Consider the following 271,869-nt stretch of genomic DNA (forward strand, 5'->3'; position numbering starts at 1 on the left):
TTTTTTTTTTTACTGATTAAACAAAAATATTTAAGTCAGCTGAGTTATCTGGAGTGGAACACCTTTCACATGTGATCCAAAGATACTGCTAGCTGGTAACAAATTTTTGTACCTACCCTATGGTATCTCTCTATCTCTGTTTGTAACAATAATGCCTTGTGAACAGCCAACACTGAAAACACTGTGAAAATTTGTTTTCAGGTTTGACACCCTATAGGTCACTTTTTATAGCAAAAAATCAATACACTTTTTATAAAGGAAAACCTTGTATCTGTGTTTTGGGAGTAAGGATTCAAGCTCCTTCTTTTTTATAAAAGCTGGTAATTTTCTTTTGTTTAAAAAACATATTCAGAAAAATGTACAAAAAAAACCAACCAACAACTGCAGAACAGTAATAACAACAACTCAGTTTAGAAATCTTGTCATCACTGCCAAAACAGACACATGTAGGGGGAAAAAAAGGTCAAATCAAAATATTGAATGTTTTGATAGTTTTTGTAATGTTTAAGACTACATATTTGTTTTTTTACACTTCAGTATTCCTACCTATGGCCAGATTCTCTACTTATATAACAAATGGAATTTTGTGGTGTTCAAAAACCCGTATTTTAAGAATCTCTTCTATCTGACAAAAACAAACTTACTGTATTTAGAGAAACCTTTTGCTTTTGTTAATCAGTAATGACTCCTACGGAATGCAAAGTTCATCTATTCACGCAGGGCTGGTGGTTTTTACCAAGCCGAAGCTTTGTCACAGGCTAGCTGGCGTTGCCTCCCTTTCTCATGGAACAAGCTTTTGACGCAAGTGATTATTACAGAACTTTACCTAAATGAAATCTGTGCAATCAAATCTTTCTTTGTTGTTCTATTTGCCTTTGTTTCAACATGCACACCTATTCCCTACTGCCTTGCAACCCCTTGTGATTAGAATGCATTACAACATTGTGATGTTTGATGGTACATGAATGCTGGGTTGTTCCCAAAGCCACTCCACATTTTGCTTGCTTGCGTTGCTGGTATGAAACAATCTGTGCAGGCTGCATCTTTAGACGTTCGTGTGATGATACATATAATGCAACTCGAAAAAGAGAGTTATCTGAGAGAGGCCAGGATTGGGAATTATCAAGGGGTCAGAGTTATCATGCACCAAATTTGCACCCACTAGTCTTAGTGCATGATCATTTACACCCAGAGTTTTGCTCAAGAAATCATTTATTCCCACAAATAACTTCCTTTAATTGAATAACTCTCTGACTACGCGACTGCTAAATGATCGTTTCACCTATTGTATATAGAATCCTGGTTTTAGTTCAAAGACTAAGGGCTCATGTTGAAGGTTTGTGGGGGAAAGGATGGTAATGTGGACAAAGCATAGGTGCAGTAGGCAGGACACCTCCATTCAGCCCTTGGCATTGCTAAATTTAGTGTCTGAACGGGAGCAGGTCTCTTAGTAACCCTGTGCCTCAATCTGTCTATCTGTCCCTACGGGGACAATACTGTTCTACCTCACTGGGGCTTGTGAGGCCGAATGTTGGTTAACATTTGTAAAGTGCTTTCTGATCCTCTAACAGAAGGTGCTGAAGTATTCTGGGAGCAGATTTGGTTATGGGTGCTAATTTTTGGCTGTTTAATCCTGTGGGTGCTACTGTAGACACTGGTCATGAGAAAATAAGGCTTTTTAAGCATAAGGATGTCGAAGGCCATGGTTATGCTAACAAGATTAGTCATCAGAGCTTTTGTCTTAGTAGAAGCTTTAGTGGGACATGCTTTTACCCTCTCCTCTCTTCTGTTGGTGGAAATCTCAGAGTCCCTCCCCAAGTCTCTGCCTTTTCAGGGACCCTGACTAGTAGTCATGACCCTGCCTGTTAGAGATGATGGACTTGGACTCCAGTCAAAAGTGTTGTCATTTCAGTGACAAAGGCCATTCCTGTTATAGTCAGGGTTAGCATGTCCTGCCACCTTTCCTCTGAGTCTCTGCTAAACCGAAAGATCAACCACAAAAATCACATCTAGGTTGTCTTGCTGTTCAGTACAGGACACTCACCACAGATCCACCAGGAAAACCTAAATCTTTGATGTTCATAAGCAGACTGAACTGCTGGAGATGATGGCGGTAAGAAAGGAGTGCGAGATGTGCTTCCATCCAGTATCTAGGAGTCCAGTTAGTATAAGATAAAGCAGGATCCCAAGGGGTGAATGAACCTTTGGATGGATGGTTGTTGAGGTAGTTGTTGAGAAGTAGTTCCTTTCCTTCCTGCCACAAGTTGTGTTTGGTTATTTGAAGACGCTCTTCCTGGTGGAGCATGCTAAGGAATCACTGAGGCAGTCTTCCTGAGCTGCACCTAGAGACACATCTAAAACCTGATCCTGCAAGTGCTCCCTTGGGATTGGAGTTTTGTTTGCATGAGGATCATCCTGGGGTGAAGCTGAGCCCAGCAATTCTTTCAGGGAATCGGGAGGACCTTGAAAAGGCCTAAAAGAAAAAAAAAAATTGTTCAGTGGGAAAAATAGCCATTCAAACCAGTAGAAGCCACGAAGAAAACAGGGTATGAGGTCAAACTCCCAAGTTTTAAAAAGCAATTTTCTAGGTAGAAATGCCTGGGCAGTAGGAGAAGTCAGTGAGCATTTCAGCTGTAACATATAGTTAATTCTGCATTAATGCCAATATTGCATGAGTTATTGTACAGAAACGCATGTGGAATGTTACCGACATTCAAAATTAGTTGTCTTTGGCTTTGTAGGATCCCTAACATCAATTTGAATACAAAGAGAAACAAGGCACAGGCATCGTACCTTAGTCATTTAAATATAGGGACAGCCCTGATTCAGGAAAAAACTTAAAGACATGCTTAAATTTTAGCACGTGCTTTACTCCTGTTGATTTTTTATGAGATATAAGCTTGGGGTTGGTCAGAAAGCTTTCCTGAATTGGAACGAGTTAGTAATTACTTTCAATATACTATAATAATTCCAGAGCCTATGAGATCCTGGAGCAGATAATAGTAATTCCATTATATACTCCAGAGTTTACCTTTTATATTTTTTTCTACTTTTACAAGCACATAAAACTCCACAGGATACGAGGATTTGCTATATTAATTCTGCTATAAAACCCCTGTCTAATTTCCCTCATGAGGCTGCCTTTAGTGTTTTCAGAGACTAATTGAATCACTAAGACTATATTGTTTTAAAACAATACAGTATTTAAAAACAAATTGGAGAGACTCTTAAAGTAGTAGAGCTTTGTTTCCTCAAAATCTGCCTTTATTCAGTATCCGGTATATTTTAGCAAATTTGCATATACAGTAAAAATACCTGTTTCAGACATGCAATCATTAGAAAGGAATTAGAGCGATCCTCCAAGCATAGACTGTTGTATTTAGTATTCATACATTCCAGTGACGGTCTTGACTGTAGAAGATCAGGGCAATGCAGCAAAATCTTCAGCCTTAGGATTTTTGTCACTCGTAAAGCATTTCTAATCCTGAAGTTTCTGGTTTAAAGCCTCATCTGTTATAAGATTTGGAGCTAGTTCAGTTCCACCAGCTAAAGAGCCAACCAAGACTCGACACCTTGAAGTAATTTTGAGTTTGGTAATGGGATTTTACCTTGGTCCACTCTGCAGTGGGAGATGGAAACAGCTTTTGCCTGCCATTGTCTGTGTTTCCCATATCTGCACATTATTTACAATCTTCTCAGGAGCTAGAAACACTAATTGTGCTATTTTCATAGACAACAGAAAAATAACTCTGCTTAGAAAACAACTTCTACATCTCTTTCATATTTAGCTAATATACACACATGCATGGAAAACATTGCACATGCAGTCTCGCTGTTATTTCTCTCTCATTTGCTTGAACAGTACTTTTGAAGAGAAAAAAGGGAGGTAGGACCAAAAATTGTGGCAAACAGCGAAACAGTGTTACACCCAGGCATTTTCAACAGGAAAAAATGGCACAGAAGTGTTAGTTCCTCCTTATCCATATGGATACTGATGATATTTTCTAGGATGCCCTGTGTTTGCTTTTTCATGCCTTTGAGGCTAGTGCTGGCCTTCTTGCTACTTTGCAGAACACCCTGTGAAACTGCTCTGTAACGCCACGCTGAATCCCTACACAGACGCTGTTCCAGAGACAGCCATCCCTGGAAGTTGCATTCCCTCTGCAGGGGTACGGTGTGGACTTTACATTATGCCACTTCTTTATTGCAGTGACAGCACATGAGTGTATTTTGTCACTGACTTCAGTGGTAGTCTGTGTCCGTTCAAGGCAATTGGAGAGTTTTCTTTTACTACTGTAGAGGCAGAATCATTTTTAGAGAAAGGAAGAAAAAAGAGCCAAGTAAAGTAGGTATAAAATTAGTCCAGAAAGTGTCTCCTCAAGATAAGACAATCCACAACCAGAGAAAAGCTATACAGAAGTGTGTTTACCACACATGAGGTGCTGATCATGACCACGACAGAGCAAAACAGCTTCTTTTTTTCTAGTGGTGATTTAGGCTCAAAGTTATGTTTCTGGTTGCTGATGGAAGCAGGCTGGAACAGTATTTGGGACTGGTGAGGTTCTCTGTAGAAGCAAATGGATGGCACAAGATGAAGATCTTTTTCTGTCTATGTAGATAAAGAGCGATGTCAGTCTATGCAACAGGATTAGTGCTTTACACATGATCCTAGAAGAGATCCGGCTGAAACACCACCTTGGTGTAATGAGACCAAGAAAGTTAAGACTTTAAGTGCCTTCCAACATGCTTTGGGCTTCAGAAGCAGGACTATGCATGTGCCCAACTAGGCCTAGGTAAAAATGGCCTTGACAAAAGGGGACAGGACAGACTTTGATTCTTGAGCTATTTAGCCCATCTCGCATTTATTCAAATAGCTCTTGAAAATTACTGTCGCCAGAATCACAGATTTCTTCTGTCTGATGCCTCTGTCCCACCTGTATGAGTCTGAGCAGGCCTCTCCATGGTATCTCAGGAAATGTTAAAGCTGAGTCTTGTTTCTCACAGTGCAGCCACTCCTCACCGATTGTGGAGTGAACTGGGCTGAGTTCTGCTGCACTGGTTATCGATTCTGTCATTCAGATACTCTTCACCTTCCTTCTTTGCTCCTGGCTTAAGATCTGCTGTCTCTCATTCTGGGTGCCTCCAGGTGGAAGGTTGCGGCCAGCAATCTGTATAGACCCCTTGTTTTGTTTTGTTTCATTTTGTTTCTCCTGGAACGAATCTAGTCATTTGCTGTTTGTCTGAAGGTCTGGGGCCAAGCTGACAAAACCCCATGTTTTAATAGGGAGAGGGGAGACGCTCAGAGAGTGTAAGTTGGGTGGATGGAAAGGCTTTTTCAGTAATGCCATTGCATAGCTGCTCTGACAGAATCCCAGTTGCAGGGTAGGGTACGAGTAGTCCCCTTCTCTGGAGAGTACGGAGTCCCCTTCTCTGGAGATTTTCAAGACCCGCCTGGATGCAGTCCTGAGTAATGTGCTCCAGGCAATCCTGCTTTAGCAGGGGAGTTGGGCTAGATGATCTCTAGAGGTCCCTTCCAACTCTGAAAAATTCGGAGTACTACATCTACAGGTGAAAACGCGAAGCTTTGGGGTCACAGACCACTATTCATCCCTCAGGACTCTGTTTAGAGAAGGTTAAAAACACTGACACCAATTTTCAGCCAATAGATGAGCTTCTGAGCAAACGAGAATCAAACCTAATGGATTCAGCAGTAGAATTTCAGAGCCATTGGGATTTCGGAGCTATTGGTCTTGGGCATAACTGTGGACAGATCAGTTCTCCTTGTGCCATGGTGTCCCAATGCATAAAGAGCTGATCACAATACTTATGTCAATCTGTAAGGTGCTTTGAGATAAGCTGATACAAAGCGCTATAGAAGAGCTTGCCCTTAAGATTTATTCATTACTTAGTGAAGTCTGAAAACCTTATAGAAGCAAACTATGGTCCATTGCCTTTAGCAAGTCTTTTCAGGAACTCTGGATCTCTCAAACCTATGCTGTAAAAATGCTTCATTATTTTACTAACAGTGAAAGACACACATTGTCTTTTGTTCTTCCAAAACCTGTGGAGGAGCCAGCACCACCCCTGACAGCAAGGCCATATCCACATCCAGCAACCCAGTTCTCTCATCTGGACCATCTCTGGCCTGAATACAGACCCCTGCTGCCCCTCTTCTTGCTACATGTACGTGTACATATCGGGGGCAATTTGTGTTACCAATCAAAATGTGGGGCTTGTATTTGTAAACGATGAATAAGCCTAATGATTTCAGCAGCCTTCTACCAAGAAAACAGAGGGCCTGTTGTTGTTAGCTTTCTTGTTTAGAAAGTGTTCATGGCCAGATGGCTTCATGGGAAAGGGTTGCCTTTCAGTTGCATTGCTTAATGCACTTAGTTGAACTAACCTATTCTGGCTCTTGCTCTCTATCTCAATGAACTGTAACTCAGGACTCCGGAGCCAGTTTAGAGCTTCCTAGGTCTGACAACTGAAGGAGGAGGATGCCCAAAGGGAATTAACAAATCTTTGCAGTCATTAGAGCCTGTCAGCTGAAGAAAGGAAGTTGGCATCATTAGAGAAAGATGCCATGATGGCCAGTGTCATGGGAAACAAAGAAAAAAGGCTTGTTTCTAAAAGGAATGGTAGGGGGCATTTGTTAGGAGGTATTTACTGAGTGATGAAATGAGCTTGAACTTCACAGAAAGTCAAATGGAAGGGAGAGCATGAGACCAATGCCATTGATGTGTGGGAATAATAAAAGACAAAAGCCAAGAAATTCCAGGGACAAACAAAAGGGGAGGCTGAGGCTAGCTGAGGATCTACAGCTTGGTTCTGGACAGAAAAGCAGCAGGACTTCCTGGCTGCATGTTGAGAGAGTTATTGCCCCTGCAGGTATCTAAGCCAGGATGCAGGCTATCTGCCACAGCAGTGTGTGTCCCACTCCCGATGGCAGAAATAAGGTCACACTTGGCCGCGGGCAGGAGAACTTGGTTTGAAGTTCCTCCCCTGCTCCTGTTTTACTCTCCTGCCAGCGTGTATCATCCCTAAAAGGGGGAAGGGAAGATCCAGCCCTCTGCTGAATGACAGCACCAACCTGTGGCTTGGTTTTATTTTTATTCCTCCCTATCAGATCAGAAATAGAAATTCGTCAGCATGCCCTGGCTTGGAGAAGGACAGCCCTGGCACACTGGGGAATCGCAAGACGTGCAAGAAAATAATGAGGGCACCTCTGTACCTCCCATCCCCTTCTCTTGGAGCTCATGAAACTCTGGAAGAAGCAGCAACCCACTCACACCAGGGTGAAAAGCCAAGAGAGGCTCCTGGGGGAGGTTGCTGTGATTTGCTGTGCAGGCAGAGGGGCTGATGCTGCTCCTGTCCATGAAATGCCTAGTCACATACGGGAGAGCTGCTGATTCAATGCTGAACAAGGGGATTTGTGGATTTGTGTTTAACACCGGGTTTCTCATGAGATTTTTTTTTCTAAATTCAGTTGAGTTACAGTGCTTGTGAATTTAATCCTAAAAGGCAAAACAACTGACTTTTCTGAACACATTTTTTTATTGTTTAGTCTCAGATTTTATTTTTTTTGCATAAAGATCACACCTCTTTGTTTCCATAGATTCTCAGACACTCCATATAACACAAAGGAAACCCAATACACCTAATTCTCTGCTGCTTTAAACAGGCAGAAGCTCTTCTGTAATTAAGGGAGCTGAACCCATTTGGTCCAAGGTTGGTCTCCTATTTCAAAGATTGATTACTGTCAATAATCCTTGTGTGATTGATTACCTAAGTGCAGATTCAGTTTCCTCGGGGACAGCTGCAGACTTTGCAGAGAAAACCTCATTGACCCCAGCTCTGAGGTGATCTCTTGTATGAACCTCTAATAGCAAGCTATATATGGGAGATACTTTGTATAGTTTTATTATAGTCAATGATGAAGCTGAAATAGTTTTCTTTCTTGAAATATCTTAAAACTTTTAGAATTGAAAATTAAACAAGGAAGCTTAGCAAATCAGGGTCTCCTCCTTCCTGGTTCTAAAGAGTGTTGGCTTTATCTCTCTTTCCTCTCACTTCAGTCTACCAATAGACATGCCCTGAGCCCAGCAGGTTTATGGAACCAGAAATAGCATTTCTATTTCTTCCAGTATTTTTCTAGTCTAATCCCAACTAGTACCAGGCTGAACAGAGATTTATGGTTACTTTGGTTTTTAGAGAAAAATATAACCAAATGTCTCTGAACATAAAAGGAAGGTTCAGTTCATTTTAGGTGACTCATCTAAACTCAAGGCTGCTTTTGATTTTTATCCAAGCTGGTTCTTCCATCTCTATTTGCAACAGTTATATATAGGAAATCGAGATTAATTTGAGTCACATTCGAACAGCAGGGTTGTTGCAGAGCAAAGTGATTCAGGCACGTACAGTCAGTATGAAACACGTTGGTGGCACTTGGTCAGGGTGGACCTGAACCAAACCCTGGTTCTGAACCCCCAAGTTTCTGAGAAACCCACGTACAGAGTCAAACTTGGGAAATGTCAGTAATGGACCAAATAAACCACAAGCTGGGGTCTAGGCCCAGTTCTTGAAATGAAGAATTTTACCTTCAGAGAATCCCTGTGAAACATTTAGTGTTTTTTTTTGTTATTGTTTGGGGGGGGGGGGGGGGGGGAATTGTTTGGTTTTGGGGTTTGGTTTTGTTTTTTTGAATTCCAGCATGGCTTCTTTTCTCCATCTGCTTCCAATCACTGCACAGCAGATATGGATGGGGTTTTAATTTACTTCCCTTTGCAGGTGTCAGTTGAAATGTAGTGATGTTCTGTCTCCCGCTCATGCTGACCACACAGTCACTAAGTGGTTGCAGAACTCACAGCTTTTTCCCTTTTTTTTTTCCCCTCTTTACAACAGAAAAGCTTTTTCCAGATTTAGTGTGATGTCTAATGATGCGTCTCCTTAAAAAGAAGAATGTCTAGGGAATTAATTGCACTGCTAATTGGTGTTATAGATAAGGTAAAGCAGAAGTATTGAATGTAAGAACAAGAAAGCCTGTGAGTTATAATTACATGCTGAATTCTGACATGTAAAATTGTTGTTAGTTTGCTTCTTATTTAAATGATGTGTGATCCAAGCAGCTTTAACACTGTGGCAGTACTAGTACAGCTGCGATTATCAATTTAGAAGACACCCAGGGTCTTTTAGAAAGAGGAAACCTGTCTAGCCAAATCTCCTTCTATTCTCTGAAATGACGACATGTTCACCTCCATGATACTCTGTATTTTATGACACTGCCTAGCCAGGGCAAGCACAGGGAAGGAGTATCAGCTTGCTGACTTGGCTGTTACTAGCCTGTGCCTATTTTCTTAATCACAAATAGAATCACAAGCTAGGGTTAGCGGCTCTCATCGCATAAGCCTGAGTTCTTCACTCTTCTCTGAAGAGCAGGAACTGCCTTCGCTCACGGCCCTGCAGCTCCCTCCGAACTGCCAATCTGCCGCCGAGCTGTGTTGAGGGAGGGAGATAAGCAGCTGAACTGGAACCTGATCATGGATTACTGTCTTAGGTCATTCATTGAGTTTGTATGATTTCATCATTAATAACGAAGCTGCAATATAATATAACTGAGAGGCCACGATGTATTTTCTATTGTCGTTCAGTGGGTGGGGGCTGGAGGGGCAGCTGGGTTTAAAGTTTAGCTGGTATACTTTAAACTCTGTACATAACCTTGGAGGACACGGGGGTGGTAAGGGTTCACTTGTTATTTTGTTGGGATTGGTAAATTTCAGCTTGTTTTTGTTTAAATAATAAGGTATTTAATTAATGACATTGTACAAAGAGCTATTAATTTAAATGGTGCTTTTGTTCTCCTAAAACAGATCTATCTAACCTTTCTTTTTGGCAAGCCTGCAGCAATGCGAATCATGTTGACTTTTGTACCTTGGGGGAGTGCGTGGAGGGGGAGGGGAAATGCTTTTCTCTTCAGACAAATAATGTTGCCCATAGTTAACTTTCTGCTTGGATATATACACCTTGAATTCCCTTTACACTGAATTTTTAGGTGAAGTTCTCTTAAAGGGACAGAACAAGCAGAGGTTATTCCAAAAGATCTCAACTGTATCATCTTGTAATATATTGCAGCTTTATGCCAATGATTCCTTGCTTACCTGTACACAGTCCATGCATGTTTTGAACTAATTTTGCATTCTCCATTTGTGGTGAGTTATTTAGCATTTTAACCACCTTTTGTGCCATTCAACTTGTACAGAAAACATTTTTATTGACGTTTTAAAGGGAGGGGGAAGAAAAGAAAAACCCCCTTCTGCTCCCTAGTTGTAGGTAGAACTCAGTTACTTAGCAAACAGATGTAGATGAGTGGTTGTAGTGTTAGAAATGTTAGCTTGCTCGTGAACAAGCTTTTGAGAGTAAATGCATGGTCCTGTACCTCTCTCTTCTTAATTAGCTCTTCCTTTCCTCCTGGAAAGATTCTCTCTCTCTCCCTCTCTCTTATTCTGTCTTTTGTCTCTCTCGTGGTTGTAAAGTACAGATTTGGGCATAAATAAAATGCTATACAATGAGGTTTGAAAAGCAGTTCTCAACAGGTTCTCTCGGGGAACTTATTTCTCACAGCGCCTTGCCTTGGCACTTTGATCAGACTCTAACTTTCAAGGGAAAACAGATGGAGATCAGTCACCTGTTGCCTCTGCTGGAACTGGGGAACAAGTTAAATATTTGGAAGTTTGCATCACTGGTAAACGATGACATTTTGCTGATCCATTGCAGCTGAGGCACGTGGCACGTGGTGTATTGGCCGTGGCTTCCACACCTGGTTGTTCTACATGGGACTAGTCCCGTGGCCCCTCATTTGCGGAGTTTGCACACGCTTTTTGATTTTCCTGGATACACAGCGGAAGGGGGTGGGGGATCGTATATAGGAATGATGTTGTTAGGGGTTCTGTAGACAACTCCTTCTCCACACTCCCAAGCTCTGAGCTGGGTACGCAGGGCTTACTGTTGCATAGCTGTGGTTCTGTTGGCAACGGAGGACAGAGAACAGTCAAAGTCTTGGAAAAGAGGGCGTCACTCACACAGATGGATTTTGTAAGAAATGGACTTAAAAAAAAAAAACACAAAACCCTGCCACAAAACCACAAAATGTACCTAGATCCACATATCTGCCCCCCATGCCTCTTCTCACTTAACAGAATTTCCTTTTGTTAGAAGATTTGACTTTCTAGGAAAAAAATTCCATTTTTTGTGAGGTGTTGTGAACTGTTTTTACTACTTGTAATAACCATCCCAGGTCTGAGTATTCTTGTAATGCAATGCCATGCAGCAGAGAACCTGTCTACTTTATAGCTTTGCTCTCAATATTTGTTACTCATTGTTTTCTCATCTAAATGTACATTTGCAAGATGTGTGTAATGCCATTTTCAAAAAATAAAATTTGGTTTCAATATTTAGGCCGACAAAAACCTTTCCGATGCTTTTATTTGGCAAGTGTGTGTTGACTATGACTTGTGAATTATAGAGGTACTCGTTCATTTTCATTCATCAGCTTTCCCAAATCAGTCCCACTTGTTCAAATGCAGAAAAAAATACTGAGGAGGAAATTAGATGGCCTTGAATTAATTAAGACCCACATCTCCCTGACTGAAACAGCCCAACCTGCATAAAACCCATCCCTTTGACTGAAGGGATGAGCACAGTGTGGGTCCCACTGTGGGAGATACGGTGCAGGTAAGGGCAGATCTTTCCCTACATGCCGGACTTCAGTCAAAACCGTGGATTCAAAATAGCAAGACCTGGCCCCCATCTGAACTCTGTCTTGGCATCCAGGGCCTGGGCACGGCCTGTACGGTCTCACATTAGCTTTGGAAAGTTTGGTTAGATTTGAGAGATAGGCTGTGTTTGTCCTGCCTTCCCACGCAGGCCTGAAAAAGGTCCAAGTTCTTCTCTCACAGCTGCCCTGTCAGAACCACAGTGAAGACAATAACATTCTTCCTTGCAAGCCCTGAAAAATGTTAATAAGCCTTAGACCTCCTCATTTAATTATAAAGTACAACCCGCTTTACTGTTTGTTTTTGCTTCACGTCTGCAGAATTAAAAGTGAGTGGGCGATTCAGCTCTGGGCATCCCGGCTGTCGAGCCGGCTGCATGAGAGAGCTCAGATTCTTCCCAATGTTTCATGCTTGGATGGAGCCCTTTATCCTTTTTTCCCTGTGGTCACCGCATGTCAGCCCAGAGAGGGCCGTGCTCTTTGCCCTCTAGATCCAGAGGAGATGCTATGCCAACTGGCAAACAGCATCAGGGCTACCAACACATCGCCCCACTTGGTCAATTACTGGCACCCTCTTGTGATTATCGTGCCATGCTTGGACAGGCCAGAAGCACCGCATACAGTATGGTTCTGTTTGCAGTGAAAGACTGCACTAAAAAAAGTGCAGTTCCCAGAATAAAAACAGTAGAAGAAAAACACCCTAAGAACAGCCTTTATCTGAATGTGCATGAACTGAAACTGAAGCAAATGTTATCAGAAAAGCAGAACAAGTACTTTAGAAAATACTCTGCTTGTGTCTTTATGCCCCCTCAAGAGCAAACAAAGCACACTGGTGTCTTTTCTAGGGGCTATGAATTAATGAGGTCAATAAAAAACATAAGAGGTAGTGCTCCTGCCCAAGCAAAATGCTCAGAAAATAACAGATTTAAAACCCTCAACCCGCTGTGTGCATCTATCAGTCACAGTGACCCCAGGGACTCCAGAGAGGGTTAAGAGGAAATGGAGATGGTGATGGCGTATGAATCCCACTGACGCATATGAAATTACTCCTGATTTACAGTCATGTAAATGAGAGCAAAATTAAGTTTCCAAAGCCCAGCCTTCCTGCTACGTCAGCCTGGGTCTGACGTATCCCTGAATATGTTGTTTCATCAGAGCAGAAAAGCGGTGTTTGTTTCCAAAAGCTCTAGGTTCAAGTGCGCTGGCCCTAGGCAGTGTCAGTTGTCTGGACTGAAATAAATGTTTTGGCCTGGTCGGAAGCCCTTTGGCTGGTCTCTTGACCTCATCGCCATTACTTGATGCGCAGCCATTGCTCCCTGTACAAGATGGTTCCAGTCAAAGAAAACGTACTTTTTGCCTGTCAGGCTTGTCAGCTGCAAATGATCCAAGTTGTCTGTGGTTGCTGGCTTTGAATTGCAGCCCAAAATATGGCAGCCAGATCTACGCACAATAGGACATTGACTGGGCTCTGTCAGCTTCGCTCTGTGAAACGCTGAACACGGTTGTAGCATCAACTCTACGGCTCAGGGTTTATGCGGTGATGTTTAATCTTATCTTTTCTGTAAATAAAACACCTTTAAAAGTCGACAAATCTAGAGCGTTTACATGGTTTTGCCTGCAGTCTGAGCTCTGTCCCTTGTCCTCCACTGCAGCCATCTGCTCTCCCCCCAGCCTCTCTCAAATACACCTACACTTCAAAGGTACAGTTTTCCGTGCAAGTATCACCTTTACTGTAATGCAGAGCTTGCACACCTGCAAACAGATGTGACCGTCCAGACAGCCCATGGAAAAAAGTCACAGTACAGCTGTTTGGGTTTTTTTAAAATAAGGCACCAAATCAAAAAGGTTTAATTTTACAGCCCCAAAAGTAAATGAGGACTCCAATGACTTGAAACTGTAGGCGCTCAGCCCTGTATGTACAATCTTGTTACTATGAGTAATACCCACCTGGGCTCTGCATGCTGCATCGAACGACTGCACTCCTTGTGTTACGTCGCTGTAAGATGATACCAACTCTTTGTGTGTGTGTGAAGGAGCTGGAGTCATGTTGTATCGAGTGTGGCTTCCGCTACCATATACACACCTTTGCCACTGAAAATAACAATAATCATTCATTGTTAATCTGTACTTTTTATTCACAAGTAGGTCTACCGAATTTTAGAATTCCCATCAATGTTTTACATAAATCTGTTCGCCCTGAGATCCCAGAAACGTTCCACTTCACAATGACTGTGGCTCTGCTTCTCCCCAGTCTGCATGTATGAAGTGAAGCAAACATTTTGGTTCAGTTTATAATGCTTTTCTGGGTTTGTACTGTTGGGTAATGAGGCACTGAGTGCCCCAAACTCCACTGATGTGTCTGTGGGTGAAAAGCAGGAAAGACCTTGTAAAATATGTTAATCTTTGGACGGTATAAGCAGCAGTCAGGAACACAGTTGCAGTGACGTGCTCACAGCCTGAATCCAGCGGGACAATCGGAGCCTGCAGAGCCTTCAGGGAAGCACCCCTCACTGAAGGAGTCACAGTGCCGGCCCAGTGGTGACATCTCTCCCCCTCCTGTCCAAACTCCAGTGTCTAGGCCACCAGCTACAGCTGGGTTTTACTGGAGTGGTTTGTCATTGCAAAGAAGCACCTTCTCCCAAGGACACAGAAGCACCTTCTCTCTCTGCTTTGCTCAGGACAGAGTCCACCAGCTAGGTCGCCAGTGTGGTGCAAGGCGGCAGTAAATGTGAGAACCACTAAAGGATGCGAAATAAGTCAAATCAGCTGCTCGCTTGTGCTGGAAACCCATTTATTTTAAGCATAGGTCTGCCCACAGTTGGTGCGCCCAAATGAATGTTGGCAGTCAAACAGCTGTTTGGAAGATTTGAGTTGTTTCTTCTGACAACTGCGCTCCAGCGACAATGCCTGTGTCACCTTCTAATCTAAATGCTCAGAGTGTGCTTTTAGCACCCACATACAGTTATGGGAAGTGCCATTAATCTGGTTAAACCTCTCCTCTTCTAGGCACCGTGAGAGAATGACAGCCAGGAAGGCAACCGGAGCTGAGAAAAAGATTATTTCCGAAGGTCCCTCGCAACACGTCAGTTCGGTGACACAGGCTGCCACTCACAGCACTGGGGTTTCACAGCAGGTTTACTGCTTTTAATGGTACATGGAGACTGAGGAGGATTTTAGATCACTGAAAATGACGTTCAGCGTCTGTGTTCAGATCTTGGTCTTCCTGAGCCCAGGGCAACAAACCCTGAGCTTGATCACTTTCTCAGATGCACCCCTTCACCGTATGTCATAAAATCTTGCGATTTAAAAAGTTTCTCCCAGAGGTTGTCACCGCAGGCTGGCTGCTCGCTGCTCTCTAGACAACACATCGGTCAGTGTTTGTCCACCTCCTAAAGCAGAGATGTCCAAATGGATACGAGCGTCCATAGCCACGGGGAGGTCCTCTGGAGCACTGCGAAATACATTAGTGGTCTAAACACCCCAGCGGCACCACTTTAATTATATCAGTGCTTTATCAGTCCCATAAGGCTGACCCGCATCTTCAGTTGCCTTAAAAGCTTATGAAAATCTGGCCATGGGAGACGCGATGAAGAGCCCACGTACATCACACAGGGGTACACGGTGCAGAGATCTGAGTCGTGCAGCACCGCAGCACTAACTTGGCTCCTGAAGGCAGCACGGCCGCCTCGCAGAGCCGGTGGCTGCAGCGCCGCGCTGATGTGACGCTGGTGCCTTTGGGACACGGGGTAGGATCACTGTAAGATTGCCGAGGATCTTGGCATAAAGCACGAGAGCAACCAGAAAGGCCTTCTTCCCACAGGCAGTATGACCTCACGTTTTCAATTGCTGGTGGAACAAGGGAACTTAATTGCTCTTTTTGGGGACAGAAGGGGGACAAAGATGCCATTCTCTGACATGTATGGCCCCAGCTTTGCTGAAAAATAAGGCGGCAAAGCCAACCTAAGCTTGTGTTAGCCCAGCAGAGCAGCCTGACTGTAATAACCAGAAAAATCCCCGGTGAAGATGTATACACAGCCAAATCTGTTATCAGCCTGTAAATTATGGTTCATGCTATACTGCCTAGAAAGGTGACCAGCATCTACAGCAGGTCGCAGCAATAAAACCTTGATTTTAAATTAACAGATTACCAGCCTGGCCTTTGGAGAACAATGCACTTGTGCACCCAGGCAAGAAAATCTTTGGAAGATGCTGTTCTGTCACAAATTGTTCATGCTTTAATTAAGAAGTCCTCATCAGGGAAGAAGATAACTATGAAATACATGAGGGGAGGAACACACTTGATCTATAATGAAATCAACTCTCAAATGAGGTCGCCCACCCATGTACTACTGTGCACATGCAGCAGGCAGAGGAGCCAAATGGAGTGAGATGAGGCCAAGCTTCTGTAGCTCTGCAAATGAATAGGTTGTTCTTTGGGTGAGGAGGGGAACCGAAAGGGGAGGCAGTGCAGTTACATGCCGAAGAACCTGAGAATAAGGGCAAGCGTGTCCTCCCGTGCCCTCCTCGCAGCTCCTTTTAAAGGACACTTTCCTTATGCCACTGGCTCATGACAAAGTACTGCAGAACAGGTTCCCGGCACAGGTGGGCAAGTACAGCATCCCCCTCATGGCTTACTCCATTAAAGCAGGAACTAAAAAAACGCCTTTCTGTCCCCTTGACACAGATTTGGATACAGAAAAATAAGCCTGACCTTAATATCCTTCAATCTTTAAATCTAAATGACTGAAGATACTCTGCTGCTGGTCAGAAAAGTAGATCAGCTGTGACTTTTATAAATGTCAGGAAATAGCACTAGGAAAAGAGTAATTAGACCAGTAGGCTACAACTCAGGAGAGCTGCTTTCAACTCCTGATGTGGCCGCGAGTTTCTGTGTGACCTGGGGGGGTCACCAAGGGCCAGAGCCAAATCCCATGGCAGACGCCCCAAGCAGGCTGAGAATTTCTTTGGATTTCAGGCGTCCGGGAGCGCAGCGCTGCCCCGCACACACAGGAGAGGCGCAGATGGCGCTCCTGCGGCAGCGGCATCCCACGGACCACGAGCAACAGAGCAAATGTGACCGAAGCCCCTTCCAACTCCTTCTAATGTTAAATGAGACTTTGATTTAAGCCTGTTTCGGGGGGCACTGCTCCTGGAGGTCTCAGCTGCTCAGACAGAGAAGGGAAAACAGTTCAGCCCCAGAGCTTTCCTCATGACCCTGAGACAGGAACGGCTTTATCCAAATCCCACTGAGAAGCAAGAGTGCTACAGGCAATGTTTTAAATATTTAATGTTTACACAACACTCAGAATACAAATGGCAATTCAAAGAGAAGGGAACTCCTGTCTTCTGTAAGCTCCTCGGGGAGTTTTCTCTTCATGTGTGTTTTTCAGCATGACTGACGCCTGCCTACACAAACGGTGCGTGGCAGCGTATCGTGTTTCCCGTGCACCTCTGAAAACATCTGTCTCGCCGCCTTCCTGCAGGGCCCTTGCCGCCAGCGCGAGCTCCGCACCCCCACCGAGAACATCTGCCACCACACTTGTGGGGAAAAACCTCATCCATGGGACCACAGCCGGGCAAAACGACTCGCCCGCGGTGGCTGTCGGCTGTGGAAGTGGCCTCGGCCTCCTCCTCCAGTCCCTGTGCCATTTTCCTCTCTGAGCGCTGCTGGGCACGGCCTGCTTGCCCAGAACATGCCCACATCCCCCAGGCCCCGGCTGAGGTTAACTCAAGGGCCACACGAGGGCGGCTCTCCTGGCCTTTCACAAGGCAGGCGACTGGCACTGCCCGCGAAGAGGCGAATCCCGCAGCCCCGCGGTTGCCCCACAACGACACGCGCCACCGCCAGCACCAAGATGGCGGCGGGCGGCGCCCGCGGCGGGGCGGGGCGGGGCGGGGCCGCCGGGCCGGCCGCCAGCGGCCGCTCGCGCACCGTTGGGCGAGGGCGCCACCTCGCGGTCAGCGGCGGCGCCGCCCGGCCGAGGGCGCCGCTCCGTGAGGCGGCGGGCTGAGCCCACAGCCCCGAGGAACGCCGTCGCCCTGTCCGGGGCGCGGAGCTCTTCCCGAGAGCTTGAACGGCTGCTGGGCCGCCGCCGGAAGAACGGCCTTCGTGGTAGGGGCCGGGAGCGGGTGTCGGAGGGACTCCTTTTGCAACCCCGGGTCTGAGGTGATGAAGCGGCAAACGCTGTCCTGGATTTCCTCACAGCCGCTCGGGGAGGGTGTGGGACGCCCTCCCCGCCCACAGAGGCGGTGGGAAGCCCCCTCAGCTCGCCCCTCTGTGGTCCTGCTTCCAGTCAGGGCGCTCAGCGCCCGCCCGTGCCCTCGCCGCGGCGGAGGAGGCCTCTCCTCAGAGCGCTGGTGGGGGAGCACAGGGTGGGCCAGGCCGCTCTTCAGGGTCTTGCAGGGGTTTGCAGGATGCGGCCAAGGCGCTCCATCAGCGAGTTGTTTTTTCTCAGTGTTTTGTTGCTGGGGCCTGGGGGAGAGCTGGGCTGAGAAGGGCTGGTAGGGCAGCCAGGTTTGTGTCTGTTCGGGGGGGTCCTGGGGACGTTCCCTCAGGCTGTGTCTGCTCCGGAGCTGTGTTCCTCTGCCCCTCTTCGGTCTTCCCCCCGCCCCCCCCCCCCAGCCAGCCTGCCTGAAAAATAACTCCAATCACCCGCTTCAAATCGTGCTCCACCGGGGAACCTGAGAGATGGCAATGCTGCCTTGTTTTTCCCTACTTCCATTAAAATCGGTGCTGCCTCTGAGTTGCAGAATTGGGCCTTTTATTTCTCAAGGTTTAGAAATTTTTCTTACGATTGTGGTTGAGGTAGTTTGGGGGTAAATCCTGCCCTGTATAGTCATTAGGCAAAAAGCTTCTCTGACAGATGGAGCCAGGGGCAAAGCACAGCCCGTTCTATGCCCTCTGTTTTAGAGGTTGTCTTCCTTTTACTCAGTGCCAGCGAACCATCAGTCTGGGACTGATCCCTTCCTCCAATCCCTCCTATCGTTTATGCTATGGCAGGCTGTATGAAGGAACCTATTATCAAAATCCCAAGATGCAAGGGATGAGCGATCCAGATTCCAAATGCCGTTGTTGAGCAGAATCAGACCTCGGCTGGATACACAACTCTGAAAGTTTTTTGTGAATCTTGGTTAGTTTTCAGATTCTGCCTCTTGGGCTCTTCTCTGTACAAAACTGCTTAAATTAGAAAGAGTAGAGTAAACATGTAGGATTTAAGTAGAATCTCTGCTGGAAACCACCTCATGTTTTATTAACAAATTGCCCCATGAAATTAAGTGAATAATAGATGAATGTAGTTCTGGTGGGACATGATAACCTGACAGTGGAGTGTGTTTGCAAGGTGACAGGAGGTTACAGGCTTCTGTGATAAATAGTCATGAGTGGGGCAAAGCCACCTAGATGCTTTGCAGTAATAGCTCTTGTGACAGGCTTGAGAACGGCTGTTAGAGCAAAGCAGTCTGGAACTGGACTGAACTGTGAAACCAAAAAGTCCTTTGGTGTGAAGAAGACCCTTCTATTGCATCCTTCTTTGTGAAGAGCGTTTCCATAAGAGTAGCTGTCCAAGATCAGGGTTCAGTGGGAAAAGACAAACAACGCTTGGTTCTAGATAACGCGATGCTGCAGATACTGAATGAATAAAGTAGGGTGGCTTTGGACTATAGCTGGTTCAAATTCTGCTTCTACCACCAGCTTTGGGTGTTGTTCAGGCTTTTTATGATCTTGCCTCAGAGATATGGCAGCCCCAGCTGAGCTGAACCAGATGCAAATGAGAAATGTGCTACATTTACTGCTTCGGATGAAGGGTCATGTTGCTCCCAAAGGAACAGCTTCTTGTCTGATCACTAGAGTTAATTTATTCTAGTAGCCACAATTAATGCTGATACCCACTAGCATCCTTACTTGGGACACCTCTTAACCACTTTAACAACTCTTCAGAAGTGCTGCCCATTGCCATGGTGAGCCCATAGCTGTTCTGCATATCCTGCTATCAAACCTTCTGCTGACAGCCCCACAGGAAGGCAGAGTCAGAGGACACGGACTGGGTCAAAACAGCCCCTTGTAGTCTTTGGCAGCCATGTAATAAACTGCCTGCCCTGGGAAGGCCAGTGTGCTGGGGGTGTGTGTGTGTAGTGGTTCCTGTGCATGGGCTTGAGGACCGAGGGGTGTTGGAGTTGCTTGTGGGTGCAGCCTTGTGCAGGTGGCAAGGTGTCCCCTTGTAGGGGAGGGCACGTATTTGTGGAGGTATAGATGGGTTCTGAGCATAGGGACAGAGCTGGGTGCTAAATGCACAGATGTGTGGGAACCACTGCCTTGCGAAGGAGCAAGTTCTGTTGTTCACTTGTGCTGTGATGTGCCTTTACACAAAGGGCCAGCCCTGGGCTCTTGTTTGCCTGCTGAGGGTGCAGGCAGGAGTCAGGTTTGGAAAGCAGCAAGTCTAGAGCGGAGGAGTGTGGTGGGTCACTGCTCTGGGGGGTGTTAGCAGGCTGTGCAAGGCAGCAATGGGGAAACCAGGGATAGCTGGAGATGCAACACAGTCATTGATGTAAACCAGCCGAGAGGAGTGCGTGATGGTGATGCTCAGGACATCTCCAACAGGGAGGCTAAAGGCTGCTGGGAACATCCAAGGATTTCAGGTACTATGTTGGAAGGTTAAACTGTCCGCAATAAGTGAGACCTCTTTCCAGATCACAGCAGTATATGTGAGCATGTATCTTTGAATGTTTTGGCATAGCCCTACTGAATTACAAGCTTTTTTTGCCATGGTTCTGCAGTGGGACCAGAGCTGTCTGATTGCCCTTGGTTGCCGCCTGTGTGGCTCATCTTGCTGCCTGTCTAAAGGAATTCCTGTTTCTGACAAGACTTCCAGCAAGAGCAACTCCTCAGCCCAGACAAATTGCATACAATTCTTGGATTATGCTACCAGATTTATTACACATATGAAAAAGCTCTGATGGTTTTGTTCCACATTGGATCAAAGGCAGCTACTGTGAGAACACGTCTATATAAGCTGTCAATATTTATTATCAGCTCGCAAAAAGTAAAATTTTGTTGTACTTGCTTGGGATTTTTCTTGTTCTTCCCTCAACTGCGCAAATGAATCACAGTACGCGTGGTATATATAGGCAGACGTCAGCTTTTTATTATGGCTTAAACTCTGGTCTACTTACTCAATCGTGAATTGAAAACACATGGCTTTAGTATGTAGGGCTTTTTTACTCATTAAATGCGAAAGCTGTAGTGGCAGTTTCCAGGGACTTTCTTTCCAAATTTCAGCATGCCTTCAAAAGGAAGTCGGGTAAGTGCTTTATAGGAGAGCAAACAGTCCTGCAGCGAGCCTTGCAGTACAGAAATTTATGATACTACTTAACACTTCGTCTTCAGAGTGTTTTCTGGATGTAACTCATCCCCTGAGATCCATACTCCTTTAGGCAAATAGGAGATTTGCTGAATAGCAAGGTCTGGGAGAAGGAATGGACCTTTTTGTAAACTTATACCAGTTATGCTAAAATAAGGAGGGCTAAATGGAGGAGGCAAGTCGGGGACAATACTTAAAACTACTGGTACAAATGAAATATTGTATTTTGAAATGGGGCTTGTTCAAAAATTGGACTACATCTACTGAAATATAAATAAAAGCCACGTAATGATAAAACATAGGTGTTATAATCCTCAAATGAGAAAAAAGTCATGTCAAATTAATCCAAATGTTTAGGTCTTACCCAAAATAAAATTGGGTCTGAGCAGAGTATGGAGAGAAGTTTTTTTCACCAAAACCATTTCTTAATGAGAATTAATTTTTGTCCTATTTTTTATTTTGCCACAGCACAGAGAAATGTATTCTTTTCTGAGTTCTGAACTATGTTGTTACCCCCATGAATCGGTATGTCTTCCTTTACTAGCACAGGGAGAGGAGCAAGACAGGACGAGCAAGTGAGGATGAGCAAGCTCGTGACGGATCCGAGATCAAGAGAGCTGGTCCACGGTGCTGCAGAGCCCAGGAGCAGCTCCACCTCCTTGGGGACCTCTGGAGTCTCTTCTGTGCTTCTCCCAGACGGGGCTTCTTCGTCATTCAGGTTGTTTGCCCCTCCACAAGTGAAAAACGGGAACAGCAAAATGAGGCAGTTCAAAGCTGTGAACAGCCAAGCCAGGAGAAAGTACCCGGCGGCGTGCGAGAGCTGTCCCTTAGGCTACTACAGGCTCACGGCGGTGCTCACGGCCAAGGGCACAAAGCCACTCATTGGGTTTTGCTGCATCTGCTGCTCTGCACAAGCCCATCCAGCTGTGAGTCCTACAGAAGCCCTGGGCGACTCTTCTCCACGGCCTGGACGGGCCGTTATCGGAAGGGACGCGCTGAGGCAGTGGCATTGACACTGGCTTTATTCAAGTGAGGAGCAGCGTGCAGCCTAATAAGGAATATAATATTTTTTCATGGTGCACATTAGTCTGCCCTGTTTTCCACACAAAAAAAAATGCCTGCAACTCTTGCCAAACAGCCTCGCCTCGTCTCCTTCTTTAAAAGTTCATTCACAGTTACAGCCACAGTCGCAGCTGACAAACGGTTTACCGGAGGGAAACAAGGGTCTGCATTTTGGGTCAGCTCGGAAGGTTTCCCGTGTCCCGGTGACTCATACTGGAAGGGTCATCCCGAAGCACACCCCCCTGGTGATGTGATCTTGGTACAGTCCAAAGAGTTTCAGGTTGAGGAGCCGAGAGGATCTTTGTTTGCAGGAGTCATTCTGGAGTTTGATGTGCCTCAGAGCAGGGACAGACCTCAGCCAGGTAAGTGCCAGAGGTAGCCTGTAAACTGGTAATTACTTGATTTGCACCTTTATCACCAGGATGGAAACTTTGTATTACTAATAATGAGCACTTCAGCCCGCACAGTGAGAAAATGCTTTTGCCTACTGCAGTAATGGACATTTCTTTCAGAAAGTCACATCTCGACTGTACTAACTCTGACCCACGCGCTCATTGTGATTTATTGCAAAAGCATGGTTGCTCTCATTTCTTCTGGGATAACCAGTCTAACACTAGTCTTCTCTCTACAGGCATCATTAACAGTTATGCCAAATAAAGGGACCAGGCTGATAAAGCGTGATTTGATCTCAGTGCTCATATAATTCCATTCTCCATACTGTCTCTGATCTTCCAAAATACTGTTGGTTCCCTCTGTGGATTCTTTCATTGTGAAATTTTACTTTTTGATGTTCTTGTGAAGGAAAGATTTTTATACTGTTTCTAGAGTAATACATAAGTAGATACATAAAATGATGGCCTGATAGGGAGTTACCCATTAATTTGCAATCATGGTCTTTTTCTAAACTAACTTTTATGAAAAGGCAGAATGCAGAGATACTGGAATTCTGATGAAAGCTGTTTCCTGTGGTTTCAGCACAAAAGTTTAGCTCGAACAAATCAACTGACAGTTGCTGTTAGCGTTTTCTTTAGAGCTTGTTATAGACCTCTTGACCTGGATTAATGCTAATTGTAACAATTGGCATCTACCATACTAATTTACTTTTTTTTTTTTAAATTCAAGACTGGAATTGTACCTCTCTAGTTAGCTGCAAACCTGTCTGGTCTTGAGGCTATAGTGGAAGCCACTGAAGGTCAAGTTTTTTGAAGTGTGCAGATACCTGTGCTCTTTGGAAAATCCTGTCTGCCTGCATATCCTTAAAAATGTGTCCCATAGCCACTTTATGTCTTCCCTAAAAAGAGATATGTTATATTAGTTTAACTAAAGGATCAAGCTATACTGAGATTGGATCCCGTGCAATATGCACCACCCGAAGCAGGACTTCTTTCACTAGAGAAACAAAGCGGTGGCATAAAATGAGCAAGTGGCAACTGCTGGCCTGAAACAGAAACGGGCACCCTCAGTACTTGCTTCTGAGTTCTCTTGAAAAGGCAGCACGTGCTCACACGGTTGTTTAGAAAAGCATTTTAATCTTGCATGTCAACTGCAGGCAAACGTGCGTGTGTTGATCTGTAGTGCTATATATTCCTCCTTGCACCATCACCCTGGCTGCTCTAGGAGTCAGAGACCCTCGAGTCCGGATGTGCGGAGAGTTTTGAATTTCTGAATGCTGGCTGAGATCTAGCGAGGCACTGGAGCATCTTCAGTGAGGACAGAGGCAAAATGCTGGGGCCTTAAGGCTGAGATGTAGTCTAAATAAGTTGATTCAAGCAACTGCTTAATGCCTAAACTGTTAAGTGCCACATATGCCTATAGCTCGTGGACTCTGCGTGCCCTTAACTTAGTACGTGCTTGCTACAACAGAGCTGCTGGGTGCACTGTGGGTTTCCAGTTGTGGCTGCCAAACAAGTTGTGCCTCTGGCGCTGAGCCCCTCGGGGTCTTGGCACAAGAGCCCTTCCAGCAGTTTGCTTCTTATGTGTGGACCGGACCGAGAGCCACGCAAAGCACAGTGGCAAAACCCCGCACTTTTCTAGTTTGGTTGAAGGCAGCGGGGCAGCGTGTGCTGCTTTTTGCCAGCAGTAGCCTCTGTCTGAGAGCGCTCGCTGAGAATCAGTTCTCTGTTTGGCGTGAGCGGTCAGGCCGCGGGGCTCCTCGGGGCCTGGCCTTGGCACCCAGCCGCAGCCCTACCGCTGCAGGTGTGTGCGGCGGGGGGGTGAGCTGGGAGCGTGGCCGAGCTCGGTCCCTGGGAGCCTGGTCTCTACAGCTTTCAGTGGAATTGAAGGAAAGGAGCCCTGTGCTTTTGTCTCTCCTCGCAAAGATCTTCGAGCATTTTAGGCATTGAAGGTTTCACCTGGAAACCGATCAGTTGGAGGCAAAGGTCTGCTCTGCTGCTGACTCCGTTCCTTTTTAAATCTTTGCCTTCGCCCAAGGAGAGAGAGAAAATGGTTAAAAGCTATTGCACAGGCAACTACACTGGAGTAAACTCTCACAGAAAAGGCAAGGAGAGGAGAGAGGGAGTAAAGCCAAAGTTTACCCTCTCTGAGTGTGTTCTGCCGGGATTTCGAGTGATTTTGACCATGAAATCGGCATCGTACTGCTGAGTAATCCCACGCACACATGCGTGTTGATTTCGCTCAGTTTTCAAGCTGAAAAGATCACACGCACCCCTGACCATCAGCCCTGCAAATTCAGCTGCCTTCTGCTGGTGCCAGATGGAGTCCTTCCCCTTTGGGCATAATCACCTGTAAGTGCAGCTTTTCTCAGCTGCTGTTTGCTCCACCTCTCCAGCCCCGGCACCATCAGCTCATGCCCCTGAAGGCTGGACCAGCTGTGCTTCTTACTGTGGGCTGAGGGGGCTGCAGCGTGTGGACAGCCAGCACCTCACGCCCCAAAGGGCTGCAGAGGGTTTGCAGGGCGTGAGCCCTGACTCCAGCACTCCCTCCCTGAAGGGTACGAATGGGTTTGCATTTTATGTCACCAGGAACTGACTAAAAGAGAGGTGGGAGAGAGAACAAGCTCTGAAAATCAGGGACAGGGCTCCTGGCGGAGCTGTTGCTTGGCTCCCGGATTTACGGGAATGGCAGGCTTGGTCCTGAACTGACACCCCCCCTCCTGAGCCGTCTGGCTTGGACACAGGCTTTGCAGTACAAACTGCCAGCTAAAGTGCTATAGAAAGTCTCTCTCTGTCCCAGTAAGACCTGAAATAAAAGCTTGGTAAAGCACTGTGATGTTGCAGTACAAGTGTTGTGATTAATTTTATTGTAGTAAAGCTTTGGTTTGTAGCCAGGTGAGTCCTTGGTGCTGTCCATGAAAGCAAATGGGTTGTGGCCAGTCCTATTCCCGGTGCCCACTTGGTCTCTGCTGCATTTCTGCTCAGAAGTGATAGGATATGGGCAGATATTCTCAGACGAAAATACGTTAGTTTTCCTCTTTCGATTTTAATGCTAAGTATGGCAAAACTGCACAGCAGACCAATGTTGGCACCTTCCTATTTCTTTGTGAAGACAAATGCTTGTGTCTCCTTCCCTTAGCCAATTCTTGAGCTGAGCTAGACAGAGAAACCTTTACATGTCTATTAAAGTACTGAGTTACAGAGACCATAAAGTAGCCGAATTAACCTTATTTTGCTGAAAAATCCAAAAGCTGGATGAAAGAAGGGTTAATGCTGCACAGTCGTGGGGTGCCAAGAGCACGCAATAAAACTTGGTATTTCATCTAAGCAGGGAGAGAGCATTGCCATCCAAAACAACTGATAAGCCCTGGGACCACGGTCATTAATACTGGACTGGCTGCTATTAAATTATCCTGTGCAGCCAATTTGATCCAAATTTTATATGCTCTAACTAATGCAATTGCATATCCACACGATACAGATTTAATGCTGACTTTGTACTTTTATCTTGGCTTATGCAGAAGAAGAGAGGATACCCAGTCCAGCATAAAGACTCCCAGTGCAGTCAGTGTGTTGAACCGTTTAAAAAATTTAAATGAGTAAATTTCTCCACTAGCGATGCTCTGTGTTACGGGCAGTGATGCTTCTGATGCATCAGGAGCAGTGGAAGAGCCAGGACCATAAAATCACAGCGTATGTGAGGTGGAAGCTTTCAACTGCTTTAAATTCCTCCGCACTCTTAATACAAAATTGCAAAGTCACTGCTTTGTAAGGACCTGGGATCCTTCTGCACAGGAAGGGAAGGCAATAACCTTTTCCAGCTGGAGCCCTGGAAGTGCCTTTAATTAGTTTTACAGAAAACCAGTTCAGAGTAATTTAAAGCTTTTGGCTACAGGGCTGCTTTTTTGGAAGCACTCCCTGATTTTATTGTTCTGAAGCAAGCTGGAGAAAGATGTTTGGGAAAATACTAAACTATGTTTGCAAACAGTTAAATACTCGAGTCCCTGTTTTGCTGTCACAGTCCAAACAGTGGCTTTGAGGTTTGGTGATAAGTCAGTATTGAAAGAACAGAGTTCAGAGTTGGGAGGTTTTCGGGCATTTCAAGACGGTCACACAACTGCAGTTACAAAGGAGAAACCCAAGAACCAGGTGTTGGCTGTTATTATTATTGGTGAGGCTACTCTTTGCATTAAACAAAAGCAACTTGGCACCTGCAAATGGATGATAATCTTAAAACTGGGATGCTGCCCCAGAGCGTAGCATATGCTGTGTGTATCCTTTCTGGCATCCCTCCCCTGATTTTCCCAGACAGGGGCTCCTGGAACAGCAGGAATGTGGTGCGGAGGCTGGGGTGTGCCCAAGCTCTGGCGGTTCTATCTCAGGATCCACTTGCTGGAAGAAGCAGCTTCACGTTCAAACCTGTGTTCAACTGTGGGCTTAAATACTGGCTAGAAATGCACTTTGCCCTTTTAGTCCTGGTGCTGTGCATGGAGATTCCGTTGTCCTGCAACTGGAACAGAAAAGTGGGATGCATGATAAAATTTCTGTTACAACATGCCAAACCGTTTCCTTGAAGAGGAATTTCATCTAGAACAGAGGGTTCGCTGCAGCTGCTTGGCAGTGTTCGCCTTTGGGACTGAAAGTGCTGGTTTTTGTTAAGGCAACCCCAGCTCTGTGCCATCCCTGCGCCACTCCTGCAGGGGTGGGAGTGGGAGGGACGCTTTCGCGTGCAGGCTAGCTCGCTGCTGAGGGGTGCAGTGGGCTTAACAGCTGCAATTACTTCTCTCTGACTTTTTACACTGTGTGTCACCTAGTTACACAGAGTAACAAAAATGGGCTGAGAAGAGATGAATTCTTCTGTTAGTTTTTGTGTGCTTATTGCATGAATTTAATGGTAGTGAGAGTGTAATTTTCACTCATGTCTGGACAGTTACTCAGTCTTGTTTGTTGTGGATCTTCTATGTAGCAGCTGGGGAAGAGAAAGTTTAAGGCAGGAAAATGTGAGTGTAAAGAAATACTATTGGGTGGTGGAAATAATACTTGAAGCTCATCTTAATGCTCTTGTGAAGAACTGGATTTCAAGTGAATGTCCCTTTAATTTAAGGCTGCTAATAACGCCAGGAGCTGGTATTTGCCACTCTCTTGAATGTGATTCAGCCGTACTCTTGCTGGCTCTGGCAGGGGAATACATCTGTGACTATTAACTGTAAGTAAAAATGAAATGCTTCTGTTGTCAGGCTAAGGAGGGGACTCTGCGAGTAGAGCCTGATTGAGAAGGGGACCTGCACTGGCTTGTCTGCGCTGTTCTGCTGAAATGCTTTTTCCAATCAAAATAGGAATCTCGCTGGAAAAAGAGAGGGTCAGAGAAAGACTTTAAAACTCAGTGATTGAAAGCTGAGAGATGTGGGACCTCCTGTGCTCCTTGCTGATATCAAGGGGGATTGCCATGGTGCTGTAGAAACCTTGGGGTCAGCTGTGGAGCTGTTGTGCCGCCCAGAGAGGTGAAGTGCTGGGGAGCTCAGCTCAGAGGCTAGAAAAGACAGAAAGCAAAACTGTAATTGTATACGGTCAGGCAAATAAACCAAAAATATACGAATGGCTGACTGGTAGAGCTATTTGAGGTTTTTTCCCCCCTTCCTCCCTCTTCTGTCCCTCCCCTGTAGTGGCCCCTTTCTCTCTACAAAGCAGTAGATGGTCTCCAAACCGTGGTACAGTATTTTTAGGACGGTGCTTCTTAGCCCTCGTTACGCTGTACACAGCTCGCTCTGCCTCACGTGACAGCACAGGGAGTCCTGGAAAGAGCGGCTGCCGAGCTGTGCTTGGTGTTTCCTCGGCGCAGCTGTACACTGTGAGTGTCAGCCGAACCAGAGGTAAATCTGTTGGGTGCAGAGCAGGGGAAGCTGTGCTACTGTGAACTGGAGAAAGGAGTGTGGTTCTTAGTTTGGGAGCTTTGATGTTCAACTGAAGGTCAAAAACTGGGAGCTTCTTCAAAAATAAACCTTGGAGTGGGAGCCAGGTGCCTGCTGTCTGTCTCAGCCAGGTCAGGCCATGTCCTGGTAGGTGAGCAGCCCAGAAGAGCAGGGGCTCCATCCTCAGTCCTCAAACCACTAGGCTATTGTACAGAAGCATTGTATAGAATGTATAGAAATGTATAGAATTTATAGAAAAATATACATTCTTTTACTGTGGACTTTCCAACACGAAAGAGACTTCTGTTGTGTTTCAAAAGGGTGGTTTTGGGTTCCTGCAAAAGTGAGTTCCTACTAGTTCATGAGATGGTGATGGGACATCAGTTCAGCTCCAGAGCTCAGTGTCTCCTGGGCAGATGGAAAGCAGCCAGGCTGGGCAGCCCTGGGCGCCCGAGTCCCTTTCTAAGACACGCGCTCAGTCGTTTGCTCAGGATGGCCCCGGGAGCCTGGAGAGGGGCCGGTTAGCAGCCTGGCAGGAGAAGACTCCTTGCCAGCACTCCTCTTGGTGAGCACTGCGCCATGGAGCGCAGGGGGAGGCAGGTAGCAGCTTGATTTTGTGTGCCGTGCTTTATGACCGCTTCTGCGCATTGCCGTGAGACTGGCTATTGTGTAATGGGGTGTTAATCCTGGAAGGATTCATGTTCCAGTCCGGCAGATAGAAGGGGAGAAAGGGTGGGGGAATGAGGTCATTAAAGACCTATCTCTATGAATTAAGCAGTGACAGCTGAAAACCTTATCACCCAGGGGCTATTTTAAAAACAAGCATATCTTGCAAATAGGCTTGGTTTAGAATGTTAGTTAGCTCGTGGGGAATTTTTAATAAATAAGAATGCCAGTTATCATGAAATAATCTATATCCCACCCAAATTAGCCAAACTATTTAATTTTTTTTTGTCCCTGAGCTATCTGTATAATTGACAAGTTGTTCTGCACTTGAATTTAAAGAACTGGTTTGTGGGGGGAAGCAAGTGTATTTGCTTTGTCGTGGGAGGCTATCTGCCACGTTAAATGCCTTGTGATTTTTTTTTTTTTTTTGAGGGAGATAATTAGCAAGAAAATAGCCCTTAAGAAAATGGAAATTGCTAAAAATGCCATAGTATCAGTGAGCCACTTTGGTTTTGAACAGTTCATTTAAGTGTAGTTTTGTTTTGTTGAAGCGGGATAACAGTCACTAAGGGGCTGCATGGCCCAGTTCCGGAAAGGGGAGCCATGGCCTGGCTGAAGGCATAGGAATTTTTCCATCAATTCCAGCAGCATCAGGATTTGACTCAAAGTCATTACAGTCCTGACAGACAGATGCAAAATTTATTGCTAGATTTTTGCCCGAAGAAAGGATGGAGAATGAGCTGGCACTTGAAGATTTGGCTGGTTGAAACATTAAGAGTAAACTGGTTCTTTGTCCTATTGCTTTGGCCTTTAAGGTTCTGCTGGTAGAAATCAGGTGGTAGATCACCCTGAGTGGGGTTAAGAGGCTTTGGAATGGGTGCAAGAATAGCAACAAGGTAGAAGAGCAGTGCTGAATACTCTTCTCATTCCCATGAGTGAAGGCATTAGAGCAGCATTGCTCATCCTGGAAGGGCCATTTAATTTATTTTGAGGTGAGGGGGAGAGGACTGAGGGGGGGGAAGGAGAGGGAGAGAAGGAGGTTGTTAAAACCATCCTTAGACTTTTTGGCCACAGTAGCTTTCACTCACAAGGACAAAGACCATGATAAATTGACATTTCCAAGTGTTCATCATTACTCTTCCGTAATTCTCTCATTGTGCTCATTTGCATGCCTGGAAAGGCTTGTGTGTAGCTTGGTTTAGTTTTCTGCCGATTTGTGGAATCTCATCCAATTCATGCTGCAGGTACCTCAAGGAGCACAAGCTGAGATGGCTGCAACAGGACCCAGTAAGCAGGTTGCTAGGACGATGTGATACCATGCTCCGCCGCATGCTTGTTGTTTAATTCTTACGATCTGACATCAGGACAACCTGCATTTATCTTTGTTACTGTAGATAATTCAAGGACGGGAAGATACATCTCTAACCCATAGCAGGAGGGAAGAGGAGAGGAACTGGCCCGCAGGAGTGTTCCAAACAAAGTGAGTTCAGATACTCTCTCCACTCCCTCTCTTGAAATAGAGGTAGCATCCCTCGTGTCCCCCAGACTTCAAACTACCCTGAATAATTTCTGTAGTTGGTTTCCGATTTGTAGAATGTTTCAAAGCAATTTATTTGAGCTCTGTGGCTGTGACTGTAAACTTGCCAGGTTAGATTGTCGCGATTCTGGGAACTAAGGCAAGTCGTTTCAGTTTTTTGTTGTTGTCGTGAGTGTGGGGGTTGGTTGGTTTTGTTTGGTTTTGTTTTGTTTTTTAATTCTCATCCATTATTTGCAAATATTTGCTGCTTCTGGGAATTCAGTTCCCTGAAATATAACATAAAGTTCAAAGACAATAACACCAGCCAAAGTATTGTCACTTAAATTAAGATGGAGAGCTGTGGAAATCTGGTTTCGGTTTCCTTTAAGCATAAGAGTTGGAGTAGATAGAGCTTTAGTGGCCAGATGAAGAATGTAGAACAGCAAGATGGTCCAGCCCTTCACACGTGGTACAGAGTGAGGGCCAACCCCTACTCTGTTACCTTTCCAATCAATTAGACAAAGCCAAATGCTGGTTTTGTGCCTGGTCTGGACACTCTAATATCTTTCCTGGTAAGAGTTCTATTCAGCCAAAAATACCATCCTGATATATAAGGTCGTCTTGGTTTTTATGTTTTTCTAGTCTACTACATGACATAATCTAATTTATAACCTAGTTTTTTAAGCAAAAATCAGTAATTAATCTTGTTTAGAACAAGTTACATGCTCTGTTATTAAATACCTGTGAGTGGTATCATCTATGAATTTTAAAGAGCCTTCATAATTTGCACAAGCCAATATTCATCTTATCTACACAGAAAGACATGTCTTCATCAGTGCAACTCTTCAGAGATCAGAATTACCACGAGCTGAAAGGGCAGTGTATCCAGCAGAGACGTCTCTTTGAAGATCCCAAGTTTCCAGCCTCAGATGACTCCCTTTTTTATCAGTCAGCGCCACCGAGGAAAGTTGAATGGAAGCGCCCAAAGGTGAGGAGGTGCTGTTTGTATTGTTTCACTCCTACTGTCTTCTCTGTGCTAAAACTCAGTTATGTGAGTATATTCTCCCTCCCTCTTTCCATTCATTCCTTTTCACTGTGTGATTCAGACAGCAGCCCCTCTGTGTCACACTGCTGTCCGAAATGAAAGTCATGCCTTACTGTAAGAAGACAAAAAGGAAGCGTTCTGTGCAGTTTAATCGTGCTTTTTACTGTAGATAGCTCTCTAATCACAAGCAGCAGTGTGAGGTGACTCCAGCCATAGTGATGTTTAAATCAGGCCTCTATTTAATTAAGAATACCAGTAATTAAGAATACCAGTAATTAATTAAGACTACCAGTAATAGACCAGTCAATACAGGAATATATTCTGCGAATAAATTCTCCATTTTCTGGGTCAATCAGTGGATATGTACCTGTCTAGGTTGCTGTGTTGACAGAAGCATTTCAGCAAGGTGTTGAGATTCTTAATTGAAGTTTTTTTCAATATCTGTCACTTCTTAAGGGCCTGGTGTGTACGCACAGTAATTGCAATATAAAATCTGAGCTTTAGCTATCCAATCTAGTACCCCCCCAAGCTGTCTGTCTCTTTTTTTTCTTTTTTAAGTTAGATATAACCCTTGCAAAAAACACTATAAAAAATGAGATTTTACTAACTGAATAGCTAGTGTCTTCCTGCCTGGAATACTGGAAACAACTCAAATAATAATGTATGATTATTGTTCATTATTCTAGCTCTCTCCATGTTTTCGGAGTAACTTGTGCCTTTTTAAAATGTATGGGGAAAGGAAATATCACAGTAGCAAGGGGAAGTTTCTCCAATCTCAGATAGCTGGCTAGTTCATTTATATGTATAATTGTATATTGTATAGTTCATTGTATATGTATAATATGTATATTTGTAATTTTTCTTGGAGGAGAGAGTAGGAAAGAGAAGAACTACAGTGTGCCCAGCAAGGGGGTTATCTGAGGCAGCAAATAGCAAGGCACCATTGGTGGAGTGGTCTTGTTACACTAAAAAAATGCTTAAGATATTTCTAACTGCCACCAATGGAACGAATTGAGAGCCCTCAGTATCAGCACATACCCACTTTCTGGTCAAAGCAAATGGATTAATTTCAGTTCCACGGGGAACTAATTTGTGCTTCCAGAATCAGTTGGTTTGCTCTCTACATAGTGCCAAAACTAAGGAAGCCATGTCTGTGTAGTTGGCTGCCAGGTTACCTTTTGTATTAAGTATACTGGAACCATCAAGCCCAGCTACATATGGGTCTTGGGAGCTTTGAATGACATCTGCAGTATAAGGCAGGATGCTCACAAGCTACTCCCAGGGAATACTCAACTACACAGGTGCATAACTGATGCAGAGGAGAGAAGGTGAGTTCCCAAGAGGTGTCTAAGCAAACATTTGTTCTGTGTTGAACGGGATACCGACTTCCTCGGCTGTCTTTCAGAGAGGTTCTGGTGAAATTTAGCAGCAAGTTTTACCCATAGGGAACGGAATTTTCCTTTACTGGTTGATATGATCTCTGGTCTCTGCATGGCTATACTGAAGTTACTGGATTTTGCCTTTGACTTCTATAGAAGTTTGTTTACACACCAGTGATTTCAGATTCAAAACGAACAGCTATTGTCTGTACACAACCAATAATGCTTATGTTTATTTGCCACTTTTACTAGCATCTTAACAGGAAAACGAATGTCATTTGCTTCTAATTGTGACTAATGTACTAGACATTTCAAATTGTTAATATTAGTTATACTGGGGGTCTGTTAATTGGTTTGCTCTGAGGTTTATGCTTCACATATCTTGTATTTATGAAGTAGTTCAGAGCCATAAGCAAATAATTCAGAAGAACACAAAATCATTCCCAGCTTTGACAATGTGGCTTTCCATGAGAGTGTAATCCATTCTCATACTCTGACAAGTGTAATGAAGAGGACAGTGGAAGCCTCTGCCAGATGCACACCGTAGTTCTACCCTTAAGTGTGATGAATTTGTCCTTTACTCTGCCCATGTCCACTTTTGGGATTAGGGTTAATCTGGAAGCACAAACTTGGGTGTCTTTTCTTAGAAAAAATGATGCCAATGACAATGTGATCTACTTCATATGCAGCTGATACTATTCCCTGGTCTCTGTGACAGGGGATAACAGATGAGGCTGCCCAAGGTTGTGCTGTATTTGCCAGGATGGCACTGGAGAGTTTGGGTTTTTTCTTCTTTTTCCTGGTGGTGTTCACTTCTCACAGCCATTTCAATACTGAAATTTTAGTGAGAAGAGCAAGGGTTGCTTTCCTGCTTCTCATTTTAGTTTTCCAAGTAAGATGTGAGACTGAAGAACGGGGAGAATGAATTTGGAAAAAAATGTAGGCATTCCAGAGTCTTTAGGTTTATTTTTATTTCTGTAGTGCTTTCCTGTTTATTGGAATCTTTCATCCCCTCATAGAAGGGGAAATGCCACGCGATCAGTCACAGCGAGGTCAGGAACAGCCTTTCTGCTTCCTAAGACATGGGAAGCAAGAGCTAGGTTCTAGACAAGGATGCCATTTTAGGCCGTTCTTTTGTGTGCGTTCATTCAAGGTGGTGATCACTGGTACAAAGTCTAGTTGAAGGGCAGTAACTAGCATTGTACCCCAGGGGTCAATACTGAGTCCAGTCCTGTTCAGCATCTTCATTAACAATCTGGATGATGATCCAGATTGGGTGTTGGACTAGATGACCTCCAAAGGTCCCTTTCAACCTCAATCATTCTGTGATTCTGTGTGCTATTCTAAAGCTGTGCTTCCTTGCTCTCCTTCCTTGCTCCAAGATAGAGCAGCCCTTGGCACACAGGTGGGCCTGCTCCTACAGACTTGTGGAGAATAGCTAGAGTACTCCAGTCTTGCCCTTCTTGGGTGGGAGCCGGAGTTGATGCCTAGGAGGTGGTGGAAGCTGCCTTTGTTCTCATGGTGAACATCTTGAGGGAGTGGGGCTTGTCTCTGTGCAGCAGAGCAGAGGTGAGGATCTATTTTGCAATGTTTATTCATAGGTTATCTCCTCTCTGCCAGATGGAACTATAGTGTACTCTAAGTTAACTGGCTGAATGCTTAATTGTCCTTTTGGAGTGATGGGCTTTCCAGAGTGTTTACTTTTTTGGAGAGGGAAATGACCTTGCAATATGCACATAGTGCAAAGGCCAGAACTGTCATCTACTGAGACAGATTCTGAGCAGGCCACTTAGTCGTCTTGCCTCACCAGCTTACCCGGAGACCATAGCTGTGTCTCCCCCAGCCACCCCCAGATGTTTGTACAGCATCTCGAATGCGAAGGAACTAAGTGGTGATACCCTGCTTCCTGTCCTCCTGCCATCTACATAGGTAGTGCATAGCCTGTTGAGGTGCTGGTACATGTCTACTAGTACAGACAGCTTTTTGCTTTAGAAAGCCTGTGTAGCTGTTTGAGCAGCTGGGGAGTGCTGCCCAGTGCACACAGAGCTGGGGGAAGCTGCTGCGATTGCTGATGCTGGTGTCCAAACAGATACATTTGGGATCTGCGAATCTAAAGCTTTTCTGAGGAGGTGAAAGCTGGTGGTTTAGTTTCAGCTCACAAATATTCTCACGCTTTGTTCTGTTACCCTAAGTGGTTGGTGGCAGCCAGACAGAGCAAATGCTTAGGAAGAGTATCTGTGTAGTCAAAAGGGTTTTATTCTGCTCTAATGGAAAAAGGAGTAGAAGTGAGAGAGAGAAAAGAGGAGGGAGGGGTAAAGCATTTCTTCGCTTTGTTTTTGTCCTTGGATCTGCACCTGCAATGTTAAATACGTTGTTTGTTCATTCCAGTCAGACTCATAACGATAAGTCATTAACAATCTGACACTAATTACTTGTTTTGTACTTTTAAAGTCTCTTTGGGAAAGAGAACAAAGACAGGGTAGTGCTACTTCTCTGGCACCCCAGTATTAAGAAACTGCTGAGCACAAAAGACACTGTGTAATTACCATGCAGTCTCCCCAGGATGGCGTGACTTTCCAAGGAGAAATGTTGTTACAGAAAGATCATCCAACAAATACGAGTGCTGCGCGCTGCTTATGTGCAGTACTGGGTCTTGGTTTCTTTGGGTGCAGTGGGGCATGGTAAGCAGTTGGCAGGCCAGGCTAGCGCGTTCTGATTGTACACAGGAGCTCAGGTGCTTCGGGTAGTAAATGAACTCAAAAGGTCTGACCCCACCTGGGATAGAGCTGGCTGAAACATGGAATTGGCAAGCTGTAGCACCCTGAAATTCTGTATTTTATTCTAAGTAGGAAAAAGAAAAGTCTGAATGTGCCAGAAGATTTGCCTAAAATTGAGCTTAGACCTTATTTTGCTTTGTTTCTATATCACCTTCCTTCGTGACACTCTCCACACCAGTGATGGGATATGAAAAGTAAAAAAAATCATCTTTGTCAGAGTGACATTTTCTGACAGAATTATTGGCAGATGACACTGGTGTCAGACTGCTGGCTGTGATTTCCCTGTCAGTCAGTGTCTGTCCCCTGCTGTAGCCCCAGGGGAGGGGAGGGACTGTCCCGGCCAGCCCTTTGGTTGTTCAGCCCAGGGCAGTTTACAGACACTATGGGCAGAACTCACCTTGCCCAAAGGTTAGATGCTCATAACGGGTCTGATGTGGGGCAGTCACCACCAGCTCCCATTACAGACAGTGGAGAGGAATTGATGTATTTATGGTGTGACTCAACTGACATACCTGAGATGACAGCTTCAGGCTGAGATGGACTCACTCCACAAGGTGCCTGGTCTCTGCAGACCAGAAGTTCAGAGGATGAATTCAAGTGTTGATGCCAACATGAATCCTTTGCTGATGTTTCAGGATATCGGGCTCTGCTATCTCAGTTCCTCTGCCCATTGTAAAATAATAACTGAGCATGACCATTTCAAACAGGCAGCATCTTCCAGAGTCTATCAGTCTGCAGGAAGCCTCCTTGCTGTAATGCATCTTTATGAGATACAGTTTATTCCCTCCTTTGCCCCCATCACCACACAGGGAGGTGCTCCCACTGAGGGAGAATGGGGTCAGCACATCCCCACCTTCCTATTGCAGTACCTGCACTTGACCCCCTTGTATCACATGAGAATCAAGGTATGTTCTTCCCTCTTCTGTTTGGTCCACACCATTGCAGAAGGACAGTGTCGCTGCCTGTTGTGGAAGAAAGTCACACAGGGGCTGATCAGAACTGTCCTCAGGCAGAAGGGCTCAGTCTGCAGTCTGTGGGCAAGGACTTACATGTGGCTGATTTTGCACAGCTGTTTTCAAGAAGCACTTTTAGAACCTAATGCAGAGCTGAGGGACTCTCCTTTTTAGAGCTGTGCCCCCCTCCCCCCCCCCCCCCCCCCCCATTTAGGTCAAAAGCAATAATGTAAGACACAAAACACCTGAAATTTTCTGTGGGGAAAACCTGCTGGTTTGGTAGAAAAAGAGGAAGAAAGAATCACCTGTGTTGGTGGACATTTTTTCTGCCCATTGATATTGGTGTCAAAATCCATCTTGCTCTTTTCTTGTGATTTCCCTGGAGTTTCCATCCCCTCTGCCAGGGTGAAGTGGGGCAGTGGGCAGCTGTCTCTTGACAAGAGGTAGGAGAAGCCACTCGCCTCCCTGCCATCTCTGCTGGCCCTGGGATATCCTCGGCCACCTGTCCTAGTTAACCCCTTACCGAGGGCAAACACTGCCTCTCTGCGGTGGTCCTGCTCAGCATTGGCTTTTAGCATTGGCTCGAGTGAGAATACCCGGGAACGACAGTCGCTCTGCTGAAGGGCTATTTTGTCTGTTTTATTTTTAACTAAACCTCGGGTTTGTCTCAGTTTTTTCACTGAGCACTGACCTTGCAAAAAGTATTAAATCCCAAGGACATCTTTGTCAGCATTAAACAAATAGCAGTGATCCACCAACCAGGGCAGCATCCAGTGGGGAAGGAGTGGATAAGCTTGCTTCAGAGATAAGCAACGTTCTTTAGTTATTCATAAAGGAAAATAATAGTCTGATCCTACAGAATGAGAGTCTTATCATGTGCTTTCCTGGTTTCCCAGCTTGACCGTCTGTTTTATAAGCCTTGTTTTTGCTTTTGTCTGCATCTTCTCTTTCTGAAAGGGCTGTGATTGTACCCTTATGTTTTAGAACGACAGAGCTGGGTCATTTTCGGTAAGACGGCACAGAGGGATACTGTGTGACAATACTACTGAACCGCTTCCCAAGAAACCCCTCGTGTGTCCAAGGCTACAGGAGGGACTGCTGCTGTGTTTGATTAAACCCCCATTAACTCATAGGTGCCAATGGTCAGATACGTGACTGGAAGTGGAGAATTGCATACTCCTGGCCCACTGCCTGCCCTGGGTTCCTAGAAACACTGCATGCCAGGGGCCTGATTCCCCACTCTTCTCACCAGTTTTCCAGTGCTTTCAGGGGTGGTTATCACCATGCAAGCAAAAAGGATCAGGAAATAAGGCACTGTGTTCTGGAATGATACAGCGATGGCGATAAACAGAGCATGTGTCTCCCTGGTTCCCAAATCGGAGAGTATGGGGTGACTTATCCAGGGCAGCGTGAGGGACTGAGGTGCCAGAGAACTCGGGACCTCCAACTTCTGTGCCTGCATGTGTTTCCTGATGGTGGGACCAGCTTTTGTTTGCTTCTAACTGGGGGAAAATGGTAAGTTGTCTCCAGAACTAAAACATCTTCATATTTGCAAGTGCTGATGTGAACCTTGGAAATCTCCCCTGCCTCTATACCTGTCTTAGAACGTTTTGCCCTCCTTTGGAAGGCAGAGGCGGCTCAGGGCATGCCTGTCCGGGGCACTTAGTGAGGGTTAGCTATACATATTTTGCATTAATGTTCTTTATTCCACATATGTTCTCAGTGACAGGATTTGTGGTCACAGTAAGCAGTCCTCCAGAACGCTTAACAGTATCCCAGTCCTCAGAAATTACGTGGAATGAGCATCATGACAGACTTGGCTGCCAGGTGTCAGCATGCCTGGGTTACATGCCCCGCAGAGATAATGCATAGCTTCATCATTTGATTCCTCTGTCTCTTCTGTAACTGCATTGCTGCAGTCTAACCCTATTTTCCAGTTTGACTCTGAACAAGACCAGAGACATCTGCTTATGTTTGGGGCTACGCGTCAGAGTCCAGTAATGCATGCAGGAGAGGCACTGGAGAGGGAGGTATTCTGGCACCGCATCTGGATTTGAGCAGTTGCCCAACAGTGCGCTGCAAGGACAGTTTCGGGGCACGGAGCAGAGTGACAGCTCATTGCACCCTGGGATATCTTCCAGGATGGGGCCTGGGGATAATCCAGAGCTGGAGGAGAGTGGAGATTAAAGGGGAATACCATAAACTGGCATGACGAAGTGATGTGAACTCATAGCAGTACGGTGTAGTTACATAGCTGCCTTCTGTGTGACAAACTCATTCGATTGTAACAGCCCCTGTGAATAGTGACACTTCTCTGGTTTGCCAGATTCCCGCCCCACGCCCCCAGCTCCCTCCTGGAGCATAGCTCTTGATTTAATGATCACTTTTCCAGACCTGACCGTGCTTTTTTTCTCCCTTCAGCCTCTTCTTTCCAGTTAAAAATCTGGGGCAACGCCAGTGCTCTTGCTTAATCAGAATAGAGGTCCCTCCCCACTCCCCTCCTCACCCCTCAGGCTTTGCAGCCTCTGATTATTGTTTTTCTGTGAAAATATGACTTACTCTGCAAAGGCTGCTGACATGTCCTGAAACAAAGTTTTGGGTTTTGTTTCCCTTTCTGTGCCCAGAATTGTCCACCTTTCTCTATTGGTGGTGGTTATTGACTCTTGTTGAAGTGCAGATGAACGCAATTTGCAAAGCACTGTGTGCTGTGACATTTGTGTTTGTACTTGAAATAGCACACGCGTGGAATGTGCCGGAATCTGAGAGGTGAGGAAATGTGTTTCCAAGTGTGGTGGTGAGCCTCCGCTGAGCTCTGAGGGAGCTCACAAATCCTTTTACGTGCCTCAAACATACAGAGGCATTGATGGGAATGCAAAGGTGATTTCAGGTTGTAGGCTGTGAGCGCCACACACCAGTGTCTTGCAGGTTGCTTATTTGTTGTGCTTCTCTGGAATATGTTTGTAGGAGAAGAGGACTGTGAAAAACTCGGCCTTGCACTAACATGAAATAAATCTTAACTGGCTTCTTTTTTCTTTTGCGTCTGTCACATCCTAGATCACAACACCATGGATGTTGCCCTCCACAGGCAGACCAAGTGAGTCTGAGGTGCCAACTGTAACCACCAGTGGGTGACTTTCAGACATTGCACTCCATTACTGGTGCTGCATGGGGCTCCTAGAGGATTATAGGACTTCCTAGATTACACTATTTATCATTTTAACAGGCACTTTTGTGTGCAGTAATTAGCTGTGATTACATGAGTGCAGTAGCAGGGAGGCTATTTGCCATTGTTCTCCATAGTTTTACTTGCCATTAAAAGCACATTTAGTCTGTGATCTTGAGCTCCAGCTTGTTATAAGCTACGAAAAAGACTGTCAGATGTCTCTTTGCTAAACATACGTGTGTGCATATATTAGGGGAAGGTTTGGAGCGCACCTTAATTTTAATAGAAGAGCAGAAGCCTTGCAGATTCAAAAGAGGTATAAAAGGCCATAAGCTTAAGTTTAAACCCTTCATCTTAAGGAAATAGGAAAGAAATTAAGAGCTAAATTCTGGGAAGCAGTCTGCCCTGGAAGATAAGCAGAGAGGTTGGTGGGAAGGTTTCTGTACACATTAATCGTGTTTTCTAAGTTAAAATTGTGGAGGCAGAGAGAAGACGCGTAGTCCTCTAGCTATGATGCAGCCTTCTGTTAGTATGGAGGGGGCGGGTGAGGGGACAACAACAGGTAGACAGAAAACCACCAGAAGAATATTATTTTTAAATGATGGTAAGCGATCTTATCTTTCCTCATTAGCTATGTACATGACAAACTGTGTACCCCATAACCTCCTGCAAATGAAGTCTGGCACTGCTGAACGTTTGATTTGATAAAGTGTTACAGCATCCTCGGTGCTTGATTATACGGAGCTTGGCTGCAGCCATCTGTCATTCTCATGCAGGTGTCGATCTGTGGAGGAGAAGTAGCTGCTTGCCAAGGGCTGGCTGCCGTAGCCCCCGCGCTGGAAGTAAGGACAGGGTGCTCCTGGGGAGGAAGGCGTTAAATCCATCCCAGCTGTGGGAGCTCAGATGTTGGCACAGCTCCCAAAGATGCATGTGGCAACACAAAAGCATGCTCTTCACACCCGTTGCCCTAGCAACTGCACATTCAAATGGCAGGGATTGGCAGTCGGATCTCGAAGAAGATGATGCAGTTGCAATTAAGTGGAATTGTCTTCAGGTTGTTAGATTTAATTTTGAGCTAGGGGGGAAGGGGTGGAATGATGGGTGAACGTTAGGGATGTTAACAATGAGTTGCCACCCATTTGAAATCCTGGTTTAGGCAGGACTCCATCATGCTGTGTATTTCTTTAAGGGTAAAATTAGTGCTGGCACTTGGTTCTGAACCTTGTTTTTTTTTGTCGGAAAGACTAAAAAATGTCCCTCAAGAGCTTTTTGTTTAGTGAGGGTAGATTTAGTGGAGTTAGCAACCTTCCGCACATCTTGCCTGTCACTGTTCTTGCATCCTGGTGATCCACAGATTGGAACACTAGGATTTACAAAGTCCCTGTGGAACTGGGCTACTAGGAGGAGGTGCACAAAGCTGGAGGGCAAGATCTTTCAAATTCAGGTCAAAACAAGCCTTATCTTTACTAAACAAGCCTTATCTTTACTGTATGGCTGTAATTCTGGATCAGCTGGATTCCGAGTCTGCTTTCTTGTTGTCTTATTTGGTGAAATCAGTTGATTTGGATAATTTTCACCAGCTGTGGGAAATGTAATGTTGTAATGTTCAAGTTGGGTGGTTGCCACATGGTTTTGCTCTGGAGTGTTGAGACAAAGGTGGTCGACTATGATTTGGTGCATGAGAGGTATATGTGAATCCACTGAAATTCAAAACATTATAAAGCACTTAGTAGCATCCTGGCATGTCTTCCTGGCAGTGAAGCCCTCTATTCATGGGACTTAAGTGATGTGAATGACCAGGTAAATGTGTGGTGCTAAAAACTTGAGAAATAGCATCAGGAAGTACTGTCTTGGATGTTTTTTCTGCTCCTGGAAAAAGCATAAATACTAAACCTGAATGTATAAATGTGTATGTGTGTGTGTATAGGTTTATATAAATATATATAAAAATACTAAACTGCCTGTATTTGAAAAGGATATTAAAATCTAAATGTTATAAAAATATTAAGGACTGGGATGGATCAAGCTTTTAGCATTTGGTGTAGGTATTAATAATTTCATCTACTGATTTGTACCTGAAAAGAATTTCAGTTTGTGGATATGAGTATTTGTATGCTAAAGTGCAGATACTTTGTGCACACAAGAGACTCAGTGAAATGCTGTGAAGGGTACGTCAATGTGCCTCTGTGTGTGTTCTCTTCCTTATGCGAGCACATCACACTTAGGTTGGTTGGCTTGGAGACTGAATACATGCAGTTGTAATGGTGGTTTCTGTTCTGATACAGAATGAAAAGGGACCTGTTGAAATTTTTCAAGGAAGAAAAAATGCGAGCACAAGCAGACAAGCAACTCTCTCCACTCCAACAAAGCCCAGTGCTTTAAAATGTTGCATGGGATCTTATGGACCAGATCTTTCTTTTGTTGCTTCTCATGCTTTTCACCAGCACATTGAGCGTTACCTTGGTGCCGGGAATGTTGATGGGAATATCTGGATTTTATGACCATGAGTAATGTAGATGACAGAAACTTTGCTGCTGGAAATAATAGAAAAAAATCCTGCTCTGAATCGTGTACCTCTCTTGTTTCCACAACAATAAAGTTTTATCAAATTATGTTAACTAGCTCTAAAGATGAGGCTTATGAGGTATTGGGATGAGTTGATGACTTTGAAAAATAGGTTCTCTGAGTGACCAGACATCGGCAGCTTCAAATTTACTGCCGTGGTTAGAGAGCACAGAGAAGATTAATGAGAAATAAACTGATCTTGATATAATTTTATTTTAATATTTAAAGTAGCTATTTGAATAAAATACCTCAAGGCTTGTTTAATTATTTTGTAGAATAGTATAGACTGTTTCTTGCATAAGTGAATTAAAAACTGAATTATTGCTTTGTAATTCACTTTCCTGTCCTCTTACATTGTTAAAGATAATGGGGATAACCTAAATACAGCGATAAACCTAAATAACAGTGCTAATAACTTAAATACATGTATTATGTACTGATGATCTGCAGAGATCAGAAAAGTATCAATCAAAGTTTTTTAAAAAAAAAAGGAGTGGGGGAATGGTTTTGGGGGGGGAGGAGAAATATTCAGTTGAAGAATTTTTTTTTTTTTAATGTTGCAACTTTCCCCAAAAACACTAACAAAAATGAAATGTTTCTTGAAATTTTTTTCTTGGAGGCAAGGAAACGTTTTCCAGCTATAAAAGGACTTCCCCTGCTGATCTTCTAAGGTACTTGGAACAGCATGTTCTGATGGTGTCAGGCCAAATAATTCCCTGAAAACATCATGGGCTTTGTTTTGTTTCTTTCTTTCTCCCATTATTATTTTCTCTGAAGGTTTTGAGTTTTTTTTTTGGTTGTTTGGTTGTTTTTTTGTTGTTGTTTTTTTCTCACTGAATGTGTTCTGAAAAGAAAATGACTTCTCCCTTTGCTAGGCAACACACCTTCACGTGTGCCTCCCCTCCTTGGCTGCTCTCTATCGCTGCTCTTCTGTCCTCCTCCTCATACGACGTTTCTTTGCTCAAATTATTTGTAGACATAAAGGAAGCAAACTGTCCAGGCAAATCATCCAAACTGCTGTTGTTTGTGGTGTTGTAGCTGATGATCTAGTCATTCTGAGGAGAGTCGTGCTGGGCTTTTCCAGCTCTTTTTTTCTAGTCTCTGTGCTTCAGGACCTATTTTTAGGACTCGATCAGCATAATTGCCTTGCACAATAAATAGGTGTGATGTGGTGAGGGCACCAGGGCACGTGGGGGTGTGTTTCCACCCAGAGCAGGCAGGCATGGATGGATGTACATGGATGTAGGTACATGGACATCTGACAGAGACTTGGGAAGCAGAATGGTACAGTGAGACGGATGAAGCAGTGCTTTGGGCTTGCATTGTCACACCAGGGCAAAACGGTGGCATTCTGAAGGCAGAGAGAGACCTAGAATCTGTGCTATAAAATTTGAGTGGTGTTAGCTTTATAAGGGGGATTTAAAAAAATTTTTTTCTTGTTGAGTATTTGCATGTGCTAAGAGTAGTGATGGGAAAATAGTAATATTTCAGCCGGACAGTACAGCCATCTGCTTGTCTGGAAGATGGGTCCCAGAAACATGGAGAAGTTATTGGACAGAGCAATCATCAAATGCAAAGGGCTGGGGCAGATGGGTTGTTAAGCGCTTTCTTTCCCAATTGTTTTGTTCCTGTAGTGAGGAAGTGAGCAGAGCTGTGTGTGGTGCCCTGAGGACTCCTCTCACATAGCCAAACAAACAAGTAGGGATCTCTTAACTCCCTTAATCCATTCCGGGAGTTATTGCTGGCAGTGGCCAGGATTCAAGTCTCAGAGGGCTACGTACAGCTGTGTGACCCTTGACCGTGTCCCATTTTCCTAGACCCAAATCTGTTGTTCAATTCAAGGCTGAGGTGTACTGGGGAGTTCAGTGTGCTGTGGCTCAGCCATGCTTTAAATAAGAAGCCCTGAAGACTTTGTGGTATTTCATTCAGATGGGCTCTGTTTCTGTGTTTGAGGAGGTTCATAAGAAACAGGAACTCTGCTTTGTTCTAGGTTTTTGTGTTTCTCCTCACCTTTCTGCAGCACACTGGTGACGCCTGACTCTGGCAGCATGCTTAGCCCTGAAGAGACCTTAATTGTGCTTCTAGGTGTTAAGAAATTTGACAAATGAAAACACGGGAGAGCTTAGTGCTCCAGAACTTGGGAGAGGAGGTCCTTGCTTTTTGAGATGGGTGTTTAATTTAAGAAGTGCTGCTGGGACTGAAACAGATACCGGTTTATTCTCCTAAGGATGTTATTTTAGAAAGCATCCTTTTCTAAACAATAGGAATTTATGCACTTAGTTCAATTCACTCTCATTCCCATCAGTGATATAAGGTGGTGCAACTCAATATTAATAACATAGTTTTGGGGTGAAACCTTGGCCTCTTTGAAAGCCTTGGGATTTTTGCTGTGGTCTGGGTTATCGCCTTGCCTGTCCCCCAATGGGCTGAGTAGAGGAGGCACCATGAAAACATTGTTTGACGTTTCCATTTTGGTTTCTGACTGGATAAACCATTCCTTCCAGAATATTTTGTCCTTAATGTTTTCATCTGGGGAAGTTGTGACATGTTTCTTCTGGAATTGCCAAAACGTTCCCAGAATAGAGCTATTGCTCACCCTTATTTTATTAATTCTGTAATTTTATTTTTATTTTGCCTGGGAAATCTTGTTAACGTGGAGCTTCCCCAGAAGAAGACACGAGCAAGGAACTATAAAGCCTTCAGCCGTCAGCAAATACCACATGTCTAACCTCTCCGTTACAGTCTGGTGACTGAGTGGACCCTGTATGACGTGAACTTGATGGCTTAATCTGCTTCTGGTGTCACTCCAGAAAATTCTTTGTTCTTAGTTGTGCCCTTCTGTGTTGGCTGTGTCATGACAGGAAGCAAAAAACACAGTGGCACCTTGCCAGCAATCCTGCCCTTCCTCCTCCAGAACGCTTGTCGAAGAGCTGGGAGTTCAGTGGATATCCTAATACACAGCTCCATCCTTCCTCCTCCTTGTCTCGCAGGTACCGGGGCAGCACGAGGCATTGGTTCCCCTTTTCTGTGGCGATATCCTTAGATACACTCACCCTTCAATGACTGTTGCATTTATTTAAATATGATGGAGAGGCAGTGTTTTGCAAGTGGCATCTTTCTCGACAGTATTATTCACCCAAGTCTTCCAGGGATATAATTATGAGCAAACATTTGTAAATGACATGCATGCTTGCCAAGCAGACAGCTCTCCAGATGCCAGTATTTCGTTATCTTCTCTCTTGGCAGTTTTTCCACTTTATATTTCCCTCCTTCAGATTGCATGGAGGCTTTCTTATGTTGTTGTGGTTGTTTTCTCTAAAGAAAAAATGCTAAACGACCTCAATGTCACTTCTAGAACATAAGCAGTACAATTCCAATGTTCTGAATGTTTCTTTAAAGTTTAAAATGTCAGGTTTTATTTAGTTGGTTCAATCGTCATTAGATGAAAATTGGTTTCTCAGAGAGTCAGCTTCTATTTGTCCTGAGGCAATGTGATGATGGCAAGAATGACATGGTAAAATGTATTTTGAGCCTGTAAAACAAAAAGCTCAAGGATCACATCCTCAGCTAGTGTAAATCTTCTTACAGTAATTGTTAGTTCATTGATTTAGTCTTCCTAAAGAATTAAATGTCTGGCTTCTCTGAAAGAAAAATTATAGCCCAAACATGCCAGTTGCAATGGAAATTAAGGTACTGTTCTGTCAACACTCTTCTGCAAGAGTGGGAAGCATCCACATCCAAAAAATGCTTTGTATGTTAAGTGCTTTATGCTTTTCTCCTTTTATTTCCATATTTAAAAGGGTACTTGGGATGCATAAACTCCTGGAATTCGAGGGTTTGTAAGCCACTGTATCTTTAGATTTGCAAAGTAATTTTAATTTAATGCTGTTTCCCTGTGACTTAAACGTATGTTTCCTTCAAGATTAATTCTATTTCAAAAGTAAATAAAAATGTATGTTTTCCTGGCTAAAAAGAAGCTTTTAAAAATCTTTCGCAGCTGAAAGAACCTTTTAGAACTGCTGCCTTGCCTGTATGTGGCATCGTTTCTAACTTAATCATAAAGGCTAAACCATTTTGAATTTACATATTTTCAAGTTTGCAGGAAATAAAATGTTCTTTCTCAGGAAAATACACTGTCTTTAAGAGCAAATGTTATCTTCTGGTTTTTATGCATGAAATAGAATTTTGTCTTTGCATGTCTAAGTTTCAAGCTCAGTTCACTGCAACATGACATGGTGTAGGAGTCAGGATCTGAACTTTGGCCAGTGGTGCAGGTGTCAGGAGCCATCTTGACCTACTCAAGTGCATCAGGAAATGGAATTTCTGTCCTCGGAGATCTTCAAAAGCTGTCTGGGCATTGTCCTGGGCTCTAGGTGACCCTGCTGGAGCAGGGGGGTTGGAGAAGGTGACTTCCAGGGGTCACTTCCAACTTCAACCATTCTTGTGACCAGGGAGAGGAGAGTTGGGCCATGGGGGATTTCAGTGAAGAATCTAATGAGCGTGCAGTTAGTATGGGGTGGTTGGATAATGAGTGTCCATATGGTCCTCTTACTTTCATCTCAGTTTTCTCATGTTGAGGCCAATTGGTCTTGTGTGTGCAGCCATCCACATGCATATGTTTATATGATACATGTATATACATACATACGTGCTCTTTGAGTTGAGAAGGCAGGCCTTACTTCTCGTCTTCACTCTTCAAATGCAGAATACCTTTAGCCTCTTTAGAGGCTCACAAAATCCTCAAAAATTCACTCCCTAACTCCCATGTCTATCTGTTTAATCAGAAATAACGAAACATCTAGCCTTATGCAGATGCTTATTTAACTGGCCACGATATTTTAGGTGGAAAACTGGCCCTGGAAAAGAGCAGAACTGGCCTCGGTAACAAAAAAGGCCTTCAGGACTGAGCCTGTCTGATAGTGTCTATGCTGTATAAAGCATATTGAGGTCTGATTTTTGCCTGGAGACAGCATTTTCCAGTCTGATACAGTGAATAAATAATCAAAATAGTGTTTTTTTCCTAAGACTGTACCAAATCTTCAGTCCTGTGTTGGTGAGCAAAAATATAAATCTCATTTAGCAATGATCCAGGTGTGGGCTGAGCTGTGGTCTGCAAGTTTAGAGTTTTATTGCTGCTTCAGCTTTACCACAGGTACGAGCACTTGTGGGACTGATGAAGAACATGAATGCAGGGCTTTGCTCTTCCTTGGTCACTAGGATAACCCTATAGATAATTGGATCAATTTGCAAGGACTTTGTGCAGAGCTCATCTTGCTGTAGTGTTTGTGCATGATCACTGCTGTCTGTTTTCTCCTCTCTTCAGATAAGGGGGGTTTAAGGCTCGGACATCTAATTTTCACATCTAATTTCTCATCTAAAAATGGAGATGTGAATCCAGTACTGCTCTCTGGCCTCTCCACCCTTCTCTCTCACTCACTGACTCTGCTCTCCGCAAATGAAAGTTCTCAGAAGTGAAAGTTGGCTAAAACCCGCTTTCACATTTGGGCACATGATCTAACTGGTAAAACAGCTATGTCTGGACTCTAAGAGGAATAATTCAAATTTAATCCAGATATTTCAAATGTACTCCAACCATGGCATTTCTCATCCCTGCTCTTATTGGGCTTTCTCTGTTCCTACATGCATGATGAATCTTATGTGAGCAAACCCGAAGCAGAATCTGACTATGGGTAGAGGTGGATTGAGGGGCCTCGCACCTCCGCTTGTATAGAGCAACACCACCCCCTTGGCTCAGCTAAAGCGATGATGATTTACAGCTGAGAATCTGGCCTGCATCTCTACATTTGAATAGAGTGAAAACTATTAGACGCTAATAGCTTGGAAGAGATAGGGACACTGTGCTAAGTTAAATCTGCATACATTCCAAAATCTGCAAAAAATTAAAAATAAAAATCCCCTCTAGTGAACATACTCTAGTGTAAATACTTAAATTGTAAGATAAGAAAAAAGCAACATCGGCACACCTCAGCATTATTAGAAACAGGCCCTTCTCCTTGCATTTTGAGAGTTAAGATATATTTCCTTAGGTTTTCCACTAACTTTGCGTTGAGTGTTAGACCCTGATTGAATAAAATAATTAATGTGATTGATAGTGTGAGGGTGGGGTTAAAAGGCGACTCATGATTTTCTCTTGGAAGTGGTCTGTGTGTTGAGCACCAGCAGAGAGGTTACTGGAGCCACAAATGAGCTAGAATGATTTCAGTGTCCCCAGTGGGGTTTAGAGCTCCAGCTGGCTGAGATGGTTTTCCTGGTACATCATAAAGAAATTAAACCTGGCAGGAGAGGAGCAGTGCTGAAACGGGAGTGGTTCTCCAGCACTTAGAGGTGGAGCACTGTGCTCTAAGACTAGCTAGAATTTGGTGTCTAGTCAAGTTCATGTTTAAGTTATCAACACCTCTCAAACCTCTATTCTCGGAAAACAAGCAGACTGTTTCTCACGATAGAAGACCTTGGGAGGTTTCTGTCTACTCAGATGATGGGAGGCTTGAAGGTTCTCACAGCAATTCCTAAGTGTTCATCTTTAAAGGAAATTTTATGGTGCTTTGAATACATTGTAATAGGAATTGGAGGTCTGTATCCCTTCTGTTTTACCCAGAATGTAAATTCAAATACATAACTGCAAATCAAACAGCTTGTGCTCTCTGGAGAGGTGCTGTGAGGCTCGCCTCTGGGAGTATTCCTCTGGCTGGTAGTAGTCCTTGCAAAAGATAAGTGGAGCTTATTGGGATTGCCAGGATTTCTAAACTGGTAGGTCAGGAGGGTAATTTCTCAGTGATGGCACTGACTCATCTGTTGGCCACCTTTGATCAATTCCTGCTAACTTTGTGATTTTTCTAAATAGACAGTTCTACAGAGCCTGTTTTTTCTCATATATGTATATGATCCTTTTCTTGAAGATAAGGAATCCCATGTGATCCTTAATGAACTACCATTCATTCTGATGTGTACCCTGATCTTTGTACTAACTTTATTTGAACTGATTAAGATGCAGTTAGCAGTGAATTTTGTGATAACATGATTTTGGGTTTTCTGTTTGCTGTATAGGCTTTCTCTGTTTTCTGAAAGTTGAATCCCATCTTTGTCTTAGCCTGGCATCAGGCAGATGTAATGTTAGTGTTTAACAAAGGAATTGGTCTGAAATTAAGTAGTGTGTTCAAATCAGTATATCTATATATCATTGGCAAAAATGAGAATAAGCTTGATAAATGCAGTGAAAGTGCTATGTAAAGAGACAGCATGATATAAATAAGGAAAAAAATTTCTCATTATGTCTTTCCAAGCAAGTGGTCTCTTAAGCATCTGAACAATTTAAACATGGAAATTAAACTGACTTCACTTCAATTGGGTGTTGCAGTTTAACCCCAGCCAGCAACTAGAGCTATGCAGCCGCTCACTCACCACCACCCCCCTCAAAGGGTGGGGAAGAGGGGAAAAATAAAAATAGAAAGGAAGGAAAAAAACCCTCCTGGGTTGAGATAACGACAGTTTAATAGAAACAATAACAGAAAGGAAAAATAACAATAGTAATAATAATGACACAGGTCACTGTCACTGCCCAGTGAATTGGCACCATCCTGAGCAGTGATTGTGGATTCCTGCCCCCTGGCTAACCCCCATGTATATACTGAGCGTGACGGCTATGGTATGGAATATTTCATTGGCCCTTCCATCATTCTGTCTATGCTTCTATGGGAAGCTGAAAAAAGTCCTTGAACAGTGTAAACATCACTTAGCAACAAGTAAAAGCAATAGGTATTATTGACGTTCCTTTCACAGCAATCACTAGAAAGAAAAATTACTCTTTCCCAGCTGAAAGCAGGCCATTGAGATAAAATCATGACCAACTAAACAGTCTGACTGTACCCTGGCAGGCTGATCCTTCCCAAGGAGCCAAAGGCTTTTGTCAATATATGTCTCTGACTGAGTCTGCTCTCGTCTGTTTTGGGTTGCAACAGAAGAAAATCCTGGATCATGATAGGGAAAACCTTGACAGTGGTTGTGAGGTTGGAGTCACTTACGTTGAACATCAAAGTAGAGGTGCCTCCCAGACTGAATGAGGCAGGAGGAAGGAGTATCTCCAGCTTTGTTAAGTAGCCAGGTAATTTTGGTCATACTTAGAGGATGCTTTGTGATCTGCAAGACTGACTAGTGTCGGTGGAGAACACTGAGCAGTTAGCAACTTGCCACCAGGCTCTTTCTTCCTTTTGGCCTTTTTTTCTCCCCAGAGGAAGCACAATTACCCTTACAATGTCTCCAAGTCTGTGTCTCTCTGTTCCCCTCTTTCCCCAACAATGCTTTACTATTGACCAGTTTCAACCCAGTTTGGTAAATGGGTAGATGGTTTGGTGAACCTACACGTGCCATGAAAACAGGCAGTTGCATGGGAGCAGGATACCCTGGGAAAAGGCTTATCTAGATCACCTTTAAATGTCCATTCCAACCCAAACTATTCTGTGATTCTATGATCCTCTATTAGATATCAGAGTGCCCACAAGAGAGGGAGGGAGCAGAAAGCAAGCTTCCTAAACAGACCTGTGAGATGTGGAAGCAGTTCTGTTATTGATTCCTTCTGAAACATGTTGAGTTGATAACAGAATGTGGGGAAGAAAAGCAAATGTGAGAACATAATGAAAGGCAGAACTGGAAAGGAGGGTGCCTGGCTGAAGTGTGAATTAAAATGAATTCATGGATACAGTTGCAAAACTGGCCATCACTTGGCATCATCAGCTGCAGAAATGGCATATTAGTCACACAATTACCCTGAAAAACTTTGCCCTTCTGCACCTAATATGGTTCTTTAACTTTCAAAAACTTCCCGAAGGTTTGACATAATTAGAAGGAAAGGAGCTTATCCAGAAATGCGTTGTTCATTTCAGTCCTCTAATAGCCATCTGTCCTAGGCAAAGTAAGAGCTAACCGACATGTGCTTGATTGCCTGGCAGGTATGACAGCTGTGACTTTGCTTAAGTATCTTACTTTGGAAATCACTGTTGTGCGTTTTTCAGTTTCATCACTCAAAACTGAGGAAACTTATCTCATGTGCTGATAACTTTATTGCTAAATGAACATCTTTCCAAGATAAGGTTTTAAAAGATGTTTTAGAAGTAGAAGCTGCTGTTTATTTTCTGTAAATAAAATTATTTCTGGTAGTTTCTGTGAATTTATGAGAGATGATCCACTGATTTGGCTGAGTCATAAAAGTGCTTTTAGTGTTCAGATGCAAAGCAAATGCTGCTGTGTCATTTTTGATGCAACATTTTTTATAGCTCAGAATTTGAACTCTTAGGCAAGCAGCGAGATTCCTTAAAATGAGAAGGTGGTTGGTTGCTCAAACTGTCAAACAGGCATCACATCTCTCTCTCCGTGGGTCCATTTGTTTTGTTCCTTAGCAGCATTCTCTATGTTACTCCCTTCGGCTGCAGTTGGCAACATCGGTGACCTTTCTAACCACTGGGATGAGTGCTGGTGTTTATCCTTACTTCATAACAGTTCACTGCCCTGACGTTTGTTGGCACCTAGACAGCACGAGACGCTGGTGTCCCTCTCCTGGCTGCAGCTCACACCCAGTCTGGGCGATGAATGGAAGGAGTGAGCTATACCAGAAGGCTCAAGGAATAGCCTGGTGGGAAGGCTTTTTTCTAGAGTTGTAGAAGAGTGATCTGATAAAGTTCTGATGGTGTGAAAGCATTATGGTTCTCTGCAAGGGATTGGGCATATCTCGGTATTACTAAAAGACAAATACTATTTCGTATGATTCTAGGTTGATCTTTGCCAGAAAGGATGTCCAGACTAGAATTCAAGAGTCTGATCCATGTCCTATTGGAATTGACAGACTCCATTGACTCTGACTTACGTAGGCTCAGAAAAGTTGGGTTGTGCTGGCTGGTCCAAAATTTCTATTTAAAAAAAAAAATAATTCAAAATTCAAAATTTGATATATTTCAGGTCATCTTATAGTTTAAGAAGCTTGTGTCTTATGATCAGGATTTCATATACAGCTTCCAGTTTGTCTTTTTACGTTATGATTCAAACATCTAGTCCAGAATGGTGTAGCATATATTACAGTTCCAAAAGCATGTCTGGGAGGTTGCAATGGCTACTCCACACACTGTTATCCCAAGCATTACATTTTTTTTTGTTTGCTTTAAGCAAATAAGTGGGGGAGAACATTTCAAGGTCCTGTCTGAAAAAGATGAGGAGACTGGGAGAAGAGGATAAAGGATTTTTATCTTCAAGAAAGTGTCTGAGATAAATGCCATAATTAGTAGATGCTGGAATCTGGGCTGAAACCAAACCCTGCTGGAAAAGGGATGGGGAAAGGAGGAACTTGTTGGTAGAGGTTTATGCTGTTTAATGTTGTGGTTTAGACTTACGTTTTCTAACCTTTAAAGTCTGTATATTGCCATTGGACAAGGAAGAAATATCTCCTTTCAAAAAACAAATCACCTCCAGCTTAATCTAAATTTTAATTCGAGACAATGTTTCTTAGATGACCTGACTTCTTTTTTGCCACACAATGCCCAGTGTAATAACAAAAAACATTCACAATGTAATAACATTAAAAAAAAAATAAATGGGTGACTTTGCTGAAATTTACCTAATACTTTTTTGTAAACAGCATATTTCCTTCCTCATAAAAGGCAGTGATGAAGAATTCAGTCTGCATCACTTACCAGCCCCTTGAGACACAGCATAAGGTCAGACTGGACAAGCCTAGAAAGGTCACAGTCACTGGGCCAAAATGATGCTTATTATCAGCAAAGAAAATAGCTGCCTCCCCAGCGAGAGATGAACAGTCAGGCGTACAGACCTGGGAATTGTTTATTCCGCACTGGTCCAGTGCTGAATATTTCAGTCTTGTGAAAAATTGTGCGTGAATTTTTCCAACCTCCTTTTCTTATTTATTTCCCATCTTAGGAAACTAGTTCAAGAATGTGATTGAAAAACATGTTTTGAGGAAGCAGTAAAAAAACATAGCTAGACAGTGGGTGGCCTTTTAGTCTGATGAACCCTGAGTGGACTTACAGCCCGTGTCTGACCTCAGCAACATTACTGTGTGCCTGGAAGTAAAGTCAGGGAGTTGCTTTAAACTGTCTTCGAACTTGGCCATCACTCTCTTACTTGCACTTAATGCAAAGACATTTCCACTGCTTTGGTAGGTTGCTCTTTGCAGAAACAGAGTTAGGCTGGCTCATACCACCTGTTTCTCAAAAGAGCTGTACAGTCCATTTCTTTCCTTTCCGCTGGAGAAAAAAGGCCAATTGGTCTGGGACCCCTGGACTGGTGGCCGCCCATCTGGAGCAGTTGCAGCTTGCTAAGCAGCACTCCCAAATGAACGCTTGCAGCACGCGTGCAGACTGGCTGCATGGCTCACGCAATGCGTCTGGCTTGTCAGGTGCCCTTCCCCATATGCCGTGTATCCCCTTGCTGTCATACCCGGTCTCATCTCTAGTGATTTTGAACTCGCTTATGATTGATTTTATTATATACTATGAAACAAATTTGTAATGTCCTTATTCCTGCTGGCGGGCAGCGCACCCAACAAAAGTACTTTTGATGCCTACACTCACAGTAGTAAGTGCTGAATATCGTCCAGCCTCAAGTAATATATCTACTATAGCTACCTGTTTTTCGTGGAGCACCGCCATAACAAAATCACAGTAAATTCTTGCAAAAGCATTTTACAAGAAAACTTTGGGTTAGTGGCCCCAAAATGGTGTCTTTTCTGATGGAAAACAATTACTTTTTCCAAGAAACTGAAGTATATCAATTTTTAGCCAATTAAAACAATGCTTTGATTAAATTATTCTCCCCAAATTATGTTACACTTGTAGTAGCCTTAGAATAGCAGAGAATGACGTTCCATAGAGGTTGGAATAACTAATGAGTGAGACGTAGAGGAAAGAAGATATTCCAGAAAAGGCGGCAACATTAACCAACCAAAAGTGGTCTCAGGCTGCTCAGCATCTGTGTTCACTAAACCAACAATAATCTTTGGGAGATTTAACTTCAGGTCACCAGTTCATATTCTTTTTTTTTTTTTAAATTTCAGATAAAATAACCTCTAAAATAGTTATATTCTAGGTTTTACCCTGTGTTATTTTGGATGCATTTCCTATAACTAGCTGGGTCTGCTTTTGTGATGTATATAACTGGGTTGGTTTGATGAGATCCTTATCAAAGACTCAAAGTAAACATTTTGAGTAGCAACTGTTTAAGAGGTATGGGCCCATTCTGAACTATTACCTTGATTTATACAATCAGTAGAAGAGACAGGCCTCTCTCCAGTGTCATCACACTATGAGAGAGGTGGCAAGGTAATGACAGTAAATTGCCCTTTGAAAGAACTTGTGTTCTGGTTACAGGAGAGTTTAGACAGGTAGCTCAGAGAATGTGACTGTTTCCTGAGGCAAATCCGGTCCTAAGAACAGCATCTCTGATTGCTGCTCATGAGGAAAAGTAACACAAATTGTAACACTGACTTTAGAGAAGGGATAGGTACTAGGGGAAGGAGGCAGGAGACAAAGGCTGTTGTCCAGTAAGTTCAGTGAGAAAAAAATGTTATCCTCAAACAAGGCATCTTTTCTCTAAAAACAGATTATTATGAATGTGCTGCAGTACTGTAGAACATTGTTCTAAAGCATCACAAACTAAAGAGCACTGCAAGAGATGGTATGATACACTTCTGAGGGGGTCCTGGGAGAACAGAAAGTCTTTCATCCTGGTCTTGAATGATTTCTGGGATGAAGTGGCAGAGGACTCCGAGAGCTTCAGTAAACACTTTGTTACTGAGGTTCAGGAAAAGGTCAACCCTTCGGCACATCATTTGTACCCTTTCCAGCAACTGTCAGCATTCTGGATGAGAGCAGCGGTAGCGCTCCAAGGGTCAGGTGAAATATGAATATGTAGCCAAGATACACATCATGTTGCCCAATGTTTGGGTTTTTTTCTTCCAAAACATTGATTCAGATCCTCCCCAAATACACATGCCCCCTAGGCAGGGCAAGGCTGAAACCCATGGCCTTCACCGAGTATTAGTCACCACTAGCCCCAAGCTGAAAATGGAAAAAAAGAACACTATAAAAATGTCTGTGATGCATTTGGTTTTGTAACAGGATTTATTGGAGAGGGAGGAGGGGGAAGAAGCATTTCCCAATCCCCAAATAACAGAGTTTTCTTTGCCACAAGGCTGGAGCAAACTGGCGTACTCTTCCCCTTGCGTATGTACACTTGGATTTCTTTTTTAAGCAGTATTGGGCATTGTCTTGCTCTCAGGAAGTGATGTTGCTGGACAATGGGCATGGAGTTTACAGAGGGATTACACATCCTGAGCTCGGGTTGTACACACAGAAACCTGAGAACTAAATCTTCCTTTTGTTGATTTACGTGGCATAACAGCACAGATGATAAAGTCACTTACTGATCTCAGCAAGGGCCGTTTCAGTCAGGGCCATATCTGACCCCGGTTTTCTTTTGATGGAGGTTTCTCCGAGACCTGTCTGCTGAGGGGTTAGAGCTATACCGCAGAGCACGTTTGTAACTTAAGACTTCTCTTTTTTCACTCCATAGGCAGAGTTTTTTTCAGGCCTAACAAGGTTGCAAAAGGCTTTTTGCATGCATTGAAGTATCTAGCACAGTTGGACTCAGTTGTTTTTCTTTTTAGGGCTAACTGCAATTGCCTTGGCGAGCAGCCTGATCTGGAGAGGGCTTCTATAAACATGCCAGCACAGCTGGGATTTATTATAGGATAGCCAATCTCTTCTACCTCTTCAGCTACACAACCTCAAAATAAGCGCTGTCTTTGCTGCCTTCCTTTAGATGAGGTTGGTTCATAGTTAGCTGCAGCCAAAGCTGAATTTTTGCATCCATATTCAGAAAGAATTGCCTTTCCTACACTGACCTCACTCTCTACAGGATTTGACTCAGTATGATATGAGGATGGGAGAAGAGAAGAAAACAGAAAGAATTCTCAGATCTGACATATAATTCAAACTGCTTTAAAAAAATTTAACGGAATGGTATACTGGACTTAAGTAGATCAGTCTGACAGAATCAAGGAAGTGCCTGTCTCCGTAGGTCTTGCATGCAAGCAAAGGTAGATTATTTTTTATGTTAAGGCTGTGTTCTTTAAAGGGTGCTGAGAAAAATGAGCTCTAAATGCTACGGAATCATTTGAAAATCTTAGTTGCAAACATCATTATTGCTTTTTTTCTTCATCCCTTTCTCTGAATCTCTTGTTTTTCTGTCCGAGCCAGCTGAAAGACCTTAATCCATTAAAAAATCATAGAATCATAGAATCATAGGGTTGGAAGGGACCTCTGGAGATCATCTAGTCCAACCCCCCTGCCAGAGCAGGGACACCTTAGAGCAGGTTGCACAGGAACATGTCCAGGCGGGTTTTGAATGTCTCCAGAGATGGAGACTCCACTACCTCCCTGGGCAGCCTGTTCCAGTGCTCTACCACCCTCAAGGTAAAGAAGTTCCTCCTCATGTTTAGGTGGAACTTCCTATACTCGAGTTTGTGCCCGTTCCCTCTTGTCCTGTCACTGGGCACCACCGAAAAGAGCCCCATCCTCCTGGCACCCACCCTTTAAGTATTTATAAGCATGGATCAGGTCCCCCCTCAACCATCTTTTTTCCAGACTAAAGAGACCCAATTCCCTCAGTCTTTCTTCATAAGAGAGGTGTTCCAGTCCCCTAATCATCTTGGTAGCCCTATGCTGCACCCTTTCCAGCAGTTCCCTGTCTTTCTTGAGCTGGGGAGCCCAGAACTGGACACAGTACTCCAGGTGCGGCCTCACCAAGGCAGAGTAGAGGGGGAGGATGACCTCCCTTGACCTGCTGGCCACACTCTTCTTGATGTACCCCAGGATGCCATTGGCCTTCTTGGCCACAAGGGCACATTGCTGGCTCATGGTCATCCTGTTGTCCACCAGGACTCCCAGGTCCCTTTCTACAGAGCTGCTCTCCAGGAGGTCAGCCCCCAACCTGTACTGCTGCATGGGGTTATTCCTCCCCAGGTGCAGCACCCTACACTTGCCCTTGTTGAATTTCATAAGATTCCTCTCCGCCCAACTCTCCAGCCTGTCCAGGTCTCTCTGTATGGCAGCACAGCCTTCTGGTGTGTCAGCCATCCCTCCCAGCTTTGTATCATCAGCAAACTTGCTGAGGGTGCACTCTATCCCCTCATCCAAGTCGTTGATGAATATATTGAACAGGACTGGACCCAGTACTGACCCCTGGGGAACACCACTCGTCACTGACCTCCAACTGTACTCTGCGCCCCTAACCACAACTCTCTGAGCTCTGTCTTGCAACCAGTTTTCTATCCACCTTACTGTCCATTCATCTAACCCACTCTTCCTAAGCTTCCCTGTGAGGATGCTGTGGGAGACCGTGTCGAACGCCTTGCTGAAGTCAAGGTAGACCACATCTACCGCTCTTCCCTCATCTATCCATCCAGTCACACCATCATAGAAGGCTATCAGATTAGTCAGGCATGATTTCCCCTTGGTGAATCCATGCTGAGTACTTCTGATAGCCTTCTCTTCCTCCACGTGCCTTGACATGACGCCCAGAACAAGCTGTTCCATCATCTTTCCAGGGATGGAGGTGAGGCTGACCGGCCTGTAGTTCCCCGGGTCCTCCTTCTTGCCCTTTTTGAAGACCGGAGTGACATTGGCTTTCCTCCAGTCCTCAGGCACCTCGCCTGTTCTCCAGGACCTTTCAAAGATGGTGGAGAGTGGACCAGCAATGACTTCCCCCAGCTCTCTCAGCACTCTCGGGTTCATGCCATCGGGGCCCATGGACTTCTGAATATCTAATTGACCTAATTGCTCCCTCACTTGATCCTCCTCAACCCAGGGGAAGTCTTCCTCTTTCCCCATTACTTTCTCCAAGGCCTGGGACTCCTGAGGGCTCGGCTGGGTAGTAAAGACTGACGCAAAGAAGGCATTCAATAACTCCACCTTCTCCGCATCCTCCGTCACCATGGCTCCTGTCTCATTCAACAGTGGGCCCACAGCTTCCATAGTCATCCTTTTGCCTCCAAATAATCTAAAAAAATAATCTTTCCCTTTCTCAGATGTCAGAGACCTCTCATAATGTTTTACTGTGCAGCTTCATTTAATGTCTGTGAAGACACATAGCAAATTAATTAACTCTTTGAATGTCTTTCACCCTATTTATAACCAATATAGCATATTTTTTAGTTCATAGATATTGGTAATACTTATGCCAAGAGGTGCATCTTCAGAGCTAAGGGAAACTTTTTCCTTTAGCTAAATTACTCTAAGATTTAAAGTAACCACAGCGACCTGAAGTTAACGCATGACAAAGCAATGTACAAACCATTTCATAGCTCCAGTGAAATTAGTTTGTATTGTCTTCCACGGTTCACATTGTTTTGAAATTTCCTAAAGAAGATATGTTGCAGCAAAGAAAAGTTAAGTTGCCATCTTTCATATTTGTACTACAGTCCAAACATTTTTGTATCTCAGTGAAATTCCTGACTGCAATTTATCAGACCTAAGCAGATGACTGTTAGTCTGATGATATAGATTGTATTATAAAAAATATATCGTGTCAGATACACTAATATGTACCAGTTTGATTTCCTTCCAGCATACAGTGGGACAGACCTTGTGACTAAGAGTTGAGCAGTAGATTGATATAGTTTGACTTTCATAAGACTTTGGCAATATGTGATATAACTCTCCAAAGTATGAAAATTTGTATTAATTCAGACTTCTGTAATGGGGATGCATAGCTGATGAAATAAATGACTTGGACCACTCTTAAGCTGGCGTTGTATCGATGGAGTCCTACAGAAATCTCCCTTAGTCTGGTACTCTTCAGTATTTTCATCACTACTTGGATGAGGGGCTAGAAAGGCATGTACGGGAATGCTGTAGGACACAGACCAGGGTAGGACTGCAATCCAGTTGACAGAGTTGAGAATTCAAACTTCTCTTGATCTCTTGGTAAAGTAGCGTGGAATAAACAGGATGGAATTCAGCATCTCTTCATCTATGCAACCAAGTGCAGTGCATTGGTATTAAGTGACTTCATGGCTCAGTTAAGGAGAAAGGATGATGAGAGAGCAAGTCCATGGGATCAGAGGGTGGATCACAGTCCGAACACAAGGTAAGTATATGAAATTCAAGTGAAAAAGACAGAAAAATGGCACCCCAGCTTCAGTAAGCAAGAGCATCGAGCTCTGCTCGGCACTAACACCTCAGTTGGAGTACAATGTCTGGATTTGGGCACCACACTTCCCCAGTGATAGAAAACACAAAGAACCAGTTGATAAGACTTAGAGAAGAGAGACTTGTTAGAGGTTTGTAGATTATATGAGGGGTTGCTGTAGAAAGGAAAGGTAACTGACTGTCCTCTCCATTCGCGGAAGTCTTGGGCTTATAGAGCAGCTCAGCAATGCACTTCTTTGCTGACCAGTGGAGGAAGCACGTGGACTTTCCCTCATGGGTTGTCTTAAACGCAGGTTAGAGAAGCTTCAGTTACAAGTAGGGTAGGGATTTGGACACTAGGCAAGTGTTGGGACTGACTAACTTGGCAAGGTCTCTCCCACTATTATTTCTTGTGATCCCACACTAACTGAGTTTCTCATCTCCAGACTGCTCAGTGTTCTCCCAGTCTGCTCGTTAACCAGTTCATTTACTTGCTCTGTCACAAAAGATGAACCAATTAAAATCAGAAAAAGGGGCTTGTGAGCCACTTTATTTCTCACAGCATCAGTGGCTGAGTAACAGTAAATGTCAGATATTTCAAGCCTACACAGTGCAGCAAGGATAGGAGGTGACACAAATAGACTTCTGTCATGCAAATGAAAGTCTGGTATGAAAATAAGAGCAGGGTTTTCAGCAGAACCATGAGCCCCTGTAACCTCTTACCTCACTTTCAGACTCTGTACAGCCTAATTATAGTTCTGCAGATGGTGTTTATTTTATTATGCACATGCGTAAGGGGAGGACTGGGGTGAGCTCTGCATCTTGGATGGTGGAATGCTCCCTGTGGGCATAAATAAAACAACAGCTGCTTTTATTAGTGGTGGTGTATCAGAAATAGTGTGGCTATTATATGTTAATGATGTATAATAAGACTCGGTAATTTCCTTTAAACTTTTTTGTTGGAAATGTGAAGATATTTCTCTGTTTTACAGCACAGATGATGCAGGCTGACCCTGAGAAAAGGGATTAGGGATAAACCACTATGCTTGCAAAGGAGGTCCTTCTAAGTGGAACTCAGAATCTAAGTGCTTGGGTGCTTAGGTTGCGAGGGAGAGAAGGCATCAGGTCTCCTGAAGTGCCTGGGCCATATCTCACGTCAGTCTCTTTCCTTGTAATTCCTCTGATGGTAGTTGGCTTGGTCCTCAACTATCCTAAATTATCACTGCATTACTGGAAAAGTGATTACTTTTTTTTTTCAATTTTTATTTTTTTATACACTTGGGGCAACCAAAAATGCTTAAAGATCCTCACAAGGACTACAGAATAATAGATTTAAATAGCACATTTATAACTGTATTGGGGGAATTGTGGGCTAGATAGCTAATTCCATCTCAAAAGTATTCCTTAGAATTTACTATACTGCAGAAGTGGTGAAAAGCAAAAAGCCTGGAAGAGAGCAAACAGCTGAAATTAGCTGTAGCTTGCACAGGAGTATTATTGTGCATCTCATCTGAGCCGCCACACTGACAGTCATCAGAGAAGCTGTTATAATGGCTGTAATTAATGACAAGCGAAACAGAGCTAATGTCATTTTCTTGCACTGTTCTTTAGTCTCAGAAGGCCAGATCTCGCAGGCAGTTTAATAAGAAAGGGTTTATCAAGCGGGATCCTGAAGAATTTAGTGACTATGGTGGAAACAGGGAGGTGCTGTTTCTAAGTTCTGCTGTTCTATGTTTGCTTTGGACCCCAGTGGTCAGCAAATGCTAATCTCATCCATATGTTTGGCAGTTGACACATGCTGCTCTCTGTTTTTTCTCTGAGGACTGTAAGATGCAAGACACATTTCAATTAAAAAATTACAGTTTAATGTGGTAATTTTTAGCAAAGCAAACCAAATAAGTAAAGATATTTGTAATACATGGTAGTACTTAATTTCTTTCAAAACCAATGAAAGTTTTGGCTGCCTCTAGTGACAGAAAAGTTGGGACAATTTTAACCCTAAAAGCTCAATTTATCCCTTATTTATTACACTAACAAACCAACATTTTGAAAGGAAAAACAATATAGAAATTATTACTGCCAGAGATGCATGGAAATGGGATATGAGAGTTGAGTCTACCCAAGCTGGGTCTGGAACGTGTGCTACCACCATGCAGTAAGGGCCAAGTAGACAACTGATTTCAGCCCCTGCAACAGGCAACTGGATTGGTTATCATCAGCTGAAGTGGTGGCCTGAAGTTCCTGTTACCATTCCATATCAGAGCGTCCAGGCACATTGAAGGAATCTGTCCATGATGCAGATGAGTATCTTGTACATGGTCGGTTTTTCTCATAGGCACCATTTTGTTATTCAGAATTTTACTAAGGTCTGTTAAGCAGCTTTGAAACTTCTCTAAGTGAAGACACAAGTAAGAAATATTGACAGAAGAAGAGTGTCATATCATGATTGGTCGCTTGTTTCCCAGGAGGCATGTAAAATTTCTACCAACTGTTATTTAATGAGAAAAGTCTAATGCCAAAATCGTGATTTTCTTAAAGAAAACAAAACCAGCAGCAGCTCCATGCATTACATACTCTGAGCTGACTTCAGGCTGCCATCCCCCAAACCAGCCCAGGAGAACAGGCTTTCAGCTCAGCGCTGAGGTGGTTCTTTTTTCTGAAAGTGCGTTCAGCTGGCACTGATTTGACACAGTCCAAATAAAGGGAAGACTGAGAGGTTTTGACTTGCCCGTGGTGTGCAGCCGGTCTTGGATTGCAGTCTTGGTATTTTGGGATCATCATCTATAATTATCAAAGGGCAGTGAGAATCCATGAGGTAAGGAGCACAGCTCCTTATGCTGCTGCTGATAACAAACTGGAAACACTGCAGGAAATTTGGAGTGTCCTACCGTTTTGAAGTGAGAGGGAGTTATTTATTCTGCATTTGTAACGCCTGGGTATAAGATCATTTCCTTCCCACAGCGTTGAAATTTAGAGTTATTCTTATACCATGAAAGAGCAGAATTTCTTACCACTGTCTGCTCTTCCATCCTCTCAACCAGTTAGGAAAAGCAATGATTCACATAAGAGTGTCATGAGCAATCACTGGGTTGAAACCAGTAGGTTCCAGGTCAGTTATTGGACAGTCAGATTACCTGTTTTCTGAAGTGTTGCTTGGAAGGTTCTCTCTGGGACTGTGAGGCATCCGTGCAGGAGAACACCGTCTATGAAAGATTTCTTGGTAACAAACACAATACTGCTACAAAATGTACCCCTGTGGCTTTCTCATGTTCAATGATAGTTAGAGGTGCTCCTTTTAGTGCCTTGATCTGCAGGCTATCGTTGTGCCCCCTGGGAAAGACACAGCAGGGGGCAGGCTGGTGAGGAGCAGGGAGACATCACAGGAGGAGCCATCGATGCTTTGGTGAGAATCTGCATGTAGATAGAGATGGAGGCAGGAAAGCAAAGGGGAAGGAGGAACGAGTGGTTCTAATAAGAACCGGATAGATGAGAAAGATGAGACCCAGAGAATGAGAGGCAGATTTCACAGACGTCTATTCTCTGCCTTTGGTGCGGAGTGGTAAGGGTCATTGCAGTAACTCATGCTGTTGATGGAGGAGGATTTTCAGTATGTCAGCCAAGGGAGTGGCAATGAAGGAAGAAGAGCTTAGAGTTCTGGTGTCAGTAGCATCATTTCCTGCTGCTTTTCTTGATGAGGGTTGTTGGGTTTTTTTTTTGGTCAAAGCCCTTTCCTTGTAATGCTTCCTCCTTCTCCTTTTACTTACTTTCAGTTCATTAGCTGCCCTAATGCCAAATAAGTCTTCCAAATGTTGAATTCATTCCAGTCCTCAAAGATCACCTTCAGCTGAGGGCAGAACTAGGAACTCTGGAAAAAAAAAAAAAAAAAAAAAAGAAAAGGCAAATCCTAGTGTTTAGATCAGGCAACACAGTCGGCTTGTAAGAACTTAAATAATCCTGTATACCCTGACTTTCAAATATACTCAGTGCCAGAGAGCTTTTGAACTTCCTGGTATAGAAACTCCACGCTTCAATGGGAATGTGATGCAGAACAAGTGTGGAGAGCAACAGCTGGAAGGATGCTGTGATCATTTCTGGAGTGAAGTCTCCAGTAATCTTTGTTTTGCTTGGTTAGGACCTCTGTGAAGACCCCCGCCTGTTTGTGAATGGAATCAGCTCCCATGACTTACACCAAGGCACCCTGGGGAACTGCTGGTTTGTGGCTGCATGCTCTTGCTTGGCTCTGAGGAAGACCCTCTGGCAGCAGGTAGGTGATCAGTGTGCTCGGTGCATGAAATAAAGCTCATAAACCTTGGTTGTTTCCCTGCCTGTCAGCAAGTGTTTTTCCCTCTAGGACTAATGCGCCTCTGATGAGCGGTGAATTTTGGTGAATTCAAATCTCCCTGTTCTTTAGAAGCTCATTTTTCATGTTATGGACCTCCCCACTCCTCAGTCCCATTGAGCACCAAAGAAGAGAGAGAGCAAAGCCAGAGAGTGCAATAGGTTCTGTTTGTCTTTCTCTGCAGATCAATTTGAATTTTACTTTCCTAAAAGATTCTTTGAAGCGGGACTATATTTGACTTTGTACCAAATTCACCCTCTTTTTTCACTGCTTCGTTTGTTTAAGGTCAAGTGCTCATGAAGCTGAATGCCAGCACGGTGCGTGCTCCAGGGCAGTCTGCCCTCTGAGTAAATCTTAACATAGCGCATTTGGTGAACTTTCCCTTGCATGGTGTTTCAGGTGATTCCAGACTTTAACGAACAAGAATGGGACCCTAAAAACCCAGAGAAATATGCTGGGATTTTCCGTTTCCGTTTCTGGTGCTTTGGAGAATGGACAGAAGTGGTTGTTGATGATCTGCTGCCAACAATGGATGGGAAGTTGATCTACTGCCATTCCAATGTGAAAAATGAATTCTGGAGTGCATTATTGGAGAAAGCTTATGCAAAGTATGAGCTAGTTCATTGTACTTTTAGTCCTCGGTGCTGTCCTTTTTACCCATCTGTTTCTATTGTCTTTCAGCTCTATCATACTTTCCATAAGTTTTAGGTTTGATGCTAGTAGAGAACCTAAAGAAGATTGAAAACCCCTCCTTTAATCTGCACGGAGGAGGTGAATCGTACTGTCCTGGTTCCAGCAAGGACGGGGTTAATTTCCCCCAGGAGCCGGCGGGGGAGGCAGTATTCCATCCCACGTGACCCATGCCCGGCTATAAGAGGCGCTCGCCGGGGCGGGGGGGGCAGTCGCCACTCGGGGGCGGGTTGCGGTGGTGCGCGTCCGGTCGTTGCGCTGCGCGGCGGTACTGTAATCGTGTTCTTATACTCCTTTATCGGTGTTATTGTTTTTCCCTCTTCTTCCCTTTGGCTGTTCTGTTAAATTACACTATTTCAACCCACGAGTTTTGCCTTTTTCTGCCGATTTTTCCCACGGCTGTGGGAGTCAAGTGGGTAAATGTAGGGTACTGCATCTGGGGAGGAATAACCCCCTGCATCAGTACAGGTTGGGGGCTGACCTCCTGGAGAGCAGCTCTGTGGAAAGGGACCTGGGAGTCCTGGTGGACAACAGGATGACCATGAGCCAGCAATGTGCCCTGGTGGCCAAGAAGGCCAATGGCATCCTGGGGTGCATCAAAAAGAGTGTGGCCAGCAGGTCGAGGGAGGTCATCCTCCCCCTCTACTCAGCCCTGGTGAGGCCGCATCTGGGGCACTGTGTTCAGTTCTGGGCTCCCCAGGTCAAGAAAGACAGGGATCTGCTGGAGAGGGTCCAGCAAAGGGCTACCAAGATGATTAGGGGATTAGAACATCTTTCATATGAGGAAAGGCTGAGGAACTTGGGTCTCTTTAGTCTAGAAAAAAGAAGATTGAGGGGGGATCTTATTAATGCTTTCAAATACTTAAAGGGAGGATGCCAGAGGGATGGGAGGAGTCTTTTTTCAGTGGTGCCCATTGATAGGACGAGGGGTAATGGGCGCAAGCTTGAACATAGGAAGTTCCATCTTAACATGAGGAGGAACTTCTTCACTTTGAGGGTAGTGGAGCACTGGAACAGGCTGCCCAGAGAGGTTGTGGAGTCTCCCACTCTGGAGACGTTCAAAACCCGCCTGGACGCTGTCCTGTGCAACCTGTTGTAGGTGACCCTGCTCTGGCAGGGGGGGTTGGACTAGATGATCTCCAGAGGTCCCTTCCAGCCCTGACTATTCTGTGATTCTGTGAGTGAGTGGCTGTGTGGTTCTTTGTTGCTGGCTGAGGCCAAACCACGACACATACAAAAGTGCAATGCACTCTACTTCAACAGCCCAAACCCTTAAGAATCATTACACTCCTTTCTTAGAAACCCAGCAAAGGTTTCTCTGCAATATGCTGCTTTGTTTTGTTTTGTTCTGGTTTGTTTTTTCTTTGGTGAGACACAGGTATATTACCTACATTCAAGCCAAATTAAAGCACTTCTGACAGCCACTTGGTGACTGAGAATGTTCTGTGTTACCTCCAGGCTGGCTGGATCTTACGAAGCCCTAGATGGAGGCAGTGCTGCAGATGCAATTGTGGATTTCACTGGAGCAGTAGCAGAATCTATTGATTTGGCACAGGGCAAGTATGGTGAGATTATTTCTGAGCAGATGAAGCTGTTTGAAGACTTGCTGAAAGTGCATAAAAGAGGCGGATTGATCAGCTGTTACATTACGGTATGTATAGAGAGCTGGATTTTAAGAGTTAATTTGAATAAAAAAAAATCTGGAAAAAATACCATTAGTTTAAGTATATTGAGTATGTCCTTCCTTTGTATGCCTTGGAAAAGCTTCATATGGAAAAAAACTAGCAAATTGGCAGTGCTGTCAGCCAAGTACAACTCCATGAGCCACAAAACACGATCACAAAACCGCAAAGCCATTTGTGCTGCCACTTTACGGTGGATCTGAAATACTATTCTTTCTGAATGGTCACAGTTGTGTATTGACCTGAGGTTAATCCACCTAGAATGCCCTAATTTACAGGCCAGATGGCAGCGTTTAATTTCTTTATTTCTTAGGGAAATCTGTTTACAGAAAACAGTTCTGCTGGCACTGAGCTGCTGAGACTTCTTGACTTTGGTTGTGATGATGCAGTCGTCTCGTCAGTGTAACACTGGAGCTGAGCTGAAAGGCTGAGCTCACTTGGTTATTCAGGTAGTACGGTTTGTTAATGAGATTCCCCATTCAAATTAACCAGCAAAACTTGCCTATGCTGGCTAACGGGAGGCAGTGAACTCGGGTGCCCACATTAGGAGACTGTGACCCTGAAGTGCCCTTAGTCAGTAGAGAGGGGATGGCTTCCCCGAGGGGGATACAGGGTTGCCTTCTGTGGAAGCTTTACCTCTATCCACTCGCTTGAGGTGCAAGAAGGCAGATGAGCAGCAGCTCCCAAAGGATGCTATACACTTCGCAGACCACAGGCAGACAAGGGCCTTGCACAGCCCCTTGCCACAGGAGGGAAACCAGTGACAGGCTTAACTCTCCTTCCATCAAAGTCTGCAACATCAAGCCATGACTGCCTAGCACTGAAATTCTCACCTTGTCTGAAGCTGTTAGCAGATGTGGAGGGCTAACAAACTGCCATGGCACCTGAATATTTCCTAAAAGATTACTTTTAAATGATTTTTAAAGTGCAGTCTGCTGGAAAGGGATCATTCTCTAGAAGTTGTAGGGTTAGCGTCGAGGTGCACTTCAGCATCTTATTCCCATGCCCTCTGCTTCCAATTTAAGACCTTAGCTAAGGCTAATCTTGTATGGACTTAGTTAAATCACTTAAACACTTTGCTGTAATTTCCCCATTTGTGAAATGAAGATGATATTACTGTAGCACTTAACTATTTCATACCTGTAGTATTAGTGCTAAATCCACGGTAAACTGGCAGACCCCCAAGTGTTGGTTCATTCAGAAATCTTTGTGAGTATCATGGTAGTTGTGGAGTTGTCTAGAACAACAGAAAATCAGTCGTGTTTGGAGATGCCTGAGAACATTATCTGTTTGGCCCTGGCCATGCACTGCCCCACACCAGTGCCACGGTACCAAAGAGGAACATGAGGTACCTTCTGGGAGACGAATTCGAACCTGAGAACTCACCTGGGATAGAACAGGAGTTCTGAACTGTCTTTCCCAGCAACATCGGGCAACCACTCAGAAACAAATTCTTCTAGGTCTTTGGTCTTTGTTTTACCTTTTTCACAGGGTCTGAATTTTTATTTAGAAAGAATTCCATCTGCTTTGCTCAGACCAGGCTGGCAGACCAGACTTCCTGGTGTGAATTGTTGTTGTAAACATAGTTTCTGGAATGAGAGGTTGCTCCAAAATGCTAATACAGTTCAGTTTCTTAACATGGATCTGGTGAGGAGATAGGCTAAGTACAGGGAGTTGTATTTTAAAAAGCAATTAATTAGACAGTTGTAATGTTTTCACTTCTTCCTGGCATTATATTTCTGCTTGTCAAATTAAATGCAGATGCTTCTAAATATTGATTACACAGAGGCTATTCCTATTGGTTTGGCTTGACTCATCTGCATTTATCACTTTTTGATAGATATATTATACACACAATAAAGCTTGCTAGGTATAGAATATTTAATACTCAAGTTGCTTCATTGCTGATTTACAAATATGTCATCATTTTCGTTGGATTACAAAATAGCCCTGAGCTTCACCATTTAGAAATTGGAACAGACAGTAGATGTTTAAATATCTCATTTAAATAAATAAATAAATGTTGTCAGAATGAGGTGGGAAAGGCAGCCCAGCAGGAAGAAAAGCCTGGGGGATAACAAAGGCAGCAGGAGAGGTTACAGGCTCCCATGCTGTCAAGGACTCTTGTTTGCTTTTAGTTGTGAAAAATGCAAGCGAAAGTGTTACATTGGAGAAAGCCCAAACCCATTGGAAATGTCAGCCAGTCTTGGGGTAACACATGAGCTGATTCTTTAGGAGCTGTTGTCAGGGAAAGGCAAAGAGGTCTTGGTGGAAGTCTTGCAGTTGCCAGACCATCTGTCAGTTCCAATTTGATATAAATTTATCTTCTTTTTTTTTCCCCCGATTTCTTATCTTTGGGGACTGAAGACTGTTGTTTCAGGGCAACACCTGCCTTAGGAGAAGGACCCTGTTTGTTTAGACCAGAGAAATTTTGAAATGGGTAAAAATATCTGAGAAAGTACTGTGTGCATTTCCTAACTCTGGTAAGTCCATCTCTCTTCAGCAGAACAAAGGCTTGCTTGAGATCTTAATTAGGTTATTGCAAGTTTACACACAGGGATCTGCACTGAGTGAAATCTTCCTTCCTTGCTGTCCAAGGGAGGAAGTGTCATAAGGCCCAATGGGTTATAGCCCAGTATAGGTGAGAGAGACTGAATCCGGCTCAGTGCAAACATGCCCGTGCTGGCTCCAGTGAAGGTGTGATGAATCCAGAGGCGCGACCATTTGGATTGTTTCTGGCTTAGAAGAAGGGTTGTAGCACTGGCAGAGATTTACTTTTTCTACTCTTCTGCCTGGTATGTGTTGCTCATAAGCAGCATTGTACTGGCTTTGTTAAAGGGCCAGTCATTCAAAGCAACTCCAGCAGCTGCTTTTATGGGTTTAGATGTACTTAGGAGATTTTGATCTGGATTCATTAAATGCAATTGTGGTCTTTTTCAGAGCTTGACAATTTTTATGTATTCTTAGATCAGCGTCTGATCCAGCAGGACAGTTTACTGCCTGATCACTGATGGAAACAAGGCTTCTTATGCAAAGCCTATGAGGAGCAAACCCAGTTCCTAAGAAGGCCTGCAGATATGATAGTTGCCATGTAAGACAGGCCTGCCGGGTCACAAGTGAGGTACAGGACAGGTTTGACAAACAACTAGAAAGTTTTCTTGCCTGTGCCCTCTATTTTTATCCACTGCCAGTAGTTCTTCCTGGGTATCAAATTTACCCCAGCGTAGAAACAGGTATTGGACTCACCAGCTAAATCCTTAGACCCTACAAAGTGTCCAGTTGAGGACACCACCAGACAAGGCTGTGTCTGAACACAATCATCAATATCCAGAAGAGCCATTTTGTAAAGATGACAAGATTTTGGAAGGGCTGATAAAGGTTATCCATCAGCCCAGTCTTTAACTCTCTGAGGCCAGTAGAAGACAGAATGGCTGTAGCAGGCAGTATTCCCCTATGCTCTGGGATTTTGTCTACTAGGACTTGTCTGGCACTAACATGCAGAAGATCAGACTAGTGAGCCACTAGTTTTGAGCCCCGGTGCTGTTGTCTTCCTGCAGTCAAATCATTTGGGAAGGGAACATATAGCTCTGTGAAAGAAAACAAGTCTTCCCCATCCTCCCCTTGCACACATAGCTGTCAGGTCCCTCAATGATGTGAATTCTTTTTTTCTATTGTCGTTCTTGGTGCTAAAGGCTTCCTCTAGCAGTATCAATGAAGTGGAGACAGAGATGGGTCTTGTCATCGGCCATGCCTACGCAGTGACTGCAATTCGGAAGGTGCGTCTTGGAGAAAGGCTCATATTCTCTTTTAAGGCAGAAAAGCTGTTCATGATCAGGCTGAGGAATCCCTGGGGAAAAAGAGAGTGGAACGGTGCCTGGAGTGACAAGTAAGTGCTGCAAATCCAGTGTCAAAAACAATGAAACTGTGATTAGGGCCGCTGGACGTTAGATGCATTGTTAAACACTGTTGAGGCACAACACCAATCTGCAATACTCAGTGATGGCTGAACCGTTGTGCCATCTCTTCCCAAGTATAGCATTGTCTGAGCAAATGAACACATCCTGGAGGAGCCGGGAGGTTATGGCTTCCTGGGCCTTAGTTTACTTTATACATCATTGTTCTGGCGCACTTGGAGCATGAGTAGAAAAATAGCGTACAATTTAGGTGATGAGTCAAGACCATGAGGTTTTTTCCCAGTTTCACCACTGAGTTTGTCTGTGACTCAGTTTCTCATCTGTAATTGCTAGCTGCTGGGGATGGTAGAAGTCTTATATTCTCAGATAGTTTAAGGGACTGGTGAAGAATGCTCTAAAATGGCTACATTTGTGATTTCTTGAATTATTTGCTAATGTATTTTAATGTGGGCCATGAGCTTAGCAGGCACCCCTACAGAGACAGAACTGATTGCTGGAGGGGATGTATTCCATCACTGGCAATTTACACATGAAATACATTTAACGAGGATGTTACAGTTCAACACTGTGTTTGCCAGCCACTGTTAGCATTTAATAATGTCGTATTCTTAACAACAGCATGTTAAGTTCTTTTCTTACATACTTCAGCAAGCAAAAATCTATTACTTTCAAAGAGTTTGGCTCAGGTGAAACGTGAATGCGCAGAAGAGCTACTGTGTCTTGTTTAACTTAAGCCCTTGTGGTTCCCCACTGGACCTTGTCTTGGCGCAGCCGCCACTCGTTCCAGTGGAAGCACTGAGGACTGAGGTTGGGCCATGGTTTTTGGCCTAACAGAATTAAATTGAGAATTTCCAAATAGGTTAAGAAAATGTCTGTTATGGAAAGCAACCTTCCTTCCCTCCTGCCAACCACCTTCAACTTTAACCTCTAAGTACTTTTGGAAGGGGAGTGAGGAATTGTGTCTCTGTCTAATATTACACATTAGGGAATGGAATCATTCTGTCTTCTATCACGTTCTCTGATTTAAGCACTGGACTGCTTGCATTTAGGATCCTGTGCTCCCTGCAGTCAGTGGAAAGAGCCAGGTGCCTCCAAGGGGACAATGCGGAGCACATAAGTTATGTGCTAATGCAGGCAATGAAGTGTCTATGCAGTGTAGTGTTAGTCTGGAAACTGGACACCAGGCTCATGCTGGAACAGTTTCTTCTCAAAGGCTCTCTGGGGAAATCTCAGACCTCGGGCCTGTCAATCAATTCTCAGATTGAAAGACAGAGAGAATCCTCTGATCTAAGTGAAGTATTCAATAAGCTCCTGAGGAGGAAAAACAGGTTTCTTTTGAACACCCTTCAGGGAATGGAAACAATCTCATCTGACCTTCTAAACCAGCTGTTTAAGTGTCCTAAGGGAGTGTGTGACAAAGGAAATCAATAAGGTTCTGCTCTAGTTGTGCCGATTTCCCACTCATCTCTTTCTTTTTTAGTAGCTTTCAAATCAATTAAGGTTTTAAAACTGCTCCTGTAAGCCCCACACTTTCTTCCTGACTATCATCTGTCCTTTCAGTACTCCGATGTTACCTTTATAGCCTTTATAGCAAGTATTTATTAATCATCCTTGTTGTTCTTTTTTTCCTCTTTTTTTTTTTTTTCCTTTTAGCTCTGAGGAGTGGAAGAAAGTCAGCAATTCAGAACGTAAGAGCTTGGGACTCACTCTTGAGAACGATGGAGAGTTCTGGTGAGTGGGAGTCATGTGAAGGGTTTGGAGATACTGGCTACATCATGTAAGTGTCATTAATTCTGACATTTAACAGCTTCGAAAACATCTTCCCCAAATGCATAAGATTATCCGGTCCTGGCACAAGGTCTGTTTCAGACAGAAACAAAAAAAGAACAGAAAAAAATGGATTAAAGATTAGTAGAACAAAATTAGTAGCTCTTGGTAAATATAAATTTCAAACACCCTCAAAATCTATTACCTATATTTAGGACGTTCACTCAGAATCCAAGACAACACATGTACTGATTTACATGACAGAATGCCAAATATTGAACACACTGTCAATCCCGTTTACTGACTGCTGTGCCTGTCTGTAGGATTTCTGGGTCAACCATGGCTGAGGTATCTGTAAATACAATTGCAGCCAATGAATTTTGACATTTGTTGTGTTTTCCAGCATGGGCACAAAGAAGTGTTCATTCTCTACAGAATCTGTAGAACTCTAATAATTTTGATTCTGCTTAAAGCTTAGATACACCAAGGCAGTCCAGCACCTTCTTCAGTAGATCAATATTGCATCAAGTGTGCTGGTAGGGCTCAGTATGAAGAGTCTTCTGTTTGCTTGGCTTTGTCAGAACCAGCAACTGGAAGCCAGCTGTAGGGTTTGGTTCTAGGCCATTAATAAGCCAGGACGTGATGGTAGTTCAGAGACTCCCAGGTGTTAGAGGGTATGAATATTTTCAACTGCAGGTGCAGGTTATAGCATTGAGATGATGCTAAATAAAAGCTATGTCCAGAGTAGAGAGGTCTGAGTCAGGCTTGGGGACAGATGTAACAATAAGGACCGTCATAATGAGGACTGGATAGTGCTTTGGTTGCAAGTAATCTCTTTTGCCTTTGCAAAATACATGTTATCAAATCCAGCCTGGTAGATACAACCTACCCTTTATGCTTAGGTGCACAACTGAACAAATCCAGGGCTCACGAAACACACTGAGCTGGTATTTCTCTAAATTAAGTTTTAAGATAGTGTGATTGTGGCTTCACAAGTATTTCCACATGGAGAGCTTTCCAGTGAATCAGTTTGTCCTCTGGACAGCTGAGCAATGCCTCTGCTTAAATTACTGGAAGAGTTCGTGGGTTATTTTGGCTCTTTGCATGAGTATTACTGTTTATTTTTAAATAAACCATGACTTTCCTGGTGTCCCATGGAATAGGATGACGTTTGAGGACTGGTGTAAGAATTTCACTGATGTGGACATCTGCCGGATTGTGAATACCTCCTACTTCAGTATCCACAAGACCTGGGAGAAGAAAATGATGCATGGGGCTTGGGCAAAGAATTCAGAGCCTCTGCTAAATCGTTCCGGTGGATGCTTTGATAACAAAGAAACCTTCCTGCAAAATCCCCAGGTGGGAATCCCTGTATTTTGTGAGATATTAAATTGTATCCACTTTGGGTAGGGCTTCTGAAGTATCCACCCTATTTGGGAGTTGGCAGTAACTACTTGACAGAAATCTCATTGCCAGTGTCTCTGTCCTCTGGGAGTATGCTGGTTCACTGCATGTGTCAGTGATTTCTCTGAAATCTCTCAGAAGAGTTTAGATATTTGTTTGGGACTGATCATGTTTGGGGCTGATGAGTCAGACACACCAGGATTAGTGAAGTCCTGCCTGGACTTCTTTCAGTTTCCCAGTTGTAGAAGGGCAGCAAGTCTAATTTTCTAATGACAGAACTCCATTCACGTAACACACTTAAACAGCTTGAGGATTTGGTCCACTGTATTTAGTCAGTATCCCTTTGCATTCATCTAAGATTCTGAAAGTACCTAGTCTCTTCTGCAAGGTCCCCGTCTCGTCAGCATTACAGAATTTTCCTTGTCTCATCCTACCTGGTAACTTGCAAGCTATTCACTTTTTCTGTTCATCCATTCTTACTCCATTTCTCACCTTCCTGCCCTTCTCAGCGTTGTACATTTTCATCCCCGTGCATACAAATTTACGCATAAACCTTCCATTACTGTCAATGAGATCTGGGCACTTACTGCTTTAGTTATTACTTTGAAAATTGAATTTCTGTTCTTTTGTAATTCACCAGGTACTTTAGCTTAATTAAAGATGTTCTGTGTCTGCTTCTCTGCACTTGTATGGGAGGTTTCTGTCCACAGCCCTCCATTTTCATAGCAGGATATTGGAGAAGTGAAGCTCAAGCTCCCAGCTCATCCTGTCATGTAGGTGTAGATGGAGAAGCAGTTCTTCACTGCTCTGTCTTCTCTCAGTGCCTTATTTCCAGAAGGTGATTTTATTCAGATATTCCCCTGTGTGATTCTGGACGTATTCCAAGTGCTTGTCTGGGTCTCATTTGTAAGTGTTTAGCTGTAACAGAGAACAAAATATACACGTTACGGTTGAGTGCAATGCCTGATGCAATGGAAGTTCTTTTTATTCCAGCGTTATCTCCAGGCTAGTTGATTAAAAGGCTCTTAATAGCAGCACTGGAACACATTTATGTTAGCTTAGGGCCATTATAAATTACTGTGGCACATGCTACCATAGTCTAGAGATAATCTCTGTCTGTTCTCCCTGAGTGAAATGCCTGACGCTGAGGCCTCCCGTGAAATTATCTGTACAGAAAGGGATTGTGGCACTTCCAGTCTCTTTGAAATATGGGAATTTAAGCCAAGTATAAATGTATTCCTGCAGCCACCTGCTGGTTTCCAGATTGTTACCCATTAGGACAGGTGAAATGTCATCAGATCAAAGATCGTCACAGTTGCATAACTCTCATCAGACCAAGGGAGCTCTCTTACACTCTCACTGTTCCCCTTCCATACCTCCATTTGCCCTGGAACACTCTAGGCTATCTGACAAGGTAACACTGAATATGGTTCAACAGGGACAAGAATTAAAATGTGCCTTACTAGGTGTTGCTGCATTTTTATATCTTGCTTTTTAGATTCTCCCTGCAGAGGTGCTTTACAACCCCTAGGTCTGTCTTCAGGATCCTGTGTTTTCTCTGCCACAATGTTGATATAGCACACAAATAAGAGCACAAAGAAGCATTGAATTTGTACCAAAAACCAGCCAGCCCAGACTAGCAAGCAGCAGTTCTGTAGGAGGTCAATCTAGACTGTAAATACCATGAACAACTAATGAAGCCCAGAGGCTTGAGAAGGTATTGATTTTCTTTCCAATGCTGCTGTGCTTCAGCCAACTCTGCTAGAGGTTGGTGTTTCTTCCATGTGGGTGTAACACCGCCTGAGACAGCGAGGGTCAGGGAGGAGAAATGGGATGGTGCCTTATTCCGCAGAACTCTAACCACAGAGAGATGTGAAGTCATTACAGTAACCGAGGCAATGTCAGTATCTACCTCAGAGCAAAGCTCAATGAGGATTTGCTTTTCAGCAGCTCTTGGAGGAGCAGGGAGGGAGGAATTGAACGACTGATGATATTTCTCTCCATGCTGTCAGAGAATTTCAGCTTAAATCAGAACGTGCGGTGCACATAGTACCCAGCTGTGCACCACTGCAGTTTTATGCTTGTATTTATTTGCTTCCCACTGAAAGGTCTTTAAGCATGGAAGAATACAGCATCTGTCCAAACTTGGCATAAATAGTGTCCTCTTCCCCTCCACTGGTTGACAACTCAGATTTGCCCTCTGTATGCAAGCAAGAAAGAAAATTTAAAGAAGTCTCTAATAATGAAAGGATTTGAGTGTTTAATTCTTTGTTGTATAAAGAAACACCTATCTGACCTTTTTTGTCTACTGAAAGAGTACATACCTACTCATGAACTGGTCTGGTAGTGATACTTAATAATGTAAGCAATTCAAGTCTGATTTATTGAGCTGGGAGCCGCTGCCTAAACTTGAAATAATTTATTTTCATTGGTCTTAAACCCAAATTGATTCAAGTTTACTTTAAAAAGTTTGGATAAAAGATTTACATGTTAAAGACGCAGGAGTTCTTCTTAGCCCTTTTTACTGGGTATTCCTAAGACTTTCAGGAAAAACGAGAAAGTCCAAAATTAGCATTCCTGTCATTCTTATATCAAATAGAAATTGTAGGTGTGGAACAAAGTTGTGGGTGTTGGGTTTTTTTAACCAAGATTTGGAAGATTCCTTTATTTTAGGTCCTATATAAAGATGTTTGAAATTTACAGGCCCTGTTTAGATATTCAAGTTAAAAGAAGAATAAAAATTTATCAAAGACCCCATCTGGAGTCTGTTGGCTTAATTTTTTTTATCTCACTCCTGGTTTATATATATCTAAAGAAAACTTAATCTTCTGACTTTTGCTTTCAGAGGAGATGTTCTCTGCTGCTGCCTCAACAGTTATTTTGTAGTACTGTCTCACACTGTCTTTTATGTGAATTACCTGTTTCAGTGTCTCCAATACTTTTGGCTTAAAGATCCTTATTATTAGCATTAATTTTCAGCTGTGAACTGCTGGGAATGTCTGTTATATGGAGAACTCTCCTCCCACCCCCAAATATGTTTTCATTTGCCTCCTTTGTGTGCGTGTATTTCCTTGGTGATGGCTTTATCCTCAGCATCCTAAGGCATTTCTAACAACAGCTTACCCTCTTCTCTCTTGTATTAGTACATCTTTGATGTTAAGAAGACAGAGGACAAAGTGTTGGTCTCATTACAACAGGAAGATCGCCGCAAATACAAGAAAGAAGGGAAAGGAGACAGCATCCCAATTGGCTTTGAAATATTGAAGGTGGGCAGCCATCTGCACTCCCGGTTCTGACTTTGTTCTGCCTCATCCTGTCAATGACATCTTTGGCAGATAGAGGCATGATTATCATGGTGGAGTCTGGCTCTCCTCTCAACATGAGCTTTGCATGTGTACTGCAGTCAGTCAGCAGAGCTGACATTAGACAGAGTATTTGAACTAAACTGAATTTAGTTCAATTCAATCTCTATTTGAACTAAAGGAACGTAAGTAATTTTTCCCTATTGCAAAAGAATTTTAAATGCTTTTCCTACCCCAAGCTTTGAAGAGAAAGACAAAAAAATATTCACGCTTGAAACATGGAAGGGTTTTTTCTCCTTCTCACTGGAGGCTCCTGCCTCCATTTCTTCAGCAAACACAGCCAAGTGAATGAGTTTGAAAAGTCTGCAGTTTTTCTTTTGCCACTTAGAAAAGAGTCAAGAGTGTTTTCAAAAACTGGAGTAGTGAGTAGGAAATGAGCATATGTGAAAAGGAACCAAAGGGATCCCAAACAGTAATTTAATTGCACTGCCAGGGCAAATTGAATAAAATGAAAACATACAAACTGAAAGAAGGAGGAAAGCAAGAGAAACAGCTATGCATCTGCTTTTTTCACTGAGGATCAGGATTATCTTATCATCTGTTGCCATAGCTAGTGGGACTACACTGAGTCTGTGGTCCTGTATCCTGAAATACCCCTAGTATATACCCTAAAAAATAGTCGACTTTTAACAGTCAGTTAGAGCTGCTGACGTCTCCATCACAGCTATTCATTTGACAGTCACCTGTTAACCACATATATTGAAAAGAATCATTACAGGAAGTAACATAATTTACCTTGCCGTGTTCGTGCCTCTATATCTAATTTGGAAAGGCTTGGAAAAGAAAATCACACCTTCAGAAAAGTGTCAGTCCTCTATCTTTATTTCTGATCAATAATCTTTTTTTATTTCAGAAGTGTTCTAACCCACCAGGCTCGTTATCATGACTAAAGACCTTTGGAAAACCATAGCCTAAATTATCTGAAGACAAAAGAGAAAAGAATGTAGGGCTGTCTTTACCTCCAGGACTGCTTAAGAAATAGGTTTATATTTTAACTGTGCTGTGGCAAATATCAGTTCCCTGAAGGGGATGCTAATATTTAAGCACAGCTTCAAGGCTTAGAACAAAACATAAATGGTTATTCTGTGGCTTTTGTGTTCAGGAGAGGGCAATGAAAATACAGCTGTGTGCATCTGGACTGAGAGCCTGCTGTTTAAGACTGGAATGCTCCCTCTACATGCTTGAGAAAGGAGGCAGATGAATCTCAGCCTCATCTAAGATGGCAGCATAGCTCAGCGGGTGGAGTCCTTGGAGTCTGCATGCATCTCTGAAAGTATTCAAAAGTCTACAGTAGCGTTATGTCTCTTTTAGTGGATGCACGTCTTTGCCAGTCCCGGCCTTTCACCTCCACTTCAGGGTATACATGTATATACCAATGCAGTGAAGTGCAGAATAGCACTGCTTGGATGCCTGTGTGGGCTAGCGCTTGGAGCACTGGGTTGCCACAGCTTCAGTGGGTGACAAACTATTTGCCAAATCATTTGCCTTTATTGCACACTGTCTTTTCTACCCATGAAAGGCTGTGTGACGTGCAGGGAAAATCCTGCCTGTTAGCTCTGATACCCCCCCCTTGCATTAACCCCTGTACTGCTCTGTGGCTGTAGGTGGAGGATAACAGAAGATACCGACTACACAAGCTGACTGTGCAGGAGAGAGTGGCCACATCTCTGTATATCAACACACGCACTGTGTTCTTGAAGAGGATCCTTAAGCAAGGCCGTTACATCCTTATCCCAACTACGTATCATCCTGGCATCATTACAAAGTTTATCCTGAGACTCTTCACAGATGTGCCATCTAAACTCAGGTAGGTTGCACTCACAGCTACATGAGATCTTCCCTCGCTCACGTTGGCAGCACCTCCTTGGAAATGGTTGCCTGGTTACCCTCAAATATTCCTGACTAACTAGCTCATATCACTCCAGAACCAGGTCCTCGAGGTGGTCAGGGTCACCTCCAAGAATCTCCAGATGGCTCACTGGGATTTTTGCATGATCAGGACAGTTTTACTTAGGAACCTAGTGGACAATTTAGTTTGGCTTTTGTAGTTGCCTCCAGTTCTAGGTCAGAACACTGAGCACTGGCGATTGCAGTTACAGTTGATACTGTTTTTCTTTGACCATCTCCTTTGAAACCAGTGGTTGTCTGTGAGGGCAAAACTAGTGTTTCGTGAAATCAGGCCTGGTGAATTTTTGTCTTGCTTTGATACTATTTTGCATGAATTAAGGTTGTTTTTTCCACCATTTTTGCTGCCATGTGAAAGGTGCCCCAAATTTAGTTTACTTTGCTTTGCTTTGCTCTTCATTTCTTAAGTCTTTCATTTCTGTACCACAAATTTCCAAAATGGTAGATGAGGAAAGACTACAAATCTCATGTTCTGAAAATGCCAAATTTCCACAGCCATTCATTGTTTGCTTGATATTCATTGCTTCAATTGCTTTTCCCATGATTTTTCAGGGAGCTGAAGGCAGATAAGCCTAAAATGACATGTTGGAGTCTTCTTTGCGGCTATCCACGCAGAGTCACCCAAATCAAAATTCACTCTGCAGAGGGTTTACAGAGGCAAGACAGATCAGGCGGTAAGTGTAAAGCGAGCCTGGAAAAGTGGGAGGGGCTTCTTCAGTCCTCTGAAGATGATCTGAGTTGATATGTAAGCAGTCAGAAATTATCCAAACAAACTGAAAATTTATGGGATTTTTTTTCGGCATGTTGTAAAATCTGCTCAAAATGAGAGATCAGATGAACAAGATGATGCAAAACAGCAGGAGTTATGTGTCATCTATGCTGGTCCAGATGGGCAGTAGTAGCTAGACCCTCGTGAGAAGCTTTTGTGGGGATTAGTAAGAAATTCATCTTTCAGGGTTATGTGTTTTCTAAATGGAAAGGATCCAGGGAGACAGCTGAATCGCACAGACTTATGTAGTGTGTTACACTTACCTCAGCAATGTCATTCACGGCCTTCAGAGTACTTTGTTATTCATTACCACAAGCTTAATAGCACTTGAGGGAGGAAATTATGGTTTTCAAACAACCATTTTCAGCTGGGTAAACTCAGACAGGGAGAGGTTAAATGACTTGTACAGGACTCTGTATCTACACGTTAAAGGAAGTGTCCTGAAGGACACTAAAATGTCTTTCTGGCATCTGATGTTGACAGTTAATTAGGAGACTTGTCCAGTTGTCATTTTCTTCCTCATTTTCTACTCTTACTCTCTTGTCTGTCAGCCTTCATTTTCCATGACCAGTGCAACAGAAAAAGGTAGACACGTCCAGCACTGAGCGGTTGGTGGGGAGAAAGCAAAGGAGGGGGATACTACTGGGTAATTGGAACAGGAAACTAAAGAGGTTCCTGAAACATGTGCTGTGTTTGCTCCAGATAATTCTTCAGCTCTCTTCACTTTAAGATGTGGAGCTCAGTTGCATTAACTTCTTTTGGTAGAGAAGGCATTAGACAGACCTGTAGTACAGTTCATCTTCAGTCTCACAAAGCAGCTGTAAAATTTCTCCCACCAGCTGGCTACAATTTTATTCCAGTCCCTTTTTCATAGTTATTCCTGGCACCCTCTGAGGGGTGACTAAATGTACTTCTCACTGTGAAAGCCACTTTCTGTAAAGTCTGGTTGTCTCTTCAGGGGACAGCAATGTTGGAGAGAAGAGACACAGAAAATTGATTCTGTTCATTTTTCTTGAAAAACAGGAGCCTCAAAAAACAGACACCTCAGTAAAATAAGTGGTATGGCTTCACCTTCTCGGCAAGGCAGGATGGATGGGTGAGACTGTAGGGGCTACATGTGACACGAATAGCTTAGCAGTGCATTGAAAAGAGGCAGTGTGTTCTTGTTCTTGCCCTGTGAAGGACATTTTCATTTTTAAGGGTGGGTTGGGTTTTTTTTTGCTTTTAAAATCCCTTAAACATTTTTCTCTAGCATAGCCTGCAGTAAAGCAATAAAAGCCAGTTCTCCACCCCTAGCATTTCACAATCCTTAGCACAATTACAGCCTTGACAAGATCATTAAAAACAATTGCCTGCAGATGCCAAAGACCAGGCTTCAGCTCAGAGAGCATTGTGGGATTTGGTACATTGTGACACAGACCCTCAGGAATACCCAAATAGGACTTAAACCCAATTCTAACTACAGCACAGCCCAAATACCTTTAGGACCCAGTACTACCACACATGGTAAGGTTAAGTTGAAGCACCTTCTTCTACTTTGGTTTCAGCATCCCGTGTTGGGATGATGATTACTCTGACAGAACTGAAAAGGTAGCCTATTGTGGAAAAATTTCTATAGGAAATAGACTTACAGATTTTCTGTTTAAACCTTAGCAAAACTTCTGCTTGATTTTTTTATCTGCTGAAAAAATGCAGAATTGGGTCAAGTGATACTATTTGTGAATTAGTATTTAATCCATCAGGAAAAAAAATCAGTCTATCATTGTCAATTTTCTTTTGAAGTGTTTCCATTTCCCTGTGTGAAACAACATGACATTTTTAAATTCATCAAAAACATAAGGGGTTTTGAATACAAAACCTAAATGAATCTTATTGTTTGACTTTGAATAAAACTTCACCAAAAAAGTTGAAATATTTTCATTTTGTATCACCATAAAGCTTTCAGTAAAAGCCTTTGTCTCTTTTCAGCCTATAGTTCCAAATCTCATCCATTCAGGGGGCACTGAAGGAGGGCAAAGTTACTTCACTTCAGTAGCTTCCCCATTATCTTGAATTCTGTGAAATCCCTGTTTGAATCTTTCTTTATAAACCTTTTTATTTTCCTATAAGTATCTCCAGCTCACAGAGTACATTCGTAGATTGTCTTGCAGAACGCCACATAGAAGCATAGATAAATAGAATCATAGAATGGTTTGGGTTGGAAGGGACCTTAAAGATCATCTCATTCCAACTCCCCTGCCCTGGGCAGGGACACCTCCCACCAGCCCAGGTTGCTCCAAGCCCCGTCCAACCTGGCCTTGAACACCTCCAGGGATGGGGCAGACACAGCTTCTCTGGGCAACCTGGGCCAGTGCCACACCACCCTCACAGTGAAAATTTTCTTCCTAATATCTAATCTAAATCTCCCCTCTTCCAGTTTGAAGCTGTTCCCCCTCATCCTATCACTACATGCCCTTGTGAAAAGTCCCTCCCCAGCTCTCCTGTAGCCCCCTTTAGGTACTGGAAGCCACCTCTTGAGATGCTTCTTTTCTTATGCTCAGTCTCTGTGATCCATCAACTGTATTCCCCCTTGTCCAGCCGCCTGCCCAGTTTGTCACTATCATTCCTTAGCATAGAGAGAAGACAAAACTTGATGATAAAGGAGAAGGTTATGATTCATTCTGAAGCTTCTGAGAATTGAGCCACGGCATTGCTTCTCAGTGACCAACTGGCCTGAAAACATCAGGATGTCTCTATTCTCTGAGAATAGAACTGGGGTACGCAGTTGTGGAAAGTAAGAGCAGCCTGAACAGAGATACCTTTTTTTGATATAACTTGGATAGAGGGATTTTAGACTTGAATGCACTGTTCTTCATATAAGCCCATCACTGTCATCTGAGAGTTGTGCTTAGCACAAATTTCTGAGCAACTACTTAAACAAAACTGGAAGAGAATGAAGATTGCATAGCAAGTGCACGCCCGGCCCGTTTCGTGAGCTGGTTGTCATCACAACCCTGCTCCCTGCCAGAGGAAGGTTGTTTAATCTCTATTTTAAATGTTTATTGGAGAGCTCCTCCTTGCTGCTGTCTTTGATATATTGTCCTGTCTGGAAAAAATAATGGATGGTTTGCTGTTGTCAAGAACTGTGGATGAATCTAGCTGCCCAGACTGAATTCTGAATGAATATAGGCCACTTCTCTTGAGTTAGCTTGTTCTGAAGTTGATCCAACTGTGAGCCAAGCGCAGTGGCAGGTTTGCAAGATGAGGAAGCACTGTGTGCTTGGAGATTTTTGACTCTCATTCCCAAGTCTGTTTTAAAAATTGCTCTTGCTACTGTCTGTCACACTCATTCCCAAGAGCTTATCTTTGAGAACAAATCACCTTTTGCATTTTTAAGTCTTCCCACCGAAATTCCGTGTTGAATTTGCATGTGTAATTGCCTTTCACCACTTCTTTTCTAAACTAGGTATTGTGATCCGTGGTATATGACATACCTGGTAAGCAGAGTATCTGGTACCTTTAATGACAGTTGCCTTGGGAGCAATGGGAGAAACAGAAGGAGAAGGCAAAGAGGAGCTGATGAATATCCAATCAAAGCATGAGAAGGGAAACAAAGAGAAAATGGAGCAGAGGTGGGGGAGGGATTTAGTGATGCCAGTGGAAAGACTCCTTTTTGTTCTGTATTGCGGGAGAAGCTAAGAGGTATCACATGAGAAAAGACTCAACTGCAAAAGGCAAAACACCTGTTGTCTTTCCCAAGGCAGTGCTTGTGCCTCAGCACTGTGCCTGCTCTGTTTGGCCCATGACTTTTTCCAGTGACTGAGTTCATCATACCTCTCCATATACTGTCATATAAGAGTGGTCTAACTGCAGAAGAGTGGCAATGTCTCTGAGAACTTTTTCTCAAGAACATTTTCTTTTGTGTTTGGTAGAGTGCTGAAGGATGTGGGTGTTAGCTCCTCAGTCCAATTCTCAAAAAAAAAAAAAAAAGTTAGCCTTAGACTACTGTGCGTAGATTTCTTTAAGCCTTAGAAATGTCATTACTGTTCAAGTGTTTCTGGCTTTTACAATACAACAGCATGGCCACAGGACTGAGATGGAACAGTTGTTTACACACAGTATGATGTTCAAGGCATAGCTTGAGTCATATGTGTGCCTGAGAACTGAACCCAGCAACTGAACTGCCCGAGCAGTTGCCAAAGTAGCAGCTCCAGCTCATCGCGAATACTACAATATTGCTTTTCCACGTTGGTAGCCCTTTCTGCATTGTCTTTGTACTGTAAATAAACCAGGCCCAGAGCTGCAAGGAACTGGGGTAGCTGTAGCTAAGAAAGTCCCTTGTCTCATTGCACACGTGTAGCTCTCCCATTTCTTTCTTTTGTTCTGGAATCGGAGCCAGTCCTCCTAATATATCTGACCACTCAGCAACACCTTCATGAGCTCACGCTCTGCAGGTACCTTTCATGTTCCTCATCTACCGGACTCTTTTTTTCTAGCTCTTTCTGAGAATTTGAATTTGTTTCTTTCAAATGTTAACTTTCCTTTTCCTTTCACTTAGCAAGTCCCTTCATTAACAGCTCCCTCACCCCGCAGACATGCCTGTTACCTCTTTAAGCTCTGTGTCCTTTCCCCACCCCTTCTTATGCCCTTTATCTCTTAATTACTGGTAATGATCAGATGTTGCTTTGCTCTTTGCCTTCAGCCAAAGTACTTGACACCATTTCATGCAAGACCCCATTCTATTCAGATCAATTTTCCAAATCTCTTTGCAAAGGGGGGGAGCTTTTCCATCGCTGATTACACAGCGTGGTGCCACCCCATGCCTCCGAGCTAAATCCACACATTCAGTGACACAGAAAGTAATTGCCTATCAGAAAAGGCAATACACTGCTACCTGCTACAGAAAGTGTGAGATGTTGTCAGGGTAACAGGCCTGTCGCATGTCTGGCCAGGTGTAATCATAGTGCAGCATATGGAAAAATCTGTTTCTCGTAAGTGGAAGTAGCTCCTTCTCTTTTGGATGTAGCTGTTACGTGGTATGTTTGCGTGAGATGTTGGTATCCATTCCTGTAAATGAGTGATGCGTTTGAGGAAAATCATCCCGGGTATGAATTGTTAAAAAACAAAAGCTGCCTTAAAATTATGCTGCCTTATGGCTGTCATTCCAGTGGTGGCATTTTCGAGTAGATGGTGACAAAATGTGTGTATGAAATGATCACGAGTCTGACTTACACTTACACACATTCAGTGGGTTTATTTAAAATCCATGTCTAAAAAGCAGCAAGGTGTGGAAAAACAGATATGCTGTCATTAACAGCATATGGAATGGATAGAAATACTCGTGTTGAAATACAAAAAAAATGGTAGTGCCTGTGTTTAATTAAAAGTTAATTAGAAAGTGGAATGGTCCATTCTATTTGAGGATGAAGACAGGCATTTCCAAATTGGTTCTTGTTCCCTATTGGAATGGACAGAAAATATCAACATTTATAACAAAGTAAGAATGTTCAGTGTAAAAGCAACAAAGCATTTCTAGAATGTTGAATAATCTCAGTGGGTTATGTATGATTTAAGCATAATTTAAACATTAACTAGGACCTATAATAGATCGAAACATGTTGTGATAACATAAACTTTAAAATCACATTGATCCTAATGATAGAACGAAAGAAATTGTCTCAGGTTCATGGGAATGAAATGAGAAACTGGGGAGGATTTGCTGCGACAGTTTCCCACAGAAAACTTTGTTGAAACCAGTGCACTCCTACAAGATGTTTTTGCATTTTGAGAATACTTTCTGGAAGAGAAACTGCTTCTTGAAAACTACCTCCTAACGTTAGTACTCATACCAGAATACAGTAGACAGCACTTTCAAGCTAGGCAGTCTAAAGGAGGGCACTGAGATGTGGATTCAGTGATCTAAAAGGAATTCTGTGCACTTTCTGTAGGAATTGCGGATGATGAATGGTTTTTACCTTCCATTTTGGCCCAGGCACCCAGAACTACACATCAGATGGCATATGCACAGCTGCATTTTGGCTCACACATCTAAAGCAGTGTCAGGGAGCTTAGAGTGTCACTTTGAAGACTTTCTGTTAGATGAGCCAGGAGGATGCACAGCAAGGGAATGTGGAAAGATCACAATCCCAGTCTAGGAGTGAGCTGCTTGCACAGCAAATGGTGTTTGGTTTCCAGCTCTGAGCATCCAGTTGTTACAAGAATGAGGTATTTCACCTCTGCTGGTGATGGGCGGCTAGCAGTGGATGTGATGTGCTCTGGTGCCCCGTTCCTGTGCTCAGTAGCCATGGTGCCGCTAGGCACCGGAGAGGATTGCTTCCGCTGGGTTTGTGGGCCGGTCTCAGCTGCCATTCAGTGAGCGCTCTGCTGCTGATTGTGTTTTAGGAGCAGATCCCTATGTGCTTATCAAGTGTGAGAACCAAAGCATACGCTCGTCTGTGCAACACGATACGACCAGTGCCATCTTTGACACACAAGCGATTTTCTACAGGAAGAACATCGACAGTCCTATCATTGTCCAGGTGAGATAAGCCACACAGGGTGGGCTGCTAATGGTGGGTAGGGGAGCACAACAGCATCACTGGGCTTCACGTGTGCTAACTCCTCCTTCATATGACTGATACCCAGGAGAGAAGTGTGAGAAACTCTGCCTCCCTTACTGGGCTATGCCTGGAGCTGTTCATCTGATTCTCTAGTCCAGGTCTCTTCCATAAAACAGCAACTGATGACACTTAGGCATCAGAAGGCATGTTTCATTCCAAGGCTTTGAAAGAATTTACAGAATTACCTTTTGCCTCATTTGGTACCTGACGAAACAGAGACAAAGAAAAGGCAAGTGTTGTCCAGAGTCAGTGTTTGAAATAAAACCAAGGCTAAGGCTACTATTAAGAAGATTTTTACCTTGAATTCTAGTCCTGTGGGAACTAGACCACACTATTTACCTCAGCACTAGCTGGAGAAACGGAGCTTAGTATTTAGATGAGGCAGTGCAGGAAAACTTTGGGAGAGTGGAGTGGCATTTCAGTTTGATACACGCAGTTGTTTAGTATTAGACAAATACTAAGGACTATATGTCTTCTGCATCAGTGTAGGGAGATCTTCCAATGCATCTGTGAGTCAATTCACTGTGGCACTTAAGTGCCAGAAATTGAAATAACTTTATTCTATGCTATATGAATATATGAAATACCACTGTCTTGCAAGAAGAGATACATTTCTGACTTTTCACTGCCTAATGCAGTACTGGTGCATAGTACTCCTGTGCCATAATACTCCTCTGCACTAATAGGTATATTCTACAAATGTTATAAATAGAAGGAGGATGATAGCAGTGTTATCCCCCAAACCGACTATCCCCCCAAACAGACTATAGTTATAGGTCAGAGGGAACTGATACAATAGCTGATGGTTCTCGGCATATGCAGGATTGCCTAATCCTTAGTAAAAATTCAATTTGCACATGGGATCTCGCCCCACCTCTCTACAGTATGCAGCTCAAACACTTTGACTTTTCCAGGATAACTGAACATTTGATACTAATGAACTTCACAGGCCAAACGAAGACTGTCATGTGAGCCTAGCAGCAAAACCCACTATTAACACCATTTCAGTTGCTGCTTGCTATATACCCAACCTCATCCTGAGTAGTGACAAGGGACGGGTCCAAGGACTCCAGAACCACGGCTGTCCCTTGCTCTAGCAGCAAGGGCATGGCTCGAGCATAGTCAGAGGAAAAGCGCTGAAGACACTGCAGGGGTGAGCACAAGCAGGCAGTGGCACAGACAAGCTGATTGCACGTTTTTTACTGCTGATGAGCTCAAACAGGTAATTTTTATTCCTCTTCTAGGCAGGCTGTGACCTAGAAAGCAAAAAGCTGCATTTAGCTCCTTATTTGCATAGTGTATGTAAATGAGCATGCAAATCCAGAATCTCCCACATGCTCTCTAGACAATTAGGTAAATTTAGAGGTACACCCCCTCCTCACTGCTTTTTCAAGGGGTTAATGGGGGTGACCCTCCTCTAGGGAGGTGGTGCAGTGTGAGAGAAGGTGCAGTGTGAGAGAAGCACTGCTTCAGCTGAGTTTATTTCTGCTCCCTTGTCTCTAGGTCTGGAACAGCAACATCTTGTGTGACCAGTTCCTCGGACAAGCAGTGCTGGCAGCTTCACCCAGTGACCCCAGAGAAGAGCAGACTCTGCAGCTCCGAGGGAGAGGCAGCCGAGAAGCAGCCGAGGTGCCAGGTCACATCACCGTCAAGGTTTTTTCCAGCGATGACCTCGTGGAGCTATGAATACCAAAGCCCCGCAGAGCCAGACAGAGCTGTCACCTCGCAGCAGGGGGGCTCGTCTGTGCTTTCTGTGTGAATGACTCGGGAGCAAAGGCTGCCCATAATCATAATCGCTTTAAAAAGAAAAAGCCCTCTAACTCTCCACATTATCATGGATAATGGGGAGAGAGGCTTTTAAGGAGGGAAAAATACATTTTTATACATATATATGTTCATGATACAGCAAATACAGTAGAAGAGAGGCCAAAGTTAGCAGATAAGCTCGTGAAGATGTGACCATCTTTCCCAGCAGCATCTTTCAGGAGCTCTTGGCACATAAGCTGGAAGAACACGTGACTGTTCTCACAAGTTCTCAGCACATCGGCATCTGTTCTCAGCAGTGGGACTGGACGCAGGAGGAATGGCTGCATCGCCATGGTCGCGTACCAGCAGGTTGGTGGGGTGGCAAGCACAAGGTGGATTCACATGGCTCAGTCCTTGTTCACTGCCAGGGTGTATTTAGAAGGGGCTTTTTTTTAAGCTTTGATTGGAATTTTTTTCCCCATAGAGGCATATAAAATTCTTGATGAATTTCATTGTTATTGCTACAGGTCAGATGTTTCTGTTCCTTGGCAAAAATGTCATTACTCAAGCAGTTTGGTCACAGCCTTAAGACCAGGCACGCCAGGGCAGCATTAAAATAGAAGGGCAGCTCTTGCAGTGCCTCTTTGAACACCACAGCAAATAAGCGTTTTGCCCACATAAAGGCTCTCAGATTGACTTTCTTACTCTTTTGTTCTCCACCTCAAGGTGACGACTCACAAGTTGATATCTCTGGCCAAGAGAAGGGCACCTCATAATTCAGCTGTGGTTTCATGCAGAGGACAAATTCAGTAATGGGAGCCCCCTTGCTAAGGAGGCTTTGTTTAATCCACACGATGCTAAAAATGGAGTAGCACTCCCTTTGCTTCATTAGATGTGATGGGTAGCACCAGACTGAAAGAGGACAAAATTAGCTCATGACAAGGATGGGTTTGTAAAACAAAAATGCTGTGCAGATTCACTCTTGAAATTTTGTATTGGTTTATTGCTGAAAGAGCTGACATCTTTGATGAAATTTTACTTGGGTATAATGGAGGACAGGTGTTGTTTCACATTTTCTTCAAAGCAGGGTTCCGGTACAAACTTTCTTTTAACTTTTGCATATAGCCGGATGGCAGGGTTTCCTCAGAGCAGACGTTTCTGTATTATCAAGCTGCACAGTGATTCTGGCAGTGTGAGAGGCTCACTGTGTTAGACCTCTGGGAAATGGATTTTATATAGTTGCAAATTTTGGTCTTGAAAGTGAAGCTAAAGGATGACTATTCTGTGTTTTGCACAGCCAGGAAATTTGGATTTCTGTGTACCTCGTAACCACTTCAGCCATTTTGTGCAATTTTTATAATTTATAAAATGGCCCTCAGTAGAGTTAATGTTTTCACAACAGGTTTTTGAAATCTCCTTAGGGCTCCAAAGGATCATTGCTGTGGTAGGAAATGCTTTCTCTGACATGCTGGAGATGGAATGTAAGGCTATGAATGATATTATACCGCTAGCAGCTTAGTTGCATGTACCAAGTACCTAAATGCAGCTCTCTTTTTACATAGCTTGGGCTCAAGCCATTTTGCACACAGAGCATTTGTCAGATGTGAACTACACGTGGTTGACAGCCCCACAGGCAAGTGTAATTCTTCTCTGTAAACTCATAGCTTCAGAGTTGCTTACTCTCAGATATGTTTGTAAACTGCAATTTTTTAAAAAATCCATGAACTTTCTCCTACAGCCCAGAGCTCAGGCAAGCGACACAGGGAACTGCAACTCAGTCTGGGCTGTCCTAGCCCTGTGCCAAGACCTGTTTGCCTCGCTTGTCCTCACACACTACTTTATGCCACGGTAGCTGCTTCTCAGTAGAGTGGCACGAGGGGTGACTGCAGCCCCTTGGCACACCCTCGCCATACGGGCGGAGAGCACCATGCTGGCGTTCCCGCGTGGTTGAAGCCCTGCACTGCAATTCATAGGGCAGCAAGGTGTGCCGGAGAGCACACTGAGGCAGAGCAGAATAGGTCAGACAGACTTTCTCCAGGGTCTGTTCCGTATGAGATGGGTGCAGCAAGGAGGGGTTGGCTTGGCCAGATGATTGATTTGGGTCAGTGTTCAGCCTGAAGAAGGTTCCTCTCGGAGACAGCAGCCAGGCTGCTTTCCCTTCTGCGAACTGAGGCAGCCGGCAGGAGACGGGGGGCTTATGCCTCCCTGACTTGAGAGCTTGCCTGAGCTCATTGAGGGCACAAAGCCATCTCGGCTCCAGGCTGGAGGGGGGTCCCTTGGCTGTTTGCTTTGAGCCCTGCAGCCCTGGCCTCCAGCTCCCAGCACCACCACCCCATTTCAGCATCTGTGTAAGGCCTCTCCCCAGCATCATCAGGGCAGAGGGTGCTCGACTAGCAATTCTTTGTCCTGTACTGCCTGACAAGGAAGGGAGCCAGGGCGGAGTGAGTAAAGTAGATGATTTTTAGCCCTTGGTAATTATGTCAGCTCAAGACATCCCCACTGTTTGTCCCCATGGTATGGGGACAGGGGGCCCTTGAACACCAGCGCTGGCCAGGCTGGAAATGGAGCTCTGTTGCTCTCTCAGCGTTGCCCTGATGGTATCACAGTGCAGTGCTGGTAGTTGTGGGACGCTTAGGCATGCCGAGACCAAGCAGCATGTCAGTACCTCTGCATTTATTAATTTTTAGAAGTGGTTGGAGCAGGCAGGATTTACCCATCGCAGGAGCTGATCCAACCTGGGAACATGACTGACTGTGCTGATGTACAGAGGGTTCTGGCTTCTCCTCCCACCCCGGCACATGGGAGATGGCAGCGATCCCGGGTACAGCGAGGGCAAGAGCAGGTTGAATGGGACTTGCACTGCTGCCTGCTCCCTGCAAGAGAGCCTGGGCCGGGACGGAGATGGTGCCCGCTGCTCTGCGGGCTCTTTCTCCTGTTGAACATCTTGCCATACACTGAAAGCAAAGCCAGCTCTGTGGGGTTTTGGCTCCCAGGGGAGATAAATGTGATATGTTTGAGATGAGAGGATTGCCTGTTCAGAAAGATGCAGGAATTTAAGCTCAAATGTTACCAGAGCTGGGCAGTATTTTTTAACAATTAATGATAACTTGTGGTAAAACTACGAGGGGTTTTTTGGGGGGACTGCACTTGGGCCACCTTCAACAGAGAGTTTTGGCACCCAAAATTAAACCACAGGGAAATAAATAGTTGGAAAATGTTTCATTTCAGCCTTTCTTTACTTTTCAATATGAAGTGATCTAAATAAAAGGTTAACAAAAAAAAAACGTGTTCAGTAATTTCTGAAATGAAACAGTTGGTTTCTGATAAAAGAAATTGTTCTGGGATGAACCCAAATGACATTTTTCAGCTTGCTCAAGAAGAAAAACGTATTTCAGCAGTTCACTGAACAGTTCCCCCCACCTGCCTTTTACTTCCCAACTGCTCCCTGCTTTCCCACGATGAGTTCCCAGCTTATCGCGGCCGCCATTGTACTGTCGCCTTCATTGCTGTCCCTCATCCTGAGGAAGACCAAGTCCCATGTCTGGGGACTCCTCCTGTCCCTCCCTGCCTTGTACAACAGCAGTGTCTCAGGAGTCCTGTTAGATTTTATGGTGTGATTCAGACCGACTCTCCAGCCCTCGGCCCCAAGCAGAGTGCTATTTACATTGTTTACTTAAAATGCTGCTTGTTTTAGCGAAGCCCAGTTTTTGTCCTCACTGCCGTATTCCCATTCCCTTTCCCTCCTCCAGGATGAGCTCTGTGAATCCCCGCGACTCCCCTGCTCATCAGGCTGACGCTTACTGGTCTCCTCTGGCACACCAGAGCGGTCACCTCTGCCGGGAGCGATGGCCTGACTGTGCTGAGCCCTTGCACAGCAGTGCTGTCGGGGCTGGAAGGGCTCCACTCCACCCATGTTGTTGCTGTTTGTCTCAACTAAATCCTCACCATTTTGTGTTCCCACCCTAGGATGGCTGTGGGGCAGATGGACAGCCCGACTCCCACAGCATCAGGCTGGGGTGCAGAGGGTGCCCCAGAGTCCAGAGGAGGCCACGGAGATGCTGCGAGGGCTGGAGCACCTCTGCTGTGAGGAAAGGCTGAGAGAGTTGGGGCTGTTCAGCCTGGAGAAGAGAAGGCTCCGGGAAGACCTTAGAGCCCCTTCCAGCCCCTAAAGGGGCTACAGGAGAGCTGGGGAGGAACTCTTGATCAGGGAGGGGAGTGACAGGACGAGGGGTAATGGCTTCAAACTGGAAGAGGGGAGATTTAGAATAGATATTAGGAAGAAATCCTTCACTTTGAGGTGGTGAGCCCCTGGCACAGGCTGCCCAGAGAAGCTGTGGCTGCCCCATCCCTGGAGGTGTTCAAGGCCAGGTTGGACGGGGCTTGGAGCAACCTGGGCTGGTGGGAGGTGTCCCTGCCCAGGGCAGGGAGGGGGAACGAGATGATCATTAAGGTCCCTTCCAACCCAAACCATTCTAAGATTCTGTGTTAATGGTGAGCACCCAGAGGTGCAGCTTCCAGCCAGCATTTGTGAGTGTTGTGTTATCGTTTCTCGCAGCTTCTGGTGAAAACAACCGGCTGTTGGTAGGTGGGTACCGCGCGTACCAGTTACGAAGGCCGAACTGCTTTTCTCCCTCAGAGCAGTCAGCGTTAAGCCTGGCGGGGCGGGCGCGTGCTCAGCGCGGAGCCGCAGCACTCACCTCTGCATTCCTCCGCCCGCCTCACGGCCACTACGCCTGCTATGGCCCGGGCGTGGGGAAAAGCTCCAGCGGCGGCGCTGCCCTTTCAGCCGGTGCCCACCGCTCCCGCGGCCCCGACCCCGACTCTCCCCCACTCCTCCTCCGGGGGTCCCCGCGCCCAGCGCTGCGCCGTGACCGCCCGCCGCCGCTGGGGGGCGCCCGCGCCGCGCCGCTCGCCCCGCAGGAGGTGAGGCGGCCGCCATCTTCCCCGTGCGACCCCGGGGGGCGGCTGTGCGGGGAGAGTGGGCGGACATGGCGGGGGGGCTGTGAGGGGAGAGTGGGGCGGACATGGCGGGGGGGCTGTGAGGGGAGAGTGGGGCGGACATGGCGGGGGGGCTGTGAGGGGAGAGGTGAGGGGAGAATGGACGGACGTGGCGGGGGCTGTGAGGGGAGAGTGGGACGGACATGGCGTCCGTCATGTGACGGCGCTGTGAGGGCGCTGTGCGGTACAGCGGGGCTCGGGGGACCTTCCCCATATATTTTATGTATGTGTGTATATAAACACAGAGAGATCTGTCTGAGTGATCTGCGGCTCTTTGGCAACATATCTCTGTATATAAAGATACATCATATAGCTAGAGTCTTTTAGATTTATAGAAAGGTCTGTGTGTATATAAAATATATAAAAATAGTACATAAATGGCTAGAGAGAGGGAACATTTAAGGGTCTGTGTGTGTATACACACATGTACGTGTGTATACACATAGCACTGGCTGACTGGAAGGTCCCAAAGAGTGGTGCTCGATGGATTTAAATCCAGCTGGTGGCCGGTCACAAGTGGTGTGCCTCAGGGCTCAGTGTTGGGACCATTTCTGTTCAACGTCTTTATTGATGATCTTGATAAGGACATAGGGTGTATCATCAGCAAGTTTGCAGATGACACCAAGTTAAGCAGGAGTGTTGATTCCCAGGAGGATAGGGAAGCTCTGCAGAGAGACTTAGATAGATTGGATCACTGGGCCAACATCAGTGGTATGAGTTTCAACAAGGGCAAGTGCCAGGTCCTGCACTTGGGCCACGAAAACCCCATGCAGCGCTACAGGCTTGGGGAGGTGTGGCTGGAAAGCTGCCTGGCAGAAAGAGACCTGGGGGTTCTAATTGACAAGCGGCTGAATATGAGCCGGCAGTGTGCCCAGGTGGCCAAGAAAGCCAACGGCATCCTGGCTTGTATTAGAAATAGCGTGGCCAGCAGAAGTAGGGAGGTGATTGTGCCCCTGTTCTCAGCACTGGTGAGGCCACACCTCGAGTATTGTGTCCAGTTTTGGGCACCTCAATACAAGAGAGATATCGAGGTGCTGTAGCGAGTGCAGAGGAGGGCAACGAAACTGGTGAAGGGTCTAGCAGACAAATCATATGAAGAGTGGTTGAAGGAGCTGGGACTGTTTAGTTTGAGGAGGAGGAGGCTGAGGGGAGACCTCATCACTCTCTACAACTATTTGAAAGGACACTGTAGAGAGGTTGGTGCAGGTCTCTTCTCACAGGTAATTAATAACAGAACAAGAGGGAATGGCTTCAAGCTCCGCTAGGGTAGGTTTAGACTGAATGTTAGGAAAGAATTTTTCACAGAAAGGGTGGTCAGGCATTGGAATAGACTGCCTGGGGAGGTGGTTGAGTCACCATCCCTGGATGTGTTCAGGAGACGTTTAAATGTGGTGTTGGGGGATATGGTGTAAGGGAGAACTTTGTAGAGTAGGGTAGATGGTTGGACTCGATGATCCCAAGGGTCTCTTCCAACCTAGACAATTCTATGATTCTATGTTTCTATGTATATATTCTGTAATACAGGTAGCTGGAATGTATGTTATACAGTTGCATAAGGGTATTTATAAGGGTCTATCTCTTTTGGATGTCTTTGTATAAACACACATATATAACATGCATGGATAGTGAGAGATATTATCTGAGTTGCTTGCACGCTCTTTCCTATAATAAAAAATATGTGTATACACACAGGGCTATATCTACGTATATAGATATATTAAAAATATGTGGATGGATAGAGATTGTTTTATAAGGGTCTGTATATATACACTGAATATAGAATTATGTATTTGTTTGAGGGCTGTGTGTGTATATCTCTATATACACACATATATTAAAATATTTCCATACACATATCACGGAATCACAGAATCTTCAGAGTTGGAAGGGACCTCTAGAGATCATCTAGGCCAACTCCCCTGCCAAAGCAGGATTGCCTGGAGCGCATCACTCAGGACTGCATCCAGGCGGGTCTTGAAAATCTCCAGAGAAGGGGACTCCACAACCTCCTTGGACAGCCTCTGCTGGTGCTCTGTCACCCGAACCGTAAAGAAGTTTTTCCGTGTATTTGAACGCAACTTCCTGTGTTCCAACTTGTGCCCATTGACCCTCGTCCTGTTACTGGGAACCACTGAAAAGAGCCTGGCTCCATCCTCCTTCAACCCACCCTTGAGACACTTGTACGCCATAATAAGGTGTCCCCTCAGCCTTCTCTTCTCCAGGCTAAAGAGTCCCAGCGCTCTCAGCCTTTCCTCATAAGGGAGATGCTCCAATCCCTCAGTCATCTTAGTTGCCCTTTGCTGGACTCGCTCCAGCACTTCCCTGTCCCTCTTGAACTGGGGAGCCCGGAACTGGACACATTATTCCAGTTTTGGCCTCACCAGTGCAGAGTAGAGGGGGAGAATGACCTCCCTCGACCTACTGGCCACACTCTTCCCTATGCAGCCCAGGATTCCATTGGCCTTTTTGGCATCACGGGCACATTGCTGGGTCATGGATAATTTACTACCTACCAGGACCCCCAGATCCTTCTCCTCAGAACTACTTCCCAGCAGGTCTGTCCCTAACCTATACCGGTGCCTAGCATTCTTCCTCCCCAGGTGCAGGACCCTGCACTTGCACTTGTTGAACCTCATTAGGTTCTTCTCTGCCCAGCTTTCCAGCCTGTCCAGGTCACGCTGGATGGCAGCACGGCCCTCTGGAGTGTCAGCCACCGCACCCAGTTTGGTATCATCAGTGAACTTGCTCAGGATACACTCTCCCCTCATCCAGGTCATTGATGAATATGTTGAACAAGATTGGACCGAGTATTGACCCCTGGGGGACACCGCTGGTTACAGGCCTCCAGCTAGACTCTGCTCCATTAATCACAACCCTCTGAGTTCTGTCACACAGCCAGCTCTCAATCCACCTCGCTGTCACCTCCTCTAGCCCACACTTCCTCAACTTGCTAATGAGGATGTTATGGGAGGCAGTGTCAAAAGCCTTGCTGAAGTCAAGGTAGATGACATCTACGGTTCTCCCCTCATCCAGCCAACCAGTTATAACATCATAGAAGGCTGTCAGATTGGTCAAGCATGATTTACCCTTGGTCAATCTGTGTTGACCACTTCCAATAACTTCCTGTTCCTCAACATGTTTGGAGGTGACATCCACAATGGGTCGCTCCAGTACCTTCCCAGGGACAGAGGTGAGACTAATTGGCTTGTAGTTCCCTGGGTCCTCCTTCTTGCCTTTTTTGAAGATTGGAGTGATGTCGGCCTTCCTCCAGTCCTCCGGCACCTCTCCTGTTCCCCATGACCTTTCAAAGACGACGGAGGGTGGTCTAGCAATAACATCTGCCAGCTCTCTCGCCACTCGCGGGTGCATCCCGTCAGGGCCCATGGACTTATGGATGTCCAGCTTGGCCGAGTGATCTCTGACCCGGTCCTCCTCAACTGAGGGAAAATCTTCCTCTCTCCAGATCTTCCCCCTTGCCTCCAGGGTTTGGGATTCATGAGGGACAGCTTTAGCAGTGAAGACCGAAGAAAAGGTGGCATTCAGTAACTCAGCCTTCTCTATGTCTTCCACCACTAGGGCACCCGTCTCCTTCATCAGTGGGCCTACATTTGCCCTGGTCTTTCTTTTTCTATTGATGTACTGAAAGAATCTCTTCTTATTATCTTTAACTGCAGTGGCCAAGCTGAGTTCTGATTGAGCTTTGGCCCTTCTCATTTTCCCCCTGCATATCTTCGTTATATCTTGATAGGCCTCATAAGTTGCCAACCCCCTTTTCCAGAGAATGTAAACTTTCCTTTTTTTTCCTGAGGTCCAGCCAAAGCTCTCTATTTAGCCAGGCTGGTCTTCTTTGCCGTTTGCTCGTTTTTCGGGACTTGGGGATGGCCTTCTCCTGTGCTTCTAAGAGTACCTGCTTGAAGCATGACCAGCCTTCCTGGGCACCTTTGCCCTTCAAAACTGCCTCCCAAGGGACACTCTCGACCATGCTCCTAAACAGGCTAAAGCCTGCCCTTCGGAAGTCCAAGGTGGCAGTTCTGCTGGCTCCCCGCCTTGCTTCTCCAAGAATTGCAAAATCTACCATTTCATGATCACTGTGTCCAAGACGACCTCCAACTTTTACATCCCCCACAAGACCTTCTCTGTTAACAAGCAGTAGGTCTGGTAGGGCACTTTTCCTAGTTGGTTCGTTCACCAGCTGTGTTAGGAAGTTGTCTTCCACACACTTCAGGAACCTCTAAACCCTCTATGTATAAAATGGAGAAAGTTACATAGTTAGAGAAGGGTGTCTCTTTCTCGATCACCAGGGGAGAGTATAACAATCTCATATATGTGTATATATATGTCTATGTATGCCTGTTTATCAGATTTTATATATATGCTATACTTTAGATAGACTGTGAGACTTGTTCAGTTCTGTAAAGGTCTCACTGTATGTGTGTATCATATATAGATGTATAGGGCTAGACTGAGCTATATAGTCACATAAGGCTCTCACTGTAAATATATAGACAGACATATTTAACATAGGTATATATTGTATATGTAAAGGGCTAGTGTGTTAATTACATAAGGGTCTCTCTGTAAGACCCTTTTCTAACCATATAACATGCTTTGTCTCACTCTTTATTAGCATTATAGTAGTATTAGATCTAATTTATAGACATGCACAATATAGATACTGCATAATGGCATCACTGTCTTGCCATTTATAATAATGTATTTTTTCATATATGGCTGTATATGTGTATACATATTTTATGCAGTTATAAAATGCATACATTGTACACTATAGTGTATGTAGATAACTAGAGAATTTGTTACTCGTTTAGCTCCCTGTGTACACACACGTACACCTACACAGGGGTGGCCGAGCAGCCTCAGCAGAGTGCAGGACTGGGGCTGGAGAGGAGCCGAACTCACCCCAGAACACTGAGCCGCGTGTGACCAGGAGAGGGGACCTAGGGCGGATGCCAGGCTGAGGGACGATGGAGCCGGGGGGGGGAGGGGGGGGGGTCATGTTCACCAACACGGGGGGCTGAAGCCCCCACTGCGCCCCCCCCCCCCCCCCGCTGGCACATATGGATGAAACCTGTGGAGACGGAGTACCTCCGAGATAAACCCACAGCTGTGCTGACAGCGCGGCAGGTAGTGATGGACTCGCGGTCCATCCAGAGGGGCCCAGGTTGCCTACAGACCTTGGACTCCAGCATCACTCCACTGCTGAGCCGCGGCCACGTGCTTTGCCCACAGCTTTGTGTGAGCAGCAGTACAAGAGCTGACATGACTGGTGTTCAATAAGCTGTTTCAAAGATTTCTGGGCAGGAAACATGGCCAATCATGGTCTGTGTAACTCACCATGTTCATCAGGAGGAGGGGTTGGTTCTTTGTAAATACAGAACAATGGCGACACAATGCATTGGAAGAATGACAGCGCTCTGCTGATTTGTGCAAGCTGGGGAGCAGCAGAAGGGCCGGCAGTCTGCTTGCACGGACAGAGGACATAAGGAGCTCCAGTAGCAGAGGCTAAAAATGGGGTTGTGGCAGCAAAGTCCTGTTTCATGACATCATACGCTCGTGGCACAGGACAAAGCTACAGGCACGCATGGCCATACAGCTGAAATCTTTCTGACTCTGCAGATGATCGAGGCTGGTGTATCTTCAGCCAGCCCTGACTGACACGATTTTTGTCAAACAGCACCGGCAAATCCTATAGGAAAAGCTGCAGTCACACAATCTGTTGGTATTTATAACTTTTATTTGCAATACTTTAGGTCCAAGTTTCAAACTGCAATATTTTTACACTCAAGACACAGTCATGCACAATCCATATTTCAATTTTTCTATTGCTTCAACCACAATTTAAAATAACTTAATATTGGAAACAAAACGCAAAATCTTAAAAAAAAGGATGCTGAGGTCAGTAAGATGGATCCATGCCATCAGCACATTTACAAAGTAAATAACTTAGTTCTCTTTTTAAAAAGATCAGTTACCTCTTCATCCAAAGTTACAGAAGATTTTTCACTACACATTTGTTTTTTATCTTTATCTTTTTCTTTTTTCTGTTTTTTCTTTTTTTCTTTGTCTTTTTTTTTTTTTAAACAGATAACACGTCCTAAAAAAGGAATGTACAGCAAAATGAGATACATTTCTGATAAACAATGAAAATGTAGGCTCCTCCTCTGTTTACTTTTGTCTGGATACCCTGAAGAAAGAAAAATCTAGCAGACACCAGCGTAGGTGTAAACTGGTTGCTTCGGACTAAGCTGGAGTTGAGCGTCGGTTACATCCTGATCCAGCCAAGAGCTGCAGAATTCTTTTGCAGATCTTCCCCAACCATGCGCATCTGCGGTGCAGACGCAGCACCAGAGTAACTTCACTGACCCTGGGCTCTGCCCAGAGGAGGTGTTCTCTTCACCGGGGGCTACGCTGTGCGCAGTCCTTTGCTACTACCTCCCACCGACAGCAGCTGCCCTGCCGCTTGCTCACCTGCCGAGGTGGACACGGCAGCTTATGAGAGTTGCACCTGAAGAGCGGGGAGACTTTTTTCCCTGTGGCTGTGCTACAGACTGATTTAGCAGCATTGCTTAACACATACAAACTGTGACAAAAAGCAATTGCCTTTGTGCACTTTAAGCTCAAAGGTCAAACATCTCAGCAGACATGGACGTAACAGACTTGCATGCTTCAGGTTTGCTGTGTTGACCAACTTCTGGCCTGGAGAGTTTTGCATGATGGAGAACAAGAACAATGGGCAGCTCCCTTCCACCCACTCGGCCCAGGGACACCCGCGGCCTCCAGGGCATTATCAGCACCCGCTTATTGAGCGACCCGGTGTGCTGTCACTGGGGCAGACAAACAAATCCTCACTGACTTCAGCAGGAGTAGCAGCAGTGCCTGTACCTGACCCCTAAGGCTACGGCTGGGCCAGACAAATGACACAACAGGCAGCAGCAAAAGGACCTGACTTTAAAAACAGCAACCTGCCACTGTTCCCTTCTGTTTGCAATAGTGTCACACCCCCCTGAGGCATCTGGCAGCCCTCACTGCAAGCATGGACTTCACAGGACAGGCCCTGGGCCCTTGGAGGTTACGCACAAAGTGGAGGTGGTAACTCCCTCTCCAGACTGAGCTTACAGATTCAAAAGGCTGCTGTACACAGGCAGTGCAAAGCGCAGAGAAGTGAGGATCTCAAGCACTTTATCTGAGCCAGTTACACAGTCTTGGTTAGCAGCCACCAAGCACGGGAAGAGCAGAGAGCACAGGAAGAGGGACAAAATTACTCAAGCATAAAGACTAGAAAGGGCAAGACCTGTGAGAGGTAATGCGCTGCTGAATTTCTCACTTTAGGAAAACTCTGTTTCAAGCCCATGAAAGGAGTGAAGGACACAGAGAAGGTGACACACAAATAGTCGTGTTCTCAGTTCATATACTTCCTCCCTCAGTGTTACAGACAAAATTTGATTAACTGTATTCTTCTCTCCCAGTAGTGTCGTTTAGCGTTAGCAGCTTTAGCACTCGTAGCTGAGGCCTCAGGCTGCAAGAGCTGATGAAGAGTAAACCTCTTGATAAAACTGATGCTGCTAACATGCTAACCTGAATCCAGAAGATGGAATCACAGAATTGTTTAGGTTGGAAAAGACCTTTAAGGTCATTAAGTCCAACCGTTAACCTAACACTGCCGAGTCCACCACTAAACCATGTCCCTCGGCACCATGTCTACAGGTGTTTTAAATACCCCCAGGGATGGCAACTCCACAACTGCCCTGGGCAGCTGGTTCCAATGCTTGACAACCCTTTCGGGAAGAAGTTTTCCCTAATATCCATCCTTGTGCAACTTGAGGCTGTTTCCTCTTGTCCTATCACTTGTTACTTGGGAGAAGAGACCGACCCCCCCCTCGCTACCCCCTCCTTTCAGGGAGCTGTAGAGAGCAATAAGGTCTCTCCTCAGCCTCCTTTTCTCCAGGCCGAACACCCCCAGTTCCCTCAGCCGCTTCTCATCAGCCATGTGCTCCAGACCCCTCACCAGCTTTGTTGCCCTTCTCTGGACATGCTCCAGCACCATAATGTCCTTCTTGTAGTAAGAGGCGCAAAACTGAGCACAGTATTCAAGGTGGGGCCTCACCGGTGCTGAGTACAGGGGGACAATCACTGCCCACTCCTGCTGGCCACACAGTTCCTGATAACAGGCCAGGATGCTGTTGGCCTTCTCGGCCACCTGGGCACACCTATTCAGCTGGCTGTCGACCAAAACCCCCAGGTCCTTTTCTGCCAAATATGAACAGACTGAAGAAGATAAGGAACCCAGGAGACAATTCCAAGACGATGAAGTAACTTTAGAAGGCAGCCAGCCCAGTGACAGTGAAAACCAGTAAGAAATCAAGAGACCACCGACCAGAATTAAGTGATTGGACTTGGGGATGGGGTGACGGGTGGTACGGGTATAATTGAGAGGCGTGAATTGAGGAGGAGGCCCTCTTTGGAGGCACCCAGCTCGAGCTGTCACCTGAGAACTAATTACAGGGGAACTGGAAACCTTCACTTGGACCTTACAATAATGAGCGGGATCCCAGGGTCAGACCCTATTATGGTGGCTGGCGTGCGTAAATGCAATAAGAGGGTTGTGATTCAAAGGTGTGTGCGCACGACTGGTAACACGTGCCACTGAGCTGAACCGCTGTCCTTTTGGCTTCGTACCTAAGCTGTGCAGGGCAAACGCTGCGAGAAAGCGTGGCAGAAACTGAGCGCGATCCCCAAGCAGCTGCACACACGGTGCCACTCAGTTACAGCTGGAGGCACCTGACACAGATGCTGAAGCTGATGTGTGGTCTGCTGGGAGACTGTCCAGTGCAAAGCCACTGTGCTCACAGGTTATTAAAACAATTAGCAGTTTTCTGTATAATCAACTTTAACCAATGATACTGCTGCCAGTTTCCTCAGTCAGGGTCAGACTCCAGCAGAACGCAAGTCCTTGCTTGGGAGAACTGCTAAGTGGCGAGAACAAAGTTTGCAGGCTCATACCCACTTGGCCGCCAAAGGGCACCCATGAAGAGCATGTAAACATCCCTCCATCTCTTTCCTATAGTACCATTTTTAATTTTGAGATGGCTCTTGTGCCATCTCTACCAAAGGTGCACGCAACCATTGGTAGGCTCAGGCCAGTGATGGTTTATACGCATGATGCATGCTTAGGATGAGGGCAATCGGTGCTAAACCCCATCCAAAAGCAGGATGTATAAGCAAGATTCTGCAAGCTTCAGCCAGAAGAAATTACCCTGTCAGGTCAGGGACAGACACAAGCAAAGAGAAGTTTTAATGGTCCTGCAAATCACACTCAAAGAAACTTCGGATAGTTTCTGTTGAGACACAAAGGTTGTCCTTTGCCTGCTTCCTGAAAACTGGGGGTTAAGGTTAAAGACATTTACCTGGTCAGGGGAGAGGGGGGGGGAAAGCTGAACACTCCTATTTATGGGTCTTCATCGGTTTGCCCCATCACCCATCATTAAGTTGCACGTCTGCACATGAATGGACAACAGTCCACCGGGAAGGTGTAAGGACCACTAACTTGGTAACGTTCAGCAGGGCGAAGCTGGCATTAGTGCGCATGCCCTGAATGTCAAGCAAAGAATCCCTGGCTCCTGGCTCCAACGGTAGGTGCTGCAGAGCTCTCTCTGGCTCTTTGCTCACTGGATTTCGTCAGGATTGGACTAAGAAATACAAGTGCTTACATGCTCAGCGTGAGGAATATTCGGTAGCCACACCAGTGACTACATACTGGAAATAACCGCCATACAGACAATAGGGCATGGTGACATGTCTTCGATGGGAGGACAAGGAGACAGGTACTAACTTCCCTTCTTGTGGTGACTGGAATGTGCTTCATTTTGGGTGGCAGGACATGCTGACTGAAAGACCAGCCGAGGGGCAGTCATTGGCCTCAAACAAACAGCTGAAAAAAATACTGGATTTCATTTGTGTGTAGTGTGAGTCGGCCAACCAGTAGCCAAAGATGGAGAATAAACACACACATATTTTCAAAAGTGCTGGACACAAGAAGTGAGACTGCCACCCCAGCCCAAGCTTGTGATCAAACCCTGAGCACACCATAAGATCCACCCCCGTGCAGGCTCCCCGGAATGCGTGCAGGAGCTGTATGGAATTTTACATAGGTATGGTTATTTTTTTTTTCCTTTTTAAAATTTCTTCCTTAAATAAATAAACTTTTCTGTGCTTCTCAAACTCCCTGACTTTACTGCTGTCATGCTTCTGTCCCAAAACACATTAAAACCACAGTGAGCTATCGGGCCATTTTCACACATCTTCATTGCATCGGGAATCACAGTCAAGCTCTGGATAGGGTTTTTTTACCGTTTAATGAATTAAGAAATGAAGACAACCAGTCTCTTAAAACCTTGGAATAGAAGTGTTTGAAAACTGTTTACCTATGCATTTTGCAATAGAAACAGCCCATTTCTAATACTTCCAAAAATATATATAACTAATTGCCTAATCTAAGGATAGCAGTCAAAAAACCCGAGATGGTTCCAGAGATTTTATAGTATTTGTCTCTTTCCTTTCTGCAAGGCCAATGCTATTGTCAAACCTAACGTACCATGTGAGTCTGCAAATAACGTACAAGACCTGCCCCTCTCAGGACTGGGGGTTGGGTTTTGGTTTTTTTGCTTGTTTGTTTGGGGATTTCTAATATATCAATATGGCTCTTCCCAACTCCAACAGGAAATGAGGAGGATATAAGCGCAGCTGCCATCTTTCAGTATTGAGTGACTGAGAATTCAGTGGCCGAGAGGGTCTCAAGTACAGAGCCACAGGGATGCCAGAGGTGCGTTTCCCGGCACGTCAAACAGTCTCAGCGCGGCAATTACAGTCCATGTTGAAAACAGCGACTGGCAGAGGTTATTTCTGTTGAATCCTGTCTGCCGCCCAGGAATTCTTTTTTAGAAGAAAAATCTCTAGGTTTGCTGACGCAAAGAAAAATAAATATAGTATTTAATAAAATAAAAAGTAAGGCCTCTTAGTACAGCAGTTGCCTTTAAAAAGCCAGTACCAACAATCTTCTGTATGCTGGGGCATACACTGATCAAAAACCAGTTTAATAATGCTACCGTTTGATTTCCCTATTTTTCATTTCTGTTATCTTTGGGGAAGTTGTGGCAGTGGTTTTTTTATAATGTAGAGATGCTGAAATACTTATAGGTAAAGAAAATAAATAGGAAAAAACCCCAATCAAATAGTGTAGTCTGTCAACATAAGTATTTCTATCATGTCCAGCAAATATGTGCCATTAAAAAAGTGCTTTTCCTTTTGAAGGACGGCTGTCTGTTCCTTTGTGGGCAGGAAAAAGTAAAAGCTATACTGGAAACAGAAACTGTTACTTGTTTCTTCACTTCTCACATGGAATACAAACATGTTTCATTCAGAGGAATGCTTTACAAATTGAAGGCAGCCCATCTCGAGTCCGAATTACTCTCTTGCTCAAGAAAGTCTCTCCCCCAGATAGATGGCTTGAGCTGACAGAGGAAACTGGGACCTCACAAAAGAAACAGAATCTTCTGAATAGAAGAGGGTCATTTAGGTGGGAAAGGGCCTTCAAGCGCATCGAGTCCAACCGTTCACCTAAGCACTGCCAAGTTACCAGTGAACCACGTCCCTCGGCACTACATCTAAAGAGTACCCAGCGAAGCGTACATCTGTCCAAGCCATGAACAGACAGTTTCTCCGGGGGAATGCTGCGGGAAATGGTGTCGAAGGCTTTACTGAAGTCCAGGTAAACAACATCCACAGCCTTTCCCTCATCCACTAAGTGGGTCACCTTGTTGTAGATGGAGATCGGGTTTGTCAAGCGGGACCTGCCTTTCATGATCCCATGCTGACTGGGCGCGATCACCTGGTTGTCCTGCATGTGCTGTGTAATGGCACTCAAGATGATCTGCTCCATAACCTTCCCAGGCACCGAGGTCAGACTGACAGGCCTGTAGTTCCCCGGATCCTCCTTCCAGCCTTTCTTGTAGGTGGGAGTCACATTTGCTAACCTCCAGTCAGCTGGGGCCTCCCCAGTGAGCCAGGACTGCTGAGAAATGATGGAAAGTGGCTTGGTGAGCACCTCCGCCGGCTCCTTCGGCACCCTTGGATGGATCCCATCAGCCCCAGAGACTTGTGCGTGTCTAAGCGCTGTAGCAGGTCACTCACCATTTCCCCCTGGATTATGGGGGCTTCATTCTGCTCCCCCTCCATGTCATCCAGCTCAGGGGGCTGGGTACCTGGGGAACAACTGGTCCTACTATTACAGACTGAGGCAAAGGTGGCATTAAGTACCTCAGCCTTTTCCTTATCCTTGGTCACTGTGTTTCCCCCACATCCAATAAAGGATGGAGATTATCCTTAGCCCTCCTTTTGTTGCTAATGTATTTATAGAAACATTTTTACGTTTCTATAAATGTCTTTTACGCCAGTCTTTTATGGCAGTAGCCAGATTAAGTTCTAGTTGGGTTTTGGACCTTCAAATTTTCTCCCTGCATAAGCTCACAACCTCCTTGTAGTCCTTCTGAGTTGCCTGCCCCTTCTTCCAAGGGTCATAAACTCTCCTTTTTTTTTTTTTTTTTTTTTTTCTGAATTCCAGCCAAAGCTCTCTGTTCAGCCAGGCTGGTCTTCTTCCCCGCGGGGTTGTCTTTCAGCACATGGGGACGGCCTGCTCCTGTACCTTTAAGATTTCATTCTTGAAGAACATCCAGCCTTCCTGGACTCCTCTGCCCTTTAGGACTGCCTCTCAGGGGACTCTCTCAACCAGGCCCCTGAACAGCCCAAAGTCTGCCCTCAGGGAGGTGGCAGGTCTGCTGACCGCCTCCTTACTTCTCCAAGAATCGAAAACTCTGTCATTTTGTGGTCGCAATGCTCTAGACGGCCTCCAACCGTCACATCCCCCACAAGTCCTTCTCCGTTCACAAACAGCAGGTCCAGCTGGCACCTTCCCTAGTTGGGTCCCTCACCAGCTGTGTCGGGAGTTATCTTCAACACACTCCAGGAACCTCCTGGACAGTTTCCTCTCCGCCGTATTGTATTTTCAGCAAATGTCCCCACATTGTTTGCTTCCACTTGCAGAGCCTCATACCTACAATGCAAGGGTACCTGGGAGGGTGGGGTGGTGACAGAGGAGACGCTCCTGCTGCGCCGGGCAGGAACTTGTCGCCATTGCCCCCCTATCGCTTGAGTCACCACGTTCAGCCAGGCAGAGAGAGAATAGGGAATCCTCTGTATCATGCGTCCTCTCCGCCTCTCAGGCCCATCCCAGGGAAGGCAGGGTGCAATTCCAGTAGTCTGTCTCTCTCCTGCACTCCCTGATGCTCCTCAACCTACTCGCCTCCTCCCGGGGTATTGTCACCAAGCCCAGGTTTCTCTGCCTGTGCCCACCTGCCACAGGTGTGCTCACTGCCATGGACCCGTCCTGGCGTAAGAGCAGGGCACAGCCTGACACCAGGGTGGCAGCACGTTCCCACTGGAGCCCTGTCTGGGAAGCTGCGTCAGTCATGGTGGGTGCAGAGCTCAGAGAGGCTGTGGCTTTCTGCTGGGTGGAAACCATCGCTCCCTGCTCGAGCTGGCAGAGCTTCAGCACCCTTCCCAGGCAAACTGCTGCGCCGTGCCCTGTTTGCCCGCCCTGGTCGATAGCGCTCACCAGGGACGTCTTTTATCTGGGGGGGGAGGGGGAGGAGGGGTTGGCTGCTGTTGTTCCTGACCCTGGTCCAGTCTCCTCAGCCGCTGTGGTGGAAGCTGCCAGCTCCCAGTGGCCCTCTGGCTCCCCCAGTTCAGAAAACTGGAGCGGCTCACCTCGACATGGGATTTGGGCATCTGAAAATTGGACCTGTTGTGCTTCCCAGGGAATCAGGAAAGGTTAATTCGTACCTCACTGTGGTGACTCAATGAGCATTGCCTCCGTCTGTTGCCTCAGCCAAAGACACCGGGACGGACAGAGCGAGCGAGGGGAGGTTAATTTGGCAGTATTAACGACAGTTGGAACACAAAGACTAACTAAATAAGAAGCCAAAGCCAAACAAGCTACTGGCCTAACTCAAGAATAGCCCAAGCATCCTTCATTCCTACTGGCAAAACACAAAGGTGGTCAGTACCTTAAAGGCTACTGAGCCCTTTGCAGGGCCAGGCCTAAACATGAAGAGCTACAGCAGAAAGCTGTTTCACACCTTCCCCCCCCCTCCCCCCCCCCCGGGTGTGTGTTGCTTCAATTGCTGTTTTGAAGGTCTTTGATTAGTTGTACTACTGAAATACAGCAACAATTACTCCATGCAAATGCTTTTTCTGAGTGAAGCCACATTGCGTCTTTTTTTTCAGAAATGAATAAATAAAACACAAATTGCATACTTAAACTATTCTGCTCCCTTACAGATCAGTTGACTGGCCAAACACCATCCTCAGTCACATCCCAGATTCCCTCTCTCCCAGTATCTCAGAGCCGCATTCAGCAGCGCTTGCTGTAGGCAGGACAGCAGAAAGCAGACTGGCGTGATGCCTCTGGATATTTCCGCCATCCACCCTGCGTTTCACACGTCTGCTCTCGCTCAGTGCAGACCTCCACGTTTCAACACGCTTTCTTCCAGAGCTGTCTGCTGCACCAGCTCGTGCAGATCTCAGCTGTGGAAGGTGTCACTCACTCGCGTCGGGCTCAGTTTTGTGGCAGAACTCGTGCCCCTAAAGGACACTCACCTGTGCACGAGCCTGCGGAACAGCCCCGCTCCCTCCCACTCTGCCGAGTGGCGCAAACGCTCCTAAACCTTTCCCAGGAGCTACGAGACGACCAGGAGAGTAAGCACCCTCAGAAGTGACACCACCACTCAGCTCTGTTTTGCCCTTCTCTACTCCCGCACAGACCCAAGATGGCTAATCCCACCAGTCCACGCATTTCCCAGCAGGACGCCAATTCACCTCGGGAGCAGCCCACTGCCAGTTTGGCTCTGATAGGGGATGATTAGCCCAGTCCCAGGAAGAGGCAAGCACCCAGCGCCGGTCCGCTGCCACTACAACAAGCGCCTTCTTCCAGCCCGGGTCTGCGGCTGCTGCGGCCGCCCTGTGCTCTGCAAGGGCTCTGCTGGGGCTCAGCGCCGGGCAAGGCTGGGCCCGCTCTCGCCTCACATTTCTCACCGCTTTGCATCAGACGAGCCCTTTCGGAGCACACTGACTGATCTTTCCGCTTTTTCATTTTAGTAAGACTCTCGTCCAGGCAAACAGATTACAATTAGTTATACAAATCAAATTGTCAAGAACCGAAACACTATGTATTCACAGTTGAAAACCTGTATCCCAACAGGATGTTTTGTCTGCCCCATTCTTGATTTCTTTTTGGTTGGAAATGCAATTTCACTTTTTTTCCTCATCTGGAAGTACCATGACTGGGCAAATACCAGCGAGTGGGCCGTATTCAAAAGGCAGTGCAGTCTGGAGTTTATGAATGAAGGAGACCCATCTCCAATGCCAAACCATACCAAAAAAACCCATAAAAGGGACTTTCCGTCTTTAAGAAACAACTGACAATTTAAAAGTGAATGTACAGCTTATTCACAGGGTGAGAAGGAAGGGAATCTTCCAACTGAATTTGCTTTACCTTGGAAATGGCTGAGGCAGCAAAGCATTTTCGGTCATTACCTCTGTCTTAAGCCCTGTTTCATCTTAAAAATAAATTAAGGAGCCAGAAAGCAGGAAGAAGACAAATGATAATTTTTTACTCCTTGAGGGACTGGGTTGTTCTCCCTCCTACCACCATGACTGTGACCGTTGGTTTGTTCATCCATCCATCTGTCCTGCAGCACAAGAGTTGAGGTTTTATAGAGTTTTTGTTCTCAGTCCTGCTCTGAGCTGGCATGGGAGAAAGCCGGCCTGAAGCGCTAGCGGCTGCTGTTCTTAATCGCTTCCTTTGCTGCAATGATCAGAGGAGTCAGGCTGGAGAGAGGCTTGGCTAATTTTAAAAACGGATGCTGCCCAAAGGAAAAAAAAGAAATGAACCATTACTTTCCAAACTCACTCACTCACAGGCTCAAGCAGTATTCCTCCGGGTACCAGGAATACCCAGAAATAGGACCGAGGGGACCATCCGTACCTGCGTCTCCGTGTCCAGTACCTTGCTATCACAGGCAAACACGGCCCGTAATCCTATTAATCCATTTATCAAGGTGTCTTCAGCTTGTTGGGATTTTTGCCCTGCCAGTGCTCTGGGAATGCTGCCTGCTGTCCCAGGGCCTTGTTCCTTTCAGGAAACCCCAGATACTCACTTAAGTTTCTGTTTTCTAAAGATGTGGGCTATTTTAGTTGCCAAAAAAGATGAGGGGCATAAGCCATTCCTCAGGGAACTCCAGTACCTCTAGGATATGTTTATCCCAGTAGTATTTAGGCCCACGTGTCACTCTGAAGGCCAACGAAGTACAGGTTTTCAGCACCAAGACAAGAGCAGGGAGACAAGTGACAGAGCGCTGACGGACTCAGCTCTGGGTTGCAGCGAGAGCAGTGTCTGCCATCCCACCCCCTGCCCCCCCGCGCTGGCTGGCACCTTCACAGCAGGGACAGCCAAGTGGCACGTGCTGCAACTCCTTATCTGCCACAAAACCTGGCAGTAAACCTGCAGCAGTTCCCATCTACTCGACTGCGCCAGGCAGCCAACGGAGCTGTGACAAGTCCCGCCCACCTGTCCCTGTTTCGGTGGCAGAAACCTCTAAAAGTGGGGCTCAGTGGCAGAACCCTCTAAGAGTGGGGCAGGACGGACAAGCCGGAGCCCCTCTGATGCTCACAGTGAGCACCCCACAGCCCCTTCCTTCCCACAGCCAAACCTCTGACCGCTTGGCAGGGACTGATTTCACCGGGTTCCTCCCTGGTCATCTCTCTCTATACGGTACCCACCAATGCCATTTCAGGCCTCTGTACCCGGTATCGTTCCACTTCAGTTATTTTGCCACCATGTGAAACTGAATATACTACCAAAATACAAAGTAAGGCCACAAAAATGGTCACAGGGATGAAACACCTCTCCTATTGGGACAGGCTGAGAGAGTTGAGGTTGTTCAGCCCAGAGAAGGCTCCGGCGAGACCTTATTGTGGCCCTTCAATCCTTAAAGGGGGCTTACAAGAAAGACAAGGACAGACTTTTTAGCAGGGCCTCTTCTGACAGGACAAGGGGCAATGGTTTTAAACTGAAAGAGGGTAGATTCAGACTAGATATAAGGAAGACGTTTTTCACGCTGCTGGTGGTGAAACACTGGCCCAGGTTGCCCAGAGAGGTGGGAGATGCCCCATCCCGGAAAACATTGCGGGTCAGGTTGGACGGGGCTCTGAGCAACATGATCTTGTTGCAGATGTCCCTGCTCATGGCAGGGGGGTTGGACTAGATGACCTTTAAAGGTCCCTTCCAACCCAAACCATTCTATGATTCTACTTATTTTTCATTTGAAAAGCACCAAGACTGGAGGCTTATAGGAGGGGGTTCCATCTGATGCCTTTGAGTTTAGCTGATGAGAAAACCGTTACATAGTGCAGCCGTTTCACTTGCAGCTGCTTCGCATTCTACCTGCAGAAGTTCCTTGGCAGACCCTCGCCTGTCCACGTCCATCTCCAGGCAGCAGTTCAGAAAGTCGCGAAACACAGCGGACAGTCGCTCGGGGTTCTGCAGCTCTGGTGTCCCGTTCGTCGCTATCAGATACAACGCCTACAGGAAAAGGAAACACAAGGCTCCACCTGTTTCTTTTCATATCCATAACTGTTCACGTAGACCCCATTTTTTAAGGTCCAGTCTCCAGTGGCAGTTTCTTCCCTGGCAGAGGGTTAGAGATGATTTTTCTATACCAACAAAAAAACCACAACCAACCCTGATGCAGCTACAGCTATTCCAACATCAAAATGATCTTGCTTTGACAGCTGATTTCATTGGCTGACCTAGTTAGTATGAACTACATCAGCAAAAGCACATTTTGCTTCTCCAAGTATCGAAACTATCTTTACAGGCTATTTTAAAGAGTGAATTTGGTCTAACTATATTATTTCAAAAGATTATTACATAAAATGTATCTCTGCAGTGCTCAATGGTCCCTAAAGTACAGCTTCCATAAAACAAAGGTAGTCAAGATTTTTGGTCTGTTCTTGATAAAAATGGTAACTGGATGAAAAAAAGTAAATCCATCAGCTTATTTCTTGGGTAAAGAAACAGAAACATTTGGAACCTCATTTTCAACACAGACACCTAAGTTGCATGCACAAATATATTATGAAGAAAACGCGCAATTGGGCAGACAGGAGCCACCTGCAACTATGTCTTTCATAGCTCTCGAAATTCCAGATCAGCTTCACTTACACGGTAAAACAAAAATGTTTAATAGTCTAATCAGAAAAATGAGTAATTCCACCCCCACGGTAGCCCTGTGCTAGTTTTGATACTCAAATAAATACAGTAAGGATGTCCCTGTCCCAGAAATTGCCAAGGAAGAAAAGGGAGGTTTTGGCAGCTGCGATGTTGAAAGCTCAGACTTGGTGACATGGAGAAAGTGGTTTGGACTATGAAAGAAATATGTTCACTAAGTATTTCAGCAAAAATGGACAAGTAGCAGAATAGACTATGCGCCTTTAAACTATAATCTCCACGTTTCAGGCAAGCTTCCCAGCGAAAAGAATTGGCAGGTTGTTCATCTCTCAAAACCACTGTTTTAGAAAACTTTTATTATTTTTTTTTTTCAGGAAAGATACCATTAGATCTATTACACTCATTTCATGTTTTCAGGGTCATCTTCACAGGCAGAAGGGCTGGAACAACTTAAAGCCCAAAGCAAAGTGTTACCTGAGAACTGGGAGCATTTGTCTGTGCTAAGGGTTGAATTCCCTTCCGTGGCGTCCACAAAGTCCAGCCGCTCAGCCGAACGCACGGTCGCTCTGCGCGCACAGGCCTACCCAAACACTTCCAAATTCCAGCCTTACTCCTCCTCAATAGCATCCGGCCTAAGCTAAGGCTAAGTTCCTTAAGCAAAGCCAAGGACGCTCACTGCCGTGCAGCTGACAGGGTCCGTGCAGCTTAGCAAGTCTTCCCGGTACGCCTGAGGCCAAGGAATTACAGCGTAATTTTGCCAAACACAGGGGGAGCATTATCCAGTGTGGTTCACTCCTAACCAAGGTCCAACACGCTGAGAAGTCAGAAAGATGAGTTCATTCTGCTTTTGCAAGATGTTATTTAGAAACATAACACAAACGTTTTGAACCATTCAAACTTAAACTTCCAAAATATGTCTAAAATATACACTAGTAATAGCAGGAATAGGCCTTCCATAAAAAATGTCTGCCATGATAATAATAGCTCTGCGCTACCGGCATTTAAATGAACCGTGACCAAATTGACTTTGTTATTATCCTCTTAAATACAGAGGAAAATTTCCAAGCCTAAAAAGGCAAATGAACTATCTTAGAGTAAAAACAGTAAAAGGAAGTTTCTTTACTTTTCCCACAACACAAATGTCACAAAATCAGTCTTATCCTGTCCATCCGCGGCTGACCTCGGCCACCGCGCACAGTGCCGCGCTGGCGTGCCTGTCCTCACTATGTCTAAACTGTGCCACCGGAGGGACGTTGCTTCTCTTGCGGTAAAGGACTACAGCACCGACGTCAGCCTGGGAAATTTTATTCCAGCTGCATTCCCCTTACTGTGACACAGGAGTGCCAGGACAAACGGAGCTCTTTTAGTTGCTTCTTTCTTCACAGAACATGAATTATGAGGAAGAGTTATCTTTAGCTGGTACTTGTCCTGGTTCCGGCGGGGATAGGGTTAATTTTCACGGCACACAGCCAGGTAGGCTGACCCAAACTGGCCCCACAGGAGCGGGCTGGGGGCCCCACGGGAGCGGGCTGGGGGCTTCCCAGGTTCGGTAGGTGAGCGGTGGTACATTAATTGTGTTTTGTATATTCCTTTATCAGTATTATTGTTGTTGTTTCCTCTTTCCTTTGCTGTTCTGTTAAACTGCCTTAATCTCAACCCACGAGTTTTGCCTTTTTCTTCCGATTCCCCCCTCATTCCATCCGGGCTGGGGGGCGAGTTGCCGGCTGGGGTTACTGCACCTTTTAAAATATTTCTACGACCACAGCAAATGGTCTACGGGAAGCTGAAGTACCTTTGTATCATGTATCTTTTGGTTTCCTATGATACAGTTGGCAAAGAAAAACAAGAACAGTAGAAAGGAAACGAGTGTTTGCAGTAGCTGCAAAGGGGCAATAAGCTCATTAATTTGTTTAACATACCAAGAAACAAGAATGGATTCAGCACACAATTATAACTGTAGTCTGTGAAAACGATATCCTAAAGTTATCCAGGCCACCCAGATACATGACAGAACAATATACAGGTGATTTAGAAGCCTGAAACTGTAGGAGATCCACAGCATTTGGAAAATATGCTACAGTTCTGAGCAAAACTGAAGTGCTGTGATTAATAAATGCAAAAGGAAACAGAAATGCTCAGGATTTGGTTCGTTGTTTTTATTTTAAATTGAAACTGGGGAGGTGCAACCTGTATTTCAAGGGATATCTATCACACCCATGTTTGTCCCTCACACCCTAGGCATACGCCTGACGGAAGGAAATCACAGTGAGAGAAAACAAATACCGTCACAGAAATATCCAGGACATTCAGGGCTGGAAAATGGTTCATTTTTGTGAGTTCTGCACAGGCTGGAAAGAACCTGAGCAACACGGCATGCGTTTGGTCTACACGTGGAAAACAGCTGCATCAAGACTGCTGTTAACTCTATGATTAATGATCCTTTAATGCCCTTATAATTTATTTATATATTTAAATTAGTGTCAGTAACTGAAGCTCCTGCATGCCTTCCATTATTAAAACAATCATTCATAAAAATGAAGGAGCATCCTTTTGTTTCCAGGCTTTGCAGAATTCCCTGAATGGGGTCTAAATGTGACTATTAAGCCAAAGAACTACTGTGTGTGTCATCAGCTAAAACACTTTGCTGTAAGAACAGGTCTTGCTTATAAGCTCTCCTGTTTGGATGCAGCCGAGACCTCTCACTGAGGTCTGCGATTCCACATACAACAGCAGATGGATCCTGTCCCTACTGGGGTTGATTTACTTTAACAAAACTAGCTGGTAACAGGGGAACTTCAGGCAGTCCATCACCAGCTGTTCACCGTTCCTAGCTCAGGGGCAACAACCTCTGCAAGAGTCCAGGAAGCTAATACAGATGGTACCAACTTCGGATGCCTGATTTTAATCTACTGCAATTTTACTCAGACACCTGAAGGTGCCTTGAAACGTGTTCTACTTGATCTTAACTCCAGGAGGAGATGAGGCACGTATGGAGAAAAAGAGCATGTCAGATAATCTGGCTGGGTAAGGGCAGAAATAGCCGAATGTGAATTCGGTCAGAGATAAGAAACCCGGTTGTCTTTCTAACAGTTGCCTGAGGCTTCTTGAGGAGTCCAAAGCAACATTTGAGGTTAAGGAAGCAGGGAATTTTCAGCATCCAGACCAGTACTGCTAATTCTCTTCATCTGGTCTTGCTGCCTTATACAAGGCAAATGCATTTTTTGCAAGGGTCTTCCATGGACTCAAGTGGAACAGGGGGTCTTCTCTTCGCAGGAAAGCAAAGCAAAACTGGTGACGTGCAAAAGTCTCTGCTGGTAAAACTGGGCTGCAGTGACACAGGCCTACTGCCACCCTGCCAGCTACAGTGCGCTCTGCTTATTCAGCTTCAGTCTGAATCCAAACCTGTTTCTTTCTTATCCCTCCTCACAAAGTGGCACAGCACACACTGCTCCACGTGTGTGCACTGGAACCAAAAACCCCAGGGCACCTACCAAACCAGAGGAAGTCTTCCAAGAAAACTCAGCAACTTTTTTTTTAAAAAGAGTAGAAGACTAAAACGTGTGGAATTGTTGTACTCCTTTCTTACGCGGCACGGCCGCGGCCGTTTCCTGACCGTTCTGGTGTTTGCTCTTTCAGTCCACGGTACAGAGTCAGGGTGCCGTAGACCGGAGAGAGCGCAACCTGAATGCTATGAGAAAAGCTAAAGGTCATGGGCTATATTAATTCTAGCCTTAACAAAAATTATGTATGTATACACATAGGTCAAAACTAATTTCCTCAAATTCCTGCATCCTATTGGGAATCACCAGTGCAGCATTTAATGTTGTTTCAGCTCTCAGTCATGAGGTTTTACCTTTGTATACATTCCTCCACTATTAACATGCTCATTCGGTATGAGAACTGGTCATTTCATTTTAAGGGATTAGAATAAAACTGGAAACTTCAAAACATTAAAGATACATTAGTTTACTACACGTATCTGTGCTAAAACATACTTTTAGAAATGTATTTGGTAATAAATAGCTATGACATTACTATAACCAGCGACACCTCCTGAAAGGCTCAGGTAGGCAATCAGCACTGATTTGAGTTTGAACAGACTCCTCTGCCTGCAGATACAGTTGAAGTGTTTGTCAGAAAAATGCCCCAGTTGGAGAAACTTGCCACTGAAAAAATTCTTGTCACTCAGAGATACAACTCAAAGAAAGTTCAAAACCATGCATCATTGAAGACAAAACCAGCACATGTCTGAACCGGCTACATGTCACTTCTCTTTTGAGGTTCTCCCACAGATGTAACCAAAGCTACAGTATATGCTGATACGCTCCAGCGACATTTTTAGAAGTGGGCCTCGGTGGGGCTAGTTCAAGCTGACACGACTGGGATTTTGTCTCATGGGAGACAAAACATTTGACAGACAGTGGTATCTGGTTTCATTTGCATCTTACCCTGAGAGGATTTTCATTAAGGTAAGGAGGTTCTCCTTCCACCATTTCTATTGCCATGATCCCAAGTGACCAGATGTCCACTTTGGGGCCGTATGCTTTTCGCGTCACCACTTCTGGTGCCATCCAATAAGGAGTCCCGACCATTGTGCTCCGTTTACTCTGCTCAGGGGTGATCTGAGCACAGAAGCCGAAATCAGCTGAGAAGAAAAACGAGTATTGTTAAAGCCAGCTCGAATTATGAAACCAAGCAAAAGAAATCCCCACTGTATGCCTGAGAATGCGCTGTTGGATATATCTGGAAAAGCGGCCGTGCTCTTTACTCAGTGCTGTAACCAAGGAAATACTGACTTGGCCACTTAAAAACCCCCTTAAGTTTCATGCAGTGGCTTTTATTCACTTGAAGCTTTAGATTGTAACTCCCTCCCTCTGGAAGGGACATACACAAAACAAAGCCTTTTTCCTCTCTCTACCTCTCTGCACGTTGGCATTGTGCTCTGAGCTTGCAGCAGTGGTCAGTGCAGCACACCACAGGCATCACTTGTAGGTAACTGGCAGTCAGTCAAAAGCAGCCCCGCACCACATCCTGGGAACGCTGCGCCTGACCAAGAATACCTACTCAATTTGACAGATCCGTCCATTCCGAGAAGAATATTGTCGCTTTTGATGTCTCTGTGAATCACTTGGTTTGAATGAAGGAAATCCAGTGCTTGCAGGCACTGATAGATAAAAAAGAAACACAAGGGTAAAAATTAATGACCTGATTTCATCACACAAGAAAGGAAACGGCTCTAAAAGATTTAATTTCTAGATGAATTGTGAGTAATGGCAGAATATTGTCAAGAGGAATAGCTTGCCGCTTCAACACTATTAGAGTAATAACTTTCTAAATGAAGGCATATTAGCTTTTGGAAGAGAAATGTCAAGTATTGTTACAGACTATACCCTGAAAGCACAGACAGAATGACTGCTGCTGCAACGAATGCGCAATCTCCATCCATATGACAAACTTTTGTTTGCCAAAAAAGAAAAAGTCCCTTCCTTCGGTATGAAGTGGATCACTTTCAGGTGGGAGGTTGCATGACAAAGATTTTATTGTTAGGCTCTACAGCCTAAGGATTTGGAAGTAGCATGTTAGTCATTTTTCAGAAGCAAAGACCATTTTGGGTGGAACACTGTCCTTTTAAGCTGAGGACAGAGATAAATGAGTCTCTAATTCTTCTTTGCTGTTATTTTAAAATTCTATCACCAGCACGTTTGCTTTTACAGGCAAGGAATGCTGTACAGACATGCTCCAGGCAAATGTTTAAAGAGGGAAAGTTGAGAACAGTAAAACTAAAAAAAATTAAAAATTAAAAATAAAAGAGATAGTACAATAACAGTATATAAGAGCATAATAACAGAGCATAGTAAGTGCAGTCATACTGGCAGGCAGTTCACTTAAGATGCTCTTTCTTCTCCGTATTATAAAAGCAACACAGAAACAAAGCCATGAACATGAAATTACTCATGTTCTTACCACCTGTTTAGAAGTACCGTCCAGTCCAAGTAATCAGAAGCACGTGCGCGATCTCTTACCTCCCTACAGACAGCTGCTATCTGTCCTTCATCCATACACGTCTCTGTAACCACATCGGTTAAAGAGCCTCCAGCCAAGTATTCCATAACTACCCAGAGTTCATCACCGACTAGGTAGCTGAAAGAAGAAAACAATGGGATTCAGATGAATGTGCATAGCTAAAGTACCTTATGAAAAAGACTACAATTGATTCTTGTTTCCAGGTCATTTTTAAATGAAGACAGAATAAAATGAATAGACATTCCTTCTAGGCTGTATGGACAGTACTTAGAATCTCTTCAGTCTAAATGAGAAAGGCACATAAGTGATAAATTAGGCATCTTAGATGGCAAGCAAGTGAAAAATGCAGTTTAGTAACGGCAAAGATACATCTTGAACCAGGACACATCACATCATCTGGTTCATCATCTTAACACATAAATTCCATGATTAACTCCAGGAACGAGGCAACACAGCTTTCATAGTTGTCCACGGTAGGAGGGTGTGTACCACTGAGGACAGAAACTAGTCAACAGTTCGGAAAACCTTACATAAAATGCTTTCAGAAACAGGAAAAACAATTTTAAAACTGGCAAATTACATGTTTCTGGAAACAAGAACCTAGTCTTTCTGGCACCCACAGCAACGGAAAAATAGTGGGAACAGCCCAAGGGAAATAATTTCTATGATGATTTATCAGCACTTATGATAAGACACAGGAAAATACGATCAACAAAAAAACCCAAAACAAAACCAACAACAAAACAACAAGGAGGCAGTGAACTCACAGGCTGTTGTTTTAGTAAGATATGGCTGACCCAGGTTTTTGAAAACATACTTCAAACTATACATGCCAGAAAAGATGAACGCAGACAAAATGCGACCTCCTCCAACACATTGTGCAGGAAGGAAACTATGATATAGTTGCCGTAACAGAAACATGGTAGGAAGACACACACAAGTGGAGTGCTGTAATCGATGGCCACCAACTTTTCAGAAGGGACAGGCAAGGAAGGAGAGGTGGTGGGGCGGCCCTCTATGTTAGGGGCAGTTTTGAATGTTTAGAACTTAACAGTGTGATTGACAGTGTTGAGTGTGTATGGATAAGAATTAAGGGGACAAGGCAGACATCATGGTGGAAGTTTGTTATAGACCCCCCAATCAGAATGTAGAAACTGATGAAATATTCTATAAGCAGCTGGCAGAGGTCTCACGATCACTTGCCCTTGTTCTAATGGGGGACTTCAACTTCCCAGACGTCTGCTGGAAAAACTACGCAGCAGAGAGGGAACAATCTCAGAGGTTCCTAGAGTGTGTGGAAGACAACTTCCTAACACAGCTGGTGAACGAACCAACTAGGAAAAGTGTCCTACCAGACCTACTGCTTGTTAACAGAGAAGGTCTTGTGGGGGACGTAAAGGTTGGAGGTCGTCTTGGACACAGTGATCATGAAATGGTAAATTTTGCAATTCTTGGAGAAGCAAGGCGGGGAGCCAGCAGAACTGCCACCTTGGACTTCCGAAGGGCAGGCTTTAGCCTGTTTAGGAGCACGGTCGAGAGTGTGCCTTGGGAGGCAGTTTTGAAGGGCAAAGGTGCCCAGGAAGGCTGGTCATGCTTCAAGCAGGTACTCTTAGAAGCACAGGAGAAGGCCATCCCCATATCCCGAAAAACGAGCAAACAGCGAAGAAGACCAGCCTGGCTAAATAGAGAGCTTTGGCTGGACCTCAGGAAAAAAAGGAAAGTTTACATTCTCTGGAAAAGGGGGTTGGCAACTTATGAGGCCTATCAAGATATAACGAAGCTATGCAGGGGGAAAATGAGAAGGGCCAAAGCTCAATCAGAACTCAGCTTGGCCACTGCAGTTAAAGATAATAAGAGATTCTTTCAGTACATCAATAGAAAAAGAAAGACCAGGGCAAATGTAGGCCCACTGATGAAGGAGACGGGTGCCCTAGTGGTGGAAGACATAGAGAAGGCTGAGTTACTGAATGCCGCCTTTTCTTCGGTCTTCACTGCTAAAGCTGTCCCTCATGAATCCCAAACCCTGGAGGCAAGGGGGAAGATGTGGAGAGAGGAAGATTTTCCCTCAGTTGAGGAGGACCTGGTCAGAGATCACTCGGCCAAGCTGGACATCCATAAGTCCATGGGCCCTGACGGGATGCACCCGCAAATGGCGAGAGAGCTGGCAGATGTTATTGCTAGACCACCCTCCGTCGTCTTTGAAAGGTCATGGGGAACAGGAGAGGTGCCGGAGGACTGGAGGAAGGCCGACATCACTCCAATCTTCAAAAAAGGCAAGAAGGAGGACCCAGGGAACTACAAGCCAATTAGTCTCACCTCTGTCCCTGGGAAGGTACTGGAGCGACCCATTGTGGATGTCACCTCCAAACATGTTGAGGAACAGGAAGTTATTGGAAGTGGTCAACACGGATTGACCAAGGGTAAATCATGCTTGACCAATCTGACAGCCTTCTATGATGTTATAACTGGTTGGCTGGATGAGGGGAGAACCGTAGATGTCATCTACCTTGACTTCAGCAAGGCTTTTGACACTGCCTCCCATAACATCCTCATTAGCAAGTTGAGGAAGTGTGGGCTAGAGGAGGTGACAGCGAGGTGGATTGAGAGCTGGCTGTGTGACAGAACTCAGAGGGTTGTGATTAATGGAGCAGAGTCTAGCTGGAGGCCTGTAACCAGCGGTGTCCCCCAGGGGTCAATACTCGGTCCAATCTTGTTCAACATATTCATCAATGACCTGGATGAGGGGACAGAGTGTATCCTGAGCAAGTTCACTGATGATACCAAACTAGGAGGGGTGGCTGACACTCCAGAGGGCCGTGCTGCCATCCAGCGTGCCCTGGACAGGCTGGAGAGCTGGGCAGAGAAGAACCTAATGAGGTTCAACAAAAGCAAGTGCAGGGTCCTGCACCTGGGGAGGAAGAATGCTAGGCACCAGTACAGGTTAGGGACGGACCTGCTGGGAAGTAGTTCTGAGGAGAAGGATCTGGGGGTCCTGGTAGGTAGTAAATTATCCATGACCCAGCAATGTGCCCGTGATGCCAAAAAGGCCAATGGAATCCTGGGCTGCATAGGGAAGAGTGTGGCCAGTAGGGCGAGGGAGGTCATTCTCCCCCTCTACTCTGCACTGGTGAGGCCACAACTGGAATAATGTGTCCAGTTCTGGGCTCCCCAGTTCAAGAGGGACAGGGAAGTGCTGGAGCGAGTCCAGCAAAGGGCAACTAAGATGACTGAGGGATTGGAGCATCTCCCTTATGAGGAAAGGCTGAGAGAGCTGGGACTCTTTAGCCTGGAGAAGAGAAGGCTGAGGGGAGACCTTATTATGGCGTACAAGTGTCTCAAGGGTGGGCTGAAGGAGGATGGAGCCAGGCTCTTTTCAGTGGTTCCCAGTGACAGGACGAGGGGCAGTGGGCACCAGTTGGAACATGGGAAGTTCCGTTCAAATACACGGAAAAACTTCTTTACGGTGAGGGTGACAGAGCACTGGCACAGGCTGTCCAGGGAGGTTGTGGAGTCCCCTTCTCTGGAGATTTTTCAAGACCCGCCTGGATGCAGTCCTGAGTAGTGTGCTCCAGGCAATCCTGCTTTAGCAGGGGAGTTGGGCTGGATGATCTCTAGAGGTCCCTTCCAACTCTGAAGATTCTGTGATTGTATATGAGTAGATAAATAATACAGAGGTCATTTTTCTGCCAATGACCAAAGGTTTTTTTTTAATCTTTGGCTTGCAGTATGTAAATGATCATTCATGTTATATCACCGGAACTACTTACCTGTCTAAATAGTTAACAATATTGGGGTTCTTATTTTCCCTCATGACCAGGATTTCATTAATAATTAGTTCCTTTTTGGGCTGTTGTTGGAGATTCATTTGTTTTATGGCCACCTAAAATGACATTGAAAACCATTAACTTGAGTAGTCCGTTGCATGAGATCAGAATGAACGTGGAGTGAGTGTTTCTGGAATGACGTAGCAGAGCTCTGCCAAACTGTCTCTTTATTAGACCTAAGAGCTCAGTAACTTACATTACAACACCCTCTCTCACTGCTAGCTTGGGTACTAGTTACAGGACACACGGTCATATACATTTTGCCTTGTAAGATCTGTAAAAATGGTCTTTAAACGATGAACCACAAATCTCTAACACCACTCTGGACCTATATTCTTCTCAAACGGCCTTGGTTTATAAACCACTATTATTCATGCACGTTTTGCAAGCCAGAAGTGATTTTGTTAGTGTGAAAATACATAAAACCAGCTGGTAATACTTTAGCAATTATATGATGTTTGATCATTACTTCAGCAACTGCTGCTACTCTTGACTTGACTGCATAACTGAAAGAAAACTCATACATACATTACATATAAAATGCCATACTAAAAAAGATCACTAAGGTTACACACACAAAAAAAATACAGTCCTAGCACTTTCTAACTTCTTGAATTTTGCTTTTGCAACTCTAAACAACGTTCTTTAACACAGTTTAGATGTGCAGTTATTTTCTGGGCTGAAAAAAATAATCCATTCTGTGGTCTGTTATGGATACAGCCAGGGCTTATAAGCAGGGCTTAGGGCTTTTAGATCCCTTGAAGACCTTTATCTAAGAGCAGTTATAAAGTGCAGCACTGCAGGTGGATGAGAATCTACCAGCACGATTCAGATGTATTTGCTGACAGCCAGAAGTGATAAATCAGAAATGTTAAGCTGTAGCCCCAAAGAGCAATGGGATTCTCTAAGACACCACCTCATCTGTTTATTACTAATGTGATTACTTTTGCTCTAAACCACTGTAGCCATCCCGCCTCGGCCTCATCCTGGTCCTCCACCCAGCCCCATCTTCCCCCAGGCAGCCACGGTCTCCGCTTGAGTCCTGGGCTCAGCCCTTCTTCCCCCTCTGCCATCCAGCTCCGCTCCAGCCAAGGACTCCTACAAATACATCTTCCCCCACGGTCCCCGAAGAGCCCTCCTACCCAACACGCACCTTGTGGGGAGACGTGGCCCTGTGGCTATTTAAAGTCTGCCTCTTGTTCCCTCTGTATGCAATTTGGCCAGCCCCCCCCTCCGTCTAGTCCTGCTCTTGACTTGGCACAAAAGAGACCACCCCTCCGCTCTTGTTCCTGCTTTTCTAGCCAGATTTTCAGGCAGGGTTTGTATGTGTTCAAAAACTATCGCTTGGAAAAGGAATCTTTAAATTGGCCACTACAAGGACCATCAGCATTAACAGTGCTTTCCTTCAAGATTTGTCTCTCACCCCCCTGGCCCCCACTTCCCTGCGACCAGTTCACGGGCTGTAATGGGCTGTCACTGACACCAGACCTAAACACGACTGTATTGTTTAGGAGCAATCTTTGCTCTTGGCATATGTCTTCTCATTTGTCAGTGTGTGTGTCAACCAGCTTCAGTATGACTAAACCAGAAAATTTCATCCTAAAGATGATCTCTCCTTAATTAGGTCTTGCATTATACTTTGAAGATGAAACACCCAATGGAAAAAATGCTAAATAGTATTACTGTCTGAACCTGTGATTAAGACAAATTGGGACTGAATGATGGCAGCCTCCATCAGCTAGTTGACGCATTAATATATTTAGTAATTAAGACAGAGCTAGCGTGTCCTTCTCGGAAAGATACCGCTTCCCTCCTTGCATTCTTTCTGGCAGTTAATAAGGACAAAGTCTGTCTGAAATTAAGCAACATAATGAAGCTATTTATGCCCCACAGCAACAGGGGAATCTATGAGCACCCCTAGTGTTCTCCCGAGACCTCTAATTATGGCAAATTTTTAGATTTTACAATTTGTATTGCTAACCAATCTCCGGCCAGGTCCACAGGCAAGTTTATGCTGTTAATGTACAGAGTTAAATTGTATATATAGACCAACATTCTCTGTAATAGCACAACTTCACGCACACTGAGGAACAGAGATATAACAATTTCTAAACCAATAAATTCACAGTGGCAATAAAAATTACAAAGTTTTTATCAGGCCCAAAAGCTTGCTGGGATTTCTTTACAGATTTCTCTCCATTAAACTACCCATTCAGGGATGACGTAAGACGGTACCAGGCTGGGACCAACAATACTATGGAGAGCGCTGACATATTCTGAAGACAGAGTAAGTAAAAAAATGATTCTTTTACAATTGGCCTTAAAAGCTACGGTTGAAGCATCAGCCCAAGCACAGAGAGCACCAAGGCTCTTCCTGATTCCAGGGGGATGAGGACCTCCCGCCAGGAATTTGCAGGCACCTTTTCAGGCATTAATCAACACCTCAGTGGAATAATTGCTGGACAGTGGATGGCCACAGTAAGTGTTCAGGTTCTGAGGCACAGAACCACATTGCCCTTGAAGAGCTTTCCCTGACAGGCTGCAGACCGCAGATTTGCCAGTGACACTAGTCCGGGCTTAGGAGGAACAGCCTTAGTGGGAGATGTATTTTGCAGGCTGACACTCGTCTGTGCCTCAGAGGAACAGCCTTTGCAGTACAGATCTACTGGTGACCCGAAAGCCCCGTCCGCATTTCGTACCAGAGGGGAAAGCACTGAATACCTGCAAAATCTGCTGGGACTGTTGACACTTACCTCTTGTCCTGTGGCAATGTCGATTGCTGTATAAACAGTTCCTGACGCCCTAGGAAGAAAACAGCAGTGAAGAAATGAGAAGTGGTTTAGTCCCTACGAGTGAAAGCAAGCCCAGATAGATCTCTGCTGCCTGTAGTGTTTATAAAACACCTTTGTTCATCCACTTCTTCAGCCAGCAGCGCAGAGCGCAGCAGCCCACCAGCCCTCTGCCACGCAGGGTATCCGAGAAAAATCTTATGTCCAACATGAAGAAAAAGGGCTGGTGCAAATCTCAAATGTACATACTAAATTATTTTAGTTCAAAACTGTAGGAGGGGAGTATCTACAAAAACTGGAAAATAATGTATTTAATTCTTTCTCCATTTTCTCCAGTTTTCCCTTTTTTTTCTTCCTTTTGTGTGTGCGTGTGTGTGCGTGCGTATGTTGTTTTTTTCCAGTGAATGCAACATACAGTCTAGTTGTGCCTTCTCAGACCTCTTATTGGGATCTATCTGCAAAAATTCAGGCAACACCATGCAGTCGTTCTGAGAACCCCGAATAGACGTGACAGCCATTTGAGGACAGGATCTAGCCACAGCTTTCTCCGGCATGCAAGGAAACTATTCTCCAGCCATCCTGCAAGGTCACAGCTAGGGCAGGTTAGGGCATCTCTAGTTTCACACACAAATGGAGAACTACTCAAAACAGAGGATCCTCAGACAACTTCTTTGTGTGTCAAGAGCAGTCAGCAGCTGCTCCTGTTAGGTGCACCATACACATGAAGGACTCTTCATGGTGTTCTGCTTCTGCGGCAGGCACAGGTTGTGCTGTAGAGTCACCAGAAATCACTGGTGTGCTCACCTGCAGATTAGATAGTGTGGGGCTTTGTTTGCCATCTGCCTCTTGTTAAAAGAGGTTCTTCCCCCATAAAGATCTGAAGGGCCAGAAAGGCCAAGATCAAGAGGGAATCCCTTTGGGTTTAAAAGCAACCGTGGGCTTGTAAACCCTAATGGGGCTCCCTTCTGAGCTAAACCACAGCTTTACACTGCCATCATTTAAGAAGCCCACGTCTGCATGGGCAGCGAGGCCAGGGAGAGCCAGGGCAGGAATTCTGAGAACTGGGAACGCGCACCCTGCAAGTGCCCCACTGACTGAAATGCCAAAATCAGTTTGCTCGTTTTTACATGATCCCCTGGCTTGTTTACCTGCAGGCTGAAATATTTCTGAAGCATTTTAATTCAACAGGCACCAGAGACTGTACGTCTGTGTTGAGAACAATGTTCTCATTGGGCACGCTATGTATTCTTTTAATATAAATGCAAATGCATTTTCCTATGACTAATTGTCAAGATTAATCCAATTTGTTTTCATAAAAAGCCAACACCATTTATTCAGACTTGCTAACGCTGTGCTGTACCTCCTGAGCAAAGTCCTGCCAGGGTTTATTTAAAAGCAGCTATTTAAATTAGGGTGCTTTTGGTATGCTCCAGGCCATCTGTGAGGAGTTTAGATAAAGGTGAGTAATTTAAGTAAAGCTGTGAATTAATTGCAAGGTCTTTGCAATTCTGCATTACGAACTTTTACTTCTAAGCAACTATAAGGTCTGATCTGTATCTAACTTTTAAATGCTTCTGTAGTATCTTGGGTTTAATGCAGTTAGGCAAGTACCAGGGCCCACAATTAGATCTGCGTCACTGTGATGCAGTGCAGTACAAGTTAAAAAAAAAACCAAAACAACCACCTGAGCCCAAGCTGCTCATGGGTCCATACCGATTTGTCTTTCCAGCAAGAGCTAACGCTGCCTGAGCAAACACAGCCCCTCTATCAAGCCCTAGTTAACTAAGTTTCCTCCGGTGTCAGCAGCGTTTACAGTCCTCAGCTGGAGACAGATGACAACCAGAGACTCAGCACTGAAGCTGACCTGTGCTTCAGCCCCGGCCTGCTGACTACTGTTCACTGCAAAGTGGCTGTAAAACCATCGCACTGTTTATTAACTTACCAGCTGTACGAAGCCATAAAGTGCTACGTGCCAGTCAATTTGCTTTTCCTTATGTAAGGAGTTGCTCTCTACCTGCAGTTCTCTGAGCAGCCACGTCTCTTGCTGCCTGGCAGCGCTCTCATTAGTGGCTACTAAAAAACTACTCACTTCCAACACCACTAGTGCCTTTGGCAAAACTGTACCCAACCCTTTGCAAAGGCGGGCAGCTCAGGAACCGGCACCTGCATCAACGGAGCACACCAGCACCATCTGAGGCAGCGTGTCTCAGCCCAGCCCTGCTGCAGGCACGCTAACCCCAGCCATGCAGCAGTCCAGTTCCTCCTGATCATCCTCTTTGATTACCTTTGTGATGATTTTTTTCTTTAGGATCTTTCCCCATCACTGTAAATTGACCTGCGGCATTACAGTCACGAGCTGGTTACGGCAGCACGCTCACTGCTCTGTAAGAAGGGCATGCAAACTTCAGGCTGCACTAGAAGCTGGAGGAAGTCAATTTAGATACCCTTTTAGGCCAGATATTAGCCACTTGTCTTTCCACCAGTTGTCGAGGCACCTTTGTACAAGCTCACTCCTAGGACCGTCAAAATAAAAGACTGTGAGGGTGATGGTCATATTCTCACGGTGACAGCAAGAATCTGTTTCACACGCGTGTTTATTCTGACTCTCACTTCTTCAGTAGACACTTATCTTTTGAGAGACTGGCACAGCTCTAAGTGTCCACTGACATTTTACAAATGACAATAAGAACCAAAGCTTTGGGGAGAAAGCAAGCTGCAATCTGAGAAAGGGGTTTTATTCAACGAATGGAGCAGAAACACCTTCTGACAAGTGCCCTACCAAACAAGATATATCTCCGATAAAGCCTGCCAGAGAAAGAGCATGAGTGTGTCTGGCTTTCTGCAGTGTACAGCAGTTCTAGGTCAGCAACACGCTACCCTGAGTTCAAAGCTCATAAGCAGTTAAGGCAGAAAAATATCTCCTGATGTCAGTGAGCAGCTCCTGTCAAACACTGACAGCAGCGCGATCCTGGTGTTACACAAATGGTGCCAGCCCTCCTGGGATTACAGCCAAGCAAACTCTGACCGAGCAGGGAGTCTGTCCATATTTAAAATGCCAGCCAGGTGCATAATTTTGATGTAATTTCTTTTGTTCTTGCCTCCTCACATAGGAAATATTTCTAATCAATCCTATTTGCAGCAAGCAAAGTTGACTTTCAAAAGGGAATAGCTTGCTTGATTATTTTCAGTAAAATCCCAAAACCTGCAGGATCCTCGAGTGGTCTGCCATCAGGCAGGTGATGCGTTTTCTCATCACGTACTTTATGCATTGACACTGTTTATTACTGATTTTTTTTTAAACCACCTCTGCTAGAAAATAGAGCTTATTAAATAATCTCTGGTTTCAGTTTCTAAACTATGTGGCTATAATCCTGACCCCTGAGTATTTTTTTAAGCAAATTATTTGAAAGAAGTGTTACTGAGAATTGTTATTTATCTGACTACTATCAGGTGCTAAGTTGCTCTTTTAGGCAATAAAGTTTCTTCTCCTTTCTTTAGTGTGGCCATGTTATTTTGACACATACAAAAATGATTTCTCCCAAGAAAAGAAGCAAACAGTTGCCACACGCTTTAGGGACAGTAGATCTTCCAGGTCCTGCTCCTTGCTGCAGACAAGGTTATTGCCAGCAGCAAGTTGTCTTTGATGATGCCTGCTGATCCCAGTTATAAATTCTGATCAGTACCGACCGAAGGAGAAAAACCCAGTGTCTGAACACATTTGGAGCGTGCCTGACTTCACGCTTGATATTACACCAGCCAAATACCCGGCCCGTGCTTTTGTATAAGTAACTGTGATTGGACTTACCCTTGGCCAATTTTTTCAAATCGAGTGTATTTCTTCTTAGGATCTCCCACGCTCACAATGCTCCCTGAAAGAAACAAAATTAAAGATGCTCACTTAAAAATGGAGATAGCACCTTCCAGCAGATCAGAAATGAAGCCCCACTGTCTGGGGTTGTGAGCCGGTTGTAGACAGTTGGGTAACAACAACAACAACAATAATACAGGCAGCTCCATAGCACACATGGCCTCCACAAACACTGATTTTCTACAGCTCTTTGGAGAGTTACCTTGACAGGAAACCAAGAACATGGAGAAACATTCACAGGAGACAGATATCAGAAAAGAAGCACCACCAATGCAAGCATTTGCGGTCTATAAACATTAATGAGAGCCGGAACAACAGAGCCTTTATTTTCTTAGGAATAAATACTCCGTGTGATTCAAGAGAAGGTTTAATACTTCCAAAGATTAAATGCACCTTGGGTTCTGGAATCAATTTTTATAAACAGGTGCCATTTTCAGAACAGGAAGAATATTGCAAAGTGTTTCTAGGAGGGGACCTGCTTAACCTTTCAGTTGTTTGCCAAAATATCTCAATTTTTTTAAAGAGCAGCATCTCATGTTATAATCAATAATCATGGGGCTTTAAGAGCTATGATCCTCACAATGTATTGCCAGGCTAAGTTCTGAAGAAGATCTGGCTTATGCCATGTTAAGACCCCACTGCTTGTCTTCAACCTGACTCAGATCAGTAACCAGCATTTGACTCGCAGCCTCAACACTGCACACATGTTGATCTTCACAAATAAGCACCGCCGTGATGGATAACAAGACCGGCAATATTCCTTCAGGCGCTGGCGTTGCACAGACAGCTGCACAAATGAGATGCTGATAATTTCACGAGCAGAGGCGACGCGGTTCGGAAGCCAGGCTGCGGCCAGACGGGGTGCTGCCGCCTCCCGGCAGCTCTGCGCTGCCGCCGCGGGAAGGCAGGGCTGGCCCGGCCGGCGCAGGGCTGGGGATGTCCGGCTCCACCAGCCATCGGGGACCTCACATGCCACTGAAAGCTAACATTAAAGCATGCACTGCCTGATGGCTTCTGGCCCACTGGGAGGTGTAGGCAGTCTGAACGGGAAGGAAAGACAGCAGTAATTAGGATACTGTGTTTCTGTCAAATGAAAGAGCCAAAATCTGAGAAACTCAAACAAATCTGAAGGAATAATTAAAAAAAAATCCAATATTGTTTTTTCTGGTCCAGTAGTTTCCCAGATAAATACAAACAATGAAGCCTAAGGTGATGGCTCAATGCAAATTACATCTAAAGATTTAACTTGGAATGTACATCACTGCAATACTTTAAGAAGATTAGTTCAGGAGGAAAGACTGCCACTGTTTTGCAGCGCATTTTGTTTGACTGATCTGGCAACATTCCTCTATCACAAATACAAACACATACTTATTTGTTTACCTGTGCATCCAAAACAAACCTAGGCGATGCACCATTCACTGGTAGTAGTGACAAACACCCCTCTCCCCTGTCGAGGCCGTTTCTCTGGAGCAGAGGGCTTTAGCATCCCAACAGGCACCTGACGGGACGCCTGGCCAGGAATCCCGCCTGCCAGCACAGCAAGACGACGGGGCAGCAACACCATCTGCTGCGCTCCCTGCTAGAACAACTTTGCTGGCCTTGGCAAGGGCGCTAATGGGAGCTGCAGGAGAAGAGGTTTCCTTCGCCCAGCCCTACTGCTCCCCTCACCCGGCACCGCGGGAACGGCAGCCAGCGCCGATGGCCCCGCGAGCGCCTGCCTGCTGGCGGAGGGTGCCGACACAGTCTCGAGTCGCCTGAGGTGGTCCTGCCCTCCTGTGCCAGTCTGCGAGAGTTGGAGTAACCGGGCTGCCTGGAGTCCAAGCCAAGGACATAAGGCTTTCAGGACCTGGTGAACTTTTCATAGTTTCATCCCACTGAAACGCATAACAAGACAAAGCTCTCATTCTGCTTCTTTATTGTGGGTCTCCACTACAAAATAACCCCTCAGTCAAGAAGAATATGACCAGAGCACTCTGGGAGCCCCTTTTAACTGACTGGAAGAAGGGATGTGAGATGAGAAAGCACACCCTCCCGCTCACGCTGCTGAGCTTAACCATCCCCCAGGAGGAGATCCCCATAAGACTCTGCACTCCTAGCCAAACACTGCCCTCATCCTCGCTGGGCTGGATCGCAGGAAAAACACCGCGCTGTTGGTGTCCGGCCAGGTGCTATTTTCAGCTAGTTAATGGAACTGTGTATCTATCAGATGTCTAACAGATATCAGAAGTTCATGGAAGTTCACATTAGAAAAGAATAAAGAAAAATACTGCAGAACAAATATTTTGAAAAAGAATTTTCCAAATTTGCCACGCATTTTGCAGTTCAGGTTTGTGGAGCTTTTCCTCAAAACTTGAGTAGCTACTTTCACAAGTTAGTTGTTTGTGGCTGGTTTCCTGTGCTTAAGCCAACGCTCATCAAATATGACAGCACTAAAGTCAACAAAGTGACCGATACGGGGCTCCAGTTCACAGAAGCACTCCCTACTCTGGAGAAACCATAAACATATCAGCTATTTTGATGTCTTCAAGCATTTTCCTTGGTCCTAAATTAAGTGGATAAGAAAGCAGAATTGGGCCACTTCTGTTTCTTAATTACAGTGGAACATATTCATGATTTCATTACAGACAGGATTTTGTTTGATCTTATCTCAATATTACAGGCTTTACTCCCTAGTAAAACTTGTAATGAAAGTGGCTCTAAAAAAACCTAAGTTATTTCAAGCAGAAAAGAATCATGAAAACAATTTAAGATAAACGAGGGCTGGGGACATCTTCCTAAAAGTAGCATAAAATCAATTATGGGGGAAGTAGGCAAGGTGGAGAAGTCATACGAGTTAAAACAGAACAAAACAAAACAGAAAAACCAACCCCCACACGTGCTTAAATACACTTAGCCCAGAACTACAACAAAAAAGCATCACCCCCGTTTTCAGATAGCTTCATGAAAGCACAAGATGATTTTCATTGTCCACATCACAATTTGCCCAAGGCAGACCTTCAGACCTTGCTCACTTGGTATCAAATTCTTAAGAAAGAAAAAGCATGAAGGCATGTAATGTTTCAAAGACATAACCCACAATAACTCAAGGGCTCAGTCCTAATCTGGCATACACAGATGCTCGAATAAACGACACGCATACTTACTGTATGCAGGGTACCTGCACATCCCATGGTGGAAGCCTGCCTCAAACACTTAGCCGCAGCTGAAGAAGCTGTAATTCCTCCCCTTTATAAGCTGACATACCTGCACGTAACCATCTGCTCTGGAATTTCTTCCATTGTGCCCTCCATTGTGCTAAAGGTACTGAACTTCTCCCTTGGATACTCCCTAATAGCACTGAGATTCAGTTCTTTTTAGTCTTGTCAACCTGCTAAGGGTGCAGAAAACTCTACACAAGGAGCTGCAGTCACACAGCTAAGGAAGGCTTCAGCCTCCGCAGTCACACCGCCATCAGTGGCGGGGCAGGTAAGATACAAAGGTTGGTACAGCACAAGAACGAGCATTGACATCCACTGTGAAGAAGCCACAGCCAGACTGCACCCCTTGACAAGCAGTTGCCCCCATTAAAGACAGAACATTACCGGCTTTGAGATCAAACAGGAGGTGCACTTTTTGTTCTAACGGTTAACGGTAGACACAGGGTAAACTGGGCTATGTTATGAACCCAACAATTTATTATCCGAGGACACAGCACTGGCAGCTATTACGTGCAAGAAGCAGATTAACTTGGTTGTACTGCAGAATCATGAAGGGCTTGAGAGTATGATCTGTGCAGGGGTTTGGGGCCAATGGTTCGGATTCTAATAGTATTAACTGGCTGGGAATTAGCTATGACAAAGTGCCACATATCTGAGGAATATACACTGGATGTGCCGGAGGCTGGCTCCTGAGAACTGCCCGCAGTGCCGTTTTACCTGATCATGCCACACAGATGTCTCTCTGATACATCTTTATAAGCGTAAAGCTAAGAAGTAAAATAAGGATTGTTATAAAACTATTTTTTCTTCTTTTGGGCCACACTGAAAACACATCTTCCCCTCTATCCATGGAGTTAACTGATGTTCAGGACTCCTTTCAAAGGAGTTCTCTCTGACAAAAGCATAGAATTCTTATAAAACCAAACTCTGATATATTAGTAGAATAGTAGTAGTAACAACAATCACAAAAATGACACCAAAAGACATTCTGGGGAGAGAGTTCCTTGAGGCTGAAGGAATCAGCTAAGTGCTGTAGTTGTCTACTGGTAAACAAACAAACAAACAAAAAACCAAACACCACAAAAAAAAAAGCAAACAAACCACCCCACACCAACAAAAACCCAACAGATTTCTGCAAAGTATTTTGGCTCCAATGACTGGTGAGAATGCAGGAGTCTAAAGAGAATTTGGGAACCCAAATATTCTCTTCCATTTGGCCATCAGCACACAGGAGTTCACTAGGTCATTCACTAGCTCACAGCCTTCTGCTCACACAGAAACAATCCCTGCTTTTGCCTGTAGCGTAGAAGGGAGCTCAGGCAAATCCAGCCCGGCCACGGCTGCCCTCAGAGGCAGAAGGAATACCCGGAGCGCTCTCCCGCTTCCTCTGAGCAGAGTAACAGTTTGTGTAGGGAGTCGTAAGTGACTCCGTGACACTAAACTGAGGATGAACATTTGGTACATAAGATCCCGAGACGTGCATACAGTACGTTGCTTTATCAGACAAGAAATACAGAATACGTACTCAGTTTCTCTAGGATCTCCTCGTCTGTCATCTTGGACTTTTTTCGCTGCCGGTCTGTGTTTCTGTACAAAGTGTTTGTGTTTGAGTTTTCAGGCTGAGGAGTGGTGGCTTCTTTAGCTGGTGCTGGTGCAGCGGCAGGTTCAATTACAGAGCGTGTGTAGATCTGTGACAAAAAATTATTTTGTGTCAGAAAGGTGGCTGGCAGAGATGCCCCTGAGATCGCATTTCAAATGCAAACCCTTAGGAAGATGCTGTCTGCCACATCCAGGACTCTTAAAATGTTTGGTTTTGCTGTCCGCTTCTCACTGCCACTGAACGGGCAAAAATGAAAGGCTAGTTTTACGCAAGTTCACGGCCAGTTCCAGTTCCAATTTTCATTGATTTTCTGAAAGTCAACTGAAACAATGAATTTACTTTCTGTAAGGATACAGAAACAGATCTGTCCAGGGCCCCAGAGCCTTGTTCCTCGATACTCCTGTGTTTTCATGGGTAACAAAATGAGTTTTTAGTTGGGAATTGTCTGAATAGAAGCAGGGAGCATTTCCCTTTTCTGATCATTACCGTTGAACTGACATCATATTTCAAGGTTCAGGGAGTGGCCATTAGGAACTGCGTCCCAGTCCTTCAGAGACTGGCCTTCTTGTTACAGTGCATAGCTGCGTAGGATTTTTTCTCACCAGACTTCAGTCATGCAAAAGTTAAGGGTGTAGTCTAAGCTGTTCGTTTAGCTACTTCGATAGTCCATGGAGAGGGACAGGTACCTCCAGGGGACGGTTTCTCCTATGTAACCTGCAAAGGTGTAGCTGCGTCTGGTGACTGCTCTCTCCACTGATGACAGAGCGCCTACACAGATACTTTGGACAGAGTTGCTCACTTTTACACCAGCAGCATTAAAAGACACAATGCTACCTCTTATCAGACACTACGATAAATTCACGGACCCTGTCAGAATCACAGGAAACTCGTGACTAAACATGGAAGTTCAAAACAGATTTTCCTGGTGTCAGCAGCTTGGGTGAAGCACTACGTCATGGTAGGACTCCAGGCCTCAGAGTCTTCATCTGCAAGCGCTGCCTGATCAGAAACATCCAGCTCTGAATTACACCAAACACAGTGCTAACCAAAGCTGGGACTTACTGATTTTGTATGTTCAGGCCGTGGTGCAATAACAGGTGGAGGTTCATTGTCATCTTCCTCTTCTTCATCATCTTCATCCTCTTCTTCAGAAACAGAGGGAGCTAGCGGGGGTTCTGATGCTGTTTTTGTGCTCTGTGGACAGACAGTAGCATGAGTGACAGTCACCGTTTTGGCACTTGGGAGGTTTGATAATCACACACAACTTTAGTCTGCTTAGAAACCCCTCTAGACATGCCTGTAGTCCTACAGGCCTCAGTTCTAAGTTAGACATGGCACAATACAACCTAAAGTTTACAAATTACCGTGCTGCTTTCTTAATTTGTCCGGGTGTTTTTCATTTTTGCTAAAATCTACTAAATCATTCCCATGCTTAGGCAAAGTCTAATTTCACAAAACGTAATGCTTGAATATATCACTAGAAATCACATCTAGTTGCTGGTTAATTGCTTTGGCATTGTGTCTACAGAAATGGTAAGAGTTAATGAAGCTAACAGGTGTCTACTGGCTAGGTTAATTAGCACACTTCATCACAGTGCAAAGCCGCTTTCATTGTCTTGATGGGAATTTGGTTTTGGAGAGAAAGGCTATCTGTTTCTTTACTATTTTACCCATGGGGTAATCATATTGCCTGTTTCCACAGCACTGAATTTCCCTCTTTAGTAGCTCCTTTTTCAGCACCATCCTCCTCTTTACCTGATTACAAGTTAACACATTGGTCTTTCCACTCTTTGCCTGTTTCTTACCGCAACAGTGACCCGGAGTGGACGCAGCCCTCCCAGCAGCAAGGTGCCTCCTGCCGACCTGCCCGGGGCCACCGGGCAAGCGTCCCCGCTGTTTCCCCGGGCTCCCGTCACAGGCAGCAGAGAAGAACAGCCACTGCCAGGGTGCAGCCTACCTTCAGGCGGACCCCAAATATGGGGCAGGCAAGGGAAGCCTGGCTGAGCAGTTGTCTACATGTAAACTGAAGTCTACGGTGCAGATATTTAAAGTGAGGTGAGTTGAGCCACCCACCCCCCAGTCCCAGCTGCTACTCAGAGGCAGAGGGTTACACCACGTCACAAATTTGCTGGTGAAACAAAAAACTGAAAAGGTGCCTTGTTAAGTGTTTACCAACTGCTTTAAAGCTGGCTACAACACGCCACTTAGAGAACCGAAGCAAATCAAAGGCACTGTTCTCAATATTCACATCTCATTTGCCTTATCTTTAAAACGGCATCGCTTCAGTCCAGTATAAATACCAGTAAGGGACAGCACACGGGGAACAGGGAGACCTAATCTTCTTCTTCATGTTTTACTGAATAGATGACTGTATCGTTGCCTTAAGTCACCTGGACTTGAACACACTGTCATATAGATACACACACACACAGAGTACTATATTTTCCGTGAGACTCAGTTGCGTTACCCAACTTTTAAAGGCAAATGGTGGAACAGGCTATTAAACTGGTGAAAGTAGGGAACGATACATCAGAGATTCTAAACCCAGGTTTAAGGACCAACTCTGTCAAGCAAAGGGTGCCCTAATGGGAAGGTGAATGTTACTTTGTCAAACATTAGAGCAGTGTACAGCTTTCTATGCAACACTAGCACTTTGCTTACAGGGGGGATAAAAGATGATTCAGGGAAAAAAAAAAAAAAAAAAAAGAAAAGAAAAGAATAATCACATTTTTGTTATGTCAAATTCTTACAACTATTTTTTCCGCTGGGCTCCGTGCTTGGTCTGACAGCACTAAATTGTGCAGCTAGAACATACACAATGTCATATTATTTAATGCCAGACTCCCATTAAGGAGTGAAATGAAATTACAGTAATTCCAGTGACTGCTCGATCCTGTCAGAGAGCTGTTTTCCCTATACTGTAACATTCAACCAGGATTCTCTGAGCCGGTAACTTTTGAAAGCTGACGTCTTGACTGACTCACCGCTGCGTCTGCTAGAATAAAATACCACAGTATCTGCCAGTGTGTCCATACCCACTGGAAAACCTTCCAACTGGAAAGGGTTACTATGCTCTGGTGAACCCCAAACTTCCTTTTTTAAAAGTGTGTTTTATTAAAGATAAAGAAAGCGGCATCAACTGAAAATCTGAAGTGTGAGTATTGAAAGATGATTTTCATTTAATTATACACACTCCGCTGTGTAATCACAAACCTAAAATTAAGTTGCTTAACACTTGAAAATAAAGGCCAAATCCTCATTCAGTCATTTGCTATTTAATGCACTAACATTAACACTAATAAATCTGGTCAATATTAATGTGGATGTCATGACTACATCTCTGGGATTGCTATGGCAATCCAGTATTAATTAGAGTGGATGATTATTTAAAAGTTTCTTTCAATGGTTGCAGTGAGTTACATATCAATTATAACCTTATTTATATTCAGCTACATATCCAGTTGTACTAAGGATAAATCATAAAATTTAATAGAAATGGATTCTAAGTTGTTAAAACTAAATTAAAACGGGCTAATTAGACAGTACTGCATATTGTTACGAATTATATATTCCACCACGGCTAAGAACAGCAAGCAATCTTCTGTCTGCAAAACTAGACTTTCATCTGTTTAAGTTCTTAAACAGAAAATTAGAAAACAGACAGTGATCCCTTTTCTGCTGCTGCAAAGACACGAAGATGTATTTTCTTTCAGCCTACAAGGCTGGCACTTGCTCACAACAGGCAAAGCTCGCAGCTTGCTCCACAGTTCTTAAACGCTACGAAAGTAAAAGGTTACTTTCACACTCACCGAAGGATGGGCTTCTATGTATCCATGGGCGCTTTTATCTGCAACGTGAAGGTGAAAATTAACCAGATGCTGTTACAAAACTGCCTGTTGTGGGGAATCCCACAGAACAAGTAAATCCAAACAGCATTTTTCTTTCACAACATCCCTCCAGTAGCAACAGATATTTTACATAGCAAGCAAGGACAATATACTAGGTTATTCTTTTTCTACAGTTTCTTGTGTCTGTTTTTGCCCTGTTTTGCCAGTAAATAAAATAAATAGAAACTTGGTCAAGAACATGTAAATTGTTCTTTAACAGTCAACGCTTCTGTTCCGCCCAAGAGCTAAAGCAGCATTTTAAAAAAAAAATAAAATAAATAAAAATTTGCATGCATTGATTCTCTTCAGTTTGCTGAAAATGTTTCCCCACAAAACCTTCTGCAAAATCCCCCTTAGCTGTGGCAGCTCTATTCTGACATAGCACAGTAACAGCTCCTGAGTTCAGGAGCATACACTGTGTTGAATTTTGCATTTCATCACAAAAGTAATTGCCATTTTAGCAAACATTAAGCATCAAGTTAGACAGTTGAATCTTTTAATTACGGAATTTAGAAAAAAAGATGCTTTCCCTCAAAAGATGAGAAATGTTAGTAAATTCTGGAGATAACTGCAGTTTTTAGAAGGACTTCTGAGAAGCTTTCCCAGTCTGCATTTTGGAAGTTGTACTGGTTGAACCAGCAAATTGAGGAAATTACAGACTCCACTGCCACAGACTATCATGCGTGGGGAACCAAACAACTGCAGGTTACATTAGAAATGCTGTCCACACCCTGTTGGATAGAGACACCCCCCCACGAGCTGAAGCTGTCGACACGAGCTTTACTAAACTAATGGTATCTTAATGGTATTTTTGTTTAAAAATCAACTCAGTTACCAAGGAATAGCAAAAGAACACATCGATACAAAAGCCAGATACGCTGCACCTAGCAAAAACTTCTGCTTCCGTGCTAGATGTGTCGCCAGCCAGAGCGTCCGGCAAAAAGAAAGAATGGGCCAAAGAAAAGAAACGGCAACTGCAGCACAGACTTGCTCTCCTGTTTTCGCAAGGCTACACTACAGTTTTGCAGACTGTACACAACCAGGGGAAAAAATGACCCTCCCATCACATTCGCAAGCTTTCAGCCGGTAATGCACAAATCTGGAGTATCTCCCTGGAATGGCGTGCAACGGAGGTTGCTGGACACTGACCCCTTCCTTCTCATCCTCTGGGGCAACATTCTGCTTCCATCACAACAGCAGCCGTTCCAGGTTTGTTTGTGAATTTATGCCTACCAACCTAATCTCCTCTACAGCTAACACCAAAAAATCCTTGAAAATTCTCCTCTATCACAAGAAATCCTCACAGCCCCTTAACCTATTGCTCAGAGGATCCAAGAGTAACTCCTAAAATGAAGGGAACAAGTATACCCCGTACCCCAACCTGAACACTGTGAAGAAAAAAGGATGTGAAGAAACAAAAGTAAACGTGACCTTTGGCCATAATGCTTCTGACTAAAAAAAGGTAACGATTGTTCCATCTAGTATCCTATTTAGTTCTAAAAACAAGCAACAAAGAAAAGTCACAGTTTCAATGACATTCAGGGGACAAAAGGAGAAATATAATTTACTTCAGGAGTATTCCACAAAGTGGAATTGTTTAAGGTGGCTTCTGGACCACCTGAATGTTGAACTTTAGCCCAACTCGTGCTGGGGCCTGACACTCCCCTTTTCGCAGCGAGAGGTCGACTTACCTCCTGACGTAAAGCTCATATATTTCTGGTTGTTAACTGTTTCTTTGGAATCATAAAATTTGAGAACATCTAGAACAGCTTGCGGGTTCTTCTTCTGCTCCAGTTTTGTTATGTTGGAGGTCTGTAGTAGCCTGGCCCACTGCTCTGGAATGCCCTGTAGGTGTCAAGCGGAAAGAATGCGGATTTAGAATATTTAACAGCTGCAGCCTCACAGATCTTTACCAAGATCCCATGCTACCTGTAAGATTACTTTCAGAAATTTTGATTGACACTTTACAATTAAAATTAGTAGCTTATACATTAGATGCAATCATTTTCTTCTCTATCAAAATATAGAGCTAAAACCAGGATCCAACTTTAAAAAGAAAAGAAAGTTATGACTGTGATAGGAAAAAAAGTGCATGAAACTCATCTTTAAATCAACTCTGCTCTTCCATGGAGTAATGATTTAAGGCTTAGCTTGTTTTCCTGGTGATTCAGTGCAGACATAACAAGACTGTTCTGTATTTGTGGACAACACAGTGTATTTTAGGAGCTTTACACTGGATTTTTAATGCTGAATAACACAAACACATTTTGCAGAAATGATCACTGCTGTCTGATTAAAAGGTAAACCCCATTCTGATACAGTTAATTTTCAGCATACCAGGGAACACTGCGGGGTTAAGAATCTACATTTAAATTCTCAAAATCGTAACACTGAGTTAGGGTACCCCTGCTGCTAGGGATGTCTCTTTGTCGAGCTCCGGTAGCTCTGTAGGTTCTCTACTGTAAATACACAGAAACCAGGGACTCGGAAAACAGGCTGAGAGTGCCAAAGCCTTGCATGAATTCTCAGATATCTTACAAGTGAGGGTGGCATTTGAAAATTGATCCAATCGCTGAAAGCCACAGCCCTGCACTGCAATTATATTGATGAAAAACTGCTTTAAATATCCAGTATAATTTCCTAAATTTGAAAGCCTGTAATTTTCCCCATTTACTGCACAGCCACCATCTCCCAGCAAATTGTAAGGCTTACTGATGAAAAACTACACCTGAAGGACATTTAAACTTCGCCTCGGTGCCACCCCAATCTAGGTAAACAATTTAATATAGCTTCTTCCTAAGAAGTTCTCCACAAAACAATGTGTGACATGGGCCTCCAAAGTTTAGGATTAATGAAAAAAAAGTGGGATAAGCCAAGCAACAAATCTACTGCAAACACATCAACCTGCTGCTGCAGTGCTATGACATCTCAAAGAAGCATTTTGATGCAAGATTCTTTTGGGCCTGTGACGCACCTCTGGGAGCTTCCCTGTGCACATCTGTGAGCCATAGAGATCTGGCTGTAATGGACGTAAATAAAGAAAGAAAAGAAAGTTAAAACAGAATGTGGGACAACTTAGAAGGTGGTAGGAGGAAACCAATGGGCCAAAATGGGGAAGTCCCATCTACAGTGGGAGTTACGAGGTAGATACCGAATAGATTAGGTGGTGGACAGGCTACAGGAAGGCAGGCTTAGGAAAACAGAAAAATCACAACTGTTCCAAAGTTTGGAAGCATCATTCCCCCTCCTCTCTTTTTTTAAACCAGTTTTTCTCTTCCTCATAAAAAAATACATTACTCAGGATTAACAGCAAGTGACTGGAAAAATTACCTGTGATTTCTTTTTTAGTTAAATTTAGATTAGATTCTTCTTTAGTTAAAAAATAATAGAGAAAGATCTGGGCTTTTGCTGTTTGCCTAGTTGTTTGAAAGCCAGGTCAGCACAAGTTTTTTCCAGTGGTTCTCCAGCTCCAAGATCACAACTGGCCAGTGCACAAGTCAACAAAGTGCGGTGGAGAGAGCCGCTGGTCAAACTTCAATTTCACACTGGGAGGTTGTGTATTGCAAATAATCTATGCGTGTCAGACTGAAAATCAGGACAATTCTAAACAAATGCTTGATTAGATTAGTAACGTGCAACTTCTTTGGATCTATAGCCACAACTTTCTCCACTTGCTAAAGTCGTAACTTGGAAACTTTAAAAGTTTGGTGGGTGACCACATTTTATTCTCGATCGGGGATCAGGAAACTGTTTCAAAAACGCATGCCTTACAGAACGCACTCCCCAAAGCCCTGCAAACCACACTTCTTCCTCCATTCAGCAAATGCAACTCTTTCTTCAAAATAAATCAACATAAAACTCTAGCAGCATGCTCCCGCCCAACAGTTTCCAACCAATTTTATTCTGAGCTTTAAAAGCCCTCCTTCTTAGCAAACGTGGTTGCTCCAAGCACAGTGAAATGGAGATACAACATACGTTCATGAGCAACAACACAGCTTGGTGCTCAAGCCCGAAAGCCAAAACTCAGGAGCCCATGCAACTTTGATTTGAGATGCAACTAACAGCAATCAGGTAACGCAGCTGGGGGGTGACTGTTGGGTGGCAGAAAATGGCCCAATGCATTGCACATAACCAGGAGAGCAGATGCTATTGGCATGACAACTCTAATAATTCCAAACAAATTCCCCCGTATCTTTGCACGTTTATTGGACATTCCCATGGCACTTCCAAACTTTTGAAAGAGACAGACAGTGTGATCACTAGACAGCGGGAATATTTGTACACGATACGGCTAGTGGCAGTCCCTTCAGCAGGACATACTTACCACAGGACTACCCAGCTGATACACGGGCTGTATGCAGGTTGGGACAAATCAAACATGCCTCATGTGACGTGTAACATAATGCTTGCAACCTGGGATTAGCTGGGAGCTGATGGCTCGGTCTTGATGGTGCAAAAATTCCCTTGCTTTGACGGACATTTTACTCCAGTAAGGACTGCAGCGCGAAGCCCTGCGCTGGCAAAGCTGCACGGGGGAAGTCACCTCTCCCTCTGGGTGGTTTTGAGTCAGTTAGAGCCTTCTCTAACTGCAGCGCTGCACCTCCACGCTTTAGGAACGACTATTATGGTAAAAATACTGTGTAATTGTAAAACAGCAGCCATCTAATGTCTGCTGTTTTCAAATGTTAAAAGATATTGAAAAGAACCTGTACTGCAGCAACAAAGCTGGACATATTGAGCCACGTACAATTGCTTTGTTCTATAAAAGGCCAGGACCTGTGCTGGTGGCATCTGACATACAAAAAAATATTAAAAATCTCTGATGCTGGACTGTTTTGAAACACTGGATGATAACAACAACATTTAAACTGATCCAAACCGTAATCTCTGAAGTACTGCTAGAGAGTGCTTGTGCTTAGAACTGAAGTGTGTTAACCTCGATGTCCCTCCTTTTTGTTCCAGCTGGCAGGGACAAGAAACTAACTGGGATCCTCACCACCAGCCAGTCTATGAGAGAACGCGATTGTGACCCATCACGTTTGCATAGAGCCAGAAGGAAAAAGTCTGAAGCACAGGGCAGAAATAAAGGCAGAAGGCTGAAACGAAGAACAAATATAGAATAAGAACAGCTGGACATTCAGCAGGGACAGCAGTGAAACAAGGAAGGAAGGAAAGAAAAGAGAGGAAGAACGGATGCAAACATAAAAGGGAGAAAACAAAAGCAGAAGGTAACAAAATATATAATATGATACGAAGATAAAGAAAATGGCACCAAAGATTAACCTGAACAACAAAGTGGCTACAGGGTGAGACACAGAGGGGAAGGAAAAAAAAAAAAAAAAAAAAAGAAGGAAAACCAGCATAGGTAGCGGGGAAAACACAATTTTAAAAGCTTTATGCTAAGTTTCTAGTGAAAAACAACCACATCTGGGCTTTTTAAATGAGCATTTAATCAGGCCCTAGGGTTTGGCACAGAATAAATTTTGAAGAAAGATTTTATAAGTGACATGTATTTCAAAAAGGCTAATTAACTAGTCCACATATTTGAAATATAGCTGTATTTCCTAATTACTAAGGATAATTCAATTTCACTACTCCTTTGAAGACTTGCTGTCATTAAATGTGTTTTATCCTATTGTTATTGTTCTTATTACTATTGCTACTGCTACTGTACCTACAGAAAGTTTCCAGCTTTCTGAAATGTTTTTGAGAAACAAAAGTAGCAAAGTAAAAAATGATGAAGAAATCACATTTAGGGCTCAAATTCTGAAAACTAACCACCCTTTGTCGAGGCAAACGATTTGTCCCATCCCGTTCGGTGTATGCAGCCAGTCAGCACTAGTACACTTGACAATTTGACGCACAGTGATAACACAGTCTGACCGCTTAGCTCACAGGGTACTACTGATGGCACGGAAATTTGCTAATGTTGCCTTTACCCCAACAGTTCAACCAAATGTAAGCTTACTGCCATCTTAGCTTTGAGGATTAATGGTTTCAGCACGTAACCAGTAGTCTGAGAGAAAATGCTTTGAAGCCCCCTGCAGACTTCAAGGAGCTTCTATCAGACTCAGTTTTCCCAACACTTCATACGCTTTGTCGTGATACAAGTAGAAAAAGCTGAGTGCTATTTTATTAATACATAAGGGCTAGAAACGTGTCTGATCACCTAGTCTGTGGACATATTTTGAAGGATATTAAATTAAAATGAATGGACTTCCACAACACTGTCACTTTCTGGGCATCTCCAAGGGCTGTCTGCAGAGCAGCTGGATTTTGCACTTTGGGGCCGATTGTCTACAGCAAGACATACACTATGAACACGTGTGGGTTTTTTATACTTTTCCAAAGACACTGAATAACCAACACCTGTAGCAGCTCGTGGGACTGATAACAGCATACACCTACGTTCTTCCTAGTTTTCATTTTCCACAGACACTCTGCTGACAATCCTTGGAGAAAAAAAAAGCAGTCTGAATCAGAAGTAGAACACTCCAAATCCTAAGCCCAACAAATAAAAGACTCTTTCTTCACAGCCTAGCTGCTGTCATCTGACGTTTCTGGCAACAGGAGGTTATTTTACCATCAAGTAACTAGAAGCTTTGGTAAGCACGCAATACAGTGGTTACTTACTGTGAATTCTCCAGTGACGGCATCAAATCCCACATGAATGGTATGTTCAAAGTCAGAAGGAAGAGAGATCTCAGGACGTTCTTTCTCTTTCTTCTTGTTGGCTAGAGGCAAAACATTAACACGCACTTATTTTCTGCACAGCTTTTCATTCAAAAATTTTCACAATCAAGTGTGCTGAAAAGAGTATTTTAAAAGTGGAAAACAAATCAATTAACATCCATCTTACTTGACAACTAGACCCAAACTAACAGACCGCCTTAACTGTCAGCACTTGTTTGGGAAGGTCTAGAAGGTGTTCATTTTGGTTTTCTTCCAACCGGTGTCACAGCTGCCACAGCAAGCTGTTCATGAAGTAGCCTTCTTAGGCTATCTCTAACCAGTATGATTTCTATTATTAGGGGGTTTTTTAATCAAGTTTTCATACCTAGCAACTAACTCCTGTTTGACTTTGCTCCGTGGGTTCCTGCAGAAGTAAAGCACCCAGGACACGCGTGTCCGTGCCTGTTTGCATGTGTGTCTTTTCTCCAACATGCTTTGAACCTGCTGTCAAAGTCAGTCAAATCAGAGAGGAGAGGTTTTTTAAGATAACCAGGTTCCTACAAGTTCTGTGAAAACAGGCAGCTCAGGAGAAGAAAAAGACCCTACTCCTGCCTCCTCTCTGAGGAAAAGGCTGAAGCAGCAGCTCTGTATTAGAAACCGCAGAATCTGCACAGCAACAAGATCCCATAAATGCCATTGGAAGAGCTTCATTTGAGCTCTCAATTAACTAAGACATATAGCCATAAACCCCAGGCTTTATTAGCCTCCAGGAATTCCTTGTTTTCAAATCACTCCACCGGTACTCACAGAGTGAATCACAGAGTCAATCAATCTGCATATCTCCCATCTCCCTTCTATTTTAACACCTTTTGAAAGTAACATCCCCTGTGGTCGCCCATCTCCTGTGCTTTTCACTCTTGACAAATCTCACTTCAGCCCAGTTTTATTAACCCCGATAAAGAATGAGCGGAATAAAGACTGAGAGAAGCTGCCTTCGCTCTGATGCATCAAGAATCCCTGTTCAACAGAGATTTCTCTGAAAAATGGTGACAACAATGCCAGTTCTGGATGACTCCCAAACACCCAGATAAACACAGCATAAACCCACGTTCAAACATCTATCCTGCTGGCAAGTACCTGAAATGTTTGGCTTCCCTGGAGAACCAGCGTGCTCCAAGACTAACTACCACATGGTTGAATAACACAGTACAGAGCTATCTGTAGGACCTTCTCTAGCGCCACCGCTGTATCTGTAACAGCTGAGAGGGGAACTGCCATTCTGCCAGATACATTTGTCATTTCAGTGGAAAAATTCCATGCTAATGACTGGAACAGAATAAATATTACAGTTCCCACTTGCAGTATGTGAGAGCTATTAACACAAACTCAGGAAATAAGACGCATAAAACACTCATGTCGAATACAAAAAAGGTCACATCATCTCACATCTTTAAAAAATGCACTCTGCACCCCAGGATCCCACCTCTCTGCTGCCCTTCCTACCAGTTTAACGCGTGTCTGGTTTACGTATCCTCATCGTGGAGCTGAGCAGGCTCGCTCTATAGATCTGACGTGACATGACCTCACACTAACAGTTGTGAGAAACCCAGCGATACACAAGAGGTTTATACTGCACCTATCACAGTGGGACTCTACCAGGATCTCTGAAGGCCAGTGCATCACCATTTATTAACAATAATATGCAAACGAATACACATGCCACAGTTACACATCAGCAGAAGAGAAAGGAGCAGTTGTTCAGGTCCTGTCTTTGCCTTCCATATTTCCTCAGTGCAGTGCCAGTGAAGGCTATGCTACGCACACCAAAAACAGGTGGATGAAGACAATCTTGTGTGTCTTATTTCAAAAGCAAGCATCCCTGCCTACCAGTATCAACCAGGATGGAGCTTTGCAAAATCTATTTTCTGGCACATCAGCCTTCTAACACACAGCACTACTATGCTCATGGACTTTTAATTAACATTCTCCTTCAGTGTTTTAGTATGACGTTTGCCAGCTTTGTATGTTTACCTCAGAGTCTCATCCAAAGGCTGAACTCACTGTGCACCAGCACTACGTACCAGCACACGTCCCAGCCCGCCTGTCTTTGCTCACAGACTAAAGCTCCACAAGCCCTCTCTTTGCATATCTTTCTTATCCTACCTTAGAGCCTCCTCTAGTTGGAAGATGCTCTGCTCTTCATAATTATAGTCTAGAGTATTTTGGATGTTTCTAAACCTTTCTCTGCATTGTTGCATTTATCCTCGTTAAATAATTAACTGTCACCTTTTGTCTGTAGTGCACACCCCTACACAACGTTAACTGATGAATTATTTTCATTTAGCATTCAGTAAAGATGGCAGCAACATATCAAATACAAATGCAAAGGCTTTTCCCCTTCTTTTATCTCTAAGATGATGTTGTTTAATTTTCAGGATAGATGTTGCCAGTTACAAGATGTCATCTCCATTCAGCATATATAACTTTTTATTGTAGATAAAAAACCTGGCAGCTCCTACCTCATCATTTGCAAGCAAATGCAGCGAAAATTAGATTTAAAGGATCATCTAATTCAGTTCAAAGCAGCAGTGAAATCTAGAAGCGAAATAAGGCATTACAGAAACCGCTCCATCAAAAGCGGCACTTGTCCATTCTAGGCCTCTCCTGCCGGGAGGGAAGCGTTCCAGCTCGCTCCCCAAGATTTGGCTCATCTGCTTCACCGGACCTCTGCCTACCAGACTGTAGGCATAACGTCCATGGTCCAAATGCTGATAAACTATAAACTGAACACAGAATTAAACATCTCCTTGCAACACCCTCACCCCTCCCCAGTCTAAAAACTTTGTTGTGTATCCCGCAACTCAAATCACTTCTGTTTTACGTAAGCTGGCAAAATGCTATGAAAAGGCATGACTTGTTTGAATCAATGACTGACTGGATTCAGGGGGTTTGTACTGGACATTCCTATTTGCTTTTCTTATAAATGCCCCTCACAATACACTCCTGCTGCTCAGCAGTCAGCCGTGAGGGCCGCCCACACTACCTCAGCTACTAATACAGATTAAAAGAGAACAAGGAAAGAGTGTTCCATCTTCCACAGTCTGCATCATCATCATTATTATTATTATTATGGTAAAAGAGCAGTTGTTTGGCAGAAAAATGTGACTCAACTAAGTGGCAGCTTTTCTCCATAGAGGGAGGAAGGGTTTGACCTCACGCTTACACCCTCCTGTTCGCTCACCTCCTCATTATCTCGTTCTGTTCTTTCCTCCATCCCCTCTCCCTTCCACTGTCACTCATGCTGTCCTCCCATCCTCCTTCCTGCTCTGCTCCTCCTGTCCTACCCCAGCAGCCTTGTCCTTTTCTTTCTCCTCCACTAATCTTAACCCCACTGGGTTTTTCTCCTTCCCTCTTTTCTCATTTTTTCTGTACAGGAGGCAACCAGATGACTAAAGGTCAGGCTGCTCCCATCAGCAGTGAAGTCTAAAGCAGCTTCAATGGAAGTGATATTATTCACCCAGTAATCTTAACACAGATGTGCCTCTTCAGCTGAAATGAAAGGGGCATCTGAGCTGTGGTGGGCCCGCTCCCTTCTCATTTCTTTAGGTTCAATGCTCTACAGCGCCTTCATGGAGCCACCAGCTCACACGTAGTATTAATTTATTTCCTACCACAGCAATTACAGGTGGTTTAATGAAAGAAGAACAAGGTTGTATCAAACAACCAGAAGAAGGCAAGTCATTTCCTTCTTACCTCCTGAGGTAACAGCACTCTGCTGAAAGGAAACACTAATGCTATGAACTCCACCATGGCTCCCATCACCATCACTACCTCCGAGGAAGGCAGGCCAACGTCACAGCTTCAGCACGGGCTATGGGGAAAAGGGGTTCAGCTCGTTGTTCCACACAGATTGCCCATGCCACACTGGAAACGCATTTCAGTTGTCTGCCTTGGCTTCCCGCCCCAGGCAATGGGGTACCCTTACACCAGAGACTGGGGTGAGAGGAGCCATACCGAGGAACATAAGGAGGTCAGGTGCTATGGGAAGGACACTAAAGCTTACGTGGCTTGTTTCAACTGTAGAAGGACAGAGGGACCCCACAGAGCCATCAGTGTCTTGCCAAAGCAAGGCTTTGAACACACAAGTGCTCAAACCCTGACTGAAAGCCCTACACTCCAATGGGGGAGTGACTGTGAAAGGCTCCTGGTCCCCGAGCACAGCAGTCCCAGCACACACCACTGCCTTGGAGAGAACACACCATAGCACATCCCTCCTCACATCTCTCCTGTCTGATGAGCACATGAAAGACAACAAAGTTCCTGCAGGGTCAGGCAGAAACACCCTGCCATAGTGTATTCTTCACGTTCCGTTTACTAGCACCAGCGGTGGACTATTACTATAAATTTGTGATGCTGCAAAGCACTGCACTAGAGGAGAGCAGGCGTATTAATCACCTTCTGTTTTATAAGCAGGACTCTCAAAAATATGTCACGCCAAGTCTGTGAAGCATGCACAGGCCAGCTGATACCCTGACCCACAAGCCAACCCTGAGATGAAACCACCTCAAGGGGCTTGGCCAGCCAAGCTAAACTTCCGCCATTTATTATTTCACCCAACAAAATTAAGCTATAAATCTTAGCTTACTTTCCCCTCACAGTCACATTTAAAATCACGATGCTTTTACGTTTCCTAAGACTGCTCTGACTGGCAGTTAATTACATCTATTTTTAATGTCACTGATCATTTCCAGGAGGGGTTGTTTCTGGATCTCCCCATTTTCAGCACCTCCTGCTTAAGAAACCTGCCCTGGGAAAGGGATAATATCCTGCTGGCAGTCAGGGGAAGAGGTGACCCAAGTCCTTCTAGGAATTAAACAAGCCGGGGGAGATTTTAATTTTGGGCTTTGAAAAGAATCAATTGAAAATTAATTTTATTCCCAGAAAGGAATATTTTGGGAAGCACCCTGCAGAGTGAACCGGCCAGGTCTGCCTGAAGCACGGGCTCATCCAGTCACAGCCCTCACACGAGAAGAGTCATCAGGACCACCACTGATAGAGGGGAGGAATGGGGCTGAAATTGTGCCTTCTGCTGCCTGTGAGGAGTTCTGGATGCCAAACTGCCTCCAACTGCTCCACACGACCTGTGGAAGAGCCTCGTGAACAGGGCAGCCGAGCAGTGCAGGTGAGCTGGAGTTCTGAGGGAGTGCCCATAGTTCCATAGTTCTGAGCTCTCCTTGGAGGAACAGTGAGGCACATGGAAGGCGGGATCCCTCTGGAAATCCAACTAGGTTTTGTGCTGCTGATCACAACCCTTTCAGCACAGCATTTCAGCCAGTTTTCAGTCCACCTCACTGTCCGCTTCAGACTGTACTTTCACTTTGTCTGTGAGGATACCACGGGAGGCTGCGTTGAACACCTTACTAAAGCAGAAATAGCACCCACTGCTCTCCCTTCACCAGCAAGCCTGTCATCTCATGGTAGAAGGCTGTCAGTATGGTTCAGCATGAACTCCCCTTTGTAAATCTGTGCTGACTACTTACTCCTGATCACATTCTTATCCTTCATTTGTGTGAAAATAGCTTACAGGAGGATTTGCTCCACTAGCTTCCCAGGGACCAAGGAGAGGCTGACTGGCCCGTAGTTCCCCAGATCTTCCTTCTTAAAGACAGAAGTGACATTTGCTTTTTTTTCCCAGTCATCATAACCTTTCAAAGGTAATGAAAAGTGGCCTTGCAGTGACATCAGCCAGCTCCCTCAGCACTTGCGGGTGCAGCCCATCAGTTCCCATGGTATTACAAAGAAAAGACGACCCCTTCCCTTAATTCTATAAATACACTAACTCAAAACACACTCCTTTCTGCAAATGCATTTCAAAGAATGCCACTGAAATGCTTTCCTACATGTTTAAAAGACTTTTGCTGTAATCACCCCTAGCAAGTTTTAAACCAAACCATTCTGCGTCCACTCTCACTGCAAAAGTAACAAGCAAGAAGAGCCTTGCTCCTGTTCCTGGAATGTAAGTGCATTAAAAAAAAAACACACCAAAAGCGTCAGGCATATTGCCTTCTCACTTCTGCAAATGTATTTTCAAAAGTACGCCACCACCTCATCCCTGTTTTTATTGCCTTTTCACTTCTGCAAATGTATTTTCAAAAGTACACCACCTCATCCCTGTTTTTACTGCAAATGCAAAGCAAAATCCAAAAGGAAAGGACTCCCCAGCTTAACTATAAAGTTGTTTTTAAAAGGCAAGTGGCACAATGCGTGCAGGTCGTACTGGCTTTTCAAAGACAAGAAAGAAACTGACTGAACACCTCCTCCTCTTTTGAAACCTGTTACCAGAGTAATCGGAACAGAAGGCTTTGGAAGGACTTTACCGTGTTCCGCAACTGGAATAGAAAGAAAACAGTGGTAGAAAGTAAACACGGCAACCAACAGCCAAGAGAAAGCAAACAGAGATGTAGCCACCCATTCGCACTGCTGATACTTTACTTTTATCCCCTCCTCCTGGGAAGATGGAGCGAAGCCTGGCTTTCTTGTTCTTCTCCTCAGGGGCCATGGGGAGCGGTTTTGAAGTGTGGTTTAGCGCTGAAGAATCGCGATTGTTGCTGTTCATTCTCAACGGTGGGGCTGGAGGTTTCTCTTCAACATCCAGACTATCGGACATCTTCAGCAGCCCTCACAGCCTCCTGCAAAAAAGCAGAACAGACAGCATGCCTGTCAAGTAAGGATGTCAAGCCTCGTGTCCTGGGGAGGAAAGAGGGCAAGAAAAGCCTTCTAGTGGAATAAGGAAGCCCCTCGATTACAAGTTTGCTCTGAATAAGGTTACTGCCGGTTGCTATAAATAAATGCAGTGGCCAATTCCTAAAAATCACTTTGTTACCATTAAAATAAAGTTTCTTTTATCCCTGCTAAAGGCCTTTTAAACTTTTATTTCCAACGTTTTTTCCTGTAGTCATCTACAATCCAAATTTTCTTCTAAAACCAGACTTCCAAAGCAAAATTTAAATGATTTACTGAAACTGCCTGGTATTGTAGTGAACCATTTTTACGATGTACAAAACAAGGTGCATGTCGGGGCGTGTGGACATCAAGTGTTAAGATCTCTGTTCCCTCCCTGCTCTGTGTTTGGAGAGGGTTTAGTCCTGGGAGTGTGGGCCTTCAAAAGGAATGATCTTCCCAAAGGAATTTCATTCAGAAGTACCAATTAAAAATTTTATTGCACATAAAAATGAGCAATACATTTGTGTTAAAAAAAAAATTAAAATCAATCAAAACGTAAGCAGGAAAACGATCATATCCTGAACACAATTCAAGTCTTCCTCTTTCTGTCCTGCTGCCACACAGGTCTGTTACCACGGGGTGGTTTGTGGCACAGCTTTGAGTAACACCACAAAGTCCCAAGCACGGTACACCAGCAGGGAGTGGACACGTACAGTCTTTTGTTGACCACTAAGAACAGGGGTACCAAGCCAAGGAAAAAAATACCCAGAAGTTGTTACAAAACTTTTGTAAGTTGGGAACACACAGGGCAGGTAAGACTTTTCAATTTCCTAATCTTTCTAGTGCATCTTAAATATTAAAATTCAAGTCTGGATTAAGCAGCTGGTTTAACAAACAAGCAACGCTTGGTAAAATGAATTGTTTTAAAACCTGAAAATAGAGTATGATTTCAGACAGCTCAGATGCGATGTGGGCTATACTGCCTATTTTTAAAGGTTACAGTTCGGCAGGCCCCTTGCCTTCCAACCCCTCTGCGATCAACGTGGCTCCTTTTACGGAAGGCGTGTGCAGACCCTGTGATGTGTTACGGATCTCTCCCTGTGCTGATTCACAGATCACACAAGTTATTGCAGTCATCAGCTACTCTCTTAAATTTAAAATGAAGCAACTTATGATTTTCAGCTGTGGCAGTCACGGGCTTTTTTCAGAAGTATCAGCCAAACACGGTGACTGTCACTTACACAAAGAGACCCCAAAGCTCAACTGGTAACAGCACTGCTGCTCTCACTTTGATCCCGTAAAGCGGACACAGTTAAGGGCTTTCAGGGATGCTTGGTTGGGTCAGGGTTTTTTTTGTTTGTTTGTTTTTAAGACCCAAGGCTAACATTTTCAACAATTGCATTTATTTTGACATAGCTGGAATTTCCAGCTGATATATTAATAAGGGATAATGAAATCCACATTGCCTTAACTGACAATACCTTCGATGTAAAAACTAAATGATCAACTGAAACAACTTAGAGATGTTCACTCTAGACCGTTTTTCATGACGTGGGCATTTTAGCCTCTGTTACCGTTTTCAAATTACCACACATAAGCCAAACACTTCTTTTTTTATTACTTGACTTACATTTTTAATTTCATCGAAATGAGATCCCAAAATGCCAGGTCTGAGACTCAAAGCATTTGCCCGGTGACAAGAACAATAAATGAAATGTACCATCACATCTCTGTTTTACACCAGTCCCTGGATCCACAAAGTGGGGTTCCTGAACATCTGGATCCCCAAGGGATCCCAGGGACCCGTCCTGGGGTCACACAGTTGAAAGCCCTACCAACAGCTGGTCCCAGCCCTCTCCCTAGTACATACAGCACGAAGCGGGGTTCCTAGAGATCTTGCTTCACAAACATGCACTTAAAGACATTACTGACCCCAGCTGCCCACCTCCATCAGGGGAGCGGTTTGTATGAGCACCCTTCCCGGCTGACTTCATCAACTGGCTCGTGTTAAATTAGCAATCTGAGCTATTCTGGCATATTACGCCTGCAGCAAATTAGGGAGAGCTCAAACAATCGCTCTGCTGGTAGATCAATACGGTGTTCACCAGCCAAAGAGGATGTCTACTCGTAGGCGCGAGCCCTGTGTGAACAGCTAGACCTCCCCTACCCCATGGAGTTGCCCACCTCCACCTCTACGCCGCACAGGTAGGACTGAGCCCCAGGCAGCCACCGGCCAGGGGTGCGCCCCACAGCTTTGCCTTCAGGCCTCGAAGGGCGGAAAAGATCGCGCACTTTTAACTACTGAAGTCACGTAGCGGTGGCAGCTGTCAGGCACAAAGATGTTTTCGTCCTCTGGAACACACCACCTGGGAAAGCAGAGAAGTGGTCCTGCCCAAAGCGCGGTCCCCGACATGTCCCAGGTCCCCACCAGAGGGCTCTGCCGACCCAGCCCAGCTGTCCGGGGAGGGATCTGCTGGGAGACCTGCTCTGGCGATGGAGGAACATGGCCCACCCTCCTACGGAAGTGCATATGTGGGCAATAATGGGCTTTGTATCACCAAGAAATAGCTATAATCGTGCCCAGACTAGGGCTTGTGCTGATCGAACCTCCAAGTAGGGACCAGCCTACTTACCTACAGAACTAAATGCTTTTGTAGATTTAGGTCAAACAGTTAACATTACTAATCTTTGTCAGTTCTATCCTGAAATGCAGAAGGTTTTCCAGTAATGAGGGGGGGGAAAAAACCACACCAGTGATGAAAACTTCTGTAAGGTACCAGGGAGAACTCCACGTGCCGTGCGTGTTATCCCGGTGAAGGGAACGTGCACGATGCCCAGGTATTTCTGTGCAGGGAAGTGGGAGGGAGTTCCCAGCTTGTGAAACCCAACAGGGACATCCAGACATGGCTCCTCGTCCCTCCAGCAACGCTCACAGAGTAGGAGCTTACGGCAACAGGGCTTTTATCTTCTCCTTAACCCACCTACAAATACTTCTCCAGTGCCAAAGACAGCCTTGCCTCCCGGAGACCGTCGGCGCGAGGCTGAGCACGGAAGCACCACGGCACATTTTCAGGCTGTTATCAGAAGCAAGACGGTTATCCTGTGAAGTCCATTATAAGGCACACAGTTTCAGCTGTCCCTCAGAATGGGACAACTGTATGCCACTGTATCTATTTGTAAACAATGCCAGTTTGCTGAAATAGGTCCTCCCATGGGATTTCGTTCCACAAAGAATACTATTAATGGTTTCTGGCCCAATTTGCCTATGATGTAATTATTTCCAAGATTTTGAAAGGAACACTATATTTTGTTCAGAGCTGTTTCAGGCTCAGTTTCAAGAACTGTACAAAGCTCTTTTATTCACTTCTAAACCAGAAAAAAAAAAAAAAAAAAGGAAAAAAAAAAAAAGAAGGGGGAAGATAGCCTAAAAGGTTTAACGGTTGATATTAACTTTCTAAAGCTGGTCTAAATGAAAACTAAAGCAAACCACAAGGCAATACACACCAAGAGACTTACAATTTATGGTTTTCCTGATCAGAGCCCATCTGCTCTTCCATTCATCCTAATTTTGAGAATTTCCATGTACCACTGCATCACGACAAAAGAACATTCACTAGCACACGAGGCTTCAGATTTTAAGTGATTTGTACTGATTCATTCCAACCTTAACTTAGAGAAAACCTGTAAAGAATGGAGGGCAAACAAGACGTATTCAGCTCAGAAACTTCTCAGGTTTACATTGCAGAGGGGTGTCAACAGAACGATAGCCCAAGTTAAACTCTATCCTGAGGCCAGTTTTTCCTGTCCTAATAACAAGTCCTTGGTCCTGCTAGTCTTGTTCTGCATAGGATGACCCCATCCAAAACCACCTTCTGTCTACTGGAAATGATTATGCCATATCCACACAGTCAGTCAAATTCTGGTGATCTCCCTCTTTTTCTTTTTGTTTGTTTGGTTGGTTGCTTTTTTTAGGGTTTTGTTGCTGGGTGGGTGGCGTTTTGGGGGTTTGGGTTTGGTTTCTGTGGTTTTCTGTTGTTTGTTTGTTTGATTTTTAAATAAAAGGATGTTGATAAGACTAGAAGGTCAAAAGACTGGACATTAGGAAGCATTTCTTTACTGAGCGGGTGGTCAAACTAGGCCTGTCAGCATTTAAGAATCATTTGGACAATGTCCTTAATAACATGTTTTACCTTGTGGTCAGTCCTGAATTGGTCAGGCAGTAAGATTAGATGATTGTTGCAAGCCCCTTCCAACAGAAATGGTCTATTCTACTCTAAAAGTTAATTATCTTGATTTCTTACAAACATGAGGTTCACTGAGAATTTCGTTCTTTGGAGATTACTTTTCAAAACAAAATGCTTTCACTGTTCTCATCATCTGACAAACCAGCAAGCATGCAACGAAGCGCTCCGAGGAAACTCTTAGCAAAATAGTGCATTCAGCCTCCTGATAGTAAGATGGGGTTTGTACCCTTTTTTCCATGCCCAGAAATGATAAGGATTCTTAATGAGGCAGTAGTTAAGTGTTGCAGCAGCACCATTTCCTGCCTCCCAGAATCACAGAATTTTCAGAGTTGGAAGGGACCTCTAGAGATCATCTAGGCCAACTCCCCTGCTAAAGCAGGATTGCCTGGAGCACATTACTCAGGACTGCATCCAGGCGGGTCTTGAAAATCTCCAGAGAAGGGGACTCCACAACCTCCCTGGGCAGCCTGTGCCGGTGCTCTGTCACCCTCACCGTAAAGAAGTTTTTCCGTGTATTTGAACGGAACTTCCTGTGTTCCAACTTGTGCCCATTGACCCTCGTCCTGTCACTTGGAACCATTGAAAAGAGCCTGGCTCCATCCTCCTTCAACCCACCCTTTAGATACTTGTACGCCAAATAATAATCTCTGCTACCGCATCCCTTTCCTACACCTCCTGTTCATGCAAACACAAGTCCCTCCAAACACACATTGGTTTCATGAGTTTTTGCTGGGCCTCCTGCCAGCTTCCCGGGCAACCTTGCTCCCTGTAACGCCGTCTCAACTCGATGTGCAAGGTGGTGATGGTTGCTTTCTTCCCTGAAGGGAAATGGTCACTAAACATCCATTTCTGAGGTGCAAGATGAATTCCCAAGTCTCTGACTTCATGCTGACTAAGTTTCTACACAGGACTTCACGAAGCACACAATCCCCTGAAGACCTTCTCCCACAGAAGCTATTAAAAGCAAACCTCTCAACAAGACAAAAAAAACCCCTCCAATTCCCACCTGTATCAGAACTGCAAATTCTAGAACAACGCTGAAGTAACATACTCCATGCCCAAAGGATCGCAATATCCACAGGACCCTGACTGAAGGGTAGGGAACAGTTCCAGGGTCTCTAAGCTAATATTCCACAGCACCCGTAGGCTCAGGGAGACATCGCAGCATTAGTTGCCTCTCCCGTCACATTTTTTTAGGCTCCTCCTGCAGCCCTGAGTGCTAGAGAGGAAATTTTAAAAAAGCAGAACCGAGATTGCAGAATAATTCTGCAGCGGAGACAAGATCCCAGTAAACCCTGCACGCAGACCTGCGAAACGCCGTGCCCCGCTTCTGAGCGCTGCTACAACACCGCTACCAGAGCACTTCACCGTGCCGCCCCTGAGCTGCGGGAGCCACCCAGGCTGCCAGCAGGGACAGCTTTTGGAAGAGGCCAGTCTGTGCTCGCCAAGAGGACGGAGTGCACAATCACCAGGATTTTCTTTACCTCAGTCCTCAAAGACCCCATTAGTGCAACCAAGGCAATGCTGGTAACACTTTTAAAAGAAATACCCAATGACTACCTACTTCCAGAGAAAATTCCTTTCAACGCCCACTGACTTTAAGGAAGCATTGAAAGAAACAGACCGTCATACCAAAATACAAAAGCATATTCAAGTATGTTAGCTAGGGCTTCACAGCCAAGTGGCAAAAACCGAAAATTAAATTCTCAGTCAGGTCAGTTGCTTCTACACAACTATTACAGGATTATAGAAGACGATCCAACGTCCTTTCCTTTCCCCTCCACCTCTTCCAATCACCAGTTTTGTTAAGTGTAAAGACAAACATTGACTTTAAATATATGGCATTCAGCTTTTCCATAACTCAATTCCCCCTTTGCAAAAGCCCATTTTAAGACTATTTTTGCATCTAGTTCTTGCCAAGCTAGGGAGAGGAGAGGAAGGAAGATATTTGAAGCACCCAAATGTCTTCAAAACAACACACACAAAAAAAATTGGTTCAATTCGGTTCAAGTTCAGAGCAGAATCTCACGCTGGGCCTTTATCCCAGTAAGCTCTTCACCCCCGTGTATCTGGGGAATACTGTTTGTAGATCTTGAATAGCTTTCTTAGGTTAGTCACGTTATTTCAGAGTCTGCAGCATTCAGTCATGACTGGTTCCAATTAAAACTCACAAAGAGTATCCTGTTTGCAGAGACACTGGTGTTCATTTTCAAAGCCTCAGAGATACTATTGCAGCTTGTGATGTAGCAAAACAGTTTCTAAGATCCCTTGACTGGAAGGAGCCATGCCAATTTGCAGGCGGTAATTTTGCAAACGTAACTTGAAGACGCAATGCTCGCTCTTTGTTTATAAATATACTTCCTCCAAAAAGATATTTTATTACTTAGTTCTATGGGCTAAATTCTGCTCCCAGTCATACTCATCCATTGCCCAGAAATCAATGGTGATGTAACTGAGAAGGATTCTCTCTCGATACTGAGTCCTGAGACACTCTGTTTATTAAGTACAATCTGAAGGTATTTATACAGTACTTCCCAGCCCAGCGCTGAAGAACCATATCTGCTTTTCTACATCTGCGTGTCTTCTTGCAGTTTTCTTAAAGTTCATTTGAAAGAGCAGCTGGTTAGTCATACAGAATGGATGCAGTCACAGTTTCACTCCTTTCACATAAGACATTTACCGACTTCTCTGCAAAACTTGGTTAAGTTAAAATACAATACTGATGCCTTTTGATAAGAAGAAGGGCCACATTCAGCATCGGCTAAAGCCGACCCAACTCCACCTGGGCACTCACCGTCTGTAATCACAGAATCACCGAATGGTCGGGGTTGGAAGGGACCTCTGGAGATCACCTAGTCCAACCCAAAAAATATGGAACACTTCACAAATCTGCGTAATGCCGCCAGGGCAGCCTGTGTCCGCGGCTCCCACCCCTGGGTGCCTGCGGATGTGGAGGAGGGCGCGCGGGGCCGGCTCTGCGGGCAGGGCAGACGCAGCCAGGGCGCCTGGGTGTCTTCGGGAGGAAAGATGTCTTTCTGGGGCCTCCTGCACAGGCACCTGTTGCAAAACCACCACTGCGTCCCTTCTTTATCCAACCCTTAAAAAAGGCAGCATTCACACAAACTACAGAAGGAATTCTAACCCCTAGCAACCATAACAGCAACACCCCACTTTCCTACAACTGTCTCAAAGCACAATACAAACATTTGCCAATTAAGCCCCCTCATTCCCCTCACAGGCAGGTAAACATGTGCCGAGCTGAACAAATTATTCAGAGTTATTTCTTTGATGAATATACTCTCTGTTTCTGTTTGCAAACACCCTGTAAGCAGCTTAGGATTTCCTCCAATATATTCATTTATTCCGAAGTTATCCTCTGAAACTTGCTACAAGCAACTTCTGGCCCCTGAAGCCGTTGTTCGGAAGCAGCGCCCTGTGTGCAGGGGATATTTTGAAATCAGGTTGTATCCAAGCAAAACTACCCGGGTCACAAGGACTAACACAACTGTTTGTTTTCTGAGAAGGGATAAACAAGCTTCTGTTCGGAATTGCAGCAATTAAGACTTTTAGTAAGTGACTTATTAATTAGGGTTTAAAATTCACTCTTGCACTTGCAGCGATAGCGTCAAAAAATGAATATAGAAGAGATGTGAACGCAGTAGCTGCAAATTTAATGGTTTTGACCAAATAATTCTTCAAATTTAAATTAGTATGTCTTTTGTCTGGACCTCAAGAGTCACCCAGTTAAATTGCTAAGGGCTGGGAAAGGACTGAAGCAGTGGAGTTTGTCACAGCTGATGAAAGTAACCTGCAAACATACTTTTTTTTTTTTCCTCTTTCTTAATTTACATTTGACAGCATTTTTCAGTAAATGGCCTTCAAGGATCTTTCCTCTTCAAATGCTTAATCTACCTATCTAACTACATTTCTTTCCGCAACTCTTTCACCTCTTTGCAAACTGCCGATGCAACCACAGGCAACACTTTACAAAGAGCATCTGCCTTTCGTCTCACAACACCCTTCAGCCCCTCCGCTTTATGTGCCTCTTCCCACAGGGTGGAAACTCACCGCTGCTCCGCGGACTCCCCCAGTACCCGCTCCCACTGCAAAAGCTTCACAGCTCCTCGCATCACTTTACTTTTCCAAGTGCAACAAGCGGTGGGACTTCCCCGGGGTTTAACAGAGCACCTCTCGCTTTCCCTCTCTGTACAAAACCATAGCTCTTCAGTCTGCGGTCCCAAAAAGCCAAACATGGGATTATTTTTGCATCACTAAAGCCAGCAATGTTTAAAGTTAGGTGTATATTTAAGGGCTGTGCTTAACCACTGCCTAATACATGAGATAACAGGAACAAGGACAGCGAGGCTTCAGCGTAGCTGCGAGACACCGTGAAAGAAAAACTGGAGAGAGGAGAGAGTCCCTTCTCCACCCACCAGGACGTGCTGAGCCCTACAGCACACCCATAGCCCAACATATTTTCTTTGTGGGTGTTTTTTAAACACACCAAAACAAAACCAATCCGTTCAAGCTGCGCTCGTGCCGGGATCTTGGCCGCTCACTAAACCACTTGAGCTTTGGGGTGGTTACATGACCTGGGAGGAGAAGAAGCGTGTGTACGGAGGGTGCGGGGCAGAGAAATAGCTTTCCACGTGAAACCTTGTCCAGGCATTCAGTAATTAAACCTCGTAACAGCACAGCAAGGGAAGGAAGCATACTCCTACGGGTTACATTGAGTACCTCGCAGCATCACAACCTCAGAAGGTGGCCTGCAAAGCGGCTGCAAAGCCACCTAAGGCAGAGTCGCGTAACAGAAGCAAGCCCAGGAGACGCGGGAAGCAGGAGCACGGGTCAAAGCTTGGCTGCCAGGAAAGCCCCTGTGGTAACCCCATGCCAGGCAGCCTCTGGGTCACTATTATTTAAAATCGCTGACGGTATATGGATTTTATCATTAAGAAACACATTTTTAGGTAACTATTTTTGATAGGAAAAGTGACTTAACTTCATATGAGAAAGGTATGGACACATCATACCCCGATGACGCAGAAAAGCTAGCGGGGTCACTAGGACACTTCTGCCGCCCAGAGAGAGCAAGAGGAGAGCTTACACCCTCCTGGCTGCCTTGGGAAGAGCCACCCAAAAGTCTTACCACTCCCTGTTTTGCTTTTTATTTACACAGATGAGGGGCTCCACAAAGCAGAAAAGGATGTCTCAAGCTCAGCTTTGCCTATCCAATATCCCACATTCCACAGGATTGCATCCCTTGCCCTTGTCTACACATGAAATCGTCTTTGTGAAATGAAGAGCAGATTTAAGCCATTGTAGATAGACTGAAATAATTCTCCATATGGACTTTATTATTCCTAGTTCAGAGCTTAAGCCTCAGGTTCACTCTTGTTCTCTAGGAGGAGTCAAACATAAACCAAGAAAAGCTACTTATTGGAGACACCAATATGGCAACTGCAGCAATAAAAAATTCATTACCTTAACTTGGATTACAATAGCCAAGACAAATTGTTTGAGTTCTAATTTGAGTTAGCAACTTGAAGTCAATCCTGAAGCGGTATCCAAGATCAGGCACGAGAAGCCAGCCCCTACTGCAAGCCACCTACAGAGAGACAGTTACAAGCAATGCGCTTGCTGTGACTTCATGAGTTCTTTGAGCGTGGCAACAAAGCTCATGCCCTTCCCTTCCTGCATCCTGAAAGCGATTTAAATGCTTTCTAACTGACAATTAAAGTGGACCAGTCGCTGACGGCAGTAGTCCTTCAGCCACTGTACGGCTCTGTACCCCCATGTTCCTGGATTTTTCGCAGGTTCAGAGTTGGTTCACTTAGCCAGTCAAGCCGAGTACAGAGAAAAAGAATCTATGCTCTTCAGACATCGTTTTATTCTGGTACAAAAGAGCATTGATGCTGGGAAGCCTTAGAGCAGTGTCTCTGCGGAGGCTTAACCAAAGGGCTGCGATTATATTAGTTCAGCTGGAGAAAGGGAAGGCCCCAAAGCAATCCAGAGAACCCAAAGCTGGGCTTGCTCCTTACCACAATGGTTAGAGTGCAGCAGCACCTGGGCACTTGGAACATTGATCAGACAGCGTTTGAACAATACCCATGTTTGTATGGTGGGGAGCACACTATCGTCACATTCAAAGATCACAACTGTTGCAACTCAGCACAAGAATGTCATCCCTTCTCTCTTCTCTGGTGAAGATGCATTAAAGGTGAATCTACACCAGCCTAGTAAGGTACCAGGCTATCACACATGCTTCACCTATACCTGAGAAACACCCCAGGAAAAATCATGCTGTGGTATTGCACCTATGCAAAAGTCTTAGTTTACACATTGTGTGTGTCCCTTTCTGTGGAAAAAGACACAAAGCTCCCTTACACCGATATATCTGGAACCATATAGGGGCAACGTCATCACTTCATACTGGCAGGAAGACACTGCTTTCTTCTGAACACAGCTTCAGGACATGCAGGTTGAACTGCCAGTTCTTCCACTGGCCTTGGACAGCTTGTGAGTCTCTTCAGCATGTTCTCCTACCTTTTATCCTCCCTTCCTCACTTCTTGTGCCCCTCCAGTGCACATACATTTGGCTGCAGGGTTTGTCTCCAACTTAACATGTGCAGCATCATGCAGTGGTCTGTGTCTACGCTCTCAGCGGAGCAACACACACTTGCCCACCAACCCCACCCTTCGCACCCTCTTAAAATGGACTTGGAGCACCCCGAGGCAGAGACTTGAGGTCTGTTTCATGCAGTCTTCTCCGTCACAGCAGGGGAAAGGCGTCAGCACTGCAGACCACCAGCACAGGAGCTTGAACTCAGCCACTCTCAAGCAGAGTTCTGATCCCCGGCTGTACCCAGGCTAAAAACCTGCGATCTGCACAGAGCATTCACCAGCCACGGGGTTTGGCAGATGTAAGTTTGCTCTCATCACCGTTCTCTCTCTTACCACGTACATAATATCAAAGGAAGTCTCTTCTTGCTTGGACTTCCATAATAAAAATTCTCTATATAAAGAAGTCCTTGAGTTCATATTTTTGGGGCACCCTAAACTCCTACTGAACTCCAGCTGGTGCATTAAGTCTGCTTTTAATAAGCCACTTGGCATCTTGCCTATTATGTTTTTCTTTTTGTTTACATTAAAAAAAGAAAAATCAAACAAGGTTTGGAAGAAGAGAGGGGAAAAAAGACAAAAGGACCGGTTTCCCCGCTCCTCATATTCTCTGCAGGTGTTGGTGCTTTTTCTGCTCTTCCACAGTTTATTCTCTGCTTGACACACTCACAGAAGACGTGCCATGACAAACACGACCAGTTGAACCCCCCCCAGCCTAGCACCATTCCCACCCTAACAACGTTCACCAAAGAAGTGGCCGTGGCCCTTTCCCCTGCAATGGTCCCCACGGGCAGACCAAGAGCTGGTTTTGCCTCGAGAGACGCGTGTGCAGCTCTCCAGGAAGGCAGCAAGAGTCAGCTGCGCTGACTACAACTCCACCCGGCTGAGGCACTGGCCCGTGCCCCACTAGACACATGCAGGCCAAGCCAACCCCTACCACACAATTGTGGAAGAGATGAGGAAGCAGCAATATAATGCCAGTAGTTGAAAATTACAGACAGTTGCTATTTTCTAGCACCTTCCACTCACCTTTCAGCTCATTTCGCCTCTGCAATCCTTAGTCTGCGAGCTGAGAACCTTGCTGTACTAAACAACACAAAACCCCTGTGACAGCAGAGAAGGATGAATCTGACATTTAAAAGACTTAACTCAAGGCCACTCCAGGATTGCTGGGCAGAGTTGGGAGGTGAACCCCACCCCAAGAAGGAAAAATAAAGAATACTGAGTCCTCTGGATGTCTCCAGCTCTGCCACCAGGGCCGAAGACAGAGACCTCTAATCAGGAGAGCATGGGATGGACTTCGGGCCTCCAAATGCCACAAGCAGAGACAGAGGCCAACACCCCACGAGAAGATTTGCTGTACTGATCTTCCCAAGACATTATGGTATATTTGGAAGGACAACTCCTGCCTCCAGGTAAGGAAAGGGTGAAGCCCAGGCTGCCACATTACTTTCACCCGGGAGGTGGATGCATTCCAGATTCTGAATCATCTCTTTAGGCCACTAGGGCAGGAGGGTATTCATATCCCCATTTACTTCCTCAGGGACAACGTTTTGCCTTTTATTCTTTGCCAGGCCTTTTATTTACAGCTGACTAGCTTCATATATCTAATATTCACCTGCTACGTTAGTGATCTTATCGTGCGTAATGGCATATCTACCTTGGGGGTGTTATGGATCTGGAGCAGTCAGAGGGGGAAACGGAGCAGTTGCTGTGTGCACTTATTTCCAGTTGCCATCCAGACCCTGGCTTCAGAGCAGCAGGATGGGAAGACTAGGAGAGCAGACGCACAAATGCTATTCTTAAATAGGTCAGGGGAGAAATGACACCTATATGCAGAAAGCAAAACAAGATCCACACGCTAAATCTGCTGTTTTCTCAGCTACCACAACGGTCTGGTATTTTTAAACTGCTAAAGCAGGAATTTAGCAATTAACACCTCATTGCTCAAAAAATAATCATCTTCTGCTCCCGAGTAGCGCTCTACTACTCCTTCTTGCCTGACTCCACATTAGAACAGGAAAACAGTTCACCATCTTCTTACCATCTAAACAAAAAAATGAAGGGGTTCAGGGAAACTACTCTCAATCCCTCTGCACTCGTCCATAGATTCCTGCATAGTCCGCAACCGCCATGGCTAAAAACACTGGGCCCAGCACAGGACCAAACAACCCCTCCCAAAAGGTGGTGGCATCCAGGAGTAAGGACATCCCAGCCTCAGGCACTGTAAGGGAGAGCACTTGAGCCAGCAGGGACCATTCTAGTTTTGGAAATGGCACTGTGTCCACGCTACAAATCCTAGTAAGAGTAACTGGTGGGTCTCTCACACTCCTGGGTTTCATTCCTGTTTCCTGCAAATTTTCACTAATCACTCAGCTTCTCTGTACAACCACAGATGCCTTGTCCGAAGAACTTGGGAGCGCATTTGCAAGTCACTGACACAAAAGGACACACATCTTTTGATGTAAGCAGACAAGAGCCAAGCCGTGTCTGTTCCCAAAACATCAGGGTACCCCCATCTCTGAAGGTCTCTGCAGAATGCGCAGAGCCATCTGCACTTGCTCCTTTAAAAGGGAAGCGCCTCCATTGCTCAGTGTTTCTACAGCAGCCTGAGGTCCTACTGCAAATCCCTACAAAATTACAAACTCCCAGAGCAGCAGAGGACACTAATGCAACTTTGTATCAGGTCAAAGAAAGCACCAAAAATAAGGAACCATCAAAAAGCACAGAAACAAGTAAACAAACAAAAAAGCAAGGAAAGAAGAAAGAGAACAACAGGACCCAAAATAGATTCCTTGTGCCAGGCACACATCATTTATGGCATAAAAGCTTTGCAAAGAAACTTGTTCTTAAAACAGCTCATCAACATTTACCCCACTGCTGACTGAAGCCTACTACTGTTTGACACCCCCTACTTTCTATCTACAACAACTTCAGGCCTTAAAAGAAAACTGAAGTATATTAATTGAGGATTTTGCGGCACAAAGTGACAGCTGCATTGTTACATACCCTATAAAAAGCAAAGCAGGGTGAGAACTGGAGAGGACAACAGAGAAGCAGTATGCAAGGACAGAAGTAGTCCAAGAAAATCTTGACTACTCCTCTGCCTGTCTTTATCCTCCGGTCATTACAAACACGGGCCAAGGGTTTGGAGGGGCACTGCTCTGCCCAGGCGCACATCTGCAGGCGGGCACTTGGGCACACAGCCTGGAGAGCCTGTGCGAGGGCACCGAGGTGGCCAGCGAGGAGGCACATCCAGGTGCCTGAGCAAACGCACCTGATACAGACACAGTTCCGAGATCAAGAGCGCTCAGGACCAGGCAACTTGGAGGGCAGACAGAAGATGGCATGTCTCCGTGCTTGCTTTGCGCAGAGCTGCAGAGCCTTGCAATTCCCTTCTGGCAGCCTTCAACGGGCCTGTGCCCCGCTCCAGGTACTGACAAACTCTGGCTGACTTTTGAACCCGTAAAGAACATTTCCACGTGTACACAGACAGCAGCAAACTGCTGCTCCTCGGCTCAGCTAGCAGCAACTGCCAGCTCAGTTGGGCACCTGGCTACAAGATGCCCATGTCCATAGAGAGCAACGTAGGCATATCCCTTCCCGGGCCCCATCCCGGGAGGAACAGTGGAAGCTATGGGAAGATGGTGGGATACGAAGGAGCTGGCAGCCCACCGCCAGCCTCTGGGCTCACAGTACCCTGAGCTCTGTCTTAGTGCAAACCCGCGCCTGGAGCTTGTCTCCACCAGGGCATAGGAGCGGAGCTCTGCCCGCTGTTTTGTTCCCTTGCAGGAGATATTGAGAGGCAGAGACACGTGCTGTGGGTAAGAGCGTGGGACACCTGCCACAGACTCCACAAATGACCTCAGACAAGGTACTCACTGTCTTTGTGTGCCTGCTCTTGCTCTGTGAGGAACTCGGCTCTCTCCCCTGCTGTTAATGTAGATGGGAGGTTGCTTCTATTTCACCAAATCTACCAAACTTTAAAGAGCCTAATAAAGAGCCAGTGCAGTTTCAGAAGCCCGACAGCAATCATGTTGTTAGCCAGCACACAGCACATGCAATACACCTGGGTAGCAAGTCAAGAGAGAAAGAGGCCCACAAAATACCTCCCAGGAACTGAAAAAAACCCAGTTAGTGCTGGGGGGGATATCAAACCTCTGGAAATGCTGTATTGCTAGGAAAAAAGTCTACAAAAGCAAGAACAGAGCCTGTACACTGACCTGTCCTTGAGGAGGAAAAGACAAGAAAAATGGAGGTGAAATGATTTTCTAAGTGGCAGAAAACTATGAGAAATGAGCAAAACATTGTTGCCAAGGTCAGTGTCTGGAAAAAAACAAACAAACAATAAACCAAACCTGGAACAGCAGATACATTGTCTGATCTCAGAAAAAATGAACCTGTCTAAAGGCACTATTGTTTAGGCAAAATCATCAAGCAGAGAAAAGAATAAATGCTTTGGTGACAGAGCTGTGTGTCACCGCGTCTATGTGTAACTCTAGAGATACTAGAGGTCTCTTCGTGGAACAGGTAACAGCCTGAGACACGCTGCGTTCGGTTTACAGGGGCGCCCGGGAGGCTCCTGACCTAGCTCTGGAGAAGTGCCTCCATCTGAACTACCCAGCGAGCGCGGAAGAGAGTGACAGGCCCAAAGAGGGAGAGCCTTTGCACCGAGTAAGAATGCGGTTAAAGGACCCCAGGAAGCACAGAGAGACAGACTGACGGAAAATATATGCTTTGTGGTGCAGAGCGCAGTACTGAAAGATACGCATAAAGAAAAATGCTCAGCTGAGAGCAATGGGGTAAACACATACAGGAAACAGAATACCTTTATGATGCAGTTTCTCCAGAAAGTGAATAACAAGAGTGAATGCAGCGACTGAGGATGCCCCTGTGAAAAGAAGGGTCTCTGCAGCACCACCTCAGCAGATGAGCAGACCCTCGATAGTCAGGCTCTGCAAAAGAAGCTGCCAGCCATTCTACAGCTATGTTTGCTGCTGTGCCATTAAATCAAAGACCAATTTGATTCCAGCTGGATTGTAGAGCCAGCTGCAATGATAAGAGGCAGTCTTAGACTGAGGAAATGCCACCAAACATTGAAAACGTAAGATAATTAAAAAAAAATAATCTTCTGAGATCAGTGGGCAAATACAAGCTGTTGATTAAAAAAACCCTCACAAAACCAGAGGCATTATCACTTTAGCTTAGCAAAAGCTGACAGACAACCATCCACTGCTTGACAGCAGGGCCATGCAAACGTGAAATAATAAACATATTTGATAAAGAAATATTACCATTTTCTTCGAAACTTATGTCCCTAGAAGGCCTTAGAAGACAAGAGGCTTTGATTAAAAAAATAAGAGCAGAAAAAAAAGAGCACAGAACACACTAAAACACTTAAAAGCCACACTAACTAACAGGTCACAAAGACTAACCATGACCTAAGAACCATCACTAAGTGAGCCTGTTCCTAGTGAAGTTAATTCCTGGCCCTGCATTTACCCCTGAGGCCTTTAAAGAAATTCTTGGAGCAAAAGACACGATGAGCAGCTTGCAGCGCACTAAGCTGGAGAGGCTCCGTAGACTGCACCACCACTCTGAAGCGTGGGAACATCCGCGGCCACCAGCACACACTGCGGTGACAGGCAGAGCTAAGGGACCAAGAACCTCCATCCTAGAGCTCAAGGGTCCTCAGCAGCAGAGGGTGGGATCAGAGTCACCTCAGGGAGCGCGGCCAGATGGTCCCACCCCAGCTGGAAGGGCTGCTCATCAGCTTGCTGTCTCCACTACGTGGAGCAAGGCTGGAGGCAGTCATGGCCAGGAGCTGGGAACACAGGTAGCACAGCGCCGGCTGCCTGCTACTGAGCTACAGACCTAGATCAATCCTTATCTTTTCAGTCACTCAAAGAAGCCGGTGTACAAGAAGTTGCTCTGCTACTAGCATGATTTTGTCAGCTCCTCCCTAACTTACAGCCTCAGGCAGACGTCTGCGTTTCCCTGCCCAGTCCTGAGGTACCAGAGCCCCCCACAGCAGCTCAGAGCAACACCAACACGCCTCAGAAGCAAACCTAAGAATAGAAAGGATGGAAAGCCAGTGACCCACCCCATTTACCAGATGATGCCCAACGGGTCACAAGGTACATTTGCTCAGACAGGAAAGGAGCCACCAGCTCCTTGGAATGTGTCATCTCCATCCACACCTTACTAGTCACCAGCACTATCTGGGTCACAAGCCAGGAGAAAGGATCACGAAAACAACCCCGTGGAGTACATCCAAGGGATAATTGCCTGTGTTCTTCAGAGAGCATCAGCGTACAGCACTTCCCAGTTGGTCACTAATGGCAGCAAACACACGCATAAAGGGAAACTTTACAGAATGCAATGTGCATGTCTCAGGGGAAGAGAAGACAACAGATTAACACACCAAATTACTACCCAACTCTAATGGGAGACTCCAAGCGATTTCAGAGCGCTGCAGACAGGAGTGCAATACTGGCTCCTCAAAGGGGCAGATCACAAGAGAAAATTCCTACCTTCTCTTTGCAAGACTACATGTTGTGATATACCAGCCAGCAATGTCCTCAGAACTTCTACTGATAACATGCTCCATTGCCAACCATCCTCATTAGAGTGCCACTGTCCCAGGGGAAACAAGTTACAGCAACCAAAACCACCTGCTTACGCCCCAATCTTTGCTAGCACTGCTTGGCAGCTCAGAGATGCGCCCCACCAGTGAGATGCACAGACCTGGGCTAGGAGAAAGCTACACCGGAAAACTAGCCAAAGATCTCCTAGTGTAAGTGTTCAGGGGTTTTTAACCCCTTGTGGTAAATTTCAGAGGGAAATCTAAGAGCAGCCTCTAGGAAAAGGCAGTGACCACTTGTCCTGTTTGTTTAGTCTCTATACCTGAACGAAAGCATCCTCCCACTTCTAAGAGATGAAGGTTCTTTTGCAAAATTAATCATTTCTTGCACCTCAAACAGCTCTTATTCGCCATCAGAAACAAAGTAAGACAATAAAATCTTTGTGTACCAGAGAAGAGAAAATATTTACCTTGCATTAAGTAAACTTTTCCCAAGGTGCAGGCACAACTGTAAACAGGAAGAAACGTTAAGGAGAAGAGATGGTAGAAGCTGTTTGCAACTACACACCTCAAAGCCAGAAGGGATACGAAACCGGATCCCTTCTCTTCAGGAGTAAAGAAAATTGTCACAAAGAACCACAAATTATTTATTAAAGAGAGTATGATACCATGAAGAAACAAAACCAAACCCGAAATAATCTAGATGCAGACATTTCTATTAAGAGAAACCAGATAATAGTACAGGGAGGACAGCTCTTCCCTCTATTATCTTTAATTCAATTCTGCTTATCAGCATCATCATTACAGCTAAAAGTGCAAAGACTTTAACACATTTAGAGTCTTATTCAATTCCCACTGAAGTCACCGAATAGACTCCAGTAATGCTGTATCAGGTTTCTATGGGCCCTTCCAATCTGAGGAGCTAAACACTCCTTTAAGAACTCAATGAATTCAGCTTCCTTGCCTTTGTGAGGGAAATGCCCTGGCTCCTTGCCCTTTCTCTGACTCAGACTCACTTGGCCCAATCCTGCAAAGGACTAAGTTCCCTCTGCTCCCACTGAAGTCAAGGGCATCTCTAAGGCTCAGCATGCCGAAAACCAGGCTGCCTGCCACGCAGGGGACAAATGCCAAGATGCCAGCTAGTAAACGCGCAAACCCTGGGAAGAAAGAAAGCGTGAAGGCAAAGCCCGTGGCGCAGAACGGGCAGCCCTGTATCATTTGCTGTGCGTGCCAGGCACACGAAACTCCTGCTGTACCAGCGGGCACGCTTCTCCATTTCATCCTGGGACCTGCGAGTCTAATTCGGGCCGACACAGAATGGTGTGCACACTTGAATGAGTCTCCACCGGAAAATGTGGGCCATCACATCATGGTTTATTACTATTTCATTGTCTTCAGATTCAGTTCAGCCTGCAACAGTTCCTAAATAAATGCAACGCTTTACACATCTTGTTCCCGTATCACTTTTTGTGGTTTAAAATATTTTTCTTCCATTATCTAGAAAATATTTACACATAGCGACTTATCTCAGGTTTACAAAGCCGTTCACCAGCTACAGTTAACTAAACCCCTTGACACCGTATAGGTAAATTTCAGTAACACTCAACCCTAACTCCGATAATCTCAAAGCACTTCTGGACCGATCAGTGAATTCTTATTAGACAAATCACACACTTGTCTGCAGAGCCAAGGCCAGAATCCTGGGCTTTCCGCTGCCAAGAGTCTCAGCCTTTCAGCCTAAATGAGAAAAAGCGCTGAAGCCAGACACCGCAGCCCGCGCACCACGCAGCCCGCGCCAGGCAAAGCTCACCCTCGGCATCAGACGCTGAACAGAGCTTACCTGAGCTAGCCAGAACACAGGCACCAGTCCGCAAAGAGCTGACGAATTAGGAAATCAATGCCCCGAGATTAAATTAGCACTCCAAATTGCCCAAATAAATCTATGGATGCAAAAATCAGATAAATTAACAAACATGCCACCACCTGTCCCTGATATACACCCCAAGGGCCCGAACTCCTCCTCTTGCTGTCCAGCATTCACCACTAGCAGTTGTAAGCTCCCCAGCCAAGAAAGACCACCGGAGTTCCTAGGTTACAACCGGAGTTCCTAGGTTCTGCCCCTGTACACACAGCATCTGATATATCAAACCTATATTCTGAATTAAATTGTACACAGCACCTCCTCTTCTCCAGAGGATAGCAATCACTGCCAGTCGAAGACAATGATGGCAAAATCATCTTTTGCCTTAGCGTACTGCTGCAGTTGTTAGCTGTCCACCCTCCAGAACAGCCCAGCTCAGATGAAGATCTACAGAAAGTCAGCCTTATCGTCCCTCTAGCCCTGAGCCGCCAGGTGGTTTGCAGCACTAAGTCTTACCTGCCACATAGTTGTCCTGTCCTTGTAAAGGTGCATACCCTCTGCTATGTTTACCTTGATATTTTAACATTCAGGCATTTGCCGGTAGCTATCACATCGCTTACCGAATACTCTTCTGCTAGATGCGCTGACCACATCCCCTCTGCATGTTTGCAGCCTCTGATCCCTTTCGGCTACATCACTTAGTGGCTGACTTCTTTCAAAAGAATGATTAATTCTGCTACTTGACATCCCCATAATTTCTGCTGTTCTCAAGGGGAGCTAAGGTCTTTTAAAAATACAGCCTCCGATATCCGAATCAAATACAAAAATCAGAATGGCTTCTCCCTCCGTGTGCAGGAGCACAGAGGGAAGCGCCAGGAATCTACTGTTCTCTTCCGCGCTGTAACTGACTTCTCACGGGGACTCCGGCCAATCGCATAATTACAACGTGCCTCAATTCCCTCATTTCTCAGTGGCTACAATTATGCTGTAACAAATCCCCCGTCACCTGGGACTGATCCTGTACTTAGGATTCTGCCTCCCCGCAGGCACGCCGCGATCCGACAGGCACAGGCCGTGCTCCTGGGAGAGCCGAGGTCTCCGACTGGAGCTGGTTATGAATTTTTCAGCAAGTTACATGTCAGTGGCTTGAAAGAGAATCTTTTCACGGGAATATGCCACTGTTCTGGAAGGCTTCATCAGAAGGACAGGTCTCTGGACGAAACAGAGAGGGAACAGTATTTCTGTTCCCTCAGAGAGCAGCTGAAGAAAGTGCGGACTTGGGGCTGGTAACAGGAGTGGGAAACACGTCCAGCGCAGGCACCAGCCTGGCGGGTATCCTGGCAGGGGACCCAGGCTCCCCAGGAGCGGTTTTTCCACTCCTTTGTGAAAACTTCTTAATAGCATTTCCTCCACTCCCACTCTTTTCTGCAAAGCTTTAAAAGGTCTTAGTGCCAGAGAGATACAGAAGAGAAAACCATCTCCCACCTGGCCCCGCAACAGGGAAATAGCTCAGGTTCCACTTACCTGTAAGCGGTGCCGTGTACGCACAGTGGCCAGGGGATCATGAGCTGAGCAATCAGAGAGTCCAAGGGTGTTAGAATCTCCACTTGACCTCCCTCCAACAAAGAACCGGCCTGCTGGCCACCTCCCAGGGATTCTGCACAAATTATTAATTAGTTAATGGCTGAAGAGCACTTGGAAAAGGTAGAAGGTGAGGTATTGCTGCCATTTCCCATTATTATAGTGGCCACAGGCAACTTGGATCTGCCCTTCCTATGAATCTGTGATGCTGGACTCAACATGAACCAGTTCTCCCGAGCACAGCATGTGCATTACAACAAGCGAGCGATGATCTTGGCCTAGGTCCTTTAAAGAGAGCTCTGGAGATGGAGGGCACAGGGCCACCCGCTCTCAATACACAAATGTAACTGTGTGACATCGCTCTGCCCCATGAGACTATTTGAAAAAGCCCTTCTGCCAAAAACTACTGTTCACCCCAAAAAGCTGGCAGAAGAGAAGACGTGTCTGTACTAAACCGTTTGTACGTAGCACCTGCTGACTTAGGCTAAAGTCCACTGAAGGGATTTGGGCTAACTGTGCAACTCCGCAGTGACAAAGGCTGAGGCACACATTCTCGCAACTTGGCTCTAAGAACAGTAATTCCCAGCAGAGGGGAGGAGAGGACCACCAAGACTTGGATCTACTGGAACTCCTCAGCCTGCCCTTCAGCTTCTTCACCCAAACAGACAACACAAAAGACACTGGCCAAACTCTCCTTAGAAAAGGAATTATTACAACCTAAACTTTAATGCAAACACATTTAAAGTGGGCCTAACTCTTTGAGCAGCCAGTATTACTTAATTTGACAATCCAACTGCACAAAATAAATCGAAGCAGAGGCTGGAATTTGCACAAGCACGTTTACACTGGGTGTCCACACCACTCGAAGCAGGTGATTTATAACTGAATCAGTTAAGCTGCTGCCACTTTTCTGACAAGCCCAGAACTTCTTCCTCCCAGACTGACAGGATGGATTACCTTCTTTGTAAGTTAGAAGACCAATGAAGCGTCTACTCTGCAGCCAAAGCTGTTCTTGCAGTTCTTAAAGATGCACCCAGGTTCGCTTTTCCAGAGCGCACGTCAGCAGAGGATGCAGCCCCCTCCCAGCAGCAAGCGCCTGGGTGAGCGGCTGCCCCCGCTGACTTCCATGGAGAAGGTACAGGGGAGACGTTCTCCCCTCTAGCTGCAGTGTCACCTTATGCCCTGGAAGAGAACAGTGCAGTTGTTCTGGCGTCCCAGGAATTACACACCTCTACTCTTTATCTATCTATCCTCAGTAAAAAACCTGCTTTGATAACTTGCTGGCCAACAGCTGTCAAAAACACAATTTATGTGCATGTGAGTGCTGTATGGGCACACATCAGAAATTACCGTTTGTTATCCAGCTATCTCCTTTTTACCAAACTCTGTGGATGTAGGGTAACATGGTATTAGAAGGACTCCGGTAGATTATCAGTGCAGGCAGCATGCAACACCTCCATTTCTAGGTGCGCAATCGCCCACAATTTCAGATAATGCACCTTCCCCAAGGCTTTGGCAAAACAGGCATTTGCGTTGCAGAACATCAAGAGGCAGAGAGGCAATAAATTGTCCTCTCCTCCATCCTTCCTTCCAAGAGATAAACGACTTGGCAAGTTGAGTGATAAAGAACCCATATAATTTTATGTCATTAAGCTGCAACTAATACAGGTAGAGAATGGATAAGGGCCTGCTGATTAGAAACGCTATCAAAGAAAATCTAGGATGTGGCATTAAGGCACACATTGAAAACAGAATACATTTTGTGCTTCTCCTACAAATATTTAACTCTATTTGCTCATGCCAAGTAAAACAACAAGAGGTGGTGGCTTCACTTTTTGCCATGAATTCTTTCTTCTGTCAAGGATTTTATGAAGGAGACAAACAGCATCTACCAATGAAATAGAGAGCCTCTGCATTCTCGTCAGCGAAACAAAGCTCATCCCAATCTTCATTCAGAAAGAAATGCCAGCCTGAGCAGAAAACACTACCAGACCTCACTGAGCAGCCCAGTTGCTCCTCGTGCAAAGCCTCCGCCCGAATCCATACCATTCCTGCACTGACTCCCTGGACTTCCTTGAAACAAAATTCCTGTGCTAAACATCTTATCCATAAATTTCTTGCCAACCACGAATAAAACTGCATTCATTTCCTTTCAAAGAATATGATGGGATTCATTAACGCAGCAGAGAAATTGGTGCCTGTTTCAGGGGCACGCAGAAGGCGGTGCTCAGCTCCCATGAGAACGCAGCTCTGGCTGCATGTGTCTCACCATCCGTGGTGGAGAGCAAGAACTTCTCATCTGCCAAGCAGCAGTTACATAGACTAAGGAACATATATTCCTGCACATTATCTCCTTCAGGGCCCGGCCAAAGTTAACATCTTCAATATCAAGAACCCACCTATGTGACTGAGACAGCTACTGGCGCTTCTGCAGCCCATTCAGGTTCTGGCCTCTCCCCAGAGGTCACTACAGTGGGGGTTAAACAGCGGTTCTGGTTTTTGCAATGAAAAAATTGGGAGCTGCTGAAGGACCTGGGACTGCATTCCTTTAAGTCTGAACCAGGATTCATATCAGATAATACAAATCTCTAATGACCCGTGACCTGAAGAGGGAAGTTTCTCTGCCCCTCTGCCATCGACTACTTCCACTGTTTCTACAACAGAGAAGTTTGAGGAAGAAAAGCATAATCCCAGTTCTAACCTAATCTGTCTTCTGATGCCACACAACATTTACACGTGGCCAGCATGTGACTGGCCACCAAGGCAGATTCTTGCGCCAGTTCTCTGGGCTTGTACCATTCCCAGCTCAGCAAAGCTTCAGCTGAAAGCTAGGGGCCTTTATCAGAAGGCGAGTGTTCAGTGTTACCGATAGAACTCAGTCATGATTATCCAGACAGATCATTATACTCTTTTAGCAATTATCATCAGCACTAATATAACTTTGGCTGCTGCAAACTGTAAGAGTGCCTCAGTCTGATGCACATTCAGGGGCATTATATGATAAAGCGCAACATATGATCCCAGTCTGACAAGCTGATACTGCAGACTGCGTAAAGGGAGATGAATCACTTCCCAAGTCTTAACAGAAGGTTTGTTTGCCCTCAAAGAAACAAGTTTCCATTCTTCTAAAGGCCGCTTGGACAGCGGAACCGTCCATTCTTTTCCCAGTCTCTAAGGAAGCACCTCCAGGGTAGAAGCCCTTTTCTCGGTGACCAGCCCAAGCCTGCAGCCATCTGCAAAACGCCTGGCCCAAGAACTCTGTTTGAGAAAGGAAATCTTGTGAGAGGGAAAGGACTTCGAAAGGGAGCTACAGAAAGGATGAATGTGTGCTGGGAAACAGCAGAAATCCCGAGATCACGTTCCTATTGCAAATGCTACTTAGGTGTCACATCAAGATGAGAATTGATGCAGTTATTAAACACAGCTATTTTAGAAACCTCAATTCCGTGAATTAAATGAAAACTTGAGGTCAGACCACATAACTGGAGGCAGGATTTGGCCAAAGGCCATTCTTTTTCATAAGGACTGGCCTCTGGGACAGCAGGGGTGCCATGAAACCCCCAGGGAGATAGTTAATGCAGACCAAGAGAACAGCACTGACAGATTATTTTTTGCTGAAAGTAATCTCACCACTGAGCTCTGACACAGGTTTTAAAATCCATTCCGATCCCAGAAGCTTGACTGCACAACAATTCAACATGTAGCAAAACATACACCCTCTGTACGTAAGTCTTACCTGAGATGCTGCTTGGAGTCGGTTTGCTTTCCCCTGCTCTCTCAATTCTAACCTGTTTATATTTCCAGGAATTAAAGCTAGAGGGCAGAGTGATAAGATTTTTCCAACATCACAGGAAAAAATACAGGAAAACCGGTTTCCCCGAACTATCAGGCCAGAGTTGCAATTGCATTTTCACTTGTTTCACTAGACCCATAAAACACCACTTGTGCTGAACGGGTGCAGGGGAAGACGTCAAGTTTCAAGTATTGCCCAAACTGAACAAGAGCATCATTTGTTGGCAACTACTTCACTGAAAGGGGTGAGTCCCTCAAGTGGAGGGATATCAGCTTTCTGGAATGACAACGGCACAAGCCCAATGCAGTAATAATTCAGGTCCTTCCTTCTGCCTTCAGAGTGTGAGGCGCAGCCATTAATACAGAAATGCAGCTCCACAGGCTGTGGGATCCTCGGTACCAGAAATTCTGCTCAGTGCAGAGTCTCAGGCAAAGCACAGGGAAGGGAGAGCCCAGAGGGACAGTCTCTAAGAAGTGGTTCCAGCATCCACAGCTGGCCTAAATTTTACTCACGCCAGGAAGCAGCTCCTTTCTCACAGATGGCTGGTGTTAGCGAGCGCTGACACCCGCCACGGAGCAAGTGGGCATGCAATATTAATAGCATCAATGAGAAAATTATGAGCCCACATCAAAGCACTGAAAGTTGTTTTCATGACATTTGGCTTTAAAACTAAGTGCAAAAGGAAAGGTATTACACTCAGCTAAGCATGTTTAGAGGACTTTCCTTTTAAGATGTGATTCTGCAGTTTTCAAACACACACACATGCAGAATGACCCCTTAAGGACAGGGAAAAGCTGCTGTCAGCTATAACTCAGCAAATCACAAGTTACACGAAGAAATAAAAATCAATGCTGCTCTGAAATTTAGCCTGCTAGAAAAGTCAAAGCTATCATAACTAATGGCTGGGAAGTTCTGCTGTGACCATGTTTTTCCTACAATGCGGTCATCCCCTTGGAACCTGGGTCCAAGGATCCTGCCAGAATTAAGCCGAAGCAAACCAATAATGCAAATAAAGCAGTACAAACTCATTTGCTAGAATTTTTGTAGTAACAGGAAATGATAAAAGAGCATAATGAATTAATCTAATTTAGAAATCTCCCCTCTTCCATTAAAACGCTGTGACACTGGACCGAACTACACAGAGCCTATTCTCATCAACAGAGGCAGCACAGCTGAAACATGGATGGAGACGCTGTCAGCAATGCAATCTCTATGCAAAGACTCCTGGATTTTGTGATATAATAAATTAGGGAGAAGTTCAAAGCACAGAAATATTATCATGAGGATACAGTGGCTGTTACTGGTGTCTCTTTTGACTGGAACAGGGACTGCTGAGCCACGGCTATGTCTCCCCAGACAGGCACAGCCCAATGTGAGCTCCTCTGCTCACACTCCAAGCAACTTGACGCACGTGTCTGTTCTGATAGCTGTACAGGCATGTGAGTGCAGAACGGTACCCATGCCAGCATGCCCTGCAAGGTCTCCCTCATAGTACTGTCCTGCTGACAGCTACGGAGTCTGACGCTTCCAGCTTGGAGGACACATGCCCTATCACTGCAGTGCTCTGAGCAGCTATAAAGTATGGCATGACAGTAGCAGTGAAGTCTTCGTGTGATTCTAGATGTGTTTCTTTGATAGCTCTGCCACTTTAACATCCACCCACAGTGAGGGCCTGACATCTTTTTAAGTAGTTTGTTGAGACACTACAACCTGATGACTCAACTTAGTTGTTTGTCTTAATCTGCAACAGAACTCAGAGTTGCACAGTAACATACGACGGGCTATTTCCTCTCGGAGCAGGAGAAAGATGGAATCAACCACCAAACCACCTGCTCTGCTTTCTCTGGTCAGTTAACTGGTTTCATTTTGAAGCAAACCCTACCTATCTTCTACTTATTATGTGGGCAAAATAGACAGGATCAAAGCCAAACCCATCTTGCGCATGTACAGCCTCCCTGACTTCACTGGCGCTCAGGCCAGACAGTCTGAAATTACATCACTGGCATCTTGATGCAGCTTAGATGGCATCACCTCAGGTTACATAGGAGCACAGGACTGGGAGAGACCCGCCAGGTCACCAAGTACAGTCCCTGCTGTCCCGGCAACCACGTCACCTAATCCCTTTATAAATGAATCAAAAATAGTTATGAACCATACATACTTCATCGGGCACACCCCAGGCTGGCCATGAATGATATATTGTGGTGTAAACCGACTCGAGAAAAAGTACACAGGCACATCCAAGACAAATTAGAAACTGCAATAAGCAGGGAGGGAACTTAGTCTAATGGCCAGGCAATGGGACAGGCAGCAAGATGGCTGGGTCCTGCTGCCGGCTCCCACACTGACCCGTTCCACCCAGAGTGGCATCGCTCCATCCCTCAGGTTTCTCTGGGCTGAGACCAAGATAATGAAGTTGTCCTTCCTTTGCAGATTGCTTTTAGCCATACAGACAAAAAGGGGGAAACAAGAACTAACTATTTTTATCCACTCAATCTTCCCAGCAGGTTTTTAAAGCCTATTTTAAAGCCCTCCTTTGCAATTCAGCCTGTGGATAATTTGCTACCTGCATCTCCGTAAAGTTTAACCTGTCAGAGCCTGGCAAAGGTGTAATTTCATCCCCAGGCTCTACTGACTTGAGACTCTGGAGCTTCTCTTTGTGGATAAAGTATCAAAGCAATAGGTCTGTGAGACAACAGCCCTTCGCATCTGACAACCCATGCATTATTCTCTCTAAACATAGTTTAACAGGCTAGAATCAAAACTTTTGCTCTCCCCTCGTTTCTCCTCCCCCCGTGCACACTTTAAGAAAGAACAAACACAGATAAGAGCAGCAGACAGAGACACAGAGAGGATGGTTTATCCCACAGGCAGAGGATTACTGCATCATGATGTAATGACCTTGTTCAGAAAAGAAAAAGGTTACTTACATGACAGCACGAGTTGTAGAAATACCAGCTCCTCTCCAGAACAGGGTAAAACAATGTCCATTTAAAGTTATGCTGAAGAAAACGTAAAACACTTGTCCAGTGAACTGGAGAGAGAAAGAGCAAACTTCAGCCCAACTGGCCCGGATATAATCTCGCTCCAGATGCACATAACACATTGAATCAAACAAGCAGGAATGTTGTTCAGCCAAGTATGCGTGGAAAGGAGATGCCATTCTGCTTTCTATGTGTTGGCATCTTCAAACATCCAAGAGTCCCCTCCACCCCCTACAAAGGTGCTGGGCAAAAATAGCCACTTTTGTGTTTCATTTCAGGTCTAAAACGCTACGGAGCCAATCGTTTTATTTGCACCCCATGAAGACTTCACATTTGTACTTTCTTTGAATGTTTTCTTCCCCCACAGAACAACTGGAGGGAGGAAGGCCACATGCTGCCTGTCTATGAAGCAATCTCATGAAAGAATAACTCCAGGCCAGGCTTGTTTTCTCTGTTTAGACAGCATTTAGTGAAACCTTAGCCATGACTACAATTCCAAGGCTGAGTTAATCACATTTATGCCTACAGGTTCCTCAAAGGGACTTGTTTCTAATAAATTTTCAAATGCTATGAAAATAACAGGTATGGTATTTACCATTTAAAACACTGTGAAAGAGCACTGATGTTACTGCCCCGGTACAGCACACTTATTTCACTGCTCCACATTCATCTCTCACTGTTGTTATTCTGCTAACGTGAAGCGTATGTTATTAAAGCCAGTATTTACCAACAGATACTACAGTTGTGTACGCAATATAGTCCTTCCATGTAAAACTAGGCTTCCAACAGGAAATAAAAGGCATTTGGCAAGTCTTAGCCTGCCAAGGGCAACTGCTACATGTCCTGTTTCCAGGACAAGAAAGCCCTCCAGTTACCCCAGATACTTCCAGTGGTGAATGCTGAGCTTGTCTGGTAAGTTTTCCGAGCCCAGTGGAAATCCTACAGCAGACACAGAAAGCTCTGAGTCTGAATTGGCACCAGATGCTTTAGAAAACAAGTGAATTTCATTTTGTTACAGGAATATGAGAAGGCCAAAATGCTTTATTTGTCAGCACAGGAACAGTCACTCATCTAAGAACATGAATATTCTGTTGAAGTTTTTATAAAATGAGACTCTTCCAAGGAAACCCTGCACTGAGTAACAGTGCCGCGCACCAGCTTACAGTGCCCTCTACACTTGTATGCAACAAGACGTGTATTTTCTATAGCAGATGAACAGCAACGACAGCCTTCAGACTAGAGTATGGAATACAATTTGCAGCAAATTCCGACCTCTCAAGAAGCAGCCTACAATATCTCCCTACTAACTCAAAGACTCTATACAAAGGCCAACTCAACAGCACGCATCTACTGCAGCGTTTCTTCTCAATTAACCAAGAAAAAGTGTACTCGCCATACATCAAAACTGCATTGCAGCTAGAGCTGCCAATTACTTATGGCAAAAAAGGAGGCTGATTCATTTGACTGTATGTGGGCCTTGGCTGGAGTTTTCCCAAAATGCTACAAGAAAAGAAGAAAACCTCAGTGAACCTCCCCCTCATTCCCACCCCTTCCTCCCCCCCAAATCACAGCCAAGAGGCCCGTGCTTGCAAAAAACAACATTTCCTGGAGGATTCTTTCTTCAAATCACTCCTTTTCTAAATTCAGACAAAACACACAGCAACTCAAAATACGTTTGCATATGATACATACGCACACAAGGACACCCCTCCCAAACACAAACAAGTGAAATGCAATGCAAGTGTCTAAAAAGCCTTTAAATCTCCAGTCGCCAGGAAGTCCCTACATCTTCCACCACAAATCCTGCTGTGTTACATGGCCACCTGTGTAACGGCCGCAACACTCGGCTCAGCCACCAGCCCGCAATGGTGGCTGAGCAGGGGGGTGAGGGCACCTTGTCTTTTAAAACAGTCACAAACCAGAACATTTCTGCTATGCACAGGCACATCCTGAATCCAGATCCTTTCACAAGCTCCTTGTATCAGATGCGTTTAACACCTAATATGTCACAAGTAGCAATTCTTCATCCGAGGTGTCCGTCCTGCAGCGTATGTTTCGAATGAGCCTTGCAGCCTCAGGCTGCCGGGGCTCCTCTCTCCCTAGCGCCGCCGGACGGAAGCACCACAGGTCTGCTTTGAAAAAGGACACATGAAGTAAGTAATGTTCCACCGTAAATTGTTCTCATCAGTCACCATGGACCCAAATTCTATCATTTAGGCACCCACTGGCCTAGGTTTGCAAGGTCCCTGGCCACACCAACACCACTGTTCGTCACAGTGAGGTCAGGACACAAAAATTCAATCATGTTTGTATCTAACTGATATCTTCCACAGCTCTGCCAGCACTCTACTGATGACCGTGGTCATTTGACTTCATCCTTGTGTTTCCACTGTGTCCGACATGAGTCAATCTGGCACTCAGACCCCATGGAGGAGTCAGACCCTGCCTTAACACATCTCTGCTTTTTCTCCAGAACTGACTTTTAGCCATTTATTGTAACCCTTTACAACAGTTTTCAAAGAATATATGCTTTTAGATCCTCAGAGTGCAGAAAAATGCTGGAAGCATGCACCTACTGCTCACTGCCTTCTGGCACAAACGTGCAAAATTCAAGTGAGCACACTGGGAGGGAGCCTGGGCCAGCCGGAGCTGCCCTTTCTGTGGCAATGGGGACCAGGGGTCAGACATGGCCAGCTCCATGGATCACAACGTAGTGTCTCACCAATACTGCAGGACAGACCACTACAAAGCATCTTTTGCCTAACAACCCCACCAACAAAAGCCATCAGTCTGATGAGAACTTATGCTTTAGAGGCTGTTTGGAATGTGTAAGAGCGCAATTTTTCCCTCCCCTTACCCAAAAGTAAGTCTTACTGCGGGTTGAGTTTAAGAAATGTTTCCTGGGGTCCATACACAGCTATAACTCTCAATGTATAACTTCTGTTCTGGGGCGCAAGCAATTATACTCAGGATAACCGCTCCAATAGATATATTCCTCAAACAGAGAATCCCCCACGTTCAGCTGTACCCGTGAGGCCAAGCTCTGCCATTCTGCTGGGATCAGCAATGCAAACACCATGAAATACTCAAGAATCAGGTAACTGACCTCTTGCATCATCTGTGGGCCTGGAAACCATCCACATGCTGTTCCTCACTAAGTAAGAGGAGAGAGATCTTACCACACCGAGGACTTAGAACCAGAAAACTACCTCATACCCAGATTCCTATTGCTTCTCCTTATTACCTGAAGAAGCCCGGCATTCACCCTGCCTGGCCAGAGTGCTCTACAGACCATAGGAGAAGACAGGGCATAGCCCTGAAGAGCAAGTTGCTCAAAAGCTCTCGCTGTCCGCATTACGGATCGTGGCTGTACGAAGTGCCCCCTAATTAGATGCTCTGGAGACTTTTTACTTTAGAAACACACAATGGTACCAGGAGTTCCAGCGTTTCAGTATCACTATAGCTTTCAAAAAGAAGGGTCCAGGACACAAACTCTGTGCATGAACTGTCAATATACTGCCAAAAAGAGTAAGGCTCCACTCTCAGCTTATTCCTTCTGAAGTGCTTAATATTTTTCATTAATGCCACTAGAGAGGAGCATTTCACATTCCCCTAGTGCAAGAAGCGGAAAGAGAACAAGAGCATGGAGAGAAGGTGTGGTGCAGGATATGGGGCAGAAATGAAAGGAGAAGACTGTCCCCACAGATTGCCACCCTATATACTTCCAAGTATCACCCCACCTCTTTCTGCTCCCATGCATCCTAGGAATTGCAAGGTGCCTCCTCAGAAAGAAACAAAACAAGGAGAAAATTCTAGCTGCTTTTGTCTGTCTTTCTTGCTAGAAATCTCACCTCTTCCCAACTTGAGTTCCCAGAGCCTCTGGAATGAAGAGAGGAGAGTCATAGCCCAGCACCGCTAGCAGAGAACATATCTGTAGGAAATAAATAACCTGGATGCCAACCTGAGCTGGCTAGGCTCGCTAAAAAGATCAAACGAGGATGTAAGCAGCTCTTTTCTGGAGCAGGCAGGCATCGTTTCAGTTGTTGAAATATTCATGCCCCAATAGGAGCTGTGGTATCAATGTCTGTCCCTGATACAAACAAACCTGAGCTCAAAGCATGACAATCTGTGTTGTGCAGAGAGGAATCACAATTAAAGGCATTTTCCAAGTCTCCATTTCAGCATGCACACATTTGATGGCTTTTCTGGTGACACTTCAAGAGCATCCCAAATCCAAGTCCACAATCTTCTGCCTGCGAGGGCTGCAGACATTAGAAACAGTTTTAGCAAATGCCCAGGATTTAAATTGTATGACTTCCATTCTTCCCTCTCAAGTTTACCATGCACCAGCAGCCCCATGTTTCATCTGGGGAGTGGCTGGGTACACCTGATAAATATGAGCTGGCATCTGGGCACTGCAGGTTGAATCAAAATTCTCTGCAGGGAAGCGCCTGGAAAATTTCTGATCTGGAGGATTTTCTCCTTCACAACAGGGAATAGAGAAGGAGGAGACAGAAAATGGAAAACATTAGGCCTTTCACTCCCCTTGAGACACACACAGAAGTACTTTCCAGTGCCCTTCCCAAATAAAGGAAACAGCAATTTATTCACACCAGAAGAGGAACAGGGACTGGGGGACCACACAGCTGCTGCCCCTTCAACAGCACTCTCTGGAGAAACAAGCACACTCAGGTGACACGACAAGAAAGCGTTTTAGTACTCCGCTACTGACACGCAGCCGACTGGGCACACACCCTGCAAAGCAATGGCGAGCCTGCTAAGGTGCCAGAGCATTTTCAACACTGGAAGATTAGAAAGAAAATGAGAACGGTCCTGCTCTGGAGTCTGTGCTGTACTGCAATGTTGAAGTGGCAGTTTGTTTCAGGCCTATAGAGGATCTAAGGCTGGACAAAAATGACATTGCAGTACATTGCCTTGTGGGAAAGCCAAGTACATGTGTGTGCAGCACGCTGGATCAAAGCACAGCTACCACTGGTTTGCGTGCAAGGTATCACTTTCAAAAGTCAAGGGGTCATATCAGAATCTTTGTTTGCATTTGCAGGCTTTTGCCCTTAGGATTATGCGGAAACACATAAAACTTTCTCAAAGATTCCTTGAACACATGTTTTAGAATCCAAATTGCCTTAATTTGTTTCTGATAGCAATGAAAAAATACACACGACCAGAGCAGACGGAGTAAAGGAGGCATATCCAACCTCAACTTTGCCATTTCCCTTCTTTGCAAGCCTTACACAGTGCTGGGGTGCCCTGCACCTGTACTACACAGGGAGCCCCAAAACGAGCATTGTCACCTGGAAGCACTGCAAACTATTCAAACTGTGTAACTGACAGCAAATACTCCAGGGCAGAGAAGTGCTGTGCTCTGGATCAGTCAAGAGTCAGTTGCATCTGTCAATTCACTACTAGATAAGCAATTGACAATAAAAGAATAATGTTGGGAAATGAATGCATTGAATATATAGCAACACTGTTTTATCCTTGAATACTTAATGCACACAGTCATGATGATAAGTCATTTGAGCAAGACAAACCAACAGACAACATCTGCTCATGCTAAGCAGCATTCACGGCAGAGCTTTCTCAACTGAGCAGGACGTGCCCCTGTGTTAAGAGGGACGTGATTTCTAAGTCTGCCTCTATAAGGGCAGATATGAGATTGGACATCAGAGCACCCAGAGGCGCACCTAGCCCAGTGCTCCAAGAGCCAGATTTGCAGGCAGGGCTGGTGGCGTATGCTGACAAGAAGATCCTCCCAAGCCAGGAGTCAGAAGACCTGGAACACTTGTAGGCCCGCCTGTCCCCCGCCCAGGGCTTCCTGGGGTCAAGAGCTCCAGTAGCTGGGGACACAAGATCAACAAGATCACAGGCTTCTTGGATGACAGTCAGTGGGACTGACTGGGTGGGTGCCATGCTGCTTGCCCAGAGCAAGGGGTGCCCACCTGCCACGTCCCACACCACATGGTTGATGAGGTGAGGGCCACCTTGTGGCCCAGTCTCCTGTCTCAGGAAACCCAGCAGGCCAGCTGATAGACAGGGCACTGCCAGAGCTAAGTTGCACCTGTCCAATTAAACATGCAAAACAAAAAGTCCCTTTGCTATCCCCAACAGAGCACACCCTACATTTGCCATCAGCTGCACATCAGCCACAGCTGCTGCTGTTCACCTGGAAGAAATCTCCAAAACTCAAAGCACTGAGACAAGCCACTAACGAACCACAGATACTTTTGTCATATTTTTCTATTATAGAGCTACTGCTACAAGCAGGAGACACACCAGCGACAGCAGGTCTGAGACAAGACATTCACATCAGCATCTCCACCTGTGCTGACCCAGGCCCAATGAGACCTACCAAATACCACTCGGCCTAATGCCATTCTTCAAGTATCAGGCAAATCAAAGTAAACATGGAAGAAAAAGAAGATACGTAAGCTCAACTATTTGTGTCTGAAAGGTAAAAAGCAAAACAGAGCTGCAGGGGGAGAGTGCCAGCTAAACACAAACCAGCATTGGTGAGTCGAAAGGTTTGTTTCTGCAGGTGAAAGTTAATTCATGTTTCTCTCTCCCCTTCCTACTGCTGCCCACCCACTCACTCTCCTCCTCCTGCCCATTAAGGTCCTGGGAGAATAGTTTCAAGCACCTTTTGCGGAAGCTCAGGCAGGTAATGAAAGAGGAATATCACAGTGGGGTCCCGCCTGCCCACGGCGTAGCGCAGCAAGGAACAGAAATTGGTACTCAAACCGGTTAGGCACAAACTGACAGCAGCGTTAACGTCCCCAAGTCACAGGGACTCCAACCAGAGCAGAAGCGGAAGCCAAATCTGGCGACATCTCCCCTGTGACCAGTTCTGTGCAGACATGGCTAAAATGAAGGAGGAGTTGAAGGCAGATCTGAAAGGCCTCCGGCTTCCAGGCTGGTTTTGATCCCAGAACACTGGCAGCTCCAGGAACACTTGGATCCACAGTCACAATTAAAGTATTAAAGAAAAAGAGGAGAAAGCTTCTAGGCAGAGGGAACAGGAACTGAAATGGGACTATCACCACAAACCGGCTCTCCTCTAGGAGCAAATGTTGCCGGGAGATGGCTAACAGAGGAGCTGGGTTTGTTATGGCCAACAGTATGTTGCAGAGCTGAATTTGTCTCACCTATCCCTCTAACCGTATGCACAGAAGTTGCAAAGAGATATGGCGGCTGGAGGAAGATGACCTCTTGCGCCAAGTTTTGTTTTTCCAGACCTTGTGAACTAACTAAGGACACACAGGATAATTTGGACTCCAACTTCCACACACTTTTAAACATTGAGTTTTAGCCAGATCCTTACAGACACATCGCCCAGTGAATGCTCTACTTGGAGTGGTAAAGTCCTCTTCACTGTAGTCAACAGCAAAATGCTCGCCAACTTCTGCGGGACGCCCCTACACAGTCCCATTGGGCTGGTTAGTTCAGAGGTCACGAAGTCCCCATCAGCCATTCCCTACAAGAAGGTGGCACGCTCCTGCTAAAACCCTGAGGTGAACGGGGCCCGAGTACAGGGCCTGTGACAACCAAAGCAGCTCACCCCGGGTGTAGCCTCCTGCGGCACTGCTGCCACAGCTGCCTCCTGAACTGTTGCTGCTGCAAGCGGTGGCCTATGAAGCTGGAAACTTAATCCTGTAACAGGAGCTCAGGGCTCGCAGGAGCTACTGAGCCTTACTTTTAGTTATCCAGAGTCACTCAGTGAAGAAATGCCATCCATGCAGGTCTCGGTTCAGAGCATAAACTCCTCTGCAGCCCAGAGGCAGCTGCCTGCAGCCCCCCGCCATGAATCTAGCCCCCCTCAAAGCCAGCCCCCCACACCTTGCCTGCCACCAGCTCCCCTGCCCAGTCCCACGCTCAAGGAAGGCAGCTCCCACCAATGCAGCCACAAGCATCGCTTTCCCTCGCCAGCCCCGTGCTCACCTCAAAAAACCCACACTCAGGGCAATCCTTCCCTTCCATGCACATAACCTGTCACGGCAACCTTCACTCCCTGGCCCCAAACAACCCACCAGTCCATGTCCCAGTCCTAAACCCAGTTATCCCCAATTCCTGACCTGCTGTGTTTTCTGCTCACGCCATTGGGTAACCTGTGACTACACACCTTTCCTGGAAGCATGAGGCTCCTCTGCAGCCATGAGCCCCACTTCCACGAGAGATGGGGCAAAGGTGCTTGAAAATCCCCAGTGCCTCTTCTGCGTGGATGGCCTGCTCCCAGTCAGCAGGCCCCACACCAACTCCCGTGCGGGCGACGCCGCAGTCCCCTCCAGCATGCCCTCCTGCAGTCGCCCTGACCGGGGCTATGTTCTCACCCCCATTCTCCCACTAGCAGCCTCCTCCCAGGCTGCTCCTGCCGCCCGGGAGCTGTGCCCGGGCCCCCTCCTTCCTGCCTGACAGCCATGGAGAAGGTGGATTCGCACAAGAGGAGGAGCCAGGGGAGAAGATATCTCATCATCCTCTCCGGCCACAGCATTTCATTCCCTCTTCCCCCTCAGGCAGGCAGGCAGCAGCCCGGCTCCGGCCTCGCAGCCTCCCCCGTCCTCCTCCTCATTCTGGGGTGATTCACGTCAGCCCGAAAGTCGCTCAGCAAATCCCACTTTGATCTCCGGCCTCCTGCTTCCCTGTGCCGAACATCAGCACCGACTGTGCCCAGAAGGAAAACAAAAAGCAGACTCCCTGCTCCCGCAATCTTTGCACAGCATCAAATTCAGGCAGGTGGGACATCAGGGAGATGCGGGGAATGAAGCCTTTAAGGTCACCTGCCAAACTCTCCGTCCGCAGAGGTAACCAGGCTGTTCACTCCTAACGCGTGTTGTGTCCCCCCCAGCAAATGGAGCCATGCGGGGAGAGACAAAATCCAACCCCCCTGAACACCCTTTGGGGTCGCAAGTCCAGAAATGGCCCTGCTCTTTCCAGCTCAGGCCCACAATCTCTTTCAGACGTTGCTCACTCTGAAGCCACGGCTTTTCTCTTCTGAATTCCCTCAACCTTCTCCATTAAATACATCACTGTAGTTAAAACAGGGTTCATTTCTGGCACCAGTGAAAACTGGATCTGAAAACTGTCTGAATGACCAAAAAGGGGGCACCAGTGCTGAGCGCATCCCCCACGGGAGAAGGGAAGCCTGAAGCAGCCAGACATCACGCCGGAGCACTTCCTCGGCTGGCTGGTGTACAAGTCTGGGACAAAGGGACAACCCAGCACAGGGACCGCTTCGGTGTGGCATCAGGCACCACCGTGCGTGCACAGGGGAGAGACCACCCTTCCCTGAACGGATTTCAGGAGAAACTTAGCAGGCGTTTTTAAAGGGGTCAGTCGGATGCGTGCTGCCAATAAAAAGTATTAAAAAAAAAAAAAAGAAAGAAAAATGCAGAGTTATTTATAGCGCAGAATTTCTCGCTCCCTGCAGCAGCGCAGCCCGGCAGGCTGCATTGTTGGAAGATGGGGAACACACACATCACGACGGCCTTTATGGCCGGTGTCGGTGCTGACAACTTCAGACCCGACGGCGGCTCTGCGGCGGGCAGCCACGCCGGCAGCTCCCTCCCGCAGGACACCGCTCTCCATTTACCGACGAGGCGGCGGCTGCCCAGTAACACAGGTGTCACTGACGGCAGAGGAACCCCGCAGACGCAGACAACCCGGCGAACGGAGCAGCCCGGCCCTCCCCGCGTGGGCACACCACCGCCCCCCAACCGGGGGAGGAGACGGGGCGCCGCACACACGGCCACAGGCACCGCATTCCGCGGGCGGCCCCGGGCGAAGCGAAGCGAAGCGAAGCTCCGCAGGCCGCTCCCGGCCCGCCCTGATGCCCCGTTACCTGCAGCTCCCGCTGTCATACTGCACCGGTCGTCCCCCGCCGCCGCCGCGGGCCCCCCCCGGGCGCAGCCCATCTGCCGCGCGCCCGGCCCGTCCCCCCCCGCGCCGCCGCCGCCGACCGCCGCCGCCGCCGCGCGCCAATCGCCGGGCGCGCCGCCGGGACGCGCCGCCGCGCCCCAGCCCGTGTCGTCACTCCTCCGCCCGCCGCGCCCATTGGCTGCGCCCGCCCGGTTGCGGCGGCCCCCTCGGAACGCGGGGCGGGCGGGCGCGCGGGGGCAAAATCTTGTGTTTCAAGGCAGCTGCGTGGGGAAAGCGAGGCGCGGGGGGGTCTCCGCCCGCGCCCCCCTACTCCCCCCCACCCCCATGTCCCCCTCCGGCCGCGGCAGGGGTGTGCGGGCAGCTGGGAGGCGGGGACCGGCACCCGGCTGGTACCGAAAGGTGTCCCGAAAGGCATCATAATGTTCCTTGGTCCTCGTCCGCAGGGAATAGGAAACGCACCGTGAAATTTGGGGTTCCCCCCCAAAATGACGTTTGCTGTGTGACAGCTTTTCCTGTCAGCATCCAAAGGTGGGAGAAACCCATCAGGCGCAAGGCTCGAGCAACCAGCTCCGGCCACTCCTGCCACAAAGAGGGCACTTCCCCTGCAAAGATCCCCAAACGCACCAGAAGGAAAACCCCCTTCTCCACAGCGTGCGCTTCCCCCTTCTCCTCCTCCTCTCATTCAGAATTAGGCTCCCCCAGGCAGAGCGCCGTCCCGCTCCCGAGCCCCGAGTTCAGCTCCTCCGTGAAAGGTCTGAAAAACAGAAAGGGACCCTTGTCTTGATGAGGATGACCTCACGTTTACAATATTTCCAGAAAAAATAAAAATGAAAAAATAAAAAAATCCACAGACAAACACGACCAATTTTCGGACATCCCCAGCAGAGCCCCGGGGCCACGGGCAGAGCGCCGGGGCTGAGAGCACCAGCCCTGTCCCGAGCTTGCCGCCGTGCCTGGGCTGCGCAGGACATGAAGACTGCTTTCTGCCGGCTGCTATTGCCAGGCAGGTGACACGTAATTACCCAGGGGGAGATAACAAACCCTCCCAGCCCCACCACATGGCATGTGATCTTCTCCGGCCCTGAGTGGTCACGCTGTCGCCTCACAGCTTGTGCAAAGGACAGGTTCTCCAGAAGCAAAAGCACACTGAGTCACCCGGTCAACCCTGACGTGGCAAGCAGCCCCTACTGAATCACCGCTGCCCCTTCCTGCTGTACGCTGAGGTCTCACCAAGGTTTTCTTCCCCAGTATGAGTCTATCACTTTGCCGGCTGGCTTTGCGGCGATCACAGTCAAGCCACGGAGCAATGGATGCTGTTTCCATCCCTGCAGAGAAATACCCCTGTGGATAGATGACTCTCGCGATCCCCTAAGGTCAGCAGTGACCCTGCAAACCCACTGTCCCTCGACAGTGGAAGAAGAGGCGCCTTCCATTTTCTGCTGCAAGTAGCGTCCACCCCAGTGACAGCCCAGTGTGCACCCAAGGGGGCTCGGGACAAGCAGATGGGGTAACCCCCACAGAGGACACACTCTCACTTGTCGAGCTAAGACAGGGCAGTTTGCAGAGGCCCAGCTTTTCCCCCTTCAACATCTGTGCAGAGATTTATGGGAATGTCCCCCAACTGCAGTGATGGAGGGAATGCAGCTGAAGATGCTGTCAGAGGTCCCCGCAGGCTCACCTACCCCTTCAAGGCTGAAAAACCCTGCAAACCACAGTGGCTGCGGCAAACTGCTGTTTAAAAACAGCCCACAGAGCTGGGAAGGACTGAGCAGGTGGTGGACAAGCAGCACCCAGCCACCTCCACAGTAAAAATTATTCCCGATTGCTTCGGACACAGAACGGGAGGTTATTTACCACAGGCAGCGTGAGGCGCATGTCCCGCTCACAGGCTTCCGAAGGAGGGAGGCAGCTCAAGGAAAAGCCATAGACAGAGCACCAAGTCAGACAATTCCAGATGTTAGGACTGAATCTGCGAGTGAATCACTTTCATTCATTTTAACAAGTCCAACTAAAACATAGGTTTAGCATAAACTATTAGCACAACTATTCTCATAAGCACTATAGAAAACTGCAGGTTCCCTGAGACATCGAGCCCGGTGCCTTGGCTCCTGTCTGACTTTGCCGAAGGCCGGGCGAGAGCAGATGAAGGAAGAGTTTCGCCTTCCTTTCCTCTGTGAAAGAGCAGAAACTTGACTCCATGACTGCACGCAGTGAAAAGGCAAGATCAGATCCCTTACTCTCAGCCCGGTCCAAAGTTACGACTCTCTTGGGAGCCGAGGAAACCTTGCAAACATTGACTGTGCACGGGGGAGTTTTTCCTGAAAATCACAGAGGGTTTTTAAAAGTCTGTGCCTTTGGGGTTGGCCTTTGGAGACCACAAAGCCCTTGAACCTTGAGCCTATTTCAGCCTTCCTAGGTTCTCCAGCTATCTTTAAGCTGCTGGAGGGAAGCCAACTGTCCCATGCCTCATAGGAAGCTGATGCCCCATGCCTGCCCCATGCCTTCCTGGGAAAGGAGACAAAAAGAGGAAGCAAAGGCAGAGGCCAGAAAGGGTAAAATACCCAAACCATAGAGCTTTCTTCCCCCTCACCCCAGCTGTACATAAGGCTGACCCCATCGGAGCTGGAGGGCTCCCCTGCCCACTGTGAGCAGCCAGGTGTGCCGACAACGGGTACATTGCTCATGGGACACTGCTGGGAGAGGGAAAAAGCCGAGTGACTGCACGGCCAGGGCACCCACACAGCCCCGGGGTGTGGGGCTCGGGCAGCGCAAGCTGGACTCGCTGCACGGGTCCAACATCTGGGACAGGCTGGGCTGGGCCAGAGCTGTGGAGTCTCACTCAGCCTGATCCGGTCCAGACGTGGACAGGGCGCCGGCTTTGTCCCCACAGGGCATGGGAAAGCAGGTCGGTCCCTGCTAGGTGTCAATCCTGTGTGACTGTCATGTGGGTGTAAAAGCTGGTTGAAAACGCTTCAAGAGTTTCCCTCTGGACCCGCAGGGCCTGCCTGAACCCTGTTTTTTTCAGGAGCCAGCTAGGGCTTCCAGCAAGCGTCTAATCCTGCAGAAGTAACCTCAGAAGCTGCCCTAATGCCCAATGCTTTAGGAGTCTGAGAAGCAGGAGGAGGGACCTGGCTCGACCAGGTCCATCACCAGCCCCAACAGCACCTTTCTCCTGTGCTAAAAAAGGCAGGACTGGCTGCATCAGGATCATTGTGCCGGAGTGCCTCTGTGCTGGGCTGTGCACAAGCTCCCCAGCCCCTCTCCATGGGGCACCCCCAGCCCAGAGTGGCCCAGGGACACCTCCTCCCTAAAGATGCAGCCCCATGGACATACAGAGCCAGGCAGCCAACGCAGCAAAGCAAGAGAAAGAAGTATTAGCTCTGAGCAACAAATAGCCTTTTGGTAGCCTTTATTCCCCCGAAAGATGCCCGAGGACTTCAGAAGCCAAGAGCCACGTAACTTCACCTTTCAGATCTAATCAGATAGACCCTCCCAAACCTGATTGCAGCGCTGCAGACTCCCACTGCCTGGAACTGCCAGCACCCTTCCCTGTGTAAGAGGGGTGTGCAAGGCTGAACGTCTCAGGAAAAGAGACGAAGCACCAGCTTTTCCAGAAACCAAATGTACACTTAGCCAGGATGGCCAGGAAGTTAAAAAAAGAAAAGTCTTTCTTGATCAAAAAGAGAAAACCCTTCGAAGAGCTGACTGATCCTGCTTTCACGGGGAATGTGCTCAAGCAGGGTAGGAATTCAGGAAGGCTCTGCAGCCGCACATCTGCAGGACGCCTTGGTCAGTGCTATGTAGGATGTAACCTTAATGGTGTACGCGGTTCCAGGGGCACCTCAGATACACCCTAGTGAAGGCACAAGGCCACTGAACAAACCCCTCTCTGTTTCAGCAGGGCAGGAAGATGGACACGTTCTCCATCCGCGACAGAACTCGTTCTGCCGCATTTATCACACCTTGCTGGCAAACATGACACAATCTGAGCAATACAGCCTGACTGGTAATTGGGTGTTAGTAGGTTTTCGGGGGGGGGTGGGGGTAATAAGGATCCCATGAATCTCCCATACTTAGTGGTAGATGCCAGAGAGCTTGTACTGCAGATAAAATTAACTCTGACAACTAACTCCCATCCCCACTAACAAAACCCCAATAAGCAGCAACCTATTGTGCCTCCTAACAGCTGTGGGTATTACACTACCCTGCAGCTTTCTGCCTGTGCCAGACTGCGGAGGCACAAGCACTCGGCCTCCACGTCTCCCGCTCCTGACCAAGGCTGCATTATATGGGGGACTCGGGGGGCCCCTCTGCCAGCCCTGCTGAGCCGAGGCTGCTCTGGAGCGGTTTGAAGCGGTACTGCAGTGGGACTGGCTTAGCTGCACGGGGGGCTGATCTGGAGACCAGCGGGGGGAAAGGGACACGGAGGGACGCTGAAAGCTAACAATTAAATTTTGGGGCCTGCTTGGCCCATGATGTCATGGTTTCTCAGCGCCCCGCCGATTGGCTGCGGGTGAGCATCTGCTGGGAGCTGGGGCTGGTTATTTGCCTGAGGTTCAGACCTTTCCCAGCGGCTCTGAATCAGGCTGGTTGTCGTGACAACCTGGATAGTGGCAGCTCCTGATAACCACGTAATGAGGTTGTCACAAAAAGGAGCCCCTCCATCAGAGCGGTTTAGGGATCATTAATGTTTCCGAGGGAGCGTGAGAGCAGAAGAGGTAAGGGGACCATCTGGCGATGCTGGAGCACGTCAACAGCCTCCCTTGGAAAGGAGCTTCGTTAGACAGGAACCACCTACCAACACGTAGTGATGGGAACCAGGCAGGCTGCCTGCCAGCAGTGAGGGGGTCCCAACCGCTCAGCTGTGGGATCTGGTATCTGCCGAGATCCAGGCAAAGACGGAGCAAGGAGGACACACGAGTGCTGCTTCAGAACAACTCGAGTCCCTGAGCGGTGAAGGTTCCCCGGGCTCACTCAGGCACAAGGCAGTAACACAGCCAGGGACAAGTGACACGATGAGGCTGGCACACACAGGCTTTCCCCCCATGCCACTGGCCTCACATGCTGCCTCTTAGAGGGTAAGTCACTGCACCACTCTGTGCCTTAGTTTACCCCATTTGCAGGTAACTTCTGCGAATGTTTAGAATACCTTCCCACCGCCGTGCCACGGGGCACTGGGAACTATGTGTACTGCAAACCCCACACAGGGCAGGGCAGGGACTGGCAGCAAATGCAGCTCATTCAAAGAGAATTCATGCATGACTGCTGTCCCGAGGATCCTCTCGGCTCAGGTGCAAGCATGACAAGGCAGGACAGAGATGTCCCCTTGTCATTACTGCAGACTGAGCCTGGGGGATCACGCAAGGCACCAAACACAGTGTCTTCCCTGGCATCTACACATGCACTGTCTTCTTGCCCCAGGAAACTTTTTGCCCTTCACCTTGTCCTTGTGAAACATGGGTTTCACCCTGTTCTCAAAACAAGATATCTCCCACTGGCTGCAATAATAGTGGTTTGGTGTGCTGCAGTCTGAAACCTTCACGGATGGTGATAACACCACAGCTTGGAGAAGCTCAGTTGCCAAACTACCAATGCCTGAGACCAGGTCCCTGGAGAAGAATGCCCACAGTCATGTTAAGGAACACACTTTGGAAAAAAACCTTCCTGCAAAATGATGAATCATGAATCTTTCCTAAGAGGATGTAGAAATCACCTCCATAGATAACTCTTTATGAATCCTACAGCAATAATTGACAGAATGTTTCTTTTATGTCATCTTCATCTGTTTTAAAAATACCTACTGTGAACACTTGCTTAAGTCAGTGTAAGACTTTATTAAGGAAATTTTCATATTAAAAGCAGCTGTACTTTTATTTTAGTTTATATTTTTACCTCAAATCATAATTTTCCTACTCAAAATTAGTGCTTCAACTGTGTATTTAACTGAGATGTAATAAGAATATTAAGACATGCCAATTAAATACCAATTAACTACTAAAGACTGCATTTAATAGATACATTTCTTAATATACCACTACTACACCTTATTAAAACGTTGTTGAATCTTCTCAACTGTTGTAAACAATCAAGTGGGATATAATCCACCTCCAGGAACTTGTAAAACCGAATGCAGTGCTCTCCTACTGTGGGGACGCGTGTGATATAGAATACAAAGCTAAGACAGAGATATAGTTCATTACATATAACAGAAATACTCTCAGATTACTATTAGGCACCGGGTTCACAAATCCTGCCTCTCTCTCAAAGGAACAGGAATGTCTGCAAGGAGATCCCCATCCTGGAATAGGGTTTTGCAATAGGGGAAACAATATGAGCTGATACTGCTTAAACCTGTGCTCAGAAATACTGCCTGAGCCGTAATTAGCGATTCTTCCCAACAGGAGGCCGTACAGCCCAGAAGCACTGCTCCTGAAGTTTTGGCAGAGGGGAAACTGAGGCAAAGAGCTGCTACAGTGGCTCAGGGCTGGGCTGCAGCTCGGTGGCAGCTGTGTACTAACCTCCCGGTAACATTGCCTCCCACGGATCCCCACTGTCACTCCCAGGTCCTTTTTTTTGGTAAACTGCAATTTAAATCACCTTCCAACAGGAGCAGCAGGACTAACAGCTTAAAGGTACCAAGCCCCACCTTAACACAGCTTGTAAACAGAACACATCCCAGCTTCCTGCAGGCACAGCAATAGGGTTCAGAATTTTTCAGCAGACCCCCCATAAAGTCCAATCCTATCTGCTTTGCACTTAAACGTCTCCCATCGCCCTTCATGGGGAACATCACATTTGACTGAACACAAGCGAAAACGACCCACCTGCCTGCTGGGTTTTATCTGCTAAAGATGTTGAATTCAATCTGCTCTCAGGCCTCAGAAAACCAAGATTCACCCTCTCTAAACAGCACAGAACGGTTTCCAGTCCTTCCTGGTGTCGGAAAACAAGATTCTGAGATGCAGTGTGTTACCCCAGACCCAGTGGAACGTGGGCAAGCTGCCCTGGCCCAGCACAAACACCACGTTTACCCATACATGATCATGCACGACCCCCTGCACTCACCAGAGGTGAGAGATTACTTCTCTTGTAGGAACAGATATATGTAACTATGTTGCTGTGTGCTTTAAGGGCAAAATCTGCCAGTAAAACCACCACAGCAAGATTGGCAAATGCAGCAAATTTATCTTCTCCTCAAAAAATAGTTGTCATTCAACACTGATTCTTCACTGGAACAGCTACACATCACTGTGTCTCAGTTTTCAACCTGTAAAATGTCTAGAGCTGGGTGAGACATAAAAACTCTTCTCCAAGCTTTTTATCATCATTTTAATCTGAAAAGCATTTGCCAACATACTAGATTTTTACACAAGTCGTTCTCCATTTTTCCCCCCCACTACTTGTGAACAGGAATGGTACCAATTCTTGTGCCTGCTGGGAGCCATCGCAACAGAGAGGCTCAAGAGGTGAAATGTCACCATTACATAGGCAACGTCAAGGCTTAGCCATGCTGTGGCAGTGGTTTTAATTTACATTCACCTGGATGTAATAATTAAGACTAATTACTGAAGCAGTGAGGCAGAGTAAGTGTGAAGCAGCCCTGCCTGCACAGCCCTCTGCTTCTGACACCTGAGCTCAGTTGTGTGTTGAGAACAGAGGTATCAGCGGGGCGACCTGCTGCGCTCCTACCTTGATGTACATATTTGAAAAGGGTAAACCATTGGTGGTACCTGACGTTTTGGGTTTTCAGAGATGCTGAATATGGAGGCCAATATATAACCTGTGACTGTCCAGAGCACCTCAGCATCCCAGACCAAACAATGTGAAGGTGACATCCAAAGGGAAGGTAAGTAGCTGATCTGATTTATGGAAATGAACTGATTAAAGCCAATAAGGGTGTTAGAAAATGAAACGGCGTTAGCAGCTTTTACACTGAAGCCACTATTGAATTTTTTTAATGCCTGTTTCTCAGTCAGACATGTTTGCAATAAAAAAATCTTCCTCTCTGACTCTTTCCCATCCAATGCAGTTGTGCTTCTGGAACAGAAAAGGCTTAGGCAGGGATTCAGACCTCTTTTTTGCACTCCATCACCAGAAGATTTCACATGAGGGAGGATTCTGGACTGAAGAAACAGGAGACTGGAGTGCTGTTTGCTATGAAAGAGAAGCAGTGTCGAGCAGCTCCCAGGAAAACTGTGCCATCCCTCATCTCCTGCTGCCTTCAGAGTATTCTGGAGAGAGCAGGAAAGTCTGATGCCACTGAAGTCTAGGATTTCCCTACTGCCCTGAGACAGGCTCCATGGGAGCAGGGAGGGAGCCAACCTGTGAGGGGGGCAGCAACGCATTACAGAACAGGCTGGAGATACAGACTCACATCCAGAAACAGACAACCTGAAGAGGAAAGACTATCTTGTTTTCAACCTCTTGCACTATCACCCTTCCTTTAGCACCCCAGCTGCTAAGAGTGTATGATGAAGGCATCACCCAAGGGTGTGAGAACAGTAAAGCTACCAGGGGCTATGCAAGTTTGCACCCATGCAAACAATTCCTGTAGCATGGACATCCTCCCATGGTAACCCAGTCACACAGCCTTCAAGCCTGGGTTGAATTATCTCTGGCTGGCCTATAGCACAAACAAACTTGTTTGCACCCCTTAGAGATCCTAGACCCTCAAATACGGTATCACAGGGAAGGGTCTGAATTATTCCTTCCAAGCAGATGGGACAGCTGAAGCTGCTTTCATCTTTGCTGGTTTCTTCCATTGTCCCCACAAACGAAAGCAGATCTTTATATCCACACAGCCTCTCCTGCTCATTCAGCTCTCTCTTGAAGATCCACTTTTCTCACAACAGATGTCGTGAATCTGAGAATTACCTTCATACTAGATCAGTATGAACTTTGATTTCACAGCTACAGCAACTCCACTGATGTCATGGGTGAATATGAACAAAGGTGCTATGGATGACAAACACATGGTGCTGCATGACGGCATGTGAGTACTGAAGAATGCCGGGTTACCACTATGTTGCAATGCAAAGGTACTATAGGCATCAGGGTAACATCAGCCCAGAGGGCCTGGAGAAGTAAAAGGTCTTTATATGGTTCCCATACCATGAATGAAGACTTCATTGCCTGGAGAATGTCCCATGACAGTTAGATTTTACTACCATGGAGGCTCAGGGCAGTGTCCTCCCAGCAGCTGGTAGACTAGAGACAAGGGTTGTCTGTGATGGTACAGCACTTCCATACCAGCCTGCTGGACTGAAGACTTACAGTTGGAAAAAGCATGAAAGAGAATGTGTGTCTTGACTTAGAGAATACACTTCCCAAGCTTACTGGGGTTGTGACCTGGAAAGTTAAAATGCAAGAAACTCTCTGGCTGCTGAGCAGGCAAAGTATTTGATATTGGGTTAAAGAATCAATGGTTCTCGGCTATAGCAGACAGGCATCAACTGCACTAGCTAAAGTGCCCCTCTTTTTCTTAGCGTGCCTAATACCAGCTAGAACAGCAGGACTGAGAATGTCTTTATGATATAAACAATTTGAAACAGCTGAAGAAAAAGATTCCTCTGAAACCTGATTTAGTGAGACACTTCAAAAAAGAATTCAGCAACTTGTTCCAGAGGAAGGACTTTTACCTTTGCAAGACTGACCACATCATAATGGAGAATGTGCCAGAAACAAACTTACATGTACAGAGAGGAGATATTAGACCCTAAAATACAACCTTGCCTCCAACACATCCTCAGTGCAGCTACTTCTTTAGAGGAGAATACCTCCTTCTCCTTCTCCTTCTCCTTCTCCTTCTCCTTCTCCTTCTCCTTCTCCTTCTCCTTCTCCTTCTCCTTCTCCTTCTCCTTCTCCTTCTCCTTCTCCTTCTCCTTCTCCTTCTCCTTCTCCTTCTCCTTCTCCTTCTCCTCCGTGAAGCCTTCTAGCACCTTTCTTCCCTTTCTCCCCTGTAACTCTGCACACACTTGTAGCTCACTGTACATCAGGACACAGCCGGTCAATTGTGAGAGCCTATAGATTTTTCATGCCAAGCAGTATCTCACTACTATTTGTCCCCAAACTCTTGGTTTTGTTTGGCTACAAAGAGAACTCCGTAAGAAATCGCGAAGGCTGGTTGCTCAGCTAAGCATGTGTGCAGGTACAAACACCAAGGAGACGTTTGTTCCACAGATTTATTTTTCATTGCACTGAGAAAGTTAAGGTCTGTTTTGACATAGCATAGACAGGACAAAGCATTGGTTTGAAGACAGAAGACCACAATCCCAGAAAAAATCTCGTTATCATAAGTTCAATCCAGAAGGCAGTGGAGCGTGAGTTTTCTGGCAAAACAGTTCTTTTTTCTTCTAAAAATTATCCTTTTCAGAGTACAAAACAACCCAGATTTGACAAGTATTATCCGAACCGTAGAATAATTTTGAACCCCATGATTAAGGAAAGATATGTTCATGAGACCCTGAGAGGGTGAGACCTGTCTTAGATGTGGAAACCTTTCCATATCACCTTCAGTGAGCAGCTTCTTTAAAAAAATCAAGAAAGCATCAATTTTAGCATGCACCCACAGGATGGGAGAACACATAATTCATGGCAAATTTAGGAAAGTTTTGTTCTCCATCCAGTTCAGATCAAAACCAAATGTAGAAAGAAAAAATATTTCAAGACTCGTGAGCATGACCTTTTGACCAGTTCCAGTGAAGTATATAAAGCACAACAGTGCAGAAAGCACTACGTTTCAGCTCTCATCTCTGGCTATGAATGTCAGGTGTTCAGAGATACAGTCAGGCTTATTAATCTGGTGTTTAAAGATGTCACCTAATCAAGAGCTGGGATCAGGAAGAAATCCCCAGCTGACATTAAAATGTTAAATGCAATGGACTGAATCCAATTATTATTTTTATTGGAATTGCTAATATATGGGATAGGGCTGGAGGGTCTGATTTCCAAGATAAACACGTGACATCAATGCCACTGGAGACAGGGACTGATTGAAGCTTTCGACCTGTTCTGCACTGCTGCTGTGCCAGGTCAGACTCCCCTTCCACCCCAGGCCTGCTGACACCCGGGCAGTCAAGAAGCCCCCATGGGGTCAGAGAATCCCTGGCACAGCAATGGTGTCTGGGTGCTCTCATGCGTCACAAAGGCTACAAACCTGCATGGTTGCCCAACTGTTCTACTAACCCCCATCTTCCATGAGATATTTCCTTCTTTTGGTATCCATGAAATCTGAAGCTCAGGGGTTCCTGGTAAACCTAGCATATAAACAGAGAAACTGCCTCCTTCCATGAGCAAATGAATTTCTCTCTGTGAAGAGACCTCACAGCAGGCCTTCATCTCCTCAGGTTGCGTATGTGCAACCTGTAGCCAATGTACCAACAAGACAGCCTTCATTGTCATGGAAGTGCCTGTGCAGTTCGCTGATAAGTTTCCCTGCCAGTCTGCTTCAACACAAGGGTATGTCATAAACCTTCCTCCCCAAAAATCCTTCACTGCACGAGAGGAAAATGACTGGGGTGTGTTGACAGCCTTCAACTATCTGAAATCGCTTTGTGAAGTGTTACAGGGACCCAACCCAGCCAAGAACAATCACCCTTAAAATAGAAATTAAAATTAAATACCTTTATTTTTTCATGAAAGAAAAAGCAACATGTTTCATTGGAGCACCCACTCCACCTCTGTGTCACTCTGACACCTTCACTGACAATCACGCTTAGCTTCTGCCAGTGCCCCACGGAGCCCACCAGGATGGGGCCACCACACTCAGTATCAATCTCCCTGCTCTTGGGATCTGGTAAGCAGATAATGGCTCCATACAAACAATCTTTACAGTGAAAGGTACCAACCACCCTGCATTGAGGCCACTGGGAGAGAGAACCAGAGCCAGAGGCCGGTACTGGATTCTGTGGCAACCTGCCTGCTCTCCTGGTGCCATGTATCCACACTGGACTCCAGCCAATAGGATGCAGTCAAATGTAATAGGTGATTCCACGACATTACTCCAGTTTACACCAGTGTAAATAAGACTGGGCTCCTGCTCTCACTTTTCCCATGCTACCAGCATTGCTTTACTGTGTGACCGCCAGTCTGAATGCCAGTCCAGTCTGCCTCTGGCTTACTGCGGGACCCAGGCTCTTATGCTTCATTGCACCCTTGCAGTCAAAACAAGATGTTTGTTCATATATATTTTTAATCTTGTTGCTACCCTGGCTTCTTCTCGTTAGCCGTCTTGCACAGCCGTTGGTTCCACACCAGGGAAATAGGCCAATTATCTTGCACAGCCCAAGGGAGAGCAATGAGTGTTTGCCTGGGTGGGAATAACTGCTGTCCTATGGTGACGGGAGGAAATCCCAGAAGTTCAGAAAGCCTCAGCAAAGCAGGGGAGGAAATGCCAGATAAATTCCTCATCATCAGAGGAAGAGAAGTATCATCCTTCTGGGAAGTGCTGTCTTGGTTGCATCCCAGAGGGCTGAGCACAGCCCTGCAGATGGCAGGTAAGGAGCCATTTCTGGAGACAGCAGCTCCTTGGGGCAGAGCTCCGAGACTGATGTGGGGCTGGGCAGCCCCAGGGCATGCTCGCTCTTTACAGGATGATGTGACACATGGCCACAGAATCAAAGCTGGCAAGTAGAGACTTATGTTGCCGAGCAGGACGGGCTCACCCATCACCAACACTTCAGCTCCCATTAACTTGGACTGAAGGTCCCAAGGGACCACCTTAGCCAAGCCCAGTCACCCTAACCACACTGTCTCCTTGGAGCTGACACCTGCAGGTTAAGCTACAGTCAAGGCCATGAGCAGACAGCCTCATCCCACTCCCCCTATGCACAGGGCAGACATATCAAGCGAGGGTTGCAGTATGCAACACAGAAGAAGGTAACTAAGACACAGGCAGTATGGTTTTCAACTAAGCCAAAAGCTCTCTGTTCATTTTTCCACACAGACACCATCAGAGAGACCCGGTCTCTGCTCCTTCAAGCTTGTCATCACACAAGACATGGCCTCTATCTCCCATAGGAGATCTGATCTGTCAGTTCAGGCTGAGGCATGTAGAACCCAGCTCTTCCTCCTCACAAGGAGTTAAGTGGTTGTACAATCTTAGCTACGCTTACCGGTGTCTGCAGTGAGGGAAGAGAGAGAGGAGAGGAGGATGACTGGCCCTTTGGAGGTCCAGTTGCTTCACCACCTGCCTCCCCCAAGCCCTGCAACAGCAAAATGGATTTTCACACATAATCCTGCAGGCAGCCTTTGTGCCATCCCACTTCATTTTACGCGGCAGCCGCGCTCCTTTTGAAACGGTGCATGGTCCAGAACAGATTGACTGCGCAGCAAGGTGAATTTCAGCTGTGAACAAAATGTCTGGACAATTGCTATGGCAAAAGAGACTGGCATTGATTCATGCTACTGCCGCCAATTATCTCCTGGTTGCACAATGAATCCCTTATCGCCTTCTTTCACCAGAGCTGGACAGGAGGAGCTTTGCAGCCTTTGCTTTTGCCTCACTAATCATTGCTGGACTGACAAGTCCCATGGACTGGGAACAGACTGCTCTGCTGGCTCAGAAATAGAGCCCATACCTTGCCTTCACTCTGACTGCTGAAAATGTGCCCTCAGATGGCCTGTGATGCCATTTTTGTCTTCTAATGGAAGCTGAATGTCACTGCTTTCCCCATCAGGAATGAATGCTGGCAGACTGAAGCCCCCGTTCTGGCCACTTGTTGCACCAGAGAGCAGCTGAACAGGTCCATCCAAGGAGAGGGGCACTGGGCAGGCAGGACTGGAAGCCTAACTCCTCCCAGTCCCAGGGCAGGCAGTGCCAGTGCCTGCCAGAGCCCACGGAGGTAGAGCTGGCACAGACAGGCAGCCTTGCACACCCCAGCTCGTGTGCCCTGTCACTGCCACCCTCGGCACTCCTTGGAGAGGCGGAAAGTCGTGATGCCAACACCAGTCCCCTTGGAAGGAGACTAAGAAACTGAGTTTCATTTGCATTCAGGTGATCTGCTCAGGAACAGCCAGGTGGATTCAGAAGACAGGAGGAGAAAGGTCTTATCTGCTTGCTGTTTAGTGGTTTAATGTAAGAAAGCATTGGGACTGAAAGTATCTCAAGCTTCATGGCCTTTAAGTTCTTTTGGTTGTGCTTCAAAAAGGCAATCCCCAAACCAAAAGAGCTCAATATAATGTAGGAATTTTCCTCCCTCTGTTCTCTCAAAAAATATGAAACCAAATTTTATCTCAGCTGGGCTGCAGCCCTAGAGGCACAAGGCAGGGTGACATCTGCATCTGCCCTCTCCCCTGCTGGACCTCCTTTAGGGGCGCTGGCCCACAAGCAGCGGCCAATCTGCAGTAACTCCACTCTATGAGCTACCCAAACTTCACGCAAATAAGACAAAGAGAAAGAGAAAGAGATCGATCTTACCCTACGTAAGGGAAACAGAGAGGCACAGCCAGTCCCATATACATGTCAGCATTGCATAATAACCCACTGCACTTTGGATTCTACTTCCTCTACTAACTGCTCTACTCTGTAATTTTCCAAGCAAAAATCATTTTGACCCTGCAGTAAACTGTCTAGAATTGCCACCACTGAACTGGCAGACCGGTGTCACTAGACCTCCCTCCAGTGTCCTTGTACTGACAAGGCCTGGACAGGTGAGCTGCTCTGGGTGGGGGGTACAGTGAGGATGGCCATCAAATCCACGGGCATCATCAGCTTTCTCTCTAACAGACACTAACTGCTCCTCCCCACCTCCTGGGCTCACCAACCTGATGGCTATCTGCTTACTGCAGCACTGGCCACCTGCCTCGGAGCCATGTCTGTTAATTCAGCATGTGAATGCTGCACTGTTTTGCACTTTTTGCTACACATGCCCAAAAGTAGTGACCTGCAAAACCCTGAGATAATGTTGTGCATTCATGAGTGCCATCTACCGGCACCTCTCCCTTAATCAACCTTTACAAAGTGGGGTGTGGAGCTCTCCAGACGCAGAGCACGCAGGTACCACTGGCTCCTGTCCCCTCCCTAGCAGGGGAAATAGTGCCTTCTCCAATATCCCAACCTCTCTGCTCTCATCAGTGGCAGGAAATAAACCAGGTGGATTCATTCTATACTCTGCTATAAGGATTGTTTAAGTAAAATTAACATGTTTTCCTGGTAGGCAAAGGATAACAGTTAAAGAAACACTTGAGATCTCAAGGGATTCTTCGTGATTCTTCTGCTAGCTCGATAAGAAGACATCAAAGCCCAAAAAAAAAATCCATCTAACATAAACTTACACTCGCTTCTTCCTCACAAGACTGTCTGCCCCCTTGGAACCTCAGTTTCTAAGGACTGCAGCTCCAAAGAAAACCTCAAGACTGAGATGCCCAGGCAGCCTGAAGAGTGTGCTGAGAGCCAGAAAGAATGGCTCTACCATGAGTGATCTCACCCCTAATCACCACACTTGCAGTGATAGTCATTGGGGGACAAACATGGGTAATTTATCCAGTTTTCCTGGGAGAGAGAAGCAAGGAGATGCCAAACCTGCATGCTTTGCACAAAGGAATATTTCATTAAAGGGGCCCAAGTCAAAAGTATTTGCTGGACACCACTGCTTATTTTGCTCCCCCAAATGTCAAGGAGACTTAAGCAGAGCCCCTGTGCTATGTGAGCTCTGCCCACCAAAGGAGAGCCATGCAGCACCTACCCTCATCAGGGCAATAATTACACTCATGGGAGCATTATGAAAAAAGTCTGGCAAAATCAGAGAAGCTGGTGACAGTGGGAACATGCCAATCTAACTGACAACACGAAGGCTGCTGAGAGATGAAGAGCAAAGGACTAGAGTACAGAGCATGAAGCGCATCCAAACGTGCAACAAAATCACACTCAGATGGATAAAGTCTCCTTGACACAAGCTCTGGGAAGAGCAGGGCCACTTCATCTCTGAGCCATACAGGCTTAGGATTTGTATTCTCCTTCCATGGCTGTCCTTAACATGGAGCCAAACTCACCCTTTTATGCTCGCAATTAATGCCCCGTAGAGCAAGTTCTCATTGCCTTGTACAGATATATACATTAGCCTTCCCTGAGATCACAGCACCCAGTGACCCTCTCCCTTCCCTTTCCATCTGTCCTCTCCCTGTCTGGTCGCCCCCTCCTGCTTGCTTTTCACCTTCACCACATAGGAAACAATCTTCTAATTTGAGCCAGAAACAGATACTCCTCCTGCAAAGAGCCACCTCAAAGCACCTAAACTCTCCCAGGAAGTCATGTGAGTTATGCACACTCTTGATGATAAAAGTGATTAACCATTATTATCAGGTTGCTGTAGTGTCAGTTCCAGTGCTCACTCTAAAAAGGACAATGTCTGATGGCACAGAGTTTAGCAAAAGAGATAAAACACGAGAATTTAAAGTCCAGATAATCCATCTTGCAAGAGAGAGCTGAAATGAGCTCAGTGCCTGTAATTTAGTAATGAGAAGGTTAAGATGAATCTCAGACAGTCTGTATGTATCTGTGCAGTGAAAAATCCTGAGATTAGTGGGTGCTTGAGTCTTTTTTAAACAAAATCATAATGAGAAGCACAACAAAGACTGGAGTCTGAAAATAAGTAAGGGGATCATTTTTAGACCAAAGCAATGCACCACTGAAATAATTTATTAAGCAAAGCAGTAGATTTTCTCTGATTCACAGTTTCGGCATCGCCACTGGATGTCTGTCTAAATGACATGCTCTAACCTAAGCAGAAGTTATTGAGAAAAAAGTTTGGATAAAAGTTTGCAATCTGTTTAGCATGGGAGGTCAGACTAGCTGGTTAGTCCCATCCTCTTGTGAACAGGGCCATGATGGGAGAGCTGGAATCTTGAGAACTGGCAGCCAAAGAACAGTAGGACACAGTAGTAATAGTTTCTCGTTACCTGGGATCACAGTGCCACTAAGTCAGTACTTTAGGAGGTCGAATATTAATGTTGTCTACCCAGGGTTTCTCCAGCAGTAATGAAAATTAAGGAGATGTACAGTATGACTCATATAGACTATATGCAGTAAACAAATAATGAAAATAAACCATTGCAATATGCGGTTTGGGAACTCCTGTACCATATGTGTTATTATTTATTAATTGTATTCCCATAGAAATATACTTCTGCAGCACCCTGTAGCTTAAAGCTGCTTGCTTTCTAAGTGTTAATTAGGGCTCACAATAAATGCTGAGAAGTGGAGGAAGCATGTTCATCTCTCCCCTACGTTTGTAAAGCCCTACAAGCAAAACCCAAAGGGACTTGCACAAGGTCACAAGTGAATCAATAGCACTGCCAGAAACAGAGCTCAAAACTCCTGGCTTCCAGGTTCCTCCCACAGAGAGAGAAAGGCTGGTAACAAATATCCAAATAAGTGGGAATGAGCAAGAAAATCACTGTGTGCAGGCTGGCTGTGTTCACAGGTGAGTTAATTAGATTGTAGCCTAATTAAAATAACAGCCTTTGCATCTTGCCTTTCTTCCTTGATCATGTGGGAACCGGGTATAGGTTGCCCATAAGTTTAAACTATAAGCTAGGAGACAGCTTCTAACCTTGGAGGGAGTGGAACAGCCCTACGATGGGCGAGAAACCCAGTGATTTCAATATGGCACCAGGTATGCTCGGGCAAAGCCTCACCGGTTATAATTGCCCGCAACAGCAGAGGGAGAGAAATGAAAACACAAAAGGCTCCTCCCAGTGCTCTCTTCCACGGTAAACCTAGTTTTAGAAGCACCAACCACTTGCCATTTCAAATGAAGTTCCCAGGCACACGGCTGTTTGGCACCTCTAGAAAGCAGCTCCTGCACCTTAGCAATCATAATGGACACACAAGTCCGTTTTTTTGGCCGGAGTTAAAGACTACTTCTGCCGAAAACTGCAAAAACAAGAGGCAATCACATACCTCTGCATCCCAGTGAAGCTGGGGAAATAAGGGCATTGCTTGTGTTATATCTCTCCTCCCTTTTTGCCAGGAACATGGTGGGAATGGAAGAGAAACAACTGACAACAGGCCACGAAAATGAAACATTAACCAAAGATTCAACCTCTGCACACAAAACCTAACAACCAGGAGAACTCTACCGCAATAAAAGCTTTTTTGTCTGAAGATTGTTTATAGAGGGCAGTGGTCTGGTCAGGGAAAAAGCAGGGTTTAAGTTGCTTAATCTTCAGCGAGTTTTGAGGGTCTGATCAGGAACTCACTAGAAAAACCCCACTGTTGTCACCACTCACCTGTTCCGCACTGGCAGAGGTGTCATGAACACAGGCAGAGGCCGTCACCTCTGGGGAAAGGAGGTTTTCAGTTACCAAGGGAAGAGTGCAGCCCAAGTTCTTACCGAAACCTGCAGTTCACATGAGGATGAATAGCTGCAAAATGAAATACCAAAGTCTCCCACTACAGAATCAGTTCGTGAGTGACCGGAGGTGAAATGCTAAACCAGATAGAAGCTAGCGCGCGCAGAGGGACTGAGCCACAGAGCCAGAGCGTTCAGGAGGTGCCCGAGGCTGCTTCACACAGGCTGCAAGTCCAAGATAATTCCCCGCCAAGACAGACACCCTCCAGACACAGACAATGCTGAAAAGCGTAAGTGTTTGGCAGATGAGAAGGGAAAAATAAATCTGTAAACTCTGAAGGTAAAAGACATTATTCTCGCCTTTAATAACTCACACGTGTATTTTTCCCTATCTTGTCTGCCAAACATTTCAAACCAGTGTTGCATTTCCTACTAAACCATGATGCCCACACAAGAAAACTCAACTGAGCAGTGGCCCGTGAGATGGTATAGTGCTTTGAAAACGAAGTTTCCAAAAGCATTTGAGGTAATGAAAGAGAAATAGAGGGATCAGAAGCAGCAATGAAGGAACACAGAGAGACAGGATTTCTCTGTACATCAGAGCTCTGAGCTTCAAAATCATGTGGAAACCCCAACTTTCCTGGTTTTAACAGGAAACAGCCCAGGAGATAGACCGAAGGCTCTGAAGCAATTCATTTTCCAACATGATAATGCAGCCTACAGCCAGAGCATCACATTGCAGTCATACTGCCTGTTACTCAGTGTGAAAAAAAGATCAAAGAGCAGGAGGGAACAGATCCAGCGAGACACGGTGAGAATCTGCAGCTGCACTGTTCTCTCTTTCTCACAGCTCACCCAGCTGAAAGCAAGAAGTCTGTTCAAGCTGCGGCTGTCTGCACCTACACAGAGAAGAAACTGATAATGCCAAGCAGCCCCTTTCCTCTGCTTGATGGACTGCTCGACACACACTTGCTTAGAGCCCCTCTCCCGTTCAGTGGGCAGGTAGCACTGCTGGTTTGCTCCAGCACAGGAGGGTCAAATGACCTATAGCTTCAGAAAGGTATGGTTGCAAACAAAAGCCAGGGAAGCTCATGTCTTTATGAATTTTTATCAGCTTCCAGTTCATTTTCTCTTCTGTTTTGCTGTCACCTATCACTAAAATTAAATAACATTTGGTCTTGTCACTACATTAACCAAGAGACACTGCAGACTCAGAAAGTCAAACTCAGTCTGACCTGCTGGATACTCGCTCCTGGTACAAGTGATGGGAAAGCACAGCCTAAGATGGAGAGAACAAGGGGCTCATCCGTTGAAAATATAAGTGCCTGATGCCTACCCAGCTCTCCTAAAATAAACATTGCAAAGGCATTAGACCCAGAAGACTTATAACTGGGATGATCCTATACAGGCATATCAGTAACTGATGTTAAACAGCGTGGAAAAACCTGACTCACAGCCCTGCAAAGGATCTGGGACAGAGAACATCAGCAGCATAAGGTAATGCCCAGCCTCCGCACGCTGTCTTTACAACAGGCAGTCAATATCCCTGCAAAGTTGCTTCCCTGTGTTTCGTATCTGTATTATCTTCCACACTCATTTTGGTCTTGATCTCAAAAAGGTGCTATTCATCTCTTCTTCCCAAAAGTCACCTCCTCAGTCCTGCACAGCCATGAGCTGGTCATATATTTCCATGCCTTGAGAAGTTAGGATAAGTATGCTCCAAAACCCGAATTAAAATAAAACAGTGCTGGATGCTCATCAGGTCATCAAAATACAGGGTAGCACTGTAGCACGGACTCAGCGCTTTCTGCCACTGTACCAGCATTTCAGGAGTATTCCTGGTTTTCTTCTCTTCCTGATGCTTCCTTACAAATCAGGCTCTCTCCCCGCCTGGTCCTCCTGTGATAAAAGTCTCGTTGCAGCTGCAGAGAAAGGCAAGCCATTTCGCGTGCATGGCTGCCTCTGCATTTCAAGCTTATTTGTATGAGACACTGCCACCCAGCACAATTTGCATACGTACCAAAATGTGAGACCTGCACAAAATGAAGCAGGAAAACCATTTGTCTCTCCTCTCGGAAAAGGTTAATGGCATGGATACTTTGCAAATGTTTACTATGAAGTGTTTCCTAAGCCTCTGAGCTATAGAATTTGTACATAAAAGGAGGTTCGCCCTCTTCCCCCAGTCCCACAATCCTATTTGCTTCAGATTAACACGAGTGACCTCCACTTCACTTCAGCTTCATTCATCTCCCACGGAGCAGGGCCTGGTTTTACTGAATTATTTCCCTGTCATCGTGAAATGCTATTCAGCTGCATTGGAGGGGACAAGGCTGCAGATGCAGGTGTTGGCTTTCTATTACATTAACCGTTCAACATCCAGACAAGATTCCTATTTAAACCTTACTCAGATCAGGAGGGTTGCAGAAAACCATGACATGAGTACAAGATACCTGGACTTAACACACAAGAACACTAGGCCTAAACACGCCATAAAGAAAACAGGGGCGAACTACATCCTGGTAATTGCATCCCATCATACACATCAGGGGACAAAGCACCCCTGCCATGAAGCACCTCATCTCAGCTCCTCCTGCAGCTCCCTCCCTCTCTGTCCTCAACTGTATCAGTCACCCAACGTGTCCCACAGTTGTTGTTTTAAGAGCACATCAAAGGCTCTGGGATGGGTGCTCTTTGAAATGGCTTAATTGAAATTGACATATGAAGTGTCACCTCCAAATTAAGCCAGGCTGAAGAAAACCCTTCAGGACCTTTCTGTCGCTTCTCTCTTTCTTTCTTCCCCTCTCACTTTGCTTTAAAAGAGGGCTTACATGTCAGTCACCTCTCTGGCCATCAATAGGAAACAACTCCTACCTGAAAGGTGTCTTCAGTCGCAGACTACAAGGGCAGGGAGGATAAGCCCTCATTTCCCCAGTCTTCCAAGAATAACAGGCCAGACTGAAGTCCCTCCACAAGTCAGATCTCCTGTCAGACACAAACCCAAATTATTCTGGCACATAAACACAGATCTTCCCTGAAAGAACGGCCATTGGGCAATTAACAGAACGAGCATTGAATCTGTCTCACTCCTTTGTTCTCCAGGCAGGCTGTAAGATTGACTGAACCTTTTTACTTGGGAAAACAAGTATTAGGCCTGATCTTCAGCTGGCAGAAAGCCATGCAGTGCCATCAGTTTCTCTATTAGTCTGACTGAAATTTTGACCTACAGCTTCCAGCTGCATCAAAACTCTTACTTGCTACCTGCACCTCCCCTACCTTCAAATGGCACAATAACTCCACTCACTATTTTCTGCAGACCAGGGCAAGATTTTCCCAGACCTCACTGTTTTTCACCTTGCAATTTGGTTCTGGTTTTCCTGCCAGCTGGACACCCCTACTAGGCCTGCCCTTCTGTCTCCCACACTGTTCTGCCTTGTGCACACAGGCTGTGCTGAAGAGCTAGAAGTAAGAAGTCAGATGCTTTCTGGAAGTGCCGCAACAGCACAGTGCAAATCCCCTGCTGCATTTGGCTCACAGCGGCCATCCCGCGCAGCCCCCAGGCTGCCTGGCAAATGCTGCTCTCATACAGAGTAGATTGCACCAGGTTTGGGAGCTTTTGCTGTGATTTGCAAATAATCAAATAGTTCATACACAGCCCGTAAACACTGTATTTACATGTTCTGCTCATTACTACAAATCAGCATCCTGCCTAAAAAAGAAGAGCCATAAACTTAAAGTGGAGCAGACAAGTATAAATGACTGGTGGCAGTAACTGTCCTGCTGTCACGGAGCAAGGGAATCAGTCCACTTCAATACCTTCTGCACCCAGATTGTCCCAACACGTATTCCGTCCTTTAGCTCTCCAAAGAATTACATACCGTTCCTTACTCTGCACAGACAAGAGTTTGCTTTTGCATTCAGTGAATGGTGGTTTGGTTTTTGGTTTAAAAAACAAAACCATGTATTTACTGAAGATCACATGTGACTCTTGTGATGAGCAAAGCCATTTTAAACAGTCTGGGGGGACGTGGGGGAACCAGCCAGAACACAGAGGATGTTGTGTGGGCCCTGCTTCAACGCACACACATGCTGAACTCCAAAAAAGCCAGAGACTGATGAAGACTGGTAGGAGAACCAGAATAAAGGAGACTCCTCTATTGGAGACCAGAGTAGCCAGCTTTTTTTAGCTTAACCAAACAGAGACTGAGAGGGGTCAACACTGCAATCCAGAAATAACCTAAAGGCAAACACCACGGAAGAAAAACAGCTAGTCAAGATCAGTGACTAGAAATAAACAAAGAATAAAAAGGCCTTAAGTAAATTTGGACTGGAAACTATAATGTTTCCATTACCAGAAGGATGAGGCTGAACCTACTTTTCAATGGAAATAATGGGGGAAAGAAACCATTAACCATCTTTGGGAGTTTATAAAGCAGACTCTAGGACATGGTACCTGCAGTCAGAGGGGCTGAATCAGGCACCCTTGAGCTTCCTCGCTGCACTGGGTGCTCAGCACAAACCCAAAGGAAGGAAAAAAAACCAAAACAGAGGAAACTGTCAACATTCACCACTGCTGTCAAAAACCTCTCATTAAAACTAGGCCACAAATGCAGCAAGCTCTGCAAGGAGGAATGCCCAGAGGAGAAAAATGGCATCTCAGTGAATTCAGGCTCCCTGATCATTTGTGCCTCTCCATCACAAACACAGCCACTTGCCCCACACTTGCTCTCCAGGATGAATTGCCGGTTGCTGTAGCACGTCTACAGTGAGGCATCAGGAAACTCTCCGTAAAAGCTATTGAAATAACTCTACCCAAAAGCACTCTCTTGCCATGAAACATACCGTTAAGAGGAAAAGTGGTCAAGTTTTTCTGGACTCCTATTTAGTTTCTGTAACTAGAATTTTCAGGAATTGGAAAGGAAGATAAATGCTTCCATCTCTAGTCATAACTTTTCAAAGGAATTGTGCTCATTTTTTTCCCCAACAAACACTCTCCACCAACATTTGCAATTTATGGCCCAAGAGACATGGAATGCACAAAGTAGGCAAACACAGAAAGGAAAGCAGAGTGTCTACTTCTTAAAATCTTTTTTAACATTTTACAACATACAGTGCAGAGAAAGAAAGAAGGAAACTCAGTTGGCCTGAAATAGGCAAAAATGGTTTTAAGGGTTTATTCTCTAAGCTGAGAGTTCTAGCACAGCATATATATATTTTCTCTTTTTTTAAGTGAAAAAGGACAAAATACCCCCACTCATTCAATACCTTAACTCAGGATTCAGTGTTCCACGTTTGGCATGGAAGGATTATATGCTGGATTATATGATGCTTTATGCAGACATTCTCATTAAGGAAACAGTGAACTCTCTGCCTGTAGGTCTATCCTCGTCTGACAGCCTGGCAGTGCCACTGAACAACCATTTATCGTGAGCAAAACACTAGTGAGCTCATTCTTGTCTCCTTGCATGCACGGAGCTTGTGATGATATCTTTAACTTGCCTCACGCGGTAAAAATATGAAAAGAAAATGAAAGGAGAGAGGGAAATCAAGAAAACGGGTAAAAAATTTGTGGGGAGGGACACAGCAGAAAGAAACCCAGTGCAGGAAACAAATAAGCCCTTCCTGTACACTTCCACTGCCACCATCTCCAAACTGTACCCATGTCTCACTTTAATAGAAGTGCACTTCCTATTTTGCAAACACTTCAAAAATAAATAGAAGCCTTTCTGTCAAACACACAGTGAAAGAAATACCGACAGATTTGTCTTTCCTTTCACACTCTCCTTCTGTCTCACCTGCACCCAACCTAGCAGGGGTGCAGAATCGCATCCTGGTAGATCCGTCAGCGCTATGGAGGGTGACACTGGCTGGGCTGAAGGCAGCTGGTCCAGTGCAAGCTCCCACCTCTGTACACTGCAGCAATGGGGCTCTACTTATGAAACAGACAAAAGCTTGCGATTTCCTGTAACTTTTTAGAAACTGGTTGGGAATCACCTAGAATTTCTTAAGGTATTGAAATATGAGGTGTCCTACCACAGGGAGAATTTAATCTGAATATACCTGGAGACACAGCACATGCACGTGCAGGCACAGATGCTTTCAGTGCTCATGAACAAAAGGATTCCTGGAATACAGCTGGCTCCTCGATAGAATCCAAACGACTGAGGAAAGTTTATTGTTACTTTTCCACCCATGCATCTCTAAAGCGCACTGGTCAGTAATGGAACAGATCCTCTGAAGGAGTCACTGGTACCTGTAACTCATTCCTACTACTAGCCTGAGAAGGGATTAACCAATAGATTTGTTTCTAGGCACTCGTTGAGGTACCAGAGCCCCATTCTGCATGGACAAGCAGGAAGGATGCCTGTCCCTGTCCTACACCACTTACAACCCCTGTTACTGGCAGCACACCAGTAAAGGAGATGAGAGGACAGGGAGCTGAAGCAACGGGCAGCGCAGCACAGAAACCAAGCTCCGTTCAGTTCCCGTCTGCCCGATGCCAGGTAAGAGCAACGCACAGGCCCCTCAGCAGGGAGAGGTTTCAGGGAAGCATCAGAAAAACAACCCAGCAAAATAGTGGCTACCCCACGTTTGATGAGTTTTCCAGCGGTGTCCTGGTTCCGGCAAGGATGGGGTTAATTTCCCCAAGGAACCGGCAGCGGCGGCAAGTATTCCATCCCACGTGACCCACGCCCCGCTATAAAAGGAGCTCGCCGGGGAGGGGGAGGCAGTCGCCACTCGGGGGCGGGGTGCGGTGGTGCGGGTCCGGTCGGTGCGCTTCGCGGCGGTACTGTAATCGCGTTCTTATATTCCTTTATCGGTGTTATTGTTTTTCTTTTTTCTTCCCTTTGTCTGTTCTGTTAAATTATAATATTTCAACCCACGAGTTTTACCCTTTTCTGCCGATTTTTCCCACGGCTGTGGGAGTCGAGCGAGCGGCTGCGGGGGCCTCTGTTGCTGGCTGAGGCCAAACCACGACAAGCGGCGTAGGGATGTGACTGGAGAATCAGCGAGTGGATCCCTTGGGACTGACAGAGCAAAAATAATGGTCGACGTCTTGAGCCAGTCATAGGTGAGACTGCTGAGGAAATGCTGCCTGGTGAAGAGCCCTAAAGCCCAAGGTCTCACTTTAAGGAGGCAGTGCCTTCCATTTTTCAAAGGGCAGAGGCCAAAAGCCTGTCCAAAAATAGGATCAACAGCTACTTTAGTTTAATCACAGGAGCAAACTCAATTAAAAGGGATGGTACAGTAGAAAGTTGCACAAAATAATTTATTGGACTTCTTTTTCTTCTTTCCCACAAAAAAGAAGGTGCTTGTCAGTCCCATCAGAATGCCTTTGATCGCAAGACTGATCTAAGCAACAAAATAAGCAGAAATGAAAGAAAAAAATGAAAAAGGCTCTCTGGAAGAGCACAGTATGCATACATCTTCCCTCTGCCCGCTGCTCCGCCTCTGCCTCCCCAGCCACAAGCAGGTGACTCCCGAGAGCTGGCAAGGTGTGACCCAGAGAGCAGCCCCACACGCCGGGACGTGCCTCAGGCACTTCCTTACGGCTTTACCAGATTGTCCATTCTGGTCTATCTTTGTTAATATGTTAATAAGTGAACAAGGTTTATTGTGCTACAGTTACATTTTATAGTCATGCATCGTGCTCCTCTCAACAGCATTCTCCCTCTTAAATTCCCAAGAGTAGGAAAGCACGGTCTGTGGGGTTTAAGGATGTTCTGTATTTTGATTTTTGAGGCCATCATCGCTGCTAGATTAAAACTGCACTGGCTGAGTCTGTCTACAAAAATACAGTTATCAGCCCTCCACAGACTTGCAGAAGGTCAGGGCAGCCAGGCAGGGAAACCTAAGATTAAAGAAAGACTGTCTGTGTATTAGGTGTTAATTTAGAAGTGGCTTGGATATTTCAGCACTTAAGGTTAGGCATGCAAGTCCTCTCACTGAAGTCACCGGAGCTATTCGTGGGCTCAGAACTAAGACACGCACGAAGCACCCTCCTGACTGGTGACTTCAGATCATAACGTCTGCGAAGCAGAGTCCACTGCTCAATACCGCTTTGTCCAGCCCTTTACATGATGATCCTATCTGCTCTGGGATCTAAGAGCCGCTGTTAATAATATTAATATTAATAATATTTAATTTAATGACATCACTTGAGATCAGACTAGCCTTGAGTTTGGCTTTTTCAGGAAAAAACAGAAAGCATCCATAGATGCACATTACCCCTTCTGATATCAGCAAAAATTCATGAAAAGCAGGATCTCATGACAACATTTAATGCTCTGAGTGTCACTACAGAAAAATGGGACTGCCCCAGATTTTCCTACAGTTGTTAAACAGGAGAGTTATCAGTCCTAAAGACAAAAGCAGAACTGTAAACAGTGCTACTTGAAGTGATGATGATAATCAGAGGGAAAAAAAGGAGACTTAATACTTCTCTACAGCACTGGATGGTCCCAGCAAATGCTAGAAATGGCAACGGTGTTCAGCAACGGACACAGCTTATTGTTTACAGAAAGCTTTCTTATAATCACAGTTTTTTTACCTCTTTAGCCTTTATTTTACAAGATTTCTGACTCAGTTTGCTCTGGCCCTCTACCATCTGGAAGCTGAACAGCCAGCCATAGTGCAGCATAGGGCCTGGGACAGCAGCCCCGAGACCTGGGAAAGTTCTTCACTGTCTGCCGAAACCCACTGCTTCGGAGATCCCAGCAAACCCTTCTCCATCACAGGGCTGCCCTGCCGGGCTGGTGGGCGAGCAAGCACTAAGTCTGAGACCCAGGCAAATGCTTAGCGATCCTTTTGGCACGAACCCTCCTGTTGAGGGGAATGAAAAGTTCATTTGTATTCACATACACTGAATGGTTTGTACAGCTACGCCTGCTGCCGTATATCACATACACAGGATCAGACCGCAGGCAAGGGAGAAAGTGGGTCGTTAAGTCACAGAAATTCAGTCTACCTGTCCAGATATGAGTCTCAGGAGAACATTCAATTTAGATAGTTTCCTCAACCCTCCTGAAGCTCTGTTTATGATTGATTAATCTAGACATACAGAAATGATAATAACTTGATAGATCTCAGTACGCAGGAGGTCATTTTTAAAGCATCGTTATGTGCATTAGAAAGCCTTAACACTCATGACACCATAATTATAATCAAGCCTCATCTGGCATTACCTAGCACTGGGAAGAGTGTAGTAGGGGGTAGTTTGGTTTAATTCCTAATCTAATTAAAATTCTATTTTGTCCCAGCAGCCAAAACCATCTTCCATTTTAAAAGCATAACAATGCATACCTGCAATTATGAATTAAATCATTTCATTTAAAAGCAACTGCACCTCGGATGTCCTCGTGGAAAAGCATGAATTATACATCCCTAACACAGAACTTGCCAATTCTGGCTCCTTACAGCCCAGTACTAACGTAAAATAAAAAATTACAAAGGTAGAAAGCTCACAGCTTTGCAGGGCAAAGGCAAAGCTGTATTTCATACCTCACAAAACTTACCTTGCGCAGCACAGACTTGAAAGTAAATTTTTGGGGTGGGGCTAGGGGAGGATGCTGAAATCTCTTCACAGTTGCCTAGTTCGGTTACAAAGTCATTAGCCTCATTGTGGGAATTACAAGTTGAAACACCACATCTTGAATAATTCAGGAAATCAGATTGAAGGACAGTAGCAATGCCTTCTCACTTTAAATCCTGTCTCCCTCTTCCCCATACTGATCTCCTGTGACTTCACTAAACATAAAGCAGCAGGCAGTAAAAGAACCAGCCATTACTGCAGACAGCTGCATAAAGCCCCGCTCCCTCCCTTCTCCCCCATGCGCCCATCAGAAATGACTCTCAATCCATCCTTCTCTTCTTTCTGCTGCCTAGTGAATGAGAAAGGGAAAGCAAAGATTATCGATCTGATCTCCAAATTCAAAACTGCAGAGCATTCCTAGGCTCCAAGAGAGGAAATCTCTGGCAGACACGTTAATAGTGTCCTCTATCTGGCAATACTTCGTACAGCTGACAAAACTTTCAAGGTGCCCATTATCACAGTTATGGGGTGAAATCAGAAAGTCTGACTGGGGTTTATAAATCCCAGTTTAACACATGTACACCACAATTTATGAACACGGTACATTAATGGCTGGGCTCAGCATCACTAAATCAGTCCCTCCCGCTACAAGTATGAAGTAAAGATGGATAAATCAGAGCATTTCATTTAGGGTGATTTACATTGCAGATAAATCAACAGAGTGATTTGTTAACACGTTGCAGGATCTTCTAATCTCTTTCTGGTTTTCCATCAATCAAAACTTTTTGAAATTACATCACTAAATTCCAGACTAGAGGCGCAGGGCCATAACTCAAGTCTCGGGGGCAAAATCAAGCAGGCTTATGGTGCAGAGTGATGGTTTGGTTGGGTTTGGTTGGGCTGGGCTGGTTGACGAGGCAGCTGGGTTCAGTTCCCTGCTCTGGGACTCCTCACACAATTTGGAGACCAAACTTTGCATGGATCCACTCTCCCGTCTGGTTCTGCAATTCCCCAGTCCCATGCCCCCACGCATGTCCCCCTGCAGGTTGGATCATGAGGAAAAACACCTTCAGAAGAGCATAGGGTGTTAAACACTAAGGCAGCTACGCTGCAAGGCAATCAGGGATCCTGGCCACCCCAGAGAGCCATGAGAAGAAGCTGAAGTCTCCCTCAAGGTGACAGAGTCATCACTTAGAGATCACAGGGACAGATGTAAGATGGGGTGACCTAGAAGAGTGTAGACTTGGGAGCATTTCTATGAGGAGCTCCAGCTGGGCTGTGCAAAGATCATGAGCATAATTTTCACAATGAGGAAGACAATTTGCAGAAAAACCCACTACGTGCCTCCAGGACACACAGTTTCCTAAAAGACTGCTGTAATGTGCTGCTTGATCACCTTCATAACACCAGCCATAGAAACAATCCAGAAGAGATGATAGGAGAAGAGAGCTAGAAGGCATGTCCTACAAGGAGCGGCTAAGGACTTTGGGCTTGTCTAGTTTGGAGAAAAGGAGGATGAGGGGTGACCAGAGTAGGGGAAGTGGAGAAGGAGGTGCTGATCTTTTCTCTCTGGTATCCAGTGATAGGATGCATGGGAATGGTTCAAAGCTGCACCAAGGGAGGTTTAGACTGGACATTAGGAAGTATTTCTTTACCAAGAGGGTGGTCAAACACTGGAACAGGCTTCCTAGAGAGGTGGTCGATGCCCCAGGCCTATCAGTGTTTAAGAGTCATTTGGAAAATGCCCTTAATAACATGCCTTAACTTTCGGTCAGCCCTGAATTGGTCAGGCAGTTGGAATAGATGATACCTTAGATGAAGGTACCTTCCAGCTGAAATGATCTATTCTGTTCTGTTCTGTTCTATTCTACTCTATTCTATTCTAAGAGGTCCTAGTAAGGGAATCAAGAAAACCTATTCAGCCGTTGATGTATTGGTACAATTTTGGAGGACTGTGTGGCAAAGGGGCTGCACAGAGCCAGCACACAGGTACATGCCACAGGTACTTCTCCAAGATCTTTATTAGACCATTTCCATAGCTCCAGAACAGGGGCCCCTCAAAGGCAGGGAGGCATCAAGGACAACTTTGCTCCTGCATCTCAGGATGGACAACTTCTGGTCCTGGTTCCACCTTGGTCTGTCCATTCCTCATGCCATTATCAGCACCTGTTTCCTCAACTGTGAAGGGAAAATTAGGAATGTGGCCTCATTTATAAAGCACTTTGAGATGTGCTGATGACAAGTGCTGTAGAGGAGTGATTTGTTCTTCAAGCACGACTTCTGATCTCAGTGGTTGCTCAGTCTTTCAGCATATCCAGATAGCTTAAGGCTCAGAACTGAAGCACTTATGCTGTGTCTCTGTATTACATCTCACAGACTTTATAAATTCTCTATTTCCTCCTTCCAGAAACCAACAAATTTGGTTTCTTGTGCAATGCTGATAACTTCTCCATCACAAAAGCATTCCAAGTTAGTCAGAATCCAAAATACAAGAGCCAGGTGTGCCTCTCTATGTTTCCACGTACAAAAAAATCCTTTCTCAACAGTTAGGCTTTGGCAGCTACTGCTTTTCACATGAAAAACTACTCTCCTGTTGGACTAACCTTCTGCTTCAGCTTGTAGTGTGGCGCTGAGGAAGCAATACCAAAGTAATCTGCAGTTCAGCAGACATGAAGTTATTAGCGCTGTACATGAATCACTGTCTGACCTTTGCATCCGTTTATTTCAGCAGGAACACTCATTTGCATTGATCTAAAGGAGTTACTTTCTGAAATGCCATTACACTGATGCAAATAGTTCTTATACAATTCCTATACAAAGCAGCACATCCAGTGTTGTTCAGGAAACCATTCACAAAGTCCTGTCTGTACTGGGCGGACAAGCAGCACCAGAAAATTAGGACTGACTCTGAATGGTACTTGGTTGTGTTTTTCTCCCTTTACCTTAAGCACACACAGAAGAGGTTTGTGCCAACAGGAGATGTCAGAGGGAACCGCTCCAGAGAGGGGAACATCCCGGCCACCATAGAACAGGCACCACACAGCAACAACGGGCCTCTCCCAGGGCTGGACGCAGCTGCATCCTGCAAAGTTGAGCAGGATGTTTCCCTCGGTGCCAGATAAACCCAGAGCTCATGTCGCACAAAGGGCAGTGACAAGGGGACAACCACCCCCTCTGCTGCCCTGACAAAAGCACCCCTGTTCCCTTCCTCAACCTCCCCAGAGTAAGAGAGGAATATAACTTCCACTCAACGGTGCTCTGACTGTTGTGCATACATATAAATGCAGACACAAAAATACACATTTATATATGTATAATTTTGTTCATACATGTATGCATATATATACATATGCACATACATACACACACACATATATATGCTGGACACAACTGTATGAACTGAAAGAGCTCAGGACACGGGGTCAAGTGCTTTAGTCTGAGACTTTCCAAGCCCAGAGTATCTGGTTGTTCCTTCCCTCACTGGTCCAGCTGTGCCAGCAGAGAAAACATTATCCTGACAAGACTGTGCTTTTAATAGTATAGATCCTTTTGATGAGGTGCCTGTGTACAGTAAAAGCACAAAGTTTTGCTGGAACCGCTGTTCTCCCCACCAGGAACGGTGAGAGGGCAGGGCGTGCTGGTGTTGCCCCAGTGGCCCAAGTCCCCACCTAGACTAATGTTACCCTTAATTTATCCTACAGGTATATCCAAGCAAAGGAAATCAAAAAGAACCTTACTCCCAAAGCCTCAGTCTCTGTAGTCTGGAACAACTCCCTTCAATCCCATAATTATTTTAACAATTCAGCAATCTAGCTGGATTTTGCCAGTGTCGGAATGATTTCACAGTCCAGAGATGCTTGCTGAGGACAAAGCAGAACTAGAGGGCCATTTTTTTAAATATTAGTTGATTAGATAACTTGTGCTTTTAAGCAGGCTGCATAACGATCGGCACATAAAACACCATAATGCTTCTGAGCTCTGGTAAGACCCGTGCCTTGCATTAACTGCGTGAGCTATAAGCCCTTCTGCAGCGTTCTCTGGCTTCTGGATAGAGGGCGTATTCAAAACCTTACCAAGTGCTAGCACAAAGTTATATCACCTTATTTGTGCAGTCTCTCCCACAATGGTGACTTGAGATCTACCCTTCAAATATTTACACGCACACTTCACACACCAGACTAGACACTGTTGAAGCAGAGCTGTGGGTATGCATAATACACCTTTTTTTTTCCCTATGATATTGTTATGAAGTAGGAGGTGAGATTATTCACGTATTAGGCCTTCAGACTCCAGGGAACTGTCTGTGGTTTCTATATTTATACTGTCAGGGTTGTCACAGAAAATACCGCAAGAGATTTTGATCTTCAAAACTGATGCAAATTTAAAAAAATCTGTGGCGTTTCCACCTCATCCCTAAAGCTGGGGAAAACAGAGGCTCTCAGATTTTTGCTCTCCTCTTCCTTAAAATAAAAAGATGGAGTAAAGCAGCAGGAGGCCATCACACAAATGGCAATCATAAAATTGATCAGGCTATCAAACAACTGTCATCAAGAAGCTGAAAATAGATTAACGAGCATTCATTATTGACTGGTCAAGTAGCCTGGCAACAGCTCTCCTCAGACGCTGACAACAGCAGGACCCTCTAATCATTTCCAAGCAGGACAGGACATTTCTTATGCTACTGGTCAGCACAGCTCTGGGGTTTTGCTCTTCACCACGCGGGGAAGATAACACAGGACACAGGTACAATTCTAGCTGCTGTCTAAGCACAAATATTCCAAAATTTTAATTTCCTGTCATGTAAGCACCAAGAAAAATATGCAAATCTAGATTAAGAGATGCACAACTAAATATTTTCAACAGCTTATCGTGGTTGCTATTTTAGAGAGGGCTGCCTCTTACCAAATGAAAACACTAATAGCAACCTTTTGAAGATGAGCAATGAAGACGTGGTGAGAAAATGAAAGGGTTCACATGGTAGACATCTTGGTCCCTGCTACGTCACTGCCACTCCATGGCCAGCAGAACTGTTCAGGTGGATCAACCTTATTATAGCGGGGCTGTGGGCCGGGCAGACTCTGAGAATGTTCCTGCTCTCCACCGCACTGCCCAGGTCCGTTGTATTAGTCTGGGCATTGAACTACCCTAATTTTACATATAGCTCCGCATATATAGACACATACAGATTACGTTTTTTGTATCTGGCCAGTTCAGATAGGATGCACACATGTGTAGGGTCACCTGCCTATATGCTCATGGCTGGCTCCTGTTCCAAAACAGCCTGGCTCCAAGGGCCTTCCAGGCACAGAGCAGAGATATTTATTTTATCAGGCTTCTGAAGAAGCTCAAGAACATTTTACAGAGGGCAATGAAAGGGGTGGAAAGCACCTTATGTCAGCAGTTGTCGCAAGACACACAGACTTGATGGTTTGAATGCTGCCAAGCCTGGGATTGTGTTGTTATTGTGCAGCAGATAAACCACAGTGTTGTGCAAAACGGGTGTTGGTGGTCATGTTAAAAAGAATATTCTACGCCAATGAATCAAAAGTGGGTGGCTTCTTGGTTTGCTTGAGGGACTGCTTCAATCAGGTAAAAATAAACAAAGACAAGGAGGAAGGCCAAAGACATAGTAGGGAACTTCCATCTCAAAAAGCCTCTGTACTACGTAACTACAACTCACATCTATTCACTGTCTCACAAGGTATGCAATACAACGCACATACATTCACGTCCCACACATGGCTGATGGAGTCAAAAATCACCCTTGACAGGTGCAGTGCAGAATGAGTCCTGCGATGCCCAACAGGGCCCAGTGACAAAGAATCAGAGCGGTCACTCATTCCTCTTCTATGTACAGCGACACTGCGGGCTCACCTGACTCCACCACGCGTGTTACATGTGTCCAACTCTTTAGGTACAAAACAGGGAAAAAAGAGGGTGAAAGGGCTGGTATGGTCTTGTGCAAGGCTCTCTGTCCTCTTCCCAGTGCTACTGCCTCTCTCCTGAAGGAACTGAAACACGGAGCAGAAGCAACTGGCTCTAAAATTTATAGAAACCCTGCCATGTGCTTTGCCTTCTGCATGGGGACCCACCTCTTCTCCCCACACTCCATGTTTCCTTGTTGCATGATCCAACCAGACCTACAAGGGATAACACCATGTTCCACACGGTGCATGTTCCACACAGTGAGAAGTTCCCTCTGACTCCATTTCTCAGGTCACTTTTGCACCAGTGAGAAGCCCCACAAGCTGCTCTCCAGTCCCAATTGTTCAACAATTATAAGGGATGTAGGGTACTTATGCCCATTTATACCATTTAAGATCTACCCTGCGGCTAACATTTGCTCAGTAATTTTACAGAGGTGATATGAAATATGGGTCGATATTTAATGTTTCTTAATATTAAAAGATTGATTGTAGCAGGGGGAAATTAATAGTGCAGAACATGCAAGTGTGATCCAACAGAAGCAAGTGCCTATTCCAAAAGAGCTGAGATGCTGCTGCACAGGAAGAACCAGCATTTATCTGAGTGTCCTTAATAATGAAAGAGTTCACCGCTTTTGCTAGCCAACTCTAAAATAAACATCATCATCATCACTATTGCAGTGGGGCCTCCAAGACCTATCTCCTGGGCCAGGACCCCAGAGGACCAAATAAGCACAAGCAGCTTTCCCCAGTGAACCGATAAACAAAATATAGGGCATGAAGTAACATGTGGGTACAGCTAAGGATGCATAAGGAAGTAAGAGGAGGATTTAGGTCAAACATGGGAATAGGGCTATCCGCTGTCAAAAAAAGCTGAAGAATAATCTGTAATAAATGCTACTGTGGAAAGCAGAGCGGGCAGGTAGGAATCAGATGAGCAGTTTGTGTCTGACAGGAGGGAGAAGGTGAAGGGCAGTGGAGAGATCTTCGGAGAGGAGGAAACACAGCCGTCAGTTTGGAGGGGTGACCTTTGCAGTACCAAGAGAAGTGAGGTAAAATGAGATTTGACAACTTTCACTGATCTCTGAGAAGGATGATGCAGGGAGCTGGGGGGCCTGGATGGAAGAACTTTATTTTTACCTGGGCTTTAAAAAAAAACCCAAACAAAACCAGCAGCCTCTCCATATGCTCTGGATGCACTTGACAAAAATATCAAACTAAAAAATGTCTGAAGATAACCCAAGATCAGATCATAATTTAGTCTAAGCCAGTATCAATGATGCAGGTAACTCCACAGCTCTATACTCACTGAGACAAAACACCATTAGTAGCAAAGAAAATTAAAGCCATTTGCTCTGAGGTCAGTGAGACCAGAACACGTGAAGAAATTGAGTTCTTCTACCTCATTTTAACACCATGTCTTTTCTGAAATGAATAAATCATCATGCCACAAACCACCAGTTTTTGTAATGGGGGCAAACACCCTCTCTACTGCCCTTTCATCAGTTCAGTTCTCCCCCTCTGCATCTTCCTTACCAGCAGCACCTTTCTTCTAAACTGAGTGAAAGTAGAGGTAAAAATATCACTACCAAAAAGAAAAAAAAAAAAAAAAGAAAGATAATCCCAACTCTTGCAATTGTTTGCACTGGTAGCGTCCCCCTGACAATCTGTCACAATGAATCACTCCCCAAAGGGAAGCTGTTCGGGGATGCTGATGGTTCACAGTGTTGTGAAGTCCTGTTTGGGACCAATTTGAAAATAACATTTCACCAAAGATCAAAAAAACGCCCCAGGATAACCTTTAGCCCAAATTATCAGTTGAGGTCCCAATGGCTTCTACACACTCAAGCAACGTCTTCCCCTCCCACCACCCTTCTACTTCTGGCTTCAGTTTTCCACAGAGAAGAAATTAATAAACTCAATCCTCATGGGCCATTTTATTTATTAACAGGCAAAATTCTCTCAGTTCCTTCAGTGCTTTTCCCATAGCTACTAGACAATGTTCAGATGCCCTTCTGCTTGTGTTATCAATGCACAGCTAAATTTCATTTAATCCAATTATGAGTGAAAGCCACAGGAAGCCAATATGACAACTCCACCAGATAATCTTTTACTTATCTGCCACAATTTCATCCATAAGATCCTTTTCTCATTTTACTTCCAAGATTCCTGACTGCCTCAGTCCCATTTGCTTATTTTAAGACAAAAGCAGCAATTTGTCTTTTTAGTCATGTCAAAGATTTTTTGATGTAGGTAGAGGTAAATGAACTTTTGAGATATCATATTTCTTAAATAGTCAAACATTTGCTGTTTACACTGTTAAATTAGAAAAAGTAAATGGTTGATTTTCAGCACTGGAAGGGCCATTAGTCTTGCTGAGTGTTTCTAACAGAGAGATGCATGCAAAAAAAATCACTGTGCAGTGCACAAAATATAAATAACTGAAATAAAATAAAGCTATATAATTATATGGCCTTTTAATGGGATTTTATAATTATATTGCATTTTAATGGGATTTGGACAATTAACTCCCTTCAGCTCTTTGCAAATTTCTGCCTTAGGCAATAACCTTGTGCCAATGTCCACCCCAAACCAATGTGTAAAACAAACTCCAGGGTGACTTATGTCTCCACTGAAGTATAGTCACCTCCGTAATGAAAAACAGCCACTGCTGACCTGTTACAGTGGCTACAACACAGAGCGGGACTGCTCTATTTAGCCATAAGCCAACAGGGGATTTCACCACACAAGATGTAGTGCCGAGAGCCTGGGACAGGTAGCCCCATCCCATCCGTTTTCCTCTGCTCCACAGTCCAGCAAGGTTGAGTGAGAGGGAAGAGCATCATTTCATCAGTCGCTAATGCCACATCTTAAATCAATATGGAGGAGGAGGTTGCCTTGGGAATCTCCCCGCTGAATACTAACCTGTGCCAACCTCCTTCTCTTGTAAGAGCTGGCAAGGCAGGACAAGTTCACAGAGATAAACTTATGGGTCACGAAATCTAAATTCTCCTTGGGAACTACATTTCTAAATAAAACCCATCCTTTTAGCACTGTGCTATTTATAAGGGCTGCAAGTTTATGCTGCTCACTCCCTGTTTAGCTTAGCCTTTCTCTAATATTCATTATCTCACTCTTGACTTCTCACTGTCTGCATATCCATTGTCACCTCTCATTTAGGAGTGACTCATTCCTAAAAGGATTTAGTCAGCTGTGAACAGCCAAGCTAAGTACTGTGCATGGCACAGCCAGGGAAAGAGAAACTCTAGAAATGTCTGGACAGATCTATTTAGATAATCTCCATTGCAGACAGAGCAAGCAGGCAGTCCAAATAACCCACCTTGAGTCTTTGGGAATTTTAGTCCCAGAATTTAGGGTCAAATTATTGTTGTTGTCATGTAGACTTTAGATTGGGTAAAGGTGCAGGAGCCTTCTCCTCCACTCCAGCAGTTCCCGCCATGCCCCTCCAAAGCAGCAGTTATTCATCTCCCGTTCTCCCAGGCGCAAGAAGCGAAATAGAACATTTTGCCATCTGTCCAGGAGGAGTGTCCAAGAGCAGAAATTTGACCCACTATCCTATTCTTCTACATGCCATGAAAAAAAACCTTCCCTGAGGAGCTCACCATCTTTTGCCCCTTGTTGGAGCTGTCGGGGCTGGTTCCTGGCTGGGCAGGGGTGCCTTCTAGCGGGACTCATCTGCAAACATGGTTCTGTTAGATCTCATCTCGGCAGTTTATGGCTGTCTTCTCCCCTGATGAAGTGGCTGGACAGGTGGCTCACAGGTTCGCAGGTGAACTGGGTGGGTGGCTCACAGGTCCACCCAGGAAGCTGCTTATGGCACAGGAGGTCAGGAGAAGTGAGAGGCCACTTGAGGGAAAAGCGTGCTGTGCAACCCTTACGTCTCTGGGAAATTCTAAGCCAGCCTCAGAGTCTGGGGTAGCTGGATGTCCTCTCCCATCAGCTCTGTGCTTACTCACTCGGGAAAGGAAAAGAAAGCCCTATATTAAATGAGAATTTACTTTAAAGTTTAAGAGCGTGGCTGAGGATCACAGAGGTGTCCAAAACTCTGTGCTAGCAAAACGCATCCAGCTTCCTCTTCAAATGAGTCTAATAAAGTGGGAAAACCCTGTCAGTCTGAATATACTGTAAGTTAGTGAGGCGCACGTTTAGTCCCTGACAAGGCTGACTTCCAAGGTGCAGTCACATGCAGTCCGACCAAAGAGGATGACAAGTTACCACACCACCATACCTCTCTGTGGCGTAAGAAATGCTCCCGCTTTGCCTGCTCACACTTTTTGTGTTTTGTTCACAAGGACAAAATAACTCCACCTCTTTCTTCATCGCCCACATGCCCTGTGCCCGCATGGTCTGGCTGTGCACCCAATTCAGCTATGCAGCAATGGAACAGCTTTCTGCAGCCACGTCCGCCACACGGTCAGATCTCCCAGGGACTGTCCTGCCAGCTCCTGGGACTGAAAAATCAACTCTGCCTTTCAAATTCCAATCTGCAAAACTAAGCTATCCCACAAAAAACATAACCAAAGTGGGAAAGAGCAGAGATTCATCCTGGTCTTCTACCCTTCCTTCAAGAAAAGGACAAAAGTCAGAACTGGTTTTGATCAAGGCCCCGTTGTAGCTGAAAGTGATATATTTGAGGGATGGAAAAGGCAGGCAGATAAATGGTTCTAATTTTGGCATATCCTGCTTACAAACGCACCACATGGTAAATCACCCCAAACCAAAGCAGACGCCAGCAGAACTGCTATCGCGAGAGCAATGCTGAATCCGGGCCCTGGTTTCAGTATCTACACCAGAACAAAACACTGCACACAGATGTCCACACCAGTACAGTTACTTGGACTGTGCTGACGTTCCTTTCACCTTCCCCTTGCTTACGTCTCCTGGCAAATTATATTCCTCACCAAAAAAAATTAAAAAAAAAAAAAAAGTTTGCTGAAACTAGAAAACTAGAATGTTTGCTGAAACCAGATAGTGAGAGTATCAGAGAGTAAGTGTTGCATCTGCAAAGATGAGCATTTCCCTGCAGAACTAACTCCAGAAGCAATTTTCATCCAATTAACGAAGTGAAACAAACTGTTGCTAGGCCTAAGGAATTCGCTTAGCCAATCTATTTGGACGTTGCTTCCACAGCTTTCATTACAAGAAGAAGCTGGCAACATGAGTTCTCTTTCCTGAAATCAGTGGGATCAAACAAGGAATAGCCTCTCATGGATTAAAACCACACATGATGGCAACTGTTACCATCTAAATTACACAGCAGCAAAACAACTGGACAGATAGAGTCAACCAGATCGTGAAACTAAACCTGCTTCAAAAAAAAAAAAAAGTAGGTTTTGTTGGATGCAATACAGTTCAGATTTCAAATCCTTAAGGATTTGTCACAAGGTATAGCTCCACCGCATTTCCAAAACAAAATAAAATTGAGGAAAATCACTCTTCCTACAGAAACAGGAAAAACAACAAAAAAAAGAGAATAGAGAACTCATTTCTTAAATAAGAGTTCCCTAAGAGTTGTTCAGCTTGCTCGCTTGTTCCAGTCAACAGCTTAGTATGTCTCAGGCGAACCTTGTGGATAAGGGATGGGACAGAACCTAGAACAACCTATTTCTTCTTCTCCTTATTTAGGGTAAATTTACTTTTCACAATGTAAGCGTATTAAATTGAAAAATACTGGGCAGGGAGCTCAACATGGAGCCCCCATTCCCCCTAGTGCTTTTGCTGCTGTTATTTATAAAGGCCTAGGAGAGCCTCAAAAGAGACAACAAATCTCTTCTCGTTTACCTATGGTATTACAAGGAAATCCTTTGTAGAAGGAGTGATTTCAGACTCCAAATGGTGGTTGTCTCACCACAGAAGAAACACTCTCACCACTAAGAAACAAAAATTCATTAGCACTGATCTTTTCAAAGTTGAACATTTAGACCATCTCTTTGGCATCAAACAATCGAGTTGCATTTTGAACCCTTACCACATCTCCTTCCAACAGCGAACACACAGCCCTGAGCAGCAGGGACTTTTCTTCTTATAGAAACTCTTTACCCAACTTTTACACCCCTCCACCCTGTAATGATTCAGAAAGAGTTTGAAAAATATTCCTTGTGATTAGCAATCCAGTCAAATTAGATTCACATTGTTTCTCCTGTAGCTCAACTATGCCTGCAATCCTCTCTTTAGCTCTGGTTAACCACTGTTTGTCAGTCAGGTCCAGCATACAGATTAAATCCAAACAGCATGTTCCCCGATGGCGTCACCGGCCTGGATGCTCTGCTTCCCCTCGGCAGTGCCAGATGCAGGAGGAGCCAACGCAAAAGCGCACAGCAAGCTGCTCTACCAGGAGACAAAAACACCCAAGGTGCTTCTCATTAGAGCTTGTTGAAACTCACACCCCGCCCTCGTCTTCCAGCTTTCCTCCCTGAAAGCATCCTGAATACAAAACATATGAAAAGCACGCGGGGAGACAGGAGGAGGGAGGGGAGTGGAAGTGAAAATTTCTATAATGAAAATTTTTCAAAGCTTCTTCTCTTTCCTACTGCAAAATGCAGAAATAGGAGTAAGGAGATTGGTTTTCTTCCTCTTTATTATCCCCCCTTTTTATTTTCTACCTTTTCCAAGCCCCTCCAATTTTGGCAAAGTTACAGAGTGGCAAAATTCCACAGTTACCTTTTTCTCCTTTGTTTTGCTTTGGAAATTTTGCAGAGAAGGGTTTTTTTTCCCCAAGAGTCGGGAAAGGAAAATGTAAACGAAAATATCCCTAAAAAAACCCTAAGCTTTATTCATGCAACTGCATCAGAAGTTTAAAGATGCTGGGGGTGGTGGAAAGGAGCATTTAAGAAAATCCAAAGTAAGGAAAAAAAATCAAACACAAAAAGGAATTATTTGTTTCTGAAATAAAACTAGAGTTTTGGTTCCTTTTCACCTTTCTATCAAAGAATAGGAAAGAATTTTCTTTCAATTATGCACAGTTTTCTACCAAAACCCTTTGGGGGGGTAATAAAGAATAATTTGAATTCTGCTTTTTATAAGCACAGCAGTTTGACATGCACCGTGAAAGGTGCCTGGTGTGTTATTGCCACTACACTCCAGCGTACCATGCGCTCAATGTCTGTCCAGTGCATTCTTCTCCGGAGAATGGTTCCAGTTTTCCTGTACCTCATGAAAATCATGGGACTGACGAGCTGCAAAACATCCCTGTACATACAGAACCAATGAGTGAGATCACCCACATATAGTGAAAATATTGCAAATGCATTAACGGTCTTCCCCTTAGTCCCTGAATTACAGTAAAATTATCAGTAAATTCTGCTCTGGGCTGCTGTGCATACATGCTGTACCAGACTTTGTAACCAAGTCAAGATTTTCAAACAATCCAGGGAGCCACTATGGAAGCCAAAAAGCAGCTTGAACTTTCAGATCAAAAAGTCTTGATCTACACAGGAACAATTTTATTACAAACATACTCACTTTCCTAAAGGGAGACCACACATGCCCTAACAGTTCACCTTTAGTTAGGAAATTCCCTTTCACCAGCACTCTGAATGCACGTGCTGCTTGCTTTCATCAAAGAAAAATTTAGCATGCAGAGAAGAAGGGGGAGAGGTGTTGCTACTGGGGGAAATTGCGAGCTACAGAATCAGAAAGTAATTTCTAAAACCCCAAACACTTCAGCAATAAATGTGCATCCCCCAGGAGGCGCAGGTCCTGCGACTGCCTCTCCGTCAATGAGGAAGCAGCAGGAGGACAGAACCACACCTGCCGAAGGACAACCGGGAATGGGAATTCACCTGGCAGAGCACACAAGGAGGAAAACACAGCAGCAAAACAAAGTCAGCACTTTCTGCTTGCGGGGTCCCTTCCTCGGTATGGACACATTTGTGATTCATGCCGTATCAGGGCACACATTCGATTTTCCTGCTCACCCCCCACGCGCAAGTCCTGCCCTTTCGCCCCCGGCGGCTGGGCACGTCTGGCCCAGCAGTTGGGGCATGTCCCAGATGCATCTAAGCAAAGCAACCTCATGCGGGAAACCTCCCTCCAGCATCCTCAGAGGAGACGGTACAAAGCCAAAAGCTTTGTCAAGTGAAGCATCCAACAGGGACAGATGGAAATGCAAACCAAAAGCAAGGTTTCCAGTGAGCATTTGTTTGTAATGTAGCAAGCCCATTGCAACCCTCACCGCTCCCCCTCTTCACACATCTCACCACTCCTCATGTCCCTCTTTCCTGCAAGGGGAGTGAAGGGTGAAGACACCTCTGCTTTTCCTGCTTCTGCTACAGGGCAACAGCCTACAGAAAGCCAGCAGAGGGCCAAGCAGAAAGAAATGAGCTTTAATTTGCCCCAGCACCAACTGCCAGCCTCTCCTGGAGCTTCCCACCTCACCCCTGGGCTGATCCAAAGCACCAAGTGCCACAGCCAAACCCCCTCTGGCTCTGGGAGCTGGCTATGGTTTCCATCCTCAAGGAGTCTTGAACCAAAGGTCTGATCCAAGTGCTTTTCTACACAGGCAAATTCAGATTCAAAGGCACATCCAAATTCAGGCCCAAACCACTGTGGTAGGGTGGCCAGCACCTAGGTGTGAGAAGAGTTGTTTGTGCTCAGGTTGCCTTGGCGGTTCTCCTGCTGCCACAAGTGAAGAGAGTCCACAACCCTGAGGAGTCAGTCTGGGAACTTCCCTTCACACCACTAACCAGAGTAGGTTTGCAGGAGGTCAACCGGCCAGAAGACAAGGTCCTGGAGAAAGGGAAATGAAAATCAAATGGGAAGAAAACACAGAAAGATGGGAAGAAGGGAGCCATGGGATGCCTGACTGACATTTGATAGTCTCCACCCCAGTTTGGTGTCCCTGAAAGTCCTAAATATGACAACAAAGCATTTATGGGTCCACTCTGAAGCTACTAGGAGCACTGGGAGTCATCTCACTAGGTTTGCTGGGTTCAGGTCCACAAGGCAGCACATATATGTGCTTCCCTGTGGGTGTGGGTGGGATTGCTGTCAGATCTTGGAGCCCTGAGTCTTGAGAACTTCACCAACTTCCCCTCTGGAGGGCTGGGGGCAGAATTACCCACCAAAAGCCACATTATAAGGTTGTCCTGGGAATGTCAGATCTTTCCCTGTCTCAGTGGATGCCCAGGAGCATTGACTATCCTTCTGATTAATAAAGATGTGTCTTTCCACCTGAGACATCCCAGGCATTTCCCAAAAGTTCCTGTGTGGCTCGGAGCAGTTACCTTTCAAAGTAATGTCTTTTTAATCTGCTCAAGGACACTTTGTGGCGCCATTAAAGTATCTCTCGAGCAAACATGCTATTACACAGCTTGGAAACTTAATTAATTAAACAACATGTACAAATTCTTTTCAGCATCTAACACAGCACAGAGGAAGATGATCTGCCATGCTCTTGCTTACTACAGTGCCACTTCCAAGAAGCTCTGAAGTTTCTGGGCAAACAGTCCCGTCCTGCCCCCCTACTACACCTTTTTTGATCACACAGAATGATTCTGTGCAAAATGGGACCCTCTCAAAGAGCAGATGCTACAGCCTAAAAGCCTCACACCGACTGCCCTCCACATTGTTTTTGCTTCAGAGCCGCCATAGCTGTTAGCACTGATAAAATTTTTCTACTTCAAATCCTACTGTGTCGTTTTTCTTGAAGACACTTCTTGGCAGATAATTCTTATAGCCCAGCCCATTGCTTTGTATGCAATAAGGTCTTCCAGCTGTTATCCATGGCCCATTTTTCAGCTTGAATTTCCCCTTTCTCTCTCAAGGTAAAATAGAGAAGGAAAGGACTGATCGGGTTTTCTAATGAGATTCTTCAGACCCGCTTCTCTATTCCTCTGGAAGCTTTAAAAGCAGGCAATAATAATATGAAAAATTAGCAAAGTGTTGTTAATTTGCTGCACTTTTCTGAGACACTAAATACCAATTTCCATTTTCTCCTCATTTGGATTTTTCCTAACACCATTCCTGCAAACAAAGGGTTAAACTGAGTCACAGTTTAATCCATTCCCAATTATACTGCTGAAATGAGAAAAAAAAAAAAAAGGTGAATCTTGGGGGGATCAATGCTTTGCTTCCACGGAACAAATGACCCTACTCAGCAGTTTGCTAATTTATCATTGTTCATTTTAAAAAGAAGCTTTATTGGAAGTTTAATACCTTTTGTTTCCCTGGAAATGCAGGGTTTGCCTTGCCTCTCCTACACAGTAAGACAGAAGAGAGAAAGCAAATCCAGCCAAAGTGATCTGACAGCTCTCAGTGTTACTAATAATACTTCAATATGAGCAGCTCCCTGATTATATCACCAGAAGAATTCACTGATAAAGGACACCAAGAGGCAATATCCCCTGTGGAGATTGGGAGCATCAGGTAAATTCCATCATTGTGCTCTTAAGTGCCCAGGGCTTATCAGCAAGGCTATAAGGGCTGTGTTACCTTGTCAGGAAAAGACTCGGACCTGCAGGGGCAAAAGACAACTGAATCATCAGAGTTCAGCTAAGTAAGTTATTTAACAGGAGCCTGCTTATTTGCACTACGTTAGTCACACAGGAGGTTTCCCTCTCGATCCTGGAGCTGCACACCTGTGTGGGATCTCTGCTGGGATCACCGAGGCTGGACCCTCATACTACAGACATAACAACCAAGACAGTCATATTTTGTAGCCTCTTCCATGCACCTGATGAGAGATAGGCCCAAAGAAAAGTTTCAAGTCCTATAGGTCACATCTCTGAACTGCAACCGTACCAGAATCCTCCCTCTAGTTTAAGCATTGCTGTAGTTCAGCTCAAAATGGACAGTACTGGTTTGACACAAACCCTGTCTGCAATGAGCAGGAGCAGCTTCCTTCCATCCCCTCTTCCAGCGCCAAAACTCAGCCTTAGCCACACGACAACCCTCCCATGCAGTGAGCGGTCCCCAGCTGTCCTCCTCCTCTGCCCCTCGGAGAGGCCTGGAAAGCAGGAAATCTTTCTTGATCTTCTCTTAACAAGCCCCCTGTCACAAATGCATATTCCAAGGAGCAGGGGGAACACTAATTAAAGAGGCAAATATGCCCTGGTTTTGAATATGCAAGGGACTCCTCGGCACAGCCTGGATTTCAAACCAGCTGGCTTATTGTGGGGCAAACAGCTGCTTGATTTGTCAGGCTTCATTGCCTCTTCAGCCCAGCACCGGGCTACAAATACGCTGAAAGAGAGATTTCCACCACCACATGTGAGACTGTAACTTCCCCTCCCTCAAGCAGGCACATAAGCCATCCCTTTAAATGGGGTCAGTGTTAATTAACCCACTTTAAGCCCCTTTATAAAAAGAGAAAAAATACTTTTCTCTTTCTGTGGGCACACTCCCTCATCTGCCGGCTACCACGACATTGTACAAAACGGAGCTCTCTTTTTTGACTTGCAGGGAGAGGGATTTTGTGTACCCTCCACGTTCAGGAAGATCCCCAGTAGACAGAGAAAGGCCTCCTGTAACAGGAGAACACGTAGGTGGAAATATCAGCTTATTTCACTGAAAAGCACAAGTAGAATTGTGGAATGAAAGGAGCTCATTCAGAGCACTCTGTTAGGAAGGTTTGGCTCAGCACTGTTCACAGAGGGACTTCTGTCTTTGACGTGTATATATTTATTGGAAAAATGAGCAGGTAGAATATATATCAAGCACTCACGTTAAGGACTCTCCTTTCTTTACTGCTATTCATACACACAACTTCCAATCATCTCACTCAAAAGCCAAGTCATCCTCCTTCCCTGTCAAAAGGCCTGCAAAGCCCAAAGCAACTGCTGGAAAAAGCATTTCTTTTATAGCATCTTTTAAATATAAAAGCTATCTCAGAGTAAAGACTGAGCATGTGACAACTAATTTGTTGTCAGTAACTTGAACATAGAGTCATATGCTTCATGCCAGACTTACTTGCAAAAAAACCCCAAACAAACAAACTGATTCCCAAAATTTTGCCAGGCAATTTCTCCCCTTTCATTCCTGCTATAAAATTTCAGGTTATTATAAAACTACAAAACATTCAAAGCTCTGAGTGCTTCTATTATTTCTGGTAATTTGCTGGCTTGAACCTGAATTTTCAAAAAAGCCTGATTTCACTGCAAAAATTGTTACCCTTTGATTAAAGTCTAGCAGAGATGCAGCACTGCGGTCCTGACCTTGAGACTGCTAAATGAGGTAAACTGCGCTGGGAAGTACAGCCAGGTTCAATCAGTGACCTTGGGGTAAAAGCTGGGGTATCACTGACCCCCTGCACTTGAAAATCAAGAGCAAGGCCTCAAAATAAATACACACAAACAAACGGCAATCTTGGGCTTGGGGATGGGGAAGGTCTCTCCTCTTTAACCTGCAGCTGGCTCAGATTTCCACTCACCCTTCCATGGATGGGGAACACAGGAAATTACTTCCTTAAGGGATGCTGAGAGTATCCCCCGAATCCAAGAGCTGAGGCCTTAAGGGAAACCTCAGAATAGCAAAATTTGTAATAAAATAATACTGTGAGATGGGCTTTGTCTCCATTAGGACTTTGCACCACTATCCACATACCTTTTTTTTCAAACGAAGACAAAATTCCCAATTTGCACAGTTTTACTTTAGGATATTTCCTTAGAGAAAGATCATTTCTGGCTTCCCTTTGCTATCGTGTGTTTTTCTCTACTTCCCCCTCCCTTTAACCTAATTTGTTCCTTAGATGTAAATCTCAGCTATGCCGATTTCATAACTAGTTCATAACATTTTTGCATTAATATTTTACATTATAAACAACCAAAAAGACTACACGAAGAAGCCCCTACTGTTATTTCTTGTCTCTGCCTCAGAGAAGACAACATTGCTTAACATAGGTCACATTACCACGACATATCGCAGGTACGGTAAAGTTCTGCGCATGCCATGCTGTCTGCATTTCTTCTCTACACCCCCCAACTGCGTATGGCTGACTACTGGACCCCAGGCATGATTTTAATGGGTGATTTTTATAGGTGTGACAGCTGGAGTAAAGTACTTAGCACTTGTGAAAATCAGGTCTCTTGTCTCCAAAGCCAACCTGGGCATTCAAAAACCATTCCTTAGATCCTAAAAAATAATGATATTGGTTTAGAAAACAAGATGGTTTTAGATATTATACATTTTATTTGCCTTATGGTGTTTCTGCCTTTTGCAGCTATGTATTCAAGTCTTCCTTTTTTTTCCCTTCACAGCAAGGAAAACTAGAAGATTTCTTCTAAATGAAAACACAGAATCTTGACTTCTGGAGCTAGGATTTTAGGAAAAACATACAACCTTATCAGATTGCTGATAATTCATAGAAGTGAATAACAGTGCATATCCCCATTAGAAGCATGTTTTCTTGTACAGGTTTCTTCCAGGTAAAAAAGGTATTGGAAATGTTTTTTCCCCTTGTGGATGCTGTTGGACAATCTAGTCTGTTACCCAGTCTCTCTCAATTATCACAAAGGGGACACCTACATTCAACAGTCAAGCACATTTGCATTTGGACTTAGAGATCTATACAAAATGTATTTCAGAGGAAACCTCTTACATTGCTGGAATTGTCATACTCACTTCATGCAGCCTGAGATACTGCAGGAGACTTTGTGCCCTTTGGCTGTATGAGAGGGACATCAAGGCTCCACCAAACCCATCAATGTCTCCTCAGGTTCAGGATGGGATAATCAAGTAGCCTGAAGTCTGGCTCTTCAGGAGGCCTTGATCCAAACATTTCCAAAGCTCTGGGGAAGGCTTAAGGCAAGCCTTAGCTTTGTATCTTACTCATTTTGAGGGTGGGAGGTGAGGGAGCAAAACAATAATTGTATATCTCACATTACACCAGCATGTGTAAAACAACCTACTCTCCAGCACTCCCATATACAGCAGGACAAACCAGCCTCAAGCTGATAAAAGCCTATCAGACATCAGAGAGGCTGATAAGTGGGACACTGCAGATGGACTTTCAAGTTCCCCCTTGAAGTAAAAAATGCAAATGATTCTAGAAAGAGATAGTTTTTCACATATATTTATACATTTCAGCCTTGCCAGATTGAGTTTCGCTGTTGAATTCTTTCCCTAGAGAAGGAGGATTGCAAAATGACGCACCTATTGGTGGAAATAATCATATAAAAGCTTGGCATGAAACAAGAGTCCACCCTCTCAGAATCTCAACCTGGCAGGTAGGTCACACGTCCATCTCTTCCCTTATGATTCAAAAGCGACACCCCCCATTTAACGGGGCAAGCCACGTGCTGGCACCCTCTTGCTGGCAGCACATCAACATCTGTAAGAAGGCACTGCTCAGCAGTAGGATGACCAAACTATAAGAGTCAGTGCTGCTAGATCACCCTGGAATACAAGATGGCTGAGACACTCAACAAGTTACCAGGCTGAAAGCTTTCAAGAGCCATCATAGCTGTTTCCAAGTTATTCTTCCAAGGTTTAAGTCTACCTCCTTTTCCAAGTAGTTTTCTTAGAAGTAAAGCAGCAACATACCATTGCCATAATGATGCAGAGGACCACAGGCCAGGGATGAGGACTTGGTAGCTGTTTATCAGTGCTTCACTTCCTACACTATAACCAGAATCAATTTTGACTGGAGATGGTGCAGCTAAGGACTGATCCTGCTTCTACTGAAGTTAATGGAAGTTAATTTTCCTACCACTTTCACCTGTGTTGGATAACTTGAGGACATTCAGCAATCAGTGCAAGCAGAGATGGAGTCACACTAAGGTGGAGAAAGTGGGATGGTGCAGCTGCTGTGAAAGAAAAATGAATGCAGGAGCAAAGATCATCACAATCCATCCTGCCTAAGATAATTTGAGAGGCCCATCTTTATACAACACATTTTTGGAAGGGGTATGCATACTTACTGCCTCCCTTTTCTCCCTGCAAACTCCCCTTGCTACTCTAATAGGAGTCCCGGATAAAACAAACTAAACACACATAGCTTTTCAAAGAAGGCATCAATGCCCTAAAATAAATAAGCCTTTAAACCCTCGTGCATTGCAGCACTTGCTGGGCCTTAGGCAGGGGAAAAACAAGACAAACTGCAGCTGTGAAATATGAAGTAAGACAGGAATGAGAAAACATTCCTTTCTCCTGAGGAAGCGTATGTGGAGCTGTAAGCATTTTGATCTACCAGTTTAAATTAGGCCTTGCAAATCAGTTGCCTCATACAAACACAGAGCTGAGAGAGGTCTTGCTGAGCACATGCAGTATGGGCCCGTAAGCGGAAGGTGTCCCAGCAGCACGAGGAGATGAACAGAACCAGCAGGAGGACAACAGCAGTCTTGCTCTTCCCGTCTCCTTTGCTATTATTGTTTTATCCAGCTTTCTTCCTCCCTTCTTCTGCGAAAACTTTTTCTCTTTCTGCTTAGAAAAGAACCGTGACTGTGCACAAATGGAAGGATGTAAATCATGCCACAAGATGTTTTTTAAGGGTTAAAGATGTTTTAATCTGCAGGTAGAAAGTGAGTATTCACAAAAATTCTGGGAAAGGAGAAACTGGTGACTGGGGAGAACATACTGTACCTCTTGTTTTCCAGCCAACAGTCACCCCAACGTGGCCAGGTATGCTCAGCTCCGGTACTCTATTAAAAGCACTTTTGCTCAACCTTCTCCTGGTTTTCCAAGGTAGGGGGGGAGGTGCTGTTATCATTAATAGCTTCCAGAGACCATCCACCATATCTAACTGTATTTAAGTTTGAAAATGGGTACAAGAACAAGTTCTAACTTCATAGTGCCAGTCTGTGGTTAACCATGAGGCTTTGATCCCCAGCTGGGTTATCGCACTAAGCAGCAGCAAATGTCACCATGTTTAGGGAGAAGGAGATAAGGTCTGTTTTCCAAAATACTTGTGTAACACTGATATCTCAGCATCTTAAAACACCTACCTAGGAAACAAGTAACTGGCTCAGTTTATATCAAGTCAGAGACACAAAGATAATTGAGACCAAAGCTGAGCCACTGTCAGCATCCAGTGTCTGAGAGCCATCCTTGTCCTCTGGCCTTCCCAACTGTCCTTCCCATAACAAGGAGAACAGAAGACATCCAGTAGCTGCTGACAAGGGAACAAATGAAATATGCCATGGCACTAAGTTAAGTTAACTCAGCTTGAAGGAAACCATATTAGGCATTCCAAAAGCAAATAATTACATTATCCCTAACTAAAGCTGTCACTCTAGAGAGTCTTGCACAGAAGAACCAAGACTTGCTCGCTGCAGTCCTGCCATCTCCAAATATATCTCTCTTTACAATTTCTTTTTAACTTCTTTGGACACAAAGTTTCCCTTGCTGTTGCTTGTGTACATGTATAAGTGGGGCCTTCTTGGAGATGGAAACTCCCAGGCTACGATAAAGGCTTGAAAGGTTGTCTAGCACCCCTGCAGTCTCTCCAAGAGCTTCTGCATCCTTTGCAGAAATGTTATTTCACAACTTTCCAAAGCACATCAATAGATTTTGACAGATATCCCTACGCCTCATGTAAGCACTAGCATGTTAACAGGACTATTTTTCCTATCCAGCCAACAATGAAAGACATAAGGAACACAGCATTGGCATGTGCAGGCACCAACTCTTAATTTCTAACAGTAGTCGCTTCCGGCCATTTCTGATTTCCCTCACTCATCGGAACCAGGTTGTTAATATCAGTTGTCTTCCAATGGAGTGGCACATGTTATTTCAAGGGAAGAAAGTAAAAACATATTTCAAAAGTGTTCAGTCAACCCTGTCAGTATAGTATCTGGCAAGAGAAGAACAAATTAGGAACATCAGAACTTAACTTCAATGTTTTACTGTTTCACACCATGTACTGCTATCTGTGTGTACAGGCCTCAGCAAGGTGCAGGCAGAGCAGAAATTTTTAGTCAAGCACTGAAGAAGATCTGCATCCCAGATGATAATAAGCATTTCTTTAAGTCCTCTCTGCTGTGCATTTATATAACCATCCCCTGCAGATACACTTCAGTCCCAGCTGTGCGTGAGCTAAAGGTAGTGCATATAAGATCTGATAAGAAGACAACTATTTGGCTTCATGGCACTTTTTGAGGTATTGCAGTGCCTTCTACAATGAGTTGATGTGCTGGTTTTGGCTCGGATAATTTTCTCCATAGTAGCTGGCATGGGGCTATGTTCTGGATTTGTGCTGGAAACAGTGTTGATAACAGAGGGATGTTTTCCTTATTGCTGAGCAGCGCTTACACAGAGTCAGGGCCTTTTCTGCTCCTCACACCGCCCCACCAGCGAGTAGGCTGGGGGGGCACAAGGAGTTGGGAGGGGACACAGCCGGGACAGCTGACCCCAACTGAGCACAGGGATATTCCATGCCATGAGACGTTACGTTCAGCATATATGCTGAGAATGCCGTGTCATGCTCAGCATATAAAGCTGGGGGAAGGAGAAAGAAGTTAGGGATGTTCGGAGTGATGGCGTTTGTCTTCCCAAGTCACCATTACACGTGATGGAGCCCTGCTTTCCTGGGGATGGCTGATCACCTGCCCCCCCATGGGAAGCAGTGAATGAATGCCTTGTTTAGCTTTGCTTGTATGCACAGCTTTTGCTTTACTTATTCAACCATCTATATCTCAACTCACGAGTTTTTCTCACTTTTACTCTTCCGATTCTCTGCCCAGTCCCACCAGGGGGGAGTGAGCGAGCAGCTGTGTGGGGCTTCGGTGCCGGCTGGGGTTAAACCACGGCAGTTGAAAACAAACCTATTCCTATTAATGGAGCAGAATCATTCTGAAGCATCATCCACATTTAAATGGGAATCTTTCCATCAGGCCATGCAAACCCAGTGATTACTGTACTGAGCTGAGATGTGATAAGATTCAAATACTAGTCCCTGATGTGAGATGAAATTGCCCTGACTGATGACCTTGAACCTCTAATACCTGGTTCAGTTCTTGCCCTAGCTCCGCATATGCATCTACAGGGCCACATTCATAAGCAGGTGCACCTACACACTGAACAACTTCAATTTGGGCAGCTGACAATGCAACAGAGGAGTGGCAGCCCCTGCTAACAGCCTGACGATGTATCTCCTGTCAGTAAATGCACTACTTTACAAGAAGTTGATCATTCTTAATCGCTGAGAAATTTAAGAGTAATCAGCAATCTGTAAGCGTGTCGTATGTATCAGACCTCAGTACAAGTTCAGCATCTTGGTTGAGAAGAGCCAAAGGGGACATTCTTGTCGGCTTTTCCCTTCTTATTTTGTAGAATGCCACATCTCCCTTTTCTTCATCTCTATTTCACACCAGCACTCCGTTAAGACACTTTTTTAAAAAAGGACTCTTTTCCACGTGGCAAATGCAGGAGTGACACCTAAGTAACTCCAGAAAGTGAGGGTGAATATTACCTAGAGTGATTTCTAGAACAATCTTTCATATCCCACTGTTCGCCTCAGTCCTCCAGATACAAATATTTTCTCTTCTATGCATGTCTTAGGGACTTCCTTCTAGTTTTTACAGCAAGGACACCAAAGCAAAAACTACTGGGTTTTTGATTTTTTGAAATACAGATTAATCTAGAACTTTAAGGAGTGCATACACATGCTGTTAAAATATTCTCTTTTCTAAAGTATATATGTAATATTAGACCCACCTCTGCTGAATTTCACTTGACATTGGCACAACTTACATGAATGCTGAGACCAAAGAGAAGCCTTCTCCTCATTGTTTTCATTTAAGGGAAGGAGGTCCAACTTTTTATTTCCAGTGCCTCCACAATAAGCAAAGGATGGTACTGAAAAAAACCTCTGTTCGCCCTGTGATACTCTCAAGCACTTGAGACAGGGATGGGAAAGAACTAGCGTTGTGCAACAATCCCCTTCCACAGTGTAATTAACTCTCATTTTCCCTGGCCCTGGAGTGCTTGTCTCCTTCACCCGTAACTGAAAGAAACAACAGAAAGCTCTGGAGGCAAGGGAGGGGACAAAAGCAGCTACCGAAAGTTGTTCTCCCTGTTGGCTGTATGTTGTTTATTTAGGTAACTGGAGATGATTGGTTCATTGGCTTTTTTTTTTTCATCACAGAGGACACCAGGAATAAATTCTGCACACACATTATGTTGAAACGGAGAGATCAGGAGAGTCAGACTCACAAACCCAAAATTACACGCTGAATGGATCACCCAACAGCCTTGGGCAACCTGTTCCCTTCCTGGTCCACCATAAAATGCTCTTTCACCAGGACACCACAAAAAGCTTGACATCAGCTGAGACCACTGCCTGTCACATTGCTTTACCATCTCCTTGCTGTTTCCCCACACCCCTAATGTCTTCAGTTCCCCTTAGACTCCCACTGTGAGCAGCCTGAGGCTGAATCTGGCACAGCCTTAACGCTCCCAGCGCCAATTCAGGCCTGAGGACCCACAGAGCAGTATTAGCCATGCCTCACTTTACTCACCTGTAAAAATGGAAGCCAAGATGCTATTTTCTACGGAAGGTTGGAGACTGGGTGTCAGCTCAGGAGATGCCCCGCACCGCTGACAAGGATGAAGTAGGAGACACGCAGTTTCTGAGCTTCATGCGCTCTGCCTCTTTCGAGACCACAGACCCAAGGCTGCAGGTCAGATGGAACTAGCTTGCTGGCTACCAGTTGAACTATCCTGACTTGTATCTCACGGGTACTTGATAATGAGCAATTTAAGTACTCAGATGCTTGAACAGAAGGAGGAATTGCTTTCTAATTAGGGCCATGGACACCGAAAGAACTATATAGCTAATAAGCACAAACAGAATCATCATTAGAGGAGACTTTATTAAGATACTTACAACTGAGACTGTGGCCATTTGTTCTGCCAATAAGCTTAGGCAAAACTGATGCCTGGTGTCCTTTAAACCTCAACTAGCTTAATTAGGCTAGTTAAGGATATTTGATACCCCGTCCCTTTAGCCCCTCTAAAAATAATCACATTGCATGTCCTACTTATTAATTTTGATTTATATCAAGACACTCTTCTATTTCTCTAGGGGGTGTTTACAAAAGTTAAAACACAGAGCCAGCCAATAAATTCATCCTGTATATAATGAAATGACCTTCCAAGGAAGTAAAACCCATCTCCCTGAAAAGCCAGAGAGGCCTTTGTTGGATTTGCTGAAGGTAACCACAGTTTGAAAGATGGCATCTTTGCCTAAGAGGCTGGAAAAAGTGGTAGCTATCATGTTTGAGTGTATTATTAAAAGTGACAATTATCTCTGTATGCTTACTATTGGAACTTCTGATTTCATAGACTTTAACAAATGCACCGCTGCTGTTCTGGATGGCCTAGCATTAATAAAGCAAACCAATTTTGAATGCCCAAGGCCGGGACCTCAGGGACAGCAGATGGTGCCCAGGATACCCATTCTCACATTAGCATAAGAATAGTATGGAGTGGGTCACAGATTGCCTTTAAGCAAGCTTTCAGTTGTCCACACAATCTCTGCCTCCTACCAAATGAGACAACAGCATTGTTTTGGTTTTCTAATTTAGGTAATCAGTGCTTCATTACATAAAATGTATTCCACAAGCAAGTCAGGCAATAAAGAAATCCATCTCCTTTGTAACAACTTGCACTCCACAAGCACCTTATTCAAACTTCGGACACACAACGAAAGGAAATGAACAGTCCTTGTTCATATGCATTAAAACACTTCTGGACAAATGACTTAGAGTTCTTAAAATCAGACTTTGTTTTCTTAAATTGCTTCTAATTTTGTGTGCAATCAATTGCAGCTGTAATTGCTTGTAAGCACAAATGGTATATCCACTGAGATCCAACTTGACTCTCTCACTAAGAGCCAGAACAAATTCCAAATAGAAAATAAGAAGCTGTGCCTCAAATTCTTCAAAAACAGCATGAAATACACATGCTTACCCGGATTCAAGAATAAGACTGTCCTGATCTCAAAAGAGGCAAAACTTCACTCCATTCCTAATTTCAGCCTCAGAGTTAAGTAAAAAGCAGCCAAGGCCAGAACTCTCCAGAGAGAAGTTCAGATCAAGACTTAGGATATTATATGCAATCTCTCATGAGATGTTTTGCCCCTTCTAGTAAACATACGTAAATTCCCCTTTAAAAAAAGGTGTTTCACAGAATGTGTGCTTGGTATCTTAACATTAATAATGAACAGAGCTTTGTGTGTTTAGTTGTCTGTCTTCTTGGCTGAGTTAATTCAGATTTCTGAATTAATTAATTAATAATTCATTTCTGATTTCTGAAAATATGACTTTGCCATCCTTTTGTAGTTCACACTTTGCGCCCCTTGGACAGGGATGCTAAGCTGAGGGTTTTTTTCTGGCTGGTTATTAACCATCAAGAGAATGAATGTTTCCTCTCCACTCATCACACACATCAGTCAAATCAAATCTGGAAAAACCTATCAGAAGTCAGTTTATCAGAAAAAAAGAAATGCATTAATGGAGAGATTGCCTACTACCTCACAAGCTCTCTGCAAGAAAGGCAGAGAAGGGCAGAGCTCATTTCTTTTTTTTTTTTCTTTTGTCCATCCAAGAAACAGGAAGAAAAAAAGGGGGGAAGGAAAAAGGAGCAAAATCAATCCACACAGATATTGTGTGCGCATGTACCTCCTCCTCCCCACTGCGCTTATTCTAGAAAATTGAAATTATGGCTTCACCTGCTTGGATTCCCCCTTGGGGTCCCCATGATGGGAACTTCTGAACCGAAGACTGGTATTAAAAATCTGCAGGGTTTCAAATAGATGGTTAACCTCATTCCAAGTCAAAAGTGCAAAAACCTAGGGATGACAGTGCCATGAATTCACTAGAATGGATCTCAGCAGGCTAAACAAGCCCTTAGTTTCCTAAGCTGTCCTCTGAAACAAGCCTGACAAAGAGCTAGCAAAGGCAAGTCGCTCCACACCACAGGCACACCCCAGATTCCAGACATGGGTGATGGTGAGGCAGCTGAGAATTACAGATTTACACACAACACTAACTGGCACAAGGAACAGACGAAAATCTTTTGTTGATGTTGCTGTTCTTGTTTCTCATGTAACACAGTTTTCATTCCCTAAAGCCAACGTACTAATTGCCAACTGAAAATAAGTCATCTCATCATCTTACTTGAATAAATACCAATAGTTCTTGAGCTTGACTGGAAAATTCAAGAAGCCGTATCTGGGCACTGAAAGCAAATAGTTATTTCTGTATCTTGCTCAGCATATTTCCTTCTAAATGAACTGCTTGAAAACAATGAGTTCTCTAGAAACATCTTGGAACTGGGGAAAGGTTTTGAATAAACTGGAGGATGTTTGGGGTCACAAGATCACTGGACTCCACTGAATTATGAGTGTCCTTTCTTGGATGAGGAGTTCAGAGGAAGGCTGAGGATTCTGTGATTGACAGATGAAATATGAAAAAACACCAGGGACAGGGACTGAAAGCTGGTTCCCTATGTAATCTCAAGTGGAGCTGCTTAGGGCTTATTTTTCAGGACTGTTGAGTTTCAGGAATTTCAATTTTCACACAAATTCCTTCCAATTAGATACTTCTGGGAATGGAAGTTCTAAAAATTATACCAAATGAGAATTTGCAACCTTGTCACTGGAATGTAGCCCACTGAAAAGACCCACTGCTCAATACTCAACATTGTTTCACAGAGAGAAAATGTAAATTTAGCAGCGTTTCTTGACACTACCTTTGGGGAAAGAATTTTCCACTGTTGCAGGTGTCTCCTTGTAAGTGGTTCCAGAAGGCAAGCAGATGCAGAGAGGTGGTAACACTTGCTGGAGGGGAAGTGCCAACCCCTCCTGTCAGTGCTAAGACTTCTCATACTCATCACAGAGTAAGAATGAGAGAAGGGAAGAAGACAAAGACAAACATTACAATGAAACACTACATAAAGATACTACGCTGCATTTGTGCTGGATATTTGTAGCCATAGAGTTGGGATGATGACCATAAAAGCATTATTTTAAAACAATCTCTAATATCTAATTTATTTTCCTCAGATTCTGCTAAGCAGCCAAGTTGGGGTGGTCTACAGAAAAAAATACACTGTAGCTAAAGCACTGCAGGCAAGTGCTGAATGTTCTGTAAAAACATAAACAGTTTCTTGCCTGCAAATCTCCTCTCCCTCAGATTTCTCATCTTTCACTTGTCCGTTCCCAAGATACAAGAATTTCCTCAGTTCTGTGGTTACCTTGAGTTTTCTCATGGAAACAAGCACCAAACACATCATGAAGAAAACAAACAATAGGCAAAAATCCCCTAAAAACAGCCCTTCAGCTTATTATTCCCTTATTCTTCCTGTGCAGGCTCAGAGCCAAAGATACTCCAGCCACAGCTGAGGAGATCAGTGGTAAACATCGTTAGCTGTCAGGAGAGGAAAAACATTAAAATAAACAGTCCTTAAAGGTATAATTTTTCCCTTGATAAAAATTAAAGAGGGGCAAAAACACGTGACCTCTTTATCTCCCCCCTTCATTAATTAATAATATAAGCAATAACCTGAAAATGAAAATGGACAGTTTCTTTGACCCTATGGGAAAACCCTAGAATGCAGGCATAAGGCTTCTGTCCCATTTGTCACACGGCTGCCATGATTTGCGGGTGATATGGCAGAAATGAAATCCCACACTGTGGCGAAACCTCATGTCATCTGTCGTGAGTATGTGTTCTCCCAGTGCACTCTGTGGTGGACAACTGGCTGGGCAGGCACTTGCCCGAAGTGCCTTTCTGAATACCAAAGAGGAGGATATTCCATTTCAGTCCTTGCAACTATTAAGGAGTTCCAGCGAAATGGTAGTTACAGATCTGTCAAGCCAAAATGTGCTGCACTTATGGCGCTTTCATATTGTTTGCCTCTAGCTGTCTTTGCAAAGAGTGAGGATGAGACTTGGCATCCTTTTTACAAAGATCTCAAAGAGGTAAATAAAAATAATTTTGTATCTGGAAGAGGCAAAGTGCTGGGAGGTTAACTGAACAATCCAGCCTCTCACAGCAAGGCAATAGCAGAGTCAGGGACAGAATCCAAATCAGCTGATTATAGTCCTGTGATCTCAGCACTAAATTGATATCTTCCTGTATTTACAATCCTCTTTCTTGGAGAAGTTTGTCCTGCCAATGTATATTCGACAGAGTGACCAAGCTGCCTGGAAGTCCCTACTGCAGGAGCTTATGCGGATGCGCACAGAAGGTTGTTTCAGTAGCAGCTCTTCCAGAGCTTCTTCCAGAGGTCAAAGCTCTTACTGCCTTTTTGGGTTTGGGCTCTTCCTGACTTAATTTAACCTAAAGGATCTGATTCATCCTTTTTTAGCAATAAACTGTTTTCCTTAAAGGAGCTAATCAAACTTTGATGAGGCCCTTGTGCAATGGAAAGATTGATGAGATCCATTAAAGGTTCGGTGTGGAGCAAAACTGAAGATAAGGGAAAAACTCCTTTTGAGTTCAATGGAATTATGACTGGGTTTTCTACGTGTATCTTTTCCCACTGCTCTGTCTCATATTTTAATGTATTTGCGTAACTACCTCAGCATCCTGGAAGAGGGAAATGGTAACCTCTCCCATGCTTTGCTTAGCTTCTCTTTGTTTGCCAGGATCACCATGAAAGAAACATGTTTCTCTGGCTCGCTGCAGTGTGCCCTTACATCAGTGCTTCATCGGGCTGCAGAACTGTGACTTCCACTATGAAGTGGGCAGATCAAAGCAATTAAAGATATGTTTTCTGCCTACACCATAGATAACTAAAACCTAGAACTCATCAACCAGGCAGTCATCCAGACCAAGAACCCAACAACATTCAAAAAGGGATTAGAAATACATAAAAATACAGTCCACCAAAGAATCCTAGCAAGCTGTCACCCAGGACACCCCCATGCTAACCCTTTGTCTACCAGTGCTGCTCAGATCTACTTAACCTGGCAGAAAGGCTGCGCTGTCCCGGCCTCGGCTCTGCCTGGCCAGCCCTGTGCTGTACATGCACCCACACATGGGATGAAAGTGGTGTTTTTGACGGCAAGAGCTGGGAGGTGGGCAAGGAAGAGAGGTTGTCCTGCAGGCATGCAGGAGTTACCACGTGTGTGAGAAATGGAAGCTCTCAGCTGATGGTGCAGACCTGAGTCCCCCTCCTTGAATACTTACGTCCTCAGCAATACTTGCTTTCTTACTCCCAAAAATCTTCAGCAGTAGATATGCTCTAGCCTCCCCAGGCAGCCTATTTGAGCATTTAATATCACTGCTGCTGGAAAGCATTCTTAAATTTGTAATGATAAACTTCTGAAAAACATATTAAACTACTTGCTGATCTCTGAAGGCAAAGAATGAGCTGTAATGTGGGGAAATGGACTAGCCCGTAAGTTCCTATGGTATGGTCTCTGCACTGTCCCCTGGGCCACCCAGGACAAGCCACATCGGGCTAGAACAGCAGCGTTGGTGACCTTCAGATCTACTCTAATATGGCAGTTCTTACACTTCCACAAAAATAACAAGTTCACATCAACTGCCAGACAGCGGGTCACTTTTTCCAGCTGATCCACTGTCTTATTATGTAAGATACACTGTTTGATTACTGCTCTCTGCTAACCTCTGCATAAATTAGCCATTAAGGACTAGAACAGGAATTATTACTGAAAATTCAATCGGTGTTTAACTGATTTTTAATACATCATCATGTGCAGGTCAAAGTGCATTAACCTGCTTGTGCCTATTGGAAAATATTTCATTAACAGACTCCATACAACCTAACAACAACATTATAGAAAAGGATCAGTGGTGTAGGAGATGGGAAGGACGGGGAAAATTAAGTCTAAACTTCTCAACTTCAGCACCCACAAACACTGTATTTATGAGGAGACATTATCCATTATTTCACCTACAAAGGAGGTTTTATCTTCTACATGATTTCATTTCTACTCCGCTTTGGCTGACACACATTCCAAAGCTGTTGTTCCTCAGGCACCAGTGACATGTGATCCATACCTTTCCCTTTCCCGCAGAAACATATCACTTCTGCAGTGTTTGATACTCACGATCACAAGCCGCCTTGCAGAAAATGCTGCCCGTTGATGGTATGCAATGTCTGAAGTTTGGGAAACTGCTGACATACTGGTCTGTGACTTTGCTTGGGACACACTCAGACAGTGCAGTATCAGGGAAGGAAATCTCTTACACCATACAAATATTACAGGATGGATCCACTCCAAAATCAAATTAATCCCACAGGGGAAAAACATGCCAACAAATGAGTTTCAAGCACTTGAAAATGCAAGAGGCTCACAGAAAACCCCACAGATGGAAGAAGACACATTAATTCAGCACTTAATCCAGTCCTGTAACACAGTCCACAGTGTCACATAATGCTGGATTCGAAGGCAGGATTTAGGAGACTCTGTGATATCACTAGATGGGTTTAGTGCAAGGCAATAGCTGTGCCAATCTTAACTTCACATCAGAGCAAACCACAAGAACATCTTAGCGCACCACATATGCTCTCACACTACTACCACTGGCTCCAAAATCCTGTCTCAACAAGGTCTAGTTAGAGAAAAAAAGAATACAGAAAAAAAAAAGTAAGGCTGCCTGCAACCAGCACCACCTATAAAAAGGCCCCTTTCACAGCTCTTCTAGCCTCACTCTCTCTATATATCTATATATGTATGTATCTATATATCTGTAGCTAACAAGAAGGTATAGAAAAGATGGAGTTAGACTCTGCCAAGAGGTGTACAGTGAAGGCAATAGACATAAATTGAAACATGTGGTATTCTGATTAGATATAACTTATTTTCATGAGGATGGTCAAAAACTGAAATGGCACCAGAGAGGCTGTGGGATCTCCATTTTTGGAGATGCTGTTAATTTAACTGAACCAAGTCATAGAATGATAGAATCATCTAGGTTAGACCGGACCTTTAAGATCATGAAGTCCAACCATCAAACTAACACTGCCAAAACTACCACTAAACCGTGTCCCTCAGCACATCCATGAAACCTACTATAAATTGGCCCTGCCCTGAGCAGCAGGTTGAACTAGATAACCTCCACAGGTCACATCTATCCTAAATTATTCTATCATTTTTCCTGGGTACATTTGGGACCATACCATAGGGCCTTAGAAACTATTAACCCATGTTTATAATACTGAAGCTGACCCTCTGCACTGACCAAGAATAGAAGCAGACTGCTGGTGCTCAGCTAAGATGAATAATAGCACTACCCACAAAATAGCCACAACAGTCAGCATCTGCAGTGGAGAGCTTTACATTCTGAAACCTTCTCCAGCGCACTGCATGAAGACTTCCTCCACCATGGTCTCAATGTGTTCAGGGAGATACTACACATATCCTGATGTGCTCAATAGACCAGGACCCCGTGACTACAAACAACTGGTTCAATCATGAAACCTTCTAGAACATGATGCACTGGAAAAAAGACTGCTGGGGAGAAAAATCAGAAGAAAAAATCCTATAGGATCTCAAAATGCATCTCATTCTATCTGAAGGGCTAAGTCTTCAACTCGGAGGACAATTTTAAAGCACTCGCTTAATCTTAGAGAGCACTGTGACAGACTGGGTGTACTTACATATACTAGAATAGTTATGATCTGATGATTTAAAGTGATATCTATTGATGCCCAAAGGTATTTTTGGGCCCATATCTTCTTCACTGACTGTCTGTTTTCATGTAGTTGTTTTGCTAACTACTGACAATCTGTTTAGAAACATCGGGGAACATGAAATCTGGAGGTGTATCAGTGTGTGAGCGTCCACTCCAAAACCTCTGTGAAAATAACCTTCAGGAATGGCAATCAGCCAGAGATGCAGTTTGAAGGCAGCTAAGATATGAATAAATATTCATGGCAGCTAAGGATTTTGGATTTAATGCCATTCCACTAATGCAGATAAATATTCAGATTTCTTTGGCTTCTGTAGACTAAACGCAGTTTAAAAGAGAAATCCATACAAAACCATTCAAGTAACATTGCCGCTCCTGGTAGGGGTTTTGGGGGAGGTGGAACAGGGTCATTACTGTAATTTTTAAAGACTAAGATGAAATCTCTGTAATTCAAACATCTACATCAGAAAGCAGATGCAGAAAGATTCACACTTCCCAATGGACTCTGGATCACTGCTGCCTCATGGCAGAGGGATGGGTCTCCCTGTACTATACTGTGTACTATGCTGTGCTTTTGCCTACAGGACTGTATTTCATTAGCAGGTAAAGCACCTCTCACTTATTTTGACACAATATAATCCAAAGCTAAAATTTTACTATTGTTACTCCTATCTGCTGTGCAGCCTTCTCTGTCCTAAGAGAAATGTTTATGTGGTATAAACCTCAGGATCGCAGTTGAGTGTAACCGAGTCCGAAGTGATGATTACCTCCACAAGACTCAGTTTACACAAATGATATATAGTTGAGTTAGACTTAACCATGCTATCACAGCTGTTAATCATGTTACAGCAGCAGATCTGCGTAACCACCTAACAAGGTTAAAGCAAGGCTTTCCTCTCCAGCCAACCCAGAAGCAATAGTTACATCCTGTCTCCACCACAAATTCTAGTCACATCACAGGCAGAAGGGATCTGAGAAGAAGTTATTCAAAGGGAAGCAGAATGAAAGAAAATTATTTCCCTTTCTCTGCACATTCACAAGTAAAAGGATAACTGTGCTCTATAGCCCATTATTAAAACTCTTTGCAGCTAGCCACACCATCAGACTCTCGCACACCAGCTGGATGCTAGCCCAGGCTGTCACTGTGGGACCACTGATAAGTCATTTCACTCTCTCAGATATAAGTCAGGAGCCTAATTCACATGCTCCAGAACACGAACTTTTAAATTGTTTTCAACACACCTTCAGACTTCATGGAAGGAAATGCGCAAGACGGCAGATGACATAGTTGTTTTTTCTTTTTTCACATAACAGCTCACAGTCTGCATTATCTCACTGCTTCTTATTTCTTCTGTGCCATACTTGCATTTCTGTAAGTCTATGCAGACTGAACAACTTGCGCTTTCTCTTCCCTCTTGTGATCATAGTTTCTGTAAAAGGTCAAGAAAGGATGGCGCGTAACTCCTAAACAACTCTAGCTATCACACTTACGGCTGGCCAAAAAGGGGCAAGAGGAAAGGAAGGGGAAGAGGAATGGGAAGAGGATGGGCCAGGGTCTTTTCCACAAGCCATAAGCAAATCCCTTCCTGTACACATTGCTGTACATCTACGTAATATTAAATTGAGCAGGCTTCTGGCAAGACTTCCAAAGTACAAGGCTCAGCTACCAATATACAGGTTTGAGGCATCAAAGCACTCTGGAATTCAAGGTGTTCAGCTCTCTTAGACATCAAACATAAATTTAAAAAGGCAAATGAAGATAAGTATAAACAGAATCAGCACATTTACGATCCCTAGTTAAGAAGGTACCTTCAACATAAGAGCTACTGGAATAGTCCTACCCCATTCTGTTCGTCAGCCCCTCTATCTTTTAAAACATGTACTGGAGATCACAGCAGTCTGTACATTTATTCTCCCAGTTAAGATATAATTATCCTAAGCTGAGTTTTCGTATGATCCTGACAATTCTCACTCAAATGAGAATTACTTGAAGACATACAGACCACAAGTTTCACCTTTGTGAAGAAAACTATTTACAAGTGGGGGTACAATACTTTGTTAGAGTAGCTACTTCTTAAAATAAAGCAAAAAAGATGGTATGTGTTCCAGCAGCCAGTAAGCCATCCCTGCCAGGATCTCTCTAAGTGCTGGTGACTTTGCTGCAACAAAGTTTTCACACGATCCCAGTGCTCACTATCTCTGTCGGACAGAGCGTGCCCAGAGTTTGCCAAAAGAGAAAACCTAAATGCTGCACTGAAGTGACCATAACAAGGGCAAAGGGGAGCTCTGCACCTGATCGAAGGGGAGCAGGGCTAATTTAACCTTCCGTCTTGTTTCAGCAGAAGTTCACAGTGCTCATCTCCATTTCTAATATTCCATTGACCACTACCAATCTCTAAAACTGCTCAGACAGTTTAATGGTGTTCCCTTAAACTAGGGCATAAGATCTAACACAGGAATGGTTAGACAGGCAGATGGATTACGTCACTGTCAACACAAGGAGTTTTAAGCTGTGATTGGCTTCAAAGGGAGCCCATTCCAATTATTTTCTTCCTGTGAGTCTGGAAGTGAGTCATACAAAGACAGTCAAGACCATCCCACTGAGCCTTCAGATTAAAAATAACGACAAGGCAAAAGTTAGGAAATGTTTTATCTGTAAAAAGCAACTGATCTTAAGATATCGGAAGGGGAAATCACTTAAGGTGCAGCTGGCATGGAATGAACTTGGCCCAGAGGGCAAGCAGCCTGGCTCATGGTGGCTCTCCACAAGGAGCTGCAGACCCCGTGGCCTCGCACCCTGCCAGGCTCCCTGTGCCTTCCAGCCAGAGACAGCCAGAGACAGCCAGAGACAGCCAGAGACTGCCAGCGGCGCGGCACCCTGCTGCTCCCCACGGCAGCCAGGCCCAACCGGCACCACCAGGCACATGCGGGAACGTTTTCCATATAGACAATACTCCCTGGAGCCTCACACTAACCAGATCCCCCAGAACAAGAAGAGAGGGTTTGGGGTGGTTTGAAGGCACAGATTTGGAGACTATCAAGGAGAACTGGGGAACCGACAAACAGCTCAGGGGCTGTCCCCTGTCCTCCCCCAACCTGCAGCCTCACACGGACCCCCTGGCTGGGCTTTGTCGCTGCGGCCGGCCAGCTCTAGGCTGGGGAAGCAGGCTGCAAGGAGCCTGCCTTTCCCTTTCCACCCAGGACAGAGCTGTGCCTGGGCACGCAAGGTAAAAAAGCAAAGGACAGACCTTCTCTCTGGCCTCTTCCGCGCTGGGGAGGGTGCGCTGGTCCTCCCGGCTGCGGCGGCGGCTGCCGGCGGGATGCTGGCGGGCCGGTCGCAGCGCCTCACCGGCTCCACATTGATCTGCCTGCCGGGAGCCTCTTGTATTATTTTTTTTTTCTCCCCTTCCTCCCTCCGCCCCCTCTTTTCAAGCAGGGGGACACGGACACACACGACAAAAAAGGGGTGGTGGGGAACCTTTCTATTATTATTATTCTAATATATTCTGGGGGCTTGTGGTTCCTGCAACCAGGCGGAAGTGAAACCCGTTTTCGCCCCCCTCCTCCTTCCGCGATGCTCCGGGGCGGGATGCAGCCAGAGCGGCGGGCGGGTGGCCGGGGACCGGCGGGATTACCGGGCGGCTGCAGCATCCCTCGTTCCCGGTCCCTCGGTGCCCGGGCGGGATGGAGAGACGGTGCCGTTCCCGAAATGCAGAGGTTGCTTTGGAGGCCATAAAAAAAAAAAGGGGGGGGGAGAAACACAAGAAACACACGACATTCTTCACCCCACCGAGGGGGAAATCTGCCGGAGCTCGGAGATGGAGCCCGGTGCCGGGAGTCCGCAACGCCTGCGCGGGGCTGGGGAGTGCGGAGGGTGCGCGGGAGCGGGACCTGAGGGGATCGGGTGCGGGAGGGCAGCTGAGCACCTGCAGAAGCGCTTGCGGAGCGGGGGCGAGTGTCTCCGGGGAGCTCGGTGGCCCCTAATGGGGGGGGGGGGGGGGGGGGCAAGCCATTCTGCTCTCGCCCTCTGAAGGCACAGGTTGGCAGAACTGGCAGTGGATACTTCAATGACAGGCAATTACGGCTGGTAGCACAAGAAAAAGCAATAAAATGCAGTTAAATACAAGAGTATCTACTAGCTCCTTAGTGACATCCTGTGGTACGGGGGCACTATTGCTAATGGCCAGCCGAGCTCTGATTTTGGCCACTGACTTCAGTAGAGTCAGGGATCTAAATCACCATCGGTGGTTTTTGTTTTAAATCAGGTTTCTGCCTTATGCTGCTGCAGAGCTGCTCTGTTTCTAAAAGGCAACTGGCTCTCGGGATTTGTGCTTCATAAATGTGGAGCATCTTCCCCGGTACAATATAGAACAGAGAGGGCTCAGATGTAAATACCACAGCTGGCTTCGTGCCTAGGCTGAGGAGCAGAGAGTGAGAAAGACACCAAATGAACATCCAGCTAACTAAGGCAAATGTTAATTTATTAATTCAGGGTGTGTCATCATGTTGAAACAGACTTGCAGAACATCTCCCCCAGCCAAGAAGCACAGGAGTAGAGATGAGGCAGTGAAACCCTGTCCCTCCCTAAGTCTTAGCTACCCTAGGGAATTCCCCTGTCCACCTCCCCTGGCACACAGCGCACTGGGGTGCTCCGATGACCTGTGGCAGAAAAGGCAAAAAAGAAAAACCTGTGAAAGAGAGCTGAGTGCATGGACCAAAAGACCACAACCTGTCCATCAGCACGAGGGAAGTGTGAAGTCAGCACTTAACAGGCATAGCTGAGCTAACTGGATTCCATCGTCCAGGGACGCCGCTAATAATGGGGATTTGGTGGCATCAATGTAAAAATGTCTCCACAGCCCCTGACAAGCTTGGTAAGATCCATGCCACCATGTTTACAATGCTCACATTGCCCAGATCAGAAAGATTCAGGCTAGCCTGGGCAGGCCTGAACACACAGCAAGTGAAAATCCTGATAATTGTTTGGAGGCATGTGTGTGCTGGTGGTAGATGGGTTGGAAAAGGCTTTTCTAAACTCTATTGGAGGAGTAACTCACATCAGATGATGCAGATGTTCACAAGACATGACTGTGACACTCTTTACTGAGGTCTCTGTTGTCCCCAGAAGCCACCTGCTCACAGCCTCATGGTAGAACTTAACCCCTGTAAAATTCTGGCGCTGCCCCTTTGTCCTTGTGGGAAAAGTGAAATGGTCAATGATGTTGACATCTGTTTGGTCTGGTGGCACATTTAGGACCTGCTGTTCTAGGTTCCACAGATTCATCTCTGTGCTCAGTTTTGCGTTAAACATTTCCTTCACATCCCAACAGCGATGGAGTTGTGTAGTCAGCTGGCTGCATCTGTCCCACAGCCTCAGGGCCTCTGCGGCCTCCACAGTGCTAGTGGATGGCTGAACAGCCATGTCAGCAGGAATGCTCTCTTCCAGGTGGGACTGGCCAGAAGACTGCACCTCATCCTAAGGAGTGCTCACCTGGACACACTGATGCATGAATTTGTGTCTTGCAGCTTAATTACTGCAACTCCCTATGCTTTGAAATAAACCACAGCTGGTGTAAATTACAGCAGATGTCTGCTGAGCAATGGAGAGCAGCTTGGTGCTTTGCTCACCCTAGTTTCTTACTAAGTACAGACTTCGGTCTTCTTTTCTGATATTCAAGGCCCTTTGTAATCTTCTTCCATAGCCAGCTCCTGCTGGAGCACTGCAGCCATTGACAAAGGGGTAAGACAAGATTGTGGGAGTTTCATCTTTCCCAGGCAGTATTTCTGCACTACAGAACTTATTTTGCCTCACGGAGATACAAATAACCCAGATCTCAATGCTCACAGAAGTAAATGCAAAACTTCTCTCCTCAGCTTCATTTCTACACAGAAACATGCAGAGAATGCTAGTACCCAGCCCAACAAATCCAAGCCCTATAAACTAATCAAGCTATTCCTCTTATGGGCTAGATAGAAAGCAAGGCAGAGAAGGAAACAGCTTTTTTCTATTTTAAAATACTTGGGAGGCACACAAGTCCCACAGAGATGGGAGCCATCTAAATATATATAAAGACATAGCGAGATAAATGAATCCATCTGTTGTAATCTAGCAGTTTCATAAAACCAATGAAAAAAATTGACAGTTTCATGAAACCACTAAAGCGCTATTGATACTTTCAAGTTCTTAAAATTTTTCTCCAGTGTGTATGAATGTAGAAAATCAACTGTCCCCTGTCGGATTCCTGAAATGAATAGGTAAGGAACAAGACTGTGCATGAAGCTGATGCAAACAAATCCGCAATGTAATTAAAGCAAATTGCCATTAACAATCTAACACAGACTATTGCATATCCCTCCTCGCACCCCAAAACACATTTCTGATTTCCATGATATGTCAGCACACACATCCACCACTACCCTTCTTCCAGCCCGGGGATCTCAAAGCATCTCACAGATGGTCCTTAAGTGAAGCCTTACAACACCTCCGTTCTATTTCTCCACAGGGGAAACAGAGAGGCACAGAGATTTGCTTATCGACTAACAGGAAGTATTAAAACACCCGGAAAGACGTAGGTGTCCTATCTGCACATATGCCTTGCTCTTACTACTAGATAGCACTTCCAGTACAAGTCTGGTTGTAATTAGAGAAAGTTGTTCTTTTAAAGACTGCACTGAGCAATCCACTGACAGCTTTACAGGCAGAGAAGGGCAAAGAAATAGTGTTTTGCTTCATCCCAATGAGTGATGCCTTTTCTCAGCTCTGTGTCTGAAGAGCCATGTGGCAGCTATGGAACAGCACTCATTAATATACTGTGAATTCATACCAGCTTTTGTTGGTTTCAAATGTTCATCTTTTGGTACAGCTAGGTGACAGGTATGGGAAACAGCCAAAGGTTTCCATACATCAGGGAATCCTACAAAACATTTGGCAAGAGAGTCACTGCATAAGCATCCAGTGTATCAGCCACCATCTCACAGGCATGTTGGTGTGCGCTCTGAGAGCTTCCAGCAAAGCAGGCTGGTCTGGGAAGTGGGAAAACAAATGTGCGTTAGCCAGCGAGCTGTACTAGGCCAGCAGGATACCCTTGGAAGTGTTTCCCAATAAATGTTCGAGCAGGTTCAGCTTCCTCCCTTCCCTCTTCAATACATGCACGCACTCCATCTCCCTATGATTTATGGTACAGTCCTGCTATGATCTTTCTCTGGGTAAATGTCTATGCCCAGAGTGCAAGCAGAGGGCACGAGTCTGAGGAACAGGCAGCACAGGAGATTTGAGAGGCTGAGTCCTGAAAAATTTCCTCAGTTAAAGTGCAGAGACACCCACAGGCCTCGGGGGGCTAACAAAATACGTGTCTAACACTATCCATTAAAAAAGCAGCAGCTGTACTACTCACTGTGTTCAGCTACTCTCCTCCTGGAAGAGAAGAGAAACTATATAATCTAATTAGTGAAGTGAGACTAATCAGCCCCACAGCCCATAACGCAAAGTCCTGACTAGGTATTATTGTACACACAGAGCATTACATACTGAATGCAAGGCTACCTAGTGGGTACGGGCACCATGTACGATATAATGAGAGAGGGAGTTGGCAACAGCTGGTCACTTCTGGAGATCATGCCTGGGTTACTGCTTTAACATGCTTCCCTATTTTCCCTTTTCTTGTTTGATTTTTCCTTCTAGAACTTGGTAACTGATGCCTCACTGTTATCATCAGTATTGTATTAATAATATACTGTCAGTGTGTATAAAAATTACATATTTCTGCCCATAAATGCTACAATATGAAAAAACAATCTGCTGTTAATAAAACAGAGATAAATTCCCAAAGGAAATGAATGCTCTTAAAACCCACAAACTTGAAATAAAAAACCACTCTGCCGCATTTGAAGTAATTACAAGGGAAAAAATGATGAAGACTCTTTCTCCTCAAAACTTGGCAATTTTTATATCATGCTACTGATATTCTTAATGAAATATGGTGCTTTTATTCACTGACACTTCTACTTTGGCCAATGCTGTAGCCAAACATCTGCTTGTTAAATTAGCAGAGTAAATTGATGCTTAGTAACGCATGAGTTTCCAAAGAAAATCTCCACAGATATTTCCAAAGGAAGACCCTCTCTGAAGCTTTGTAAGGATGCACTTAGGAGGGGAGAAGACTATGAAGAAACAGAAAGGTCTAGACAAAGCATCCATGTGAGGGTTTGGAGAGGCTGGGCTCTTCTCCTAAAAAGCCTCAATGGAAGATTTGGGACAAGTTTTCAGCTGAAGGCATTCCAAAGCTCAGAGTGCAAGCTTCACGCTGAACATGCCACTGTGACTGGAGAAAGCTGTGAGCACAGAAAATGAGGCTAAAAGCAATGGTGAGGTAGCAGACAGTTCACTGCTCAAAGGGTCCGTTCCTTTCCCTTCTATCTTTAGAGAGCGGCAGAGGAAAATTAATCACGATGATTACAGTTACACATTCTGAGCCTGTTCCTGCTAACATGTTGACCCATCTCTATACTGAAGAAATTCCTAGGAGGCAACCCAGCTTCACCAAATATATCCCAACTGATGGAATCCTGTATACCCAGGATTTAAGAGACAAATCCCCAAGAGTCTACTGTCCAAGCAGATACAATCCGGACAATCATTAGCACGTCTCCCAGGTCCTTGGCTTACACAATCTCTACATGCTGCGTCAGGGTAACTGAGAAGTGTCAGACTTTGGGACCCTCCAGGACCAGGTACAAAAAAGACATCATTACATAGCCAGACTCTAGCAGCATTCCCACCAAACGCCCTTCCTTTCATAGCATTGACAATCAATTATCACACACCAGGGTTGAGACAAAAAAATACTACTGGCAAAAAATAGTGTACTGACAGAATAATGATTTAAAAAAGATCTAAAAGAAGCCACACAAATGCATGTGTAAATAGTCTTACTATCCTCGCAAGGTAATTAGCTGTTAGGCTGAGGAGTAGAAAATGACAACTCCTCATTTTTTAAATGATAATGAGTTTCTTGCAGGCAAACTACACAGCCCTGGAGACTAAACCCTCAGACTATCCACAGACCACAGCAGAACAGAAAAAGAAGCAAGTTTCTCCAGAGCAGTGCCTGAAACCCAGGAAAGCCTTCTGCCAAAGGCAGTGAGGAAGCCTGGGTGCCAAGACATTAGGAAAAATTGTGGTTTTCTCTGCCTGTGACACACCCACACAAAGGCACTCCAGCTTGTTTTCAGCTGCAAAGGGAACTGAAGGTGTTAATTATTCTCTTACAGTACGGGGGTGTCAGACTGTGAGTTCAGCAGCACTAGTGTAAAAGTGAGGAACTCAGTGGGGTACAAATGATGTCAGGATCAAGTTCTGTACCTTTCAGCGTGTTGTGAAAATAAACCACCTCTGACTACTGCTGGCTTGCTTTTTTCAGACTCCACAGGTTATTGTACAATGGCAGGACATAAGTCAAGGCTTTGCACTCTGTGCTGCTATTAATTGCTAGCAACAAAGACACTCACCACAACGTGCACAGTAAGACGAACAGATAATTGTGCAACTATTTCCTAAGCAATACTTCCTTACCACCACTAAGGGACAGTGTTTCCTACATTTCTACTAATAAGAATGACATATCTGCAAGTTCAATTTTAATTAGCAATGGTTAATGCCTCCTTTTAGTGCTTGAAGTGTTTTATATTCTATGTTATGTTGGTTTAACAAGTTATTTCTTCATGACACAGTGAATTACAGGCCCATTTATTGTACTTTCACTACCACCAGCAGGCTACACTAATAAATCAAACAAGCGTATCAGTGAAGGCAATTCCTCCTATGAACTTATGAGCCTAAGAGGATGGCTAGGCTAAACTAACTGGTTTACAGTCAGGTTTCAATCAAAAGGCATAAACGGCTTTGCAAATCACATCACTTTTTGCATATTATTTTTTTTGCAAAATACGTAATTTGTATCTGTGAAAACCTCATAAACTGTCCTCATCTGTGTTGGCAATTCACTAGTGGTCCCGTTTTCTCAGGCATGTTTTGTGTTCTGGAAAATAGTTTAATCAACTTGAAAGATTCCGCTAAGTAACCTTCTCTCAATCTCTGTTTTTGAAAAATACTCCGAAATTCCTACAGTCACCATAAAGTAATTCATATACTATAAGGCTGTGGCGTATTTACCAAAGGCGGAGGTTTTGTAGGATGATACAGCAGAGGTACCTGTTTATCCTTACTTTCACACTCATGCAACTAAGAAATGTCCACAAAGTAGTTGTTTCAGTGATAACATATGACTGTATCAAGCCCAATGCTGTATGATTTCAAGACCATACTCCAACATCTTGTTTGGTGTCTCAAACACTCAAAGACATTCAAATTTGTTGGCCACAAGATCAGTAGCTGTACAATCAAGCTGATACTGTAGCTGCACAACCAAAATCCAGTCTCCCTGGTGTCTCTTGAGAGAAAGCACAAGGCACGCCATATCCAATCAATAAAGAACAATTTAAATGTAAAAAAAATAATAATCTTGAGCCCTGTGAACAGAAGGCTGTCCAGATTCAGTACGTTGCTGAATAGTACATCTAACCTTATCTACACAGATAATCCAGTGCCCCCACTGGTGCTAGGAAGGGACAGTGGCATAGCCAAGCAACAGATATTTTTGCTACCCACCATCTAACCCTGCCCTGTAATTAACTGCAGAACCCCACAGATTTCTGCCTGATTAGCTGTTTCAACTAATGAGAGGCTCCAGAAGCAAACGTGAAACCTGAATTACCTGCCATTCACGGACTGGTCTTTGTGACCACACAGAGCATATCACAGGTGCAGAACTGTGCTGCAGAAGGGACACAAAGAGGAGAAGGGGGCCCACATACAAACTGTGCACAACTCCTCCGACTCCAGTCACACATATTGAATGTTTTGGATGGTTACACACATGGGAGCAAAACCTGGCAGTTCCTGTAGGGTCATTACCCAAGATATAAAATGTTTGACTTTTAATTAAGATCTACAATATCAATGTCACAAAACGAGTCTGAAATTACAAGAGCAGGAGCTGATCTGATTGTAAAAAGCTCAGCTATTCAATTGAAGGCCAATGCTCGGTCATAACCAGAGAAAAGTTGAGGTCAGGAGTCCAAGTTCAGGAGTGGAGAAAATAAGAAGCTGAAGGAAACATTATATCCTCCAATAATCCTTGCAGGAGATATGATTTCAGCATGAAAGGATGCAGTCCAGCTTTAAAGTTTCCAAGCAAAAATCATTCTACTATAACTCCACTGTGAGATAAAAGCAGACATGTGATCTAGTAATACTGGCCTCTTTCACTGGTGTTTTTATTGGTGCTGCCCTCCATATTAAAGAAAACAAACACTCTGCTTTTAATATTGAAGATAACTCCAACAGGTCTGCTTTGGAGAGCTTTTCTGTGTTAATCCATTCCTTGTAATACAGTTGGCCTTCTGTAAATTTGGAAGGTGGCCAGTAAAAGGTAAAGCAAACAGAGGTTTGGGTCTTTTTAAAACTTTTACCCAGCTTTTGGGGGTTTTTGTTTGGGTGTTGGTTTTGGGGGTTTTGTTTGTTTGTTTGTTTGTTTGTTTGTTTTTTAATATCAGCTTCTTCTCCTTTCTCTTTTAAAGGGTCACAGTAGAAGAATAAATAAGGCTGTGGCCTCATATGCGGTTCTCCCATTTCTTAACCAAGGAATAGGGAGATTTGGGTCCTCCTGAGATCTGAAATACCTGAAGGAATGCATAAATACATGAAGGAGCATGTTTATAGAGTAGAAATATCACTCAGTCGTTGCACACCAAGACGAAACTCAGGAACAGTGTCTACTGTAATTCTACTCTGAGCCTGATGGGTATCTCCACACAAAGCATTTCCTCTTAGCGCGTCTCAGTTTCTCTGTTTCTAAAACAGATAACCTGAAATGTACACAAGTTTTAAAGTTCCTTCAGATACGGCAATGCAGTATAATAGCAGTGCCAGCCATGAAATCACCAGATGAATACCAGGGGGTACGATATTCCCACTTTGTCAGCAGAGTCCCCTGTCATCAGATGGGGCACGTATATTTTGGCAGTGCAACATACATCACTGAGCTGCTGGAACTCCTGCTCCCTTTTACCTCTTCATAACATGGCTAGATTCAAATGGAAAGGATTCTTAAGGATGCTACAACAGTAATAATTTTGCTGTCAACTAGTCAAAAACTGTGGCACAGAAGAACCAAAAAGCTATCAATCGTTGACGTTAATGAGTGCAAGTAAACCAAAGTGACATTTTCCTGCCCAATTCCACTAGCCATGAATTTGACCTGAAAAAGGTCTCATGATCAATCAGAGGTATAATATTTGTATTTCTGAATGCAGAGAAAGGGGTGCAGCTCTTTGGTAATAGAATCAGTAGGGAATTCTCCCCTCAGAAAGCAAGATGAACACACTGACTCATAAATCACTTTTGTTATTTATATAATTCTGCTAACAGTTACTGAAGTTATTGAATGTTTTAGAATAATGAACAGAAAACCAAGAATTCTTGTGAACAATAACAGGTGCCAGTGGCAACAGAAAAATAAGGTGTATTTGCTGAAACAGATTAGAAATATCTTCCTTTCTCTCTTTGGTGTGTGTTTGTCAGCTGCTTATAGCAATCGACATCATCATGTACATCAGCTCTCACTGATGAATACTTGGATGAGCTGGAGTGCAAGATAGGATGCTGTTGACCTGATTGTTTCTGCGACCAAAATAGGTCACAAATAACTTTGCAATATTAGTAACATCCAGATTCCAGTTGGCCACAATGGAGTCCTCACGTACTACCTGAGGACGGAGTTTTACACTATGTATTTGCCCATCATGACAACAATCTGGGGAGAAGGCAAAGAACTGAAAAATGAAAACATTGAGGAAACCATCTCCTCTTTGGTTTAGAGTACCACAGCGACTGCCCCAAACCATATCCTCCTACAGGAGGGAGACATTGGCTCTGGTAATTAGCCAGACATGAAAACCTTCCTAGGGAATTACTCCTCCTGAGAGGCACATGCAGATCAGAAGAGGACAGGCTGTCTAAACACAGCGAGCCTCCTCTCCCTTGCTGGGTTATTTTCTTTCTCCCTAGGGGAGCTCCAGCCAGGGGAAACTCCAGCTTTAACCAAAGGTGACTTGGTTTCCTCCCCATTTTTATAACAAGAGCAAACTACAAAGGCACCCTTTCAATAATGTCCAGTTCTTCAAAGTCAAGTTCTCTGCAGTACTGAAACATCTGAAACTTCAGTTCTGCTTTCAGAGCAGCTTTATCTGGCTATGGTATTTCTAACATACCTGGAACACTGGTATCCCGATGTGAAGTATAGTGATATCAAATAGCAAAAGACATTTCATGACTCTTGATTCTCTGCTCATTCCAAGGAAATGTCAACAAACAAAATAGTGCATATGTTCAACAAGTCAGAGATGCAACATCAGTGGTCACTAGAGACCCAGTCTGGGCTTTCCAACTCCAGGAGAGACAGGGACCCACAGGAATAAAGGTCTCACCTTCTTGGAGTTGGGCTCCAGACAGCTGGTGGCTGAACTCCTGTCCACTGCAGTTCAGATGCCATGCCTGAAGGTACTTACAGGGAAACTGTATCAGCATTGAAAACATCAAAATTGGATTATACTTGGACACATGCTGGCAAAGTATTTGCAATGGATTCAGAATAGCTGGAGATTGGCCACATCCACATAATATTCCTAAAGTTGGATAAAATTTAACAGCAGTAAATTAGGAAACTTTGCCAACTCCAAAGCATTACCTCAAACTTGGGCCAAAATGATGCACTGGCACTCAAATGCTCTAGAAGGATTTTTCCCTTCTGCCAAACGCTGTTGATCAGATAAGAAGAACTGGGCTGCGGACCACAGGAATAAGGATGCTGTTGCTGGAGAAGGCTGGGTTTTGGAAACAAGCCTCTGTGGCAAAAACTAAGGAAGTTTCAATTAAAAATTAAAATACTTGCAGAGCTCTGTGTAGAGGGCAAAGGAGTGGGGCTGCTGGGGCATCTGCAAGTCTCAGCTGAGGAGCACTCTGGATGTTGCTCAGAATCTGCTGCTGCTGAGCTCTCCTTACCCACCACTCTATTTCTCACTGACAAATCTACAAAGGAAAACGGGAAGCTGAATTGTTACGGTATGTAAAAACGTTCCTTCCAGAGAGGTATTTGGAGCACAATGAGGGGCAGGGGGGGGAGAGGAGGAGACAGAAATAACAAAAAGTTTTAAAGGGGAGAACCAAGCTGTTGGCACCTATGTCTTTTGTCAGATCTCAGCCCTAGCGCCTGTTGAGCTAAACCGTAAAATTTGTATTTATCTCACAGATGACAGTGCTCCCCTCAGGCAATCCCACATTACCCTGCCTGGCCCACCGGAACCCCACAAAACCACAAGACTGTATGCAACTGCTCTGGAGGAGAAGCACAGCCTTGCAAGAACCCTTCCCTCTACTTCAGGATTATTCAATGTGATATATCAAAGATTCTCCCCATCTCTTCGAAGTGAAGGGGGGGAGGATCTGTCTGATTGTATCTGTGACCCTGGCAACTCTTCACAAGCAGAGACAGCTGAGTCACTAATATTTAGAAAAATAACATAATTGACTGTATTCAGCCCTGTGGAGGACCCCTGCTGGGTATTCACAGTTAAACATTAGCAACTCGGTCGTTTCTGGCAGCCTTTGTGAAGGGTTGCCAGGGCTGTAGATTCAATTAGATGACCTCCGACAAACTGATTTCCACTGCAAATATCTTTAAAAAAATACATTAAATCCCCAATAAATACAGTGAAATTGGAGGAGACAGCCCTTCCTACCTCATTGAATGTCCCAAATCACCCTACAGCCCCAGCTAGTCTTGCCTGGATGTTATGCATGCACGGGCTCTATTATCACCACTGCCTAATGTGATTTAGCACTGTCTGCGGACTGCACTCTTTAAATCTGAGAATGTGACAGTGTCGCAGTTGGATGCAGCTTAGGATACAAAATGATGTTGAAAAGGTAAAAACATTCACATGTATCTTTCTTTTCCTTATCATTGGGCAGGGGTGACTACTCTTCTACCACTACTGCTTTATCCTCAGACAGCTTTTTTTTCATTACTAGCCATTGAATTATTTTGATGTAAGAGGAACTAAGATGAATTGCCAGATCCAGTGTTTTGTACTACCCATTACAATACACTGCAGCAGTGCATTACTCTGAGTTGGAATATTTACTTCTTCTCAGGAATCTATACTAGAAGTGTACCACTAAGGCAATGAGATTTTAAAATTGTTTTATGACAAGCCCTACAATAAAAATGTGGTCACTATTTGTTAACACTATCATGATGGAATCAGTTAACACCTTAATTACACCTTGTAATTGCTACTCATAATGTATATTTTTAATTCAGCTTTTAAACATCCCAATTGTCTAAGTTCCTGTCTGTCTCAGACTACAGGATTTCAATTCAGTCAACATATTCTGCCCTGGTAAACTGGCTCTTAGCTCAACTTTTTTGTTTGTTTGTTTGTTTGTTTTCTGTCCTGAATAATTCTGAGCAGCTACCAAACCCTTACCTCTCTTGCACACATCAATGTTTGAGGAAATATAAAGAAACAGAGCAGTGCTGGATTCTCAAGATGTCTCTCCAGAGAGAAGCTTAACAAAACAATGTTTTAAAATAATATATCCCATTGTTTGGGTTACAATAAGATACAAATTCAACAGCAAAAAATTATAACAGGCTGAGCTATTATGAAATGATTATCCAGAGAGCCAGCAACTAGCTTTTTCTCAAATGGCATTGTAATTATTCTTTGTACATGGTGCAAAATAATATACTAAGGGTATTTACAGAGAGGAAACTTTTCTTTATACATAGTGTAAATTGGTATACGGAACAGAGACACTGCATGGAGTTTGGTCTGATTTTTTTTTTTTCTCAATGTTCCCTGCTGAGCAGTGCCACAATTAATCAAGCTTTCTAGGTTTTAGTTAATTGCTGGACCCCAATAAATTGGTTTGTACTGGCATTGGTCCAGGTCTGATAATTTCACAGCCTTAGAAACTGCTGCATGTTCACACAAGAACCTTGCAAGCAGGGAGCTGGGATAAAAAGAATAAAAGAAACTCTTGTTCTGTGAGGTTCCATTAATACTTAAAAAGCCAGCCCACTAGCAACAGTGTCTTCACTGTTTGCTTTTCTCCATGTGTTTTATACTGATGTTTTTAATGATGAAAGGAAATCCCCCCCTTTCCTTATTTTAAACTTTTTTCCATAGATAGTTATTCTCAAAGGGCCATTTCCAATTTCACCGGTATCCTTTTGGAAATTTGTACTCTTCCCATCCTCCGCTGTTAGAGACAGCTCGGCTATTTTTTCCCTCTCTACAAATTTGTTCATGTGAAAGGATCACCATCTTCTGGTAAAGAAAACTGTGTTGAAGTTCAGAAGAAAACTGGGTTCAGAAGAAACAGTTCAAGACTGGGTTTATGAACTAGCCAAGAGAGACAAGTGGTCCCACAGTCTGGCCTAACTCAGTGCTGGTGAGTGCCCCTCGTGGTCAGTTGAATGCTGCGAAACAGAGGGCAACATGGCTTTTCCTAAGCATGCAGTCAGAGTCAAATGGACTGGCGTCACAGTTTAGCACAAGTCAACGCATTAGGGTCTGTTACGAGTAAATACACAATATTGTTTTCAATGTAAAAGACAGTTCCACGGCTATTAGTTCATTTTACAACTGGGCTCAGTTTCACGAAGGACTTTGCGTCCTCAGTTCTTGGTGGTAGCAATGGGATTTGCGAGTGCTCAGCCCCTGGCAGCCTCTGGCTCCATGCTGGCACACATTTGACTTTGTTCTCCCAAGAGAAGGCTCATTTGGCAAGTTCAGTTTTACTAATGGGTTTCAAAAGCACTCTCACACCAGCAAGTTTCTAAGCAAAAGAATTACATAATACCCGAGGTGTTCGGTAACCTCCTCGTTATTGTCTTTGGCTCACCAAGGCGAGATTAGCAGCACTAATCACGGTTTTATAAAAGTATATTCGAACTGCAGTTGAAGCCTCATTCAGTCTGCCTCGACTCCTTCTGTCACGCCTTGGAAGACAGGACTGATGGAGTTTATCTGGTGGATCTCAGCTGTAAAGAAATGCCTCAGCCAGTGGATCTTTATCATGGTAGGATCAATCTGTAAGATTTGTTACTGCTTTTCTCATATAGCTACATCCTCTGCAAGTGCAAATCACCGCGGTTCTTCTCAACTCCTGCAAATTTCTACCAAGTGTGATTCCAGACAACAATTCCAGTGGCAGGGAAGAATGCCTGTTGTTTTTATGTGAACTACACCACCTTCTGCTGTTTTCAAGAATGTGCGGTACTGAAAAAACAATGAAGACGAAGCTGCTCCCAGAACTTTGAAAGAATCACTTATAAGGATTGTTTGATGCTGCTTTTCACTTGCTAAAAATAGTCACCGAGATGCTATTGCATGCTATATAGATTTACACTTTGGTACAAGCGGTATATTGCGTGTTGTGCAGCCTTCCCGCCCACAAAATGCTGTCCATACAAGAGTTATAGATGAGAGTTTGGACTGCAGATTTGGACTTGATATCTTGAGAAAAAAAATGCCCCTTTCAGTTGCCTGAAATATGTGGCATCAACCAGGGATTTAGAGCTCTATTTTCAACTACTTTATTGATGTTATGCCTCCAACACCCATTACATTTCAATACAAGATTAAATAATGCAAAAGATTATTTACCACTATTAATACTAGAAAAAGACAAAAAGCCAAATCTGGCATGACTAAATAATTTTTTTTAAAAAAGGTATATTAGATGGATAAAAATACAAAGGGGATAAATTAGAAATCAGCAGTTTCTGTTCAAGATTACAATGCACCTTTGACAGTAAGACGTACCTGGTCAAGAATTTCTGAATTGGAAGTTCATCTATCTGGATAAGAAGGTACAAGGAAAGACAGGACAGACGAGAAAACTTTCTGGGAATGTCACAAAGATAAGCCCTTTCACAATTTCATTGCAGTTTGTGTACATTCCTTGGGCTCTTTTGAAAGTTTGAAAAATAATTGCTTCTCTATATCTTGGTGATGACACTTCTCCACTATTTCATGCTTAGTAAACCACTGAGTACTGGTGTTTTGACATACCATGGTGAAGCTCATGCAGCTCACGAATATAAAAAAAATCTGTATTCCTACAAATTGTCTTGCAGACTTTCTTTGACATTACAGATGTGAGAGAGAATTACAGCTGCACACACACTGTGGGGGTGATAGGTATTTTGTAAATATCTGGATTGGACTGGATTGGATTGGATTAGATTAGATTAGATTAGATTAGATTAGATTAGATTAGATTAGAAACAGCTGCAGATGAGCACTTTGAAATCAATGCAAAATTCAAGAGGACCTCACCTCTGAGTGCATGTATATCTATTCTATACCTGTACATTGGTATTCTCGACATCCCACCCAGCAAAGAATCATTTGCTTTAGGACAGAATGAAAAATTGTGCGGTTCCCTTCTCCTACATTTTCATGTTTGCTACTGGCAGCTCTTGCGACTCTCTTCTTACCTGTGTTATTTGGAAGTGAGATTTAGCGACATACATTTTGTTTGTATTTTTTGATGGAACAATGAAAGATTTTCAGCTACTCTTCAGTCTCAGCTGAATTATGTCCGCATCAAGATAATGAGGAATTGGGCTGCAATTTGACATTTTATGTAATGTTGTTGTTGTTGTTTAGCAAACTGTATTGAAATCTCAGATTCACTACATCCATCTGTCTCAATGCTAAATGCTCAATGCTAAATAAGTAAATTAATTTCTAGTGCTAGACTGAAACCCCACCGTGGATTAAGTCAGTGCTGCAGAATGAACAGGAGGGTGGAGAATGCTCATGACCATCCTATGCCATAATCACAAAATCATGCACATCTAAAGCCCTTTTTATTTAACAGTGTATGTGAAGACTGCCTGATGAACATCCAGATTGTATTCCCAGTATGATAGTTGGAGGGCTGATCCAAACCACAAAAAGTAATTTAGAGACTTTTATAAAATCCTGTGAATAATATTTAGCATCTTAAGATACATTTTCCAAGGGGCTCCACTGAATTTAGAGGAATGCAAAAAACAAAGTAATTCATTAGCTTAAGAACATCCTTTCATACTTTTTCAGAAGTGAAAATTTGACCATAGCTAATAATTTTTTCTTGAAAGCAAATGAAAAAAAAAAACAGGGAGGTAAATGAAAGTTGTGTCATGTGTGTAACATCTCTCAAAGCTCAATGTCTGTTCCAATTAAGAAAACTCCACATGGTGCATAAACATGTTAGCATTGGCACAAATCTTTTATCCTGTTTTTTTTTTCCCCTCACAAGAACTGAGAAATAATAGCAGGATACCTACATACTGCTCAGTCACTGTGAGGCATAGCACAAGGAGATGAACTTCTACTGTGAGTGTCACAGTTTATTAGCTGCTTAACTTCCATTATCTTTGATGATAATTGCATGGCTAAATCTCTGTGCTCTTAAAAACTTAGGGCATCCTTAAGTGTCTAGTGCCCACAATCCAGAGCAATTCTTTCCTCTCCAGACACCAGGACGCAGAGTATATTCAAGCAGTGAGTTCTGCTTGGCAGCATGAAGGGTAACAACTACATATTTGATGCTTCTCTGGAGCTTTTTGTGTCACACGTGTGCAGCAGCCCTGAACTGCACAAACTGCAGTATCAGCCCACCACCAGGTCACCCAGCAAGAGGCCACCTATGAAGATTTCATCTGTGCACAATGTCCAGCATGTGTCACATTATCCCTTGACCGAACAACCTTAACACTTGCTGCGACGCTATGCCATGTGAAGATGTATGACATGAAACAGAGGCAGCCTTTGTACGTGACCAAGAAAGAAGCAGACCCCGACAATTTTAAACTGCATCGTCGCTCAAAAGCCCTCAGGGACATCCCAGTAACTTATGAACAGCACAGCCTGAGCAGCGGGATCAGGACTAGGCATAAGACCAGGGCATCTTGCCCTTGGAAGTCTGGGTTTCCACTGACTTGCATTCAGTGAGTCCCAAGGCCTCACCTGAGAGAAAGGCTCTTTCAGCCAATTCTCTACAATCTAAATCTGCCAAAGAGTGGGAACAGGGCTCCATTTTATATATTTCTATGTTGAGCCAAGGTCTTATACCTGAATTAGGATCTCCAGAGTCCATCAGACACCATCATCTTCTGAAACAGTCTTGCAGAATGCAGTGGAAAGTGCTGGCATCTATAGCAACTTTCCCAAGGCACTCTTCAGGCCAAATAAGGAATTTCTTTTCAAAGAATCTCTCTGCAAAAGAATTCAGGTCACAGAGTCTATAGAAAATATTTCATTTCTCATTGCTACTACACTGACTGTGCGTAAAAAGTACTGCAACCATTACTGTTGTCTTTATCTACACACACTGGACTTTGTATCAGCACAGAGAAGGAAATACACGTGATGAATGCCGTCTAGAGGAAGTTAGACAGAGATGGGTAGCTGCGTTGGGTAAGTTGTTCTGGAGAATGCCTACACAGTAAAACTGAGCTCTGCCCAGGCCCAAAGCTGCACCTACCAAAATCATGTAGATGCTCTAAAACCAAAATATCAAGCCTGCCTACAAGGACCTGTGGATTCCTACTCACAAAGATTTGCAATCTCTTTTCTTTTCTAGACAGAATTACAATTTGTGTATTTGGTTTTGAGTAACATTGAAGGAAACACATACTCACATTCCCCAAGATGCTTAAAGTCTTCTGAAAGTTACACCATACGTATGTTCACTTTAACCACTGCTATCCATAAAGAGAATACAATGAACAACAGAACAAAAACCTCACCCATTAGAGACCCAGCATGGAGAACCCAGTCTTCATCCAACTGTAGTAACACAGGAATTCAGAAAATCAAAACATTCTCCTGGAATTTGGACAGCCCATGCATGCCCCTTTTCTATAAAGAAATGTGTTTTAATGATGTTACTAAGGGCATTTTAATATCTCATTAACTCCTCTGAAATCTGATGCCATATCAATTTAGCTCTAACACCGTAGGGAATGGATTGCTTTTTGACTTGGAAGAAAAACTACCACATGCAGAGTCACCAGTACAACTTTAGCCTCCTGTAAGGACAGCAGGACAAAAGTGCAGAGCTTCCTTTGTAATTGCTGCACTAAATCCAATAAACATCCCTGATGATGCAATCTAGTTTAAATTTAGAGCTGTCAAGGGATGTACATAATTTACCGCATCTTGCTGGACTGTCCCAGTCACAAACTCCTTTCCTTTCCCAGTATGGTCTTTATTCACTTGACTTCATTTACCTTCGGTGTTACACCCCTCACTTCTCCGTTTCCTCGTGGTATCTGAACTCAGTTTCTGAGACAAGATCAGTGGCTCTGGTGAAGTGGTACTAGGGTAAGGTTTACTAAGACTCCCACACCCAGTGGGCTTCCAGATAGCCAAAGGCAGCTCTTAGGGAAGTCTCTCCACCCTATGTCGATGTCAGTGGCAGGACTCTAACTGGCTTTGGGTCTAGAGCTCTTTGCAGAATGCAACAGGGTCGCTTCAGTTGCAGGTCTGGGTGCATACATTATTCATATGCAATGTATCTCACAGGTTGAGCCCACGCAGTCTAACCCAGCACAACATCTAAAGGAACAACATTACTACAGCTCCACAATTGCACAAACTCCATTGTGTGCACATGCTTAACTCTTCTCTCCATGAGCATGGATACACCTCTACAGGACCAGAGCTTCCACGGCTCAGATTCTCTGCCTTCAAGTGCAAATTGCTATCATATTTCTGATTCAGAGGTACCATTTGTTTTTCCATTTGCCCACCCCTATTTCACACAGTGGCTCCTCCAAAACTATCAGCCTGCGACAATAGCCACCACATTCAGGACTAAGAGCTTTAAGTGACGATTTTTCCTTAGGAACATGGATTACTGCCTATAAGGCAGAGAGTGGAAGAGTGACACAGAAGTAGTCATGGAGTATTGTTTTCAAAATGCTTAGCTCCAAATGCAGTTTCCTTCTCTTTTCTTTTTTTAATATTAAGAGTTATAAAGTTAAATTTTACTAACACACAGCCCTGGTTACTCATGAAGTCACACTACAAAACCCTTAGTAAGTCAACTGTTCATTCCTCATGCTAATATAAGGGTTCACCATACACTATATTTTCAATATTTCGTCCAGCTGAGTTACAATGGAAGAAATTAAAGTTCTGGTCAATTTTCAGCCTTCTGAAAATATCTACCAAGCCTGGGAGGTGTATGACCTCCCAGCAGTGCTCCCTAAACACCCTGGTCCCAAACTAGGGGAAATAGGTTGTAATTTGTTTCTCCACATGATGTCTTTTCATACCTCACCCGTTTTCTCAGATCATTTGTCAAGGGTTCACTGATCTCTTCTTATTAGTTACAAGGGCTACAAGACGACAGAAAAAGAATGTTTGACCAAGCATATAATGTCATGAGTCATGGGTTTAATTTAGTTCCACCAGAATCTCAATGTGACCTTGAAACCTTCTAACACAATAAATCAGACCAGAGGGTATCAGCAGAGGGTGTCTGACAAATCCCAGTGGACGCTAACTCCATTGGGTCTGCTCTGGAGGGCTCCCCGCGTGTGAAAAGCCCATTAAAGAGCCATCTCGGTGTAGAGTCCTCTCTCTAAGAAAACCGCCCGTGGGGCTCGGGTACCGAGGAGGGAGCTATGTTCGGAGCGGGTTGCTTTCACCCAGCCCGCAGCTCTGTTTGAAGGCACCGACGCAAGGTCCCACCCGCCCGCGTGCGGGTCCGCCGGCCCGCAGGTGGTTCCCGCACAGCGGGAGGAGGAGACGGGCGGGCGGGTGCCGGGCCCCCGGAGCAGGAGACCCCCGTTCCCCCCCGCCTCCCCTCGGCCCCCCATAGCGGAGCAAACTCCACCCCGGGCCGTGTCAGTCACGCTGGTGTGCCGGGCGGCGGGAGCGGGGCGCGGGAGAGGAGGGGGCCGGGGCGGGAGGCGGACCGCTCCACTCCTCCTCCCGCCGC

The 271,869-nt window shown here is 45.0% G+C and overlaps 2 protein-coding genes across 5 annotated transcripts; one reads left to right on the forward strand and one right to left on the reverse strand.

The window, feature by feature from the left end:
- Window positions 1-22,481: 22,481 nt before the first annotated feature.
- On the forward strand, window positions 22,482-91,212 carry CAPN6 (calpain 6). Of its 3 annotated transcripts, XM_082488394.1 has the most exons (15): window positions 22,498-22,547; window positions 30,397-30,439; window positions 30,547-30,632; window positions 31,486-31,656; window positions 63,890-64,021; window positions 64,496-64,704; window positions 66,245-66,437; window positions 70,161-70,354; window positions 72,036-72,113; window positions 73,313-73,508; window positions 76,697-76,819; window positions 78,520-78,722; window positions 79,373-79,494; window positions 85,971-86,107; window positions 87,692-91,212. In XM_082488394.1, the coding sequence occupies exons 4-15, from the start codon at window positions 31,492-31,494 to the stop codon at window positions 87,872-87,874; spliced, it is 1,935 nt and encodes a 644-aa protein (XP_082344520.1). In that variant the 5' UTR covers window positions 22,498-22,547; window positions 30,397-30,439; window positions 30,547-30,632; window positions 31,486-31,491; the 3' UTR covers window positions 87,875-91,212. The 3 variants fall into 3 exon arrangements, with proteins under 3 accessions (XP_082344519.1, XP_082344521.1, XP_082344520.1); XM_082488393.1 differs by lacking the exon at window positions 30,397-30,439 and having other exon boundaries at window positions 22,482-22,547; XM_082488395.1 differs by lacking the exon at window positions 30,397-30,439 and having other exon boundaries at window positions 22,482-22,547; window positions 31,490-31,656.
- A 17,440-nt stretch (window positions 91,213-108,652) lies between these two features.
- PAK3 (p21 (RAC1) activated kinase 3) lies at window positions 108,653-187,485 on the reverse strand. Of its 2 annotated transcripts, none has more exons than XM_082488410.1 (15): window positions 187,395-187,485; window positions 149,647-149,843; window positions 143,116-143,216; window positions 138,174-138,327; window positions 136,405-136,442; window positions 133,658-133,789; window positions 132,521-132,683; window positions 127,733-127,796; window positions 123,892-123,940; window positions 121,082-121,194; window positions 117,314-117,431; window positions 116,355-116,454; window positions 115,739-115,935; window positions 110,505-110,642; window positions 108,653-108,924 (listed from the first exon to the last, which is right to left on the reverse strand). In XM_082488410.1, exons 2-15 carry the CDS (start codon window positions 149,819-149,821, stop codon window positions 108,835-108,837), a joined length of 1,632 nt encoding a protein of 543 aa, XP_082344536.1. In that variant the 5' UTR covers window positions 149,822-149,843; window positions 187,395-187,485; the 3' UTR covers window positions 108,653-108,834. The 2 variants fall into 2 exon arrangements, with proteins under 2 accessions (XP_082344536.1, XP_082344537.1); XM_082488411.1 differs by lacking the exon at window positions 187,395-187,485 and adding an exon at window positions 177,488-177,571.
- Between the last annotated feature and the right edge of the window lie 84,384 nt (window positions 187,486-271,869).

Source organism: Vanellus vanellus (genome assembly GCF_965231255.1).
Source record: "Vanellus vanellus genome assembly, chromosome: 10".
Classification (NCBI taxonomy): Eukaryota; Metazoa; Chordata; class Aves; order Charadriiformes; family Charadriidae; genus Vanellus; species Vanellus vanellus.

Coding starts and splice junctions, on each gene's coding strand:
- CAPN6 (XM_082488393.1), top strand. CDS start 31,492: ATGTCTTCATCAGTGCAACTCTTCAGAGATCAGAATTACCACGAGCTG. Junction 64,022..64,495: donor GGAAGACCCTCTGGCAGCAG/GTAGGTGATCAG, acceptor ATGGTGTTTCAG/GTGATTCCAGACTTTAACGA. Junction 70,355..72,035: donor AACGGTGCCTGGAGTGACAA/GTAAGTGCTGCA, acceptor TTTTCCTTTTAG/CTCTGAGGAGTGGAAGAAAG.
- PAK3 (XM_082488410.1), bottom strand. CDS start 149,821: ATGTCCGATAGTCTGGATGTTGAAGAGAAACCTCCAGCCCCACCGTTG. Junction 127,797..132,520: donor GGAGATCCTAGAGAAACTGA/GTACGTATTCTG, acceptor TGTTTCTTTCAG/GGAGCATTGTGAGCGTGGGA. Junction 123,941..127,732: donor TTTGAAAAAATTGGCCAAGG/GTAAGTCCAATC, acceptor TTTTCTTCCTAG/GGCGTCAGGAACTGTTTATA.